General features: G+C 29.7%; 5 protein-coding genes and 1 long non-coding RNA gene across 6 annotated transcripts; 4 read left to right on the top strand and 2 right to left on the bottom strand.

Annotated features, from left to right (window-relative positions):
• The first annotated feature begins 36,452 nt into the window (after positions 1-36,452).
• Positions 36,453-38,396, top strand: LOC122271029 (uncharacterized). Its single transcript, XM_043050798.3, has one exon. It carries the CDS (start codon positions 36,453-36,455, stop codon positions 38,394-38,396), a length of 1,944 nt encoding a protein of 647 aa, XP_042906732.3.
• A 99-nt stretch (positions 38,397-38,495) lies between these two features.
• LOC147816677 (uncharacterized) lies at positions 38,496-39,869 on the top strand. The gene has a single exon (XM_087157181.1). The coding sequence runs from the start codon at positions 38,496-38,498 to the stop codon at positions 39,867-39,869; it is 1,374 nt and encodes a 457-aa protein (XP_087013307.1).
• Positions 39,870-56,603: 16,734 nt separating this feature from the next.
• On the bottom strand, positions 56,604-221,390 carry LOC107436603 (beta-alanine transporter). Its single transcript, XM_071179363.2, has 11 exons — positions 220,238-221,390; positions 98,305-98,408; positions 97,399-97,553; positions 94,771-94,939; positions 91,732-91,858; positions 90,242-90,372; positions 75,486-75,700; positions 74,212-74,390; positions 70,364-70,542; positions 69,247-69,309; positions 56,604-56,936 (listed from the first exon to the last, which is right to left on the bottom strand). The coding sequence occupies exons 1-11, from the start codon at positions 220,595-220,597 to the stop codon at positions 56,804-56,806; spliced, it is 1,815 nt and encodes a 604-aa protein (XP_071035464.2). The 5' UTR covers positions 220,598-221,390; the 3' UTR covers positions 56,604-56,803.
• A 14,212-nt stretch (positions 221,391-235,602) lies between these two features.
• On the top strand, positions 235,603-236,796 carry LOC147816676 (uncharacterized). Its single transcript, XM_087157177.1, has one exon. The coding sequence runs from the start codon at positions 235,603-235,605 to the stop codon at positions 236,794-236,796; it is 1,194 nt and encodes a 397-aa protein (XP_087013303.1).
• A 627-nt stretch (positions 236,797-237,423) lies between these two features.
• Positions 237,424-238,239, top strand: LOC147816675 (uncharacterized). The gene has a single exon (XM_087157174.1). It carries the CDS (start codon positions 237,424-237,426, stop codon positions 238,237-238,239), a length of 816 nt encoding a protein of 271 aa, XP_087013300.1.
• Positions 238,240-245,621: 7,382 nt separating this feature from the next.
• LOC147816674 (uncharacterized) lies at positions 245,622-253,241 on the bottom strand. Its single transcript, XR_015428715.1, has 2 exons — positions 249,608-253,241; positions 245,622-245,770 (listed from the first exon to the last, which is right to left on the bottom strand). It is a non-coding gene; the product is annotated as an uncharacterized LOC147816674 (long non-coding RNA).
• Between the last annotated feature and the right edge of the window lie 35,117 nt (positions 253,242-288,358).

The raw sequence follows: 288,358 nt of genomic DNA, 5'->3' as shown, positions 1-288,358 counted from the left end.
ATGCAACTTAAATTTTTAACATTTTTAAATATATATAAAGTATCATATAACTGTTTTCCTTGGTTGAAGTTTGGTTACTTCAAATACATAAAATTGATTTTTTGCTACCTTGAGTTAGGCAGTATTTTTCTCCCTAAATCTGTGCACAAGTTGTGCCAGGAACACAATAATAATTTTAATTCATACGCAGGTTATGATAAATTTTATATGATGCATATTATGTGAAATTTATGTTATATTTATATTTTATACATGATAAATATTTTATTTAATAAAATAAAATATTTTTTTAAACCTTAAATTAGGAAGGCTTTTGTTTCTTCAAATACAAGGTGTCCCGAAAGCGAATTGACAAAACATACCGTAGATTATAAACTAGGCGATTGCAAGTGGAATTGGTGATGGATTACGCGTAAATGTGGTGGAAGAACGAAATTACATAACAGTGAAATTCTATATTTTTTTCTCCTCCTCGACTAGCCATGATGAATAAAAATAATTCATTAATTCATTTTAGTAGAGAATTAAAAAGGAAAATAACATTTTTATTCTTAGGATCACGTTACAAATAAACTGTATTTATATTTTATTAAGCGCAATAATTTATATTTTATAAAACGATCTAGTTTTTTGATATAACAGATTTAATTTTTTTTTACAAGAATTGTGTTTGTGAAGAAATAAAAATAATTTATTATTGAACCAATCTCAAAAAATAACGTAACATTTTAATGCCATGTTTTATTGGAACGCTATTTTAAAGAATTAATTCTATTTAACTTTTATTGTAAGAAAACATAAGCTGTTTTAATTTAGTGATTTTTTCTGTTAAATCAATCTTGATAAAAGAATAATGTAAACTTTTTTATGAACATTTTTTTTAGAAATTAACAAAGACATATCATTTATTAGAAGAAAAAAAATTGGAGTATTCAAAAATGTTATCACGCTTTAAAGTAAAAATTTCTTGCAAATGAAAAAATCGATATTTTTAAAATTTTAAAGTAATCGGAAATTCGCAAGTGAAAAAAGAAATATGTGAAATAATTTCAAGAAGGGAAAAATGTACAAATGAAGGGATTTTTCTTCAATGACCTATATCGCGTTTGTTTTATTACTAGAAGCATTTATTGTAAAAAAATATTTATTAAATAACTTTTTTTCAATGGGATGAGATCTTAAACTTCGTGAAAAATTGACTCAATTCCTTAATATATATAAAAGTCCGTAAATATTTCATTTATTATGGAGGTCATAGATACATTGATACTCTTTCAGTATAAGAATAATAAATGCAATTAATAGAAAATGCACAATTTTAAAAATATATTTTATTTACATATATTGGGTGCAGGTTATTCTGCAACGATCATACGTAGCATAACGTAGCATGCGATTTATAGATTCCTACATACTGTTATATGAATTAGGTAATTAAAAACATAATTAAAAAAATAACAGAATTAAAAAATTACATAATTAAAAAAAAATTTCAACCTTTAATTGAAAACTTCCTGTTGTCAAATATTAATAATAATTATAATTTTTAACAACTTTTTTAAACAAAAATTTTTAATTCTCAAACTTAATACTATCCTTCATATGACAATATCCGAAAATTTGTAAAAGAAAAACTATATTTTAAAATTGAGCCATTGGCGACAAAAGAGGTCAGATGTATATACTGAGTTTAAATAAATTATATATTATAGAACTCACATTTAGGACTTAGATCAATTTATTATCAGTTCATAAGAGTGTTTTTATAGTGATTGTTTGATTTATAATTGCAAGTCCTGAGTGTTTAATGTTAAGTTATGTTTCTTTTTAAATAATTTTTGAACTATGCAAAGCAGGGCGACATTCATTTCAACTTAAAATGATAAAAACTTTAAATGAAATACTTTAAGAAAACTATCTTCTAAATAAGATTTAAATAAAAGGCAATCACTTCGCCTGAGTGATTTTGTAAAGAATTCTAAACTTTTTAATTTTACAAGTTAGGTGAAAAGTAAATATCTTACAATAGCTGTAGGGAATGAAGGAACTTCTAAATTAAATTAACATTAAAACATTGAGTGCAAAAAATTTTCAATTCACTTAAAAGTTCACTGGAAAGTTCCCAAGATATGGTGAAATGCGCAAAAAGTAAGGTTAACACTAAGGGGTCCTAACATTGCATTGCTTTCCTGACCAAACTATTGGGATAATATTTCCAGATTGCGGCAACCCCTATATACTGGGGATCAAAAATCCGAATAAGCAGGAAAAAAATTTCTCAGAGTAGGCTCGTTTTAGTGTCTGATTTCCGAACTTAAAATATATTGTCTGCTATAATTAAGCGGCATATTTGAATTCACCCTCTCGATCCATTAAGATTGAGTCCTAGAACGTAAACATCTGATCATTAGATCAAAAGTTAGTTTTAGATTTTTGTTTACTGCTCACCACTTACATGTACACTAAAACGTGATTTTTTTTTCTTTTGAAATTTCGATTTTAATGCCATTACTTCAATCTCCTTCGGTTTGTGCTTACTTTATAAATTTAATCTCAACTATATTTTTCTCTTCACTTTTAAACTGTAAAGACTTTTTCTCCATTTTTAAATTATAAAAAAAAAGTATTAATCTGATTGCGTAAACAGTTAATTCATTAAAATTGGTTATTCTCAATTAATTCCTTTCAATAGTCATTTATATTATTAATAATAATTATTTACACAAAATTATAATGAAGGAAAGTTTGATTAGAAATTTCAAAGTTTTTGCTGATATAATTAGGGAATTTATATCGACAAAATTCAAGTAATTTTTTTTTCCGGAGCAAAATGCATTTTTATTTAAAAGGGAACAATACTGACTTAATATTTATACGATAAAAGACTCTCTAATCGCTAACACCAATGACAGGAAAAATTTTCAATTTTTTTCTTTTCCACAAAAAGTTCAAAACTTAAATTGTTGTTCTTTCATTATAAAGCAATCGTATAATATTCTCGTATCATGTAAAACTTTATGACGAAGATACTTAATCTACCGTTTTCAGTTATAAAATGAAATAATTATTAAATTATACTTGCATTTTAAAATGTAATACTCAATTGTCCAATGAATTTTACGATTATTATTATAAAACTGCGTATAATGAACATTTTAATTAAAATAATTAGTACAAAATAGCTGCTGAAAATTCTCTTAAACATTTATAAATATTATACCTTTATAAATTTCAGCTTTTCGCATTATTGCTAAATAATCTCTACGTCGAAAAATATTTAAAGAATTTCATAATAACAGAAAATTAAATAAAATTTTAAAAAAATTGTAAATGGTTATCGAGCATAACCATTAAGTTTAATTAATGAATATAGAATTGGAAACTAAGTCTTTGCTAAACAATAAAAAAAAATTTTAATCTTTTAAATAAATAAACTTTATTATAATAATCATTTCATTATTAAGGTTTAAAGGTTATTGTGAAATTATTAATTCGAATCAGTGGATGAGTAGGAAAAGAATTTCACTATTCGAAATACATTTAATGAAAGTTATGAAACTATAGAATATGTAATAATGTATAATTTTTCTACCTTAGTTCCATTACGACCTTTTAAAAAACGCTAATAAACACAATTTAGTCAACAGATACAAACGATTATGTCGGCGCTATAACAAAAAAATACACTTTATATTTTATTTGATGCAGAAGAATCAAATGAAGACCCGCTTAATTGAAATGTCGCACCCATATCTAACTTGTTGAATGTTATGCGATACCGAAAACAAAACAAAATCATAAGCACACAGCTGCTTGGCGATTTGCGAGAACGCTCCTTTAACGCCAATAGAAATTTTCGCCAACCCTTTGCAATCTACGGTATGTTTTGTCAATTCGCGTCCCGAAAATGTCTCAAGAAGTAATTTTTATTTAAAAATGAGGTTTTATGTAATTAAAACTGTTTATTATATATTCAGTCACTGAGTGGTCAGTACATGTTTTTTTTTTTTAATAATCGCATACCAGGGGATAACAGAATAAGTTTTACTGCCTTATGAACACCTTTCTGTTGAAATTTTAAATGATTGTTTTGGATAAATAATCAGAGATTAGTTGATACGTCTCTCAGCTAAATTTGTCAAAGAATTCATGATCTTTGACTTGTTGGCATGGATTTAACACCCCAAGAAAAAGTAGAAAAATTCTAACTGAATTTAATCGCATAATCTGGAAAGATAGTCAATATTGATTACCATACCGGAAGGTTACATAATCAGAAAATGACAGAAATTTAATAATGAGAAACGCTTTTACATGTAGAAATTCATGTTTAATAATTTTCAACCATTAGCTGTCATTCTTTTTTTTTCTTGCGTTTTTTTCCTCTCTGTGTTTAATTTGTTACTTGCTTGTAACAATTTTTAAACTGTTTTATGTGTTTATAAATTGTTCATACATATACTCGCTAACTGTTTTAGACGTAATATTACGTTTTGGTTTAACCCTTCTAATTCCTCTTGTTTTTGAAGTTTAATTTTTTTTCTTACCATATGTCTGCATGCTAGCAAACAGAGACAGAAAAGTAAATAGTATTAAAAACAGGAAAGGAAAGAGAGGTTAATTATTGGCTATTTTATAATTTGTGGTATCGTTGGCAAAATAATGATAAAATACAAAATACTGATTAAATACAAAAGAATGATAAAATATAAAATTTTGATTAAATACAAAATAATGATAAAATATAAAATACTGATTAAATACAAAATAATGATAAAATACAAAATAATGATAAAATACAAAATAATGATAAAATACAAAATAATGATAAAATGATCAAAATAATGATAAAATGATCAAATTAATCATAAAATACAAAAGTTTTAATAATAAATTAGTAGTGGCTATTAAAAATAATTTTTCAAGTGGAGTTATCTTTGGATAAACGAAATTTATAATTGTGTTCAAAAAGTTTTCGATTCCCTCTACTATTTTCAGAAATAAGGCAAAATACTCAAAAAGTGAAACTAACATTGATTAACACAAACATTCGATCGCTATATTGACTATACTATTGGGATAGTATTTTACAGATTGCGGCTACCCCCATTTTCTCATAGCCAAAAATCCAAATCCGTGCAAAAAAAGATAAGTTTGTTCGGAGGATCAACTCATCATCATATTCATCAGGTTTCATTCCGCAACTTAATTAATACTAATTAATTAGCATAGTTGAGGTCTCCCTTTTGAACCAAAAAGATTTGCACTCAGTTTGCGAAGTTCTGTTTATCGGAATATTTGTTATTTATGGTGATACGTTTTTTTTCTTCTTTCATTTTGTGTCCAGTATATTGAAAACGTAAGTGAAATAAATTGAGACTATATTTCTTTTTGCATGCTGAGGAATTTCACTATTTATCCTGGAAGAAAAAAACATACAAATTATAATTTAAAAAAAAATTAAAAGATCTGCTATCGGAAATTTGATTTGAGATCAAAGAATCAAACCCTATAATTGAAAACCATAAAGTTCATAAATCTTCTAAGACTAAAAAAGAGTTAATGGAAATGTTATTATTATTTTTTAATTATGCAATATCTTGAAGTTAAATTAAAAAAAGCAAAAAGTGATTATTTGTAGATTATTTTAAGAGGAAAAAAGTTATCCGGAATGTAAAACATAACTTTTTGAATTAGTTATTCTAAAAATTTAAATATTTTATCTTCCAATTAGAAGTTCCCAAAAAGTACTTTTTGTTTTAATTTGTAATAAAAAGTATTAAAAGCCGAAAAAGAAAGATTTTTTTAATGAAAAATTTGCATAAACAAACTCAAACTCTCCACAATTTTTCTTGAAGAGGAAATTTTTAGAGAAAATGAAAAGCATTTTTACTTGTTTTTTTTACTCCTCGAAAAGAAGTCGAAATTCTGTTTATATTAATTAAAACGTAAAAGGGAAATCTTGGAGTTTTTTTTTTCGGGAACAAATTTTTAATTGGTTATTGTTACACTAACATTTTTAAAAAACCTTTATTTTAATGCCAAATTCTGTTAGTAATCTTTTATTTTAATCAAGATAATTATTTCTTCAATTGGTCGCTCATTACAAACCGCTCTTAAAAAATTTTGGGTTTTAATGATGAAAATGGTGCATATGTTACACTATAAGAGTATGTTACACTATTTTCGCCTAATACGATTAAACAACCACAATCGGTGGAATGGGATTTCGAATTCTAGCGTTGTTATCATAATATTTCTTCCATTCATTTAACACGCGAAGAGTTTGCACTGTTCTGTACTCCATATCCGATTTGTGGCATTTGACTTACAGAATATAAAGCTTTCATTCACACACAGAGGACACAGAGCTGCTTAACACAAAACATCCACTATTTTCCATCTCTCATGATAGATGGCGCCATTAGATAAACTAATTAAGTCAAATTAATTTTCAAGACGCAGCTTGAGCACACTGCGATGTTTATTATCTAACGAAAAGCTTAAAATTACTTAATGGCCAGTTAAAATTTATTTTTACTGTTTTGAAACCATGCTAGTTGTAAATAGTTACAAAACCGTAGGTTTTAGTGATCGTAATTTTTTAACCAGACTAGTTGTAAACGTTTTCAAAACAGTTAAGGTAAAAGATGTTCCTAAACGTAAACTTCATGGTTAATTTGCAGAAACTTGTGCCGGGTTTTTTTTTCCGAATAATTTTAAATTGAAAATTCTAACAGCGTTGTAGGAAGAAAAAAAAACGAAATTCGTTCTTAAGCGTGATTGCAAGCTTCAATAAGCATTCATAATTTCGCATTTTAACTACTATTTTCTCGTCTTTACAGCAGGGAATAGAAAAGATTTGAGTCAAAATTTTATTTTGAATTATTATTGCATTTTTCAGTTAAAGCCCATCCTTACAATATGTTTCAATAAATAATTCAATTGCACTAATCTGATTAAGAAGGAAATAGAAAATAGAGGGAACTAGTAATCAATTTACCATAGTGAATCGATTCAAAGTAAATTAATAAAATTTGAATGACTGGAGTAACTAATTTTTCAATAGGAGTAAATTAATTGTGTGAATAATACAATTATGTGAATTTATTAACTTGTGAATAGTTTTAAAGTTTGCAAATTTAACGCGAGTTTACAAATTACGTTATTCGTAAATCATATAAATGTATATAAATATATATATACATATCAATCACTATATTAATAACATATAAAAAAAACTTTGTTTATTACGCATAAATGTTAGTTACTGAACTATTTTTGTTAATTACTTGAAATAATAAAGTAATATTGTTTATAAAACCAGATCAACTATTTACGATTCTATTGATAAACCTGTATCGTATATGGCATTTACAGCTTTGGAATAATAACAACTTTGAAATAATGCTTTACAATCAGTGAGATAAAAAATGATATACAGCAAATCTTGTCTGTAAACTAGAAAAAAAAAATGTTTTCGATTAATATCCCGTGTTTGAAGTGCAAATGTGAAATCAGAGAAGTAGTATCTTTAAATTTATTATTATGAATTTATTTTCACTGCAATCCTTTGTGTTGCATTGCTGGGTAAATCCTTAGTCGAGTAAATCTTAAGCCGAATATTAGCCGAATAAATCTTAAGAAAAAATCATAAATAATTAGCAAAATGAAATAATTGAAGTTCCTCTCTTTAATGAAATATTTAATTTATTATTTGAATTTGCTATTCATTTAATGGAAGCTACGTGAAATATACATTTGAGATTACATGCTAATCTGTGAAATAAATAAATAAAAATTAATCTTAATTTTGCGAAAATTGTTTCAAATTCTCGAAACGTTACCTTTAGATATGCAAAATAAAACTTATTATAAAATGATCGCGTCCCACTACAACTTTTTTACATAAGTTCTTTTGTTGCGTGTGCTATTTTTACATGACGTTTTTCAAATTTAATACAATTCATAATATGACGTTTTTCAAATTTAATACAATTCATAATAAACTTGTTGGATATTTTTTATGGTTTTCTTAATTAGTTGTTAAATCTACATGCGTTGTAAGTTTGCGAAAAGGAGATTGAAGGTACAAATTTCATGTTGAAAAAATCTGAAACTTCGTTATGTGTGTCACCCTTTATAATTTTAGATATTTGAAACTTTAAGTATATCAATTTAATTTTGTGAAGTATAAATTAGAAAAATTAAGATAATTTTTTTTATGGTGAGATACAATATCTAAGGTGTGTTCTGTGATTTTTTAAAATGTTTTCTCACAGTTAAATCTTTTTAATTTGATGAAATTGATGCGTTAAGTGCGTTAACAGTACGTTACGGGGGTTACCCTTTGGTAATATTTCAACTGAAAAAACCTAAATACAGCATTAAATCATTTATTTATTCTAAATTAACAGGAAAAAAAATTACTCTAAGAAATGAGTTAGTTAATGGTTCGGGAAGAAAATTTTACCCATTTTTTTTCACTGTTTTTTTAGATTAAAAACTTAGTGATTTGTTCCACAATCATGTAATCTGATCTATCCTTCCAATGATTGTGCCGTTATGAAATCTCTTGCAACGCAGAACAGAAATTCCTTTGCTTACGCATTACGCTGCCACTGAAATACATGTGGGAAAACAGAGTTTTGTTACACGAAAGTTTGCTGCTAATAGTTCGGGAAAAAACCGTTTCTAACGCTCAGAGGGCATTAATTGACAAACATGCATAGATTTTAGGTATTGGATTACCGTTGTATCTTACCAATGATTGATCTTTTCAATTAATTCTTTTATTTCATTTTGGCTTAGGTGTAATAATGTTGTATTGGACATGAGTTGATTATGTAGTTTGCAAAGTCTTCAGAATTTTGTGTTATTAGATTGACGCTGAATTTTGCTTCACATTTAAGATTTTGTAGGGTTACCTATCCCGTTCACTCATTTATAATCGGCTGCCATTGAACGACTAGCTCGCTATTTTGTAGAGTTTTCCTCTTGGCTGTAGTTGGTCGCAATTATAATGCAAGCTTTAACTTCTTTTAAAAATTTGTTGCTGAAATCTTTAAAAAAAAAAGTCAGTAACGAAGTTTTTCCTTCTTTAAGAAAATTCCAGAGGAGAGTGGGTCGTTAAGGGCAGCTGGATTGGAAATTCGCATCCCGTTCATAACACCTTTGCCATGTGCTGTGGTAAAATATTCCCCAATGAATTTCATTTTATATTTGATTGACAACAGATGCAATAATTTAATCATATACCTATTTTTTTAAAAATTCTAAACTTAAATCATCACTATAGATGCTTTCTGTTAGTTCATTTTGAAAAGTAGAATCATTTTGAAAAAGGTTATCATACAGTCTTAAAATAAAAGTGTAGACACTATTTTCACCTTTGTCTTTTGCATTAGAGCATAATATATTTGAAGAATAGGTACTATTAAAGAAACTAGTGCTGTAGATAATTGAACAGAAGCCCGATACTATAATGCTGAATGAACTCTGTTCTGATATTCACAAAAATATGTCATTTCAAAATCAGCTTGAACTACCTAGTTATTACTAGTAGATATGTCTTTTATAACAGCATTAGCCACCTATTTACTTGTCTTTTATAACAGTATTAGCTAGCATAACAGCTTAGCTCTTTTTAACCTTATTTGTTTTCTGAAGTTAGCCAGATTATATTCTATAATAATTCTCCTACGCCAGGGGTGGCGAACCTTTATGCACCAACGTGCCATTTTTTCTATAAAAAAATTTAATGTTGTCATAGACGTGCCGACAAATAGTTTTGATTTCGTGATTATAGCGTAAGTAATAATACTAAATACTATCAACTCAAAAGTATTACAAAATAAAATACATTTTGCAGTGTCTCAGTTATACGCGTAATTCAACTTTAAGTAGCATCAATGTGACTTCTGTTGTTGCAGATTAGATGGCAAATAACTTATATTAGGGTTATAAGATGATAGTTTAAGCAGAACTGTTAATTAGTTTGCTAGTTATTTATTGCTAGCTTGTTTTTTATGGTTATTAATTGCTTTTTTGCCTTAATTGTTCAGTTTTTTGTGAATTTTAATTTAATTGTTATTATTCTTCATATCGGAACTTCGTGATCGGTAGCGTGCCCAAAATATCGTGACACGTGCCATAAATGGCACGCGTGCCATTGGTTCGCCATCCCTGTCCTACGCATTAGTCATCCTATTTTTTATTATGTGCGATTTGCATTTTTTTTCCATTGTTGCCAAACTAAAATAGTCTAGGCCGGGATAGCCTGGTCAGTGGGGTGCCGGGCCCATGTCCAAGAGTTCGTGGGTACGGTCCCTGCTGGTCGAAGACTCCCCGTGTAGTAAATGGTGACTGATGCACGTTAAATCTGTCGAGTCTCAAAGTCCTCCATGTTCCCATAACAAATCAATACCTCTGGGGGTACCGATACAGAAGTTTCCTTGTCTTCTGGATTGGTTCAAAATTACAAGGCTACGGCGTTGAACATTTGTAGTCGTAAACCCAAAAATTGGGTCGACTGTTCAACGGCGGTCATAAAATAAAATAAAAAAAAACTAAAATAGTAGATAGCTGGAAATCTGTAACAAACAATGAGCCGTTTGTGCCAAGATCACATACACCTTTCCAACAATTAAAACCTGTTTTTTTTAACCTGATTTACATAATTTTATCAACACAAAATTGATTTAGGCGTTTCAATAAAAGAATAAAAATTTCGTGATGTTTGCATTTGCATTGAGTATCCGATAATTCAAATGAGTATCCGTTAACATCTGTATACTCTTTGGTCGCAAAGTACAAGAATTTATTAACGGAAGTAAATGTTCAGGATATAACTAACAAAAAACAGCATAAGTTTCTCTTAGAAACGTTGTTAGAGAGTACTTACGTTTTTTGCCAACATTTTCCCATTAAACCAGACAAATATCTCATTTTTGAACTGAATCCAGGCATAGTGGAAACAACGTCCCTTCGGAAGTAAAAATCATTTATTTGTGATTAAAGTTTCTCTGAAATACTTGGTGAGGAATGTATTATATCATTCCCTTGTCTGTTTTGAAAGTTCAAGTCTAACTTGCTTTGCTAGCCCAGATACTACAGCGGGACTTTTGATTTTGAATTTACAGCAGGATTTTTGATTTGCGATCTGTTTTTTTTATTTTTTATAATGACTTAGGTTTTGAATAGGGTTTATTTTCTAGTGAATTAAAATTCAGCATGCTGTTATCATTATTCAACTTATGTTCCTCTTCTGTTCTTTCAGCTTTTTTCTTTCGTTTGCATTTACGCAACTATTCTGCTACTTTGGCCCTATACTGTTTCTTCTCAAAATTATTAATTTTCTTTCCGTAAAGATTCAGCCCTTTTATTTTCCTACATTTTAAATGCAGAAACAGATTCCTTTTTTTCTTTTCTCTCCGTCTTTTATATTCTGTCTGCTCCTGTTAATGGCACAGTTTTAGACTTATAATAGAATATTTTAGCAAATGCAGATGGAATATTGAACCTAAACATAAAGAGATAACGAAAGTTGGGAAATAAGCAATCAACTCTAAGAAGTTCCAAAATTATTGTCTGTTTTTTTTTTAATTTAATCCTATTATGCTGCTTTTTTTAAATAATGCTTATGCCAGCCTGACTTATTTATGAAACTAGCAGTCCTTTATTTCTGATTTTGCTGTTGAAGTCTGTCTGCTCGAAAATGTGAGAAGATTAATTTAAATTTTTCATTTGGAAAAAAAAATACCTACAAAATGTTCACGAAATAAATCTAACACTCGTAACAGTAACACACGAAATTTTTTGCCACTTGCGTTACATTGAATAATTATTTGCAATTTTAATTTAAGAACGTTTTTCGCTGAATATCTTGCCTTACTAATTTGAAAAAAAAATTTCTATCCTTCTAAAGTGTTTGCAAAAAAAAATTAAAAAATGTTACATATAAACTTTTGAATTGAAAAAAAATATTTATAAAATAAAGATATAAGGACAAAATAGTTATATACAATACTGAATACTATTTTATTGCTGTTAAATATTTTTAAAACTTCATGGAATTCAATGTACAGAACTAGTGTTAAAGTTGAGCGTGTTCCACCTTTTTTTAGAACTTGAAAATTTTTATAATTTCAAAAATGTAAATTTTCTAGATTTCAACATATTTTTATTTTGTAACTTTATGATAATTTTTAGTTTTAAATATTAAGTAATTCGGGACCACTTTTTTTAGAAAAGTGACAACGCAATTATTTTAAGCAAATCTAAAAATTTTAATTTTAATATATTACAGATCAGATCAATAACCAAAATAACATCGTCAGAAATTTGTAAGTTTAAACATATGATATACTTGTGATGTTGCGTGTTAATTATTGAAGATAAAGTCTAATTGATTTCCAATTAAAATTTCTTAATATGAATAGATTTTACTTTTTTTAAATTTTACAAAATATTTTTACTTATTAAAACGTTTCTCCTGTATTGGAAAAAACCCCAGAAATTTTACAACTTTCCATAAAATATTCTAGTCGGTAAAATTTTATCAAAAATATAATATCACAATCATTTAAAGCAAATGTAGAAATTTAAAGTTTAACAACATTACAGATATATAGTTAAAATTATATTCTTGACAAACCTATGAGTTTATAGTGTAAGATTTCAATTCCGTAAGATTATTAAACTCTCCATTTTAATAAACAGAAACAGAAATAATTTATAACAGTTAGCGCGCCTACCTTGGCGAGTGGTGGCCATTTTGGCGAGGAGATGTGGAGTTGGTTCGAAGAAGTTGAAATGAGAACACGGACTTCGAACGTTCTCTCGCTCGATATTTTTTTTATATATTATTTCATGTGTTGAATATGTATGTGTATTTGTTTGTGTTGTGGAAACGAAGAGTTTGAATAAATAATAGTTTCCAATCTGGGGCCCTATTACCAACTCATCGAAATTTATTCCGCTTGGAAACGATTTCGATTAGAAACTAGCTTTCATCGGATTGCCAATTTCGTAAAACCCACTTTGCCGTAATATGAGCATATCGGAATCCGGAATCGAAATCGCTATTCCACACGATTCCGGTGAAATTGAAATTTGTAGGCGGGGCTAACTTTGACCAATTAGAAAATTATTATAATTCTAATTTATTAATCTGGCAACGATATGTTTGTATTCTCTACTTCTATGCGAGTTAAAATCGCATTAAATTAGAACTGAAAGCTTTAAAATTCATACATTTTCAACAATTTTGTGTTCTAAAAGCCAAGTTTGTGTTTATTTGAAGTACAGAGAGTAGTGTAGAGTGAAATTACAACGTAGTATTTTCAAATGGCTTCAAGTACAAAAATTAATATTCGCCTGCAAACAATGATTGTGGAATACCTAGAAAACAATCCAGATTAAAATAAAGGAAGCTTTACCGGCATATCTGGCGTAATTACCACTATAAATATTAAATACCAAATCACTATTATACAAGACATGTTAATAGTGTTTCGATCACTCAGCAATAGTATGAAGGAAAACAGCGCCATTTTGCTCACTGAAATAAACAAACTCTTATCGGAATCTAGATTTCGCTTACTCTTAAACCTGCCGGAATGGGATTCGTAATAATTTCGCATCGGAATTTAGTTCCGAGCGGAATCAAGAGCTCGTAATACGACTTAACTGACATTCACGGATTTATGACGTCACGAGAGTTTCATTTCGATGGGAATCAGATTCCGTGAAGCTGGTAATAGGGCCCCTGGACTATTTATTTGTGCCATACATTACAATAGGTAAACGTATACATGTGATATACTCGTAATGTTACGTTTTAATTTTCGCGATGAAGTCGAGTTGATTTCAAAAGAAAAATTCTTCTTGTAAATCAAATCTACTGAATTATTATAAATTCGGGTAAAATATTTACATTTCTTAAAAAAAGTTTCATTTAAATGGGAAAAAGAAATTCCCTAAAAGAATCCTGTCACAACAATTTTATCTCAAAAGTGATATCAATATCATTTTAGGCGAAAATAAAAATTTCGGATGAAAAGACAATTTATAGATTTTTCTCTTTCGTTTCAATTTTTCTGAAAGATATTTTCCAACTCTTTTGCAAACATAAATAACTTTTAAATCAAGAAAGTGTGATACTTTATTCGGAAATGCAAAAATGGCACAAAAGTTAGTGATTTTGCGGCGCACAAACGGCGTTTTTATCAATGAGACGTGAGATAAAAGAGTCTCTCTATCGATTCTAGGAACAGAAAAATGACATCCCCATTTATGTAAGCAGGAAAAGTTTTACACGCACTACATTTGTCACGAATCAAATGACTTTTCACGCCAACAAGAAAGTGATTCGACGACAAGCCGTAAATCGGAATAAATGGAACAAAGAATCCGAGATCTGTAAGAGAAGTTCGAGTCGCTAAAGAACATTTCATCTGGAAATATCAAACCAATCGTTTACGACTCCATTTTTAACCACGCATTTGTTTCGCTCCATTATTGATTAAGATATATATATTGTAATGGCTGAAGTAGTGAGTAGTATTTTTTCGCCAGAAACAATTTTTAAATGAAAAAAAAAAAGGTTTTTACTGTAGTCTTGGAACTAGTTAGAGCTAATGTTGCACATAGTTCATTTTTCTATTGCGTTGTGTTCGCTGATTCGCTCCTAAGACCGTAGTCAGCATTCATATTTTATATAAATTCAATTAAGTACTTATTCCATCCGCCTAAAGGAAGTTTAATCTAAGGCAGTATCCTCATTTTTCTTTTCCTCAAATAAGGATTACTGACAAAGCAATAAATTTGCGACATAATCCCATTTATTATGTCCCACTGTTTTTAATACGAATTATGTCTAAAAGTCAGCCAGCTGTACAAATACGATACGTTTCAAGTATGCACTGTAGAAAAAATTGCTTTTCAGGAAAATTTATTTTAAATTTACATAGATTAATTTTGTTTGCGTAATTTAGAATAATTCATGTATTCCGTATTTTTAATATGTTTTTATAATCTCCTTTTTTGTTTGAGATAACAGAGGAAAAAAGCAAGTATTCGGAGAAAAGTAATATTTGTCGAAACCATGGTAATGGAGGGGTGAAAAGTGTGAAGAGTGGGAAAATCGTGAGAACTTCAGACGAATATGCTGTATACAAATAATATAATGCTTGAAACTTTCATCTTATTTTAATGGACTATATTGGTTTGATAGTTTTGAAACTAAGCTTATTCATATTTTAGAAGAACACTTGCTTTTGGATGAAAATTAATGAGAAGATTTTGAATTCAATATTTATCGTCATTACCATGTGATAAAAAACTATTAAATTTGTACAAAAATATTATACATTCTGATCTTTTTCAAACAAAGAAACCAAAGAAAAGGGATGTGGAAACTGATATCGAACTACTTAAATTTAATCTTATTTTATTTTAATTTTTTAGATTTTATGTTTCACATGTTACATTTCACAATTCGTTTTTCATACTTTTTTTTCAATTGTATATTTGCTGAAGTATGAAATAAATGGTTCGTTGTCTTAGTTCTAGCTTAAAATTAAGAAAAAAATCATTTTCTTTTTGCCACTGAATAATTAAAATAATTTAGTCAAAACTTACGCTAGTTAATTTTTTTAAGAACGAGATAAAATGAAAAAAAAATCATAGTATAATATTGGAATCGTATTATGATACATACTTGTTTCTTTCTACGCGATATGCACTCTCACTTTGCAAATTCTTTTTTTAGACGCTTTATTTTATTATTCTCTTATAACATCTATATTATATAAAACGCTAATACGTATATATCAATAAAACCGATGATATTTCTTTTTTCGCGTTGGCAACAGTTTTCATTTTTAATTGATAGGCTTCGGCGAGCAAGAGCACGTAGTGAGCATCATATGGCTAATCTATATTATATAAAACGCTAATACGATTTAATTGATAGGCTTGGGCGCGCAAGAGCACGTAGTGAGCATATTATATGTCTAATCGGGTGAATTCTCACCGAATTATCAAAAAAATTCTCACAAAATTATCTTCATCGAAGCCGATGCTTTACATCCGGCATTCAGTACTATTTCATATTGTTTTACAACACATGGTTTTAGCCCTCTGGTGGGAAAGACTTTAAAACAAAACTTACAAAAGCTACTTTTCTCAACAACTGAAATTTAGAATAGTGTGATTAAGAAAAATATGTGAACTGTTTGCAATTTCAAATTAATATTGAAATGCACAGGTTTAGAATTTTCTACAGTTAAAGTTTTCGGAACTTCAGTGTTCAAAAAAGTATACAAAAGCTAGACGTTAAGAACGTATCCAATGCGCGAGCAAAGCGAGCATTGGATTGCGAATCAATCCGAAACGAACTGCGAAAGCAGTTCCGGGGGTTGACGAGCAGGGGGCGAAGCCTCCTAGTTAGTTTTTATTTCTTATCATTAACACATTTAATTATCGTTCAGATTATTGTAATAATTTTTAAATGTTGCAAAATAGGATAATTATTATTTTTTTTTTTTTTGGATCATTGGTGTTACATTCAATTATGCTGTTTATTATCCAAAAAAGAGAAATTTTGAAGAATATTTGCTCTAGTGCTAGAACAAGTAATAAAAAAGGCGCTTTTTTCTTCTAAGAGGATCAAAAACAACGCAACACTTTTTGATCTTATGAAAACAGCGCTCTTCAGCGGTGATTAGTGTGACTACTAGTTTGGGCAATAAGTTTATCATTTTCTTTGATTATTTTTAATTAAAATTATCAAATTATTTTTAATCATTTTATTATGTGTATAGTTAAAAAAAATTTTAATGTTTTTTTATCTCTAAAAATATTTGAGTATTAATTAAGACGATATGCGTACATTTTTTCCTGTAATAGAAAATAAATTACTACTTTATTTAGATGATTGAACTTCTTTCTAATTTTCTGACTTTTTAACTTATTTCTATAATTAAAGTAATTCCTATTTATTTGCTTGCAAAGCGCAGTAATATTTTTGATGTTATCATGGAAAAGAAATCAAGAAAAATAAATAAATAATGGTATTACTCATCATCGCTATAACATCAATTAACCATTGCTATAATTTATAGTACCATTAACTAAATTAACAACCAAAATTATTAGCACTATCCACTAGATCAGTGTTCCCCAACCTTTCTATCACCGCGGACCTGTCAACGTTTGATAATTTTACCACGGCCCGCAGGGGGGGGGGCGTTTATTGTTTATATTTTAGATCATATTTAATTACATAGATTAATTTTAATATATAATATTTCAATTACATATATTAATATTGATTTACATCATATTAATTTTAATTTAATTGTATTTAAACATGTCTTCAAAACAAAATACAGTTACACCAAAAAATAAATATTAAGTGATTTAGCATTTTAACTTACTAGAACGTTAAATCAATGAGAATCCTAAGCTTGTTTCTTTGCAATGAGACAGTTCCATCTGGGTGTAATCGGAGACAATGATACAATACAAAAATTTATGTCACTACCTTCGGCGGTCCCTTTTTTTTAAAATAAATAAAATTTTAATGGAACACAGATATTTTTAATTTGGGGTATAAATTCAGTTTCAATGAAATGGGCGGCCCGGTACCCTTTGATCCACGGACCGGTACCGGTCCGCGGACCGGGGGTTGGGGAACACTGCACTAGATGACTCTACTGTTTTAATGGGGAAACAAATTCTAAATTTTCAACTATCAAATTTCAACCCCATAGTCTTATAATTTTAAACTTAACCCAGAAAACAAAGAACTCCTGGATCAAGCATTGGGTCAAACTAGCATTTGTGAAGTATTGATTTCATCGATTTTTTAATGTAACTAATCCGATATTTTACGTCAGCGCTGTGGTTGGTGTATGCCGAAAGCAGAATTCGTATCGACCAGCCCCCCCTGAGATTCGAACGTGGGATGCCCTGACCTACCACGGTTCTCTTTCTTTTATTAAGCGAAATTTATCATTTTTTAATTACTCTCTCGTAATATTTATTCCAAAAGAATTAACACATTTCAACCCACTATTAAGAAATTTATGCATTAAGATGCGTCCATTAGAAAAGATTTAATTCCAGAATAGCTTATCACATAATTTAATTAAATGCTAATTAGTTTGCTCAGACTTTAGTTAACCTGCTTGAGCACTAATTAATTTGGATGTGAAATACGCATTTTTTTTAATTTTATAAATATATAAAAAAAGTTCTAAATGTGACTAAAACTAATGGGATTCTTTATTAAATTGTAAACAGTTCACAGCATTTGTATCATTTTTTTCACCCAAAACTCGTTAATAAAATCCGAAAATCATTTTTATTCATAAATTACCATACTTTCCCAATCATTTCTCAGAAATACATTCATTTAAAAATGGTTTATTTCTTTTACTGCTTTTCTTTTCATCATTTGAAGAAAGTAATTAAGCTCTTTCGCGTCGACTGTTATCTCCATCGACATGCGCGCTTCATGTCTAATAAACCGATTTCAAGTTTAATGAAGAAAAGAGATGATTCGTCAATACGGTTCACGTGATAAATGAGAGCTTTTGGGAAAAAAGTAGAAATAAAAACTCTTTTCAAAAAAAATCTGGCGTAAGTCCAGAGACTGCGGGAATGGATATAGAGAGCAAGAAGCGAGTTATCGGGAATATCAGTCATCTTTTTAAGGTACTTATTGCTCGACGCATTTTATACCCTGACGCGATTTTGAATTTCTTGTCTCTTTTTGCCTTTTTACGTCTCTTCCTGTTCTTTAATGATTTTACTGTCCCTTTCTATATCGATCAATACAAAGTCACTTTGTATTTTAAAATGGTGGAGATATTTTCTTCGAACAGAAAGGAAACCTGATAGCTCGTGAAATGTGAATAGCTGTCTGAATCATTTTTGTATCGAATTTAAGCTAAAATGTTGAACATTATGTCTGGTATAAATATCAAGCTACGCATAGCATCTGTCTACTTTTCTTAGTTAAAAGAGTTTTGTTTAAGAGTTAGTTTGTGGCGTAACTACCACTTCGATTATAAAACATCAATTCACTAGTATATAAAAGATGCAAACTCGATTTAATCTTGAGGTACCTTTTGATGGATGAAGGTTGGACCTCTCCCCACATTGGTGACCTGCGAACGTGATGTGAACTCGCCTACCTTGAAAGTTAACTAAGTTCACATCGATGGGTGGAACACATCGAAAAAGTTGACTTGCTATTTGTGACTTCGCTTCGTCTTCCTCGCGCTGTTGCTTCTCAGTCTCATTTGCATATAACGGGATCCAGCACACAATCTATTGATTAAAGGAGAGACCACACACACATCCGTGAACTGAATACAGCTCTCACGACAAATACTCAAAACTCGGTGAACTTAATACAACTCTCCCGGTGTTTCGTAAATGAGGCAATAAGTAGTATTCGATCATCGAATTATATCCCTGATGAAATTCTGGAGGGGGAGTATTGTGCCGTAACTACCACTACGAAAATTAAACATGAATTCGCTAGCATATAAGACACGCAAACTCGATTCAATCTTGAGGTAGGTACCTTTTGATAGATGAAAGTTGTCATTGTCGATTACTACTTACAACAAGTTTCTTTGACATTCTAAGCGTTATTCATCGTTCAAGTATTCTATACGTTGCGCATAATTGTATGAAACAAGGATACCAACTGCACTGGATTTGACATTGTATTTTATAAACCGGCAGAGAACTACAAACTAAAGTGAGCGGATTTTTGGCTAATTTAGACAGATTTTAAAAGACTCAACAGGGCTTGGCTGCAATAAAGTGGCATGATCAGGGCCGGATTAACCTATAGGCACACTAGGCACGTGCCTAGGGCTACGAAATTCAGGGGCCTACGAAAAATTTGGGAGAAAAAAATTTGTTGACAAAAATAATTTAGCTTTAAAAACAACAAGTGTATTTTGCACAAAATTATGAAGATACAAATAAAAATATAATATTTTTCGGTAATAAATTATTTTGCATAATCTTTTGATCTAATATATTACTTTTTTGCGATTTTTGGATTCAACGAAATCTTGTATTATGCTGTCGAATTCCAAACTACGCAAAATGTCGTATTCAATAGACATAAGTGCGAGCGATGCCAAACGATCTTGATTCATTGTTGAACGCAAATAATTTTTTATCAATTTTAATCTGGAGAAAGATCTTTCTCCTTCTGCATTTGATCCAAGAATTGACAAATATATTCTTAATGCAATGTGAACGTTAGGAAAAGTATTCACAAGTTTATCTTTAATTTGAGCCTTCAACATTTCTTGTGCAGATTTATGTTCATACAAATTTGAAAATAGTAAAAATTCATCTACAAAGTTTTCCTCTAAATCGGATGAGTAAATTTTCACCAAATTTTGCGCTTCTAGTTTAATCTCAGATTCTGACAAATTTTTGTGAACAAGAAAACCGAAATTATCGTACAAATCACTGTAAGCTTTACGCCTTTTAGTCATTTCTGAAATTAATACATCTAAAATAGCGTAATACGTTCCTGACAAAACGTGACTAACATTTTATTAAAATAGTATTAAATCATTTTTTTTCTATTAGTAAACATTTAACCTACCTTGCAAATTTATTTCTAAATAATGTCAAAAGATTTACTTTGGCAATGTTAATTTCCTTCACTGAGTTATCATAGTAGTATCATGAAAACTATGAAGCTATTTGTAGTATAATTATTTCTTGTAATTAATCTTACTAACAATTTCACTGTTTTCTTTGCTGGTTTGTTGTTGTATTGTTGACGTGAAGTGTTTACCTTTACATAGTTATCGATCGAACTAATCATAATGGTACGTATTATCGATATCAACTGCAATATCGGCAGTATGTCGGTATTGCAGATAAAGTTCGGTAAACAAATTTGTAAATTAAAATCCATATTAATAAAAATGTAAAAAAAAAATATGCAGGAAAATTTTAGCATATATTTTGAAAAGAGGGGAGGAGTGGGGAAAGGAGGGAAGGGCCCCGAAAACTGCTGTGCCTAGGGCCTACGAAAGATATAATCCGGCTCTGGGCGTGATATATAAGCCTTTGAATTATTTAAAAGTAGTTGTGATGCCACAATTGGCATTACATATTTATTTCCTATCTTTTAAAATATCTTTCATTACTTAAGCTTAGTTTTATTAATAGAATTATATTTAAAATAAATCAAAGACTTAATCTTTTAAAACGAACATAAAATATTTTTTCTTCTTTTATAGATTAATGTAACGGATACTTTTTATTTCATTACTAGGCAGACTTATTAGTTCACTGTCGCGTCTAATCGAAAACAAAAATCTGTTTAGAACTTTTTATTCTAATTTCCAACTGCTAAATGTTTCAGTTGCATGGTTGTAATAATTCTCACAAATTTGTTGGCGACTCGTGATCGCCAAGGTATTCTTTTAAACCCAATATTGATATGCTGGTTGATTTTAAAATTTTTTTTAACTTTTTAAGTATCAGACCCTTTAGTGCAGGGATGGCGAACCAATGGCACGCGACACAATATTTTGGGCACTCCACCGATCACAATTGGGTATACTATAGCCTACGTCACAGGTTGTGTTATTCCTACTAAATTTAACCCATGAACGGCATTTTCTGCGAGCCTAACTTCAAGCCACAAATAAACAAATGAAGTGTTTGATCGTTTAAATAGCTGCTCGCCAGATTTTATTGCATTTTAAAGAAAAGTAATTGATATTCGATTTTTGATTAATAATTGATTTATGTGGATAGTGGCATTTATGTGGATAGTGGAATAGAATTTAGCATTGCGTCATGGTAAATGTTATTCCTACTAAGTGGAAGTAGTTGTGTTTTTTTATATTATACCCAATTGGGTATACTATAGCCTACGTCACAGGTTGTGTTATTCCTACAAAATTTAACCCATGAACGGCATTGTCTGTGAGCCTAACTTCAAGCCACAAATAAACAAACGAAGTGTTTGATCGTTTAAATAGCTGCTCGCCAGATTTTATTGCATTAAGAAAAGTAATTGATATTCGATTTTTGATTAATAATTGATTTATGTGGATAGTGGCATAGAATTTAGCATTGCGTCATAGTAAATGTTATTCCTACTCAGTGGAAGTAGTTGTGTTTTTTTTATATTATACCCAATTGTTGTTACACTTCGAAGCATCAATTAAATTAAAATTCACAAAAAATAAACAATATTAATAAAAAAATTAAAAATTAATGCTAAAAAAACAATTAATAACCATAAAAAACAAGCTAACAATAAATAACTAGCAAAAATAAAATAATAGTCCTGCTTAAACTAACATCTTACAACCTAATATAAGTTACTTGGAGGCTCCGCCCCCTGTTCGCTAACGCTCGCCAACCCCCGAGAATTGCTACGCAATCCTATGTGATTCACGCCGTGAACCATGGCTCGCTGCGCTCGCTCGGCAATGAACACAATGTTCTAGCACAAAGACATAGTATATTATCAAAGACATAGTATTTTATCATCAAAAACATAGTATTGTACTTATGTAGAGGAATTCTATCAATGTTCTTATTGGCTTTTAAAAAAGTATATTAGCTATTTAGATTGTACATGGTGAAAAAATCAATACATTAGCTAAATAAGAAACATATTAGTAAAATAAATTATCAAATATTGCAGTTGCCCACCTAAATTCAACTAAATGTGTATAATAAATTAGTTAATGCTAGAAATTCTGAAAGTTTTAGAATTTTTTTATTATTATTTTAAAATATAAACTTTAAACCCTAACTTTTCCTTGTGAGATAATAATCCTCAAAAAGTCTTTCATTTTCAAGAACACAAAAATTTGTTTTATCGCCTAATGAAATATTTTTTGGTGATCAGCATTATTGAAATCAATTTCTATATTAATTATCATTTGTGATAAAGTACATAACATTTTAGAACAGAATAAGGATGTTTTACATACAATAAATTAAAATGCATGGCTGTAAGCATTACCCGAGAAATACCACGTGGAGGTCGCCATGCTGAATTTCTAATCGGGGAGTTTTGATTTTGGCAGTTCCCCTTGCCTACTGCCAATCGAAGTTTCAATTAAATTTTTTCCAAAAAAACATTTTTTTCTGTAAAGCTCTAAGAAATTAACACTAAGCATTTAGAATTTCTTTGAAAACACAATTATAGATTTGGCATCTTGGAGCAATTACTGAAAGGCTGTCAAATGACTTAACTCCTGACAGGCCAACATAAAGTTGTCCATGACTAAAAACTTGTTTAGTCAATACTAAACTGATTTTCTCAAAAGTCTGACCTTGTGACTTATTTATAGCTATGGAGAAGGCCAGCGTAATTAATTCCTAATTGAGTTTAAATTAAATATTATCATGTTCTTAGGGCATGAATCTGAATTGAACAACCTGACAATGCTCACTCTGGTTATTGTTTCCGTTTTTAAAAGCGCTATATGTTGAGCCACCTCATGTGACATTTGCCATGTGACATTTTTAGCAACAATCATTGGTCGATTTTCTAACGTTGCCATTCGGGGAGTTGTAATGAGGCTTTTTTTTTGGTGCCGTGTAAGAGAAATATATATATAGATTTGTCATCTAATCTGCAACGACAGAAGTCACACTGATGTTACTTGAAAGTTGAATTACGCGTATAACTGAGATATTGCAAAAAAAAAAAAAATTTCCAATGTAAATAAAGAGTTTTGAGTTGATAGTATTTAGTATTATTATTTTCCCAATAATTATTTGACGGCACGTCTATGACCTCATTAAGCAATTTTTTAGAGAAAATGGCACGTTGGTGTATAAAGGTTCGCCACCTCTGCTTTAGTGGCTCTCTTGCATAAAAATCTGATTTTCATTGACAAAGCATGAGCTATATATGCATAATAGCTGAAAACGCGTATTTAAAAAAAAAGAGACATAGCTCAAAACGCTTATTTAAGAAAATGGACTCAACTCAAAATTCGTATTTATGAAAATGGGCTCAAAAGGTGTAATCACGAAAAAGGACATAGGTCAAAATACGTATTTAAGAATATAGACATAGCTCAAATTGCTTATTTTGAAAAAATCGAAATAGTTCAAAATGCTTTTTTAAGAAAATGGGCAAAGCTCAAAATGCGTATTTAAGAAAATAGAATTGGCTCAAAATGTGTATTTAAGAAAATGCATACAGCTAATGTGCATGTAATAAAATACAAACAACAAATGTGCATGTAAAAAAAAAACGGAATTTGCTTTTCTTTACAGTGCAACTTGACCTGGGTCCATTTTCTTAAATACGCATTTTGTGACATGTCCGTATTTCAGAACATACATTTTGGGCTATGCCCAGAATAAAAAATTCATGTACGGCTTCCTTTATCTATTTTTTTTCTTTTTTGCATGAAACCAAATACATACGGATCATTATCGCCTTTATTCATATCTTTGCACTCTGTTTTTTCCAGTATGAGCAAATACATAACTATGAAAGATGAATCTAAATTAAGAATATATTTCTACAAGTTCAAGGGAAAAACTCGATTGAGAATTGTGGGGGTAAAAAAAAAAAGTTTATCCGATATCGCTCTTCATTTAATACGGAGACGGATAAGAAGAAATAGTTTTTAAAAGTAGACTTTGAGAAATGAAGGGCTGATAAGACTGATAAGATGGAGTATCTCCGTGATGGCTGCATAGCCTCGGGCCCAGATTTTGGTGAGCGATGAGGGAATCGCAAACATGAAATAAAAATCAATTTTATTTTCTTGTCAGCAAATGATATGTAGTTTATTTGCTCAGGTGAATCTAAAGTTGTTAAAAATCATTGTTTTTAAATTATGTTCTATAATTAAATATAATAAAAATGTATTAATGATCTAATGCAATCATAAAAGTTTGGAAGTCTATTAGGCTATAAGTATTAGTCTATTTAGGCTACGAAGTATACTTAATAAATATATCAAAGTATTTTATAATAAGGTAACTGAAATGAAAATAAAACTGAAAACATAATAATTTTAAGTAATTTTTTATTAATTATGTAGTTATTAATGAAAATTTTAAGTAATCTCCTTTTTAATAATAATTTCTTGTAAATCAACACTTTTGAAGCCAGTTTCATTCGAAATTAAAATAATGTTGCTTTTATTTTTTTTATTTATATATTAAGCATGATTGTCTCGAATGTACTAGTAAAATTTGCCAGTACAAATTTTCAATATACTAAGGTGCTAAATAACATTTTCATAAAGGCAATGACGCGCCTTTGCTGTACCCTCTGCGCTTAGAGTTTCACCGCAGCACTAAAAGTGACATAAAACTTTAATTCCTTTAAAACTTGCTTATTTTACTTTTAAAAAAACTCTCATGTGTTCTCATGATAAATTGCAATCAATAACCATATTTACTAACATAGCAATAGAGCATAGCGAGTATTCATGCAAGCCGAGTTAGCTCGTTCATCGCGATGAAAGAGTTAAGGTTCTTTTTCGGTTTCTTTTCAAAGGTTCTTTTTAAATTTTTATTAATGGGTTATTTAGAACTCATACTAGGCGAAAGTTTCCTGAATTTTCTCTGCGATAGACCTAAAGAAAATGCTTATGAATGAACATCGTAGTATTTTTCCCCACAAATTCTTTCCAGAACAATTAAAAAATGTGACTTATTATTATATTGTCTTAGAAAACTGTTCATAAGATAAAATCAGGGGTCTGTTTAGAAGAAATTTGGGTCCGTTAACGGATCCTTCACAAAATATCTTCATAAAAACGGACCCTTCACAAAATATTTTAACTTAAAAACGGACCCTTCACAAAATGATTTTTCTTTTAATCGGATCCTTCACAAATTTGTTTATCTTCATTATTGTTTTGTTAATCGATTAAACCCTTCCCAGGACAGAAAACAAGAAAGATGGATGTAAACTAACTAAGTTCTGTCTTTGGCAGACGATTCTTCCATTATTCGTCCGAAATGAATATTCTGCGTTCAGCAGTATAGGCTAAATACCAAATATTTGTATGTAGCATTTCTAATTTAGAAGCAGCAATTTCTGTTTATTTGTGAAAATTTAATTTTTTTTAATTTTAATTTTACGGTGTCGAGCATAATCTTGTATCGATTTCAATTTAAAAACTCTTTGAAAAAGTTTTTTGCAATAACCGGACCCTATTAGCACAAATTCATAAAAGCGGACCCTGGTTGAAAGAATGTGAGTAATTTTTTCACAATTTCACGAAAACCGGACCTTTCACAAAATGTCTGACAGACCCCTGAAAATGTATGCTGCTCTATAACTTAAGTTGAAACTCTGCATGATATTAAAAAAAAAGGATTTTTAAGTGATAAAATGCACTCTATTACAACAAATAAGCCGAGATGGTCTAGTTGTTGAGGCACTGTGTTCTCATGATGAAGATCTGGGGTTCGGTCCCTGATGACGACTTCAAAAAAGCCAAATTTCAAAACGATGGGTTCCAGCTTGGTATGGGGGGTCAAGGCTTTACATGCGCAATGCTCTCCATATTGTCAAAATATCTTGTCCAAAACGGGCTATTTATTGAATGATTATCTTGTTTATTTTTCCTTTTAAAGGGTATAAATCTGGTTTCCTGTTTAGCAGAAAATAAAATGTCACTGACAATATGCTCTTACTCTTGATTATATGGTCATAAAATCTATGTTCTGTACAGTGGAAGAAAAATTAATCACCCTGACTAATTTTTTATTTAATAATCATATCTTCACGTACTAGGACTCAATCCTTATTGTTCGAATGTGTATGCCGATTAATTGGATCAGACGATATTTTGAAATAGAATTATCTACATTACAATTAAAAAAATTTTCGACATAAATTAATAAATAAATAATTATTAAACATTATGTTTTACATAGAATTATTTTTGGATAAATTAATCTTATACTTATATGCGAAAATATTTCAACCGCATAAACATTCTTAAGCTAAGGCAAAATACGCAAAAAGTAAAATTAACATTAAGGGAGGGATTCAAATTTTTGTCCGCTCTCCTGACAAAACTATTTCCAGGAATGCGATTACTTCATATGTAGAGCCTGGATTTTGATGACCTAAAAAGTCTCAACTAATGCCCTTAAAAAGGGCAAAAAATGCCCCTAAAAATCCAAAAATTGCGCAAAAAATGCCTTAAATAAAGTAAAAATATTGAATTAAAAAAATGTTTTGCTCTTTAAAATTATTATGAGTCATTTAAAAAATATAAAGCAATGCAATACTTGTTCTACGTTCATTAAAGTTTGAAAAATTTGTTTTATATCCTAAAATAACAAAAAAAGGAAAATATATTGACACCAAAATATTTTTATTTTGTATAGAAACTTTAATGGATATAACAACTTCCATCTCATAATATTACTAAATATCAGAATTACATTGGATTATTAAATGTTTTTTGATAATTTGAAATGTAAACGAGCGTCTCTTGTCTGAAAGTAAATTTTCATTCCTGCAGAAGCTTCTTTCAACGTCTACTGATGTTTTAAGTGCGTACTTGTAAAAGACGGTCTCACTTACTGACAATTTTTCGTCAATTTGAAAAGATGTTGCTTCACCTGTTAATATTCTATAGATTTTCTTCATTGTTTGGAAGCCAGTGTAATAAGGAAAATTGATGAAAAATAATAAAAATTGGAAAAAATTAACAAAAAACTTTAAAAAATACATTAAAATGCAAAATACGCCCCAAAATTTAAAGAAAAATGCCCATTAACTCTAAAAAATGCTCTAAAAGACAAAAAATGTCCAAAAATGCAAAAAAATGCAAATGTCATCAAAATCCGGGCCTTATTCATATGTCTTGAAGGTCAGAAATCTAAATCTGCTAAAAAAGGTAGCGTTTATTCAGAGGAAGTAACTTAATAAACTTAATTAACTTAACGTAACTTAATAAATAGTTACTAATTAATTACCATATTTGATGTGCCCCTAAGATTTTATTTAATTTTACATTTTATAACCGTCGTTGAACACCCGACCTAATTTTTAGGTTTACGACTACTAATGTCAAACTACGTAGCCTTGTAATTTTGAACCCAATCCAGGAGACAGGGTGCGTAGCGTTTGTAAAAAGTACTTAAAGGTGCTTTTTTGGGGATTTGTTTTTGAAAAGCTTTTAAAGGTGCTTTTTTCAGCTGGCGTTTTTAAAAAGTGCTTTTTTTCCGACTAATTATTTTTCTTCCCTTTAGTGATATCTGGTGGATCCCATACATTTCACGAAAAATGGGGAGTTTGACTTGCGCATGCGCGCACACTTGAAATCGAAACCCGAGTGCTCCAATTCGGATAGAGAATATTAGATCCTTATGAAATGCTTTTCTTTTTAATTTATTTTAATTTTATTCTTGTTTATTTTATTTTACTTCTAACACTTTTTTGACGTAGGGGGTAAGGGTACTTTTGTTCTGAGTTCAAGGTCAAGTTGAATTCACTCGGTGATGTGGGAAAGTACTGATTGTTTCGATTTACGCCCGTTTCTTTTTGGGGTTTTTTTAACGCTAAAACTGTTTATAAAAAGTTTTTGTTTTTCAATAATATTGATTGAATATTAATTTTTTGAGTGCTTGAAAATTTTTGTAAAGTGCTTGAAAAGTTTTTAAAAAGTGCTTATTTTTGATTCAAAGATTTGGCTACGCCCCCTGGGGAGACAAGGGAACTCTTGGATCGAGTATTGGGTGAAATTTGTTTTCGTGGGGGACTTTTTGATAGAACTAACCCGCATTTACGTTACATGGAGAAGAAAACCACGAGAACCTCTCATGGTGAGCATAACGGCAAGGGGTCTCTGACCCATGATCCACCTACCACAAGGATATTTCACGTCAGCACTATGGTCGGTGCGTGCCGGATGTGAAACTCGCAGCAACCAGCCATCGTTGGGATTCGAACTCGTTTCACCTCAATGGAAGGCGAACTCTCTATCCCCAGAGCCATCACAGCTCTCACCCTAAGGTTGACGAACCATCAAGATTGAGTCCTATTTCGGGAAGATTCGATTATTAGATCTAACGTTTTTCAGAGTGATTCGTATTTTCCCCCGCACTATTTAATTATGTTAAGAAACATTTAAGGTTATTTTCATTAAACTCTTATGAATTTATAATATACGTTTGCATTGTTTTGTTAAAGTTAGATATTATCGTTTCTGTAAACTCATGAATATTAAAGAAATGTTCTTTTTTAAGTGCTTTTTCGGAAGAAATTTGGAAGGAAAATCGTCACATCGATATCATTTTCTGACATAAAAGCTTCAACACGTTGTCTTACACTTTTCAAACCAAATTCTTTAATAATTTAAAAGCATTTTTTTTTCATTTTAGCTTTTATACTTTTTTCCTTTTTTAAAATTTTCTTCTTTTTTTTCTTTGGTTTTCAGAAATAGACAAATTTGACATTTAGTGCGTTTCTGAAATAAATTATTTATATTTGCGATATATTTTATGCTTGGAACGTGAAAAATCAATGGCATGTAATTCGCAAAAGGCAAACTTTTTTAGACAGGCATGTCGGCCAAGATTATAGTTTTAAACAAAATTTATTCTTTCTTCAAAATATCCATTTTTGCATCATAAAAACTAATAGTTGGAAGTTGAACCAAATTGATATTTTAGCAAAATATAAATAATTTTTTTTTGTTTGATTAGATTCATGAAACTGCATTCATTATTTAGAAAGAGGATATAAATTTGTGCTATTGTCATTTAATAGCAATCGAAATTTTTTATTTTTATGAAGTGTGTATCTTTCTGACAAACACTACTTGCTCATGGTTCTTAATATAGCAAGTGAAAAGTAAAGAAAATGGATATGAGTGAGAAGAGCCTTTACTTACAGTGTTCCATGTTGTATCATCACATGTGGTCCACATGCTGTACCAGCCGTAAGCAAAATGTTAATGAATCGGAGTATTATTGCGCATTACCGTGGAAAGATCTCAGATATGTAAATATAACAATATTTCATTTTGTGTATTATTTTTTAATTGACTTCATTCATGCTTGATAATGTTTGTAAGTAAAAAATCTATGAAAGTTAGAGATATGGAGATAAAAATATGACTTTAAAGTTTCAAAAACGTTTAAAGTATCACTCCAAAAGTTCTTAAAATAATTTGCTTGTAGAAAATTGTCTTGATCTAGAATTTGCTACTAGTTTTTCTAGGTATATGACGATGACTTAATGAGGATTTTAATGGGACAATTAAGTAATATTTGAATAAAATACTAAACATAAAAACTGCCAGTAAGTAATACCCAGTTTTTAGCAAAATTTTCATTTATTTATAGAATTTGAGAACTTTTTTTACTTTTCAGAGTGAGATTTTTGGGAAACATTTTTGTATTTAAAGTCATTTAGAAAATCTAAAAAAGTATTAATAAAAATTAAAATTTTTACATTAAGTTAAAACATAAATGCTGCTTCTACTAAGAAAATATTTTCTCAGCTGCTGTACAAAATAACACGAAACAAAAAGTTCTTTTAGTCTTCCATTACTTTTGTATTTAACATAGTTTCAAATATAACTGAAAATTAATAGAAATTACATATTAATATCTCTTAATATACTTGGTTTAATGCAATACTATTGTATTTGAAAATTAAGAAACAAATAAAGTTTAAGATCGAAACTCTTGTTTATTTCAAATGCATTATTTTTGATTTAAGGGCATTTTTTTGCGAATTTTAAGGGCAGTTTTAGCAACTTTTCGGACATAGAAATAATTAAATAAAACTTAAAGCATCCAGATTTAAATTTTGTTTAATACCGGTTGATTTAAATGAAGTAATTTAAATTTAAATTAAATTTGTAGTTGTTACGTTTGGCTGTATTTTAAAATATGTTATCGTTATCGTTAGTTTTCAATATTAGCCGTGTAAAATATTTAAAATTAAGTCTTATATTTTAATAGATTGAGTAGGTTAATGTACCTTAAATTAACATTTTCTATGAATTGAATACGTAATATTATTAGCTGTTGACTGTAACGAGCCCTCATCCCCCTCATACCAGAAAACTATCCCCAGATGGCGCCACTGGCGCAACAGAAGTAATAACTTTTTATTTCTCAAAAACAGTAGATGTAATGTAACTAGAGACGCGCCATGCAGCGCCAATACCTAACTCAATGTTTTCATCACTTTATAATCATCATTTACCATTTCATGTAAATTCATCTTCATCTATTTGTAATTAAAACCAATAAAGGTTTACGAATCATCAAATTGGCGGTCTAAAGGTAAGTGGAACATTTTCCACAATTCATATTGAAAACAGGAATTCATTTTAGATTGAACATTTTCTGGCGCCCGAACAGGGACCGCCATTAAGAGATTTCTTGTTTATTTTCGATTAGAAATTTAGTTTCATAGAATAGTGACTTTAAGTGTATAAATAGTTCGCTTATAAATTAAGATGGAGAAATCCAAACAAAAGCGTACAACGATAAGGTCATTAACAACTAAGTTATTAAGGGGGGTCAGGACCCTTTAACGCCTTAAACGATACAATGAAATACCATATTTTCGACACACTGTAACTATCTTTGAATTTATCCTAAAGCTATGAAATTTTTTTTATCATTTACTAGCACTATTATCAATATAATTAAATAGCTAAATTCAAAAAAAATCATTCATAAAAAAAATACAGACTTTTTTTAATATAGTGAAATTTTTTTATTTTCGAAAAAGTGAGTTTCATTGCGCGCAAAGCGTACGAGTCAAATATCATCAAAATAATGTCAAACTAATTTTAAATTAAAGTTATAATTACCCTAAACCTGTGTTACCTAATATTATTTTGATATACATATATTTTAATTTTCTAAAAATTAAAAAAGTTTAAGTTTTTCAAATTTCTATATTTTTGGCACATTACACAATTATTTAAAAAAATTTTAAGAGAGTAATGGTTTTTATAGTAGGTACCAGTTGTAGCAAACCATATCATAAAACTTTTCCTAAAGTTTTGTACAATTCTATCAATTAGTTCTTTGTACGCAGTGCGCACAAGTTCAACATATCACATTTTGAGAAAAATGACTTTAAAGTTAAAAATTTGTTTTTTTCGAATACCACTCAATATATTTTTCTAAAAATGCCTAAATAAATAAAATAAATCATTTTACAATACCTACATACAACTTAAACAGTAATACATTAACTAAATTTGACTTATAAACAAAATAAAGTAACATTTCACAACGACTTGTCACATAACGAGCATCGAGTCAAATAGTAATCAACTTTTCAAACATTAGAAATGATTGATACAAAAACCAAACCAACCTAAATGATAGATTTTTGAGATTTATAAAAATCTAAAACATGATGTTTTAAAATAAATTTTCAAAAGCAAACAAAAGATTTTCAAATTAGTAACTTTTAAAAAATTGTTTATAAAAATGACCACAAAGTTAAAATTTTGATTATTATAACAATATCCATTTTTATGTTTATCTAGAAATCCTAAGTAACCTCAAAGACATAGATATAAAGGAATAAATTTCTTACATTTTATTATTTTATAATAAAATCAATATAAAAAAAAACATTTAAAAATTAAAAGCCACCAGAAATATACATATCCCCCCCTTCACTTTTTTTCATTCTCTCATTTTCACAAATCTTTTTTTGTCGTTTCACTCTACGAGCTACAATAGACTGTTCACTAGCTCGCTTTTCAGCTTTTGTTACGCGGAGTTTATCTTGAGCATGAAAGTTTTGCTTTGCTTTTTTGTTGATTTGTAGCTCCAACAGTTTCATAATAGACATCAAAGACTTTTTTCCATCGTTAAAAACACAAACACCCATACATGCAGCTATTTCGGCAACATTTTTGCCAGCACTAGCAAATTTAGGGCAAAACTTCCATATGAGTGAGTTCAACGACTCATTTGGGTTTTGGGTCTTACCCCCCAAACATCTTTTCAAAAGAGACGGATGAGACAGATCCTTAAATATTGGCTTTATTGCCTCCATAACAACTTTAGCAACCAGCATTGGGTGCTTATACTCATGCACTTTGTTGTTATGCACAGCTTTATTATAGCTGCACCAACTATTTTCGCCTTTCGGACAAAACCAGTGCATCGGCTCTTTATCCGTGCTGCAAGTATGAGCCCATATGGCCCAAATCGCTGTTCGCATGTTGACTGAGTTATTGCTGTTTTGGCGAATTGCATTGCCATAATAACTTGTAATTCTATTTATTGTTACGTCTGTCAGTCTTCCCCGACCACCTATCGTCTTACCATCTGAAAGCCTTTTTTTGCCATATGAAGTTTTGAGTTTTCGCAAACGAGTGCCCATTCTCTTCTGTATGTGTCCCACACACTCCACTTTGGTTATCGAAACATCTTTTCCATATGGCTTTGCCTCACAAATAGCCTGGAAAGTTTTACAATCACCATCGCCAATGTATGTTTCATACTTGACGTCATATTTTTCTTCAGATCTTTGGAAGATCCTCTTCATGCCGTCAACCTCCATTTTTCCAGAAGAGCCGGCATGATTTTTCTGGCACACTGTTTTATGAGAAGATAGCCACTTATGATATCTCAAGCCAAACTTTGGACCCTTGTACGAAGCACAACCTTTGCAGAATGTCGACATTACTTCTATGTCAACAGCTTTTCCTGTCTCGCCGCCTACCAGGGTACATACGCCTATTAAAGACGTATGACCTCTGGTTTTCCAGGTGCCGTCTCCACTGACGGTTAGACTGTTTGGATTATCTGATAGACACTTTTCCTCGTTAACTGCCTGTTCCATGGATGACAAAGCAACTTCTTTTGATACTTCCAATATTTTAGAATTAATTTTATCATAAGATTTCTGAGTTATGGGCTTGGGCAAGCACATCACAGAACAAAATGTCTGCAGACTTGAAAGTCCACCACCAATGCACCGCATTGCAAAAACAGATCTTCTGTTTACTTCTGGAATGTTCTTATTCACTCCTATCAGTTTGCAGCTTTTAAAAACATCCCTTTTCTGACATGCTTGACATGTTATTTCAAAAGAAGACAACAATCCACACTGGGATTTCTCAGTCATTTTCAAGGAAGCATGACAAATTCCACAAGCAGCTACATTATTGAAAAAACTTATCAAGGAAGCAACATCAATAAGGCGATAACCATCAAAAGTCTCTTTAGTTTCAGTTTCGATATCCTTGAAACTGGAACATGACATCGAAAGCTTTTTCTTAGAAGCACTTTTAAAATCCTCTTTTTCAATAAAAACATTGCAACTGCCCACATTTACACTTTGCCGAAATTGATTTCCACGAAATCTTCTCTTTTTTGGTCTCTGACCAGATCTACGAGGATTATTCATGATTATTTATAATAAATAAATCAAACCGAAACTAGATTTTTGACTAAAATGAAAGCTAATAGACGAATGTACAAATATTAATCTAAGATTAAAAAACGCATGCAATTCGAATATAAACAAATAAAATCTGCAAAGGGTTGGAGCAGAGTTGAGTTGTAGACACTTTAAATCTCAGATTATTATTAGAAACTATAAGATAAGCCCGAAATGAAGCAATTCGCGACCACGCCCACTAAAGCAATTGTTGGTGAGTGACTTGTCTTCTAACCCTTATAACTTTTGAACCAATTGAAAGATTTCGAAATGTAAGATATGAAAATGCGCAGAATAATGCAAGGAATAAAAAAAAATGATTCTTGAAAAATCGATTTTTTGAGAGTTTTAAGGGTCCTGACCCCCCTTAACTAAAATCGAAAACATTTATCAAGACGATAAGGTTACAATAGATGAATTGGATGAGTTAATGTCTGAATTAATGTTAAAACAAGAACAATTGAAAGAAATTGATCTCGAAATTCAGCAGGGTATTACGGATGTAAATGAAATCGATACAGAAATTATAAAGTGTGATGAATATTTGACAAATATTGTACGAAGTAAAAGCAGATTAAAAAGAAAAATAGAAAAACTGTCGACTTCGGTAGTGTCACCTGAGTTAAATTCGAACATTTCCGAACCGAAGATAAACACCAATATAAGAATAAATGAAACTTCTTCTGTGAAACTGCCTCTTTTAACTATAGAGAAATTTTCTGGCGATCCTGCAGACTGGCAAAGATTTTACGATCAGTTCGAATCTGCCATAGATAAAAACACTGGTTTGTCGAATGTTGAAAAGTTTAATTACTTGAAAACATATTTAGTGGGATCGGCTTCAGATGCGATTAAAGGATTCAGTTTAACAAATAATAATTATGTATCAGCAATTGAAACATTAAAAGAACGCTTTGGCAAGAAAACGTTGATAATTAACTCTCATTTGAATAAATTGTTGAGTTTAACCCCAGTAGAAAAATCAACAGATATTTTTTCATTAAGAAAACTTTTTGATTCTTGTCAAACTGAAATAAGGAATTTAGAATCTTTGGGGATTAATCAGGAAAATTACGGAGCTTTACTCTGTCCTATACTTATTAAATTACTTCCCTCAGATATAGTGTTAGAAATAACCAAAAAATATAGCAATGATGATGAGTGGAAAGTGTCAGAGATCCTCGATATTTTAAAAACAGAAGTAATCAGCCGAGAAAAAGCCACGGCCTTGAGTTCGTCTATAACACGAGTTTCAGAATGTTTCCCCTTCCCCTCCTCAAAGCGTAGCAGTGGAGGCGAGAATTCGAATAAACAAAATAAGAATCGCATATCAACGGCGTCTGGTTTATTGAATGAATCGAGTAATAAGAAAAATAAATGTATTTCTTGCGGTTCCGATAGACATAATTTATGGGATTGTAATGAATTTAAAATGAAAGAAATGAATGAGAAAAGGGATATTTTAAAGAGAAGCGGTTGTTGCTTTATTTGTTTTCGCTTTGGCCATACGGCTAAAAAATGCAGGAGTTTTGTAAAATGCGATATTTGTTTTAGACGTCATTATACATTTATGTGTCCGGAAAAGAAAACAGATAGTAAAGTGGAAAGTACGGTTTTATCGAATGAAACTTGTAATCCGGAAGTATTAATGCAAACGTTAACAATTCGCTTAATAAACGGAAAAAAGGAAATAATTATACGCGGATTGATAGACACGGGGTCCCAAAAGTCGTATCTTTTGAAAGAAACAATAAATAAAATAGGTTACAAACCAATAGGGCAAGAAAACTTAAATCATAGTCTTTTCGGGGGATTACAAAGAACTAATCAGCATAATAAATACAGAATTTTTTTGAGTGATTTAAATCGGGATTATTTTTGTAACTTTGAAGTTTATGATCAGGAAAAAATTTGTACAGAAATTCCTAAAATAAGAGATGGCTCGTGGATAAAAGAAGCGAATAAGTTAGGAATTAAATTTTGCGATTATAGAAACATGGAAGGGTCGAATTCAGAAACTAAAGAAATTGATTTACTTATCGGAGCCGACGTTTGTGGTAAACTTTTCACAGGTATTATTAAATCGGTTTCAGAAAGTTTAGTTGCTTTCGAAACGCGATTAGGTTGGACACTTATGGGTAAAACTCGTGATCCCGAAAACAGTAATAGTACCAACACGGTTTTGTCCCTTCATGTGGCTCAGGCTAAAATTTCGGATCTCTGGAAACTAGATACGTTAGGAATATTAGACCCAGGTGAAAAAGAATCAAGAGAAGAAATTGCAAAAGCTACCGAAGACCATTTTAATCGCAACATTAAGGTACTTGAAGATGGGAGATATGAAGTGAGCCTTCCATGGATCTTAAATCACCCTACTTTGCCTAATTATAGAAGTGTTGCTGAAAGAAGATTGAAGAACTGCGTTGAGTCCTTAAAGAAATCAAAACTATTAGAAGATTATGAAGCGGTATTTAAAGAATGGTTACAAGAGGGAATTATCGAAGAGGTTGACCCAGACGATACTGCCATCAATGAACATTTTTTGCCCCACCGAGCAGTGATAAAAGAAAATTCTACTACCAAAATCAGACCCGTTTTTGATGGTTCGACCAAAATGAAAAATTTCCCCTCTATCAATAATTGTCTTGAAAAAGGACCTAATCTTGTGGAGCTCATTCCTTCAGTTATCAACAGATTTAGATTAAATAAGATTGGAGTCATTGCAGATATTCGAAAAGCTTTCTTACAGATCCAACTGAGTGAAGCTGATAGACCTTTCCTAAGATTTCTATGGTGTGAAAATGGAGACCTTTCGAAGATCAAAATTTACCAACATAGAAGAGTGGTGTTTGGCTTGACTTGCAGTCCATATTTATTAGGAGCCACTCTACGGTACCATTTGAAAAAAGCGCCAGAATCAATGCTGGATACTGCAGTTAAATTAGAAGAATCATTTTATGTAGATAATTGCTTAACCAGTGTTGAAGATAGAGAACATTTGCACAAATTTATGACTGAATCGCAGTATATATTGAAGAGAGCTCAATTCGATCTAAGAGGGTGGGAGCATAGTATCCTAAATTCACAAGAAGTAGCCATCCCTAAAGAAGAAAGAAAAGTACCAGTTTTGGGACTGATTTGGAAGTTAAGTACTGATTCATTGACTTTGGACTTAAAGGAAACATCGCAGGCCTCTGAGACTTTAACCAAAAGAAAAATTCTGTCTGAAGTTCACAAAGTATTCGACCCAATTGGTTACACGTGTCCAGTAACATTAAGACCGAAGATCATGCTTCAGGAGTGCTGGAAGCTAAAATGCACTTGGGATGCAGAATTACCATCTTCTATTAGAAAAACGTTTGAAAAATGGCAAAAACAACTAAGTCAATTGAAAGATATAACCATTCCGAGGTGTCTCTTGGACAAGCCTGAAGGTTCGAGAAATTTAAGTTTACATATTTTTTGTGATGCGAGCAAGGTAGCTTATGCTACATGCATATTCCTGAGAAGCCAAAACGAAGACTCGACATCATGTCAGCTCATTCAAGCTCGATCTCGAGTAGCTCCTCTAAAACCCGTCACAATACCCAGACTTGAACTTTTATCCTGTACAATTGGAGCTAGACTGGCACATGGAGTTAAATCAGACTTAAGACTTGAAAATATTCCAACATTTTTCTGGTCAGATTCAGTAAATGCCCTCTTTTGGATAAAAAGGAATGAAAATTGGGCCCCTTTTGTTTACAACAGAGTTCAAGAAATCAGATCTCTCAGTTTGCCAGAAGAATGGAATTATGTTCCCGGAACTCTTAATCCAGCTGATCTTCCCTCACGAGGATGTTCTGCAGAGCATCTTAAGCAATCTAAATGGTGGGAGGGCCCTATGTGGCTGAAAGATCCACCACAGCTCTGGCCAAAAGATATTATCGATCCAGATTAGGACATTATCAACGCTGAAAGAAGAAAAACGGTAGTGACTTCAACAAATTTATTCAAAGGACAAATTCCGTTATATGATACTTTAACATCATATCGAAAAATGATAAGAGTAACTGCTTGGATTTACAGATTTTATCGAAACATCAAGAGTGCTGCGGATGAACGAAACCTCGAAAAACAGCTGACTATTGAAGAAATGAAAGATGCTGAAATGGTTATTGTGAAGTACGTGCAGAACAGATGCCTAGCAGAAGAAACCAAGCCTTGCTATACTTCATTACAAACTATAACGGATGATGAAGGCCTTATACGAGTTAGAACAAGAATAGCCATGAGGAAGGATTTGAGAACATTTAAGTATCCTATTGTTCTGCCATCTGACCATAATGTCACTCACTGCCTTATACTTGATAAACACAAAGAACTAAATCATGCCGGAACTCAAATTGTAATGTCAGTTTTAAGAGAACAATATTGGATCCTCAGATGCAGAAAAACTGTTCAACGAGTGATTAAAAAATGTGTCATTTGCAAAAGGTTCAGCGCTCGTCCTACAGAAGTCCTAAGTGGTCCTCTACCTGAAGATCGTGTACGAGAAGCATTGATTTTCGAGGTCATCGGAGTGGATTTGTGCGGACCACTCTTTTTGAAGGATGGAAGCAAGAGTTGGATCGTGCTGTTCACCTGTGCTGTTTTCCGAGCCATTCATGTTGAATTAGTAACTTCACTTTCCACGGATAGCTTTCTGTTGGCATTTAGAAGGTTTATAGCACGACGAGGAAGACCCGCAACGGTTTTCTCTGACAACGGCACAAATCTGACTCGATCGGCTGCAGATCTGAAATCAGTAGACTTCGAAAAACTAAAAGAGTTTGCTACTTCGAGAAAGATTCACTGGAAGTTCAATCCTCCCTCTGCACCCTGGTGGGGTGGATTTTTTGAAAGAATGATTGGAATGCTGAAATCAATTTTACGAAGAGTCCTTGGAAGAGCAAACCTTCTCTATGAAGAGCTATACACAGTCATTTGTGATGTTGAAAGCATCATAAATTCCAGACCACTTACGTACATCTCAGAAGATCTAGAGGACCTGATACCATTAACACCTGCCATGTTTTTGCACGAACTTAAAGAATCTGGAGTACCAGATATTGATTTAATTGATGCCACCAGGATGAAAAAACGATTTGCCTATCGTCAAAAAATTCGAGAGGACTTAAGAAAACGTTTCCGAATTGAATACTTAGGACAACTTAAGGATTTTGCCCGTAAAAAGAAAGACTCTCAAGTTAAAGAAGGAGAAATCGTTCTCGTAGGAGACGATAACCACAAACGCATCAATTGGCTTTTGGGCAAAATAGAAGCTCTTTACCCCGGCAAAGATGGAAAAACAAGAGTGGTGCGCGTAAAAACTCGGCATGGATCATACTTACGACCATGTCGAAAACTTTATAGACTTGAATTGACTAATTGAGTTTCGTCATGACATTTGTCGTCCAAAACTCAAGGTGGGAGGATGTAACGAGCCCTCATCCCCCTCATACCAGAAAACTATCCCCAGATGGCGCCACTGGCGCAACAGAAGTAATAACTTTTTATTTCTCAAAAACAGTAGATGTAATGTAACTAGAGACGCGCCATGCAGCGCCAATACCTAACTCAATGTTTTCATCACTTTATAATCATCATTTACCATTTCATGTAAATTCATCTTCATCTATTTGTAATTAAAACCAATAAAGGTTTACGAATCATCAAATTGGCGGTCTAAAGGTAAGTGGAACATTTTCCACAATTCATATTGAAAACAGGAATTCATTTTAGATTGAACATTGACAATAACTTTAATAAGTCAGCGAATTTCTTGATTAAATATGCATTGTCCACATGAAAGAGAACACCTTAAAAAAACTTTGGCTAAACTGTTCCAGCAATATTTTCCAGATAGCAGCTATTCTGAATATTTTGATGTTTAAAAATATAAAAAAACGTATGTTTTCGGAGAAATGGCATTATTGCCTCTAATTTTTTAATTTAATCAATAGTTAGCCCTAATAAATTAGCATATTTGCGGTCAACCCTTTGAACCATTAATATTAATTTTGGTACCGATAATTAAAACAGAAGTTAATTTGAATAACATCATTTTTTTCACTGTGCCAAGAAAGCTTTGGCTTTCTCTTATTTAAGTTTTAAAATTTATAGTTTAACTCATTGTTGATGTTCATTTCTTTGAGCAATTCGATAACTTCATAATACGCACAATAGTGAAGATGTTTAATTATTTAAAAAATTTAAGAAATTTGATTAATGAAAAACAATTAATAAAAGACAGAAACTAGATAAATATGAGATTAATTTGTAATCATTTCATTTAACTTTGATTTTTTAAATTTTTTCAATAAGATGAAAAAATACATCTTAAACAATTTCTGATTTGTGACTTATTTTTTTATCATTACATTTTTATCATTTTCGCCAATAAAATATTATTACAAAAAATAATGATTGTTGCTAGATTATTTGTAAAACTGATAACTGATACCAGATAACTAATATAATTTTTGTTAGAATTTATGAGGCCTAACTTATTCATTTTCTTTTCATTGCGAAATACGTGATTTTTCTTTTCGATTTATATGCATGGTTATTTATATACTTTTGGCTATCGTAATCCGAAATAGCGAGGGATCAGATGTCGAAGAAGAATTTCAAAACACGCATATCTACTAAATTATTATTTTTATATGCATGGAATATTTTTATCCAACACTTGGCAAATTCTATGAGATAACATGTACATCCATCTTTTTTGTTAGAATAAAATTTAAACTTATATTTATCTGTTTTAGAGAAATAACGCACCAATAGAATCCAGATTAGCACCCTACTTGTTGTGATTATGCATTGTAAATAGAAGTGTAGATGTGGGATTTAGTATGTAATTTTTATTCTGTTTTCAAAATATTCAATTTGGAACGAAGTCGCGTTTTATTGTTTAACACTATAGCTGACTGATGGAGAGTATCTAATTTTTTAATTTCTATATTCGTAAGTGTGTTTTAACCCCCGTGGCAGAAACACGGCGACACAGCGACATTGTCGCAGAAAGCGACTGAGTTCTTGCAGAAAGATTTTTTTTATTTGGGAAATAAAAATTTTTGGTTTGCCACAAACAAAAGTTCTCAAAATAAATTCTGCAGAAACAGAAGCTGTTTTACCAACAAAAAAAATCATTTTCTTCAGAAACAAAAAAATTCTGCAGAAGCAATAATGGTTCTGCAAACTTTTTTTCTTACAGAATTGTTTTAAATATTTTTTTTTCTAGCGTACCGCGGAAGGAGAAAGCGCTCGCAATTCTCCGTTAATCTCCAACACAAACAGTTACTGGATAAAAAGGGGAGAATTTTTTTCCCCTTTATTAAGCTATTTTTGGAAATTTGCCAACTTCGGCCTCTATCGCTGGCGCAGTAATTTGCTTTGTGTTTGTTTATGAGAACAGAGCATTTTATACGCATGCAAAAAAAATCGCATCCAATGAATATGGCTCTAATACCGATGTTTCAGTAGACTATTTCGTTTCGAGATGTTGAATAGACTTGAGCATATTGAGTCGGAAACTGCTTCTGCATACTTCGTATGGAATCAGTGCTATATATTTACACAATACAGTGCGAAATCACAAGCGCTGTGTATTTTTTTCGTTCTGAACTTAATCTGATCACGGAAAAAGTTTTATTTACCTCCTTTTAAAAAAAAAAAAAAATCTTTCAATAAGTCAGTACAATATTAATCGAATCTAATTAATTAGGTAATATTAATTAGATGTAGAAAAAATTGAAACAAACATTGCTTTAATTTTTTTGCTTTTAGAATTCGGTTATAGTCAATACTATTTTATTATTTTGATTACTCAACTTCAATATTAATTTTTTCACCTGATTTGTTTCTGTACCTGATATAACTACTATAATGAAACATTAAATCATACTGTTTTAAACTGATACTTCAAATTCAGTTATCTTGTTTTATAAATTTAATCTTATTGTCCATTCTTAGCTATTTCTATAAGTTCTATCTTATTACAGGTTCTGGGTTATCTTTATTTATGCTCTAGTAAGCATTTTTGTCTGCAGATCTGTACATTTATAACTTTTCGTTATTATCGAAGATTATACAAATTTATACTTAAACAATTTAAACTTATTAAGAAATGTAAACTTATATTATGAAATTACAGTTTTATTCTATGCATGTAGACTTATTTTATAAACACGAATTTCATCTATTATTATAAATTCATTACACATACATTTATAACGATAAAAATATCTTGCAGAAAGATATTGGTTCTAATTAGGTTTGTCGCAGAAAGTCAGAAGAAATTCTGCCACAGGGGTTTTAACTAACATTTATTTTTCATGTTTGTAAATGTATGCAAAGAGAAACATTGTCCAAGCAATGTTTTGTGAAACATCCAGTGTCTAAATCAGGGGTTGCCAAACTTTTTTGATCATCGACCCCTACATAATTTTTCGAAATCTCCATCGACCCCCATAAAAGAAATTTTTTGTTAATTAAAATAAAACTCTATTAGATACTGTGTTTGTATATTTATTTTATGATTTTGAACATTTATTAAAGTAATAGTACATAGTGTAACAATAGTTTTATGAAAAATATATTAATGTTGAAATATAAGTACCTTAATATTTATGAAATAATAAGTAATTATAAGTAAGTAGAAATAATAAGTGAAGTAACTACGGATTTATTGCCTCTTAATCAATGACATGGGTGTGGCTGGTGATTTTTTTTTTGGAAGGTTCGTTATATTGGGTTCAAAATTAGTCAATTTTAATCTTAAACCCCCTCGAAACTTCACATTTAATTTATTTCTGTTCTTAGTTAAGATTGAATTTACGTGACTGAAACCGGCTTCAACCATATAGGAACTTGGAAATGCTATCATAAATGGCTGAGCATTATATTTATATTTGTCCAAAATTTGCTTATCGTTAAATTTTTAAAAAGCGTCTTTGCTTCAAATCCCCATAATAATTCAGCAAGCTCATCTTGCAGGTTGATGTCCACGTTTTCAATTTGAGCAGAAAATGACACAATAATCCATTCATGGATGTCAATGTTTTCCAAATCAACAAAATGCAGTTTAAAATCGTCGCTCAATTTTTGAAGATTACCTGCATATATTCCCAAGTCTTCTTCTTTTATTTCTAATTGTCACATATCTGAAAAATACTGATAATCCTTCAACCAATTGACCCTTCCGGTACGGATCGACCCCCTGGCTCAGATCGACCCCCGCTTATGTTAAATAGACCCCTGGGGGTCTATATAGATCACTTTGGTGACCTCTGGTCTAAATCAATAACGTGTCTCAGATATAAGTGTTTGTAAATACCATCCCAAATAAATAATTAAGAATAGTTTTCAAAAATGAAAATCAAATATACACTTTGGGCAAGAAAATTATTATATAAGCTAAGAAAAAGCAAAAGTGCTATACAAATCTGACTAGTATTCCCAATATTCAATTTCTGAACAGATATAGCGATCTACTGTAGAAAAAAAATATTCACACTAATCTCATTCCCTGGCATAAAAATATGACACACCCTCACCCAAATTACACTTTTTCTTCGGAAAATTAATACTCGAGATTTTTTAGTCTTGACGCGCTTTGTTGAATTATTATAATGATACCTGAATGCTCCCCCAGTCTTCTTTCTACGAAACTTAGAATCCCTTAGAACATCTTCGAAACTTCTTAGAACCTGGAACCTCTTAGAAACCTAGCTAATACAAGATAGACGCTTCAAGTTTTGTAGAAAATGTTAAACATCTATACACTCAATAATTAAAATTTAATTACTCTTAATTAGTAGTCCAGTTCATAGCAAAAAAATGTTTCGTCGGAAAAGTAATAACCAAGATATTCTTAGCAAAAAGCTTTTGTATGTTATTATAAATGACGCCAGAAAACTCGCCTGTAATCATCTGTACTATTCCCATTTTTTGAAAGAAATGGAATTGATAAGAGGGAGATAATTGGACTTCTTAGAGGCAAATGAGGCATTGTTTTTTATGCACGTTATCACTATAAATTGAAAGAAACTGATCGTAATACAATCGGACTAATAGTTAAGAAGCTATCAGCGTTTTATGCTCAATCAATGAAATTTTTCGAATCTGTTATTGCTATACAAACATCTGAAATATTGTTTCCTACGTATTGTATTTCATGCTAAACCAGGTGAGATTGTACCCAAATCAATAGAACAAATAGTACAAACGTAGCATGAGTTCTCATGAGTTAAATGTAAATATTTTGTAAAAAATTTTTTTTATCCACTGAATATTTAAAAGTGTATTTTCCAATGAAATTTTTCAAAATGAAATTGAATGATACAAAACAGCATTTGGTAAGATATGAAGTTAAAAACTACTAAGGGTGTTTGTATGCAAAATAATACACTTTTGTAATTGAGCCTATTTACGCATCTTGCACTAATTTTTCCGGAAAAACACAAATTTTGCTATATTTACTACTAGACTTAAACTGATATCTATTTCTCATCTTCAAAGGATTATAAAAACAACATTTTCCAATTTAATTTTTAAAAAAAAATTGAAATAAAACAATATTTTATCATTCACTAAATTTATAATGGCTGTATTTCAAATCAATACACTGAACTTTTTTTGATAGTTAATCTGTTTTAGCTCTAAGAACTGAAATAAAAAAATTTTTTAGATAGCATGTTTTTTTCTTTCATTAATAGTTTCGTTGTAGATTGTTCCAAGGCATGCCATTATTCTTTCTGATAAAATCATAAAACAATTTTAGTATCTTACATTTCTTGTAAAAAAGTTCTACGCTTCTATTTCAAAAGTACTTTTTTTTAAAAGTCGCTGCCAGATGTAAAAAAAATTCAGTTTCATATTTTTGTTTTTATTATTTCTGTGAAACAAAAGAAGTATTTATAGTTTTAGAATAGAATGGAACAAGTATAAAATGGAAGTCATTAATTATAACCATAGGAGGAAAACTGTCTTTCAACTGTTCGCTCATGGGCTGCAATAGTGGCACAACTCAAAAAACACGCGTTTTGGACTAAGAACAGGTGTAAATATGAAAATACACATTATTTTAAGCAGCAATATTCAACAACTCATAATTCAACTGAGAGGTAATCTTCGTTTAAGCAAACTAAAGCATTTCCTATTCATTTTCTTAGTAATGAAAACTTTCAACCCACTTATCCCAAAACATGATTTTTTGAGTTGTGCCGTTATTGCAGCACATGGCGATATGTAAACGCTGAAGCTCATAATTCTTTAATTTAAAGATTATCAAGCTATTCTAACGATGGACTTGGGTAATCTATAGAAGTATGGAATCAAGAATTTTCAGTAATTTTCCTAGGTAATAAAGGTTTCCATACATTCAATAGTTTGGTTTTTTTCATTGTAATAAATAATTTGTTGATTATTTGATTGCATTTTTTGACTTGATCCTTAACCCTTTGCAGAATTTTTATTAAACATATTTTTCATACTTATCATTTTAATAATTCATGGTTACGAAATTCAGCATGAAATATTTTTGAATATTTTTGCCTTTAAAGAAAAATATTTCAGAACACGACTCAATTTCAAATAATACGCTGTCAAATTTAAATTTATTTTCAGTTATTTTGATTTAAGAGATCGTTATTCATGAATGAATATTATTTTTAATTAACGAAATCAATTATTGAAAGATTCTGAAGTATGAATTAAAAAAAACTGAAATAACTTTTCTTGGATTTTATATATTGATAATCCAATAGATTTTATTGAGTATTTATTAGACTTTTTTATAATTAAAAATACCAAAATATATTTTCACTAGTTATTAGAGAGACAGAAAAAAATATATGTATGTAAAAGAGACACTAGTGTCTGATCTGGGTCAAATGGTTAAGATACTAAAAACAATATGAAGAATATTCTATTTTTTATTATGTTTCCTTTACAAAAGAAACGCTTCTTAGATTCGATTATTTTTCTTTCATACTTTTATAGAAAGAACAAATTTATTCAAAAATGAAAGTCTTTCTAGAAAGGTTTTTATAAATTATAAGTTAAAACAAATTTAATGCACTCTATCGCAAATATTGATCCCTACTTCGAAAAGTAGATTTAAATTAAAAATTTTTTTAAAAATTTGAATACCCAACATAGAATGGAAGCAATTATAAAACATACTTTATAGTTTAAATAATTTTCTTAAGTTTACAAAAAAAATTCTGTTGTAAACATATATAGAAATATGATTAACAAAGCGTATTTTATAAGGATTATGAATAATGTTTTTGTTCTTTAAGAAAACAACCTGAAATTCCAAAAAAAAAAAATTTTAATGCATTATAATTCTAATAAAATATTTTAATACATGGATTTATATCTTAAATTGTTTTAAATAAAATTATTCTAAGTTGAATTCGGTTTTTTCTGCTTTGCAATCAAATTTTATTAACATTTTGATATGTTTAATAAAATAAACGAACATGATTAGCAGTATTAAAACTTATAACTTATAAGGAATATTTTATATATTTTTAAAACACGATAATTGAAATGGAATAAATAAACATGCATATTTATTCATTCGTTTAAATATTTTTTATTTACAACCATTTTTTTTTCAAAATTTCATTTTTTAAAATATTTTATAAAAACAAAAGTTTTATTTTAAAAATGTTTGCGAAATCATTAATTGACATTAGCCCTAGTATTCAACATACCTTTATATACTATTAACACCTTCATGTATTAAATTTGAGAGCAGATATTGAAAATGAAATACATCAGAATAATAAGCGCGCGACCATTATTTGTCATTTTAGTTGAGCTTTAAGTAACTATACACTTCGTAGAAATGACTTACTTTCTAAAATTAATGATATAAGCAATCAAGTAAATGGATAACTTGAGAAGCAGGCTATTAAATTCTCCTTCTAAAAAGCATTGCCAGGTGTTGGAATTACGTAACTGAGATGCATATCTAGTCTAGTGAATGTGAACTTTATTATTTATTGCATAATTACTATGACTTTACTACCATTTTTCTGTTTTTTATACATAATTTAAACACAGCACCTACTGTGTAATGCTAAAGAGATTAGTTCGTTAGCTGATAAAAAAAAAGGGTCCTCGGTATTAAATTCTGGCAATGATAAAATGATTCTTAACTTATACTTAAATAAATAAGCAATGTTTCTTGTAAATATTTCCATTCTATATTTTAGCAAACTTTTTCTCCATTAAGCATTAACAAATATATAAAATTAAAACTAAACCGAAAAATTCGAGTTAAAGGAAAATAAAGCCTTTCAAAGGGAAACTCACACTTCCCCGAAAATATCCTTTACCTCCCAAATTAAATATCATGCATACGTTCATTACATTGCATATTTCTTAAAAGTTTTTGAGAAATATGCTTAAAAATTAAGAGTAAAAATCATTGAAGGAGGAATAAATGGAATGAGATTGAAACTCACTGTTTGCAGTGATCTGCATAGGAAGCTAGCTGATTTATTTCCTTCAAATCTCAGAATTATTTACTCTATCCGTTAACAGATGACTAACAAAAAAACAATATTTTATATTGTATTTATGAACATTGCAGCTGAAAAAATTACACGAATGTTTGTTGATTGTATTCTCAGACTGCAACATGTTTATGCTGCAAATGCTTGTCGTTTTGAAAAAAAGAATCGGTCAGCACCGCCACGTGTTAACGAATTTTGTAGCGATTCTTGTATCCTTTCGTTTTACATTAAATTTCTGCTAAATGTATCGACAAAACAGTACGATAAGATTTCGTCGAAACTATAAATAATATTATAAAAGGTTTTTTTTGTTGTTATATTTGTGTACTGAATAAAGAAGCAAAAATATAACATTTTATTGAATTTTTTAAAAGTAATTCAAAATTCATCCATAACCTAAATAAAATATTTATGGACTTGGTGGTAAAGAATAATTATGCATATTATTGGCAATTCTTTTTTTTTTTTCGTTTCTTTCCAATAATGTTTCCAACAGCATGAAAATTTTCTATCACTTTAACTATTGTTGAATGTGGTAAAGTGATTATTATTTTAATTAAAAATGCTTAATATTAATATAGATTCTAAAAAAATATTTTTCAAACATGAAAAAATATTTGTTTATCACGTATGCTAATGCAAACAGCTGGGATATTAATAACTCTGGTTAAAATTCAATTAATTTATTGCTATATATTTTAAATTCTGGCTTGCTATACATTAATTTTCGTAGATTAATATCCATTAAAAATGGATTTTTCACTGAAGTATATCTTTTACTTCGTTAAAAATGACGATGATGGGCTATTTCAGAGAATTATAAATTTATATTACTAATTAAAACTATTATTAATTCATTATAAATTTGTATACATTATTTGAAACAACTGCAGAACAGTAAAAGTAGATATAAATAAGTATTATCATTTACAAAAACCTTAATTATTAAAAAAAACATTATTATAATCAAAATGTAACTAATGATATATTAGTACTCATTAATTAAAAAAAGACATCTGAGATGCTCAATTTAGATATAAACTGACTTTAAAAATCTATTTTTATATTATCTTTAAATATTTGTAAAGAACAATTCATAGCTGATTTTAATTGTTGTTTTTAATTTAATTTGACATCATTGAATCTAATCCTGATTAATTTACGCACCATGAAGTTCATTATTTCCAGTTAAATAAGATGTGTGATGTTTCCTGATTACATCTTCATATCAATGAGTATAATTAATCGTAAAGTTAATCCTAATATGAGTCTAAGTAATCATGTCAGCTGACATTTCAAAGGAAGTTATCATTTCGATTAACTCTAGTGTAAGATTTGGGATTAATTTCATAGTAATTGACTTAATTAAAACTTGGATTACAATTGGGTTTATTTCAGTATAGCAATGCTGAACTATCTTATACAATGAAGATTAAATATTCATGTTGATTAAAAGATAACATCAATATAAATAAAATTATTTCTACGAAATGATTTAATTTATTTTTGTCAAGAGAAGAAATGCATGTTGATGTCGGAATTAATTTTATAACTTAAATGTTAGCTTATGTTCAGCTAATGTCACACATAGCGTTCCTCAACTGACGATTCCGTGTTAGAAGTTCAATATAAGTTCTTCATAAAGAACTAATAAATAGTTTCATAATCCAATTTTATTCTTCAATTTTAGATTTAAACATTTGTTTTCTGATCTGTTACATTAGTAAGGAAATTATTTGTTTTGTAGTAAAATATTTTTAATAAAATATTTCTTAATTGATCATTAAATTGAAGAATTGAAAGGCAATCATCCATAATCTGTATAAGTCTCTTTTCCCTACTGTATATATAATATATACTCTACAACATTTGAAGTTCTTGAAAAATATTTTTATAGTGGAAATGAACTAAAGTAGAAATATTTAAAACATAAACAATGTTCATAAAATTTTACGAAATTATTTATATATAGTGGTACTCAAAATTCGATACTGACTCAATGACCCAATAAGCGATCTACCTATGTAGTTATTTTTCGAATCAATAGGTGGTGCTAATATATACATCAGGAGCAGTAAAAAAATAAGTAAGTAAATGGAAAAGACTAGTGCTGGGAGCATTCGCTCTCACCCTTCAAAAATTATCAGCATAAGGTATACCATACAGTGGCACTTAAAAAAAATATCAGAGTAGGGTATGTCGGGAAAATGTATACTGTTTAGTGGTACTAAAAAATAACTAAACAACTCAACCATCAAAAAATAAATGTCTATTACACTGAAAAGTTTATAGCACTATTAAGATATAATTCGAACTCCATAAAATATTAATATATTACCTTTGCTACCACTAGAAAAAATAATTTCTAAAACTACGGAAATTTCGAAGTTATTGGAAAGTATGATGAGACGAAAGGGATAATTTTTCTGACCTGTAAAAGTTGACTGTTAACTAAAAATTGAGTCAAAACATAAAATCCTCAATTTTTTAACGTTAAAATAAACTATTTTGTTTGCTTTCTCGGATGCGGGAGAATTTCGTAGTCACACTGGAACTGCTGCATTTATGATGTTCGAGGCAAATCTTAACATTGAAAATCAAAAAGTTAACAGCAATTTTTTCGAAGATCTCTCAACGAGGATAGTAAAAAGGTCGCAACAAAGAGTTTTACACTTTTTCAAAGCTATAATATTCAACTATGTATACAATCTTTCCGGATAGGATATCTGGACCTTAGAACAATAACTATTAAACAAAAAGTTTTTGAACCTGGATAACGGCATTTGTTCCTCATCACCTCTTCATAGCACATGGAAATGCATTTTATCCGGGTTTGCTTCTCACAGCCACTATGGTTTTTCTTGTTCTGCTTTTCTTTTTTTCTCTCTCTCGGTTACTATGGTTTTTCTAGATTTGCTACTCACCTTTATTTTTTCACTTTTCTTTGGAAAACTTATGTTTTTTTTTAATTTATTTCAAATCACTTCCGTTTCTTCTCATTTGCATCTGGCATGTTTTGAAAATGGGTGCCTATTTTTGAATTGCATGAAACATGTTCACTGTTATTTGCTGTTTAAATAATAATAGAGTTTTTAATCGGCTAATATGCTTAACTTGACCTACGTATCACGAATAACTCTACCAAATACAAAGGAGTATGGAAATCTCATATTATTCCAAAAAATTGTTTTATTTTAAGTGACAATGACGTAGGCTACACAAAACAACCTTAAGAAGTTTTGACCATCACACGTTTATTATACTTTACAAGAGATTTCTCTATACTTGAGTATTAAGAGTATATGTCGATAGATGGTCATACGATATTGGTACATTTTCGTAAGAAATCAAACAACTTTATAATACCCGAGGCTGGAAAATCTGCTTATTTCTAAACTCCAAAATTATGGTTTGAAGCTTTTCCCCCTGGGTTTAATTTTTGAACACTTGGCGGTGAAGGTGTATGACATAGTCAGGGCCCATACGCGAAGAAAAATAAAAGGAACCCCAGTCTGGATGTCTTAAACACTGAGCAAAATGTTGATTTTGCTCAGTGATTAAAAAACAATACATTTTGGTTATAAAAAAACATTAAAATACAGAATAATTCTAAATTGTCGAATAATTTTACGAGTTCAAACATTGCAGCAAGGGTGTAACTTTTGAAAATTGGATTACAACCGTTTTCTACTTTCACAAAATTGCAACAAATTTTTTTATGAGCATTTTACGTTATATTTTCATAACAAAGAACAGTAATAAATAACTGTTACGAACTCATTAATTTCCATAATTTAGCTCACTCATTTTTTGCTAAACTGAGTTATTTCATATGAAGACAGGGTCCTCTAAGAACAGCGTTAATATTGTCTTATTCTTAGCAGTTTAAAAATCGTCAGTGCAAAATACACGTGCTCTAAAATCAGCAGAATTGTAAAGTATATTTGGAATAATCTAAACTTGTAAAGCACATTTGAAATAAATCTAAATTCGTAAAGGGCATATGAAAGCCAACAATTACACTTTTATGGGCCGTAAAATTTAGCTGTCATTTTTATACTAAGAAGATAATCTTTAATGGCAAATTGTTTGTAACGTAAAATAGACAAATTAAAAAATACTCAGCGCGATTTCAGTGTACAAATGCCTTTCTTAGCTTATCATGTATTATTACGCATGTTGTACAGTACAACATGTAACTTATAAATAACATTTTATTTAGTATACATTTTATCTAACCAAACTTTTAATTAGTGATTTTGATTTATAGATACGTATTTGAAGCTGATTTGCAATACTTTTAATTTTTTTTATTTCAATTGCGATTTTTACGAATATTCCCTATGCACTATCATTCCTTATATTAAATTATAAAAAAAAAAAACATTTTTTTTATGTGTATTAGAATTTTAAAACATGTTTTATTTCAACAAAGAAAGTAAGGACCTTGTTAATTTTATTTTTCTAGCTTTTATTTATTTTTATTAAATTAATTTTTTTTTAAATTTATTTTTTTATTAAATTTATTGTTTCTTCTTGTTTCCAATATCTTTTAAATCTTTACATTTTGAAGTTATTACATTTTTATTTTATTTTATTCGTTTACATTTCAGACTAAGGAATGGTATATTTGAATTGGAGAGCTGTCTAATATTTACTCGCGTTTTTTTTTCTCTACTTAAATTCAATCTTTTGTTATTTTTCCTTAAAAATAGTAAATTTAATATTTATCTTACCGTTGAATTTTTTTCCTTCGAAATAAAATAAATAAATCTCCTTTCATTTCATTACAAAGTAAAACTTATTCCTTATAACGTAAAATCTGTTTGTTCAATTTTCAGAAAAATGAGAGAGATATCATATTGCATTTTAAACATATGGTAGATTAATCTTTCATTGTAGATTAGTTTTTAAGACACGTTTTTTAAATTATATGACATTGCAGATATATTGTAAAAGTCATTTTAAATTTTCGAGATATTTTAATTTTAAACATTCTTTTCTTAATAGTTCTATTTAATAAATTATAAAAACATATTAATTTTAGTTTATTAAATGAATTTTAAAATAAAATTTATGATAGAAGTCAGAAGTGTTATAAAAAAATCAATTTTTTGTATAATATGGTCTAGTTCTTAAGACATATTGTTAAGTTATTGACTTTTTTTCAATATTATTTTTTTTTAAGTATTTTTTTATTATTTTCAATTTTATTACTAATAGTTTAATTTATATGTACATTTTGTGCTTTTGAAAAATATATCCATGTAAAATAAATAAATATTTGTATTTAAGGTTTTCATCTTTGTTGATAACAGCATGAAGATTTGCTTAACATCTACTATCAATATTGGTGATTGCATGTTAGTTATGTTTTCAAAAAGCAATATATTTAATAAAACATATTTAAAATTTACACAATTAATATTTTAACGGACATTCTTAGAGGAAAGTCAGATGCCTTTGCTCGCAAAATTTTCGCTATAAAAAGTCCTAATCAAAATTGCGCATTAACCGACGCTTCTGAAAAAAGGGGAAATCCATTATTAGAGTTTTCTTCAAAAATGAGGCGAACCAAATTGTTTAAACCGAATGGCACAAATCTCATGTACCGAATGACAATAATCATGTAGTACGGGTAATATAGTATTCTGCTAATGAGGCAGTAGTAAAAGAAGAGAAGATTGATAAAATTTGATTTCCGCTTAGTATGTTAGGCCATGGGTTAGCCTGCTCTGAGTTACAAATTACTTATCTGTATTGCTCAATTGATCCTAAAACTAATTATAGTTTTGCGAATGTAAATGTAATTAAAAGGTAAGAATTATTTTATGCATTTAACACTATGCATTAGCATGACATGACACTGTGTATGGCATTAACATGCGTGACACTGTGTATAGCATCAACATGACATGACACAGGGTATGGCATTAACATGTCATGACACTGTGGCATTAACATGTGTGACATTAACACGTGTTATACTGTATATGACATTAACATGACATGACACTGTACACAGAATCATCTGAAATAAGCGGCAGATACATAAACGGGACATATAGTATTTTAACTTTAGTGTGACTACTTATTAAAATATCTACCAACAAGGTTTTATTCTATAATGAAAGAAAAACAAAAAATATTAAAAAAAATATTTAATATAATGATTTTACGCTATTCATGCATTTATTTTCGAATATTATCGAAGAAATATTTTCAAATTAACTTTAGTTTCTAGATGTTTATTAATTTAATGATTTTTTTTCTTATTTCTGGTTTTGAACTTCATTATAATGAAGTAAATAAGAGATGATCAATTTATTATATTATGATGTACTGTCAGCTTTGGTAAATACGAAATATTGTCGCTTAAAAGAGACAGGGAGTTAATTAACAGAACTGTTTCTAGACTCGATGAATCTCTTCTGGAAATAAAGACGCATGAAATATTAAACTTTTTCATGTTTAAGTGAAATAATTAATTTCTAATACAAGTTTCGGTACCTTTAACATTTGAAATGTTAAGTTCACATAAAGAGATATGTTGACATATAATGACATTCTAATTATAAGTCTATCTAATAACATTTTCTTATTAAAAATTTACATGTTTAATTATTATTTCACGAACGTTTTGTTTGATGAGTTGTTGGCTGCATAACTTTTAATCTTACAACAATTTATTTAAAACAAAGTGATTAGTGGAGGGAATTTTATTTTCAACAATTTTTGGTAATGTGAGTAGATTATGAGCTGTGTGTTAAAATGTCAATGCCACAGAAAATACCTTGCAGTTCACTCAGTGTGAGAGGCATTATTCACTCCATCAACTTGAGTGACAAGTCGGCTATATGGCATAAAGTTTATCCTAGCTGTATAGAGAAAATTTTTTGAATCGAATGTGAATCGAAAGAAAAAAAAGAAGAGTTGACTGGTAGGGAATCGTAATTTAACAGTTTTTTTTCATAATATTTTTCACTTAATGTATTTTGGAAAAATCGCAATTATGTAAAATTTTTATCAAAATCGAAAATCAATTCTCGTTACCAGAATCTGACAATGATAAATATTGGATCTCAATGGTAGAAATTTTTACAAAATAAATTTCATGTGTATGAAATGTACCTGAATAGAGTGTTTTCAAATGAACACGTGAACTAGCTCTCACGAGAGTAAATTTCAAGCAGGAAAATTATAATTTTAATTAAATGGCTCAAGTAAATAAGAAAGAGATTGCGCACTTTCACTTAGCATCTCAAACGTTCACAATTTGAAGTTCGGTGCAACACAGTTGAAACAATCAAATCTTACACAGAACCAACGCATGTGGACAACGCATTTTCGCAAATGCAATATTTCGTTCACGCCAGATATGATATGATTCAGATTTGTTTTAAGACTGTAATGTGAATACAATTGTCATACAAATAATACTTGAGTCAAAAATTATTCCTTTTATATAATTAATAATTCATAATATTTTATTTTGTTAAAACTGATGGTTTTGATTTATTTTATTTTATAACTGTCGTTGATCAGCCGACCCAATTTTGGGTTTACGTTTACTAAGATTCAACTCCGTAGCTTTGTATTTTTGAACCTATTCAGAAAACAAGGAAACTCCTGGATCAATACCCCCAGAGGTAGGGTTTGTTATGGAGACATGGAGGACTTTGTGACTCGACAGATTTAACATGCATCAGTCACCATTTACTTACTGTCTGTCGCTTGTCTTCGACCCGTGGGGATCGAACCTACGACCTCTTGGACATGGGTTCAATGCCCTACCAATCAGGGTTTCCCGGCCAAAATTAAAGTGCTCCCCCTGGTGGGCTCGAACTGTATTTATTGATAGAAAAAGATTTAAAAATGAAAGAGGAATAGTTTCAGGTTGTATACAATATAATTTTTTATAAAAATTTACGAGCCTCTTATACAATGTTTTTATACGGCCTTAATCAATCATCTCTTCTATTTCTATCCAAAAACGAATTTTGGTTCCAAAATATTAAACATCTACTTCAGTGTTTCCCAAACTTATGACTTTTGTGTACCCTTTCTACATTTTTCGTAACGCTGTGTACCACTAAAAAAAATGAATGTATTTTTTTAAAATATGTTTCTTTTTCTTTTTTGGTACAAAGTTTTGTAGATAACAACCATATTCTATGTTAGGAATAAAAATTATATTTTATATAAATAATCAAAATAAGTAGAATTTATTACAAACCTTTACAATAAAAAAATTGCACAAAAGTTAAAAATCACAACTGGCTGTTGACACCACTAATTATTAACTGTCAACTCTGCAAGAAATAACTTATAGAAAAATACATAATCGTAAATTTTCATGGCTAAATTTGTTTTTAAATAAAAGTTTTTGACATTTTCGTTTGTTTCAAGTCGCATAAGAACGTGTACCCCCGCTAAACTGTTCCCGTACCCCTGGGAAACACTGATCTACTTAGACAAAAGGTAAACTCTAGATTTCTATAACAAATATGACTAGAAAATCTGAAATTTCAGCAGAAAAGTAATACGCTTAATAAAATGTTTAATAATAAATAAATAAATACAGCAACAAGTTCGAAATTCCCATTTATTTACAAAAGATATCGCTACAATCAGTAACAATACATATTCCTAATTTAAAAGGAGTCATCTATAACGTCATAAAAATTTTACAAATTTGAACTTTTGATGGATACCTGTGTTGAATATATTTTTCCTCTTTAGAAAATGCGTAATTAATTTATGAGCAAGAGGTTAAAAAAAACAAAAACAATTAGACAACAGTTATTTTAACAGTTTCAATAACAGGTCCTTGCTCTGTGGAACTTTCCGATTGAGGATCTGATTGATCCTGCTCACCTGATCCAGAGCTTGTACGGCGAAGACTGTCTTGACGTCGAAGCAAGCTGAAAACAATAAGAAGAAAAAAGTTCAAAAAGCGATAGATAGGTTTCAACTTGATTAATTGATTCTCTATCCATCAATTGAAGAATGTTTGCTAAATAGTGACTAGACTTCCCTTCACTTGATATATCGTATTGATGATATTGGTGAATAATCGATAAATTTATTGAAAATTAAGTAACTTCAGATACCTTGAAGTGGACATCAAAACTCGTAAAACGGACATTGACTTAGGCTTTAACTTTACTAGTACAGATTTTTTTCTTCAATTTCATGTCAGGGGTCTGTCCAGACATTTTGTGAAAGGCCCGGTTTTCGTGAAATTGTGAAAAAATTACTTACTTTCTTTCAACCAGTGTCCGCTCTTTTGAATTCGTGCAAATAGGGTCCGGTAATTGCAAAAAACTTTTTCAAGGAGTTTTTAAATTGAAAATCGACACAAAATTATGCTCGGCACTGTAAAATTTTAATTTAAAAAATTAAGTCTTCATTCTAAATTAGAGATGCAACATACAAATATTTGGTATTTAGCCTATACTGCTGAACGCAGAATATTCATTTCGTACGAATTAGAAGAAGCGTCTGTCGAAGACAAATCTTAATTCGTTTACATCCATCTTTCTTGTTTTCTGCCCTGGTTAGGGTTTATTCGATTAATAAAACAATAATGAAGATAAACAAATTTGTGAAGGGTCCGATTAAAAGAAAAATCATTTTGTGAAGGGTTCGTTTTTATGAAAAGATATTTTGTGAAGGGTCCGTTAACGGACCCAAATTTCTTCTAAACAGACCCCTGCATGTAAAGTAATAATACCTTGTGGACTTTTCCATAGAAACACAAAAATGCTTAAAGCATAAATCACACTTCAATGGCAAGATTCCGATTGCAAAATGAATTTTAAATTAAAAATTGGAAACGGAAGCAAAGAATTTACCAAGAAAATAAAATAAAAAACAGTATTTCAAGAAACTGCTAATCTAAACGTCTTTTCTTCTCAACTTTATTACTTCCCCGTGACTCTTCTTTAAGATTGCACGTTAGGTGATTAATTTGATTATAAAGACCAGCCAACTCGAACTATTTGATATTATGACATCACTATGACGTTTGATATCAAGACAACGAGGTATAGAAAAATATAGATCAGTATTTTTATTGGCACTGCATAAAACTCATATTTTTTATAACCGTCGTTGAACAGTCGACCTAAATTTGAGTTAACGGCTATCAATGTTCAACTCTGTAACCTTGCAATTTTTAACCCAATCCAGAGGATAAGGGAACTCCTGGATCAAATATCGGGGGAAATTTGTGAACTTAAAATGTTTTTTCATGGAACTAACGCATTTGCGTTACACGGAGAGGAAAACCTCCCACAGTAATCCTGAAGGCAAGGGTCAAAGATCCTACCTTATGATCCGCCAACCACTGAGGGTATTTTGCGTCAACACTGCGGTTAGTATGAGCCGGGGGCTGATTCGAGTCCGGGTCACCTCTTTGGGAGGCAAGTGCTCTATCTCCTGAGCCACCACGACTCTATATTAGTGAAAGTTATGTATCATTAAGAGTAATTTGATAAAATTACTATTTTTTAATAGAGTGATTCAGCACTTTGAGACAACATCCCGCACGTTAACATTGCGCTAGCTCAATTATTTCAAAACATTTGTATAGTGAACATCCGGCATAATATGTGTAACTCAAATCGAGCTAGTACCAAAACGCAGATTACGGTAATTTTTACTGAATATAGAAATCAACTTATTTTCTTTGTTTATACAGAACAAAGTAGATATCGTTGCGTGGAAGCTTAAAGAAGAAATTGGAAGAATCGGTACGAAATTGCTCTAATTGAAAAATGCTCTTTATAATATTTGAGTGCCCCATATTGATATTGCATCAATATTTTCATATCATAATTTTTGGTATTGCTTTCAAGCATTGTGTTATTTTACATAATATTTTATTAGATTTCTAATGTTTTAATGCAGCATTTGCAGTGACATGTATGATCATTTGAACTTATTGCGCTCAGTTGTTTAACGGATTTGCTCACTCCTATCAAAACATCTTAAAATAATACTATTATTTTAACTATTTCATCCATATATATATTGTTCTTACACGGCGACAAAAAAACGCCTCATTACAATTCTCCGAATGGCAACGCTAGAAAATCGACCAATGATTACAGCTAAAAATGTCACATGCCAAATCTAGCTGAGGTAGCTCAACATATAGCGCTTTTAAAAACGGAAACTGAAATAACAATTCAGCTGCGGCAATCTCATACTATTAAGCTAGGCAGAAGTGAGTAGTCTTTGTCGTTAGATCTCGATTTTAATATTTTGTCGAAAGCGCTTTTTTTCACGAATTTATACGAATTTATTTGACGATTACGAATTACGATTACGAACATATTACGAATTTATTTGACGATTTTTGATTTATATCTCGAATTTATTTGTTTTATTACTGTTATTAGTTATTCATTAAAAAATGATTCTCAGTCAATGAGTCTTTATTTGAGTTCAAATTTATTTTAATGACTTAGTATTTACTAAAAAGATATAACTTTTTTTAAAAACAAAAGTTGTTATATGGATTTGAATGATTGCTTTGAATTCTTAGAATTTTGTGCATTTGCAATGTACCTAAGTTAGCGAACGAAGCGAGCTTGGTTTGTGAAGCAAACCATACAAGATTGCGTAGCAATTTTCGGGGGTTGGCGAGCATTAGCGAGCAGGGGGTGCAGCTCACTAGTTTAAATAAATTCTTTAAATTATGTGAGAATAATTTGTGCTACTTTCAATATAACTAGTTGAAATTGCAACTTATTTAGCTGCAATAATTTTTAATGAAGTTTGAAACGGGTTATGGACAGTTACGGAACAATTCTAACAAATGCAGACCCAAAAGATGAAGAGTATGTTCAAAATGAAGATGACCGCAGAATTTTGGTTGCTACACTGAAAACATATGCGTCTTCGAAGTAGATCGAAAAGGAAAAAAAGTCTAGACTGGCACTCGAAGCTTTTAAAATGCATCTTATGGCCCTGGCATTGAGACATTGCAGTTAGTTGGAAAGTTTTATATATTTATAAGGTTTATTGTTCACAAAACTTTAAACGCAAATGTCTCGAATCAGAGTTTATCTGCTAGCTGTATCTGTTAACTAGTACAATTTGCAACAGATTTACTTCAAATTTTGACATAACGGTCACACTAAATAAAGTTTCCGTTGCAAGTAAGGATTATTCTATTGGATTGACTGGTTTTGAGTCATACTCTAAGATGTAACTTAATTTATTTATTTTTTTTGGATTTTCACTTCCATTTGTGAATTTTTGAATTTTAAAAACACTGTCATTTTCTGAAACAAAAAAAAGTTTTTTTTTTTTTTTTTTTTTTTTTCAAAAAAAAAAAAAAATTTATTACATGCAACGTCACACCGGACTCAAATTTGGATGATTTTTTTCTCAATTTATTTTCCTAATTATCTGTAACTTGATATACATACAAATTAAAGAACATATTGTATTAATTAATAGCTATTTTTTTAAAATACAGTCAAACCCCGCTATAGTGGACCTTCAAGGGACCGAAATTGCAGTTCGCTATAACCGGGAGTTCACTATATCCATACTGCGAACAATTTTAACTAATTTTTCCAAACTGATCCCTTTTATTACACGTTATTTAAATAAATGACCAACAAAAAAAAACAAAAATTATTAAAAAACAATATGTAGTAATAGAAAATGTATGAACTTTTATTTTTTATTACTCTTCGGCTTGCGTACAAAAAATTTAGGAATGGCCTTTATTTAAGGATGGGAAACAGAGATAGAAGAAGCAAACAAGAAAAAATTCTTATGGCTACATTCTACTCAATAAATGATTATAAAATCGGTATGTGTATTTTATGTTGAAATTTCAAAATTACCCAAAAAAAAATGAAGGAAAAAAATCAGTCGAAGACAGAAAAAAGCTTATAATATCCACTTTCCTCTCTACTTTTAATTCACTATATCCACAAAAAATAATATTATATGTGTATAGCTAGGCACGGGAGCGAACATTTCGTTCACTATATCCGAACATTTAGTTCATTATAAACCATATTCACTATAGCGGGGTTTGACTATATTTCTATTAGCATCATGGTGAAATGAAGATTAAAATGTGTACAGTATGATAAAAAAAACTATTAGGTTAAGTTAATCTCAATCATTGCAAAATTCGTTAAAAAATCACTATTTTTTTACAGGCATCTACTCTGTGTTGTTCTTCTTTAAAGCTACCTATAAAGTATACATAAAAATAAAAATTAGTTTATATTTTTCAGTTTTCTTCTAAATCTTTACGTAAACTTTGCCGTCAAAAGAACATAAAAGAAATGTTCTATTTTATCTAAAATAAAGACAAAGGTATTCTATTAAATTGCTTTCTCGAATCATAGAACTGAAAGGAAATTTAGAATTGAGAACAATAAAGAGAATTCTTCCGATTTCTTCTTTAAGCTCATAAACCATATTCACTTTGTTCTCTATTCTTTGCCGAGAGTGAAAAATCGGATCCTTGCTATATTCAGTCAAAATACTTATTTTTCCTCTCGATTTGGGTTACTCTAAATTGTTATTCTCTTGTTCGGAATAAAAGAATGAATACGTTGTCTCTTTTCTTTAATTTATTCGTTATATTTTTAATTCATTAATATTTACTTTTTTTATTTATTCTCAGATTAAAATTCATATCGAACAACCGTTATTAACGAAAATAATCAAATGAAAAGCTTGAATCTGAATAAGAACAAATAAGTGGAACAAATAAACGCATTTAATTTAATTTAACTTAGTATAAAAGCAATTCATTTCAAAATTAAGAGGGTAAAAAAACATTAAAAATTATCTCATTTAAAATATATATATATTATTTTTGTCTAAAATGTAAAGTGATTATTATCAAAAATTTATTATCTTGCGTGTATCGGTAATTTTGAATTGATTTCTACAAGCATTAGATTTTCTTAATGTAATATTTTTAAATTATACAAGTATTAAATCTTTACGTCTTAATTTCGCATTCAATTTATATCATATTTTAAGATATTGGTAAAGATTTATTTGATAAACTAATCATTACAGAAAAGTTTACTATTATTGCAAAGCAAAATTTTGCGAAACAATGACCGAAAGTGATTTGTTTTTTACTTTTTTTGAAACTAACGAATATAAATCTAAAAGTGATTCTTAGATTGATTTATATTCTTTCTGATAAAATTTGAAATTAAATTTGCCTTTAGAAAAAAATTTGATGATTTTCTGCTGATACTAGACACGCGATATTCTCTTATTATTACATAATGCTTTTATAAAATTTCGTTAAATTTACGAATGAAACTTTTTGTTACATATTTAATCATCAAGTCAAACAATTTATAAAATTTACTGAGAAATTTCATTTCAAAAAAATCTTCAAAATTATGAGGTTTCGTGTGCCTTCAAAACATTTAATTTAGTTTTGAAATTAGAAGCATGTGAGTCAGTATAAATTTAAAATACTTATTTCATTCAAAAATAGTAAAAATGTTCAAGTACTTTTTCTTTTTAAAAAAATAAAATTTTTGATATCAAATAATTTATTTTAATAATAAAATGTGCTTTTAATTTTTCACACATTTATTTTAGCAACTTATTGTTACTTTCAATATTTTGCTTTTTGGGCATAGATAACTGCTTTAAAATGATTGCTTGCCCTTATTTCTGAAAAATACTTAAATGTAGTCGATTTCTAGTTTTACTAGTTACATTTATGTCCACGCCATTTTTTTAAAATGTTTTTTGAAATAAACATAAAAGATTTTACAAAAAAAGAAGCATTTTATAGGAATTTAGAAACTATTGTTAATACAAAGCAAGTAGTCATTCCACTGTTAATAGATAACTAAGCATATTTTTTGTTTTGACAAATTTTCTTTTCTATCAAGTTTTTTTAAAAATTTAAATTCTGTACTGCTTTTCATTCTAGAAAATTAAAAAATGACGAAGAAAAACTATCCGTCTTGAACAATGACAATTACTCTTATCTGATTTTGTACCATGTGACTAATATATTTTGCATTCAAATATTTTAAAGTGATATCAAATTACAGGAGTTGGTGAATAATAAAATGTATTACCACAGATATTTAAAACTCAAGGAAGTCATTGAAGATCCTATTGATAACAATAATTTCTGGATCATTTACTAATTTTTTTGCCATTGTATATTCCTAACGTGCCTATAAAGTTTGATTAAAAGACCTTGAAATAAATTTTCAAAATTAATATTTTTTTTTTTTCAGTGGCAGGCACTGAATTTGAATCTTTGCCTATACTATGCCAGAATTGTTGCTCATTTCGCGTTACCCAGTGGGCACCTGTGAACCAAAGTCACGGAGGCGAGCAACATTGCCCACGCCACACTGCCACAAACCCGTTTATAGGGTGGGCCACATTCACACATCATACACACACACAACAGAGGACAGCACAAAGAGAGAGAAACATCCATGCCCAGAGCGGGATTCGAACCCGCAGCCTATGGCTTCGCAGTCAGGCACGCTAACCGCTCGGCCACCTGGCCGGCTCAAAATTAATATATTTAACATTCATTTATAAACTGGATTTCCATTCATTCTTTGCTGGACTTACAGTTAATGTTTTATCGGTTTAAGGCCTTTTTCGCTTGAAATATATCAACACTGATTCTCAACTGCTGACTTAGATTTTTGGGAATCATTTCTTGTTTTTAAAATTTGGTAAAATTTTGTTCATAACCTTTCCAGTATCCTAATATTTTTATATCTTTGGAAATCTATTTAACCGCCACATATGATTTTCGCAACACCTGACCTTCTCACCCAATTCATATCTGCTTCTCATCTCCCACCTTTTGTTTGATTATCTTGTCTCCTTATCTCCTATCTTTCCTTAGATTATATTGTCTTCCTTTTTTACCTCCCTCATGTCCTCTTTATCATTAATCAACCTTATTTTCCCCTTTGTTGTAACTTGTTTGTAATTCTCTTCTACACAGATGTGTTTCCCTTTTTCATTTTGTGTTTTGACATGGAAGGAAGGGTTTTTTTAATTGGAGAATTGAAATCTTATTATGTAGACTGATGAGGTATTTATTGTGCTCTTTTGGGCGCTCTATAACTTTATTCAAATTTAAAACTATTTCTGATTGGTTGCTTTTATAAAGAAATATTTGAGAACAGTTGTCGCATCAAAAATAATCCTGAAGAACATTTGGAGTTTTGGAAGAAAGAGAAAAAAATGACAAAACATATTTTGCTTTAGATTTCATAGAATTTTTTTTTCTTTTTCCTTCGACAATGCCTCTAGCTATTCTATCACCGTGACTTGTTTCTATTCTATCGTCTTAGTTTTATTCCCTATCAGTTATTAGTTTTGTAAAAAGAAAATATGTACTGCTTAAAACAGAGTATGCATTTTATTGAGATCTCCGAATTTTTATGTAGTTCTTTTTATTGAGAAAAAAAGAGGTAAATTTCAGTTTATTAAAGTTCTTGTCCCAAAACGAAGTAAAATGGTGACGATATAAAAATCGAAAGAAATTGTTTTTGAGGCACACATTGTAATGCAAACAATTGTTTTTTTTTATTAAATTGACGCACGAATACTGAAATAGGCTGTGTTTGTTATGTCTTTTACATCTTTAAAAGTCTGCAGGGCACTTTTCTCTATGATAAACATATTATTGAAGAAGTTATTTTAGTCATAACACTCATTACAATTTTAATAAAATGTACTTTTTTTTAAAATTTTATGCTGTAATAACTTTTGATTAGTGATTGAAATTCCATGTACTTAGATGTGATATGAATAATTCGAAAGGTTAACAATTTTTATTCTAGTATCTTAAAATTTTTAATTTCATGGTTATTATAACTGCACTTTCCATTACATTTAAGATTTTTTCTACTTTATCAACGAATTAATCAAATCAATTAATTATGAAAGAATCTATAAATAAAATAAAAGTACAAGCGGTGGATGTATAGATCTTTTTCATACATGCTGTTATAATTTCAAAGGAAATGGGTTAAATTGCTTGAAAATATTTTTTTGTTTCAATTTATGAATATGAAATTGAAGTCATTAGTTCTCAAATGAACATACTCTCAAATGTGTTACTTAGAATATATGTTTGGATGGATGTATTTCAGAAATAGGGAAGCCGTTAAAATTCTAACTATTTTTTGAAGTAAATAATTTGCTTGGAAAAAATGCATTTTTTAAAAATTGTAATTTTAGTATTTGTTTATGCAAATCCAAAGGTTCTTTTAGATATATATATATATCCAAATTCGCTGGTTAAATTGCAAGATGAAGACAAAGCAGTAAATATGCCTATGTAATTTTTAATTATTAAATATCTAAGTATTTACAACAAATAGTTTACATAATAGTAATTTACAATTTAAAATATAATAAACACGACTGGCTTTTAAAATATAATAAACACGACTATATAAGACACTCATTCTGCCTGCCTTGCTTTACGGAAACGAAACCTGGACTTTAAACCTTGACGTCCAACGCCCGATAGAAACGTTTGAAAGAAAGATACTTAGAACTATCTTTGGTGCCATACCAGAGGGGGGATGTTGGCGAACACGGTACAACTTTGAACTTTATGGGCTCTATAAACATCCTCAAATTATGCAGATAATCCGAAGCAACCGACTAAGATGGCTCGGCCATATCTGGAGAGGCTCTGAAGATAGCCCTGTAAAAATTGCCACCTTCAAGAACCCTCAGGGGTCCCGCTCTAGAGGTAGACCACCTACTCGGCTCAACGACACCGAAAACGACCTCAAAGTCCTAAAACTTAAGAACTGGAGGGGAGTTGCCATGGGCAGAGGGAGCTGGAGAAGGCGTGCTGTTGAGGCAGCCAAGGCCTGCAAAGGGCTGTTGCGCTCCTGAAGAAGAAGAAACACGACTGGCTAGCAGGAGAAACGAAGTTTAATAAACTAATTAAAGCGTTCGTCTGCAGAGGGCTCTATTGTAATAATCGATAGATCAAATTGAATTGCTAAGTAAGACCGAACAGTACATTAAGATTCCTCTTCAAATAAAAAATTTTAAAAAATAAATACTCTGCTTCCGTCTATGCTAAGTACGCAATTTCCTGCTTAGTATTTGACGAATTTAATTAAAAAAATTTCGTTTTGTTTTATTCATTGAAAGTTGAATAAAACATACAGAGAGAGCAATGGTAATTTTCAAAATTACTAACTCGATTAATAATTCTGATCTATTAATAAAAAATCTATTCATAATTCTCTAGTAATAGTTCTGTTCGAATAATTTTGAAAAACAGCTTAGAATTTACATTATTAAGACTTAACGATATTTAATCGTTAAGATTATTAAATAATAATAATAAATAAATAAAACGAATATAATTCCCTTAATAAAACGAATGTTGCTGAATAGAATGAAACAAAGATTTCAGAAGTTATAATAAGTATGATTAGTCTATGCATTGTGTTCCTATAAGAAGTATGGCAGAAATATTGCAGTGTTTGTACATTTATGTTTAAATATAATATAGTTGACAAAAATGAATTTATCGTAGATGAAACTGATAATTTTAACTCACCCTTTTAGAAGATTCTTTTTTGTAAAACAACAAAGGAAATTATACAAATGCTTGTAAAACTGATTATTTCTGTATGACTGATTATTCTATATGACGTAATCTAATTAGAAAGTCCAGCACTTAGCAAACTGCCTAAGTCGTTTGATAGACTTATTGCAGTGTATTTTACAAAGTGCCTGGTCTTTTTAATAAGCCTACGAATCTTAAAATTATTTTGATAAACTAGTAGTATTGAATTTTTTAGTATTCTCCAAATTATGCGATATTTGTTTTATTTTCCTTTATTAACTTATTTTGTTTAAAAGAAACTATATAGGACTTAGAATTACAATTTTTAAAAGCATTAATTTAATTATATATCTTATATATTATGTATAACATCTCTATTTTGATGTTCTCGAAGTTGCATCTTTCCATTCCTGCACGTCAGTTAGTTTTAATGTCAACGAGTCTTGTTTCATTCATAGGAATTCAGATTTACTTGTTAATAACATCTCCTTCTGACCTCATCTCCATTCCGCTAGGAAATGTATCCTTTCCTGAATTGCCTCTTTTGGCCACCGTCGCTCTTCAAATATATGAAATTTATTGTTCGCTTCACTGCCTCCTTTTAAAATGCAGCTCCATTTTAATAGCTTTGTTTATATTTTATAAATAATAATCCTAATAAGAAAACACACAGTATGGTTATTAAGCCTAATTAAGTTAGGGCAAAATATTATTTTTAAAAAAACATTATCACTATTGTACTCTTTAAAACATGTTTTAAATATTTTTATTTGACTTAATTAAAATAAAAATTAATTGCTTTATCAAATACATGCAGATTGTGTTACGAAAGTTTGTTAAGTGTTAGTTAATATTAAATAAATTATTTCTGTTTACTTAACTTCAAAAAATTTAATTTATAAATCATGTTTCATATTTTTGAATATCATCACATTTTCTAAAGAAATATCATTTTTATTTTAACAGTTTTCACTCTAATAGTTCAATAAATTGAACGTTTTATGTAAATTGAGATATAAACATGCAAAATATTTTGAAAAAAAAACTGAGAGATCTTAATTTGTTTACTTAACTCTCAAATAAAAAAAATTCATATTATAGAAAATATTCCAGAAAAATATTCTGTTTTTAATATCTTTTACACATATTGGTTCTTCGAATCAACAAAAAATATATGTTATTGATATTTTTACATTCTAAATGCGTTTGATATAGATGAAGTGGGGAAAATATTTTTCTCATCGTGACATGAGGTCCCACGTGAATTTACCACCAACTGAATTATAATATTGTCGTTTCCATTTTGAGAGAGAAAAAAAATATTTTCTGCATATCAAAAATCAACAGAAAGGATTGAACTGCCGATAAAAGTATGGTAAACTCTATTTCATAGTTTGTGACTTTATACAAGAAAGTATAAAATGATTTATATCATTATCTTTAAGATATGGGAAAGTTCTCCGAGTTTGACGGATTTTCAAATTCCCTTTTTTTCTCCTACGCAGCTCAGTGAATAAAATGAAATTTTTTTATAAATCATAGTTAATCTATTCATAGTCATAGTTAATCAATTTCATGAATCATATGGTAGTTAATCAATTTCATAAATCATAAATTAGTCTCTAATTTCGAAAATAAATATTAATTAATGAGAAATAAACTTGATTTTTGTGGGAAAATCAATTATTTTGCTAGTGTCTGATTTGGTGGGATGAAATTGGGTATATATTGAAATAATGAAAATAAATTTATTTTTGATACTGAAATATTTATCTATAGCATTAACTTATACTTACAATATTCCTGCTCTTACGGAGGTTTGAAAATTAAGGAAAATTATAGTAAGTTTGAATTTAATATTACTTAAACTTCAAATAAATTTATTTAGTATATCAGATTTAATATCGGAAATCACAAAAAATACTTAGATCATGCTTCTCTGAACTTTTCCGGGCCATTATTTACAGTTGAAATACTGTATCGAACTTTGATGAGATATTTAGTTACCTTAGTCTGTTAATTATAGTATTTTTTTACTACCTGGATATTTTCCGACTGACAAGACCTCAGATTTTTTCGGACAACGCCATATAACAGAAGAATAAAAAGATTTATCACATTTAAACATTATTCAAAACCTGTTTTAATAATTTTATATAATAGCTAAAAAATAAGTAATCAGATGTTGAATAAACCGTATGCGATATCTTTATTTCTTTGAAGCTACTTCCCATAATTCTTTCCCTACGAAGACTCCAGTGTCAATAGAAGGCCATAAAAAATATCTTTTTAAAAATAAGTGGTTTTCTATATTATTTTTTCTCTGAATTTATTGAGGGATATTTCTGTAACAGGTTTCTTTGAATCGAGCAACGAAGATTATTGATCAAGCACTCTCTGTGTAATTTTCTGTTATTCTGCTAATAGAGAGTTACAACTCTGTATTAAAAAAACTCTTTTTTATTCTGCTGTGTTGCAACATTAAACAGTTAGTATCAAATTTACAGAGAAAATATTGTTTCATTGCTCTACTATATGATTATATTGGTAAACTGGCAGAATTTTTTTTAATTTTATTTTTTAAAAATGTGCAGGAAATTTGTAAAAATATTGAATAAGAACGTTACCTTAGTATTGGAGATTGTGGCTGGGGACCTCTGTTTTTTAGGATTCCATTCTTTGCTTCTTGCCTATAAAACAGCAATAAGATCAAAAGAAATTTGTTTTTTATAACTCTATAAATCATATTTTCTTTGCTTAAATATTAATTTAGGACCTTTTAATTAAGGACACCTTTTTTTTAACTTCAAGTTTACTTTCTGAAGACTTAACTAAAATATAGAATTTTTTTATTGTGATGTAGTATATTAAAAGTCAGTTATTATAGTCAAATTTGTACCCCCCGTCGTAAGTCAATTAAAAAAAGACGGCATTTAGCTAACTGACATTTCAAATTGTTAGGCTTAATGAAACGAGCCTTGAAAGTGTATTCTGAAAGTACGTCAGCAGTTTGCAAGAAGCCGGATTTTCGAATTAGCCTGCAAAATATATATAGACTCACGAACTCAAGCAAACTATAAGAATAAAATAACAATCATTTTATCAGAAAAAAGATCTGATCAGAAGCCTTTCATCAGAAAAAATTTAAATTTTTACATTGTTAGTGTTCAATATTTTTTTTTTAGAAAAACCTTAAATGTACAAAAATTTAAAAATTCAAAAATAAGATTGATTTGATCAATTTAATTTTCAAAATGTTTCCAATGTTGTTTCTACAAAAAGAGGAAAAAAATATAAACCTTTCTAAGAAATCAAGACATTTTACATAGTCTTAAATTTTTTAACATAATGGCAAAAAACTCAAAACTAATTTCTTGTGATTTACTTATTTAATTTTTAAGATTTTATTCATTCTTTAATGAAAATATAAAAATGACTCAATGTGTGCAGTGCTTTTATGATAAAAAGTGGTAAGATGTACACATTATTTTAAATGACTTTTAATACTGTTTATTGCCACTTAAGCGTCTAAAAAATTGCATTGATAGGATTTAAGACAGAATCATATACATTAAAAACGTATTATTGTGTAATCGAACAGCTTGTTTCTCCAAAAAGAATTATTCATTGGATTACTAATTTCTATTTTTGTAAAGAAAAGTATACAATCGTAAAATTGTTAATTTGGCACAGAATTGTATCTAATTGGATGTTCACGATATAATAAATAAATACTAATGATACCTGGGAGGTCCCACACGCAAGCAATCACTCCACGTTCTATGTTTTCCAAACTCTTCTCCATCCTTCATTGTGTAAAGAGTTTTATGATGTATTGTTTCTGGAAGCAATAAGGCAACTAAAGCTCCAGCAATCTGAAGGGAGCCTAGAGTCAACAGTGGTATGCCCGGAGTTTTTCGACCCTGAAGTAAAATGAAATTGACTAATTTAAAGCTTAATCTAATTTTTTGGTACAAAAAGTATAATTCAACAAGTATAATTCAACAAGTATGATGCATACTTGGATTGAAGTTGTATTTAAGGCATTAATCTTAGTTTGATGTAATGTTTAAAACATCAACTTTGGTTCAATGAAGTGTTTAAGGTGTCAATATATATTTGGTTTGATGTAAAATTGACAGTATCAACCTTGAGCTGTTGTAGCGTTTACATTTGAACCGTGATTTAATATAAAGTTTACAGTATCAATATTTATTTGATACATAATTTAAAGTATCACCTCAGCTTGATGTGGTGTTTACAGTATCAATCTTGTTTAGTGTAAATGAGTTTAAAAGTATGGACCTTCAACTTTTTGTACTGGAAGACCTCATCACTGATACATCCCGGTCACATCAGGATAGTATACAACCAATCAGATACACCAGGGATGGCGAACCAATGGCACGCGTGCCATTTATGGCACGCCGCACAATATTTTGGGCACTCCACCGATCACAATTGTTGTTACACTATGAAGCATATGTAAAAATTAAATTCAAATTCACAAAAAATAAACAATTATTAATAAAAAAATTAAAAATTAATGCTAAAAAAACAATTAATAACCATAAAAAACAAGCTAAAAAACAAGAAATAACTAGCAAAACAAAAATTAGCAGTCCTGCTTAAACTAACATCTTACAACCTAAAATAAGTTATTTGTCATCAAATATGCAACAACAGAAGTTACACTGATGTTACTTGAAAGTTGAATTACGCGTATAACTGAGATATTGCAAAATGTATTTTTTTTTTTAAATGTAAATAAAGAGTTTTGGGTTGATAGTATTTAGTAATATTATTTTCCCAATAATCACGAAGTCAAAATTATTTGACGGCACGTCTATGACCTCATTAAGCAATTTTTTAGAGAAAATGGCACGTTGGTGTATAAAGGTTCGCCACCCCTGACATACACATTAGATAGCAAAGACAAAAACTCCATAATTTTGAGAAAGTCATCAGTTCTTTCTAATGTAGTTAATATAACTTTGTGATTGTTGAAATTTTATTAAAAATTTAAATGAAACTGGAGAAGGTTCAAATGATTTTACCCGTTTTTGTTAATGTTTGAAAAGGACTAAATGCAGTTACTTGAGGGGAGGGGAGGAGGGCATTTACGGCTCCAGACATCAAAGCAAAATGAACATCTGCTCGAGGAACAAATACGCTGAATCTTGAAATCGGAAACTAGATTACTATACTCTCGGCAAACCTAACTCTTTAGCAATGCACCGCTGATGTAGAATGTTTCACATTAATATCGTTTATAATCTTGTTAAAAGAAGAGACAACAAGCAAATACTGATTTTATCGGTAAGAATAGCAGTAATTATGAAGAATTTAATCAGAAGGAGCATAAGAATCATATAAATTCTTATTATGAGTAAATTTTGAAAATGCGCGCACTGGGGAAGAGAAAAAGAAAAATCAGCTTGTCTCGATGTGTATTAGTTTTGAACATTTTAGTCGTAACCCTTCAATTTTTCTGCTTCTTTTATTTGCGCAATCCATATATCTATTTTATATACAGTATTCTTTCAATATTTCAAAGTTGAAGGGACATTAAAAAAATTCGAGATAGCGAGTTTTCGAGATAACAAGTTCAGAACTAAATATGTTCTAAAAAGAAGAAAAATATATTCTAAGATAGTACTCTAAAAAGTAGAGTTATGAAACATAAAAATAATTAATTATAAATATGTATGTAATGATAGTTGACTACAAATCTAAATACAGTAATGATAATTTCATTTTTAAGATAAGTAAGATACAAATAATAATGCATTAAATAGAAAAGAATTGGTTTACAATAAACTTACATTTTGCATTTTTTTTTTAAATTCATTTCATATTTCGTAAATATTCGACATAACAAGATTTTAAGAAGAAACTCTTCGACATAGGAATTCAAATTAACTTTTTATGTGTCGAAGTTTGAGATAACGAGAGTATACTATACAGTAAAGATACAATGAAATCACTTATATATTTGAAAACTACGGATAATTTAATTTGATTAACAAAAATTTCCCTAGAAGTCCTGATAAATATATAAATGATTATTGATAGTTAATACATATTAGTAAGAGGATGTAAGAAATGTAATCATTTTTAAAAATTTCATCAAATGATCTTTTTTTTTATATCAAAATAAAGTTTGTTAGGATGGACGTCAAAATGTATGACTTGCACGTACCTGAAATGAATTTAGGGACCTTTATTCCAACAGCTAGTTTTTAAATGCTAATTTTAGCAAAAAAGAAAAAAAATATCATTAACCAAACATCACCACATTTTTTTTTTTATTATTCTGACTTCAATTAAATTCACGTGTACTTTTGCCGCCGATTCCTTTTATTTATTCAAGGATTTTTAATCACCTCGAACGAGCAAGTGCTTCCCAATTAGGAAAAATTATGGGAAGTTTAATTAATATTTTATCCCAAGAGCAATTCAATGAAGAAAATGATAAAAAAGAATTCTTTTTTTTTCACCTTGGCTTTTACACTTGTCCTTTAAAATAGGGAGTTAGAGCCATTTTCTATTTTAGGTATTTAGCTGAATTAATAAGAAAAAAAAATTACATTCAAGCAAAAAAAAAAAAAAGGATGGAATTAGTTTTTTTTTTCATGTAACTTCTTACCCTGGAGTTAAGTAATTTAAAAAAAAAAACTGCATTTATGCAAACATATTGAACTATTTCTTCTCTTCTTAGTGGAGCAATTAGTCCTAATATAAAAAAAGAGTACAAGTTTGAAAACTTTTTAAATTTGATTAATGAAATATTTGAATTATGTGATGTCAGAATTCAAGGATATTTTTTTTCCTCGCTTTAATCAAATTTTCTTTTTTGTTACAGAAATCGATATTGTTAACGTGCTAATTTAATTAAACATTTGCCTAAGTAAAAGCCAGAATATGTGTCATAAATATTAAACATTTTTTGTATTCTAATAATTTTTTAAAAAAATTTCTATATCTTTTACTAATTTAAATTTAAACTGATTTCAGTCATAACTTAAAATACAGCAATGCACTTGCAAGGATAAATATATTTTATTTTATAACCGTCGTTGAACAGCCGGCCTGATTTTGGGCTTAATAGGTAAAAGTAATTATCAATATTTTAAAATCTTGATACTTGTTGTGTTTACACTAAACTTTAGAATTAGTAACTCTTAATTTACCCATTCAATCACATATAAATTATAAAATAAAGTTAGCGCAGATTGAAATGGTTGTCAATATTTTAAAATCTTAACACTGGTTGTGTTTGATGTTGTTGTAGCTCATTTACGTCGCACTAGAGCCTGGTTGCAATAAACCATTGAAAGGGTAACTCTTTATTTACCCATTCTTTCACATAAAGTTAATGCAGATTAAAATGGTTGTCAATATTTTAAAATCTTGACACTGGTTGTGTTTACACTAAACCTTAGAATAAGTAACTCTTTATTTACCCATTCTTTCACATATAAAGTATAAGAAAATTTAGCGCAGCTAAAAATTATTTCTTTGGGATTCACTAAAGCCTATTTTAAATTTTGTGTGTCTCATAAGAGCAAGTAATTGATGGAAAAATTTACCTGATTAAAGAGAAATGGCAGGGCTATTGGCCCTATTAAGCCTATGACGTCGACCATACGCATTCCAACAGATCGGACAACGACTGGTAGCAGTTCTCCGGTCCACAACGGCAAAACAACTGAGGATGAAGATATGCTAAGTTTGGCCACCACAAACATTGTTAAGCGGGACGTAGTATCTAAATAAATAAAAAATATGTTGCTGATTAATTATCTATGTCTGTAAAGTTATAAACTCCACAAATTAATGCCGAAGCCCGATATAACGATTGCCGAGGATTACGGATATTAAAACGTGAGGTCGTTATAGTGTGAGTGTGGCTTAAAAATGCCGTAAATATTAACACGTAGCTAAAACAGACAGAAAAACTGGTCAAAACACAACTTTTTTTTTGTCTTTGTACTTTTTTTTTTTGTCTTTGTTAATATAGATGTCTAAAACTACCATCTAAAAGTATCTTTCAAAATATCTCTTTGAAAGGTGAAAAATGCAGTAAAAATAATATGATGGTTTGAGATTGTCATTTTCAATTAATTACAAAAAACGTCAAGATAAATAGCAAAGAACCAAAGTTTATTTTGAAGGTATAAAACGCACAAGAGACTGACATTTCACTAAAAGAGTCAATATAATTTTCAAAGAAGAAAAGTATGATAAATTTATTGAATCTTTTGAAAAAGAAGTGACACAGATTATAAATGGCTATAAATTATGACCACTTAGGATCAGAAATCAGGGGGTCATATTTCTATGAATTTAATTCCTGATGTTCATACTTATTGAGTGGTGCATCAAAGGAGAAATTGGCAAAAATAATTTCTTACAAACTTTATCTAAATCAGATTGTTAGATTTCAGTCAATATATTGGATTGAACATTTCAGTGCGGGCGCTTTAATGGTTATTAATTTTTTTTAACTTCCAATACCCTCCTGTGTTAAAATTTTGTCAATTCAGGTATTTTACATGGTAGATTTGTTGGCCACTCCTTCAGGGGCACCATATTAGGTGGGCCAACGTTGATCCCACAGTAGGGACATATAGAACAGAGAATTAAAGAACATCCATTCCTTGCCCGGGATTCGAACCCAGAACCTTTCCGATTCAAGGCCAGTTCCCTGATCCCTACACAGTATGATCGGCATGGGTAAGGACTATGGAAACATGCATCGGTAGCTGTAATGGGTGTCGTACTAAAGAGCACAGACTATACTTTGATACATCTAGCTTTCCTATTGAATATTATATTTAAAAATAAATTAATAAAACCTTACCTGTTTGTGTTGTGGCAATTGAGAGGGTGAGTGCTCCGCCGAGGGCAGAACTTAGACAGAAAGAGCACCGTCTGCCACAACGGCCGACAACACTCACAATAACGGCGGCTGCTGCTACTTCAGCTCCAGCGGACATGAAAAAATTCAGATATAGGTCACCTTCTAATTCGAGTGAGTATAACGTCAATCCTACACTAGCAGTGGTGGTAGTAAACCTAATGAGAAAACGATTCGAAAATACATTTTCAATTGTTGTAAACAGGTATTAATAAACTGTACGCCTACTGTGAGAAGGTCAAACCATAAATTATTTTTTTAAATTGCGAATTACACAGAAAAGTAGGCCTCGGTTTAAAAAAACCCTATTTATAGAATTTCGCGATTTAATGAATTTACGAAGGTAATGAGGTAGATTTATAGGAAACAATGACTAGCGTCTCTGACACAGAAGTCAATGATAATGAATCTCCAGTGAAAACTGTTACTTTTTACTGGTGCTTTGTATTGTTTGGAAACAGTGAAAACTTACCCAATGCAGCAAGATGTAAATGAAGGAGTGTTTTCTTCTCTTCATGACGTCAAAAAAAAACTTTTCATTGTAAGAAATCATGGAAGTAAGCAAATCTTATTCACGAAATGCTTTAAAATTTCAACTTAATCAGCGATTTATCATTCGTTGTTTTCTAAGTTCCGGAATAAAATGTGTAAGATTTCTATTTATTTTGTGTATTTGCTTATTAGAGATGTTCGAACATTTCATAAGGTTAGTTAATTATCACCGATTTAGCAAATAATATTTTCGGTATCCATGAATTCGTTAAATTGGGATCCAACTGTAATAGTAAGCGAAGAAAGAATTCTCGTCGATGACGAATCTTGAGCAGAATGGCATCCCGTAGGACAGGGATAGCGAACCAATGGCACGCGACACAATATTTTGGGCACTCCACCGATCACAATTGTTATTACACAAATGTTATTACGCTATGAAACAATTAAATTAAAATTCACAAAAAACAAACAAAATATTAAACAATTACTAATAAAGAAATTAAAAATTAATTCTAAAAAACAATTAATAACCGTAAAAAACAAGCTAACAATAAATAACTAGCAAAAAAAAATCAACAGTCCTGCTTAAACTAACATCTTAGAACCTAATATAAGTTATTGGTCATCTAATCTGCAACAACAAAAGTCACATTGATGTTACTTTAAGTTGAATTACTTGTATAATTGAGACATTGCAAAATGTATTTTTTTTCAATGTAAATAAAGAGTTTTGAGTTGATAGTATTTAGTATTATTTTCCCAATAATCACGAAGTCAAAATTATTTGACGACACGACTATGACCTCATTAAGCAATTTTTTAGAGAAGTATAAATGTTCAGCAATTAATAGCAATTTTTTAGAGAAGTATAATGCACGCTGGTGTATAAATGTTCGCCACCCCTGCCGTAGGAGGTATGAGCTCTCCAAAGTCTATCATCTCCCTAGGTTGAACGGTCAGCAATAGTTATTATTTCTAGATGAGAGACAGTCAAAATTACTCTCGTGAAAAAAAATTGCCTTATATTTCACTACTACTGAATTGCTTCGATTTTTTGCTTCTTTTAGTTGACGCGTATTATGATTTACTTAATTTTAATCTACTTTGATTTCTCTTTTTTTATAATGAAAGGAAATCATGAACAGGATTTTTTTACAAGAGTACTTAAGAGAGTAGACAGGTTTGAATAAGTAATCACGCAATCAAGATGCTATTGTCACAAAATCGCCAATGACGTGCTATAACACGTCGTTAAGTAATTATCAAAAAAATAAAAATATAAGTCCGAAGTTCGTATCACAGAATTAGGAAACAGACACTAAACGCCTCACAGTGAGTTTGCAGTTTGTTCGAGAGCATTTAATTCTGGACACACCTTTCAATTTTCCTAAAAGATGTATTTCGAGTTGTGCCCATTTTCCAAAAAACTTGTAAATAATTAAATACTACGTTCAGAATAAAAATTTGACGAGTTGATTGTTTTGGTTGTTTTAACACGAAGTTGTTTTTATTGTAAATATAATAAAAACACGAAGTTGTTTTTATTATATTTACAATACAATAATTACAAATTTGACCAAAACCGATGGTATACATATTGACTAATAGAAAATATGTTTGTTATACAGATTATGTATAACACCATATCGCGGCAATTTTAGCGCGCATACGTTTAGATATATCAGTTTTAGAGATAAAAAGAAAAGTTTTTGAAGTGTTCAAAAATTCTTTAAACCATAAGCAGTCTTTCATAAGAATCAACTTAGTGAATTTTTTAAGAACTGCATTGTTGTAGTAAATATAATGTTTTATTAATCAAGATTACATTTTCAGACTTTATTTTTCGTTATTATTATATAATATTATTTAAATATTTAATTCCACGGCAGTATCTTTATATTCCTATTTTAAAATAAATAAGTATTTGATTAGTATTAAATATATATCATTACTAAATAAATTATTAATTGTTAAATGAAACATATTTTTTTTTAAATTATATAATATTGGCAAATATTTGAGCATAATTAGAGATATAAGAATTATTAATAAATATGTAATAACAACTTCTACAAGAACTGCTGAAAGGTATAAAATTTTTAATTTAATACAAACAAGTAAGATAAATCATCATCCACAGATTCTTTCTCAATTTAATTTTTAAATCCATATTCTATGGATCGAAAGAATTATTTTCTAAAATAAATATTAAAACCATATGTAAGTTTGTTTACACTTCTGAGAGAGTAAACACAGAACTCTTAAATAAATACGAAAATGTATTTAAATTTAATAAATCACTTAATATTCATTTCCTTATCATTTAATAAATATTTCTCTAATACTATAGTGGCACCTAATATCATTACTTAATTAAAAATATATTTTTAGCGATCAATGCGTCCTCATAATTTGTGCAGATGCTAATGCAATGTTTCCTATTCAATGGTTAAGTGAAACTTAGAAGTCTGAATGCGGTTGACAGTTAAAATGGTTAATTTGCATAGTAAATCTTTAATTCTAACACCGTAATACAGGCGCTTTACTTACGCATTTGTTCGTGCGTTTTTGAAAACCAGTCAGTTTATTTGGGAATCATTAACAGAATATTGTTTGAGTAGTACTATAACTATTCAATAACTATATATATTTTTTACTTCCTTCAAGAATAAAATAGATAAAATTTGATTTTTATACGACTCACGAGTCATTGAAATAGTTCTTACCTTTTTATTTTTAATAGGAAGGGAGAGCATGCTGTATAAAAAAGAAAATTTTGTATCATATAGACTGATATTTTCGAATAAAATAGATAAAATTTTATTTTTATACGACTCACGAGTCATTGAAATAGTTCTTACCTTTTTATTTTTAATAGGAAGGGAGAGCATGCTGTATAAAAAAGAAAATTTTGTATCATATAGACTGATATTTTCGAATGAAATAGATAAAATTTGATTTTTATACGACTCACGAGTCATTGAAATAGTTCTTACCTTTTTATTTTTAATAGGAAGGGAGAGCATGCTGTATAAAAAAGAAAATTTTGTATCATATAGACCGATATTTTCGAATAAAATAGATAAAATTTGATTTTTATACGACTCACGAGTCATTGAAATAGTTCTTACCTTTTTATTTTTAATAGGAAGGGAGAGCACGCTGTATAAAAAAGAAAATTTTGTATCATATAGACCGATATTTTCGAATAAAATAGATAAAATTTGATTTTTATACGACTCACGAGTCATTGAAATAGTTCTTACCTTTTTATTTTTAATAGGAAGGGAGAGCATGCTGTATAAAAAAGAAAATTTTGTATCATATAGACTGATATTTTCGAATAAAATAGATAAAATTTGATTTTTATACGACTCACGAGTCATTGAAATAGTTCTTACCTTTTTATTTTTAATAGGAAGGGAGAGCATGCTGTATAAAAAAGAAAATTTTGTATCATATAGACTGATATTTTCGAATAAAATAGATAAAATTTGATTTTTATACGACTCACGAGTCATTGAAATAGTTCTTACCTTTTTATTTTTAATAGGAAGGGAGAGCATGCTGTATAAAAAAGAAAATTTTGTATCATATAGACTGATATTTTCGAATAAAATAGATAAAATTTTATTTTTATACGACTCACGAGTCATTGAAATAGTTCTTACCTTTTTATTTTTAATAGGAAGGGAGAGCATGCTGTATAAAAAAGAAAATTTTGTATCATATAGACTGATATTTTCGAATAAAATAGATAAAATTTTATTTTTATACGACTCACGAGTCATTGAAATAGTTCTTACCTTTTTATTTTTAATAGGAAGGGAGAGCATGCTGTATAAAAAAGAAAATTTTGTAACATATAGACCGATATTTTCGATTGTAATGAGTAAAAAACTCTAAGAAACTATTAACTATAGCAACTGGTGGTGGCATTAAGTCTAGGTAGTAAAAAGTAAGCTTTCACGATTTACTTTATGAGATTTACTGTAACTTTTAATGCGACTAACGTATCATTTATTTAATCTTTTTGGGCACATAAATATATATTTTTTTCAATTGTGTCAAGATTTTCAACAAATTTGGAATCGTAAAAAAAAAAATTATGAGGTGAACCGAGGTTCGAATCCCAGCGATGGTTGGTCAATATGAATCCGCATCCGGCTTGCACTGACCACAGTGCTGACGTGAAATATCCTCAGTGGCAGACGGATCATGGGTTAGAGCTGTATGCTGTATGGCTAACCGTGGGAGGTTCTCGTGGTCTTCCTCTCCATGTAACACAAATGCGAGTAAGTTCCACCAAAAAGTCCTCCGCGAAGGCAAATGTCTCCCAATACTTGATCTAGGAGTTCCCTTGTCTTCTTGAGTTCACACTTTCGAGGCGACGGAGTTGAACATTAGTAGTAAACCCAAAAATTGGGTCGTCTGTTCAACGACGGTATATTTTATAAAATATAAAATAAAAACACACACCATTACCTTCATCGTAATATTTGTCATTATATTTTTTCTTGAAGCTCCTATTTTTTTTTTTTTTTTTTTTTTTAATATGCTTTTAGTTGCGTCTAAATCGTGAAATAATAAACTGATTCAGCTTTTATCTATCCTATCTCCGTAAATGAATCATATAATCATGCTTCAATTCTTTAATTCATAAGGCACTAATAATGGTATTAGTCATTTGGCGATCTTAGTTAATATTCTAAACCTGCCAAATCTCTTTCTAACACCTCCAAATATTTGAAACATCACTTTGGAAACATTTGATCCATCGAACCGAGTGGAAATCTCACGCCAGCTTAATTTGGACTTTGTACTACAACCACTATGTAGAATCCTTTAAACGGGAGAGATCTCCTCATACACCCCACCCACACATACGATCTTTAGAACTAATTGGGAACGGCTGCATAGAGAGAGCATTAATGCTTAACTCTGCTCTTGTTAATTTCGAATTTCCTAATTTGAGAGGAAAGCCCACTGAATCTCATTATCGGTCGAAACTTTGCCGGAAACCTCAATATATACGAATTATTTCATAATGGAGAAATAATTCGAGAATATTTAGTCGAAGTCATGGTTTTAGTAGTAATCTGTCAGATTTTTGTTTTTAATATGTAAAATAGTTAATACAGATCGTCTGCTTTCAGATGCAACAATTAATAAGTTAGTATTTGTGTGGTGGTATAAGACAGATTGCAATTTATTATCGTACTGGTTTGATAATAAAGTATTCCGATAAATCTGAATAAAGCGAATTGTTTTAGAATTCGTTGGCAAGAAAATTATTGAAACGAAACCTTCATTTTGGGTTTTACGTAGTAATTAGAAAATATTTTGTTTAATTAAGTTTACTACATGCTTAATAATGCCATATAATCGAGATGTATTTATATATAAATAAATTAGTCTTTATTAGTTATAACATTGGAACAATACTTTTTTCAAATGCTTTCATTTTCGAAAAATAATTTTCGTTAATTTATTGTTATTCAATGATGTTTTATTATTTCCATGACTTTCCTCACAGTTTAAGTTTATTTATTGCTATATTCCTGTATCACGCAGGCAAGTTAAGGCAGGTGTCGATTTACATTCCTAGACTATAATTGTAGTTTGTTTGATTGTTATACTATTTCCTTATAGTTATTGTTTATTTAGCAATAGTTATGTAAGTTACAATAAGTCATATGACGTTCTATTATGTATTCTTAGATCATAATTCATGTTCTTACATTATTTTTCCTCACCATTAGTATTTCCTTATCATTAGACATAAAAAGTCAGGGCCCGCGTTAAGGATTTCAAATTATTAGCCAAATATCAAAAGTATTCGCCAATTTTTGAAAGATTTCGCCAAATGCAAATCTTAACAATTTTTTATGATTCACTTTTTTTTTCGAAGAAAAATATTTAACGGTATTTTTTTTTCAGGCTTATATTATTTGGACCGAATTCTAACTGGTTATGCGGCTCATCTATCGAAAATTATTGTAATCGAATTAAAAAATCTTGATTTAGTTGGAAAAATTCATTTTGACGTAATTTTGAGGATTGAGTAAAAAAAAAATTTTCTTTCCAGAGAAAAAAAAAATCATGTGCCGATAATCTCGCCAAAACACAATTTTATCGCATTTGACGAGGTGGCGATTGCTTAGGGCGGGCCCTGCAAGTTAAAACAATTCTTAAATGCATATAAATTCATAATGCATTAAATGCATTCCTAAATCACGATTAGAGTTTCTTTGATTGTTTCCGCATTATTTACTCACAGTTAGTGTTCATTTTTTACTAGGCATTCAGGTTAAATATTATTGTTTAATTGATAATGAAACATAAAAGGCTGGAAGAATTTCCAAAGAGAAACACTTGGCCCACAAAAGGGTTAAAGCGTTGACAAAATTAAATTGCTTAGTGCTAGTGAGTGGGAGGCATGTCTGGTGAATACGGAGGAAGATGAAAAAATGTAACTTCTAAAGTATCAATTATAGATGTATCGAAACCTAAAATATTGCCGTCTCCGTGTAATCGGGAGAAAATAGTTTTTTACTTTGCTGGCTCTGATCTAAAATTTATTTGTTACTGGGCCTGTTCCTGGTATCCGCAAAAATTTGGATTTATTACCCGAATGGTTCTGGGCATGCGGAAGAATGTTATAGCATTTATGCACAACAATATAAAAAATCGCATTATTTTCTATCGAACAAATATTTTACAAGATATATTTTTAAAAAAATACATTGTGCGCTTACAAAATTTTGTTAAAATAAACTTTAAAAAAAACAAACTATAAACAAAATTTAGATTGACTTTTTGGAAGTAGAATAATTAACTTCAGAATTCACTTTGAGGTGGAGTCATTTACTGATAGTTAAAGTTTCTTTTAAAGTAGGATATTGTTAATTATTTTAATACTAATTAAGATGATGCATTAAATTAAAAATATTTTAACCCTCAGGGATTAATTTTACACCATCTGATAACTATAAATGTAATTTTTTTAGGGAGATCTAGCTATCTCTTTAGCTTTTTAATACTCGGTAGCTTTTCAATGCTCAACAGGAGATTAATAAAACGGCTTCACTACCCTTTATTATAACGAAACAATTGCCGTATCCTAGTAATTCCAATCTCCGTTTCCTAATCCCCCCAAAATATATAGCAACTCTCTGATTTAAAGCAAGGAACAATTGAAAAAATTTCCTTTCATGAAGCACTGATGCGTTATTTGTGTATGCGGTACACGGAGAGAAACTTCAAAAACCTTCCATGGTTAACTCGACGATAAAAGAAATTTTACCAAAACATGTTGGAAATAGAGCTTATTGTAAACAAGCTTTTAAGTAGAAATGTAGTTAGAAGTTACGAAAAGCAAATTTCATCTATGCAAGCTTTTTTGTACAATAAATCAACTTATACTGAAAATGTAATAAAATGTTTTCAAGTTTTTTTATAGAGTTATATAAAAATAAAAAGTTTTTTTAAAAAAAAATAATGAAAAGTGACGTCAAGTATTAATTTATCAATTATTGTTAAAACAGTGATCTTGGTTTTTGCATTTGTTTTTATTTACTTGGAAATTAATCTTCAGTGATTTATAGTTTAGTAATAGCATTAGGAAAATTAATGTGTTATTCGTAGGAAAATATCCGTATCCTGATTACAACTGCTGCCTATTATACCTCCATAAATTGCTATGTCAACGAACCCAAACAACAAAAACATATAACTGCATTTGCTGAAAGCGAATTTAGTGTGAGAGTACTACACATCTATCACATTTTTTTACGATTATATTTAAATTTCATTTATTATGAATATATTGACTCAAAAAATTATCAATTCCTTATTTCTAATTTTGTATATATTTAACTATTATATCAATATATATACTTGATCCAGGAGTTTCTTTGTCTTCTGGATTTGGTTTAAAATGACAAGGCCACGGAATTAATCATTAGTAATCTTAAACCCCGAAAAATTGTTCAACGACGGTTATAAAATAAAATAATAAGATGTTAAAGTAAACAATAGTAGCTATAAATTTCATCTTTGAAGATTTAACGCTAGCTGAAATGTTTTGCGTCAATAGTTTGGTTGGTGAGAATCGGCAGTTAATATGATTAAATCGAACAACGTCGAGATTTAAATCCAAATAGCCTCTGTCGGAAGGAAGCACTCTATTACCTTATTGTCTACTCTGTATCTATTCCATATTAGCACATTACCTATCCTGTATTAGCTATTCAGAGCATGATTGAAAATAGTAGTAAAGGCTATCATGCTTACAATAATTTTCTAATTTTCTCACAAATCAATTTTTTATCTGGTTTGAAAAATTATTTTGAGAACCAAAGAAATGGAATTCACTGTAAAAGTAAAATTTGCATTGTTCATCACGATGATGCAGTCAATATCTGTGAACTGAGTACTCAAACACGCTTAATCATAATTAACAAAATTAAGATTAAAAGAAAAAAACTTATTTTCAAACCATAATTACTCTGTATATATTCGATTAACACAAGCCACGGATAAGTTAAACATTTTAGAAATACTATTTGCAAACAGGAACTACTAAGAAATAAAAATAGCAGTAAAAATTAATTTTGAATTGTTTCTAATGATGATGCCTTCAATATCTATGAACTCAATACGCAAACTATTCTAAGTCTTAACAAAAAAAGAAACAGCTTGTTTTTTTTTAATTACTCAACAAATTTTTGGTAAACATTTTTCATCAATTAAACATTCCAGCATTCACTCAATCTATTTGCAAATAGGAATGACAAATAAATAGAAATCACAGTAGAAGTTAAATTTGTATCGTTTATAAAGATGAGGCCTTCAATGTTTGTTAACTGAATACCCAATCACGTCTAATTATAATCAAAGAAAAAAAGATTTTTTAGAAAAAATATATACTTCTCAGCATATTTTCGGTAAACACAAATCACGTATCAGTTAAACACTTTAAGCAATTACCCAATCCATTTGCAAACAGTAATGAAAAAGAAACCTGGGTTAAACCAGCTTTATCTTCCAAAACATCAATAACGGAGTCCCATTAAAATACAATCTGCTTAAATGCGTACATGTATCCGTCTGCTTAAAAGGCACTTTATTTGCAATTAATGAGATATTGAAGAGATCCCTACTGTTTCTGCCATTCAAGTAGACGCGATACGATCAATGGAAATTAGGTTTTGGAATTCCGATAAGTGGTTCATTAGAAGATAAGTTCAGCAATGCTGCACCAGTCTGAAATCAATACGGTATTTTTTTTTTACACATATGTTTGTGAATACGCGAAATAGTTAGGTCTAGAAGATTATTGTAAAATAAGGTTTAAACATCTATTTTCATTACTTGCTAAAAAAATCTTGAGGATATTGATGACTGAAAAGTGCTTATAAATTAATCAATTTTTTTAATCAATTTTGGTGATTTAATTTTAAAAAAATAGGTGGCTTATTGAAATATATTAATTTTGTTGAGAAAGAAAACATTTTTTGAATTCAACTTTTTATTACTTACTTTACAACCTTATAGAGTCATTTCATTAAAAAAAAACTTTATTGGCTTTAAAGGTATGCAGATGGAAATAAAAGTTGATATGTTTCAAGCGATTAAAAATAGTCGCCCGTTTTCAAGACATATGAGAAGAAGCAAAATGATGTGAAGAAGCAAAAGTCATTTGAAGTTTAAAAGCGTTATGTCGCCCATAGAAATGGAAAATAAAGGTAAAGAACAAAACTAGAAAAACCGTCGTAGCTGTGAGTGAAAAAAAAACTAAGATGAAAAAACAGAACAAGAATAACCGCTGTTGTCGAGAAGGGCAAATTAGGGTAAAATACATTTTTATGCATGTGGTGACGAACTAATGCCGTTAACTTGGGAATTAGCATTTATGTGAATGAAGCAAGATTCAAGGGTATGAGAAGCTAATGTGACTGAGATTGAAATAATTATCCCATGGTAAAAAAATATACTTAAGCCCAAGATTCCAACGATATGCTGCAATCGAAGATTTATCGAATTCCTGATAACGGGTATCTATCGCGTTCCTTAAGGCTAGCTTTTAAATCAAGTCTGGTTTTCCCTAAAAAGTCAAGGTCGCAGAGTGTATGTGATAAATATTCCTGCGATTTTTTACACTGAGAGAATTTTTAAGAGACTCAAATTTAATTTTAACAGGCCTAAAATGTCTTTAAAATCAAAACGGGAAATGGTTTTAGCAATTTTATCGTAAATTGGAGGAAAAAAAGTGAAGTAACAAATTCATTGTCAGGGTTAGACGAAGAGGGGTGTTAGGGTCTAGTGAGTTTAGCAAGATCTGAAACAGCTATAGAATGGTTGAATCCACAGGTAAGCAGCAATCGAGCGAAGGAAGTTAAGTTCCGAGTTAAAAGAAGTAGAATCCGAGTAAAGGTTAAGTGAGCTGAAAACAAAAGTATCAAATGCAGAAATTCTAAGATAATTAGGGTGATTAGAATAAACATGAGGGGACAAAGAGATGGCAAAATGTTTACGATAAACGGAGGTGAAAAATGATCAGGGTATTTAGTTACAAGAACATCAAAAAAGGTAAAGTTAAAAATAATTTCTGCGTTCAAAGTAAATTGAATGTTGGGGGTCAGTCGAGTTGACAACAGAAAGTAACTCTTGAAAATGAGTATCACTGTCTATTAAGACAAACAAATCGTTGATCGAAACTAAACATACATTCATTCTTAAACACATAATTGGCTGTGTTTTCTTTTATTCAAAAACCATTTTTTTTTTTTTTAATTTTAGCTTACTCGTAGGAACTCATGATTCGTTGCCCATATGTTCCCCATGGCCACCAAAAAGTCCAGGAAGAATTTCGTTTCACATTTTAGATCTCGTGGTTTGATCGGAAACTAAACACATCGTTTGAAAATTCATCCGTTATTTTAAAACAAAACATTAAAAATGTTATAGCAATTTCAATCGATATAAATCTTTCAATTTACAAATTAGTTTTATACCGATAGACTTTACTTTAATGCCGAGATCCTGGAACTTTTATTCTAAAAGGTTTGCCTTTTCAACTAGCCATCGGATTATTTTCAAAAGGAAAAAAAGAATGATTGCAGTTGTTGAAATCTATAATTGGGATAAAGGTAATCATAAATGATGAACGATTTCCATAGATTTTCCTCCGGAGGAAGCATCTGTCAAAAGAACCTTTCTCGCCGTCTATAGAACAGAGCGATTTGAAAGATTTGACACAAATTGGAAAAGATGGCCCCCGATGAATTCAATGACTGAATGCCACTTACAAATCTTTCATGAGTTATGTGCGGAGTTAAAGACAAAGAGGTCACTATAATAAAATCGAATTTCATCCTTCGGTTGTGTTATCTGTCAGGAAATCATCCCTCCCTCATTAAACTTCCAACAAGGAATTCGAACTTAAGAACGGAACAAAATGGTATCTTTGTCATTAAACATTGCGAATCTTTGTCCTTCGAATATGAAAAGAAGAAAGCATTCAAAATTAAATTCTTTTTCCCCATTTGTTTCGGTGAGTTATGTAATGGGGGAAAATATGCTAATATGAAACGAAAATTCCATATTAAATGAGCATCATTATTTCGTTCCATCTCGAAAGAATTACCTGGTTCGAGAATTTGTACGGGGCTTATTGAGATCGGTGATGAATATAGAGTGCCGAATATCATTTGTAAAAAGGAATAAATGAACCGTGTCGTTAATAAGTGAAATTACTTAGAAGTACTGTTTGATAAAAAATTGTTCATGGAACTTCTATAATTAGTATGCTTTTATACTCATACATAGGGGAAATGATTTTCTTCGATAATACACGTTCAAGTACAGAGAATTCAATAGAAAATATGTATTATAACGTTAAGAAGTAAAAATAATTTAGTAGTAGTGTAGAAGTATATCTATTTAAAATAGCATATGATTTATTATGATAATTTGTAATTTGAAATTCAATCGAATTTTCTGAACAGCAATTGCTTTAACAAATATTTTTAATCAACTGAAAACATCTATGAAATTTTTTTTTCCTCTTTATTTTTTAAAATCGCGGAGGATTTGAAATATTATGCATGCTAAAATGAATGTAAGAATATTAATAATTGTAAGCATATTAATAAATGTTAGATTTGTTATTAACAACAACCTGTCTAAAAATGACAATAACAAAAATGTGCCACTTACAGACATTAAAAAAAGAATTTTTAAAAATGAAAAAAAAATTTTTTTTCATTATCCGACAGTATTAATATATAAATTATGATTTTCAAGTACTTATCTAAATGAGCTGATGTCATATTTAGTATGCAACAGTAATTATCAAAGGCAATTTCAAATTTTAGATGCAATTTTTAAGCTGAGTAATAATGAGGATTTTAACAAGGAAAAATTATAAAAGCCATATAATAGAAGTTTTTTTACGTTTTTTTTTGTTGTTGTTTTATGTATTTCTAAAGTGTAGTGCAATTTCTTAAAGCTAATGTAATTATAATTTTGTCATTTATTCCATACAAGTTATTAAGCATATTTTAAATCTTTAATGTCTTTTAAATGGGTAAATTATGTTATTATCTGTTCGAAATGAGCTATTAAGAATAGTTTAGGCATTGGCATCTTTCTGAACCTAATAAAATTTTAAACATTTAAATGTTTGTTTTTTAAAAGGATATAAAATATTGTATCGTAAAATTTCTAAAGCTTTTTTTCTGATTTTAAAATATTTAATTCAACTGTATTACTTTTTTAATTGTCCACTCACAGTTTCCAAGAAATTTAGAGAAGAAAATAGTTTACCCTGCATTAAATAAGAACAGGAATTGCATTTAGCTCAGTTTCGTTTCGACATCTAGGAAACATATTCGACTTACTTTCAATCATAACTCGTAGGTTCAAAACTCTTTCTGGCTACAAATTTATTTTACCTTTATTTCATAAGTCAGAATATTTCAAAACGTTACTGAGCTATATTTTTATTCTAAGAAAACTGCTATATCATACTCTATTCAAAATCCGTCGACTTTACTTTCTATGCAGAATAATTATATCCTGTAACGTGAATTATTACACATTCGTAAAATATATTGACTTAAAAACAAACTAATCGGAAACAGAAAAAAAAGTAACTAAAGATGCAGCAGAAAAGGAAAAGGTGATATAAGTAAAAAGCTTTTAAAAGATAAAATATCTGAACAGTGCGATTTGTGAAAACAAGACAGCAAAATGCGCCTTTTACTTCTGCGCTAACGAAATATTTTATTCTTTGCACCAGTTTTCCTTTTTTAAAAAAAAGAGTTAATTTAAAATTACCTTAGGGATAGAACTAAAAATCATATTCCATGGGCTGCAAAACAAACATCATTTTAAATTCAGAACTTAAAATAATTTGCCGGATGTTATTTAACTGTAAATGATGCATGTATTTTTTCTGCCTTTTGGTTTAACATTTTTGAATCATGCTGATATTCTTACGAAAAACTTAAGAAAAATGATGCATAAACAAACGCACACAAACATAAATAAATAAATAAAACTATAACAGCTAAAAGGTAAATTAAAATGCAATGTAATAACATTAGTTTGCCTGAACACTAAAATTGGTGGCAATTACTTTTTGCAGTGTGCAAGAGAAATGTTATAACCTCTCTGATAGTAGACCTTGCTTTTGAAATATCTATACTCAATTCAATTTAGAAAACTAGATCTTTAATTTTATGTAATTAATTTAATTTTTATGTTTTATTCTAGATATTTATATTTTGTATTAGTTTAGTGAAATTGATATATATGTTTGGTACATTGATTTGGTACATAGATTCGGTGAATTTAATATTAAACATAGATTTAACAGAGTTTAATAAATTTCTATTCGTTTTGATTTGAAGAAAGCTGAGTTGACGCATGCGTGTAAATGTGTGTGAGATTTTAAGGCATATATTCTATTCGTCAAAAATATATATTTTTGAATGTAATTTTAAGTAAGCTTAGAAGAAACACAGTGCAGGTCTAAATGAAAATACATATGCTAAGGATATCTTCTTTTCGCTTTTTACACAATTATAAATTTTTTTTTCAATTATAAAATAAATTAATTTATTTCAGTTAAATTATCATGCTTTCAAAAAGCATAAAACTAGCATTAGAAATAAAACTAAACTAGATTTCCTTACCATATAAAAATAATGGCAGTGGTTTTCTTGCTGGTGTTGGACCCACGAAACAAATCCCATATCGTGTATGGGACATGCCTCTTATTTTTTCGTCTTTCTTCCAACATAGACCTTTCTATCCTGAACCTTCTCTACAAGTATTAAAAAAAAGATATGGTTTATTTTGTAATAAATCGATGTTATTCAGAAAATTCTTTAAGTTTTTATTTTGAATAACTGTACGCAGATTGGTGAAAAGTATAAAGTGGTAGGTTACCACTAACGTGAATTAAGCGAAAAACAAATTTCTAATGGAGCCGTCTAATTATAAAGAAATTGACTAAATTAGTCAAAAAGAAGTCATTCCAATTTAATCTGAACATAAAGTCAACTAAAAAAAAAGACTTCACGCAAGTTATTGAATTTTTAAGTATTATACATATTTTGCCTATCCTTATAAGAAAATAATCAACGTTGTTTAACGTCTGAAACTTAAACTTGTTGGCTATCAACTTTTTTAAAAACAAAATCAAACTTTTTTTTTTGCTCTTATTACACTGTGAGTTATAAAGTTAAAAAATTAAAAATGATTCTTTGTATGAGAAAAGATTTTTTTACACATAACTCATATAAAAACTTATTTCAATAAATAAGTAATTTAAATAACTAAGAAATACTAAATCATATGTAAGTATTAATTGCTAGTTTATTTTTTCAAAAAAAACAAACGATAAACTTAAAGATAATGGTATTAATTACCCAACGTGTAGTTTAAAGAAGAGTTAAAGTATAGTTAAAATGTTCAATTATATAAGCATTTCATTTCTAATTTATAAGTAGGCAAAAAAATTTACATAATTTAAAGTCTTTTTGCATTTTATTTCGAAAAATGTAAAGGAAGTTAAAGTTTACTAGGTGGCAAGAAATAATTTGAACTATGTATAAAAACCAAATGGTTTTATAAGTCACCAAATTTATAATTTTTTATGTTATGCATTAATTCAAGCTTAAAAATCCCGGATATGCTTGCAAAAGCAAATCGAATTCATTTTTATGTGGAATGAAAGTTGAAAATGTGTTAACAATTGTGCTTCTTAAGCACATGGAACTAAAGGCACTAAAAACGGTGCAGACCACAATACTACAAGAATGGCCACCTTATTCACCACATTTTAATTCAATGAATTTTAAAAACAAAGATTTACGCCTATGTTCATTTGGGTTTTGACATAACAAATATACTTCTAGTTTAACAAAACGAGAAAAAATATCAGCATATGAGTTGTGGCCGATGGCAGAATTTTTTATTATACATTTGCAATTTTGGTACCAAAGACGGTAGCTGGTTATTTGTAATATGTATAAATAAGTTAAATGTTATGTTTTCATGATTATTTAAATATTTTAAGAAATATATTAATTGACATTGAAGTTGTTGAATAAATAGTTAGAATGATTGCTGTGTCTAAGTTATTCTTGTGAAAGTGTAATATTTAAAAATAGATAAATACCTTCATGTTGATGATGTATTCAGGAGTTAGCTCTCTCCCGTTCGCTTGTGCTATGACTTCAAATATCCTGCTGACTTCTTCATACCGGCCTCTTTCCTTCAACCAATCAGGTGACTCTGGAAATACCCTGACCAACTGCTGGATTATTGCACATGTTCAAAAAAACATATAAATAATAGCACAAGAACCATACGCAACGATTTCTAGGCGTTTTATTTACATTCCCACGGTGGAAGGAGACATACAAGTGCCAATTGGCAGCTAAATCGATTTATTCTAAACAGATTGCTTTTTAGGAGTATTGGGAATTATAAGTATAGTAGTACGCTTAGAACAGCATGGGTTATAATGTATAGTGATAAATTTATAAGTATAGGGGTAAAATAGCTTCAGAGTCCCAATACAGGTTTTTGGAGGTATAATTAATTTCAAAAATAAAGTGGAATCACTGGTTATATGAATAAAAGTAATAATTCCATAAAGTACTAATATAATATTTGTTTTTCTCTTAGTTTAAGTAAGTTCAGTTGTTAGTACATGCACATACCCTCCAACAACAATGTAATTTCCGTAGTTTCAGAAGCTATTTTTTCTAGTGGTAGAAAATGTAGTTCAGGAAGTTCATTAACATTTTAATACTTTGGCATTAAAAAATTATAACTCCACTTTATATAAATAATTCAGACTGATATATCGAATTGACAAATGTCTATGATACAACGTTTGATAACAGTTTTACAAAAATCTTAATTGTTTAAAAAATTTCAGCTTTAGTTCATTACAACTAGAAAAATATTTTGCGTAAACCTTAAAATGTTGGTGGGTAAGGCATATGGCAACTAAATAGTTCTGATCATTATTAGTAACATCTAATTGCTTATTAAACTAATATTCAGGCAATTTATAGTTTTATTTAATATCAGCGCTATATATTGAGCGCTATTCTATGCAGTACTTTAGTTATAGTACTTCTTACCTAAATCTAAATTGAAAGCATAACTTACATGCTTATTTTTGGATCATGAGGGTGTTCCATAAACACCACCCTTAAAAAGGATGAAAATATATATTTACATTAAAGGCTCAAAATTAGTATTTAAGCTTGGAAAAACTGAAATTTTACCGAAATATGTCGAATCGCTGTTGAAGAAAGCAATATTAAAAGAATCTAAAATCAGTTAGAATGACACATAAAACGAGGAGTTTCTAATAATCCCCTTCCAACTTTCCCCCCCGGCAATAAATAAGGCTTTGATTATTTAAGCCCTACCTACCTCAGAAATAATTCGCCAACTGTGTTAAGATTTTTCCTTGTTTATAGATTGTGTACTAATAGGACTCCTAAAATGTGTACTCATAAATTTGTATTCATTTTTGACAAGGGTTCTAAGAAACTCAAAAAATAAGAGTCACCATTACAGAGCCCAATGTATAGAACTATTTTGCAAACCATAATCCTAAACTATTTTTCATTTGAAATGATTTTTGCTTTGTTTTGCAAGAGTTATGGCAAAAACTTTTCCCAGCGTGATTATTTATCAGAAAACAATGTACTTAATAGAATTGCAAAATATACGATAATGTTATTTCGTAAACTTAAACTAAAAATTTCTTCAATCTCGAACAAATATATTATTACGCTTAATTATTCTAGTTTGGTCATGATACGAACGGTAACTGGTTATGATACAGTTTGGTTGCAAAATATAGTTAGCATTTCTGAGTAGACAAAATTATTTCCCTTTCTGAAACTGCTTGCCATATTTTCAACTATTAACAAAAAATCAATATTTTTCACCTGAATTATAAAAATCAAATAAGTTAAACTCTTTCACGTTTCAATTAATTCTTCATAAACACCTGCTCCTTTTAATTAAATTCAGAAAATTTGCACATGAATTAATTTCGTATTTTCAAAGAAATATTAAAATAAAATAGAAATTTTCGATGTATTTCCATGCAAAGTAACTTATTTAAAAATACTGAGTAACTTGACTTTTATAAATAAATTTAATATACCTTGCTATTCACCTTATTACTGTTTAAAACATATTTGGATAGGTTTAAATCTTTCTTTTTCCTGATAAATTCTAGTATTTACCTATCTAATAATTAAGAAATACACTTTAGTATTTTAAAAGATCTTATGCTTTAAATTTCTTTAAACAATATTAAAGCATATTATTTTAGAAAAAGAATTTAACAAATTAACTTGGTCAAATCATCAAGCTGTATATTATCATAAATCTTCTGCGATACCATCACAATACCCGCAGTTTTCAACCTTTTGACCTTTGACAAAATATCTAATATTACTTTTATGATTGTGCCTTGCACCTATAGCTTATTAACTGTAACCATTAGCCTTACCGAGCCAGTTGCCCGGATGGACGCACGCATTCCGTCATTGACTCTGTTAGAGAGAAGTGAGCAGTTTTTCTTTAAGATCTGATTTCCACCACCACATGTTCAGAAAGTAAATGTTATTTTTCTATATTTCAATTGTTCTTTTTAGCCTATCCTTGCATTTATGCTGTTTAGGTAATCCGAATAAAGTACATATAATTGGAAATAGTTATTTTTAACGACAGTGTGTAGAGAAGGAATCACGTGTCTCCTTCGAAACCCAAGATGATATTAATCTGAAGGCACTAGTGTTTCCTGATAAGATGATATTGTGAAGAAAGTTTTTCAATTAAACGATGGATCCAAAAAAATTTCCGCTGTTTTCTTAAATTTTCGAACATATGGAGGTCATAGAAGGCGTGGAAGAATTTTCTGCTGGACTCGCCACTTATCTTCAACTGTGTAGTCATTGCCCGGAAGCAGCCATACGTCACCATCCTACCGTTTATTTCTTCTTTCATTTTATTCATAACTTCGTGATGAGCTAGTTTTTTCTCAATGAACAAACTATATTTTTCTATAGGTTATTTTTTTGTTAAGTATCAAGTTTTTGATTGGCAGTAAACTTTATTGTTAAATACCTGAATTCGTTTTAAAAATTTAAATAAATCTTGTATTATGTAAAATACTTACCACCAGAACAAGAAAAATGCGACAAATGGCAGTGTCGTAACCAACGCAATGTGAGACCAATCTCTTACTAGAAAAGCTGCTACGGATAAAAATATAAGACCTGAACTTTGGGCGGAATGGCCAAGAATTGATACTTTATTTCTATGCTTCGGTCCTACAAGTTCTTGGGCTGAAAAAAAAATATTCGAAATTTTTAAAAAAAATATTGCGCAAAATTTTGAAAAGTAAAAATGCAGTATATTCGAATTCAAAATTTTGGAAAATTACAGCCAAAGAATAGCTAAAGTTAAACAATTCTTGCGGCAAACATATTTACATAGCATTACATTCCTCATTTCAGTTTGAAAATTTTCTGACAGATAGCACTGCAAGTCCCAACTACCAATGTAGTTTTAATGTATGCAAATTTCATTCTTCCGAGTATGACATGCGTTTGTAGCTGATGGTGGGCAATTCAAAAATATCAAAACTTGATTTTTATTAATCAAAAAGTATTCTGAACGTTTTTGGTGAGATTTGCAATTTATTTTGTCTTTTAAATGAACAGGTTAACTACTCGCAGCGCCATCTATCGAAAAAAACAACTGAAAACATTAACTTAGGATCAAAAAATACCCTGTGACATAAATTGGTTGACATATTTTTTTTCTTTTTTAGTCATTTTCTTATTATAAACTATTATAAACTTCCAATCTAATTTTGGACTCTATTCACAATCATGGCGTTATTTTTAAAATCCAGACACAATTTTTGAACAATAACATATTGAGATGAAGAGTAATATGGATGATTATGTTATGACGAATAATCCAGTTTTTACATGCATCTAATTTGTTTAAATATAAGTGTTGATGTGGCATAAATGCTTCTTTAATAGGCACTCGATGACGTAACAGTCTGGGGATTCATTATGAGGTCGCTCTTTTATTACGCGACACGATACCGACAAAACGGATCCGTTTATCGTCATGGTCTAGTAAAATACATTGCACAAGCATACGTGCTTTTCCACTCACCGATATGAAAGCATTTCTATCGGCTCCGACAAAGCGATAACGTTTATGGGAAATGACATATCATAAGAGCAAGCACGTATCCAATCAAATCGTGCCCATATTTTTTGTTCCTTTTACTTTTACTCTTTTGTCGTATATTTCAGTAAGAAATCAGGGCCAGTTAAAATTAACACGGATTTGTTCATTTCTTAAACTTATAATCACGCCTTTAAAAATAAATTATATAATATTAAACACAATATTATTTTATAGCACAATTTTACCCATCTTGGATTATAATAAGTTTTTGATAAGTCCGAATTTGTTGTAAAAACGCGTTGTTGCAAAAGATAAAACAGTATTTACATGTCTTTCCATCAATAAATTATGAAAGAGAGAATACCACGAGTGATACTTCTTTATTTACCATTTTAACAATTGTTCTTATTTTTTACGTTTAGATCAGGGATGGGCAAACTTTTTGGGTCGTGGGCCAAAAATCTAGAAAAAAAAGTTTGGTGGGCCGAGTAAAAACTTCTGAAATAAAATAAAGTCAATTCATCATTGAGTGCACGTCACTCTACATCAACTTTGCGTTTTTTAGTTGCCATTTTGGGATAAAAAATTTTTACAAATAACTCAAAAAGGCAGTAGCCATTTTATACATTTAATAATTTCACCATTATTTACAATGACATTGTATGTGTGCAACTTTTCCATACGCAGTAAATTATGTTAGAACTCGAGCCGGCAGAAAAATCCGTTCGTTGGAACTTAAAACGCGTAGTCAGCCTCATGTGAAGTACAATTCACCTATATTAGATTCCATATGTCTGCTCCTCGAGAAAGGCAAATACTAGTTGGAGCTAATCTACAGCTATTCTATAAAGAACTTTTGCTGTCAACATTTTACCAGTTAAAGCTGTTTGTGCTAACTATTTTAATTAGTTTATGTTTTGTAGAACAAAAATAGAGAAGGTGAGAAGGTCATCAGTACTTTGTTAAAAAAGAAATCAACAAAAATAGTTTTAAACAAAGTAGATATATTCGCCACTGATCGGCTAGTTAAAATTCTGTCCGCGGGCCGGATAAAATCTTCCGACGGGCCACAGTTAGCCCGCGGGCCGTAGTTTCCCCATCCCTGGTTTAGATGGTACTACTATCGTAATTTGTGTTTTTGTTCCGTTTTTCTCGGCTCAAGCAAACGATATCGAACAAATGAAGACTTCCTCCCTAGAACGACATAATCGGCGTCTTGTCGTATGATGAAAAAAGTGCTCCCAGTGTTAATCCAAACTAAATTAAACACACTACCACAATTTATATCAAAGAGAATCCCAATTTTCAACCCAATCCAAAAGACAAGGGAACTCCTGTATCAAGTATAGGGAGAAATTTGCCTTCGTGGAGAACTCCTTGATGGAACTAACCAGCATTTGCGTTGCATGGACAAGAAGGCCACGAAAAACTCCCGCTGTTTGCCTGACGCAAGGGGACTCTAACCCATGATCTAACCCATCATTGAGGATATGCATCAGCACTGTGGTGTGTGCAAGCCGGATGCGAAATTTGCTTCGACCAGCCGTTACTGGAATTCGAACCCGGTTCACCTCATTCAAAAGGTTATACTTACCCAAAGCAAAAGGGGATGAGATGACGGCAGAGGACGAGATGCCAACAAAGAATCGAAGTACAGTAAAATATGCAAAATCGGGAGAGATGGCAGTGACGATACCAAAAAGGCACTGGATGGCCAGGAACAAGAAAAAACTCACTCTCTTTCCATACCTATGAGACATAAAATCTCCACTAAAGCTTAGTCAACATTTTATAACATTTTTGTTCAAAAAATAGGAAAATTAATACAAAAAAGTAGTACTAGATATATAGCGTACTAGATGTATTATGAATTGCTATAATTATTGAAAAGTTAAAAATTTTCTTATGAAAATTTTCTGCTCAAAAAATAAATAATGAGCACTTCTTATTGTAACAAGAGAGATGTTTCACACAAAAATCCAACGTTGACATACATTCTGAATAATTAACAAAGAAAAAGCAACAATATTAACAACAATAATTTTGTACATTATTTTTCAAAATAAATTAGTCTGTCGTTTTATTTAGTTAAATACAAAAAAATAAACAAAAATATAACTTTACGTATGTAGTAAACTATAATAGAATAAATCTAATTTACATTTTGATAAAAAAATGTGTAGTTTATCTGTGGCAAGAAATTGAAATTTTATAATATTATACAAAATATCGTTACAATGTTTAACAGATAGGTACAAATCATTAATTAAAATGTAACTTGACATAGATTAATGAATAATAAAGAAGCCGCATGCAGTGGGATCATACAGTTTTTTGCGAATTTCTTTACTTTAAGAACTTTTCTGTTTTAATAACAATAGCATTTGTAAGAATTTTTACAATACAGTGTAACGATACAATACATCTGAATTACATTATTTAAAATAAATATTTATAATTAAACAAAATGAAATCTATGAAAAATAATGAATTTCCTTACCTGTTCATTACTAAAATATACAACCATTGACCTATAAATGCTCCAACGAAGAAAATACTTAACGCTAAGGAAGGTAGCCATGCCAAATCACAGACAAGATGCCACTATAAACAAAAAAAAGAAACTTTTTAGTACCAAATTCAGTATTTTATTTTCATGCAACGCAAGAAAAAAAAACACTTTGAATTAAACTAAACATTCTATATCTTTTAATTTTTCTATAATTGGACTAAGTGAAAGGGATTAACTTTACTTGCCTAACTAGTGTAAGTCTATTTGGAACAGATTTAGAATTCGGGAATGTTAAAAGGGTATCTTGGGATGTTCATCCACTTTTAGATGCACCTGGATAATTTTTTAAAAAAATTTTCCGCTCATGCGCTGTTAAAAGCAACTACTTCAATTATTCTTATCCGGAGCAGTTTTTATTATTATTTTTTTAATTTTAAAGCAATAATTTCGTTATCAGTTTAAAATTGATTCAAACGCTTTGTTTATTTTTTTTTTAAATATTTAAGCTATAGCAAAAGTGGCACTAGACCTAGTATATATTTCGGACATTTACCAAAGGTCTAGTCATACTAGGTCTGGTTAAGTGCCATTGCCCGGTATATCCTACACTGATGTTTTGTTTAAGGTCAAGGGCCACTGCCAGGCATACCCTACACTGATGTGTTTTTTTAATCAAGTGCCTCTGCCCGGTATACATTTGCCCGGTATACCCTAGACTGATGTTTTTTTAAGGTCAAGTGCCATTGCCCGGTATATATTTGCCCGATACTCCAAACACTGATGTTTGTTCTAATCTATCGTCAGTAATTATTAAAGTATCGAATAAATGTAATTATATCCAGGAATAAATTAATATCAAATCGGATGTATTAAATATTTCGGACATTCACCAAAGCGACTAATTTAATTGTCAACATTCACCGGTGAAAGTCAACAACCACCGATTTCGGTCATTTACAGTAGCATGCACATCATTTACATAATAACCTCATCAGGACGATTATTTCATACTTTGCCTAAATAGCATCCGGCATTTCAAAAAATGAAAATAAACTGCTGTTTGTAGAAAATGCAACACCATTAAAGAATCATCAGAATCAAATGAAATTTAATGCAGAAACGACTTGTACTGATACAAATAAATGATGAAATTTTCAAAACAAAAGAAACAAATTAAGCGTCCGAAATCAGTATTTGGTGCAGCCACCACGCGCTGCAATAAGTGCTGCTATACGACGTGGCATGGAGTCAAACAGATGTTGAATATCTGCTTGAGGAAGAGAATTCCATATCGCTTGTATGCGCAACCAAAGTTCGTCTTTGGAAACTGCAGGACGCGGATCACGAGTGAGACGCCGACCAACCATATCCCACACGTGCTCAATAGGCGACATATCCGGCGAATAAGCAGGCCAAGGAAGAAGTTGCATGCGTTGTGCTGAACAGAAGTCTCTAACAGTCCGCGCAACATGTGGGCGTGCATTATCCTGCTGAAAGATAGCTCCAGGGATGCCTTGAAGGAAAGGAACGACTTCGGGCTGTAGCACTTCACGGACGTATCTGTTGCTATTGAGATTACCCTCAATTCGTATCAAATTGGATCGTCCATGATACGAAATCGCACCCCAGACCATAACTCCGGGTGTTCGACCACTATGTCGTTCAATAATACACTCAGGAAGGCAGCGTTGACCGGCATAACGTCTAACACGAACACGGCCATCATGGGTCCACAAATTGAAGCGTGATTCATCTGAAAAGACAACTTGGTGCCAATCAGCTCGCCAGTCTCTGTGCTCAAGAGCCCACTGCCGACGCAGCCGTCGATGATCCGCCGTGAGGGGAATCCTGTATAATGGCACCCTTGCACGCAATCCACGGCGCAGCAGACGACGACGAATTGACGAAGCCGACAATTGTACACCTGTAGCAGTAGACCAATGTGCTGCCAGCTGCCTGGAGGAAGCTGTGCGATCATTCACCGCCATGCGGAGCAGGTGTCGATCATCGCGCTCTGACGTCACCTTCTGTCGTCCAGTGCCTGTTTTTCGAGTTGTTCGGTGCTCGTCGGTCCACTGCTTCCAAACTCGCATCACTGTGGAACTGTTCCGCTGCATACGAGCTGCTATTGCGCGATAGGAAAATCCTCCTTCTCGAAGGCCGATTATCCTCCCTCGTTCAAACTCCGTAAGTTGCTTGAATTTCTTATTCTTCCGTCGTGGAGGCATACTCAGGTCTCACTAAACGTTTGCCACTAACAAATAATCATAGACTATTTTCAACGTCCCGCTACAGCACTTTATTTATACGCTTTCAGCATCAATTCAGAGGGCGCTGCGCGCGCCACGCACGCGCGATGGCTCTGAAACTTTATTAATTTGCATAATATCCTATAATTGACATTTGCTGCGAATTTCATTTGATTCTGATGATTCCTTCATGGTGTTGCATTTTCTACAAACAGCAGTTTTATTGGTTTTGTTGGCGATGATCTCGTAAGGCGATAAAGATTCACGCATAGTACAGGTAAGGAAGATATTAACCTCGAAGGAAAAGTGGATGAATACCCCTAGGAATGGAGTGAGTTGATTCTGCGGAAAATTACTGCTTCACATGAATAATGGAAACTTATAAAAATACTCATACATAATAAATTTCCCAAAATTTGTACATTAAATAGAATAACTCATAGGTCCTAAGTTAATTAAAAATTATGTCCATACACATAATTTTGCATTGCAAAACACACGTTTTAAAAGTGACGTTATTTTTCAACAATCCGTTCTTTTTTACGCCTTTTACAATGAAACCTCTACTTACCTTTAGGGTCTTATCTTAGGGTAGTTACTTAAAATACTTAACTTAAATTAACGTTCAATAGCCTGAGCCTCATCAAATAGCCTATTTTATTTCGGGATGTTTGCAATGAGCACAAATAACTGAAGACTTACTACTATGAGCGTAGTAAACTAAATACATAAATTAATTTCCTTAAATTTGTTCATCATTAAGTCAACTTTTTCATCGAAAAGTTTTCAACTTTTACTATTCACAGTGACGCGATAGTATTTAACATGAGCCACATTGCAGTATTTTATTTTCAATTATTTACGAAGCATTAATAATAATTTCTATAATTCTCTATTGAAAGAGTGAGCTTCGGCTTTTTCGCAAGACAAAAAATCTATATTTAGATATACTGTTAGAGAAATGACAAACCAAATTTTACTTGAATGTACAGATTTCATTTTATTTATTTGTTGTTTCGCACTTTTAATCATATATACAATTTAACCCGACTGTAAATGATCTATTGCTATTCGTAAAGACTTGATAGACGTCAAACTAACAACAGAATTATTTTATTATTCTAGTATACATTATGCATATAGACTACAAAAGTATAAAATTGACTAACATTTCGCAGTTTTTTTAAACTTATACCCTTTTTAAAGTCAAACAGTTGATGTGAAAGGCAGCAAATCATTGTTTACACGCCTGACTTCTAAATTAGAATTGTTACTCCAATTTATGTTAACTTAATAAGTTATATTAATTAAATTAAGGCATTGGAAACAGCTTACTTGCACTATTTATCAAGGTTCTTAATTTGAACTCGAAATAGACACGAGCTCAAATAGAACAAACGTGCAGAGCATTAAATCCTTTCTTTTTGACTTTTCTGATTAAAACAGATTTCAGCGTAAGACTTCGTATTCTTTTATCTTTCATATGTTTAAGCAAAACTTCGATACTTTTTATAAGTTTTATGCAAATGTAATACACACGCGACAAATAATTCCCGTTTTATCGAGCATCTTAAGCCTCCTTGTAAGAAGAGCCATATGAAATGTTAACAGCATCAAATAAATAACTCGACAAGCTACCCCCCCCCCTATTGTATGCCTAACCAATCTCTCTGTAGCTTATTCTTTGGCGAAGAAAATTTATCATGAAAAGAGCAACTGTTTTTGGCACTTTGGCGTTAAGAAGAGAATTCAACAGCCTATTTAAAAGTATTATGAGCTTAAGTTAGATCGGAAAATTCTTTCCTCCTTGGAGACACAATATTTGGCAACAAGAACAGATGAGGGGAAGGACTTAGTTACTGTAGAATAAATTTAAATGAAATAACAGAGTTTAGGGTTTTGCTTTCAAAATAATATTGTTCATTTATGTAATTGAGTATTTTTTTAAACTTTCTTGTTCACTTTATTTCGTAAAAATAGTTTTAACTTCTGGTGTGCATTAACAAATCTTCTTAAAATAATATTTAGAAAAATCTCTTACTGTATTGTAGTTGAATGGCTGCAACGTGTTAAAAATCGAAATAATAAGTGAATACTTACCTACCAATTTATTCCGATTTATCGGAGCAATTTATTTGAATATTTAAAGTGGTAGTACATTTTATGATTTAACAATATATTATTAATTTAATAATTGACATTTAGAATCGATTTAACAGTTTAAATCAATGAATTTAATTAAAACAGTATACTATCGATATCTCGAACACCTTATTATGCCAAAAAGATATTTTTCCTCTTGGCATTATATGTTATGTCAAATTTTTTTCGAAATAAAAAATCTATTTTTTCGGAAAAATCACAATATAAGTTTATTGTAAACCAATTATCTTATTTTTAATGCATAATTATTTTTGTGTTGTATTTAGACTCATAGTCAACTATGCTCACACATTTAATTGTAGTTATTCTTATGTTTTATGACTCTACTTTTTAGAGTAATATTTTAGAATTTCTTTTTCCACTTTTAAGAAAATATTTAGTTCTGAACTTGTTATCTCGAAAACTTGCTATCTCGAAAATCTTATAGCGTCCCTTCAATTTAGAGATATCGAGAGTATACCGTAGATTAAAATCACTACTTCACACTATTTAAATGTATCTATGAAACCTTTTACTTTGCAGAAAAGTTTCGAAAGTACGGGGAAAATTAGAAGAAAAAATTTAAGCTTAACTCAAATTTTTATTTAGCTACATCTTTAAATATTCTGGGAAGTTAGAATTTCCAGGCGCGTGCAGTTAAGAGAATTTTCAAACATTCCGATTAATGAAACATAATTATATGGCTATTAAATTATATCGAGATAACAGAGATTGGTTTAAACAACATCATCAAGAGTTTAAATAAACAGATTGTAATTTAAAAATTTCCAAAAGTAAATATATAGATTGCTTTAAACATTTAGATACGTGAAATGCTATTAAACCATGCTGAGATGACATGGGTTGATTTAAATAAAATTTTCAAAAATTTAAATCAATCGTTATTTAAAAATAAATTAAAGCATGGACAGGGATAGATCAAAACAAGAAGTAGCGTAAATAAAGTAGTGAAATGGACATTACTAAAGCTTTGCGCTCCCTAAACAAGAACCTTTCTCTGTGTCTGAACACGAAATGACATAAAAAAAGGTAAGCACGTGCAAAGTGGTTTAACCAATCAGGATGACTGAACAAGATAATAAAAAGAAGGGTGATAAGAAGCAGGTGTGAGGTGATTTGGAGATATACAAACATTGAGAGGGGATAAGATATTAAAAACATCAGGAACTAAATTATTAAAATTTTAAAATATAGTAAGTGATACCCAAAAATCAAGCTCGGTAGATAAAGAAGAGATGTTGAATGATTTTAGCAGAATCACTCAAACCTGTGATTAAAATTCCAAAGATATAAGGCGATAGAGGATTGTTGGTATCTTGATTTTTGGCGTATCCTTCATGCAGGGGGCATTTAGTTTGTTCATTATGTAACTGACAGAGCCGTGAAGGCTCAGGGGCGAGGGCGTACCTCTTCCAATGAGGTGAACCGGGTTCATATCTTAGATATGAATTCCGCATCCAGCTCGCACAGTGCTGACGTAAAATATACTCAGTGATAGATTCATGGATTAGAGTACCGTTGCTCCAGGCTAACCGTCGGAGGTTTTCGTGGTTTTCCTGTCCTTGTAACGCAAATGCGGGTTAGCTCCATTAGAAAGTCCTCCACGTAGGCAAATTTCTCCCTATACGTGATCCAAAAGCTACCTTGCCTTCTTAATTGGGTTCAAAATTACAAGGAAGTTGAACATTGGTAGCCATAAACTCAGAATTAAGTCAACTCCGGTTATGAAATAAAATATATAATAGACCACACTGACAAAATATTTGATAAATACTCTAGTTACTGATATCAGCGATAGGGTTTCAACGGTTGATGAAATTTAGATTGTTTAATGGGGAAGAGAAAAGGACTTCAAACTCAAAGTTTGTCAAAATCCTATCAATTTGAGGGGGCATTTTTGAATTTCAGGAAAACAATCAAATTGCTGAAGTTCGAATTAAGAGGCTTTTTTTGGGTTGCGTGATATTTTTTTTTTTTTTATAAATGTAATGAATAATATTAGAAGAGAATTCATGGTCAAGAACGATGACATTAAGGTCTGTGAGCTCTTCTTTTAGAAGAAGATAAGAAGTTAACTGTTAGAACAAATTTTAGAAATATGGTTAACAAGTATTCACACGGCAGTTACGCTTTGGTTAGGGGGAGGAATTGCTTTTAACATTCAGATTAGTAAAAGAGTTTTAAATTATTATTATATCACGCTGAAATTTCATGGGCTCATTTAAACAGCATCTCCTAGAGTTAAGAAAGTTTTTAATTTACAAACAGTATTAAATAACTTTTAACCCGCACTAGGTTGACATGGGTTGCTTTAAGCAATATCTTCAAGAGTTTAAATAGTTTAATTTTAAAAACATCTTTATACAATTATAAATTCAGAATAAAGTAGACTTTCTCTTAAATTCCACTGTAGATATCTTTTAATTTTCATTTTGTTATCTAGGCAATGTTAATTAATAATTTATATAATTTAATTTATATACAAAACTTCTAGGACAGTCATGTATATATATATATATATATATATTATATATATTATGATAATTTCTTAAGCTCATTAAGGAACGCTAAGATTGTGGTTAGTCTATCGTAAATCATTATATACACAAAAATAAAGCTTCCTTAAAATTTTCGCGATCTATCTAATCCAATATTTAATATCTTATTATAAATATCTTATTTATTTATGCATTCATTTTCTTGTGTGATATTTTCCAAATAAAGACAATACTTACACACCTAATTAACGAACTATTATGAATTTATTTGTTAAAAATTAATACAGCTACATTTTCTTCTTTAATCATTTATTGCTTTGCGAATGAACATAGAATAAAACTTAAAATATTAATTCATTTTTTATTTTGCAATGAATAGTTTCATTTGTATGAGTATATTTTTTCGTTTTCTTCAAACAAAACAGAATGTAATGTAATTTAACAAGGTCTTTGAACACTTTCCAAAATTCGTATGTCTTGCAAAAAGAAATTTAATCTTATTTTTGTTGTTTTTTATTTAGATTAATGATGGAGCTGAAAAGAATCATATGCACTGCTTGGCAAAATAAAAACTACGCACTTTAATAACAAAAGCATTTCGGTAGGAACATGGAGTGCTCAAGCAGGATTAATAAAGTTAACTTTTGGTCGAAAAAAAGTATTCCAAAAACAAATTTCAATAGTTGTTACATAGTTTCAGACAAAAACCATCATCTATTGAGAATGCATTTCTTATTGCAATAATTAATTTTAAAATCGATCAAAAGGATCTAGAAATGAATAGATATTCAACTAAAAGGGATTTGATAAAGCTTTATTTTTCAGGTAAAAATATTTTCAAGTGTAATAATCATACATAATACTGTACCGTAAATTAATTGATATATATATATATATATATATATATATATATATATATATATATATATATATATATATATATATATATATATATATATATATATATATATATATATATATATGTAATACAAAAATTAAATGCTTTTGTATTAATAAAAGAATTAAAACTCTTTCGTTTTCATAAAATGTCTTTGTTAAAGAATAAGCGTAGAGAGATTCTATTTTGGGAATTCAAGGCTGAAAACATACCATTGAAATATAAATAGATTTATATTTCAAGGGAAGAGTTATTTTTAGAATCGTTCCCTCGTTCACTTCCATATAAGGAAGCAGAAATGATTTTCCTTAATGCGTAAGGTTACAAGGAATGTACGACAGTGTGCCTTTTTACCTCCAATCTGTGTTGGTATAAAACGTAAGAACGCATAGTTTTGCGTGTCCTTTTCATCATGATTTGATCCTGATAAGCTGTTCAGGAATTGTCAGAAGTCTTGTCCATTCCCCTCCCATAGGGAGTGTGGACGTGAACTGTTAGCAATACCAGCTTACATTTAAATAAACCTGTTTAGAACGTATGATGGCTTAAGACTGCAATTATTTCAAGCTAAATACAACACTGATAACAGGGTTGGAGCCCTGTTATTACATATATATATAATAACAGGGCTACATCCCTGTTATGATTGTTGTATTCAGCTTTAAGTAGTCATAAGCCATATTACGTTATAAAAAGGTTTATTTAAAGGTGAGCTGGTGGTTATAACAGTTCACATCCCCACTCCACAAGGGAGAGGGTGTGGACAAATTCCGAATGGTTCCGGCAGATGTTTATTGGAACACGTTATTCAGCAAGAGACATGCGAAAACCATCGGTCTCGCATTAAATGTTTACAGATTTTGATGTAAACAGGTTCCAGTCGTACATACCTTTGTAACTTTACGCATTATGGAAAATCATTTCATGCTTCCTAATATGGAAGTGAAAGAGGGACAAGATTCTAAAAATAAATTCTTCTTTGAAATGTAAATCTAATTATGATTCAATGGTATGTTTTCAACCTTGAAGTCTCAAAATAAAATTTCTACACCTATTCTTTACCAAAGATATTTTATGAAAACGAAAGAGGTTTAATGGTTTTATTAATACAAAAGTATTTATAATTTTTGTATTACATGTATATACTAGGGGGTTAAGCCCCCTGTTCGCTGCCGCTCACCAACCCCGATGATTGTCTTTTCTTGGCAGAAAGTTTTTGGAAGTCAGTTTTTCTACTAAAGTTAAAATTATTCACTTAACATATATGTACTAAAAGGAATTCTGTTTGCTTATGCTTGTGCCTCTACTTCTCACGTCCAAATAGTATTGTTATAAGTATAATATAATAATAATAATAATAATAGTCCAAATAGTACAAAAATCTAAATGTTTAGTATTATAAACACTTAGATCTCTTTGTGAATAGAAGTGAGTTTTCGAAGTAATCGTTTTTTAAAAGAACATTTATGTTCTTATAACATAATATTGTTCTAATAAATTTGATTAGTTGACAACCATAATTTAATATTTTCGCTAATAATAACAGTCATGGAAAATGACTTTAAATTAGGGATACAAAAATATTTAAAGGAAAACAAAACCTTTACGACTTTTGACTTCATACTGATAATAAGTACATAAACAATCTTATAGAATTTTCATTTAAATATTTAAGAACAATTGTATCAAATGATAACATATAAAGCTTGCTATCAAAACTGTTTTATTATAAAATACAATATAATGAGAAAAACAAAGCAAATAAATTAAGTCGAATCAGTTTAAAAATTTTATTCAAGACTTTTCGGTTTCTGCTGAACGTTGTCTTAGAGCTCATATTAATTACGATTAAACTTTCTTTAACTACCCAACTTACTTGTCAATTTCAATTAACTAACAATTTCCTCTTTACATAACAGATGATGTCGTCACAATTTGATAAGAAAGAGGAAAGAAATAAAAATCTTTACGAACGACGGGACTCGATTGATTTAAAATCTTAAATAAACTTCAACTTTTCCGAATTATTCACGACGATAACCACTTGTTATTGAGCGTTAACTTTAAACCTTGTGTGATATTCAAACTACGTTTAGCAAATTTTCTTCAGCGAAGAGCATAGATTTTACTGCCTCTTTCCATTAGAGACGCTGACAAAAGCGGAAATATTTGTCGAGTTTAGTGTTGTGAGATAAAACATTTAACGTTCTCGAAATTCGGAAGAATCGAACCGAAAACCAATATCGAGATAGTACGACAACATTAATTTTTCTCTATTGCGAAAAATAAAATAAAAGAATATTATAATCCAAACGAAGGATGTTATGCTTTGTTTTTTTTTTCTTCCTTTGTTCTAAAAGACATTTTTAAATGACTACGATGGACTCTTTTTTTTTCCAGAAATTTTTTAGATAACGCATTTATTCTCAAAAAACTTTTAGTTTAAAAGATTTTACAGATTTTTTTTTTATTTTTAAGACTACCTTATTGTTTGCTCAAATATCGATGAAGGTAAGGTTTTTCTTTGACGATAACTCTTTTTATGTATCTTGATCGAAAAAATCTAAGTCAAAAAAACAAAATCAAATTTAAGAAATTTTTTCAGTACTAAACACTCCTTTCCCTAACCCAGAGACTGCTTTCAATGTAAATTTATTTCTTATTGTAAGTCAGATGTTTCATTAAAAAATATTTTTTATTCCATTTTCGCTTTGACGTTACACATCTTTTTATTCATTTTATTTTATTTTATAATCGGATATGAACCGTCGACCAGTATCTCGGTTTATGACTAACAAAGCTCAACTCCGTAGCCTTGTAACTTTGAACCCAACCCAGAAAATATAGGAACCCCTTTATGAAGCCTTAGGATAAATACGCCTTTACGAAGATTAGGTGAATGGAGACTTTTAATGGAACTCACCTCTTATATTTTGAATTTTCAGATTATGCTTGGAAAACAGTTTTTGACAAAGAAGCGTACTCACATATAAGGAGCAATTTGTAAGTGAATTTAACAGATCTTGTAAGCAATATTTTTTTTCATTTTTATCTTTTATGCAATTTTTAATCCAACTGTAAAGACGATAAGTATTAGCGTCGTTTGACTTTTGGTAAATTAAGCAGCATCTGCAAGGAAAGGTAAACGATTTCCCACCTTTTCCCTTTTGCAACGAAGTTTTTAAATTTCGCATTAACTATCACTGAAAAGAATTTTTTTATCAGCAGTATGGTTTTATTTAACCAATGGAAGCACTAATTTTTGTTAGTGCTACCATTGATTCTAAAAGTGCATATTTGTACTTGAATGCAACTTTTTACGAGTTGTCGTCGACGTCCATTAAGGCAGAAGGAATGCGATTGTTCTTGATTTCCAGTGGCGCCATCTATGGACAAGAATTCGACTTCTGACACACCCTTCATACACCCATTCATTCACAGGTCGTATTTTTGATCTGAACCAGAGAACAATCAATCTCATATTTAGTATAACTTGTTATGGGGGCATAGAGTAGTTTGTGACCCAACAGATTTAACAAGCATCTGTCACCATTTACAACACGGGGGTCTTCGGCTGGCTGGATTCAATCTCAATCTTTCAGCAGAGTGAGTCTAGTGACCTGCCATCCAGGCTACCTCAGCCACAACTTTTTAGTCTGGCATATAAATTGCCTAATCCCGTTTACTTTTCTTTACTTGCTTTTCTTAAATCATACATATTTTTTGCTAACAACCAGCTTATATTTGTAACTCTTTAAACGTATTTGTGTCAATTGTCTTATGATTTATGACGGAAAGTAATAAATTTGATTATTGAAAAATGATGATTTTTTGCTACCATTGTGATTACAAAAACTGATTTGGAAGTGTCTATGTATCGTCTTTGCTTTATTTTAAGGAATATAATTATTTTAAAAAATGTTTATCACTCATTTCATAGCTGAGCATAGATGCATTGTAACTAGCTTATGGGAGAAAAATAAACGTTTTTGCAATGATATAACATTTTTGACTTTTAAGAATCTCGAAGGCAGTGTTTCGATAGAAGTTGCTGAGAGTAGATTTTTTGCGATTATAGAACTAAGAAAAAAATCCTTATTATACTCTTGAAATCTCTTTAGTTGTGCCTTTCATAGAGATTTTTAGCGAGGCATGTCAAACCCCATTATATTTAAAATGTTAGCTCCATATCTGTTTAAAAAAAAAACATCTGTAAATAAAGAAATAATAAATAAAGAAAAGATAATAATCCAAAAGAATAAATTTGCTTGACCTCGAATTGTTTCCTATCTTTCAATCTCCCCTATAAATTTAAAAACAAATCTTGATATCTATGAAATATAATTCTATCAAATCCTAAAATTCATTAACTTTTTAACAGAATAAGATGAAACTTACAAAAACACTTATTTATAAAATCTGAAGTTGATAAAAATGCAATCGTTTTCACATATAATAATGCATTTTTTTGTCACTTTTATAAAACAAATTTTTATCAAAATTATTTATGTTTTGAACATTAACATTATAATATATTTCATTTAAAAGAAATTCTAAAATTCTTTGAAAAAAAATTGTGTCTTATTACTCTCACTTCAAACAAGAGCACAAAAGAAATGGTATTTCTTTTTCTGTGACAAACAACAACAAAATGAAGGGAAAAAGTAATGTAGAAATGTAGATTGTTCAGAGACGTCGAAATTTCATTGTTTCTCCGAATTCCATGTTTTGTATAAGGAAAAAGACATCTCATTTTGGGGAATGCATGTTATTTGTGTTGAAAGAAACGACGCCTGTAACACTATTCAATTTTTATTTTTCTACGTCAAAAAACACAATTCACCCCAATGGAACTTTTTCAAAAAAAATTTAAGTCTTTGTTTTATTTCTTTAAAATGTTATATTTTACCACGTTCAAAGATTTCGAGATAGAAGTAAGGATTTTCCATGACTTATTTTTTTTCACTTTATTGTGTAGTATTTGTCAAAATAAGAAATACATAAATATGCATATTATTTTAAAGTTGTCCTTTGCGATTCGTTTTGATACTTTGTAACATGCAACGATTCAACCTTCCCTTTATTGTTACTTAATGAATATAAACTTGCATTTTCTTACTTCGAAATTTAGTTTAAAAACTGGATATTAATGCATTAAATTAAAATATTCAATAGCTCTGAATCAATAATAATTGTTAGGATTTTCCATATAAAAAGAAGTTGAGGAGTGTTTTTTTATATAAAATGACTTATAGAATGAAATGAACTTTGACAAAAACAATAAAAACTTGTTTTAGAGAAGTGGTTGGGACGCTCTCATGAATCTAATCTCAAAGTGATATAGTCTATAGATGTCAGTGAATATAGCTTACAAAAATGAAAGTAGTCTTATATTCTGTTGCAAGTTAGGAAACAACCATTATTCCTGTAGAAAAAACCTGTTTGCACATAAGTGCACGCCAAATGGGTGACATGCTCTCATTGCGAAAGTATATCAACATCGCCAACTCTAATTTAAAGAAATGATGAAAGAATATTTAATATTATTTCTTGCAGGCGATTTTCTTCTACAGCGAAACAAAAGTAAAAATTCTTTATCTCGCACTTGATTTGTTAATGGCATGTTACCATAAGGCGGCGCCATTTTTAGTGGTCCAATCAAATCCAACGTTTTTGCAACGTCATATAGTTATTTCTTTTTCCAAGAACGAATGTTTTTCTTATTTATCGAAATATGTTCTCAGTCTAAGAATCCAGTAAAACTAAGAAACTATAACCTTTTTTTAAATAATTCTATGATATATATATCATAAAAAATGGTATGAATTAAATTTCTGTCTGATGTGTTTAACTTTTAAAAGCTTTTAAATTGTTTTGAAGGCATATTTGTGTAATTTGATAACGAAATAAAAAGGAACTGTATCTCTGGTTCAAAACTAAAACGACGCTTCTGCACTGACTTCTCATTCAAATAACATGAGAAGAGAGTGCAGAAATGTCATTTTAGTTTTGAACCAGCGATATATGCTGTAGAGGGCGATTACTTAAATCATATACCGAAATGGTCTTATATTAAATTGCAACGTAGTATAGTTTCTTTAATAATTCAAGACTGTTACGGAATCGGGAAAAAACTGAAAAGCCTTGTAGAATCTATGCCAAGACAAGACAAATCGAAATAAAGGCAATTTAAATATAAAAAAAACCAAAATATATAAGGATTTCAAAAGTAAGAAAAATACTATTTTTCCAAAATAAGTGTTTAATTCAATTGATACGCTTACTACTCTATAATATCTTAAATAAAATTGAGCTCCTATAAAAAGTATTTCTCAAGTATTTTTTTAAAAAAAATATTTCTACTAGAGTGTAATTGTACTGTTACACTGTAATTTTACTGCTTAGTAGCTTAAACAAATTGGGGGGAAAATTTAAAAAAAATGATTTTTCATGTAAATAAAAAATACTTCATTAAACTCAAACTAGTATTCATTTGAGAGGAAAAAACGCGATGTAAGTGATATGTATATAAATCGTCACGTGTTATGTTATGTTAATCGTAACATCATACAAATATTTAAACCAGAATAGTTTGAAGTCACTTAAAGATATTTCATAGAATTAAATTCTTTCCACGGTTTTGGAATTTAGGAATTCCAGCTATGAAGAAAAGAACTTTGGAACGAAACGCTAAATCAGCACAATTCAAAAAGAAACATCATTCAATTCCTGGCACGCCACAGCAGAAGAAAGAAACGTTACACGAAACTTAGGAAAGAATTCCGACTGAAAGAATGCTGTAACTTAAAAGTTTTACTTTTTAAAAATGAATAGAGAAATGTCTATAAGGACAATTAACGCAAAAGAATTCAGCTAAATTTATATAATGAAATAATATTTTTTGGAGTAAAAAGTATTTATTTGCAAAAAGGAATGAGTTGAATGTTTCAATTTGCGTGAAGTTTCTGTTAAATTAACATCAAACTGGCTACACAACACAAACAATCGTAAAAGCGAAAATTTTGTAACTATTATTCCATTTTCGTAAGTTCAAGAACATTTCTCACTTACTTTCTAAAATGTTAAAATATCCGTTTACAAATATGGCCGACGGTGAACTATCTAGCTAATCTAATATCTAACAATTCAAGTCTAGCTCAAAAAAATAATATTTAACGAATGGCTTTTGCAGCAGCGGCTTTAACGTCTTTTCAATATAGAGAGAGATATGTTTTTAAATAAATTTTATTTCGGTGTTCTGGCGTATTTCAATCTGGAACAATCCTTCAACCAACCTAATATTTTAATCCAGAAAATATCATTTTAAAAATAAATACTTTCCTGTTACTAGAATGGTATAATTTACCAGAGACATTTCCACGCACAAAAAATACGAAAATTCCATATCTTTGGAGTACTTTTGTAATATTTTTTTTGTTCCTTTTTTCATTTCTAGGTAATTTATTGTGACGGCCCCTCCTCAAAAGCATCTTGCTGTGAGTAATAACAACCATATATTTCTTGACTGCTTTTGTTGTTATAAGCTTCGCGGAATGTTCAACCTTTCCGATTACAACCTGATAGTTTTTTTTTTGTTTCTTTCTTTTTATAAGAAGAAATTTACGACGATTGTTTTCTACCGGGGATTGGGAAACTTTCTGAACTAAAGTTGGCTTTTGTTTTAAATCTCTCTAAGGAATGATTTTACAGATAAATCATTTGTTTTGAAATACATACGTAGCAAACCTTTAAAATTTTACAGTTTTCTTTAAAGAGAAAAAAAAACAGAACTTCTTCAGAAGAAATGCGAAATGAAGCCCCCTTTGTGAATCTATGATTTTCAGGTGCTTTTGGTGCAGTTTTCAGAAAATAATGAATTGCGTCTGCTCGTGTATTAAATAGTTGCTCTATAAACTAAATACTTAAAGGCACAGATATTATAGGTGATAAAATAGACATTTGTAAGCTATTCAATTTCGAAGGTTATTGTTTATTCGTATCTCCACCCGCCCTATTCAAGGGCACACGAGAGTAGAACATACATTCTACATACAAAACATACATTAAACATACATAAAACACAAATAATTACATCAGCAAGAAGTATAAATGGCTTACAAAATATGAAGTACAATGAAAATTTGGAAGAAAAAAAACAAATGAGAAGTTTACACAATAATAGAGCATTAGGTATTGGAGGAACAATGCGTTGAGAATATCAAAGATTGTATAAGACAATGGCATAAGAAATCAATTCAGTGATCAATGTTGAAAAATTTTGAAACATACCTAAAATGTGAAGAAGAAAAATAATAAGTTTTTCAGAGGTCTGAAAAGACGAGAAAAAGTTTTCAAAAGTCGAATCTTTGGGAAATTTCAAAAATCTGAATAGTCAAGGAATAAAATTTTTAATTCTGAAAAGGCAAATTTTAGGCTCAATTGTATTTGGAATGTGATTTGAGATTAGATAGGGCTTGCAAGTAAGTAACTAGGACACGATACTGAAGAAAATTACGAAGGTTATATCACAACAATATTTTTTTTTTCTCCGAGCTCAGAATAAAGTAATTTATATTTGTGGTGAAAAGCGTTTATACAGTTGCAAGTTTTGATAACTATAAAAGTAACTGTGGGTAGCAAATTTTAAAATTTAAGCCAAAGCATCTTTCACGTAGATAGATTTTGTTTGTTATGATTTTCATTCGCCTGAATATGAATGCTTAGTTATAAGAAGAACATATGAAACAATCAAGCACAAAAAAACTGAAATAATTGATTTACTTATAATAGAGATGAATGTCCCTATAGTTAAGTTATATTATCTTTATGAAGTTCAAAAATTTTACTGGTTATTATATAAGTGGACAGTGTTTTGCTATAATTGGGCAAATGTAATAGTTCAAACAAGCTGTTTTCCTTGTTTAAAAAATGTAAGAATTTTTCACTATGGTTCACATTAATCTTGACCTTTTACGTACAACTAATTGCAACAAGTAGACCATAAACATGGCCCGACTTAGCCTAATTCGGGCCCGGGGCGAAAACTTCGTTATTGCACCCCCACCCCCCGCTTCACTATTTCAGTAATGAAGAACTGAACTTTACGGAGGTATTTAAATTTTTCACCTCATTATATGACAAGAAAATTGACTAGAACCTAAAATAGCTATAAATGTCCCCCTCCCTCCAATGGTCAGACGAAATATCGCTCTGTCCATTTTATTGATTTTCTGACTTTCCTAAGTACATCATGCCGAATGCAATTTTCTGATTGTTAACTTTATCATATAGCTGCTAAAAATTCATATCCTTGCTGATATTTGGGAGAAATTCAGCTAAATTTTCGCAATTACGATGGCTCAATCAAGCCAATCAGAAGCCTGTATTTTTGTAAACATATCACATTTCGCGATATGTAGTAAAAAGGCTTTTAATTGGCCAAATTTGTCCATCGTAATTGCTATAATTTAGCTGAATTCGCACTAAAAATCCATATATTACGAAATATAGATTTTTTGTGTTCATGCGATAGATTAATAAGTAAGCTAACATAAAACTGACGGATTTTACACTGTACTGATATTTTGTTTAAAAAAAAGTTCATTAAAGAAGCAAACCTTAAATAAACATTCTATTCGATTTGGGGGGCCACTCTGATGTTGGGGCCTGGGGCAACTGCCCCATATACCCTGCCTTAGTCAGGCTCTGATCATAAAGGACACATTACGCACCATAACATAACAAAGGGTTTATGGAAATGATTTTATGAAGAATTTGCATAGCAAAACCGCATTAAACGAAAAAAAAATAGAACAAAAAAAGTAACGAATCATGTAATATAGAGATAACACTTTATAGCAATATTCTTAATATTGATGATAAATTGCTTTTTCCTAGAATCCGAAATATTACCATAGCCTAATTTATTTACGTCTAAAACTGTACTTTGAAAAAAGGTAAGTTAGTAGAAAAATATTTTTGTAATTAATAAATTTTTTTTCGAATAATTAATACCGAGACACACTATACTTAGTGTATTTCTCTTTTGCGAAACAATATCTTGCTGAATTTGTAGTTTTAACCTATTATAAAAAGTTGCTATTCTTGAACAATTTTTTCTGCCATTTAACTAAATGTGTTTTCCATTAATAATTTGATATATAATGCTTTTTGATGAAAAATTAAAACGAAGAACTTGGTTATGTACATTAAGCCTTAAAAATTTAAATTCTATTTTTGCATTTTCTAATTATAATATTCTAATTATAATAAAAATTAGCTATATAATTTTGTATTTTCGTTAGTACGAAATGTTAGTGGCAAGTCTCGTAGTTTGAATCTCGTTTAAATAAATGGCATTTTCGAACGAATATTTTTTAAAAATATTTTGTCAGTTCACTAAAAAGTTTTTTGATTGTGTCAATTATTTCAAACAAAATATGTTTTTTTCTATAGGTTTTAAAAAAATTCTAGAAACATGCATTTTTTAAAATAAAAATTTGTTTAATATTTACTTTTTAAACTATTTGCGTCTTTATAAATAATAATAATATTTCAATTAAATATAATTAACTATAATAATTTCGATAAAACGAAATAGTACTCTTATGTAAACCTTTTAGTTTTACCTCATTTAAATAATTGCAAATATTTTCCTAGAATAGTTTTAAATACGCTTTTAAATATAAATATATTTAGCTTTTTCTAGCAGTTTCTGCAAAGAATTCGGTAAAAAAATAGCTTTTAAATGATACCTCAATTTTTTTTAAAAACTATATTGATGTATTTTCTAATTATAATAATCCATTTATAATAGAATAAAATATATAAATTAATAATTACTTTAGAAAGAAACTTTAATTAGTTGTAAGCAAAGTACTTTTAACCTCATTTGAAAAATATTGCCATTGTTTGCACAAAATTGAATTAAACATTATGTTATCTAATTAAAAATATTTTTCAGCATCAATTAATTATTTCAAGTACAATACATACATAATTAGACAAGCAGACAAATGTAATTCCATAGAATATGAATTTTTTTGAAAAGTTATTTGTATGTTTTCCACTTATAATTGAACATTAATAATTACTTATGAAATTTTCTTGGCCTAATGTCTAAATTAAGCTTAATATTGTATGAAATATTAAAGTAAATTCATATGTGTCCATCAACGTAGGAGTTGCCTTGAGGGTGTCCAACTGAAACAACTTTTCCATTATTCATGACTTAACTGATCAGAAAGCTTTTCAAAATTTAATGAATTCTTCACTAAAATTCATTTTGATGGAGTATAGGAACATGTCAGTCCTGATTTACTCTAATTCATCTGTTTTGGAAAGGATAAAAGTGATCGGAAAAGGGCTGTTAAATTTACGCAAAGTAATCCATTTACATCTGAATGGAACATAATAATTTTCGGATATAAAATTTAATTAGTTGGAAGTAGAGGTATATTAAATATTCCCTTAAGCGCATTAACTACTTTCTGAGGTAAACACGTGTGTGCACTAGAATAACGAATAAATAATTTCAATTCAGCTTGTTAATTAATATTTGTTTTTGCTTGTTACACCTTGTTTTCTCAAATTTGTTCTCGTTATATAAGTTAATGAATAATAATGGAAAAATCTATGACAAAGTCTTTGAAAAATGTAAAATCGAACCATTTATGATAATTAAAAACGGCACCATATACAATATGTAAAGAAGTGAAAGTTATTAAATTATTTATTTATATGTTTATTATAATGTTTACAATAAATGTTTATTTTGTTTTGAATAAAATAAGTATGTAATTATAAAATGCTTATTGAGAGATTGTTTTAGTGCAGTGTATATTAATTTAGGAAAGTTAGCAGTGTTTCCAGTATTTTAGCAGTATTTTTTCTGAGCAATGGAGTACGTGATTAATTTAACAATAAAATTTGATCAATCAAAATTACAAACAAATTTAATTATTCACACTCCAATTGCTTCTAACTGGAATGTTTCAAATTAAATAAATTTTAAGTCGTGGTGGCTCGGGGGATAGAGCGCTCGCCTTAAAACGGGTTTAAATACCAGCGATGGCTAGTTGATACGAATTCCGCACCTGACTCACTACTGTGCTCACATAAAATATCCTCGGTGTTAAAGGGATAACGGGTTAGAGTCCTCTTGCTATAAAGCTAAACGTGGAAGGTTTTCGTGGTTTTCCCCACCGTGTAACTCAAATACGGGTAAATTCCATCAGAATTGATTGAATGTAGGGTTTAGTGGCGCAAGGTCCAGATGAGTACATGCTGCGCCAAACAATACGGTAGAAATTCCATCAGAAAGTCCTCCACAAAGGCAAATTTCTCCCAAAACTTGATCCAGAAGTTCCCTTGTATTCTAGATTGGGTTCAAAATTACAAGACTACACAGTTGAACATTCGTAGTCATAAGCCCAAAATTGGGTCGCCTGTTCAACGACGGTTGTAAAATTAAAAAAATATATATAATTATGTATTAAAAAAATAAATATATGTATACAAATAATATATATTATATGTATGTATGAAAAAGATAATAATTTGCATGCAGGAGAGGAAGAAAACCAAATGTTAACATCCGACTCGTTGAGAACAATAATAGTTATTTATAATTCCACAAAGCATTTAAGTATAAGAAAATCTTTGTTTTTTTTAAGTATTCTCAAAACTATTTTGTAACAATGGAACTTTGAAACAGTCATTTATTAGTGTATAACAAAAAAGAAAATTTTTCCATTACGTACTGGATATTAAAAAAAAATGGCTATTAGACTTTATGAAAGACTATATTGGATATCCCATCTGTTGCAGTGTCATTATTAAGAATTCGGGATCGATTTCTATCAACGGGAAGAGCGAGTCTTTTATGAAAGAAGGTTTTATTGCTTCTGCGGTTGCCATTGGGCATACATATCCACAAAATTAACATTATTGATTATGCTTTCAAATCATTAAAGACTTACGACGCGGACTGAATTATAATTTGTATGAGCATTAGACTGTTAAAAACCGTTTAATCTATTGAGATTCAGAAATTTTCAAAAAAAAAAGACTGAAAACATGTTAAAAATCGATAAGATTTATCAAATACTTCATAACTCTTACTTTATGTAAAGATGATAATTAACCTTTTTTTACGTAGTAAGTTGCGATTCTCTTATCTTTGGTACTTTAAAACACTTATTATACCCCTGATGTCTTTTTTTTTAATATTTCCTAACCGTCGTTAAACAGCGGACCCAATTTTGGGTTTATGACTACTAATGTTTAACTCCGTAGGCTTGTAATTTCGAACCAATCCAGAAGACACGAAACTCTTAGATCACTATCCCCAAAGGTATGATTTGTTATGGGAACATTGAGGACTTTGTGACTCGAAAGATTTAACGTGCACCAGTCACCATTTACTACACTGGGAGCCTTCGGTCGGCGGGGATCGAACCCACGACCTCTTGGTCGTGGGCCCAATGCCCCACCAACCAGGCTATCTAAGCCCTTCTGTTGTGTATTGCCTAGTTCAATTCAACGCGAGTACAACACAAATGATGGTAAAAAATAGATATGCCTTATAGTCACGAAACTCAAGTATACATATTTTTGTGTTGTGCTGTTATTTGTTGGTATTTATTCCCGTTATTCTGCTTTATTCCTACTTGAAATAAATATAACCTATCTTCAGTCGGATGCTGTTAGGATGTTTAAGTATTTTCGCGTTTTTTTTTTTTAAGAATTTATGACAATTAAAAAATGGGGGTGTTAAATTAAATTTTTAAAAAAACCCTATGAGAGGATTTAAAGTTAGAAACTTGCTACATATTAAAACGTAGAACGTATGAATGAAAAAAAAAACACTTTCAATCTCTAATCAAGCATTACATCTGTCGATAAGATGTAAATTAACCTGCAAGGTTTAAGGGATGTTCTATAATATTCGAATACATAAATTTGAAATATTTTTAACACTTAGATGTTAAAAAAAATTTTTAAAAATAAAACCTTACGAGAAGATTGAAAGTTAGAATATTGCTACATATTAAAAGGTAGAACATAAGAACGAAGAAAAAATAAGCTTTCAATCTCTGATCAAGCATTACCGCTGTCGATAAGAGGAAAAGATGTAAATTAACCTGCAAGGTTTATAAGATGTTCCATGATATTCGTATACATCTATTTTAAGTATTTTTAACACTAGGGTGCTAATTTTTTTAAAAATAAAATCCTGAGAGGGTCGGATGTCAGAAAATTGCTACACATTAAAGCGTAGGACGTATGAACGAAGAAAAAAACGCTTTGAATTTCTGATCAAGCATTACCGCTGTCGATAAGAGGAAAAGATGTAAATTAACCTGCAAGGTTTATAAGATGTTCCATGATATTCGTATACATCTATTTTAAGTATTTTTAACACTAGGGTGCTAATTTTTTTAAAAATAAAATCCTGAGAGGGTCGGATGTCAGAAAATTGCTACACATTAAAGCGTAGGACGTATGAACGAAGAAAAAAACGCTTTGAATTTCTGATCAAGCATTACCGCTGTCGATAAGAGGAAAAGATGTAAATTAACCTGCAAGGTTTATAAGATGTTCCATGATATTCGTATACATCTATTTTAAGTATTTTTAACACTAGGGTGCTAATTTTTTTAAAAATAAAATCCTGAGAGGGTCGGATGTCAGAAAATTGCTACACATTAAAGCGTAGGACGTATGAACGAAGAAAAAAACGCTTTGAATTTCTGATCAAGCATTACCGCTGTCGATAAGAGGAAAAGATGTAAATTAACCTGCAAGGTTTATAAGATGTTCCATGATATTCGTATACATCTATTTTAAGTATTTTTAACACTAGGGTGCTAATTTTTTTAAAAATAAAATCCTGAGAGGGTCGGATGTCAGAAAATTGCTACACATTAAAGCGTAGGACGTATGAACGAAGAAAAAAACGCTTTGAATTTCTGATCAAGCATTACCGCTGTCGATAAGAGGAAAAGATGTAAATTAACCTGCAAGGTTTATAAGATGTTCCATGATATTCGTATACATCTATTTTAAGTATTTTTAACACTAGGGTGCTAATTTTTTTAAAAATAAAATCCTGAGAGGGTCGGATGTCAGAAAATTGCTACACATTAAAGCGTAGGACGTATGAACGAAGAAAAAAACGCTTTGAATTTCTGATCAAGCATTACCGCTGTCGATAAGAGGAAAAGATGTAAATTAACCTGCAAGGTTTATAAGATGTTCCATGATATTCGTATACATCTATTTTAAGTATTTTTAACACTAGGGTGCTAATTTTTTTAAAAATAAAATCCTGAGAGGGTCGGATGTCAGAAAATTGCTACACATTAAAGCGTAGGACGTATGAACGAAGAAAAAAACGCTTTGAATTTCTGATCAAGCATTACCGCTGTCGATAAGAGGAAAAGATGTAAATTAACCTGCAAGGTTTATAAGATGTTCCATGATATTCGTATACATCTATTTTAAGTATTTTTAACACTAGGGTGCTAATTTTTTTAAAAATAAAATCCTGAGAGGGTCGGATGTCAGAAAATTGCTACACATTAAAGCGTAGGACGTATGAACGAAGAAAAAAACGCTTTGAATTTCTGATCAAGCATTACCGCTGTCGATAAGAGGAAAAGATGTAAATTAACCTGCAAGGTTTATAAGATGTTCCATGATATTCGTATACATATATTTTAAGTATTTTTAACACTAGGGTGCTAATTTTTTTAAAAATAAAATCCTGAGAGGGTCGGATGTCAGAAAATTGCTACACATTAAAGCGTAGGACGTATGAACGAAGAAAAAAACGCTTTGAATTTCTGATCAAGCATTACCGCTGTCGATAAGAGGAAAAGATGTAAATTAACCTGCAAGGTTAATAAGATGTTCCATAATATTCGTATACATATATTTTAACTATTTTTAACATTTGGGTGTTAATTTTATTTAAAAATAAAATTCTGAGAGGGTCGGATGTCAGAAAATTGCTACACATTAAAGCGTAGGACGTATGAACGAAGAAAAAAACGCTTTGAATTTCTGATCAAGCATTACCGCTGTCGATAAGAGGAAAAGATGTAAATTAACCTGCAAGGTTAATAGGATGTTCCATGATATTCGTATACATGTATTTTAAGTATTTTTAACCCTTGGGTGTTAAAGATTTTTTTTAAATAAAACCTTATGAGAAGATTTAAAGTTAGAAACTTGCTATTAATTTTTTATTAAGAAGTAGAACGTAAGAACGAAAGCTTTCAATTTCTAATCAAGCATTACCGTGTCGATATGAGGAAAAGATGTAAATTAACCTGCAAGGTTTATATGATGTTGCATAATATTCGTTTATATTTAAGTTTTTTTAAAACTTTGGTACTGAAATAAATTTTTTTAAAGATAACATCCTGAGAGAGTCGAACGTTTGAAAATTACTAGTCAGCAGAGGTGATTGTGCTCCGGAAATAATACGGATTTCCGGATTTTTCTCTAGCTGCGCTCCGGAAGTTTCCGGAAATCTTAGGTCCAGAAGTTTTAAGAGATCATCGATCACATTTATGTATAAAAATTTTTGAATATTTTATTTAAAAATATTAGAACTAGACCATGGCACAGAATAGATCAAGATGGCAAAAACTTATAGGCTGTAGTGCCCAAGATGAAGAATTAGAATTTATACTTGGCATCTTTCATTTGTAAATATTTTTTCTGGTAGAATAATAAATGTGATGAGAGATAAAAATAAACTTATACATAATCATTCATTTAAATTATGCTGTATATAATTTATTTTGAATTAAATGTTTTGAAAATATCAATGATTTAAATTTATAAAGACATAAGACCTCTTTAATAATTTTACTCAAGAAATTTCCCGGATTTTTGAGTTGGACTCACAATCACCTCTGTAAGTCATAAAAACGCAGAGAGTAAAAACGAAAAAAAAAAAAAATCATTTTCTATCTCTGACTAATCATTACCGTGGTAGATTAAAGCAAAAAGACAGGAATTAACCTGCATGGTTTATCGTAACCATTAATTTTGTTTTCCATTAAGTATTCTGTTTAGTAGTAATCATTCATTTTTATAAGAATTCTACGAAATACGTAGGGTGCTATTTACGGAAAACTCTACATCTAGCATGTTATGAAATCGTTAAATGTAATTAATAAAACTAACGAAAGAAGATGAACCAGAATATTTTACAATCTGATAAATATGTATGCCTTTTTGAAGTTCCCCCGAAACAAGAAAGTAAATCACAGTTCGGAATAGTATATTATCTTATTATTCGCTTCCATTAAATAGGCGTCCTGAATCGCGATTTAATATCCTAGTAAAAGATCTAAAGGCATCAATCGCTAGCTACAGAATTTGTAGACAGGAAGTCATTTAAGTAACACCTAAAAGAGAAGGGGGATTCAGAAATTAGAGCACGAGACGGCAGCCCTTGTCACGTGATACGGAGAGAACAATGCTTAACGAATCAATAAGAGCAGATGATGAATTTCGGAAGACAAAAGCCACGCCCCCTCAACCCTTCTGTCCTATCTGTAAAGGAGAAAAGTGCTGCTGTTGGGGAAACGAGGCGTTAAGTGCAACCGAGCACTATTCCGGTTTCAAGAGAGAAATTGTCGCGCCAGATCCGAGAAAAGTCCACTTTTTTCCTGGTTTTGAATCCCCTGAGAAAATGCAATTACAGCAGAAGATCGATTTTAAAGCGCAACGTGTTGAATGGTAGGCAAGGAATTAAAGTGTTGTAGCTTCGTCGTTAAAATTCTTAATTGCTCGAGGATGTCGTAAGCACAGTTAAGTGCCTGAAAAATCTGTTCGCGGGAATTTAATTAGGAAACGAACTCTTATAATTGACTGAATTGTGTATAGTGTTTCTTTGTGAATTTATATATGTCATTAAATGCATTGAGCTTTTCGAATTTTGACGCATAATGAAGCACAATAAAATTATATTCTTCGTCTTTTATCTTAGAAATAAATGTATTCTTTCAAAGTACAGTGAATTCGCGATAACTCCAATCTGATAGGACTGACGAAAAACTTCGACATATCGGAAGTTCGACTTACAGATAGTTTCGGTTTTGGGCTTTCAAAATATTGTCGGATTATTTAATTAATGCTTATTAATTACAAATCCTCTAAATACTTACAATATTTAAGATCATTTTTCTGAAAAGCCATTTACGATAAGACTGTTTGAAGCACTTTATGATACCCTGGTCCATTGGCTGCAATTTTGCTGTTGTGTTTGAGGGAGAAACTGCAAGTTTACTGCTTTCAAATTAGGTAGATCGCTATGGGCTGTGCATTTATCCATAAAGAGTATCACTTTTCTTCTTTTTTTTTTTGCGAAGAATTTCCGATCCAATTTTCTTACATAGTCTTCGAATAAAACTAATGTCATCCAAAACTTTTTGTTAGACTTGTAATCCAAAGGATACATTTTTACATTCTTGAAACATCGGGGATTTCGGTATTTTCCGATAACAAGTATGGGTAATTTCTCTGTCCCAGACGCATTTCTTTCAACTAGGACAGTCAAACGTTCCTTGCTCATTTTACCCCCTGAGCAGTTTTCATCCTTAAACATCATAGTCTTATTTGGAAGACATTTAAAAAATAAACCCATTTCATGAATATTGAAAACATCATTTTCACTGTATCCTTGAAGTAAATTTGGTAACGTTTCATTTAACCACTGTTCACATACTTCAAGAGGGACAGCTTTAGCTTCTCCATGAAGAGTGCGAAAGACATTGTGTGTGTGTTGCAAAGGAAGGGGCAAGATATCAGCTCCTAGGTTTTTTTTTTCTTGCTTTAAAAGATCCAGAAAAATCGAGTTAAAGGGAGTAAAATTCGAGTAATCGAGAATAATTAACATGAAATTGAAGATAAAAGGGTCGGGACCTCATAAAAAAAATCGAGTTATCGTACTTCGAGTTATAGCGAATTGACTGTATTATGATATCTTGGAATAAAACTTAGCAAAATAGGGATGCATCATGTATCAACTATAGTAATAATACTAAAAAAAGAAGTTTTGTGTCAGTGCGGCTTTTGGTAACTTTTAAACGGCTTTTGGCTTTTCAAAGTATTATAATATCTTGGAATAAAACCTAGCAAAATGGTGATGCATCATGTATCAACTATAGTAATAATACTAAAAAAAGAAGTTTTGTGTCAGTGCGGCTTTTGGTAACTTTTAAACGGCTTTTGGCTTTTCAAAGTATTATAATATCTTGGAATAAAACCTAGCAAAATGGTGATGCATCATGTATCAACTATAGTAATAATACTAAAAAAAAAATTAATGCAATTCGGCTTTTGGTAACTTTTAAACAAGAAAAAAGCTATTTTCCGATAATCCAGATAAATTTATTGAACTTGAAGTAAATTTAGAACCTTATGGAAATGTTTCAGACATAAGACTTGGAAAAAATCAGATAAATTCAGGATGTCGGATCTCGCTTGAATCCGCAACTCATTCTCGTATCTTCTACATATAATTCGACACACTTCTTCGATCTGCTATTTTTCCTTTCCTGCTATAGCTAACAGATGGTATTGTCCACTCCTTACATTAATTTTAGTTACAGACAAAGAAATCTTCCAAATTCCTTATAATCTCACTGGTTCAACATATCACACTAACCATGAAAAACGTTGTGTTTTTATTTCTTTTTTTTTTCTTCCTGTTTTCCTGATTAATTTTTTTTCTTTTGAACATGAACGTTTTCCGGTATTAATCCTCATCCGGTCCTAATCGTAAACACACGGCTTATGGCATTTATCTTTTTTCCGTTTCAATTCCTTTAAAAAAAACGAAAAACACAGTTGAACTGTTTAGTATTAACAAATGCTTTAAGAAATAAGAAATCAAAAAATTGTATTATGAGTTTAAGTCTTACAGACTCAAGGAGAATGCAAATCGAACACTTCGCAAATGGAATATGCCTCGCAAGATTACACGATTTCTGCACTCTCCCCACACTTTTTACAAACACATACTGCTGCATAACGGTCCGAATCAAACAAAAACTGACTAAAAATATAAGCGTTTTAATAAACTGCACATTATTTAATTCTTAGTGTTTTGGCGGGTCACTATTAATAAAAATAAAGTCCGAAAATTAAAATTAATTTTACATTTCATAACTGTTGCTGAACGGCCAACCCAATTTTTGGGTTTAACCTCTTAACAATCTGTTAATTTTCAAGAAAACGGTCATAAAAGTGCCTATTTTTATTTACTTTTGTATTTGTATTACGTATTTGATTAGTGCTGCAACCAGTTTAAAATAAACTAACTATCTACAATTACCTTAAAAATATCCTGGTACTGCCATCAGGTGTGTAAAATGACAAATAAAATGTTTTCCGGGCAAAAGAAATGAATTAGTTTTATTCTTATTGGCGCATTACTACTGAACATTCCTGCCCGTCAATATCACGGGAGCGAGAAATAGCAGGCGAAATCTCACCCCGTCATTTTCACGGGAGCGAGAAAGAAGGGGTTAAGACTAGTTATGTTCAACTACGTATTCTTGAATTTTGAACCCAATTCAGAAGACAAGGGAACTCCTGGGTGAATTATTGGCAGAAATTCGTGCCAGTGGAGGACTGTTTGATGGAACTAACTCGTATTTGCGTAACGTGGAAAGGAATATCACGAGAACCTCCCACGGTTAGCCTGATGGCAAGGAGACTTTAACCCATTATCCGTCTACCACCGAGGATATTTCACATCAGCACTGTGTTCAGTGCAAGCGGGATTCGGAAACCGGACCACCTCGTTGGAGGCGAGAGCTCTAACCCCTAAAGCACAGCTGTTCGGTCTATTACATATTGGACAAACTAAACGCACCCTTAAACTAAGACTTAGAGAGCATGAAGGATATGCCAAAAATTTAGATGACAAGGATTTTCACCTTAAGTCTTTGAAATTTTGGTCACAGGTTTGAGTGATTCTACTAAAATCAATCCCATGAGCCATCGCTGCTCCGTTAAAATTCATTGTGGTTAATCTAATATATTGGTGGAAGCATATTATGTTGTCGGTATCTTTCAAAGAGCCGAGGGGGGGGGGTCAGGGAATAGAACGTTCGCCTTACAATGAGTTGAACCTACCACCAATACGTTCTATGGAAGTGTACCTTCCAATCAGCGTGGGAGGTTTTCGTAGTTTTCCTCTCCATGTAACGCAAATGCGGGTTAGTTTCATCAAAAAGTCATCCATGAAGGCAAAATTCACCCAATACTTGATCCAGGAATTCCCTTGTCTTCTGGATTGGGCTCAAAATTAAAAGGCTGCGGAGTTGAGCAATAGTAGTCGTAAATCCAAAAGTTGGTCGGCAATTCTACGACGGTTATAAAATAAAATAGGATAACTTTCAAACTATTATCATAAAATGTTGATTAATGAGTATCCATTTATCTTCGAGATTCATGATTGCTAAAAATTTAAACGTGGATTTAAGAGTTTTTACTGTTATTGAAAATTAATTTATTGTTGAAATAAATTTGAAATTAAGTTTAAGAGGTGAAAACAAATAAATTTGAAAATGAAGTATAATTTTATCGAAAATGGATAAAATACTGTATATATTTCAAAAATTCGTGTTTGAAATTAAAAATTTACTTATTATGTATACTATATGCTAAACAATAAAGCTTCATTAATGTTACTTGTAAAAAAAACTCAGAATAGTTTTAAAAAGTTATTTAGTTTTCTTCATTTTTCTTTCTTGTAGATAGCATAAATAATTTTGAATATTTCAGTTTTTGTTACTTTTAACTCTTAAATCACTTAAATAATGCTTTTCTGAAACCGATTTTTATCACAATAAAATTTTTACTACACATATTTTAAACCAGAATCAAAGTCTATTATTTAGATTGCCTTATGATAACAGGTAACAAACTTTTAAATTTTTCTAACTGGAATAACATTTCAAATAATACAAATTAATTGAAACATTCGATGGTCATTAAAAGTACATTGTTCTTTTACTAAACTATCGAAGGCTCCTCACTAAAAAAAAAACTCAAGAATTTTTTTCAAAATTTCGTTGCAAATTCTTGGTTAGTTCCGTCAAAAAGTCCTTCTCGAAGGTAAATTTCTCCCAATACTTGATCCATCTTATCTTCTGAACTGGGACGAACCTTAATACGGAGTTAAAGATAAGTAATCGTAAACCCAAAAAATTGGGTCGGCTGTTCAACGACGGTATTAAAATAATTCTAATTAAAGTCCCTATTTTCTACTAAGTATAAGGCATAGGATTTATTTACCTCTTGTAAAAAAATCACAGTTGAAAATGAAAGCTATGATTTAGCTATAATCAGGCCTTCAAGGATAGCCTGAAGGAGCAACAGAATCATTAAATATCTATATATATATATATTTCTCTTACACGGCGACAAAAAAACCTCATTATAACTCCCCGAATGGCAACGCTAGAAAATCGACTGATTGCCGCTAAAAATTTCACATGCCAAATCTAGCTGAGGTGGCTCAACATATAGCGCTTTTAAAAACGGAAACTGAACTAACTTTCTCATCAAATGTGATTTCTTCCAAAATTCACCCTATCAGCTGCGGCAATCTCATGCTATTATGCAAGGCAGAAGTGAGTAGTCTTTGTCGATAGATCTCTATTTTAGTATTTTATCGAAAGCGCTTTTTTTCACGAATTTATAAATTATGAATTTATTTGACGATTTTTGATTTATATCACGAATTTATTGGTTTTATTATTGTTATTAGTTATTCATTGAAAAATGAGTCTCAGTCGTGCTGTTACGCTTTAAGATTTTATACTATAGCACATTTCTAATAGGTTTAACGAATTACATGTCATTTATTTGAATTCAAATTTATTTTAATGACTTAGTATTTACTAAAAAGATGTAATTTTTTTTTAAAAGAAAGTTTATTATATGGATACTGACTATATGGCTCAAAAAATGGACGGTTTCCGAAATTTGAAAAATATGGTCCCTATAATTTGGTTAGGAGATCAGTCGGAAATTTGGATCCTTTTACTTTTTGCGTATTTCAGCCTATATCGAGAACTTTTTAAGCCAGTCGAAGAATTTTTCAGATGGAATTATAAAATTCTTTCATAAATGACAATTTCATGTAAAAAATAATTTTTTATAATTATTTATTTTCATATATTTTTTTTATAAAATGATAGTAGAACAAAAATTCTGAATTGTTTGAACTGTAATTGTTGTTCGGTAAGTAAAAGTTTGTCGTACTTGGATTGTAACTGTTAAATTTGAATTGAAAGTATGCAGATTTTTACATCTTTTTAAAGAAAGTAATTTTTTTTATTTATTGCAAAGTAGAAAATTTGTGCGAAATTAGTTGAATAGTTCCTGAGAAATTGATCTGTTCAACTCTCTTTTTTTCCCTTGATAGTATGAGAAAGATAAGTTAGAAGTAGATAAGTAGATGAGAAAGATAAGTTAGAAGTAATATCTAAATGAATGGGTGAAAAAGTAATTAACGGATTTCAGACATGCTATAAGAAATACTCCAAAACATATTAATTTAAATTAAACCACGCAGTAATGACTTTAAACGCATTAATTAAACTCCAAACGAGCGAATAATTGCAAATTATTTATAGAAAATCCGTAACAATATAGATTGACTTTGGAAATGATACATTTTATTTATTGGCGGGGGTTTTTGTGCTCAATTCGTTTGTTTGTTTTCAATGAGCCTTAAATACTATTTAAAATTCCTGAATGCGAAAAGACATCAAGATTTGTTAGTGTAGCTAACCAAGACAACTCAGATCGGTATGTATAATTTTTTTTCTAAATAAATGCCAAATCCCTAAATAATTACAAAAAACTTTTTTTTTTTCAATTGAAATCAAAAATAAAAATAAAACATTCCAATTTATCGGCTGATACTTTTTCAATGATATTGCATTTCAATCCTTCTGCATAATCGGAGGAGATCCGGTATATTTTCTTTTCATTAGGTTTAAAATAAAAAAAGAAACTTTTCTTTATGTAGGTTCTTTTCCAATACCCATCAAATGATCGATAAAGAGTCTCTGTGATACACTATTTTGTTGAAAGACATCCATTTCAAGAAATTAAGTTTTTAGCGATCGCAATAGATGAGAATTGGATATCGCATCCACTAGATTGTAACAGCTTATGAAAATTGGAAAGGGAAAAGAAATTGTTCATAATAATCATTGCATAATAAAAAGCATGTTTTATTAATAATAGAACTATCTTTGAAAGGAAGATCATTCTTTTTTCGAACTAAAATTTCTTATTCTTGCGTTCATTTTTTTAATCTTGCAATGATGTAATATTTTTCAGTTTTATTATTTATGAAAAAAATAGTAATTTTACAAATCCATTATAAAGCAGCAAATCTCAAGTGAGCTTTTAATTCTGAACACAACTTAAAATGCGTGTTTAAAAAAAAATTGGACACGCACTCAAAATGTGTGTTTAGTAAAATGGACGTACTTGTTTACAAAAAGGGTGATAGCATTCGATCGCAAGTGAGCTTTTTATTCTGAACACAATTCAAATTAAAAATGCGTGTTAACAAAAATTAAACACAATTCAAAATGTTTAATAAGATGTTCACCGCTCAAAATGCGTGTTTAATTAAAATGGACACGAAATCAAAATGCGTGCTGATTAAAATGAACGTACTTGTTTACAAAAAAGGTGATCTTTAAGAGTAGAAGTTTTAAAAAATACTCTATACTACAACATTTGATTTCACATGGTTGTCATAAATTTTATAAATATATTAAACTTATTTTGCACGAGTCTCGATTTTTAAAAATCTATTTATCGTTTAGAGTTCTGAACACGGACAGATTTCTGAAAAGCTACATCCTATATATTTACCAGTCTTATCCGGGAGTTTGTCCCGTTAAGGTTATGCTTAGTGTCAAAAAAATTAAGCATGAAAATGCGTATTTTTTTGCTGTCTTCAGAATAAAACTCTAACCGATGAGATTTAAGCAGCTGTAAATTCGGTGGTATTCATATGTAACAGCAGTTTCCAAGTTAAGTCTGTCAGTAATATAGTGTAGTAACCGACTTTTTCATTCAATTTTGGAGCTTCTTTACATGACCCTCTATTTAAGTTAGAAACAGGGACCATACTCCAAATTAAAGAAGATTTTTAAGCTCCACGAGTCATGTAACTACTTTTAGTTAATAGAAAACATAGCTTCAATTTGAATTTAGAAAATATAGCTTATTATCTATTTAATATAGAAAATATAGCTCAAGCACTTAAAAAAATGCATTTCAAGTCTAGCAATACGTCACGTTACGCAAATTTGTCACAAATAAAACAAATATTCAATTAAAATTGTCAAGCACATTAAAGGAAATAAATAAATCACATATGAAAATAATAAAGCATAGAAATATTTTAAATCTCATATTAGTATTTACAATAGGCTAGCTTCATGTTAAAGACTGTACAATAAGATCCTCGTTCAATTAAAATTTAAAATGCGTACATTAACAACATACTCAGTTCTGCCAAGCCCTTTAAATTGCTTAATTCTAGATTTTAATGGAAGGTTAGATAAAACATGGTACTATGTCATTACGTTTTCATGAAGTGTGAAATTGTCTTAGAATAAAATAAATGTGTTACTTACTCAAATAAGAATTTTAATTTTGATGCGATCGTTATTTTTATCCGTTCGAAAACTGTCCCAGAATTAATTCGTTTCGACAGTTTAAATCCCTATATAATTTACGTGCCAAGTAATGAATTCAAATTATTTCCAAGACGTTGGAATTGTTTATTCTGTTGAAATAATTATGCTGCAAACGACTGTATTGTATTTGTTGCTTCCAATAAATTGCTTTACAGTATTTAAACACAAATGCGAAAGTTCACTACGTTTATTGTTTTAATTGTAATATTTCACAGAAACAGTGGATTATAAATTTTGCTGAATAGTATTAATTTACTTAAATTTTTCTCAAATAATTTTCCGAATTTCTGAAGAGTAAGATAAATTAATTCTACGTTTATATTGAAACATTTCAATTTAAATGGTTTGAACTATGCATAACAAACAATTCACGAAGAAAGCTTTTCCCTATTCATATTAAAATCTTTCAATCTGATTGATATGTAATATAATTTATAACTAGTACATCCTGCAAAAAGTTTTTTAATACTACATTTATTATGATAGTTATATTGATCTAAATATTTTAAGATACATAATAATTAATATCAGTTAAAAAAATTCTACTTTTAATTCTACATTTATATTAAGATATATTTTGATCTGAATGTTTTGAAATATGATTAAAATTGTGCAGCATGAAAGTTATTTTAATTTTACATTTATATTCAGATAGTTCGGTTCGAATCTTTTGAAATATAATAATTTCAACCAAAATGTTTAGTTGTATATTCAATTATTTTGATCTGAATATTTTGATATACTATTAACATTATGTCGTCCAAAAAGTTATTGAATTCTACAGTTATATTGAGATATGGTACGCATTTTTTTTTGAAATATAATTAAAATTGTTTAGCATGAAAATTATTTTAATACTATATTTATAGTGAGATAGTCGATCGGAAAGTTTTAAAATATAATAATATGAACTGAAAAAGCTTAATTTTTTATTGAGTTATTTCGATCTGATATTAACGAATTTAACGAAGATAAACAAAGATATTTAACGAAAATAGTTATAGACACCCGATATTGACAATCAGCAAAGCAGTGAGTTTTATTTCTAAATGGAAAAGATGCGCCTTTTTGCTACGAAGATAACCGGTAGTAGGAAATGGATGAAGAATTGCTGTAGTGCTACAGTTCAAAGAATCAGAAACAGTTTACTTGCGTTTTTCACACAGTGAGTCGCGGAAAGAAAGATGTAAATCCTCGCGGAGAAGGACCATTAAACAATGCCAATCTTCATCCATCAAAAGATACCTCAAGATTGAATCAAGTTGGCATGTCTTATATGCCAGGAAATTCATGTTTAATTTTCGTAGTGGTAGTTACGCCACAATACTCCCCCAAGAGAATTTTATCAGGGATAGAATTTGATGAACGGATATCACTAGTTGCTGTATTTGTGAAAGACCGTGAGAGCTAGATTAAGGTCACCGGTTTTTGAGCTTTAGCCATGAGAGCTGTATTAAGTTCATGGTTGTGTATGTGGTCACTCCTGTGTTGCTATTAACAGTCGAGTGCGTGCAGGATCACGTTGTGTATAAATGAGACTGAGAAGCAACAGCGCGGAGAGGACAATGACGCAGTCACAAATGGCATACCAACTGCTCAATGCGGACCATTTATCGAAGTTGGCGTGATCATATCACGTGCGCAGGTCATCAATGTGAGAAAAGACCTTTAGACAATGCCAACCTTCATCCCTCAAAAGGTAGCTCAAGATTCAATCAAGTTAGCATGTCTTATATACTAGTGAATTGATGTTTAATTTTCGTAGTGGTAGTTGCGCCACATCCTCTCATAAAATTAGTTGCGAGTTTATATCGGGACCTCTGGACAAATGCAACAAAGAGTTTGCAACAAAGGTTGTGATAGACAACCGATATGAACGGTTAACATAGCAGTGCGTTTTGTTTCTCAGCTGAAATTATCATTCATGACCAAAACGTCGAGTTGTGTTTTATAAAGTGGTCGATACATTACCATTGAAGTAGAATTACCAGAGTGAAAAGTGAAATTAGATATTCCGCAAATGATCTAGGTGATGTGCAAATTAACTAGGATGATCGGTTAAAGTGCAGAGTTCCGAAAATTGGATATTTTCTCTACATAATCTTCACATTACCTGTAGATAAGCAGTTCATTATCTACTACGCATTCGTTTAAGAAAATAATAAGATCTTTGCTGAATCAGTATCACTGTGTCTGTAAGCCTTAATAAACACAATATTTCTTATTTTCCGATATTTAAATAATCAGAAAATTATAATCAAACAGTCAGCAAATTAGTTTGTAGAATCATGCATCACTCAAATAACTAAGATACGAAAAATTGAATGATTAAAATACACTCACGTCCATTAATTAAGAGTAGTTAAGAACCACTTGGAAATTTAACTCTAAAATAAAAATTTCACCTGTAAAGTTATCACATACATCTTCAAGAATAATATGCAAATTACAGGAAGCCACCAGATGACACTGGTATTATGCCACAATGACGAGAGTTCAAGAGAGGGATATATGAGGAATGATAGCTAAGAAGTAAAATCGTCTACCAGAGTTCTGCAAGCCGTTTAGTGCCATAACTGAAGAGTTATGACACATAGGGCATATATGGAGGATTTTTTACGTGGTGGAATTATCGGCTGCCTGAAATGTGGGAGTGCTCAGATGGAACTTGGAATTGACCAAAGAGTTATATCAAAGATTTGGCAACAATTCCAAGATTGTGAAAATATTAGTAAACGTTACAGTACTGATCTTTGTAGATTTACAACGCCAAATGAATATTAATATTTAGCAGTAACTTCCAAAAGGAGCAGACGGAACACGAGTGTATTACTGTAATTAAATGAGAATAGAATAATATTATTATTAAGAGGAAGTAGAGAAACAAGCTTGTAATCTTTAATTATACGAAAAGAATTAATGTGGCTTTACTTAGGTAAAATTTGGAAAACACTTCACCCAGCATTTTAATCGAGCAAACTAATTACACTGCTGATTAGCAAGTTAATGTGCACCAGTGGCGTACGCAGAATTTTTTCAAGGGGGTGTTCATAATTTTCTGAAACTACTAAAAGAAATTCGAGTCTGTAATAAAGCACTATTATTTCCCTAATTTAGACAGCTAGACAATTTTGACTTTTTATTTAGACAACATTGTTTAGTTAAATTTTGATTTGGTTTTTTTAAGTTTAAGAACATAATGTAACATCTTCTAAAAAAAGTACAAGTCATATGGGTGGGAAGTAACACTTTGAGGGCCACTTTCACATTCATCAGATTTTGTTTAGAAACGTTTTTTTCAACGGAAGTATCACATTTCTGTACAACAGAAAAACTTATATTGATACTAGATGCTGCCACCTCACTAATTTCTGGTCGCGGTTTTTTCGCAAAATAATTAAAAATTGTGAAATTCTTGCGTTTTGACACATCCTAAAGATCCAAGAACAGCATATATATATATATATATATATATATATATATATATATATATATATATATATATATATATATATATATATATATATATATATATATATATATATATACATACCCTCCAACTGCTACGGAATTTCCGTAGTTTCAGAAATCTTCTTTTCAGACGGTAGCAAAATTAATGTCTTAATATTTAAAAAAAATTAATTTTATCGTAACTTGTCCACTATTACTTATAAAAGTGCATGCCATATGGCTAGATTCTTAAGTTCTGATAAAAGTTTTATGAGAAATCCATTTGCTTTAAAAATTTCTACTTTGGTTCGCTACCACTAGAAAGAATTATTTTCAAAATCCTCATAAGTTGGAGGGTATGTATATATATATATATATATATATATATTGGTACAGAAATATCCGCTATGCTACAATCTCAAAGTTTCGAGCTGGAATGAATAACTTCAACGAGCACAGTATCTCCAACGGTATTGTTACTGATTTCTTCACTAGTCGAAATAGTGGCGACGACGGGTTCGGCGATTGTTGTAGTTTTAGTTAATTTACGTCGCACTAGAGCTGCACGATGGGCTATTGGCGACGGTCTGGGAAACACCCCTGAGGATGATCCGAAGACATGCCATCACAATTTTGATCCTCTGCAGAGGGGATGGCACCCCCGCTTCATTAGCCCGACGACCTGCACGCGAAATCGAGCACTTTACGGTAGAACAGTTTAACGAGGACCAATACCGCACACCCTCGGTCCCTACGCAGGCTGATCCAAGTGGTCACTCACCCGCGCACTGACCGTAGCCAGTGATGCTTGACTTCGGTGATCTGCTGGGAACCGTGTCTTAACGATCGGACGGTTACTGCGGTAACCGTGCGGTAACGGTTACTGCGGATCGGTAGTTCGGATCCACTGCGGGACGGTTCGGCGATTGAATGAACATTTTGTTGAGATAAATCAAAACAGATTTAGCGGCAATCTCCGAAAGACAAGCGCCAGAGATAAATCTTAGTCTGACTAACTAACTCCACTGTACTCCGTTCTCTCTTTTATATAATTTTTCACCGCATCTCCAAAATTCTCGAATTGTCTCAAAGACGACAGAACGTCTAGGATTCCAGAATCATCGCGTAAAGACCTCGCGAATGACAGGCAGTCTCGAAAACTATACTGGTAGGTCAGAAAGGAACCAGTCCGTAACAGTATCACGTGAATTTGGTTTCAAAAGTACAACCCTATTATAGTTAATGTTTTTTCAGTATTCTGAGAAATACCGTGAGAAAAAAAAAGTAGGCATAAGGCAGATAAAAATATATGGTCTTCAAAAATAATAGCTCGCATAATTTCTACTAAAAATTTTATTTTTGCCATTTTGTCTGAGCTCAAGGGGGGTGTTTAAACCCCTAAACCCCTCCCTTGCGTACGCCACTGATGTGCACATTAACGACTTTCGAGCCTTTGCGATAAAAGATGCAAATCCTTTTTTTAAAATTTTGCATCATAAAATCTTTGTTAAATATCTTTTCAGTTCGAAAAATGTAACTTTAACGTACAAATCTGTAACTCTGATACATTATGAACAATCAAAGCTCTGTATATAAGTATTGAATATAAATGCTTCCGATCTTTTTTGAATCTTATGTTATATATGTTATTGTTGTCTGAAATAGACTGAAATCTGGAGAATTTCTACTTTCACCGGTATTGTGAACAATTGCATAATCTCTTTGGTGAATATCCGAAATATTAGCCTGTTTTGACATATAATTGTTTGAGATTTTAATACTTATTCAATACTTCAATTGTAATAATTTAATTCGATTAGGATAGAATAGGAAAAATATCAATAATTGGGTAGTTAAAAAAAACTTCAGTGTAGAGAAAATTGAGAAAGTGCGTTCTACCATGCAATACAACGTAAGCAAGAAAATATTACATTTTTTGTAATAATAGCATAATTAATAATTATAACAATAAAATAATAATAATGCAAATAATTAACGTTAGCAATAAATATTCTAAATTGAGATTTACATATGTATATGAAAGTTTCGTAAGATATATTTTAAAACAAAATAAAAAAAAGTAGTTTGAAGGAGTGTAAGCGGCAAAATTAAATCCAAACCTATTGAATAATATATACATTTTGTTTTATAATTTTTTGAAATTCATTTTAACATTCTTACCATTCGCAATAAAAAAAAATAGTTGTTAGCCCACTTTTCTGAAAATCTATCGTGTAACACTTAATTTGGTTTTTCATTTGCATGGCAATATGCTATCAATTTTAAGCATTAGGGTAAATAATGCCAGTTATTATTCCAACACCTCCCCAATATCCCCAACACTGATGAGTTTCCTAATCTACCCTCATGGGATATTAAAATATCGAATAAATGATTAGATATTGATGAATGAATCAATATCATATCAGATCTAGCATATATTTTAGATATTTATGGAAGCTACTGTGGGATTGTTGATATTCACCAGGGAAAGTCGACAATCATCGTTATCGGTCGATCACAGTAACATATATACCGATAAAACTAAAATTAAAAAAAAGAAATCATCGTACTTAGCAATTATGTCATTCATATTTATAAGCTCACATAAACTTGCATTAGCTGAGGAATAATAACAAAAAAAAAACCCGTCAAACCACAAAAACTGTTCAAAACAGTTCTTTCACAACATTCGCATCATGAATCCCACTTTTCTAATATTCTTTTCAGTTTGTAAAAAATAAAAAATAAAAAGGTATTATTCATCGAATCCGTATATCTCAATCTTTTTTTTCTACCCCTCATCTATTTCCTCTTCTCTCAGAAAGAAGGGGAAGAAAGTTTGAAAGAAAGTTGAAGACAGTGATATATTCTTCTCCCTGCAACCGTGGGGATCTCCACGGAAATGTATAATGTAGAGCTTTCCTTGGCCACGAAACTTGTCCAAGATCTTAACGATCGGAAAAACTCCCCGCTTAAAGCTCGCATGGTAGCAATTTCAGATGGATTGCAATATTCGATCTCATTGATGCTCATTCTTTTTTCGAACCTCTACCGACAGAAGGATGGCATGAGTCCTCGTACAGTTTGAGGAAGAGGCGGGATTAGATTGAATCTTTCTCCTGGGAATGTTTTTATCCACCACCATTTCCTAATCTCGTATGCAATGATCTAAGTATGCAGCTTGTAGATTGAGAAATGGAAAATGCATTTTGAAAATAGAGAATAAGTTATTTTGTCTATGTTAAGTTTGCACCTTATGTCTGGCGAGCAAAATTTTCTTTTGGGTTTACAGGTATTAAAATATGCTCTATCAAAATATCTGCACTATAGTATAGCCGAATATATCTATAAATAAATATTCATAATTTTCCTTTATTTAAGAAAAATTTAAATATTAATTTTTGAAATTTTGTATTTACTTTAAAACAAATTTTAATTATAAAGCTTTACGAAATTGATTTTAGCTATTTTAGTAAATATAGAGTGTTACATAAAGACGGCTAAGCCCTTAATATATATTGTAAGAATCTTTATCAAATATAAAACACCAAAACATATACAGAGTTGGGAATAGCAAATTAATATCTCAGGGAAGAGTTTTCACAAAAGCAATATAGAAATGTAGGGATAGTACAGGAAAGAGGATGCAATAAATACCATAACAAGACAGGTTAAATCGGAAAAGAAAGCGAAGTAGAACGGCGATTATAAAAAAAAACACCCTCAAGTTTCAACTCTCGGTATTTCTACTGTACTCAGAGTTTGATAGTGCTTTTTCAGCTTAAGTACTACTTTGCAACTTCCAATGTGTTTACTTTTTTATTTCCAGTTTTGACAAGGACATTAAAAATAAATATTAAGGGATGTGTTTACAGAACACTCTGTATATTGCAATTAATACAAAAAATTATTTTGAGTAAGTATTTCGCGTATTCAAATTATACGAGCATTTACGATTTTTTTGACCCTTCTAGAAAATTTAGTTTAATTTTGAACTATAATATCTATAATTCGAACCTTAATAATGTTCAAATTTGCTGCACGATTAATAGTTGCCAAATTGAACCTTGTCCTCGCTTAATTTGAACCAGTGTATCACGTAATAAAGTTTAATAAATATGCCAATGCTGTTTAAATTGGCACCGTATTAAGGTTTCAGTAAACTTAAACAATCGAAAGATTTAACAAAGCATTATTATCACACTAACGATAACGTTAATTCTGTTCGAGGTCTGCAGCACAGGCGCAAAAAATTCCTCATAGATCATAGTGTGTCTAAATGTTATGAAATGAGGTTAGAGTTACTGTTAGCGCAACACCAACGTTATGCAAAATCTTTCTGATATATTAATTTTACTCGTTCAAAAAATTCTAGCAATGTTTAGATAAATACAGTTTTTGTGATCCCATTGTATTCTAGATACTACACCTTATGAGCCCTTATTTACTCGAGTATAACATAGGCGTTTTGTTTGGGAGTTTTATTTTTCACCTAGAGTACGAATCGACATTGAATTAGGCGCAGCAAAGCTGCTTCCACTTCAATTACCGATATACAAGACAGTTCAATGAAAATTATTTTAATCTCATAAGGATTATATATTAGCCAAAAGGAAAAATAATTAAGAACGTATTAACAATAAAATTCAATAAACGTTTATCTTACGTTTTTGTTCGCCAATCACTAAAAAACTACGCGCGATACAACAAATCTCCAATTTTCTTTAGATAATAATTTACGAGACAACAAAAGAGTTTCATTTTACTAAAGATTACACTGTTTACGAACGAAAATTATGCTATTCGGAATACTTATTTCAAAATATGTTTTGATTAAGCGAACGTTTTATAAAAAAAAAAAATATGATCGCTATCATTGTTTACAAAGTCTACAGAGTTTCAGATATTTGCTCACATTATTCTTTATTAACATTGTTGCACAATCAAACAACACTGTGCTTTCATTCGCATACTTTAATAGAATGATTTCACAAGCTGATAAAAACATTTTTGATGCACTCTTAATTAAATTTTTGCTGTACATGAAGCACTAAAACAATTAAAATATAAATAAATATAGTAATATAATATCAACAAGATGTAATTTAATTTCTATAGTTTTTAATTTTTTACAAATTGAAAAGACAAACTGCTTTATAATACATACGACGAGTCGGAGATATTTCTTGTGCGCGAAATTTCTCAAACAATCTATTTTTGTTTTATCTTTTATGTTATAATAAAATTAATCGGATGTTTTAGTTCTGATTTTATATATATTTTGCTGTTCGGATGTATTGTTGGGTCATTGTGTTTGCATTATGATTATGTTTATTATGTTCATATTCTTCTCATTAAATTTAATTTGTACTTTTTTCTAACCATAACTGTTTACAAAATCATATAAGCAGAAATCTAGATTTTGAATCTGCTCTACGAAGGAGTGTTTGTGTGACATAAGATATAGAACTTGAACGGAGACTGTTGCTTTATGCCATAATCACTGGATGAATTTCATATTTTTGTTCTTGAAATATTAGTTATATTTTACGTTGCACAGCAATAACTGCGATTTTAAGTTATCTTGAACAATTCAAAGTACAGAATGAACGATGCAATTGGTTGTATTGTTTTCTATTATTTAACTATATATTGTATATAACAAGGAAACAAGCTTGTGAAAAAAAAGTATTTCTAAGTTGAGATTCTATTTCTGTGACATTTGTATGGTTGCCTTCGTGGAGCAAACTTGCTTTTTCTCTACGAAAGTGTAGAAATTGTAAAAAAAGGATCTAGTTTTGCTCATGAAACGGTTTAAAGGTCTTCGGTTAAACGGTAAAAAATAAAATTTTTGTTTAAACGGTTATTCGGTTTAAACGGTTATTCGATTTAATCGCTTTAAACGGTTTTTCGCTTACTTATGCTTCTGCTTAAGCAAGTTTCTAATTACGAGAGATTGCAAAAGTTGAAATTAAAAGGGCTCGGACATTGAGGAACTAGACACCTCTTGGAAATGATATACGTTAAAATGAATTTTAGATTAACTGATAACCTATATCGGTTATACTTGCAACATGTGACTGAGATGTATACCGGACTAATAAACTTTAGCAGTTGAAATAACAAAATATAACAGAGACCAGTTACAAACAAATTCTAATGTCATTCGTTATATTAGAAAATTTTTTTAAGATAAATATAGTCATCGTAGTAACTGTTGCTACAGTAACCTGACAGTTATTGTTCTCTCCAGAAAAATAAATGATTAAAACTTCATAAGAAATCGAAATCTTCAGTACTTCTCAACTCTTTAGAAAAAATTCCTTTACTTTATACACGGGTGGATAATAAAATGGCAATTTTTCCCCGTGGCGATTTTTTTTTAAAACTCGGCAAGCAAGTTCTCAAAATCTCGCGAAATTAGGTTTCAGGAAGATATTTCTTGGAGGTTATTTTGAACGTCAAATCACACAACGATCACACCAGCAAAATTCTTAAACCTGATTGGTTATTTTATATGCATACCTTCGCGAAAGTTGGATTTCGTTGGAAAAGAGGAGAAAGGGTTTATTGAAGTTATATTTCTTATGCGACTTCCAACAAGGTTACGTTAAACGCTTAACGCCACATTTTTATTGGCCGGGAAATCACGTGGTAGGATCCAGTTTTCCCTCATTCATTTCCATATTGTTTTGGTTCTCACTAGCATAAAAGTCATAAAAGTATTGTTTTTCTATAAATATTTCTTTAGTTTGATTTAATACACATATATATAATAGGATAATATTTTTTATTTTCAAATTTAGTGGATAACAATTGTAAAAAATGAGTGAAAAACAATCCCCCGGACAATGCTACGGATTTAAGGTTATCTCAAGGTACGTCTCTTGTGAATATCAATTGATTGTTTCTCTTCTGAAATTACATTTTGACGCATTCGCATACATTATTAATAAAAATACATTTTCCAGGGCCAGACGATGAGGCAACCACAAGCACTGGCTCAAGAGGGAAAAATGCACAATATTACCGTTATTAGAGAGCACGGAAGCGAGCGGAGCAGGAAAAAGAGTCGTTGAATAGAACTAATGATCCTTCTACGACTGCTGATTCTTCTACAAATAACGTCGCAGGTTACGAAGTTTAACTTCTTCCGCGCTGAGGGACTCTACGCACTATTTTTTTTAAAAACATCTATGCTTCTGATTTCTTACTGTTAAAATCATCGTTATTATTTTTTTTACCGTTTTTTCTTTTATTAATGGTAAGTTATTTTTTATTCTATTAAAAAATATTTTAATAAATTTGTAATAATTTAAATTTGTAATTGTTTTTTTTTCAATAATCAAAACGCAACGTTGATCCCAGGAATAACCGCCAACTTGGCGTGGTCTCAACAATTCGCCAAGAGGTGGGCTATTCAAGGATTTTACCTTAAACACTGCATAAACTGTGATGTGAAACCTATCTGAATTCGGTATTGAAAAATTCTAAAAATTGAGCGTAATTTAAAAGTAAAACAGAATCGAGTGTTGATAGGCACTTTAGCCATGATTTTTGTTGTTTGGATGCACGAATATTTTTCACTGAGTATCGATTCACATTTTTTTTTTCATTTTAATTAGCAATCATACTTTAAAAATTTCTTACGAAATAACCATTTTATAAAGTTATAGATTATATCTATTTAATATTTTTTGCTATTTTCTAAAAAAAAAAGAATACTAATACTGTGCTCATTCCAAAAATTATTAATTATATTACCAGTTTTGAAAGTATTATCGCAAAAGTCATTCATTTCTTTTACTTCTCTTAATATATTTTTCAAATATATTAAATAATTTTTATTTCTATAGAAATCCGAGAACTAATATACGTTCTCAGCAAAACACTTATTTTCGTCGTATTGTTTTGAACATAAATATTAGGCTCACAAAGATTAATTAAGTCTTGCATTAAGTGGCGTTAGAATCAGGAGAAAATGCAGTTATGCTTATTTCCTCTTTTAGATGCGAATTTTTAATATCTAAAGAAACGCCGTGTCTTATCATTTTTAGGAAGCACTTCAGTAATTCATGACAAACTTTTAATTTTTGAACTGAGGAGCATATAAGATTAAAATCAGTAAAATCTTTACGATAAGAGCTGTTGTAAAATAAGGAATCAGGTTATGGGTCTTATAAATTGGAATAAACAATAAAATAAGTCAGAGGCTTATAAGAAAAGAAAAATATTTCTGATGAAGATAATAAAATCATTTTATTAGAAATAAAAATAGATCAGAAGAAAATGTTATTGTCAATATATTTTAACAATATTTGCTTTCGTAATATTTTATTTAAAATTTACATAACGTGAAATTCGTTTGCCGAATTTTATTATGAAAGTTTATCATGAATTTATTCGAAAATGCATTACATAAGCGGAAAAAGTCCAATTGAATGTAAAGTTTCATTTGTTTATTTATTTCTGTGTTTTGATGTTTCATCAAATTGTATTATTAAAATCCTCAGTCAAATCGATTTACCTTTGCCAATATTTTAAAATTCATTCAAGCACTCTAATGACTGGGACTTATACCATCTTGGATATAATGGACTTTCAAAAATAGCTGCTGATATTCTAAAAACAAATTGCATATTGCCTCAATTTGAACTTCATATAAATTTAAATCATATTTGAAAATGACTGAATGACTTCTTTTTAAAATTTTCATATTAATAAAATATAAATTAAAGAACTTTATTTATCAGATGTTTGCTGTTGTTGTTCCTAATGCCATTTGAAAATACCATGTCCAAGTATATGACTTCAGCCACACATACGTTACTACCCGTTTATAGGGCGAACCCATTCATACAGCTATTCTGTCATCCACAGATCGTAATTTTGACCTGATGCAGAGAACGATCAATTTCCAATCCAGTGCCCACAAATGCATGATTTGTTATGAGAACGTGGAGGACGTTGTGATCCGCCAAATTTAATGTGCACCACTAAACATTTACTACACGAGAACTCTTCGGTTGGCAGGAGATCGATCGCCCTATCAACCAGTCTATCCCGGCCTTAATGATGCACATGTTTAAAATACAAAAATGAGTGTCAAATAAATTCAATTTTTTAACAAGAGCCGCGATGGCTCAGGAGATAGAGCGTTTGCCTTCCAATGAACCGGATTCAATCCCGGCGATGGCTGGTTCGTATCCGGCTTGCACCGACCACAGTGCTGACGTAAAATATCCTCAGTGGTAGACGGATCATGGGTTAGAATCCCTTGGCCGTTAGGTTAACCAAGGGAGGTTCTCGTGGTCTAACTCTCCATGTAACGCAAATGCGGATTAATTCCATAAAAAGTCCTCCACGAAGGCAAATTTCTCCCAATACTTTATCTAGGAGCTCCCTTGTCTTCTGGATTGGGTTCAAAATTACAAGGCTGCGGAATTGAATATTAGTAGTCGTAAACCCAAAAATTGGGTCGGCTGTTCAACGACGGTTATAAAATAAAATAAAATTTTTTAACAAAGTAATCGAACTTTAATTAATGAACAAAACAGACTGTCTGATATTTTTAAATAGCTGTTATGTTTAAATCTTAAATCTGATATTTTTAAATATCAGATTTTCAAGTATCTATCCTAGTTATTGCTTTGTAAATGAGCTTTGTATCAATAAAAATAAACACACTTTTTAACGAAACAAAGATTTATAACCTTTGGAATGTGAAAAAAAATTATTCAGAGATTGCAGCAATTTTGTTTTATAATTAAATTAATCTCAAATATGGAACCAGTGTGTAAAGTAGCCATTGAGAACTAAACATGTTATAATTAAATATTTTACCAAAAATATCTCAGATTATTATTTAACTAGTAAACACAATTATTAATAAACAAAACTTTATTAAAAGTGCAAAAATTTAGTTCGTATTCCGAAAATATTTATGAAAATTATAATAAGTTTTGCAAGATAAAACTTTTCTGATGTAAAAGTTAAGATAATTATAAAAATATTTATCATATAATTAGAACTTGTTTTCCAGTGGTGCTATCTATTGCCAAGAATTCGACTTCTGCCACACCCATGCGTCACGCCCGTTTATAGGGTGGACCCATTCATGCATCCACTCATTCATTCATCCACAGATCATAATTTTGACCTGAATCAGAGAACGATCAATCTCCAATTCAGTACCCCCATAGGTATTGATTTGTTATGGGAATACGAAGGACTTTGCGACTCGTTCACCATTTTACTACACGGGGAGTCTTCGGCAGGCGGGGTTCGAACACTCGGACATGGGCTAAGCGCCCTACCGACCAGGCTATCCTGGCCCTTAATAAATCATTAGTATTATAAAATTATAAATATAAAATGCGAAATTATTCATATTTTACTATAAATATTAAAATTAAAAAAAATCAAGATATACAATGTGTAAAAAAATAAATAAATAAATAAACGTAACCCTCAGAATAATCTTTAATCTAATGATAGGATTTTTACGTACTAAAACTAGATCTTATAGGTTCTGGGATGACCTCAAATATGCTAATTAATGAGTGTAAATGATATTTTATGTTACAAAATCAGACCCAAAATCGCAATTGCTTTGAATAAAATATACCAATTTTTCTACAAACTTGGATTTATGAATCCCAAAATATAGGGGGTAGTCGCAATCAGGGAAATTTACAGTGCTCTGGTATGTCCCTATTGTTTTGTCGGAAAGTGGTTCAAAGTCTGGACACTGATATCAGGAACTATTTGACTAATTTCATTCAAACTTTAAAATTTTGCCTTTTAAAATTGCATTCTTTGAAATGACCTAAAATTTTGCATAACTTACAATTAAAAATTTTCGACTATTATTAAATAAAATAAGAAGAAATAATAATGAAAAAATATTTTTTGCATGGAATTATATTATAAATTAATTTTATAGTAGTTGTATGTAAACATTTCTCGATTCGCTTAAGATATGGCAAAATATGCAAAATGTAAAATTAACAATACAATGTAAAAAAAAAAAAAAAAAACTTTCGTGCACTTTAACATCAAAACTGTTGGTAACTACTTTACCCCGAAGTGGTGTTCTGTTACATCAAAACCCAAAGATAGTTCCTGTTGCTGGAAAACACCTAGAATGTTCTTTTACACTACTTTTTGTAAAGTAGTGTAAAAGGCCACCATGTTTATTATTTAACACTAAAATTTATAATTACAATAAGATGTGATATATATAATGAGTAAAGTTATTTTTGAGGGTCATTATTAAGTAAGAATAAGTAAGTTAGGTAACATACATACGCTAATTCATAAAATAAAATGGCATTGTAAAATCAATATTTCACGTAACAGAGAGCAATATGCGAATTCGAACTAGGCTTAACAGAGAAGGAGCGGATAAAAATTACATACTATGAAATTATTTAATGCAGTTTACAGAGACTTAAAAACTAAACTATAAATATCTTTAATACACAACTAAAAACAAACATACATATTTTAATCGGATAACCTTATTTTCTGCGGATAAAAAGCAACATTCAAGACAGCCGCCAACTCGTCACCGATAGTAAGCAATTACAGACGAAATCAAAACACGTCAACATAGCAGTTTTCGGAAGCGAAAATATTTAACGTATGGTGTAATGGCAGATGATCTTGGTGTAAACTTCCTTGCATTTTTGGTGTTTGGATTTTTCATATACCCTTGAAATTGCATAAAGGCTCAACTCGGTATTAACTTATGGTATTAACTAATAGCAGATGATCTTGGTGTAAACTTCCTTGCATTTTTGGTGTTTGGATTTTTCATATACCCTTGAAATTGCATAAAGGCTCAACTCGGTATTAACTTATGGTATTAACTAATGGCAGATGATCTTGGTGTAAACTTCCTTGCATTTTTGGTGTTTGGATTTTTCATATACCCTTGAAATTGCATAAAGGCTCAACTCGGTAGTAACTTATGGTATTAACTAATGGCAGATGATCTTGGTGTAAACTTCCTTGCATTTTTGGTGTTTGGATTTTTCATGTACCCTTGAAATTGCATAAAGGCTCAACTCGGTATTAACTTATGGTATTAACTAATGGCAGATGATCTTGGTGTAAACTTCCTTGCAGTTTTGGTGTTTGGATTTTTCATATACCCTTGAAATTGCATAAAGGCTCAACTCGGTATTAACTTTAAAAGAAAAAAAAATTCTTCACACAACTTTTAGGATTGTCCAACATCGAATTCGGAGAGATATCACGCTACAGTTACAGTTTAATATGTCCAAAATGTGGACCGCTCTCTAGATTAAACTATTGAGACCAAGACCATAATTCCCATATTGAGACTGCTCTCTATAGTTTGAGGGTCAAAAGTCCTGACATATTTTAGAGAAAGTAAGTTTTTTAAATGTTTCTCCAACTTGAAATATCGAGTGTACTATTTATCAAGCATATTTAAGCTCTCCTCCCGAAACATTAAGATACGGCTCCAGTACGCATAAATCCGATTATTAGATCAAAAAATATTCAGGATTACTTTATTTGTTTCCACACGACAATAGTAAGAAACGTTTATTTACAAAAAAAAAACATCTTTCAAAAATTTGTAAATTCCCTCTAATCTTTTTCAATAAAAAAAAAACTTAAATTAAATATAATTTTTCGGGTATTTCTAAGCATAAAAATTTATTAGATATTAAAAATCTACTAACATTTTAATCAAAAGGAATTAACTAAAAAGTGCCGAATATTTGAAGAAAAAATATTTTAAAATGCTTTTGAGAAAGATGATGTTTTAAAAAATATCCTATTCACGCCTTGTAAAGAAAAAAAAAATCATTATCCAAAGATTAGTTTAACCTTTGCTTCCACGCTTTTTTTACATTCAGTTTAACCGGTTTAAATTAATCTGTCTAATTTTTTATAAGGCTAGCAATTTTCTTCTCACATCCTAGATAAGGGATAGAAAAAGAGTTGAATTTAATTCATGGCTTTAATTTGATGAGGAAATAACTCACGTAAAAAAAGAGTTAAACTATGCGTTGAAATATCTTCATATAATAAAGGATTGAAAATCGGGTCGACTAAAAATTATGACAATTATCAGCTTAAAATAGTTGATAATTGTCATAATTTTCAATAAGTCATTTCAAATAAGTCATTTATTATTCTTCATTATCTGAAATATTTCTTATTTAAATGTAAATCTGTGATTGATTTTTTTTATCTTAATGGGAAAATTTATAGATAATGTGATTACATATACATCAATACATACTGTTAGGTTATATGGGGGGGGGGGAAATATTAAATTGAAAATAATGTTAATAGATAATGACACTCACTATTATTTAGCTTAATGCAATATTTATTAAATATTCCATCAATAACAATAGAATTTATTAATTGAGTGAATCTTTACAGAATTTATTCTTTCTTCATTAAATGAATTTTTGAAAAGATTATTTCAAAAAAAAGGAAAAATGATATTATTTCTTTATTTAATTATTCTGCTTTAAAAAAAGTTTTCCTTAAGAGTAAAAGTTTTTATCAGAAGTGATGCATTTTCACCAAATCACTTTTTAGTTTAAAATGTGTTTTGAAAAAAAAAAAAGAAATGAAAAACACTATGTTCGTTTCTTACTTTGAATTTTTTTTAAAAATAATTTACAATTAAAATAAAACTGTAAGAAATCTAACCTAACGATTACACTCTGTAATCTAACTAATTTTTGATATCCAAAGAAATCACAGTTCTAGGGTTAATTGAATTTAAAAAATTAAGTGATATTTTTTTATTCCTAAAATTCATTTTATCGACACTTCAAAAATTATTGCAGGAAAAACTAAGTCAACAGCTTTATATTAGGTGTGCTTTAATCGATTTTTGGGAAGAAATTTAAAATTTTTGCAAGTTATTAAAAAAATAATAAAAGAATAAATAAAAGAAAATAGCTTACCTATTCGATTGAAATTTTCCGATTTATTAAAAAAAACTAATAACAGAATTGCAATCAGAAGTGCTGAATGAGCAACTTTTATTTTTCGAACTTTACTCAAATTTTGTTCTAAAATACCAATTTGTTTGAAAGTTATAGCAAATTTGTGATTTTTTTCTAGTTTTTCTTGCTTTAAATATTGACTGTTAGCGCTATCTTTATTTTATAATCTCGTGTTCGATTAGATGTCAATCAAAAGTAACAACAAAAAAAATGAGGGAACGAAAGAGAGAGATTTCATGTAACCGCTTATGAATCTCAACATTTATACTGTAATGTGATTATTCAACTGTAAGATTATTTGATGCATAGTTGCCACCATATCAGGTTTTAGAGTAAACTAAAACTTTCTACAATGTATGCAGTCACATATTTTATTTACTCTTTCACTGTTAAAGTTTTATTCATACCTTTATTGAATTAATTTTTCTGTTTACTGACAACATCTATTTTCTTGTGCATATTGACCAATTTATGGCTTATATCATGGAAGTATTTTTTTTAAAAAAAATTGCAATTTTAGTAATATATCTTCACTAATTTTGACAATCATTTGAAATTTTGTTAACTTAAATTGTACAGTTCTTGTTAATTTAAATTAATAATTTTAAATATTTCAGTTAATAATGGAATTTTGTGCTTAAGAATGTATTTAGTTTTCCTTAACACCAAAAATAGGGACAGCTACTGTTTCTAAATGCTTACAGAAATTTTTAACGATAAAAAATTAATCAAAATCACCCTTTCATTGAACTATCATAAGTATTGTTTGTCAACAATCTATATATATATTTCTCTTACACGGCGAAGAAAAAAGCCTCATTGCAACTCCCCGAATGGCAACGCTAGAAAATCGACCAATGATTGCCGCTAAAAATGTCACATGCCAAATCTAGCTGAGGTGGCTCAACATATAGCGCTTTTAAAAACGGAAACTGAAATAACCAGAGAGCATCAGCTGCGGCAATCTCATACTATTAAACTAGGCAGAAGTGGATAGTCTTTGTCGATAGATCTCTATTTTAGTATTTTGTCGAAAGCGCTTTTTTTTCACGAATTTATATATTACGAATTTATTTGACGATTTTTGATTTACATCACGATTTTTTTTTTCATTATTGTTATTAGTTATTCATTGAAAAATGAGTCTCAGACGTGCTGTTACGCTTTAAGATTTTATACTATAGCACATTTCTAATAGGTTTAACGAATTACATGTCATTTATTTGAATTCAAATTTATTTTAATGACTTAGTATTTACTAAAAAGATGTTGTTTTTCTTTTAAAAAAATGTTGTTATATGGATTTGAATTATTGTTTTGAATTCTTAGAATTTTGTGCATTTGCAATGTACCTAAGTTAGTAGCGAGCGAAGCAAGATTGGTTTGCGAAGCAAACCATATAAGATTGCGTAGCAATTTTCGGGGGTTGGCGAGCGGTAGCGAGCAGGGGGCGCAGCCCACTAGTTAAAACTATTTCTGATTTTTTCTTCCTATTGAGTCTTACAGTGTAAATTCTTTGGGTTAATTTTTTTAACGTACAAATGATCTAGCTAATCGTGTATTTCTTTACGGTCAACTTGTTAACTAATTTTCTGTAATAAAGTTGCCGTAATTATATATTTAGAAATCAAAATCTTTTATGTTCTCGCGAAAATATTTAAGAAAAAAAAATATTGAATGAGATTCAATTATGATGGTTGACAAGCGGAGTGAGAAGGAGACAACCCCCACCCCCCCAGTTCCTTAAAAACTCGTAGAAAACCCCAATATTTGTAAACCAGACCATTTTCTAACTACTTAATTGATTAATAAGTTTAGACAGCCATACAAAATGCCACAGTTAATTTTGTCCGTAAAAGGCAAGTACGAGGAACAAAAATCTCCCAGGATTGTCCAAAACATTCCTATTTTCAGCAATTACTGGTAGACATTGAGTCCGGATTCAGCCGTGAGTGGGTAATCATTGGACGGGCTCTAAAGTTAATAAGAAAATAGGTCTCTTCGTCCCCAAATTACTTTCCCTCAGAAAGTGAGGTCCAAGAGACCTCCGTATAAAACTGTTCGATTCTTCCATCTATTGCCTTCATGAAAGAGGCTGACTAGAAACTGGGAAATCGAAATAGATTTGCAGCCCACTCCTCTATCTTCTAAGTGGGTGGAATACGGCAGATACTGGTGTGAAACAAATCAGGACTCGAGAAATTTTTAATTTAAGAACAGTAGAGGGAGTTACATAATACATGGGGAAACTTTAGAATTATGTAAACGGCGTAAATAATTATCATTATAATTTGTTAGTTTTTTACTCTTCTATACTAGCACTGCTTAATATTTCTTTGAGTAAGTTGATATTTATGATTCATTGCTTTTAAATCACTTTGCTATTGATCTTGATATTTGTCGCTCAGTAGTTTAAGATTTGGAATTTTACGCTTCTTTGTTTTTAAATATTGCTGTTATAGATCTGGTTGGTTATTCTCTAAAGCGTAAATTTCGGAATTTTAAGCTTTTAGAATTTGTGTTTCGAACTTTTTGCAGGTGACCCAACTCTTTTTCTCACTAAAAGTAAATGCTTCCCACTTTATGTTACTTTTTTCATTTAAAAAAATCATTTTGCAATTGTTACAGCTTTTTTTTCATTAAGGAATTTTATACTTGGAGGTAATTAGCTTTTTATTTCTTTAAAAATAATGTAATAGTTCCGGTTGATTTTTACTCTCAAATGTCTTTGAAATTTTATGCTTTTTTTCCTTTTGAATGAATTATTTTGTGAAACATATAGTTATCATTTCTCTTGGAAGGTTAGGTTAATGTTTGAAATGCTGTAATTATTAACGAATTTCTGATTAATTTTAATGAATTTCTGAAGTCTGAATAACTTGTTTAAAAAATTAACATTGGGATTCTTCGTCTTTTTGTTTTTGTAGATAAAATTCTTTTTGTAAATAATTTAACTTCGTTTTTTAGAATTGCAACTATTATAATTCATTTAAGATTTACTAATTTTAACTTTTATTTAATACATTTAGTTGATTAATTCCTGAAAAATGATAAGTGCTGAGTTTTAAGGATTTAAAATGTTTGATAATCACTTATATATTGTTATCATTTATTAAAATTGTAGAGTATAGACTTTGTTACGTGTTGATGTTAATCTTTGTAAATTTAATAAATTTAGATACAATGGATAACAAACCCTTTATTTCGTTGCATTATTTCATTGCTATATCTTCCTTTATTCATTTTTCAGATTTTCAGAAATAAAAAAGGAAAGTCACCGTTTTATCATTTTATTTGTTTTCTCTCATGTATCATGTTTGTTAAACTTCTTTTTCGAAGAATCATTATTTTCCGTAAATTATTCCCATTTCGCTCTGTGGATTACTTTTAGCACCATACGATGAACTCACTAGGTTATATTCAAACGATTGACTATGTTACGGCATTAAATTTATTAATATATTTCTTATTCGAAATGTAATAATCTATTCAATATATGAATATATTTAATGTACTACTAAATGTATACATTTTCCTCTTGCGCCTTAACTCTTTTTGTCAGAATTTTAAAATACACATTAAACACTATTACGTTTTGATTCTTCAAATTATAAAACAGGTTTTTTTTTTAAATTTTGCAATAGCACCCTTATTTTAACAATATCTTGCCTTTGAAATTATAATCTGTATTTCTAGGAAAAGAAGTAATGTCTAATGCTTGTTTAATAGATAATTTTATAGAAAGTAGTAGATAATAGCTTTTAACAAAACTCTATGCATTTTTATTTATTTATTTTTTTAATTATTGAATTTCAATCTTTTTCTTCATGCTCGGTAAAACAAATATGGGATATTCAGAATTACAAAAAAAAATATTAGGATAATTCATTGGTATTTGTTATAGATTTAAAGACCTAAACTTTCATTAAATTATCATTGTAAAAACAAAACTCGACACATTTCAATTTCAAACTATAATTTTATTTTCTGACATTTCATTTCAAAACTAAAACGTAGTTACTCCAAGCTGTAGAATTTAGGTTAAATATGAAATGATAGTTTTGAAAAAGAACAGAAGGCTTGATTGTTTTATAATAGCTCTTGTCGTCAAACATTTTAGTCTAACTGGTTTCGTAAAGTTATATTCTGTTTAAATTTTTGAATATTCGAAACATTTATGTCAACTAAACACTCAAAGATCTGTTGACGTATTGTAGGAAAAAACATTTTGTATGGGTTTAAAATAATGGCTTAATTTATATAAAATTATGTAAAAGGTAAAATTGGGGAGCATTGAAAAACGTGTAGTACATTAGTTTTGAAGCAAATAATGTTATTAAAAACTAGTGGGCTGCGCCCCCTGCTCGCTAACGCTCGCCAACCCCCGAAAATTGCTACGCATTCTTATATGGTTTGCTTCGCTAACCAAGCTCGCTTCGCTCGCTACTAACTTAAGTTCATTGCAAATGCACAAAATTTTAAGAATTCAAGACAATCATTCAAATCCATATAAAAATTTTTTTTTTAAAAAAATTACATCTTTTTAATAAATACTAAGTCATTAAAATAAATTTGAATTCAAATAAATGACATGTAATTCTTTAAACCTATTAGAAATGTGCTATAGTATGAAATCTTAAGATAGAATTTCTAAGACTGATATCTCTTTAAAAAGGTTAAAATTTTGGCTATAATTAAGTATATTAAAAAATTGAAATAAGTGAATTGCAATGGAAAAATCTGCATAAACAAAACATTGAATTTCGGAAGAAATCTCATTTGGTTAGAATGCTCTCTCTTGTCAGAAAATACAAAATAAACTGACCTCAAATAAAACTCAAAGGACTTCGAATCAAATAATTAAGGAAACTACTATCACGTTCAATATAAAAGGAAGATTTATTAACTAAACAATAAAATTACAACATCGCAGTTCCAAAAAACAAATCTCACACTCACTCAAAAAAACAATTTATATTCTAATTAATCACCATAGCAACCACAAAACTCTTCTCGTTACCATCTATAAATAGATATATAATAAATAAATTATTTAACAAAAAATACGATGCACGTAAGCACATAATATTTTACACTCTGGTTATTTCAGTTTCCGTTTTTGAAAACGCTATATGTTGAGCCTCCTCAACTAGATTTGGCATGTGACATTTTTAGCGGCAATCACTGGTCGAATTTCTAGCGTTGCCATTCGGGGATTTGTAATGAGGCTTTTTTTTGTCGCCGTGTAAGAGAAATATATATATAGATGTAAATAATTTAAAAGGTATAGAAGAAATTTCTCTAACGAAATATTTGATTTTTTAAAAAAAAATAATGTTATGATCTGTTTTATTTTGAGAAATTTGACACCAAATATAAGATAATGCTCAAAATACTTACTATGTTGCTGAAAAAATACTGAAACATACTCACTAAAAACAGAAAAAACTTTCTATACTAAAATTATTTGCAGACTCAAGTATTTAATTTAAAGTTATTTCTTACTATATATAAGAATCTAATAATGGTGTCACTGTTTTCCATTGTTGTGAACACATTTTTATTGACTGGAAAATCACATGGTGGGATCCAGTTTTCCCACATTAATTATCACATTGGCTTAATTGTCGTTAGCATAAAATTGATACAGGTCATAAAATTATTGTTTTCCTATAAATATTTTTGTTTCCCTAATTTAAAGATTAAAATTACCTGTACTGTTATTATTGCTCTTTTGATTTTATTTGATTTCTAAATTAAAAGTTAAGGAGAATTGTTTCTTTTTTCAGTATTATTAGTAGAATAGTGTAATTCTACGTTACTTTTTAAGATAAAGTTATTTAAATCAGTGTCTGATCTCATTAATCGTTTTATAATTATTGCGTTTTTCGCAAATTATATTAATATACTATTATGAATGACGGTTACAGAAACTCGTTAAATGATATCGAACTTAATTTTCAGCTTTAATGCACATGCAAGTGATGAATGCGAAAATTGTATTTAAAATAAATCCGTCCGTTAGGTAAGCTAAAATATTAAATGACAGTTGTGAACTCAAAAAATTTGTTGTAACAATATACTTTTAATTTTAAATGTTATTTCAAAAAGAGATTACTTATGAAAATGATTTATGTATGAAAATGATTATGAAATGATTACTTATAGATCTCTATAGTATCATAAGGGAAATATTTGGACGAGAGAAGTGGAGGCATAAATGTTCTTTTTAGTGCATATGTCACGGCGAAAGATCGAAATCGGTGGTCGTTGACTTTCATCGGTGAATGTCGACAAACACCAAATACGTCGGTGAAAGATCGAATATTTCATTACATTCTTGTACATTCGGACCCTCACCGGTGTATGTCGACAATCACAGATATGCTTTGGTAAATGTCCGAAATATTTATTACATTCGATTTGATATGAATTTATTCGTGGATATAATTACATTTATTCGATATTTTAACCCTATAGTACGGCTTTCAGGAGAACAGCTCCAGACACCTGTCTCTCGTATTGGCGGGAACTATAGTTACGAGGGTCGGTCACTTCTAACAGGGGTGTGGAGTGAAAGTAACAAGTTATGTAATGATCTTGGCTTTGGCACAAGTTGGAGAATCTTTGCTCCCCTTCCCTAGTATTAGTGGCAGCCCTAGAAAAATCGTCTTTCTTTCTTAGTTTTTCAAAGATTTTTTTTTTCGTGATTATTTTAATCGTTAATTATTTAATCGTTGTTAGTTTTACGCTTGTTTAGAGTTTTTTTTTTCTTTTAATAGTTGTTAATTTTATCTTGTTTGCTTTAATTTTTGTTTCATTAATTTTTTTTTAAAAATCTTTAACTCTTTTTTTAACTTCACAAAATTCTTAGTTTTTTTAACAAAATTAAATATTTTTTAAAAAGACTAAAACATTATAACTAGGAAGTTTATTTTTTATTTACTTATTTATTTATTTATTTTAAATCTACGATATTACAAAAGTTAAAGTAAGAATCACTAAGTATTATAAAATTTAAAATAAGAACAAAATATTTGAAGCAAAAAGTTGCTTTTCGAGTCGCATAAGACATTATTCTTGTAAATATGTTTTGAACGAGTTTTTAACTTTTAAATTTATTAATTTAATTAATTTTTAAATTTTGATATCTTTTTCTTAGTTAGATATTTTTTAAAGCTTTATAGTCCTTAAAATTTCATAGATAAAAAAAATGTCAGAAATAATGTTAATGAATTTTCTATATGAAGTGTAAATGCTTTATCCGATCATCTATATATATATTTCTCTTACACGGCACCCAAAAAAAGCCTCATTAAAACTCCCCGAATGGCAACGTTAGAAAATCGGCCAATGATTGCAGCTAAAAATGTCACATGGCAAATGTCACATGAGGTGGCTCAACATATAGCGCTTTTAAAAACGGAAACAATAACCAGAGTGAGCATTATCAGGTTGTTCAAATCAGATTCATGCCCTAAAAACATGATAATATTTAATTTAAACTCAATTAGGAATTAATTAGGCTGGCCTTCTCCATGACTATAAATAAGTCACAAGGTCAGACTTTTGAGAAAATCAGTTTAGTATTTCTCGGGTAATGCTAACAGCCATGCATTTTAATTTATTGTATGTAAAACATCCTTATTTTGTTCTAAAATGTTAAGTACTTTATCACAAATGTTAATTAATATAGAAATTGATTTCAATAATGCTGATCACCAAAAATATTTCCTTTGGCTATAAAACAAATTTTTGTGTTCTTGAAAATGAAAGACTTTTTGAGGGTTATTATCTCACCAGGAAAAGTTAGGGTTTAAAGTTTATATTTTTAAATAATAATATTTTTTTTTTAAAACTTTTAGAATTTCTAGCATTAACTAATATATTATACACATTTAGTTGAATTTAGGTGAGTAACTACAATATTTGATAATTTATTTTGCTAATATGTTTCTCATTTAGCTAATGTTTCGATTTTTTCACCATGCACAATCTAAATAGCTAATATTCTTTTTTAAAAGCCAATAAGAACATTGATAGAATTCTTCTACATAAGTACAATACTATGTCTTTGATGATAAAATAATATGTCTTTGATGATAATATACTATGTCTTTGTGCTAGAACATTGTGTCCATTGGCGAGCGAGCGCAGCGAGCCATGGTTCACGGCTTGAACCACATAGGATTGCGTAGCAATTCTCGGGGGTTGATGAGCGTTAGCGAGCAGGGGGCAGAGCCTCCTAGTTTAATAAATTGTATTAAGAAGCTGCATGAAAATAAGATTCTTTTTTATACAAACAAAAATTATAATGCAAAAAAATTAAATACAAATTTGAAATTACTTTTTGTTAAAACAAACGGCAAACTAATAATTATATAATAATGTTAATTTAATAATAAGTTTTGATATCAAAATCATACATAAAATTTTAGTTCTTTATTTATCTTTGGAATAGAATAAAATTTAAATCAAAAGAGGTTGATTACAAAAATGTTTTAACCACCATTAAAAAAAAATATTTCCAATAAATAAATAACAGGTGAATTCCAAATAAATTAACGCATATCCAGTAAAAGTATAAATGACAATACGGTTTCGTTTAAAGCCTATATTATTTTTTCTGCCTGAGAGAAAGCAAAAGATTGTTGAAATATTAATTTGAAGAGGTCTCTTGGAGGCGGATAAAGCAGCCAATCTGGTAGACCTACCGACTCCTTCATTTCTCCATTACACCCCCATTAGAAATGTTACCTCTTTCGTTACCATAGCAGCAGACAGCCCCAGACTTTTTGTCGGGAGCTGTTCTCCTCAAAGCCGCACTATACACTGATGTTTTTTTTAGGGTTAAGTGCCACTGCCCGATATACCCTACACTGATGTTTTTTTAAAGACAAGTTCCATTTCCCGGTATATATTTGCTCGATGCTCCAAACACTGATGTTTCTTCTAATCTATCGTCAGTAAGTATTAAAATATAGAATAATTATAAATACATCAAATAAATATAATAATATTAACGAATAAATAAATTTAAAATTGGATATAACAAATATTTCGGTCTTTCACCAAAGCGACTATGTGATTGTTGACATTTACTGGTGGAGTCAGAAGTAAGGGTTTTTAGCAAATATTTCGGACATACACCAAGCGACTACGTGAATGTTGACATTCACCGGTGTCGACATTCGCCAGATTTCGGTGTTTCACCGTAACACATATATTTTTAGTTGAATAATATCAACTGTTTTCAGCCATGAAAAAGAAATTATTTCGAAGCAAACATCGAGGTTGGTGAGCTTCAGCTGAAAGAGGAGTTAACTCTCTAGTATATAAAATTTTGTATTTAAATCAGTTTTACTGAATTAAAATTTTTCCACATGTAACTTAAGAAAATTTCACTTCTCATAAAGCTTAAAACAATGGAAATTGGTTTGGATATAGCATGTTGCTTAAATTCACACTAGTAATAAAACATTGGAAAATATTTTAAGTATGTTTCTAATTTCGATCAAAATAATTTTTTAACATACGAAAAAGTTTAAAGTCATTACCATATTTTTTATCATGCGAACCAGACCCCATAGTATTTTCTAATTCAAATTTCAGCTCTTACTTAAAAAAAAGTTTGAGCTTATGTTAAACTTCTGTAAAAAATTTGGAATAATAAGGTAAAATTTAGATAAGTTATGGAAAATCGAAAAAAAGTTGTACTTTGATGATTTCTCCATGAATTAAGAAAAAAATTACTTACGTCCCTTTAAAGTTTTGAGCTTTCCTTAACAATTTAATGTTTAATGTTTTTAAAAGTTTCAATTTCTTAATTTCCTGTTTCATTACATTTTACATATCAGTAAGTTAAAATAAAAGAAAATATAATTAAATACATTAAAATTGGATTTCAAAAGGTATTGGATATCTATCTCAATAAAATCACTTAACATTTCCTTGTTAAAAAGAAAATAAGATCGAAAATTTATGGAGTGAAGGAATTTTAAGAACTGTGAATTATGCTTAGACTCCAAAATTTTAGGATTAGTATTAATTTTTACATATTAAAAAAACATAAAATGAAGGGATGCAACTCTACTATTGTAATGCATATAAGTCTTAAAATAATATGTTGAACTCTATATAAAACTTTGTAAATCCACAAAGACGTATATAATAAAGAAAAACAAAATCCCTTTGTGATTTTTTCATAACCGCCTTAAGACACGCGAGAGCGCATTTATCTCCCTTTGGTAAAAAAGGGAGGAAAAGCCAAGTTTAGAAAAAAAGCGCTAAAGTTCAAAGAATTTCATACATTATTTAAGAAAGTACGAAAGACTCTAAAGCTAGATTTATTGAAAATACAAAATATCGCAAGGTGCTTTATAAAACAGCAATGTAAACTGATAAATGTAACAAAATATAAATTCTATTTTCAGAAAACGAATACAGTTCGAATCTGAAATTTGAATACTTACTTTTTTCGGATACACATGTCTTATTAAAATTTCAAATATTGAAAAATGCAGATATTGCAGGTTAAGGGATTACTAATATAGTTCATAAACAGCTCATTTTGCATAATTTAAATAGAAAAATAAATATATTATCTTAACCAAATCGTGTCAATTTCAACAACCAATCAAATAATTTCGTTTGAAAAATGAACAGATTTTTTTGGGGTACTATAAGCAAGTATCATTTTATTTTATAATCATCGTTGAAGTGCCGACCCAATTTTTGAGTTTACGACTCCCAATGTTCGACTCCACAGTCGTTTATTTTTGAACTCAATCCAGAAGACAAGGGAACTCCTGGATCAAGTATCAGGAGAAATTTGCTTTCGTGGAGGACTTTTTCATAAAACTAACCTCATGTTCATTGCATGGAGGGGAAAACCACGAAAACCTCCTACGGTTAGCCTGGCGGTAAGGGGACTCTAACTTATGATCCGTATACTACTGAAGATAGTTTTATGTCAGTACTGTGGTCGTTGCGAGCCGAGTGTGGAGTTCTTATTGACCAGTCATCGCTGGAATTCGAACCCATGTCACCTCATTGGGGAGACAAGTGCTCTACCCCTTGAGCCATTATGACTTAAGTACCATCATTTGTGGTGAGCGGGAAACGTCACGAACTATTGCACTCGACTCTCATAAAGACAATGGTTGGGCGATTTGTGTACTGCATCTGGTCCGCACCGCCCATAATACTGACGAGTACAATACTAAACAATCATGGGTTACAGATAATAAATTGGTTACAATCATGGGTTACAATATTCATGGGTTGGAGTCCTTGAATTGTTAGGCTTGGGAAATGTTCCATGTTTTCTTCTCCATGTAACATAAATTTGAGTTATTTAACTTAAAAACTTCAACCACAGAAGAGAATTGTTTCCTATGATTCATAATTCCCCTTGTCTTCTGGGTTAGACATGTAAAAACAAGGTTTGTTAAATGAGCATATGTATAGATGAAACTTTATATAGGTACTTAAATGGTTATGTTACCAAATTGCTATTTAAGGAGGATTTTAATGCTTTCTCCTTTTTAAATATCAAAATTTTCTATGTACGGAATAGCGTATAACTATATTACCAACAACTACACGTTATCAAAATTGTAAATTTACTTTCAGTATTATCATTAATTTCTTGATAACCAGTATTTTTAAAAAGTTTTAAGAGAATGTTACGCTCTTTTTAATTCAATATATGTATATAATATATTTTAATTTCTCCTGCAGCATTCAGTTTTAACCATACTCCTATACATACATTCTGATATCATACTCTATTCTTCCGTAATTCTAGGAGCGAACATCAGTTCTATTCTTCATGCAACTCAAAATAATTGTCAGTGTTCACACTACATTAAAGCTGTAGATTAAATCTGCCAAAGCAATGACCGTGACAGCAGAAATTATCTCCGGATACGAACTCACAAAATTCCAATATCTATAGCTTCAGCTTGATCGCTTCTCCCATAGATCTTAATAGACCTAAATTACCATAATCGTAAACAATGGAACAGCGTTATTCCCTGTAAGGAATTTCGAATAAACCCTACATACTTGCGCATAATTAATAATTCTGCAGCGAAATTCCCTATTATTTTGAAGTAGATTGTAAAATAGCGAGGCTCCAGAAATTTCTGGAGGAAATCTCTTGAAGATTCTAAAAGATAATCACAAAAGCGGGCTCAATTGCCAAACAAATTTTCCCTTCGATATTTAATTGGCGAGGCACAGTTCGAACATCCAAATAAATCTGGCGGAATATCGTTCGAAAAGAAAGTTGGGGGACTCCATTTGCGGGCCAGTGGATAAACACAATCTAGAACGTGGAATGTTGGTTTACACATGACGAATTAAATCGCTTGGTGGAAGAAGTGAATTCACTTTTAGCTTTGATAAACTCTCCGAGTTCTTTTCGAATTTTGAGAAGTCTGCCATTGACATTTCATTTACCATGGAAAAGGCAATTTTACGATGTTTGGAATCTGGTTTTTACGTCCCAGAAATAACTTTTTTTTTTCATATGTAGATGGAAATTTAACAAACTCAGATTTCGTCCTAGTGATACAAAAATATGCGAGTAGAAAACATTCAATTTTGTCAGTTTCTATATAATCTATAAGAAACGTGAAAGATACTTTTTTAAACCTATTAAAAATACTGAAGTATTCAAAAATGGAGTAAAAAATAAATATTTTATATACGTTGTATTGAATAATAAATTATTACGTTGGATTAAATGCGCGGTTTATTGGCGGATATGGTTGCCATACTAAGGCCTATTCATGGACCATTATACTAAGGCCTATTTATGGATATGGTTCTTTTTAAATTAAAAATAGGGTATTTACAATAATACGAATTTAATGCAATTAAGAGACCAAATTCTTCCTTAATACATCAATTTATCCACCTTAAATATATCTTGAATCCAAAGTTTTTAAATATTATGGACGTAATTAAGAGAATATATTATTCGCTCGAAAAGTCTTTCTGATTGCGTGACATTTTTATGACAATGTGTCATTTTAATTGCGTGACATTTTTATGACAATGTGTCATTTTAATAATGTCAAGTTAACTTGTCATTTATTAAAGGCTGTAAAAGTGCCTTCCATTTTGCTTCCGTATTCTTAAAAGAGCCTTAGCTTTTATGAAAATCGCAAGATTGCATAAAATATATTAGTATATTATTGCAGTACATTGCTGTAGAAATTTAAATCATAACATTTTAAAGTTCCGCACAAAAATTCAAAACATAAAACGGAAATTATAAAAAATGCCGAAGTTTTCAGAATAATAATGATAATAAAAAATACACTGAAATGTTTTTTGTGAAGCTTTGTTTTATAAATATTACAAAGAGTACAAAGACAAAAGAATTTCCAAAAAGTGTAAATTTATTTTTTGGGAAAAAATATATATTTAACAAATTAATGCATATACATTAAAATAGACACTAAGTGCTCTATCTTTAATTTTATACGTTTTGAAATGATCTGATATAATATATTTATAATTAATGAAGCAATACGATATTTTTAAATGGCTGTTACTATTTTGAAAATTTACTTAACTAATAATTTTACTGCTCACTAACTCAGGAAGATATATGACAGCAATTGTTTTAAAAACGTAATTATTTTTAGGCGTATAAAAATTAACGTTTCTAAGGAGCCATTTCTAAATGGTGTCACTTTTGTTTACAATATTCTTGACTTCTCTACACCCCTCTGTCACAAAGTGTCACACTTCACCATAACTTCTAACTATGTAAAAAAGAACTGTGATATATTTATTGATTGGGCTCTGAATATATGTATTTGATTTTCATTAAAACTAATCTATTGATACTGAGAATACAGGAAGTACCTCTTTCATCCACCGCGATTCCATAATTAAGTAAAATAATCCTAATATCGTATTAGATATAACAACTTTTTTCACACTACTCATATTTTTATAAGTTACTAATGCTGGATAAGATGGAGATTTTGGTTTATGATGTTGACTGCTATAGAAATATGCTGCTAAAATAACGATAACCAGCGTAAATAATTCATACCATCATTTTCACTTACAATATTTATCATGTTCTTATGAGAGTTCAATGGAAAACATGTGCTTATCTTGGCATTAACTTGGCTTTATTATTAATTATTTGTAATAATTTTGGCACAAATAACATGTTTGGGTGTTAGAAAAATAACTTATGTTAAACGTAACTTCTAGCTGCAGTGCTTGCACTTAATTTTGAATGAACAACATAAAAGTATATACCAGAGTTAAAGAAAATTGATTTTTTTTAATTTAAAAAATTATTATGGAAATTTTGAAAATGATGCACTGAATTTTCTCTTTAATAAACTAAAAGTATATTCCATGGTTATTGAAAATTAATTTTTTTTAATTTCGAAACAAATACTTGACATTTTTCACAATTTTAGGAGCTTATTACTCGTTATTTTGAATAACAAATTTTTTACGAGAATTTTTTTTAAAAAAGTTGAATTGTAATATTTGTTTTCAGTTGCACACGTCCTTTTTTTGTTAAAGAGACCTTATTATGCGAAATTTTTAGGTCATGTGATTTTTTCTACTATCCAGATCTAAACTGTTTTTATATTTTTTTTTCGTTGCTTGGTTACGTTAATATATTTTAAGAAGCAGTTAAAAGTGAAAATTAAAACGTTCTGTGATATTGAAAAAATATGCCAGTATATTTATTTACTAATTCCTTTTCACTTGAAAGATATTCAATTTTTATTCAATCAGTGATGATGAATGGCTCCTTTATCATGATTCAGCTGCTAGACTTAGTCTATGAGCCCAAAAAGATATTCAAAAAGTCATAAACGAGAAGAGGTCTGAAATTGAATTGTTGATTTATATCATTCCTCTCGAGACCTACACGTGACCTACGAAACCTTAGTGGTCGTGGCTTTCACAGACTTACAATTACTGAACATTGAAAACTCTTCTGCCTCTTAAAAAAAGGAAAGGCACTTAAGGGAGAATAAAAACTTTTCAAAATATGAAGAAAAAAAATATTACATTTTTCGATAGTTTATACTTTTTAAGATTTTTGGACCAAAGTATTGAATTGATTTTCGTAAAAATATAAAATAAAAATATAGCAGATGTCGAAAGCGACGCTGACACGTATGATGATCAAGTTAAATTGGGCACTCAGTTGCTTTTTAGATTTGCTCACTACGATGAAAACCTTTTACCAAATACTATCACTTAAACTTTAGCATTGAAATAATATGTTTGAATTGCGTAAAATACGGTACTTTCAATATAAATAGTTGAAATTGTAACTTATTAAGCAGCAATATTTTTAATAAAAGTTGTAAAGGATTATTGACAGTTATGGAACAATTTAAAGTAAATGTAGGACCAGCAGCCAAAGAATATGGTTAAAATGAGGATGAAAACAGAATTTCGGCTACCATACTCTAAAAACGTATTGCGGCGTTACGTGAGATTTGATCGAAAAGAAAAATTGCTAGACTGGCACACGGGACTGCTGAAAGTGATTAAGAAAAAGCATCCTATGGCACTGGTATAGATGCATTATAGTTAGTTGCAAAATTTTATATGGGTTATTCATTAAAAAACTTTAAACGCAATTTTCTCGAAACTAGGTTTTTCTCACTAGCTGTATCTCTTAACTGAAACAATTTTCAAGCAATTTATTTCAAATTGTGACACAATAAATATAGTTTCCGCTGTGCGTAAAGAAATTTCTAATTGGGTTGACGGGTCAGCTAAAACTTTGGGTGGACTGAAAGCCGAATACTGGTGAACTGAACTACTCTATCAGTCTTAACAGTAAGTCTGGTCAGTAAGGACAGTCCCTCGAGTTAGCCTGTTGTACCAAGGAGTTTTCCATAACTCTCGGCTTAACAGCTCTGGGGAAAATCTCAGACCGACTATTAAGCGAAACAATTTGAGAAGGTTAAAGTATTTGATGATGGAGAAACGCAAGTGGTAACTTCATTGGGCATGCGATCGGTAATTTCGTTACCAAAGTGTCCAATAGGAGACGGTGTTTTCCGGATATAGATTTTGACCAAACTTGGTTCAGTTGCTGAAACATTGGATAGACTTACTTATGTCAAATAAGATACAGATATCTACAAATATTTCACTTTCACTGGCCATGGCATCTACAATTTCGTTACTATAGTGTCCAATATATGAGACGGGGCTCACTGTATAAAGATTTTGAGGTGTTATTAAATCTGATTAAGAGTGTTGAGAATTAGAACAGCTGTTTCTTCTCCAAAATTGGTGCAGTTGCTAAAACATTGAATCGAATAGTTTACGTTTAATAAGATACAGATATCTATGGATGAGGTTACAAATTTAAAAGAGTTGTTTTTTTAATCGAACTATTGACAATAATTTTTTTTTATGCAAATAACCTAATTTAATGAATTATCAGTAGCATATTATTGAGTTAGTCATCTTTTAGTCCAACTGTTTGAAAGCATTTTCTATAAAATAAAAACATAAGCTATTTTTTTTTGTAGATTTCAGACTAAACAAAACTGTTGTTTACTGACGAAACTTTAATCTTACTTCATTAATTTTAAATTAACTCCAGCCTACACTCCATTCAATGGGAGTTCTTTAAATTATATTTTTTATACAAAAAATATAATAAAATATAGAAACATTTGGAACAGAAAAAATTTGAACTAGTTTGTTTTAATACTTAAGGAATTTTCTTTCAATGCCAATTTAGTAGGTAATGAAGGGATCTGGGGATTTGTAGATGCTTCAGGATTTAAAATGATTTTCAAAACATACTTTAATTACGTTTGCATAAATTTACATATGAAATCTTTAGTATTGGTAATTTTTTTAGTCATATTCTATTCGCACTTAGTATTCAAAATGGAGTCTCAAGTGGCATTTGGTTCAATGGTTGTGAATTCTTAGTCAAATTTTAATATTACAAACAAGGAAAGCACTTAGTGGTGTTTCTTGTGGATAAAAAAATAGTTTTTATTTTGCTTGAAATTTATTTAAATAAAGGAATCCACATTTTCCCCATGGATATTAGATAAATTTTTCTCTGTTTTAAAATTTTAAGTGTAAGCATGTGCAATTGTGCAAGTAAAAGGAAAATAATTCTTTGAAAAAGTATAGTTACATCAATCTTGTAAAGAATTTTTTTTATCGGCACTATATTAAATTTGTAGATTGCCATCCGATTTGCCTTTAAAATTAAAAAAAAAAAACTGAAAACAAACTGAAACGAATGGAGCACTTTAAATTAAAAGTAATTAAAGAGCGGTGTTTTGCTTAATATGTTCATAAATAAACAATACTGTTTTGTATTAAAATTGGTATATAAGGTATCGCATATCTGCATAATTGGTATACACAAATTAGTTTTCTAGTTAGGAAAAAAAGAGAGGCATCTTTGAAGATAACTCACTTCTTATGTTGTAGATTCTTAAAAAAATGCAGATATTGCAATCTCGATTTGTAAACTGCTTTAGATTTTTTTTGAAGAAAATTATTATTTTAATTGTAGTCTGTTGAAGCTTTAATCAATAAATTTATAAACCATACTATAGTTTAATCGTGGCGTGCTAAAATACTAATAAATAAAATTATTCACCGTACTCTAATTTAATGCTTGCTACAGTGGCGCCAAAAATAACCTTACACATCATTGCATTCTTGTCTGAAACTTTCACTCATTTAGTTTCTATCATACTAAAATTCAATAAAATATGTTTGACTAAAAATGAAATAAGTTTCGAAAGATTTCTGTTTGAACATTATGAGGGATTATTTTATAAAATGCAAATTATTATTTTATCAGTTTATTATAACTATTATCGTTACAATTAAACTTAAGTGACATAGCAACATAATATTTAACTTTAAAATTTCACATCAAAATGTTCTACGTTACTTAAACTTTGTATTTTATAAAGAAATTTAATAAAACTGTAAACATAATAACGCTAAAGTTGAATATAAACGACAAAAGGAAGAAATATTCAAAAAATGCAGCAAAATTAAGTTTCTGAGAATTAAAAAAAATGGTTTGTGTTGAATAGGTAATTTTCTATTTACAACATCTCATATATAAACCTAATACCACTGTGCAATAATAGAAATTTCAAAGAGGCAAATTTTTATTCATAAAAACAAAGAAAACGAATTTTATCTTAATTTAATTTTCGTTGGTGAGCTTTTATTAGATAGGTTAAAAACGGGGATAAGAAAATAGATACAGCTCAAAATGATCAGTTCTAGTTCAGTTGCTTAAACTTGGGTTTAACGCTGAAAAAGAACAGTTTGAGCACAATCATTTTTTAAACCGAGTTATGTCCTTTTTCTTAAACAAACATTTCGAGTTATGTGCATTTCATTAAATACGACTTATAAGCTCACTACGTACGAAATATAAAGCTCACTGACGAACTGAAAATAATTATGTACTAAAAAAAGGAGATCAATGCATAAAAGAATAAAAGTAAGAATTTAAAAAAATGCAACATTATAAAAAAAATGAACTAAAATTATTGGCTGCAGCATTAAATCATAATCACTAAGAGAGCAACAACCTGCCACATAAAAAAAATGTAAAACACAAGTAAACGAATTTTACAGATTGTTCATTTATGAAAAATCTCATTTTTTTCATCATTGTATAAAAATAATCATCGATCAAGTGAATTATAATTACATTAAAGTGTTTTCAGGTCATTAAATGCTTTTGGAACAATGAAAGGAAAATAATGATTACAAGATTTATTTAAATGAGCACTTAATTAGAATTGATGCTGGTATTAAATCAGCGAGGCACAAAAGGAAAAAGAAAATATTCATTAATTGTAATTGTCTTTTTCCACTTCAATGTATTTTTGACTCCACTTAATGATGGTTTTACAATATTGAATTTTTGAAGCAATTATTTATTCCGTGCAAGAAAAAGGGGAACGAATATTGGAGTAAAAATAATGCGTTTAATTTAGTCGAAGGATTGCAGGTTTTATTGTTTCTTCTCCTTCGTAAGTAAATGAGGGTAAAGCTAAAAATTAAAATATTTGCTTATGGTAATGGCTAAAGTGTATATCTAGGAAATTAAAAATGTAAAGAATGCAATTACAAACGGTAAATGGATGTAAATATACATGTAAAAAGCATTGAGATTAGGGGAAAAAAAGAGAAGGTATAATATATATATATATATATATATATATATATATATATATATATATATATATATATATATATATATATATATATATATATATATATATATATATATATATATATATATATTCATTCCCCAACCTGAAAATTGGTGCTTTTCTAGGTTTTTCATGCCCACACACTTTCCGACAAATTCAACTTTATGAACTTGATCAACTTCAATAATAAAAATCACCAATAAAATGTTGTCAGAGTCTTATAAAAAATCAGGCTAACGTAAATATTAATAAAAGGACTAAAATATATATATATATATATATATATATATATATATATATATATATATATATATATATATATATATTTTGAAAGTTGATTGTTTTTCAGACAGATTTTTTGTTTTCACTAACTTGCGTTTTTATATATAACACTGAGATATATTAGATGTAATATTGAAATATAAGTCTGTAGTTAATTCTGAAAGTTATAATTATATCTATTAATATTTAATGTCTACTTATTCGGTTTCATTTATTCGATTAACAAATAAATTTTGCTCCAAGAAACACTAAAAAATGCATTTTCTAAACTGACAATAGCTAAACAATTTGGATGGATAGTTTCAAGACATCAATTTAAGAAAAAAGAAAAAAATATGATTCAGCAATTAAAATGAGTAATTTTGAATACTAAATTCATGTGTGTTATGTAAATAACTTTTACATCAAAAATAACTCAATTATACGATTTCTAGAATTTAAATTCTCATGATTGTAAGAATATTTTTAATCTCTGATTTTATATTCTCATGATTGTAAGATTGTATTTGATTTGTTAATTTTCCAATTAACAAATCAAAATAATAAAAGGTGTTCAAATTAAAAAAAAGTAACTTCAGAAATGCAACTTAAATTTGCTGAGCATTAAAAAAAGGTTTACGTTACCTCTCATTTTTATATTTCATTAAATTAGCTAGTTTTTAGAGATTTATTTCTTAATTGAGAAAAATTTTAAAATGTATACACCACAGAAATGCATAGACAATATGTAAAAGTAATTATTTTTTTAATGCCTTATTTATTTGATAAGTTAAGATTAACAAAATGTAAGATTTTTACCACCCATTGAAAGCTTCAAGGCATTAAATTAAAAAAAAATTACTTTTTACAATTCTTTCGTTCATAACTTTTTTTTTGCTTTTCGCGCAAAAGAAATATCTTCAGAATTTTAATACTTTATTTGAAATACGAAACAAATGAACACTTCAATGATTAAACTGAATTACAAGGGTTTATTTTTAGATAAAATAATAGATAAATTCAATATAAATTTAGATACATTCAATCGAAAGCTTTGTTAAAAGTATAAATTTATATATTTTTTTATTATTTATTAAATATTTGAGTTTGAAAAAAAATTGGACTATTTTTTATTTTATTTAAATATAATACAGAATTATTATCGCATTTAAAACTCATGCAATCAGTAAGCAAACATTTGTTCTTTTATTTTATTTGTTTAACTAGCTATTAAAGTTTTTTGCTACTTTAATACACTCTTTTTTCTTTTTCTATTTGCTTAGAAAATATCAGTAACTCAATTTTAAAAGAAAAAAGAAACTTGCAGCAATTATTTTATGAACAATAACTTGGTATCCATGTGTATAATCATTATTTCTTCACAAAAATTAAAACTAAGGAAGAAAATAAAATTAAAAAAAAGATTTGATATTTTTGATGGAAATTTAGTTTTTATCGATCTGTTTAACAATTTGTTCAACAGCAACAGTTAGAAAAATAATTTAAAATACATGTTATCTTTCTACTCATTTCTTTCAGTTTTCAACAGAGACAATAAGTGACAATCAAAAGTTATAAAATTTCACGAAGAAAAACTTTAAAATTGGATGTGAGCTATAAGTTAATTTATAATCATTACACATCTTTTTAAATTTGAAAAAACCGAAAGTTTAGATTATAACTACTTAAAGAAAGAATATGTTTTGCGAAACATAAACATATTATTGATTCTGACATACATTTGTTTTAATCTGTTAAAAAAAAAAATTCTGTTGCGATGCTGAAATTATACGAATCAATAGCCATTTAAAACTGATTTTGTGAGCTATTTCACTTAAAAAATACATGCTTTTGTAATTACATTTATATTTTAAAATTCAAATTATAATTTATCAAAATTACATACTTTGGACGTAATATGAAGCTATAAGTAAAAAGAAAGAATTTATTATTCTTTTAACATTTCACAATTATATGAGATTTTTAGTCTAAAATAACCTTTAAACATTTGATTTTTAAAACTTGATAACTGATTAAATTTGTTCGTTTCTTATAATCGAAATTAAGCGAAAAGATTTGTTCAAAATTTGTAAAATACAATCTTAAATCACATGCTTTAAAATAATATAAAAATTTGTAAGTCAGACAATTCAAAAGTTTTGTTTTTCGAATGTTATTGAATAAAATAATAAAAAATAAAAAAAAACTTTCAGGTAGAAAAAAATATAAGGGAAAATAAATTTCATTTCTGTGTGCATAATGCTTCTGATTCTTTTCTTCGTTTTATTTTATTTTATAACCGTCGTTGAAGAGCCGACCCACTTTTATGGGTTTACGACTACTAATGTTCAACTCCGTAGCCTTATAATTTTGAACCCAATCCAGAAGACAAGGGAACTCCTAGATCGATTATTGGGAGAAATTTGCCTTCGTGGAGGACTTTTTGATGGAGCTAACCCTCATATGCGTTACATGGAGAGGACGACCACGAGAACCTCGCACGGTTAGCCTGACGGCAAGGGGACTCTAACCCATGATCCGTTTACTAATGAGGATATTTCACGTCATCAGGTCGGTACAAAACGAATGCGGAATTCATATTCATCGCGGAATTCATATGCGGCGCTCTAACCCCTGAACCATCGCAGCTATTCTGATTCTTTTAAAAAGTTCTCAAAGCACAGCGAAGTAAGCAAAAATAACTAAATAAATAAATTAACATTATTATTTCAGAAAAAAAATTTTGTTTCACTAATCCACGCTGCTATATATTTTGAGGGTCAGAACTCTAAATATATTTAAAAAAAATATGTTTATTAATGTTTGCTTTGTAAATTTTGTAACTTTAATTATCGTCTTAGCAAATTAATGGGCTTATTTAAGTCTAGGTTTTCAAACCATTAAATCTGAAAACGTGTGATTCTAATCATTAGAACAAATGCTATTCAGGGCTTACATATTTCATTAAGGTTCTTTCATCTTACTTCTCTTTTCATCGTTTATCCATCTTTTAGGTAAAAAAATGAGGCATTTTTTTATAATCGATGTAGGTTTATACAATTCATTACGGTTATAAATACAGTTTTTTTTTCTAGCCAGTCACAGTGTTTTTGAAAATGACTTGTCATCCAATTTTTTAAGGAAATGAAAATGATTTATTATTGTTTGTGTTCATAAAAATATTCAAAAAATTGGGAATTCATTAGTTGGGGCGATTTTCATTTTCATGGATAATCTTTATAAATCGGATATTTTTTCAACATATAATGTTGACGATTTTTTTAAAATTTTAATATGTTAGTTTAAAAATGTTTAAATGTTGAATTTTTTTTTTTTTAACAAAATAATCTGCAGTGCTCCAAAAAAAATGGATCACTCCGAATAATTTTTGATCTAATGATTGGAACTTCTCGTTCTAGGGTTCAATCTTAACAGCTCGAGGGAATGACCTCAAATATTTCAATTAATAAGTGCAGGCGTACTTTCTCTGAATAAACATACCTTATTTTCAACGGATTTGGATTTTAGGCCCCCAAAATATAGGGGGTAAACGTAATATGGGAAATATGGTCCCCATAACTGAAATTGTGGCTTTTTTATTTAATTATTTTTTCGCAAAAGAGCTTCAAAAGTTAGTTTTTAATTCTGTGTCTAAGATGAATCATGAATGAAAATGCAGAACGACAAGTTTTATATTTCTTATAAAAATTCTGTCTTCTCTGACTAAAAAATATGTATTAAAATTTTTTAAGAGATGTGAAGCGTAAAGTTTAATTTTTGTCTTGAAAAGAATTATTTATAATCTAATTTAGCACATGCATATATTTGCGCGAAAATTATTAAAATTTATGTTTTTTTTATTTCACAATTGTTAAATTTATTTCTTAATTAATCACCTCTTTTGAAATACCCATTAACTTATTCTATATCATAATGCGAAATCCCTTTATGTAAAATAAAATCTTTAGATTAACAGAACAAAAACTTGGAAGCCAATTATAGGATTGTTTTCAAAGTCTATACACGTAACGGATCTAATAAGAGATCCAAAATTCTGTTCAAAAAAATGTAAATATAATTATTTCTTTATAATTCCAGCAAACGGATAAGCAGAAACAAAAGATCCCATTGCTTAAATTACAAATTAATAAAACCTTATAATTTATTCAAAGCATTGTAATTGATATTTAAATTGGGATTGATTAAAAAGTACGAATTTTTTTAGCTAATTAGTTTTAAATAGCTTTTTAAATAAGGTTTAATGTATGATTCGAATTTTCAGTCTATGATATAGCAAATTAATTTTGTGAAGATAGGATTTTGTTCTAACGACTTTTAATTTTATTTATGAAAGTTTAATGGATACTTACAAACTACAGATTTTGGAATTAGCCTTAAGTATCATAAAAAAGTATAAATAAATATCGCATAGCTACAGAAAAATGTCTATTGAATAGTTTGCAGTATGCAACTGATTTTAATTGTTTCACAAAGCAAAGTAACCAGTTAAAATCAATAGTTAAAGAATGATAACGAAATTTTTAAAAAAAAACTTAAGTACCTATTAAAATACTTTATTTAAATGTTTTCCCATTGCATCAGAATTTGAAGGAATAATTACATTTTATTTATAGAGAAAAAAGTTTATAAATAACGTTCAGTGCAAAAAATATAAAAATAATCAATAAGTTCATGATCTTTATAGTACGGATTTTGCATTTCTCTTTTTTTTTCATTTACTTCTAAATTCCGGTTGCTTGAAATTATGCAATATTTATTGTTTTAATATTTTTGTGCGTCAATGTGCAATGCACTTAGCATAAACTAGGAAATGGTTTACAGACATCGGTCAGTTGATCGTATTTTAACGCATTAGAGTACAAATTCATTATTTTGAGGGTTAAAATTTTAGTACACTAATTTCTAAGAGATGACGATAATTTAAGTTACGGATTCAAAAGAAAATAATATGTTATTTTCTTCGACAGACTCGGAATCTTTATTTAAATTATTTATTTTTTAATTTTTAAGTATTCAATTCAATTTTGTAAACTTCAAATGCGATGCTAAAATCTAATCGAAATTGGTAAAATATCTCTCGAGGAATAAAAACATAAATTTCAATTTTTCATTTTATTATTAAGAAATAACTTTTTAATTTGTTGTTAAATTTTTCGATTAAAAAATTGCAAAATTTTACCTGAGGAAAATAAATGACTCTACTTTAAATCTTGGAATTATTCTATTATTATTAAAATAAACCTTCGAAATGGGGTCTTTGATCAAACATAGAATAACAGCTTTTAAGTAAAAAAGTATTCTAAGCCCCCAAAAAATATTTTCTCCATTTTAAAATATTAAAAACAGGGCGTAAAGCCCTCTTGACTTTTCACACTGGAATAAATTAAAACATAATCACCAAAAAGTAGTAAGTGTGAGAAAAAAAAGGGGGAAAGCAAAATCATGGTAACATTTTGGAGACAGTTAAGTTTGTTAACACGAGAGACAGATGCTGATGTATTTTTTTTTTCATTACAGTTTAATCCTTTTCAGTATGGAAAAATAAAAAAAGGCCACTAATGAATGATACAAAAGTTTAATGAGTGTTTAATGACTGTAAAGCTTTTTACTTTAAGATAGTTACTTTATTGTGTAAGAGGCCACCCGAAGATTGCTATTAAGAAGATGGTGGTTCAAAATATGCGGAAAAAACAATTAATATTAATGACTTTAAGAAAATATTTAACTTGTTGGGGTATAATTTGTGTAATTTAATGGCGTTAACAATGTTTTTGATTAATGCTAAGAGCTTTCCTTTATCATTAATTCCCCTTAGTGATTTTATTTGTTTTTGTACAAAATACTTAGTGTTTTACGGTAGATATGATTAGCAGTTTTTTATTTTTACATTTCTCTGAAAAATTGTTATTAAGTATATGGATAGAAAATAAAACTAGTCATTAAAACAGACCTGATTTACGTAAGTAATGTATGTAGGATGTAAATAAAATACTGCAATACTAAATTGTTCAATTTTCTTTAAAAAAAAAATAATGCATCCTTCCATAATAACTATTACTATCAAACTTTTTTTTTTAAATAAAAAAAAACTTTTATTATATTGTTTTACTATATCCTCTTGCACTTGTCTTATTTATACTAGAGTCTTTTATTAGATTATTTTTCTCCATCCTCTCTTTTAACAAAGTACGTAAGCACCTCATATACAGGACGAAAAAATATCTGGTAAAATTACTGTACCTGCATGGCTATAGCATTTCTGATTAAAAAAACAAAAGTCGAAAAAATAAAGCCAAAATTATCAATAAATAATCACTTAATCATTTGTCTGCTCATAAGATAGTGCTTCACCGGAACTTCGTGCTTTTAAAATTATGGTTCTTATATATGGTACGTATTTAGTAAAAAATACAAAACTGAAAAATATATTAAACAGAATAAATGATTTAATACCATTGTTTTAAGTTATCTTGATAAAATTACCTCATTTTAACAAACTTTATCCCAAATTATAAAACCCTATTCTATTGCTAATTTAGTACAACTTAAAATAAGATTATTCTAAAAAAACAGCATACTATCCCTTAATATTGATTGTTGGTCTGGGGAACCACTGTTTTATAGTAGTCCGTGTTAAATCTTAGTGGTCTCGGACAAAAGGACAACTACTAATTCTGAGCCCGATGTTCACTTTCTGGTTCGTTTTGAATCCCTTAAATGCAATGGTGGAATTATGTTAACTTTTTAAATCTAGTGCTGTATATAAGCAAAAGAACATTGTTAAATTAATCTGATTTTATGTTTTGAACTAAATGATTTTTAGTACTTAACCAATAAGGTTATGCTTCATTTCTATTGATTATAATTTTTAAATTAGTTTCTGTACTTATTTTCTGCTAAAAATGTTCTTTTTTCTATACATTATCGTGAAGTAGTCTGCCCGTAAAATACATGCATTAGGTAAGCATTTTTTTTTTAAATTTTGATTTTGTGAATTGATGTTTATATTTGATTCTTAACTTGAAACATACCTTAACATAAGAAGAAATAATTAAAAAAAAATTAATTATGAAAAAATTAAATGGAAGAGATTAAAAAATCTAATGCAAAAGCAGGATAAAGAAAATTATAATAATCTGTTCATAAATCAAACAGAAAGCAGCAAAACAACGTGCTTAATTTTTCTTAAAATATTCAAGCATGAGAATGGCCTGGAACTTTGTGCAGGTTTTGATAACAATAATTATTAATTATTATAAATAATAATAATTAATAATAAAAATAATAATTTTTTTTAAATTATTATTTTCAATATTTTTTGGTGTATTTTCAAATCCACATAATTTTATTTGTTGTTTAAGTGGCATGAATTCTGATATATACTGGGAAATTAATTAATTCTTGGAGTAACCTGCCTTTGAGAAACGCTTTTTGTTAAAAACTAAAGTGCAATGATTTTGAAAGTATATTTTCATTAAATTAAGTATTTCCATATATTTATTAAAATTTAACCACTTTTCACAGCACATATGTATTTAAACTCTTTCAACATTAAAAAGAAATGAAATATGTTTTTTTTAATTAAAAATTTACAATGCTATTTTATAAATTTGAATGAACAAGATTAGATTAATCTTCATTGAAATTTTTATATAAGAACTGAGAACTAGTGAATTATTTATCAATGCATATCTTTTTTCATAATTACCTAAAGCATTCAGCCAATGTATGTAAAGAAGTGTTTTTCTCAATATTCCTTTTAAAACATTGAGTTGCTTCTATTTTAAAAGCCCAAGGATACAACGATGTTCTTATTCAGCCACAATAACCGTACCTAAGCCTAAGGACAGGAGGAATAACTTCAATTTGCATCTATCACAGTTTTTTCCGTTTTTCTAATGCACACATATCGATAAAAAGATTTAGATTTTACGAACGAGTTTCAACATTCATCAGCATCGAGGAGAACTATATCCTTAGGATATTTTGATGCATCGACTGCAAAAAGGAAAATAAAGTAGATTTCCATGTATTCATCAGTTTTCTTTAACATGATTCTCGCTTTTATGTTCTACATGTTTGAAAATAAGACGTTTAAATTGGGAGTAGAACCTTTGAAGAAAATTAATATCCCATTTTTTTATCGGATTATATTCAACTGTTATTTAATTTTTCCGATATTTAAACTCAAAAAATTCAATTTCATTTGTCGTTTTAAAAATAATTTTTTTATTTCTTTACGCATAAAATATTAATTTTCCTCTGGGTATGAGATGAAATAAAGTACTTATAAATTAAAGAAGAGATATAATATATTTGCGCATAACATTTAAATGGTCTTTGAAGCGAATATTTAAATTCCTCTAGAACTGAAGAAACTGTTTAAACCAAGGAAAAACGAATATATTTTATTAGACAAGAAATAATTTAAAACACATCTTTGTGGAAAATTTAAGTGACTTTTTTTTTTGCTTCAAAGGGAGATGAATAAAATAAAATATCTTTGAATTAACCGATCTTGAAGACACGGAAATATTCCATTACTATTAAGTTTGAATTATTAATTTTTATTTATTATCATTTAAGGTTTAGATAAGAGATTTGTTTTTTTAGGCTGGTTAATAATGACTCTATTTCCATATTTTCTGTAGTTGCATAGTTTTACATAAGTATTTATAGCCTTCTGGTGCTTAAAATCAATAAAAGTAGCATTACTGTCGAGTTTTAAAGGATTATACGAGGAAATATACGAGTTTTAAAGGATTGTTATTAGCATTATTTTTGCCTAAAAAATTATATCGTTCATATTTTGTCTGTTTATAAGACTTTGCTTTGTTTCATAATGTAAGTATATTATCTCAACTGACCTGGTCTATAATTGGGAAAAAATATGAAGTCGTACGTCCCAGTCGTCAAAATCACGCTACGTTTTTAAGGAAAAAAAGTTTAGTTCAGTATAGAGACTAAATCAGATACACAGGCGAAAAATAATGTTGCTTTTTAGATCAACATTTCAACAATTAAAAATGGCAAATTCAAGTTGTATCTAAAACTTTGCACATTAGAATAAGTCACTTTCTTTGCAGTATACTGACGATTTGTTGTGAAACTCGGTTATTAGGTTGTAATATTTTCACTGTAATAAGCTTAGTGCAGTATATTAAAACAATGCCACCAATAATTCTTAGATGTGCAACAAATGCGGATAACTTATGCTTATACATCATACTTCACGCATTCATTCCCTTTCAATAATACAAAATTTTCAGTTATACGCATAATTTATAATTATCTGCTTAATTTTCGAGTATCTACAAAATGTTCATTTTTTAGCAAAATGGCACTTGACAGAAAAAAAAATTAGCTTTTAGATTTTTTCTTGCTCATCTTTGTCAGCTAAAACGGCTCCCATATTCTAGCCAATTTTTTCACAACCAGCGTGAACCTCGTGATAGCTGCTAGAGCGTTTGATTGAGAACAATTGACGAAATTACTTAATGGCGACAACTGTGCGTTCAAAAATATCCTAGGAATGGCGAAATAAAACTCGAAAAGGCTGCATACATAGAATATGTTAAAAAATATGTCTAAACTTGAAGAAAGAGCCGCGATGGCTCAGGGGATAGAGCGTTCGTCTTTCAATGAGGTGAACCGGGTTCGATCCCGGCTATGGCTGGTCGATACGACTTTCGCACCCGGCTTGCAAAGACCACAGTGCTGACGTGAAATATCCTTAGTGGTAGACGGATCATGGGTTAGAGTCCCCTTGCCGTCAGGCTAACGGTGGGAGGTTCCTCTCCATGTAACTCAAATGCGGGTTTGTTCCATCAGAAAGTCCTCCACGAAGACAAATTTTTCCCAATGCTTGGTCCAGAAGCTCCCTTGTCTTCTGGACTGGGTTCAAGATTACAAGGAAGCGGAGTTAAACAATGGTAGTTGTAAACCCAAAAATTAGGTCGGCTGTTCAACGACGGTTATAAAATAAAAATAATAAAAACTTGACGAAAGACTTATTGTGAATTCCAGATTTCACAAGAAAAACATGGCAAGTACTTTCTTAGCCAAAAAACTGTGAAAGAGCTGTACCTTATTATGACAGAAAGTTTTAAGAAACAAAGTCAAAATTTTAAAATATGCTAAGCTTCTGGACTAACTTTGAACTTCAAAAAACGCTGTTATGTTGAATTTAGGCAATTGTATAACTTAGTTAAGTCTGTAATGCTATAACTGAAACATTGTAATTTCAACAAAGAAAAAATAAAAATAATTCTTTAGTATTCTTATAAAATGTTTTTTTTCTCTTTTAGCTAGATTTTAAAACAAATCTACATCCTGCAACTCATCAATGGTTGCCCATGCTTCGTGGAAATATTCGAACTTTAAACTGAATATGAACCACCGACTTATGGACACAATATTTTAAAATTGAACCCTCGAGTTTCGCCAACGAAAGAGAGAAAAGCGGCACTCCTTTGCCAGATTTTTAAATAAATCTACAATTTTCAACTTTTTAAAGGTTGCCCGAGCCCAAATGAAATATTCGTAGGACTCCCTTTTTAATAATTGTTTAGTGATAAAATGTTCAACGCGAGCATTATTATAACAATTCCTTGTGATCAATTTCTGGTCTTCCCATTAAATACAAATTGAACTAACATGACTATTCATTTTTGATCATTAAAAACTGTCCCATCATGTCGGATTTTAATTTAGTAAGAATTGGTTAATAATTTAGTTTTTGGTGTGTCAATCTTTGATACGAAAATTCTTCTCCCAATAATTTTCACGGTGGAATAGATTGTCAGAGGTAGAAGCTGACCTTCCAATGGGATTGTTCCATTATAACTTGAAAACTTAATTTGGAATGATAATTTCAAATTTATTTATTATATTTTATTTAGAGTAATTAGTGATAAATGCAAGTCATGGCTTTAATATAAAATGTAAGATAATGTAAGTTACACTGTATATTAATTTAATTTTTTTCGTAAGATTCTCATAGTTCATATTTCGTGGTACATTAACAGAATTAAAATTAATCAACGAAGGGGAAGCAAGAAAATAAAGGTAGTGCTCTGGCGCTTATTGGGTTTCCATATAATTGTGAACCGATTTATTAAAAAAATAATACTAATATAACATCATTTACAAACTAATTTTAGAATAAAAAAGAAATCAAACTATATTCAAATATCTAAATCATTTAATTCAAACAGATTTCAAAATAACAATAAATTTCAAAACATTTCTCTTAAATTAAATTATTCTGCATAGCTATTCCATGCTTCAGTTATTTGCTCAATATTTGATCTGCAAATCCCTGTCAACGGTGCAGACTTTATTTCAATGCAAATCAACTGTACTGATACAGATCATTTACATTGAGTGCAATCTCCTGGAAGGAGCTCAAACTCACATGTTATTATTAGCTGACAAAAGGGCAGCCACTGCAAGAGAGAAAACTGACTGAGAAACATAGTAAATAGCGACCTCTCCTTATCAGTTACTAAAATTGCGACTGTTCACAATATTGTAATTAGGAGCCAAAGCCTAATTAGTAAAGACAACGCTTGTTTCCACCGAGATAGGATTCTTCTTTTGATGGGCTTCACACTTTGAAAGTTTCATTAAAATATGTATTTTCTCTAACAAACAGAGGGGGATGTTACTTTTAAATGCTTCCATGTTTTTAAAGCTGCGAGGAAAATTATATTTAATGTTGGATATTGCTGATGTGGCATTATGCATGCGTTAAAGGCTATTGTTCTGCGCTATGCAAATTAGGACATTTAAGTTTATGAAAAGATTTCTGTCACTTACTACAGAAATAGATTTTAATCTTATTGTTTCGTATTTTTAAGACAGAAGCATGTGTGATATTTAAATATTTTATTTAGTTTAAGTACTTTTATGATTTTAATTACTTTCTCACTTTAATTATTCTTTTAAAATGGATAATGCTTAATTTTAATCAGCCTGTGTCTTCCCTGACGTATTTATGATTTTATAAAACAAGATCTTTTAAGTCTGGCGTTAACCCCTGTAATCTGAGATTTGAGGAAAAATTTAATTTCAAATTTAAAAATAAAATCGTCTGGATACGTCACTCCACAAATATTACACTGAAAAACATACCACCGTTTAGTACTTTTTTCCCGGATTTTTATGGCTGAAAGAACTTTTGCTGAAGAATTTTTTTTTTTACATTTCATAAGATGATAAGCTGCTTGAAACGCGTATTTTATCCTAAGTTTATTATAATTCAATACCTGTTTTGACCACGTATACTATTAGTTGAATTAAAGTACCTTTTCATACATGTGCTTCTATATTTTATCAACTACGATTGACTATATTTCATCAACTTTCTCTAATCAATGACTTGGAAATTTGTAATTCTTGTCATCGTAAAAGTGAAATAAAAATGATCAAATCTGTTTCATAAAATCAAAAGATTGTTTTAGATATTAAATACAACAAATAACGCAATGACTTAAATGTTAAATACAACAAATTTATACATGTTTTATATTTTGCCAAAATTTTGAGATTCAGTAAATTTGTGGGGAATGGACCATTAGACAATGCCAACCTTCATCTTTCAAAAAGTATCCAAGATTGAATCAAGTTAGCATGTCTTATATATTAGTGAATTGATGTTTAATAATTGTGGTGGTAGTTACGCCACAATACTACACCACCAGAATTTTATCAGGGGTGGAATTCGTTGAACGAATACCACTAGTTGCTGTGTTTGTGAAAGACCGGGAGAGAAGGATTAAGATCACCGGGTCTTGATCTTTAGCCATGAGAGCTGTAAAAGTTCACGGCTGCGTGTGTGGTTACTCCTGCGTTGCTATTAAACAGTCGAGTGTGTGGTTGTGTATAAATTAGACTGAGAAGCAACAGAGTGGGGAGGACGATGGCGCAGTCACAAGTAGCAAGTCAACTATTCAATGAGGATCATAGTAGTCGTGTTCATATCACGTCCAGGTCACCAATGTGGGGAATAGACCATTAGACAATGCCAACCTTCATCTATCAAAAGATACCTCAAGATTGAATCAAGTTGGTATGTCTTACATACTAGTGAATTGATGTTTAATAATCGTAGTATTAGTTACTCCACAAATTTTAATGTAAAGAATTTTATTTTAATTATGTGACACTAATATACTTTGCATTATTTATGAAGCGTAAAAATTGTAAGATTTAGAAATCTTACGATAATGTGTAGTACTATTGACGACGATAATGTAGTTCAAATAATTTTGACATATTCTGTAAAAACAAATAATAAATACTCCCTTCTAGTTTAAACAACAAGAATTCAATCTGTCTAAAAAATGTTATTTTTTTATTAAAAGAAGATACATTTTGAGTCTTATGAATAAGCTTTAAAAATGCTTAATTACTACGAAGTTATTTGACGTAATTTTTTTTTAAAACTTTGCTTATTAAACAAATACAAATAAAATAATTTTTGTTCATGTTCATTCATTCAAAAACATTTATACAAAAAGGACTGTATTTCTTTCCCCTTTACGACAATTCAAATTTTGCCACAAATTTGTTCCATGCCCTTTTTTTAAAAAAAAAAATTGATAAAATAAAACAAAAATGAAATTGAAGAAACACTAATCGTTGGAGAAAAAAATATTAACTTTTCCAATATTTATTTATTTCAGCAAAAAAAAAAAAATCAGATATTTAATTTAGAAATTTTTCTTTTGCTCATAAGCAATGAAATTATTTTATAAATTGTGCTAATTTATGCAATACATAAAACAAATATGCATTAAATTAACACTGAACAACAGCAATCATCATAAGATTTTACTGATTTTCATGCTTTTATTCCTATACGAAGATGTCTCCAAATTCTAAAGTGCTTATTAAAATCGATAAGGCACGTTGTTTCTTTAGATATCAACTTTTCGAATGAATCTGAGAGAGGAAACAAGCATAATTAAGTTGCAGAAGTTGCACTTTCATAAAATTCTAGCATCATTTATCTAACACTAAATTAATCTTCGTGAACGCGATAGTATTCAAAACACAACGACGGAAATAAGTCTTTTGCTGACAAGATTCAGAGACATCTATAGAATTAGAAATAACTTCCTGTACTTTGAAAATATGTTACGCCTAGAGAATTCCCAACCTTTACATTTTACATCACACAATACAATGCATACAGCTTCACGGAAGTTGCTCAATACAATAAACCTCTGATTACAAAACCTCTGAGCCGCGATTTCTCAGGGGATAGAGCGTTCGCCTTCCAATGAGGTGACCCAGGTTCGAATCCTAGTCGATACGAATTCCGCACCCGGCTTGCACCGACCACAGAGCTAACGTGAAATATCCTCAGTGGTAGACGGATCAAGGGTTAGAGTCCCCTAGCCGTCAGGCTAACCGTGGGAGATTCTCGTGGTAGTCGTGAACTCAAAATTGGCTCGGCTGTTGAACGACAGTAGTAAAATGCAGTGTGTTTACAGACGCGGTGACTCAGGGGTTAGAACACTTACTTCCCAATGAGGTAACCCAGGTCCGAATCTCAGCGATGACTGGTTAATACGAATTCCTCATCCGGTTCGCATCGACATCAATGCTGACTTAAAATATCGTCACTGGTAGACGGATCATGGGTTGGAGACCCTTTTACGTCAGACTAACCACGGAAGGTTTTCGCAGAATTCCTCTGTATGTAAAGCAAATCCGGGTTAGTTCCATCAGAAAGTCCTCTACGACTCCTTGGCGACTTTTTGAAATCTCGCCAAGTTGGCGATTACTACTTGGATCAACGTTGTTGTTTTATAATTGAAAAACAATTTAAATTATTACAAATTTATTAAAATAATTTTAATCAAATAAAAAATAAATCAGATCAGACGCTGTGTAAGGATGCAACATATCTCTCTCTGAAATATCTTCCAGAAACCTAGTTTGGCGAGATTTCAAAAAATCGCCTCCGGGGGAGGGGGGCTATTCCAGGACCCTCCCACTCCATATTTTATTTATTGTAAATTGCTGGACTTACTGGTGACATTCAAACTTTATGACATTTATGAAATTTTCTCAGGTCCATTTTGGGAAACAATAAATGCTTATTAAAACAGTACCGAAATTACAACATTTGGTCCGATTAAAACAGCAAAAAATATCATAAAACCAGTAGTACCTATTGTGAAAATTAAAACAGAATCATCAGCGTCAATAATAATTTGGCCATTATTTCTTTGTTCCTCTAAATTAATAATTACCTTTTCTCTATTAAGTTTCTTTATTAAAGCATAATTTATATATTTTTTTTAAATTCCCATTACCGTATATATATATATATTACATTTGATTCCTTATTCTTAATTTGTTTTAGCATGAAAACAACAAAAAGTTAGTTTTCACATCGAGATGATGTCCCCTCCATTAATGCACGATATTCCGAGTCCATTCTACCCCACTTAATCTAATCCTCTTTATCATAAAGTTTCTTAAATCATCTGAAGATACGAATCTGATGATCTATCTTAACATAATTTTACAGTCAACCTAAACAACATTTCAACAGGGTTGACTTGGCGACAAGCACGTATCCTTATTTAGATAAAGTTAACCAAGAAGTGTCAATTCATGCCGATCTACCTACCACAATTTTGCAGTAAACCGAAAACTTTATAGAACAATTTCAGTCTTGCTGACAAGCAGGTATTTCATTTATAGTAAGTGTAAGTGGGGAACCTGTTCGAATCCATTAATGCCAACAGGTCCAATCCTCATCATCACAATCATTCTGTAAGCAGCAGATGACGCACATCTGTTGATGTACCTACCACAATATTTTTCCCATTGGCAAAATGGGTCCTGGTTTGGATTTGATGGCGTCCACGCACTTTTTAACTGTGTTCAAGAGTAACAATAAACAGTGCGCATGCGTCGTCATTGCATTAGTTGCTATGGCGACCGTTGCTGTTTTTCTAGTTATTTTCACTATCAGTCATTTTTAATGTATTTACATAATAATAATTTAAAGTATTTTTATATTCTTTTTATTATTAAAGTATAATTACTGGCTTGAAGGTGATTTCAATATAAATGAATGAAGAATGCTGAAGAAGGAAAAGTATTTTGTGCCGTCTTGAAACGCTTACATAAGGCAGGCTTACATAAGGCTTTGAAAACCAATCCGACGACAAACATCAATTGAGACAGTTTTTACAAACCATGATTTGAAATGTTGTGACGTTTAACGGAGTCAAACCAGAAAGAAAATGCACTTGATCAATGGGTAACCAGTAATCGTAGCAAAGCTATCACAACTTTTTATTGTATATTTTTTGCGTTTTCTTTCAAAAAGTATATTACTTTTTGAAATTTTTTTTTTACATTTTAATTAACCTAAAATCTATTTGAACAGTGTTGACTTGGTAACAAGCACAGGTTTCTCATTTACAGAAAGTGTTTCACTAAGAAGCATCAGATTTATGGATGCCCGTGAGTCCATATGTCAAAATCCAAATCCATTGATGCCCACTTGATCCAGTTTTCATCATCATAATTATGCTTAAAGTAACAGCATAAAGAAATAAGAAACCACCGAAGACGTTCAAAGCCTTTTTATGAAGAGAAAAAATTCATTTTTTTAAATTCAAACTTACTCAACGAAGAAAACCTTGCAAATGACATGAAAACAGAATCTGTTTTGAGAAATATCGTTCCAAATAATACTGAAATAATGTTTTGTTATCAGCAATAGTTGCGCATTGTTATATTTTCTAAATAGCGTTAAATAACACAAAATATAACAATGCTCATACTGTACACCAATTGAACCTTAAAACAACGATTGTTGTTTTACATTTAAAAACTTGAAGGAGTTTTATTCACAAAAAACTATTTAATATAAGATCGAAATTACTAATCATTCGGTGGCAATGGTTATGAGATAAAGCAAGATACCTTTTCAAAGGCTAATGCATGTATTAACCACTCTCATGCAAACAAATTTAGAAAGTTCAAAAGCTAGTTTTCTCTAGTAGTTTTTTCAAGAATATAAGTGATTTTAGTATGCATTTTAAAGCATTTATTATTTGCAGGAAAGTGTAAATTAAACGTAGTAAGAAAACTACAAAACTACTTGTTTTACATTTAAAAAACTTGAAGGAGTTTTATTCACTAAAACTATTTAATATGAGACCGAAATTACTAATCATTCGGTGGCAATGGTTATGATAAAAAGCAAGATACCTTTTCAACGGCTAATACATGCATGTATTAATCACTCTCATGCAAACAAATTTAGAAAGTTCAAAAGCTAGTTTTCTCTAGTAGTTTTTTCAAGAATATAAGTGATTTTAGTATGCATTTTAAAGCATTTATTATTTGCAAGAAAGTGTAAATTAAACGTAGTAAGAAAACTACTTGTTTTACATTTAAAAAACTTGAAGGAGTTTTATTCACAAAAACTATTTAATATGAGACCGAAATTATTAATCATTCGGTGGCAGTGGTTATGATAAAAAGCAAGATACCTTTTCAACGGCTAATACATGCATGTATTAATCACTCTCATGCAAACAAATTTAGAAAGTTCAAAAGCTAGTTTTCTCTAGTAGTTTTTTCAAGAATATAAGTGATTTTAGTATCCATTTTAAAGCATTTATTATTTGCAAGAAAGTGTAAATTAAACGTAGTAAGAAAACTACAAACCTACTTGTTTTACATTTAAAAAACTTGAAGTAATTTTATTCACAAAAACTATTTAATATGAGACCGAAATTATTAATCATTCGGTGGCAGTGGTTATGATAAAAAGCAAGATACCTTTTCAACGGCTAATACATGCATGTATTAATCACTCTCATGCAAACAAATTTAGAAAGTTCAAAAGCTACTTTTCTCTAGCAGTTTTTTCAAGAATATAAGTGATTTTAGTATGCATTTTAAAGCATTTATTATTTGCAGGAAAGTGTAAATTAAACGTAGTAAGAAAACTACAAAACTACTTGTTTTACATTTAAAAAACTTGAAGGAGTTTTATTCACTAAAACTATTTAATATGAGACCGAAATTACTAATCATTCAGTGGCAATGGTTATGAGATAAAGCAAGATACCTTTTCAAAGGCTAATGCATGTATTAACCACTCTCATGCAAACAAATTTAGAAAGTTCAAAAGCTAGTTTTCTCTAGTAGTTTTTTCAAGAATATAAGTGATTTTAGTATGGATTTTAAAGCATTTATTATTTGCAGGAAAGTGTAAATTAAATGTAGTAAGGAAACTACAAAAGTAATACGCAACACACATAGGATATTATATTGAAATTGCAAACGTATTTAAAAATACATATCATATCCGAAACATTTCAACATAAAATATTAATTTTCTTATAAAATATGAAATTGAATAAAAATATATTAATAGGAAAAAAATAACGCATAATAACTGCATGTGGTTCTTGTCCAGTACTATAAATTAAGTTTTATAGGTTGTATAGCATAACAAAAGCATTAAAATATGAAAAAAAATATCTTTAATTGACACGAAAGTATACTTTTAAAATTATTTATAAACTGAATTAACTTCAATGTATTATGTTTCGCAAAAAAATTATAAGCACTGATATTATTAATCAACGATATAACATGAAATGAGGAGATTTGTTTGAATACTAAACATTTTTAAACAAACATCTCAAAACATTTACTGAAAATCTAATGTAGATTTTGTAAGCAAAGATAGTCATCATGCATAAGTCTTAATTACTAAATAACGAAAGAAAATATTTACTTAGCTTTATTTATTACCTTTTGATAAAAGTGCTCTGAAAAGCAACAATTCCATTCATTGTTTTTATAAAACGTCATTATTTAGATACCTCGTGAAATAAATATGTGTTTAAAGTGTTAAGATACATTACTTAGTTTATTGTGTTTTATTATTCCGAGAAAAAAAAAGTTTAGAATACGCATTTATTCGAAATTCTTTTGCTACATGTTTAATTATTATTATATTCTTGATTGTATTGTATCGAATTTTTATGCTAATGTTTCTTAGTTGTGTCAAGTCAATGAAGAAATTAAGGTTAAAACGTAATCAAAAGGAAGACAAATCAAATTTAATTTTCGAAAATTGTCATCAATGTTTACTGAATTAATACGAATAATAATTGAAAAACTTTTTCATTAAAATGAGGGACTTGAATTTACTGTGCTTTTTTTTAACTGTTTAGCTTCTTAAAAAATTGATTTGTTTTTCATTATATCCTTAAAAGTTTCTCATAATTTGAACACATCTTGAACCTCAAGAAACGATTACACACACCTGAACATACCCCAAAAAATCAACTTATATTTAACGAAAATTTTTCACGTTCAATAGTTTTTTTTTAAAAAAAAAGGTCAAACTCCCAATTTATCGATATTAACTTTCAGACTCATGGTGTATGTGTATATGTCACGGCGAAGGACCGAAATCGGTGGTTGTTGACTTTCACCGGTGAATGTCGACAAACACCAAATACGTCGGTGAAAGATCGAATATTTCATTACATTCTTGTACATTCGGACCCTCACCGGTGTATGTCGACAATCACAGATATGCTTTGGTGAATGTCAAAATATTTATTACATTCGGTTTTATATGAATTTATTCGTGGATATAATTACATTTATTCGATGTTTTACCCCACACTGATGTTTTTTTTAAGGTTAAGTGCCATTGCCCGGTATATATTTGCCCGATACTCCAAACAGTGATGTTTCTTCTAATCTATCGTCAGTAAGTATTAAAATATAGAATAAATATAAATATATCAAATAAATATAATAATATTAACGAATAAATTAATATAAAATTGGATATAACAAATATTTTGGACATTCACCAAAGCGACTATGTGATTGTTGACATTCACCGGTGAGAGTCAGAAATAAGGGTATTTAGCAAATATTTTGGTCATACACCAAGCGACTACGTGAATGTTGACATTCACTGGTGAATGTCGACATTCTCCAGATTTCGGTGTTTCACCGTAACATATATATAGATACAGGCGATAGATTATTGACATTGGGTAAAACAAAAGGTTTTACTTATATAAATATAAGTCTTGTGTAAGTTATAACTTGTCTAAACAAAGAACTCTACCCGCCTCAAAGTGTGAGACCATCTGGTGCTATGGAAACAAGAAGGACGCATTTTAGGGAGGGTAGCTTCACTCTAGGACTAACACAATAGACCGAAGAAGGAGATTCCCTTTCTCTCGCCGACCCCGCACCCCTACTTGAAATAGTCATACCTCGTTACCATAGTCACCGCCACAGGTCCAGACGAATGTCTCTGGGAGTTCTTATTTTAGACAAACTATATATGTAGGTAATATGCGGAGTTGCAAAGGTCGTCCATGATTCCGTGAAAATGCAGCACCTCTAAGCGCGTTCTGGTAATGCGGTGCGTAGAAAGAGTTAAAATCATTTGACCATCATACTTTCATAATTTTTCCCCCAATTTCATAAAATTTCAACTCTCATTTTTCGGAGCCAATATTAAAGAAAAAAAATTACTCCAAAGTTACAAAATAACTCACATGCCTATGATTGAGTTTAATAAAAAATTTCTCCACAACTATAGCTGAGTTCTCCATTTCATAAGATCCTAAAAAAGGATCGATGTGTTTACTCTATTGGGAATTTTGCAGAATATTGCTATGGTTGCGTGTCACATCATATTCATTGGTCACACGCGTAACAAACATGGCATGAACTTGATTCTAAGATCTGTTACTTTTAAAATTTGAGTTACTGATACATCTGCCTAAATATTTTCTATTCAATAGTTTTTAAAAACTTTATTTTTTATTCTATATAACTCAGTAGTCCCTTTAAATGAAACGACGGTATAAAAAAAAGAATTTTAACTATTGGAACAAATTTACCTTTTATGCGCTGTGGCTTTTAACGATTTCTCCACTCTCCACATCAGCTCCTCTTCATTACCATGGTTTTGGCAAATCTTGTTTTTCCTCACTCCAGCGTAATTTAATTACAGTCTGATATGGATTGACGTGGCGAAAAAAATAAAGGTTTTCCGAAACCATGGTAATGGAGAGTGGAGAAGTGTGGAGTGATGGAGAAGTGTGGAGCGCTGTATGATTCGTGTGGTAATTAAAAAACTGGCTGTCGAAATAGGTTTACGTATATAGCGTAAAATAATTTCTCTGCATATTTAAAATATCTTTGCTTTCATTTTTAGTTAGGGAAAAAATATTAGTTAATTTATTACTCTTTATACGTTTAAAAAATTAAAGAGATACATCTTTCGAATGGAGAATTTTCATATTCAAAATTTATAAATTTTTTGTCTGTTTTTTCAGTAAATTATTAAAACAAGTCAATCTTTTGTGGATGAAAGATTTATTTTAATGATTTCAGGCAGATGTTTTCATTGTTAGCGCACCTTGTCAGCTGAGACCTCATCAAGGCCTCGTTATATTTTCTCCTTTCAGCAAAATTCAATTACTTTTATAATTGAAAATCAATTTCTAATAAGAAACTGGCATTGAATAAAAGACTACGAAAAACTCCTGCTTTCACTTATTCCGAAATCTTTTTTTTTTCCGAATTAAATATAGATGAAAGGGCAAAATTTCGAGAAAGAAGAGTTTGAAGTTTTCATTCTCTAAATCTTCTGAATTATTCATGCTTTATGTTGTTTTCCTTCTGCAGATCATTCTAGCTTGATGGGCAATAAGACGAAGGTTAACAATAGGTAATAAAAGCAAACTACTCTTCAAGAAAAAGTACTTTCTAAAAGGAAGAAAGAGAATAACTTGATAAATAATGCATGCCTGAACTTTTTAGCATGCACGTTTTGAATTTCGCATTGTATTATGACAAAAAAAAATGTAATAATTATCTTGAAAGAATTTTAATTACGCTCTTTTCATACTTATTGCATTAAAGGTAGCGGAAAAAATTGTTTTTAACTTTTTTAATAAGTAATGATTTTCAAACGCAATATGAAAAAGAATTTTGAGGAATAAAGCTTTTGTAATATTTATCGCAATTTTGCACAGGTTATGTTACGCATACAATATTCTAAAGAAACTTCTTTATGCTACAAAAGAATATAGGGAGTACTTTTATTTATATATTCGATGTTTTTTGTAAAATATTTTTTGATTCAATTCAGATTTTTAAGTGAACTTCACTTTCAATAAGTATTTGAAATCTTAATTATTTTTCTTTGCGTTTCAATAGTTTCATTTGTAATAAAATTGTTAACACCTTAATGGCCAGGAAAAATATCGTAATATAGGATTAAATATCGATATTTTTTGACAGTAAATACATCGCGATATTAAAATTCGTACCTATTGGCTATAGGATAAACGCTAATGTTAGCGTTGGCGAAAATTTCCCTTGTCAACACGCGATCCCTTTAACTGATAATCGTTCATTCGTTTTACTCAGTTGGCTTGACCTTCGATACATCGACAACAGTGGATTTCTTACTGTACTGGTTAGCTATTATCATCACTCTGTTACTTTTGACTTAGCTTCGTTGGCGGGATTTTCTCCTTTTTGATTTCTCAATTCAAACAAAACAAAATTTTAAAGTTTGAGAAACATGTATACAAGGCCCGACTTAGCCTAGTTGGGGCCGGGGCAAAAACTTATTTGGGGGCACCCTCTGCTTCCCTACATCAGTAATGAAGAACTGAACTTTATGAAGGTATTTAAAATTTTCGCCTCATTATACATAAGTAACAAGAAAATTGACTAGAACCTAATATAGCTATAAAGTCAGACGAAATAACGTTCTGTCCATTTTATTGTTTTTCTGACAATTCTATGTCCATCATGACGAATGCAGTTTTCTGATTGTTAACTTCGTCATCTAACTGTGAAAAATTAATATCCTTGCTGACTATAAGGCAGAATTCAAGTAAATTTTCGTAATTACGATGTTTCACTTAAGCCAATCAGAAGCCTGTATTTTTGTGTAAACACATCGCATTTTGCGATGTGTAAAAATGCAGGCTTTTGATTGACCAAATTTGTCCATCGAAATTGAGAAAAGTTAGCTGAATTCCGCACTAGAGAGCCATGGATTTACGAATTATAGATTTTTTGTATTCATACGATAGATTAATGAAGAAGCTAACATAAAAGTGGCGGATTTTGCACTGCACTGATATTTTATTTAAAAAAAAGTTCATTAAAGAAGGAAACCTAAAATAAACTTTCTAATCGATTTGGGGGGCCCCTATGATGTGGGACCCGGGACAACTGTCCCGTATGTCCCTTGGTTAGGCTCTGCATGTGTATTTTAATATGCTGATTTGTTATATTACAGAGTGAGTTAGATGTTCTGAAAAAGTTCTTAGTTAATTTTACGTTAAATAGCATTCTAATTTATCGATCATATGGCGCTGAGGTCATAGATCACGTGTCTGTTTATTAGTGATCGTCTTCTTCTCGAGTTTAAAGTACTCAATTCAGTAGAGGTTATGTCATATTTAAGAAATAAATATACAGTTAAACCTAATTATATAAAATTAGCTAAGTTTGAAAAAAAAGACAAATGTATAGATATTATATAATCTATATGTTAAAAATATGGGAATATTGCAAGATTAGTAACATAATTTTGGTTTTTGATGATGAAACTCTCCCAGCAACCCGACCTTTCTTGAAAGTTTCTGGCAACAGTTTTCATGTATCCTCCGCAAAAAAAAAAAAAAAAAAAAAAAATTGTGCTATTAAAAATAATATCAAAGACAAAAATATTTTCAAGCAATTTTTGATTAAAGGGAAAAAAATTGAAAACCCTAAAGTTTTATGTCAATTCTCAAAGAATAATCTTCTACTTAATACAAAAAAATAATTTCAGATATTAAGACTTTTTCCCAATGGATTTACAGCGAACAATATATTTCAAAGTTGTTAGAATTATGGAAAAAGAAATCTCTATTGACTTTTAAAAAAATTTGAAACATTGAAAAACTTTTTTTCCTAAATATATGCTGTTCATAAGTACATTAAGTAAAATAAAATCTCAAAGGTAACTCCAGAAATAAATTTCCAGTAAGTCACATACAATATTTTTTTCTACTTTAAAAAAAAAAGAAGATTAAATAACGCGAAAAATTCACTAGATTCTTTGAAAGAATATAATAAAGACCTATTTCTTCTATTCTATCGTTTTCCTTGGCGACTCGTCCCTTCCAATCAATCAAAATGTCACCTCTTTAACGTCGCCAACAAGAACTTTAGGGTCGTGTTGAAACGACTAAATTGAATTGCAAGAAATTTTCTGCAATATAAGCAATCGATGTCGCATAAAAAAGAAGTAAAAAAGGAATCTTGAAAAACAGGAGCACTTAGATTTAATCACAAACTGAACAACTTTCAGTTTCTTTAATGTATTCCCTTTATGTAGTTGAAAAAGTTTCCGTCTTTAAAGTAAGTAGAGAACGCAAATGTCTCTGTCAGATGTTTTTTTTCTTCCCCCAGCTGAATACGTTTTATTCTATACTGTTTGGAGCAATATTAAATTTCAATTTGTTTTGTATTTTATATTAAGAAAACATTTTAATCGTAAACAAAATTAATACACGTGAGCTTAAGAAATGCAATCGTCATCAATAATGAATTAAATTACGATAAATGCTACGAACAAGCCCAATACAAGGTTAAATTGATTAAAATAAGTCTTGCATTTTCAATAATTTTTTACATTTCAATGGATCGTTGAATATATTGACTTTTCCTTTTTCTTCTTCGTCTTTTCCTATTTGCTGTCTTCTATTTTTATGAAAAAAGTTGTATATTTTTTGTATTTATCAGTTATAGGGTACATGAAGCTTAGTTCGCCGATACATAAAAACAACGCTAAATTTTGGTTTACAAAGATACCGATAATACTCCTAGGAGTGTAAAATATAATAATATTGATATCATTATTGATATCGATAATTATTACATGCGATAACATCGTGATCATAATAAATAACAAATATCAAGCAATCGCTCAAATCAAAATATCGCAATGCAATATAGCGAAAATTATGTATATTGGTAATTATTTAATACGGTATTGTTATGAATGTTGATAAATTGTATTTGGACAACAAGTAGAAAAACAGTGAAATTAATTAATAGAACACCGCGATATAATGTAAAATATCGGTATCTTTGACAATACATCGCAATATTAAAATCTGTACTTATTGCTTACAGGGACCAAAGTTTGTAATGGCTACAACATGGAAAACAAGTCGCCAACTCATGGTTAATATAACCGATAATTACCACGTTTTTTCCTTATTTTTTGATTTTAAGTAGGCAACTTCTGAATCTCCCACCATTTAATTAAATCATCTATTTTAATGATGCCGAATGAATAATACGTTGAACAAACGACCTAATTTTTTACGATAGATAAAGTTTTTTTTTATTATTTAAATGGCTGTATTCTGTTAATATTATTCAATGAAAAAGTATTGTTAAACAGGAAATTTTAACAACAATTGTGTTCAAAGTCTGTCTGAAAGGTTCACTCAAACAATTCAATTAGCAAATGTTTCATCTATTTTTCACTTTCCAAGGAGTGTCACTCATTTACTTGGCGTGTCAGTCTCAATATAAGTGTAATTTATGCACAGAAATTTCGCTATTTCCACATAATTAAAAAATAAAGTACTAATTTCGATATAAATCTTTAATCTTCGCTCAAGTTCTCTACAATAATGTATTTCCTTTGGTGGCTTGCACTATTCAACCATTATTACAAGCATGTTCATTTTTTTACTCTAAAAGAAGAGCTTAATCTGTTTTATTTATAATAAAAAAATAATTTTCTATGCTTAAACCTGATTTTTGTATCTTCCACCACGTTTTGTGTGGTTAAATTTGGAACAAGATTAAAAGCCCAACTTGCCTACCTTTTTTGTTTTCATTACAATTTCTAAATTATCATTATTGCAAGTCCTGTAAGATTTAGATCTAAAAAATCATTAAAAAATCTCGTTAAATAATAATTTTTTCAAAAACTATAAAATTTGGAAGCGCAATACATATTGCGAAGCGATTAAAGGCTAAAATAGGAATTATTCTTAAAAAGCAGAGATTTGTTTAAGGTATCCATATTAGATGAGAAACTACATTTCGTGAGATGTAAATTACATTTTCTCTGTCATGTCTGGCGAAATTTTTATTCTTCAAAATTAATATATTTTGTTACCTTTACATTTAAAATAATTTGATACTTAAAATCAATTTATGGAAAGTTTGTATCGAAAAAATAAATTATCTTATGTGTTTTTTTAAAAAAAAATTGTTTTTTGAATTTGTCCAAAACTTAATTATTTGTTCAAACAACAACTCTAGGATTTTATTTATGACTCCATACTTTTTTTAGAAATATTTTTTTTAAGTATACATGTGCTAAATGTACTAAGTTGCTACACTTAGCATACTTATACTAAATATACTTTTGATATATTTAGCATACATATGCTTTAGTATACATATGTATACTTTTTATATACCTCTTTTCGTTACATCTTTATGCAACAGAAAATTTTTAATGTTTCGCAAAAACATCTTAAAATGCATACTAAACATCAGAAAAAAATAAGAGAAAGTAGACTGCAAATTTGAAATTCTATTACCATACTTATCTTTATCTTAAAGCACTGTATATCAAGATATATTGGATTAAATATTTCCTCATCTGATCTAACTTTATCTCAAGGCATTTTCAGTATTTATATTCAAATGAAATTTTTTCGAGAAAAAACAACATTCTTTAAATTGACTAGCTCTTAAGACAATGTATATCAAATTATATTGAATTAAATATTTCATCAGGTCTAACCTCATCTCTCAAAGAACTTTCAAAAATTATATTCAAATGAAATTTTTCTGAGAAACAACTGCAGTATTTTAATACACTGATTTCCTTTAATATCATAAAAAAAAATTTTTTAAATATATATTGAAAAATATATATCATAATGATTGAAAATATCTATATATTTGTCATAAAATATGTAATACGTATTTTCATATTTCTCTCTATCCAAAAACAATGCGTATCAAAACATATTGTATTAAACATTTCATCCCTTCTAGCTTTAAATCTCGAAGCACTTTTCAGTATTTGTATTTAAATGAAATTTTTCCGAGAAGCAACTACAGCATTTTATTAAACTGATTTGCTTTAATATCACTAAGCATTTTGTTGGAAGATTTTAATAAACCTGGAAGTAATAAAATACTCTCTGGAATGCAAGTCTTCTTGAATATTTGGATATCTTCTAAGAAATTCCTTTCATCTGCAAAAGAACTCTCATATTTAATTAAATACGATGTTTATCTAGTATCTTGTAACTTCCTCAAGAACCGTATCTTTATTCAGAGGATCCAAACACAGTTTATTTTGCTGTTAGAATTCCACTTACATATTTTTTTTTCGTTTTGTTTTCAGAATCTGGCAAAACTTAAAAGCTGAATTAAATTTATAAGGTTTTATTCGTGAAAAATGATGCGTAAGAATTAGATAAAGTAATTAAAAAGAACGTTCTCTGATGTTCGCTAATTAGCCATTTTTTTTGTCAATTTAAGGAGTGTTTCTGTCTTTAAATGTTGTCAGATGTATCTGAGTTTTTATTTAATTTCGATTAGACTGTTCAATTTGATTGTTACTTGTTCTTGATATTATTTCAGTGGGATTCATTAAATCATTAATATTACATTTTTATTTGGTATTCGAAATTTCTTTACTTTCGTTTTGAAATAATTGCTAATAAATTAGGCTTGAAACAGGAGCATCTGTCTGAACGGAAAAAATTAGGTATTTTATTTTTAATAAATATACATATTTTAATAAATATATATATTCATTCCACGCGTTATTATAAGGATATGCAATGATACAGAATACTATAATATTACAATGCTTTTGAGAATAGATAGTTAAGCATTTTTGAAAGATCAAATTTTTGGAAAAACTATTTTACAAATATGACTTCTTAAAATTAAATAATTTAGCTACTATTCCGTTGATTTTATCTAAACTTAGCATTTTGCCCTTTAAAATCATAAATATTAAAATATATAAAAGTTTGTTTACCTTAACAATTCATATTTTTTCGAAAACTATTAAAAAAAACTTAGGAGCTGAGCCTCCAGTTTCGTTGCAGCTCACCAACCAAATAAATGCTTATCAATAATTGTTGTTTCTTAGCATAGAGCAGTTTTTTTTCTTACGAGAGTCGTAATTATTCGCTTAAAATCTATATTCTACAAAGAATTTTGTTTGCTCGTACCCCTACTTCACACGTTCAACAACCGTAATTGAATATTTTCGTTTACCAAACCCGGTGATATAGTAAATACAACTTGCTTATAGGCATCACATTGCACAAGAAAATGATCGTTTAGCTCTAAATCATTTAACGAATCTTTTTAATGGTAATTTATAATAGTAAAGCAACTCTTTCAGTTTTAAATTCTTAATTTAGAAAACAATTAAGAATCGAAGGACAAATAATAGGAGACTGAAGTAAGAACAATAAATGTTACAGATTACCACTTAAAATTTAGAATACAAAAATATTTTACAGGTAAACAATACCTTTATTAATTTTATGCAGATGAAAATCAGACAAGTAAGGAAATTAATATGAAAAAACTGTCAGACCATTATTAGATTTTTATGCATAGTTAGTAAAATGCATGATATGATTATGAAAGATATGATTAGTACATGATTACTAAAATTTATTATTTTCGTGGAATTATCTTTTAATAAATGAATTTAATAATAATGCGCAAAATCTTTTTTTTTTTTTTGATTCAGGTAAAAATTTTTTGAGATATAGTGAAATACGAAGAAAAGGGAAATTTAAGAGGGCATATTTAAGGAGCCAAAAATTTTGGTCACTCCTCGACAAAACTATGAGAGCATATTTCTTAAATTGCGCCTCGGGCCGTGAGTCCAAAAAAACTCTGTGAGTACAAGAGTCAAAATTCGTTGAAAAAAATACATGTTTATTTAGTTATATTTTTTTTGTGTCTGATTTCGCAACTTAAAATATCGTCTGTTTTAATCTATTAACTCGTTTTAAGTTAACCTTTCAAACTATTGAGTTTTACTTCTGGAAAATCCGATCATTTTGGATCAAAATTTATTCCAGATGTGTTTTCTTTTTTTTTTTAATATTTTGCATCGTGTACAGCATACCGAAGGTAAATATAGAGAGATGATTCAAAAATAATCATAATTAACGTAAAAATCAAAGAAAAATAGACTGAAATAGGCTGTTTTATACGTACATCTACGTTTTATACGTACATACAGAAAAAGACTGAAAATAGGCTGTTTTATACGATTATCTGAGAAAACCAAATAATATAGTCTAAAAAAATAAGTGCAAAGTTCATAAATTGATGGCATTGCGTACTAAAAAGCTGAATGTTGAACCAAAAGTATGTGCATGACAGTTTTTTAATCTTGTCCTCAGAATATACAATACTGTGGAGCCAAATGAGGGTTTATTTCAATACGAAATCGTTCAGTTTTATTACTATTTAAATCCAATCACCAATATATCAAAATCCCACGTATTTACACTTTTTCTTTAATTGTTTTCTCATCCTCGAAAATGCCAATTTTGATTAATGACGCCAATGATGACAACGATAAATTGTTCAGTATCGAGCACGGAATGTTTCAAGTTTTCTCTCATCTCGCTGGCAGCTAGACATTCATTAAAAACGGAAATACTAAGTTATAAAATGCACGCATGTTATTAGCATGTTAATATTAATGTATTTTTAAATCAAAAATGGCGTCAATTACTTTACAACAAAAGAGATATAATCTAATATTTGTGGTATTTTCTACACTAGGAACTATCCTTGGTGTTTCATAATATTTTTTGGCGTAAAATAGTTACCACCCTTTTTGGCCATCGTCCTTCCTTTATTAGTTCATTGTAAAATACATAACTATTCTAAATAACATTTTTTTAACAATAAACTAATAAGAAAAGTTTCTAGACAGAGAAACATAACTTCTAAACATAAAACATAACAACATATCAAGAAATATAACATCTTTTATTTATTATATTTTTAATTTAACTAACTTTTTTTTCTCCATAAGATATTAAAAACAAACTTTTTCGATTCTGAAGCTTGTTAATTTCATACATTTAATACTTAAATAGTAGTTTCTTCAAGCATTTTTTCCTTTCAGTCCGTTGTACTTCTACATATATGCGCTATTTCTTTTAGCGCCACCAAGGTTTAAGACTCTTTAGTAAAAATGAATTTGCCTTAAGTTTTCTTGTTACTATGTTAATCAAATACGATACAGAAGTCCCGCCGTGAAGTGATCGTAAATACACGCTTCCCAGTGGAACACCAAAGTAAAGCATCACTGGCTGCGGTCAGTGAGCGGGTGGGTGACCACTTTGATCAGTATGCGTTTTTATCGCGGCTACAGGTTGGTTGGTACAGGTCAACGGGCTGCGAAAGTAGGATAGCCATCCCTTCTGCAGAGGATCGAAATTGCAATGACACATTTTCGGATCATTCTCTGGGATGTTTTCCAGACCGTCACCAATAGCTCATTGTGCAGTTCTGGTGCGACTTACTATTCTGGTGCGAATAAAGTACCTACCATAACGACGCATAATTGAAATTCAAACTGCAAAGCCTTTTTCTCTCTCAATTATAGTAGAAGACACTATTAGTGGTGTATACTCTTTAACAGTTGCTTTTAAACAAAAACGAGCTTTGTCGAGAATTTATAGTATGATCTTCAATAATTAATATTTTTATCTTTTTTGTATAATAAAAGCAAAAGTGAGACATCTTGGGCGGCAAAGCCAAATTTTATAAATGAATATTATTTCCAACTATTATGGAATGTCTGTAGTTTTAAAAATATTTGTTCCTAGTGTTAGCAAAGGTTACGTAATAATATTTTAATAAATTGGAATAAAAAAATATTTGCAACCACCCGCTACTTTCAAATTATTTAAACAAATTTATAAATGATCAGAGCGACAGATTATTATGCTTTTAAAAATTCTATTGGTTTTAAAATGTTTGGCTTTAGTTCACTATCAATAAAAAAAATCTTTCACGAAACTCTCAAACAATGGAAAGTATGCAAGAATGAAGGATAGAATTTATTTGTTTTAAGTTCCAAATATATTAAAAATACTAAAGAATACGAATACTAATTCGACTTCGAGTGCAGGTGGTCGGGCTACCAAAGCAGGGGAGTCATCCCCTCTTCAGAGGATCAAAATTGTGATTACCTGTCTTCGGATCCTCCTCAGGGATGTTTTCATGACCTTCACCAATAGCCCATTGTGCAGCTAGTGAGAAGTAAATGAAAAAGGTACAGAAAAAAATTTTACAGTTAACTCTTAAATAGAAATTTTCCGAATTTAAAACAAAAACCTGCACTTAAAAAATTTTCAAATTAAGTATACCCTGTGACAAAACAGTAAATTTCTTTAATAGTAACTCTCATTCGAACAAAAATATACAATCCTTCTTTTTTGACTCCATCCAAGGATCTGGATGTTTAAAGGGAGGGCGAGTTAGCATTCATTTATCTCTCCTTGACGTTCTCCTTAATGCTATGCTAATCAGGAGAACGGACGGAGGAAAATCAGAACTTTCCTCTGACGCTTAAGAAATACTTGAAGACGAATGACTGAGTTGAAGTTCTGAACTAAGAGAATTTGAATTGAAACTCCCTCCTTTGCATCCTAACTTAAGTGGCAAATCTGAGCTGAAGGCGTATGGTTTGTAAAGTTGCATATTTGATTCACTTCTAAAAGCTTCTATTGAAGTTACATTGAGAATTGAATACTTTCCATTAAGCGCGTAAGCGATGGCAACATTCCAACAAGTATTTGGGGTTTTTCATATATTTTCAGAGAGGTATAGTCATTAGAGATTCATCCATGGCAAATGTTTAAATTCGGTTTTCCTTTTAAAGTATGCGTTTACTTGCATTTGAAATAGATTCTATCTTTCTTTTATTAAAAGTCACTATTAATTTTGGAGCATTTCAGTAAATCAGATATTTAAATACAGCAGCATCTGGAAATATATTCAACAATAAAGGCATAGGGGCACCGTTAATGAATAAAACTTGAAAAGCACGTAGGTTGTTAATTTTCTTTCACTTTTTTTTTTGCTCGTGCCTATAACGGACTACAACTTTTTAGTAAAGCAGTAAAAATATTTAGCATGTCTCAAATCCGTTAAAGGGGGCAGCTACTTAACACTAAAGGGTACACCCCTGTGGTGTTTAGTAGATAAGCATCTTCTGTAGTGAAACACCTTACATGACTCTAGGGCTTAGGTGTTTCATGCATCAAGGGCCAAATATAGTTTTTGGTGCAGTGAGACAGCAAAAATGATCTTTTACACTACTACATGTAAAATAGATGCCGTCGTTTCGTATATCCAGTAAAGCTAACATTTACAATCACAGTAAGATCACATAAGAGACAGTAGAATTTAAGTTTTTTTTATGATTCCCCAGAATTCCAAATGACGACTACCTCCTATAGTTAGGAGTCGGGAATTATCCGTGGAAAAAATTAGGATTGTTCAAAGAATGTACGTTTTTGTGTCCAATATCTTAACTTTAGCTATCATCTGCATTAATTAATTAGCATATTTGAGTTTACCCCCTTGAACCATTAAAATTGAGTCTTTGTACGTGAAAATCCATTCTAATGTTATTCAAAGTGTTTCGTTTTTTTGTTTTTTTTTTCACTCACTGTTCATTAAATTAATTATTTTGATTTTATATTTATTTATTCAGTAAATGGTTCATTAAAGGTTGAATCAATATTTTGAAAATAAAATAGGACTTACAAATAATTATTACAGCACTTGGCAACAAAGTATTTTTTTTAAAAACTAACTATTGGAGCAGTAATAATTTATTAATAAAAATATATCATAATAATATCATAATAATATATCATTATATATATCATAATAATTTATTTAAAAAAAATTAAAGTTTTTTCTTATTTAAACTCATTCGTATGATATAAAACTTTTATTAAAATTTATTATTAACACATTTTTTTGTAAACACATATTAAAATTTAATATAAAATTTATTTATATACCAATTGTTTGACTTAAAATAAACTTTATTGAAAAGTTAAATTGAGAGTCATGATTAGTCTTCTCACAATTTACAATGAAATTAATGAATAACTTATAATTTATTATAGAAAAATTATTAAACTTCATTATTTATTTAAATTGAACGCTTTAAAACGTTGTGTGGAACTCCAGTGAGTTATATTGTGTGCTTAACGTTAGAAAAATGCGTTTTTTTCTTACTTTGTTCAGAATAGGACAATATACATCGATGTATTATAAAATATTCATGCTATATCAATATCGCAAAAAAACGGTATTAAAATCTATTATTTTGTTCACCCGTAATACTACGATTTACGATATACATGATTTACGATATGCATGATTTACGATATGCTATGATATCCCTAGTATTATGATAACGGAATTAGTGTGATAATTACCACCATCAATAAATTACTAAAACAATATATTTAGTATTGTCAATATAAAAAATTTGTATTAACTATAGTTATTTAACTCCATATTTTAGAGGGTTTTGGTTAATTCTCTATGGGTAACGAAAATAATGACTAATATGAAGAAAACAATTTCGAAACATTATCAAATATCGATATACGATCACAATCTCGCATGACTATTTATTCTAAAACATCAAAAAGTGTTTATTTGTAATATGTGAATATTTTAAAATTAATTTGTTTACTTTTATTTCCATTATCACATTTAAGAAAAAAAAGATTAATAAAAAATGATATTTTTTTTCAATTTTAAAACAAAGTATTTACTTTTAAGAAGAATTCAAAGAATTTGAGCAGAAAAATAAAAGTATCCTTAGGTGAAATATTTGTGATAAAAATGAGATCTATAAAAATAATATCGAAAGATATTAAAGTTTTCTGTCGAAAAATATGAACTGTCACTTTCTTGGGAAAATATCAAACACGAATTTAAAATCAAATTCAAGGTACGAGCAATTGAATCAATAACTGTATCTTTCAAACATAAGAATTTATCTAGATTATTGACACTTTCTCTCGTTTTTTACTTTAGATATGTTATTAATATTATGGAACATGTATTTCCCGATATACTATAAACCATTTCTATATTTTTACGTTACTCAATATATTCCATTTAAATTCCATGTGTCATCCAACGTAAAACTCTAAAAATAGTTAACTGTATCGGAAGAGTCGTAACTGAATTGTAAAGAGTTTTGCAATGATCACACCATATACATCAATTTAGAATCCTTGTCAAAAACACTAAAAGTGTATGTATAATTGTCTTCAAATTGATTTTCAAGCAAGGAAAAAGATTTTTTAATGCTTTTTATCAATCAAATCAATGCTAAAGAAGACGGGCTGAAAACTTCAAAGCCAGTTCGACAGGAATAGAGTTAAGTTGAAAGATTAGGCAATTAAATTGGTTGAGATGTATTTTATCCCTACTTTCGTATTAATGATTTGACATATTTGGTTAGCTTTTTCGTTTTTTTTCTAAATAAAATATGAAATTGAGATCTGTAATCCGCATACTTTTATCTTATTTTTTGCACAAATTCTAAAATCACATATTAAGAGAAGTGGACCGCAGTGTTAATTATAGTTATGAACAAAGTAATCCAAATATAAGTGATAGGTTTGTTCCAAACATATTTTTGGCAAGGATTCTAAAAGAGCATATTAAGATGAGTGGACCACCATGTGTAATATCGTTCTAAGCAAAGTAATCCAAATATAAGTGCATAAGATGCATGTCACAAACACTAAACTAGATAAGAATACGATTAAACTAGATAAGAAGATAAAAATCTTTGACTTAGCTCACTATTTAAAGCCACAAACCCAACCATTAAGGAATCTCCATTATTTACAAGGAATTGGAGGACAAATTTTTAATAACCCAGTTAGTCCATATCGTTTTCCTCCAAACCCATATGACCCAAAGACATGATTTTCATCATCGTATTACGAGTATTCTATCATTTTCAAGTCAGCATAGGAGTCAAGTTGAGTTGTTTTGCTAACTGTAGAATACTCTAAATCCAAAACTCTAATCATATATTTCCGCTGCATGTACGAATTCCGAGAATTTCTGAGAAATTTCCTCAGCAAACGAGACATTACAGATTCAGCAATACTTTTACAAACAATTGATCAACAATAATGAATACAAAAACGCTCAAAGAGCAATTCTAAAACTCGTCTCAAGTTTAAAAATCATACAACTTATTTGTTTTTCTTAAATAATTGACGTTTTAAATTATAGAAAATGTGGTACTTATTTAAGTCCTGCGTTTTTAAATTGATTTCCTGTTTTGATCCAATTAAAAAAACATTTCTCAACAACAAAATTAAACTAATGTTTAACAAATGCTTGCAATACCTGAAATCGTCACTAACACGGCAGATTGTTACCAATAACTGCATAAATCTAAAATTCCTCCTCTAGGTGGCGTTAATGTTTACATTGGGCCGAGAAACATGCGGATCAAGGTTTACATATTACAAAATGTGATTACGGAACATTCTTTTTAATATTATTTCAAAAGAAAGAGCAACATATTCAGATTAAAAATTGGAACATATAAAACGGTGTTTATTGAACAAACAATAAATTCCATATATAGAAAACTCTAACCATATATTACAAGGAATTAAAGGACAAATTGGTAACACAGCAGATTTTTACCAAAACTACATAAATCTAAAATTCCTCCGCTAGGTGGCGTTAATGTTTACATTGGGCCGAGAAACATACTGATCAAGGTTTACATATTACAAAATGTGATGACAGAACATTCTCTTTAATATTATTTCAAAAGAAAGAGCAAAAGTATTGAAATTAAAAATTGGAAATTTTAAAATGGTATTTATTGTACAAACAATAAATTCGATAAGATTATAATCGAAAATAAAAAGTTTCGGCTTTTTTTTCGATATTGGTTGTAAGTCAGTTACTAACCATTAGGGCTTTTCCATTATTTACTTCGAATTTTAAGACAAAATTTAATCCCCGGTAAGTCCATTACGCTCGCCGAAAGACCATTAAGCCCAGCAACATGATTTTCATCATCGAATTGCTAGCTTTATTATTTTCAGGTTGGCTTCAGGAGTTGAGTTGAGTTGTTTTATTCCAAAATGTAGAATGCAATTAGAAAACTCTAACCAGATATTTCTGGTGTTTCAGCAAACATACGGAATTGAAGAGTTTATTATAAGTAAGTTTTAGAGTTCCGCAAATCCAAACTATTTTCTCAAAGGGACTATAATTGGATGCCGCTTTATGAAAATTTAAAACCCAGCACAAAATGCTGAAAAATATTAAATCTAGACAATTTAAAGAAACTGTTTTTTCGTCTTTAGGATTTATTTTACTGTATAGATACTTCACAAGCAAAGCAGTTAGTTTAGTTAAATTTAAAATTTACATTTATGCAAAATTTATAACGGAATGATTAAGATTTGTTTTGCTTTTAAAACATTTCAAAAGTGAGAGAACATTAAGTATTACTTAATAATAACTTATTAAACACAAATAGAGTATAGTTTGAGGGGTAACCTCGAATATTATTTAATTGTTTCCAGACGATATTTAATTTACGAAATCAGACACAAAAACGTACTTTTTCTGAATAAACTTAAATTTTTTTTTTCTCCAACGGATTCGGGTTTCTGACACCCAAAATGTAGAGAGTAGCCGTAATCTGGGAAATATGTTCCCCATAGTTCGGTCAGGAGAGTGGTCTTAAGTTTGGACCCCATAATGATAATTTTATTTGTTGCATATTTCGTCGTATCACGAGAACTTTTTAAGCAAATTAAAAAAATTTGCACACAATTATAAAATTTGTTTTTGCAATGATGATTCCATGCAGAAAACAAATTTTAGTAAATATCATATTTTAATTATTTTATTGATTAATGGTCAAAAACAATTTTGAATCGTAAGGCATGCAATTTTGCACATCATTTTAAAATTAGTAATTTTACGCTGTTAAATGCAAAATTTGAGCGATATCGATGGAATAGATCGGGAGAAATTGAATTTTAAGAAAGCTGTATATTTAATAAAATTTGTACAAATTTTGTATTTTGCCATGTAAAATTACATAGTTTAAATTGACTTAAAAATTTACATACCCTACAAGTGAAATTTTATTCGACTATTATTAAATAAAATAGTAAATACAATAAATATTTATTGATATTTATTTTTCGCGTGGAATTATCTTTAGATAAACAATTCAATTTGCTTAAAAAGCTCTCGAGATATGGCGAAATATTCAACAAATAAAGTTAACATTATGTGGTGTAAACTTTGGATCACTCTGTTGACCAAATTATGGGGACCATAATTCCCAGAGTATGGCTACCCCTTTTTTGGGAGGATCAGAAACCCGAATCCGTTAAAAAAGGTATGTTTATTCAGAGAAAATATGTTTTTGTATCTGATTTCGTAATTTAAATTATCGTCTGCACTTATTAATTAGCATATTTGAGGTCACGCCCTCCAATTATTAAGAGTGATTCCTAGACAGTAAAGATCTTATCTTTCGATTAAAAGTTATTCAAAGTGGTCCGTTTTTTTGGCGCATTGTATAGTCTACAGCAGGGGTTCCCCAACCATTTCGTACCTAAGAGCAAATACCAGAATATCGGTCGAATGGCGGGCACCATTTATTCGACACAAAATTACTTTATTTTATATGCTGTTCTTTTTAAGAGTGGAAAGTTATTTCTGTGAACTATATTCCATAATTTCACATCTGCTATAATAGTTTTGAAGATTATGTTTTCCTGAAGGTCCAAAATTTCTATGTTCACTTCTTCTCGCCTAACTTGAAGACATTCTGAAATGTATGTTGCTATCTCGGTTACGTTTATTTGATAGTGAAAGGATTTACAAAAAAAGTGACCATAGGCTCGATGATATTAAATTGTTGAAAGCGCTTTTCAAATTGATCTTGAAGCAATTGGAAGTTGATGACAAATGTTAATAAGACAATTTCACTGTCCCCTATCATTTTTTCATGTTTGGAAAATGCACAAGAGACTTCATTTTCAAATGTGATATCCACAAAACTAACTTAGTTCTGAGCCAGTTTATAGCCCTTATCATTCTTGCTATAAGTTTGTCTTTTCCCTGCAGCTCCAAGTTTAAATTATTTAGTTTTTCAATTATGTCTGTTACGAAAGATAAATCTCCTAGCCAAAGAGGATCTCTTTATTCTAAAAATATTTGATTTTTGGCTACAGGATAATTTTTTATTTCTTCAATTAAATGTATAAATATGTCAAATACTTTGCCTTTACTGAACCAGCGTACTTCAGTGTGTAAAATGAGGTCAGCATCATCAGGATATTGTAACAGGGCCTTGAAAAGTCGAAGTTGCAAAGGAGTTGCTAGAATTAAGTTTCAGTTATAATTTTCATTACGTCGTAGCAGCGGGCTCACCTAGACCGATCGACGGGCGCCATGGTGCCCGCGGGCATAGGGTTGGGGATCCTTGGACTCTACAGTGAAAAGAATGCATTTTTAAATTTGCCAGTTACCGTTGCTTATACAGTTAGCGATGCTTTATTTTTTTATTTGCTCTTCATAAGATTTATGAAGCATTTCAAATGCAAATGGTGCACTAGGAAATCTGTTTAAAGTTAAGTACTAAGAATTTTAACTTTTTTTAGAAACAATTAACACTCCCAGAGGATCTTCAAATATTTTAATATTTCTTGTTAGTTATCTTTTGAAATAATTAACAATTTTGGAAGATCTTAAAATATTTTCATGAAGTTCTTAACATAAATCAGTTATTTTGTGTCGATCCGAAAAAAACTATTAAGAGGCGGAAAATCCCAAGATTTTCAAATATTTATTTATTTTTATCATAGAGGGCTATTATGCGCAAATAATCTAAAAACTTCAGGAATAGTATTAACTCGGATTGTAGAAAAAAATGCTGCTAAATACAAGTTTTGAACAAGAACAAAAAAAAATAAGCTGAACGTTGTATGAAATGAAGTATAAATCTTTATCTTTATGTATAGCGCAACTGAAAAAATACATATTTCTTACAGCTTTATGCTTCAATTATTTTTTTCTTTTTACGTCATCCCCAAGAAGTTTTTACGCAGAAGAATATTTAGCTATAGATCTAAACTTATGAATAAATAATAAAAGAATTAATGTTCATTACTAGTTTTGAGCAATCACGCTTAATATAAAGACGAACACTTTATAAATTGTAGTTGAAACTAAGTTTATTGAAGTGAATAAAAACATTTTGTTTCATAGTTTAAGTCAGATTTTTTACAAATAATTTTTAAATATTTACTGCCAACAAAATCACTTGTATAAGTTTCATACCCAAGGACACAAAAGAAGATGTGAAAATAAAAAAGAAAACTTTTTTTATTCATACAAGCATGTATAGAGATATAGAGAGTAAAAATACAAATGATATGCCGTAAAGAATTATTAAACTTTTCATAGATAATATTATAGATTTAAAAAAAATTTTATGAATGATAAAATCAATTAACATTGAAATGAAAACCTGTTTATGATTAAAATATTGCTCTAGGCATTGTCACCGTTATATTTAACGCGATTAAAAAAAATACATATTTCTTATAGTTTTATGCTTCAATTATTTCATCTTTTTATGATAACCCCAAAAAAATCCATAGAAAAAATGTTTAGTGTTACCAAAAAACATTAAATAAGATTACTTTTTTTTGGTAAACGAATTTTTTTTTCAAGATATCATTAACTTCCTTCTTCTGATAATCACAGTAAGTAAAGATCATTACAACATCAAACAACAGGATTTAAGTTGAAAATTTAGCTCTAGGCTCGCAATAAAAGACCTAGTTATTCTGTTTCTATTCATCAATAAAGACAATTGAGGAAGAATTTATCGTCATCAACGCAGTCTGTTTTCGATGAAATTGACTTTTCCAGTTTCCAATATAGCTTCAAATGAAGGATAAATTGTTCGACAAAAAAATCCTTTTAAAAAATCTTTTTTTTTTTTTTACACCTTTATTGAAAGTTTAAAGATAAAACAAGATCTTTTAGTGAAGATTGTATACTTAAAATGATCTTCTTATAGCAATTAATTTTCTCTAAACGTAACAAAATTTTAAATAATTGCGTTTGTGTTCTCTACAAGTAGTTTCTTTGAAGTATTTAACTATTTCAGTTTCTAATGATGCAAATTTCAGACAATTTTTAATAACGAAGTTGGACATATCACATGGCACATTGAATTGTTTTAGTTAATCGTAGAAAATTAGCCTTCGAATGAAAGTCCTAGTTTTAAGTTACAGGGTTTATCCTTAAAATCAGATCACGTAATAATAAAACCTCAACTCCAGACAAAACGTTCTACCAGAAAATTAAATTCTTAACCAACTTCTGGTTATGGGTTATATGGGTTCTGGTTATGGGTTAACTGGTTATGGGTAATATAAGTTTCAATATAACTCATAACTGCATTGACTTTATAGCTAATTTCAAAATCATTTGCAAAGTTTGTCAATAGAATATACTGAATTTACTAAAAAATTTTAAACACGGTTTTTGCGACATGTCAAGCTTTTCAATATGAAAAAGGCAATGTTTTTCTTCAGGCAGTCACTGCAATTTTGCTTCAAATGATAGTTATTTTGAAAACTTAGCTTGATAGGGTTTTTTTTTTAACCTAACAACTCTTACGATGAGGAACTTTTCCGAAACTTTTTGTGGATAAATTAACAATTTACCTAAACAGAACTGGGTTCGAACCCCGCCGGCCGAAATAGTAAATGGTAAAATGGTGACTGATGCTCGTTAACTCTGTATAGTCACAAAGTCTTCTATGTCCCCATAACAAATCGATCGTTCTCGGATTCAGGTTAAAATTACGATCTGTGGATGGATGTATGAATGGGTCCGCTCTATAAACGGGTGTGACGTATGCCTGTGGCAGAAGTCGCATTCTTGGCTATAGATGGCGCCACTAGAAAATAAGAAAAATCGCACCCTTCAACCTTAACAGGCATACGTCAACAACCTAAGAAGAAAGCAGCCAACTCTATATTTCTATATACAAAAGTAACTGTAAAAATTGTAATAAGTAACTGTATTGATTTAGATAGAATGTAACAAATGAATGAAAAAGGGAAAAACCCTTTTTAAAATTACAGGTTTTATCCTAAAAGTTCGACTTTGTATTATACTAATTTCCCATGTCTAAAGAACACGTTTTGCTGGAAATAAAAAAAAAATTTTTTTTTGCTGCAACAAATAATTGTTGTGGCTCATGTAAATTTCAGCTTATTAAATCACAAGATAATTTTGAGATAAGTTAGAACGTTTGTCAATAGATGGTGCTGCGTTGACTTTCAAACAAGATATTTATCTACATAAGACAAGTCTATGCGAAAAGTGTAATCTTACTTTAGAGATTGGGCTAAAACGGATAGTTATTTTATTAACATTGATAATATAGTTTCAATTAGCAACGTCATGAGTTGATTAACTGTTTTGAAATTTGTTGGAAAATAAATTCACTAGTTACTGAAACATAATGAAGACGAATATACATTTCTATAGCCCAACCATTTTTCAAATTTATAGCAAACTATTTTTCGAATTGCTGCTTATTTAAGATATACCCGGTGTCCTGCTTGTAATACCCTTCTTTAAACCATACATAGACAAAAACTCATGGATGTAAAGGAATTCTGCAATTGTTTAATCATCCATTAGAAAAGAATTCTTATTCACACAAAACATAGTGTATTAAAAATAATAAAAAATAAATCAAATATTTGGAAGAAATAAAAGATTATTTGTAAAAGAAATATTTTGTCTGGTAAAATAAATGTCCTCTTAAATATATACTAAATCCTCTTAATCCATTATCCTCGTAAATATATGCTAAACTTAAATTATAACCATTATTGAAAGCCATTTAAGGCATTTGATTTCAAGAAAAAAATATTTATTTTATTCCTTATGTTTCAACTGCATTTATTTTCTTTTTAAAATTCAGTAAGATGACTTTAAAAAGAATTCAGTAACAAAATTTCTAAGTAGTTTTGTTCCATTTAGGGGAAAGCAATATTATATTCTTTTCAAATTTAAATTTAAAAACATCATGCCCATATAGATTAAAAATTATTTAAATTCCTCCGTATTAAGCATATTTTATTAATAATTTAAGCACCATTTCCTGTACTTAAAGTACATTAGAATAAAACATATTTTATATTTCTTTAAGATATAAATTTAGTGAGCTTAAAAAACTTATGGAAACTTGATATTTGAAAAGTATAATGTTTATTTAATTGTTTTTATCCATAATAATTGAAAAATATTTTAAATTTACTTCCGAAACGATCCAAGCGATTTTTCATTTAAAAAAGAAGGCTTATTATTTTCCTTTCTCAGAAACTTTATTTATTGTTAATTATTAATAATAATACATAATAAAATAAATTTATTTAATGCATAATTAACTTAATGAAAAAATATGTCGACAATGGAGGTGGTAAAATTAATACACAGCTGGACAATTGCTAAGGACTTGCCATAAATGTATGCATAGAGCTTAAAAAAATTAAGCGATGTTAAATACCAATTGAAATAAAAGAAAGCCAAAATGTTAGGACATTTAAAAAAAAGATGTGATGAAAGTTTCCAGACTTTGGGACATGCTTTGCACAACAATATTCAGCAGCTGTTGGGGGTAATTTGTCTCATTCCTCTATCAGTTCACGTATGAGTGTGTCCTTGTTTATTGCAGAGCATTATCGACCAGCAACACTCCTCTCAAAGCATCGAACATATTTTTAATGGGATTCAGATCTTGAGAACGTGCTGGTCATATGAGGCACTGAATGTCCTTGCTCTGTACATACTCCTCGAAACTGACTGTTCGATGACATACTGCGTTGTCGTCCACAGAACAAGTAAACATGAGGCAGCAGAATATTATCAATGTAGCGTTGGTCAGACATAGTCCCAGGTGGAAACACATGGAGTAGAGCCCCTGAATTAGACAGGCCGATTTATCATCTATTTTTGGAGCAAAGAGCTAACATAAGCACAATACTAACATAACTTGCGAACTTGTTTGTTCAAATTTTGCTTGATAGGTCAGCTCTGATAGTGTAGGAGCCTTAACATAGAGGGTCATACGGTCATTAATCATAATGCCAGCACATACCATGGCACTTCATGTAGGATATTAGTCCTTTTCCTGTGTGCTTGCTCGACAATACACGGTACCAATCTCACGTCAGATCATTTGGAGTCGACAGCAAGACGGAGAGACTGAATCTGCTCTCATCTGAGAATAGCACGCAAGGCCAGTGGCTCTTCCCTCCAACTGCGATGCTGAAGACACCATTGCCAACGGGCGTTACGGTGATGGCTGGACAATGGTCTGCGCAGAACAGGTCAGTGGGCAAATAGTCCTCCTGCTTGCAAGCGTCTGGCGCAATTTTTGGAAGATTCACTTGCCATTAGTAGTATGAAACTGATTTGCTACCTGAGTCACTGTACTGAGCCAGTTCCTTTTTGTCGATAGGTCTTAAGTACTGGTCTTCTGCAGGCGTCGTATGCGGAGCACGACTTCCCCAGACTGCTACACAGCAATGCGACTGTCGTCAAACTCTTTGGCTACATCTGCTATTTTTTGACTTTCTTCAATCTTACCGGTAATACGAAAACGCGTATAAGAATCTAAATGACGTAGAGAAGACATTTTGAAAATTGCAAGTTTGTCAATGGATTTATAACCGTTGAAATTTAATTTTAAGCAACAACGCTTAGTGCACGCCAAATCCTTTATATCATTTATCTGCACCGTCATTTGATAAAACAGCTCGACAACCCAAAATTTGCATACGCAAAACAAGTCTTACTGTATCTCGCACTAATGGTAATTTTTATATCTTCTAACCTTCAATTTTGTGGTGGCTATTATCATCAACAATTGTCCAGCTCTGTTAGACGACTTTTGTCGCCAATTGCGTGACATATTGGACTCAGAAGGGAATTTCTTTCTTCTAATATAGCGGCTTTTAACCCTTAAGTGTTAAAACATAACACTGTTAATAGTTTTTGCAAAGCTGATATCATAACTTAATGTATTTTTATAAGAGCCTGATTAAAAAATTGGTTACGTCTATTGTTTTTTCCTCAAAATTAGCAAAACATATGGCAGATAACACATTTAATGAGTTTGAAAAAAATTGCATAAAAACAAAAATATACTATTTACTCTGTTATAATTATCAACGCAATAAATTTTCAAAATTATTTCCTAAATAAAATAACGAAATAAAAAATTGTAGGTGTTATTTTTAATGTTCATTTTTAATGTAGTGGGTGGATATTTTATGCTTAATTGCGCAAGACATCGATGCAATATCTTTAAATTAAGTTATGAAAAACAGCATTAGCTAAGTTACTTAAATAGAATGCTGAATTTTAAAATTTAAGTTTCTTTGCTAAAATATGAAATATGTATTTTTAAATGGATTGCAGTGTAAAATATAGTTACCTTTAATTTTGATAAAATCCCCAGACCCTTAAAACAAAGCTATTTAACACAAAATACAGATGTAAGAAAATAAAACTTCATAAAACTAGTACAGGGAATTTACTGTTACAAATATTTTAAATGATTTGTTTCAGTTTTGTTAAATTTACATATAAATACATAGAATGACATATAAAACTAACAAACTAAAATCAAAAGAAGAGCTTCGATTTTCCGAAATAAATTCCCTTTATGAATATTTAAAACTTAATCTTAAAATTCTACATTTTTCGAAGGAGTTATATTTGAAAACATGTATATTTGCTGTAAAAATCGCTAGCAAATTTTTAAATAAAACATTCATCTTTAACTTAATGCATTTGAAACAAATTTAAACAGTCTTACAATGATAATTTACAGAAAATATATTATAAATTTATTAATTCCCGTTAAAAATAACTTTAACGAATATTATTTAAATTTGCTGTAACTCTGATAAAATCAATTTATAGTTATTTAATCATTATAATTCGTTTTTGTAAATTATTAAAAAACAAATTAAACAAGAATATATAAGTGGGTAGGAGCAAAATGCTGACGAGCAGCACTTTTGCTGCTAAAGGATGTCATTTTTACCTAAAACCAGTCTTTAGTGTTATTTCTACTTAGGTACTTTACATTTTTCCTGAATTTCCATTAGATATAACAATTGGAAGAAAGATTTTATTGCATGTATGACAATTGTGGTGTTTTTCGCTAAAAATTCTGTTTTCACCATTATGTTGTTACGAACCATTCATGTAAATTTTATGTTCTTCCACGTAATTTTATTTATGCTAAATAGTAGCTTAGAATATATCTAGAATACAATAATAGGTTCTGGTTATTAATTAATTCAGTTCATTAGAAGAGTGATCTAACTAAACTCAGTAGCGCGACAGCCCATAGAGGGCCAAGGCCAACTATGCCCATCTCAGTTTTCTTGACCTTGGGCTCTGGGGTGCAGGAGCAGATGTTCCGGTCAAGTGGTCAGCCGAACGCGGAGCATGCTTGGTACTCATTTATCGACCCACTGAAGGGATAAAAGGCTGAGTCAACCTTGCCCCGCCCGAGGATCGAACCAGGGACCTGTGGCAATCGGGCGTCAAAAGAGTGATCACCAGGTATATTATTCGTCTGGTATAAATTAATAAACTTTTACAAAATTTTACATTTCTCAAAACAATCTAGAAAATTAGGTGTTAACTAGAAAAAAATTGAAGATGCCTGTTATCTTTTTTTATGATTTAGAAAAAGTTATAAAATACTTTGTACTATAAAAGCATTTAGAAACGTAATATAGATATCATATTACTGAATAAAGTTTTAATTATTTATTCACGTCTTAAAAACTATAACAATTTATAGCATTTTTGCAGTTAATGAAGTGAGAAAAGAAAATTCTTTATTGAGTTGTTATTTGTTAAACGAATTTATACAGTCCGTTTCATGTTATATGATGAGTCTAACAAGTTTGCTTACTAGAGGGACAAACTCAAAACTAAGTAAACTGAAAATGCGTTCATATATGCGTTCGAAGAGTGTACAAGACATTGATTTCAATGAACACACGTAGTTTATTCTGTAGAGGGAATTGAGAGAAATAATATGAGCCAAAACTCACGTTTTGGGCGTTTTTTTTCGTATAAAATTTTCAATTTTTTGAAGAAAAAAATGAGGGAATTTTAAAGAAAAATGAATGAAAATGAAACTGTTTTACTCTAAGAAATTTGATAACAAAAGTGTTTGAAAACCACTCACCGAAAGCAAAAAGTAACGCCCCATTTTCTGAACAACAATCGTCTGCAGACTCAAGTGTTCTTTTTTTTTTAAATTTATTTATAAATAATTTTCTTTTAAATCCATTTTTTTAAAACTAATATATTTAACCTGGCCCGCAAGATTACTCGACTTCTAATAAGCCTATGAATTTAAAACTTAGCTATTTTTTAGAGCATAGAATGCTACTTAAATTTACTATAATTGGTAAATGTTTTTTTTTTTTTTTTTTTTTGAAAGGAAGTGGTTAACATAATTTTTGTAAGATTCCAAAACAATAAATTAATTTTAAAAAATTGATTAAAAGTGTTAAAATGATTTTTATGACTTCCATCACGTTCTACACTGTTCATGATTAGAACAGAAACTAAACTCCTGTAAAAACTCCACAAAAACTTCCGTAAAAAGTTCAAAATCCTTAATAAAACTAACATTTTTTTAGAAAAATTTTCAAAAAAGAATAAAATTATAAAAAAATATTGTACATTGATGTTTTATTGACTAAATCAGAACCATGTAGACAAATTAAATTGAAATGTGGCAACGAATAAACATGAAGTATTGTTACAAATTGGGAAAACCTTCTCAGAAAAACGCGAGTGATAAATAACAAAATTCACACATACTAGAAACTAATCACGATGGTTTAAAGGATTGACTTGAACTATGCGTATAATTTAAAGTAAGTATAAATAAGCTAGGAATAAAAACACAAAAACTTGTCTTATCTAAATTTACTATTGCGTCATAATAAATAGCTTCATAATGAGTTAGAATTTTACTACCTTTAGGTGGAAACTCTTCTGAACTCTTTGAAAAAAAAGAACTCATTCAAAAATTATTGGAATATAGTACTTGCGTTCCGTCTTAATTCCAGTCTTATATTAGAGTTTAACCTTGATATATGCAATATTTTCAATGGATCTGAATTTCTGATTGCGATAATGTTAGGAGTAGTAGGCAACGTCTAAAATATAGTTCTAGCAGTTTAGTCAGAAAGAATGTGGTAGTAAGATTGAACCCATTAATATTAATTTCACCTTTTGTGCGTTTTACCATATCTGGAGAAACATTTTAGCAAATAAAAAAAATTGCTCGCTATTAAAATGTAATGAATATTTACTACTTTATTATTGGTATTTTGAATAAAAGTTGACAAATTCTGAATTTTAAAAGTACAAAACTTTTTTACATTAATATATTATAGAACCATGTACTTTTAAATGCAAATATAAAAATGAGGCAAAATTGGTCAAATAGTTCTGAATTTATATTTTTGTTTTTAAATAATTATATTTCTTAGAACTTTTTACAAATTTATAATTTAAAAGTTAAAAATTACATTTTTTTAAAATAAACATTAATCGTGATTGGAATTGCATTGATAATTTTTATTAGCAATTTAACTCTATTCAGCGTTACTTTCTTTTTTCTTATATAAAAGTTAATTACATAGACAATTGTATTAATAAGCAAGAATTGTTAGTAAACCATTTAAATCTGTAATTAATTATGTTCAGTTGAGTATATTGCAACGCACTTTCATGCTTTAATCAGAAGTATATTTTGGAACGATTTACAGAACTATTTTGAAGCTCGACAAGCTTGAATATAACTGATTGCATTTCAAATGTGCAATTTATATAAACGTAGTGACATAGTACGTCTCGATTTCGTCTAGCTTTAATTATGAAATAATTATGTCTCAAAAACATGTTTAACTCGGGGAAATATTCTACTTGTTTTTTAATTTATTGTAAAACTACTGTTAAAACAATTAAATTATTTAAACTGTTTAATTTTATATATGATAATTATGTTAAAAATTTAGATACCATATAGGTGATAAAATTTCAAATTATGGAATTTGTTTAAGCAAAGAGAACGTCTTCTTTAATAACTCAACATAAAATTCCTTAAAAAAATAACTGAAACCTAGGAATCAGGAATCTAATGCTAAGTAACTTTTTAAAAATATTCAGTTTAAATCCCTTAATTAAGCACTCGTTGTTTCCTTCATTTTAATTCAAGACAGTAAAATAGTTACCATTTATTATAATTTCAGAAATAATTAGAAATATCATAACTGCAGAAAATATGTACCTTATTTAAGGCTCAATTATACTTTGATAGTAATTATTAATTCATTCGATTATAAAGATTTGAAATGTGTAAAATAGGATGAAAAAATGACCAATAATTACAATAAAGCCTCAGAGTGCGTAGCCAGATTTTTCAACAAAAAATACACACTTTCTAAGTACTTTTTAAGCACTCAAAAATAGGTTTAATCATTTTCTAAAGAAATCATAATTAGGATCTGGGCAGTAATAAAAAGTATTTTTTTCTATCGCTTAAAGTTCTTAATTTATAAACTTAATATCAATACAATTCGAAATATTTTGAAAAACTTTACATAATCATGATTAAATAACTAGTTTCTGCTAAATGTTGCAGAGAAAAATCATGCATTTTTTGTAATTTCGAACGACAATCGACACGGCAAAGAAAAAAATACCTTTTTAAAAGACAGAATATTAAGCACTTTTTACAAACCCCGAATATAAAAAGCAACTTTAAGAACTTTTAAAAAACGTAAATCAAAAATAAGCACCTTTAAGCATTTTTTAAAAACGATACACACCCTGAGTCTTAGTACAACAAAATCAACTTTCAACTTATTTCTCCGTATAATATTAGTTACTTATTAAAACGGTTTTTTTTTCACATTGAAATATCCTCGATTATAGCCAATAGATTTTTCTCATATAACTATCTTTTTAGACACTTATCTTTTCTTTTTATGGCATTTTTGAAGAAAAAAGTAAGAATAGTAGCTCGATCAATTCACTCTCACGTGCACTTTTTTATCTTCTATTTTGAAACAATTTTTTGTTTTGCATTATTTCATTTTTAACTACATTACTTCATTCAGATTTCAACTTTAAGTTTTCAAAAGTAAAATAAGCTTCAAAGTCAACGGTTTGTGTTACTACGTTTAAAATGCTTACTTAACAAAAATAATTAAAATTAATCATTTTAATTGATTTATAATTATCTAAGTTTATTAATAAAATAATACATTTTAAATGGGAGAAAAATTAAAGTGTACTGTAGTAATCCTAGGTCAAACTTCTTCTGGTCTAAATCATGGCTACTTAATTTTAAGCATTGAATAATGTTATATAATAAAATGAGAGCAAATAAAGCTAAAATACTCAATTTTATTATGTGGGTTTCAACACATCAGTACATTATCAGTAATAATTAAAGAAATAATTCTTACTTTCTTCTCAAACTATTTTTATGAAATTAAAAAATGGAAGTAATTGATTCTTTCTTTCTCTCATTTTTTTGGCACGTTGTAAGCAGATATTACTATTGTAATTTTTTTTTTGCATTACGATCGTATAAATGTTGTACCACACCTTCAGTTAATCTAAGCCATCTATAAATTTCTGAAGTTCTCATCTTTTACTATAGTTGTTTAAAGTTACCAATATTTACTCCATTCCGCTCAAGTAATTATTGTTCATAATTTTTTCAGTCTAAACTAGTTAATACCCTGTGATTCTTAAAGAACTTATATTTAATGATACTAGTTAAGCTTACGATACAACTTCATCGCATTCAGTAAAACTTGCTTCTTTCGAAGCATTTCATGTGGTGTAAAATTCTAATTTCATATCTATTGTAAAATTAACTAATATGAAATAATCTAAATACATATTGTATTCTAACTTTAAAGATAAGTATTTATTTCATGTTTTACATCCATGCATTTATTTTTATTAAAAAAAACCTCCTTTATACAACTATTTATTTAAAATATGAATCTTTTAGCTCGAGAATAATAATTAATAGAAGGTCATTTTAGCTCCTTTGTACAACTATTTATTTAAAATATGAATCTTTTAGATCGAGAATAATAATTAATAGAAGGTCATTTTAAAATATTTTTAAAAAATATATTAAATCTTCAAACAAAATTGACCTATTTAAATTTCCACCATTACATAAGAAGCCCTTACTGTTTAATGATATTCACGAGCCTGCTTGCTGAAAAATGCTCACTGAGGAAGAAATTAACTACCAGTAATCAAAAGTATAATATAAGAGAAATATTTTAAAAAAAATTAGTGATTACAAAATTCAAAACAGTGCAATTTTCCTATTTAATTCTATATAAATATATATTATTAAAAAAATCATGAATTTACTATTAAATAAAAAGGTAGCTCTAAAAGATAGTACTAAGTTAACAATTATATGATATTGGAATCAAAATTGTTGTTTTGGGTCAAAGTAAAACTGGCATTTTCATCATTTTTTGCTCTCAGTACTTCAGCTTTGAGTCTATCTTTTTATTTTCAATAAGAAGAGAACTTCAGAAAAGTTTGTTCGAATGACAAAAAATAGAAGATTTTTAATTCTTAAATCAATTAAATTGTTTTGTTTTTTATTTATTGTATTTTGACTTGCTTAAGGAGTTCAAAAAAATTCGTAAAATTTCGTTACTTGTAAATAACAGTAGGTCATAATTCTTAGTGGTTAAGGAAAAAAGAAATTTACTTTCAGACAAATTATTACGAAAGATCTCAAAAACTATAATTTTTATTACTCAATCGTAACTTTGAGTGTGAAAATTAAATTATAATTTTTTGCACCTCTGTCTTTAAAAATATCTGAAACATAGATGATAAATTGTCAGAAATAATAAATTCTTAAATTCCTGATTATAATAAAGATATTACAATTGAATTTGCATTCACATGGGGAAAAAATATCAAAATATATACTCTATTTTAAAAATACTAATGCATTAAAAACATACCGTTGTAACTATTGACTCTTCCTCATTGAGTATACTCCGGTCATATTCAAGCATGTTTGGACACGTCAAAGATTCGTTAAGCATCAAATCTATTGTTTTGTTTTTTAATAAAGTACATTCCGATATTGTTGGATTCAGGTTATTTTCTTCTCCTCTTGACCACATTGTTAAAGGTCTGTAAGTTCGATTTAAATCGGCCATAATATCTTGACACCAATGATTAGGTGTTAAGGACATAAAAATTTGACTGTAATAATGAGTTTTGAACGGCAGGTGAGATGGTAAAAGCACAAACCACAGCATTAGCTTTTGGTATTTTCCATAGTCTCCAACATCGTTCAGAATTTCATCCAAGTCCATGTTATCAGAACGTTTTGGATAAATTTTAAAAAAAAAATTCTTTCCAATTTATTTGGATACTGTTGCTTTAAATCATATCAATGCAATAGTTTAAAAGTTCTCTTACATTAAAAAATTTAGTTAAAAAACAGATACAAGCTTATGTGGTTTTCCTATAAACATTTTTGATCAGATATATGTTTTTCAAATTTTAAATTTGTTTCTTATTGTAAAATAATCGTTAATGTATTATAAGAGAAAAGTTTCAATTAGGTTTTACTTTTCTTACTTTAATATATAGTTTTTTGTCTATTTTTTCCCTAAATTAATATTAAATAGTAAAATGCATAAAATTAATCTAGTATTCTCTTAAGCAAAAACAAATAAAAATCATATTATAAATTACTGTTCCCTTACAGCATGTTAATGGTTAAAACCATTAAGACCAATAGCTATGTAATATACCACTATGATTACTTAAATTTAAATAAAAATAAAATATAAATTTCTAAACTGTCCAATCACAATTTTTTTGTGTTATGTTTAAAGCGTATTTTAGGCTATTCATTGATTATGCTACTCACAATAATAAAACCACTAAATATTTCTTAATATGTTCTTTTTTTAATAAATTAAATTACTATTTAGGAAATATTTTAATACTTCGGTTTAAATGAATTTCAATTATGATTTGAAATTAAAATAATTCGCAACATACAGATAGTAAAATTGCCGTTGTTAGATCCAATAATGTAAAGCAACTGGTAAACTTGGCCGAACAAATCAGAAACTTTTCGACCACGCGAAAGAGTGGAAAATACGAGAGACTGATTCTCCGTTTTATACTAAAAGAGTGGATGGGGCTAGGCGGGGTGAATATAGCGCATGCTCTTGAGTATCCTCATCTCCACGCCGTCATCATCTTCACTTGACTTGTAATGCACACCAACAGTTAACGCTTGTCATCTCGACGGGGGACTTAATGATATTTTTTTTTCCTTTTATTGTTGTGTACAGAGAAAGAAATTTATCATTTTATAAAATGCAGCGATTAAAAATATAATGAAAATGCATTCTCTATATACTGTCCCAAGTTGGTATATTGTAATAAAATAACTAAAATACGGTTATTATACTATGTTTGTTTTTCTTTTTACTATTTTAGACGAAAAGAAGGAAAGGAAGATTTTTAATAGTTTTTTTTTAATGTTTCAAATGAAAATGAACTATGTTTTCCATATACTGTTTCTAGTTAGTATATCGCTAATAGAATAACTAAAATATGCATATTATAATACTGCGGTCATTTTTTCTTTTATTATTTTAAAAGAAAAGAAGAAAGGAAGATTTTTTATCATTTTATTGAATAGTTCAAATAATAATATAATGTGTCTTCTATCTACTGTATCTAATTAATATTCCTCTAATAAATTGACTAAATTATGCATATTATACTACGATCATTTTTTTAATTCTTTTTTATTTAATAAAAAAAGGAAGATTTTTGATCATTTTATTGAATGGTTCAAATAAAAATATGTCTTCTATTTACTGTTCCCAGTGAGTATATCCCTAAACTGACTACTGAAATGAGCATATTAAAATTAGACATATAATGCTAATAGTTATTTCAATTGTTTACTGTTTCATTAACAAAAAAATTTGATCATTTCATTAATTGGTTCTAATAAAATATTATATAATGCGTTTACCATATGATGTTTCTAGTTAGTATATCTATAACTATGACAACTAAAATATGCATAATAAAGTTTCACATACGTTACTGATTACTTTTTCATTTCAAAATTTAGTACAGAGAAAAAAGTAGACTTATTTCATATTTTCATTTATAGGCATATTTTTTTAAAATAATGCTAATAAAAGTCTAACACAAATGTGTTCACTGTATACTGTTCATGAATTTGTAAATAATAGATATAATTAATAAAATGTGTAATGTAAAATTATGAATATTGTACTTATTATTTTTATTGCAATTCACTGAGAAAAAAGTACAGTTTTATCTTAGTATGCTGTTACTGTTCTTAGTTACTATATTGGGACTACTAAAACAAGCATAGTAAAAATACTCATATTTTACGTATGATTCCTTTTTCTTTGTATAAACTTGCACAGGGAAAGAAGTAGACCTTCAAATAAAAAGATAAATAAAAAGCAAATAAAAAGATAAAAAAAAGATACTGTAATTGTGTCCACTGACCTTGTCTACTATAGATATTGAGATATGCACTATAAAATAATTAAAATTTGCGAAATAAAATTACTTAATATACATAAAATCCAATTGATCTTTATTCGAAACATCAAAAACATTCTACGCGCAGCTATTTGAACTTTAAATACTTAAACAAATACTTAAATACGAGAAAAAAGTAATATTAAAATCATGAAAGCGTTATTTGTGAGATCATGATTTTTTAGTCTTCTGGTGATAAATATGCAAAGAAATAATTATGCTTGACCATTATTACAGTAATACCTATTTATTCGAGGTAATTAGTACGCTAATAATTATACGTTTTGTCCATTAATCTGTTAATAAGTTAATAATTTTTTGCTATTAGCACTCAATCTTTAATGCGCAAGCCAAGCGTTAATTATATTGAAAATTATTAATGCTTGGCTTTATAATTAATATTTATCTTTGACAAGTATAATAATAATAAATAATGATTTCGTATAAATATACTGATAATTGAAAACGTATTAAATAACTTATGGGAAAGAAAACATAAAATTACTATTGAAGAAAAATCAACAAAAATTTATTTATTAAACACTTTACTCTAAACGCCTGAAATGAATTATAAAAGTGGAATGAAAATTTGTTAATTTTCATCAAAATCTTGAAAATTAAAAAAAAAATCTTAAATATTTAAAAATAAAGATTTAATTGCGCATGAACTGTTTCATAAGAATTCAGTATGCCCGTATGAATATTAAGTAAAGTTAGGTAAGTGATACTTCTTCCAAGAAAACTTGGTAGGTTTTCAAATTTACTCAACTCACATTTTTTTGCAGTGAAATATGTTAGGATAAAAATTAAAATATAAAGGCAAATAATTCTTCCACTAGTGTTATTTTTTTAGAGAAAAATTAGCCAAACTTTATCATGTAATTATTGATAAAAAAAATCTCTAGTACCTCAAAGTTCTTTAGAAATATAAAAATATTTTTATAGAATTATTTTTTTTTCTTTATTCTAGTTTAATCACTAATGCGTGAAAGCATGCTTCACTTGCTCTCAAATGCACTCAATCTTTAATGCGTTTTAACTAAAATAATCTTTAAGAAGATTATTAAAACTTTATAATTGATGACAGTTAAAAAAAACCTAATAAAATGAGATAGGCAAGCAATTTTTAAGGGAAGTTATAAAACATGTAAAATAGACTTTAATATATAAATTAAAATGCAATTATTTTAAATTAATCTAAATTGTTAATTACTCCAAATAAACATTAGGGATGTTTGAAGTGATTAAATATCAAAAATTTATGTCGATAAAATTTTATATTTCGTTACTCCATTCATTAAAAAAAAGAAATTATATATTTTTTCTTTAATTAAATGTCATATAAACATCATTTAGACAGTATTCATAAATATTAATTTCCGTTATTTCTCAAGAGATCATTTTTTAATTAAATCCCCATGTTTTAATATTACATTAAAAGGCATTAATATATCTTATTTTTTATTGGAAAAATAAAACATGTTTTTTTCTCTCCGTTTAGAATAATCTCCTAATGAATATTTTTTCTAGAACATTTTATTATTTTTCCTCGAAATAAATTTGTTAAAATATGCATTGAGTTCACTTGATTAATTTTGTTAAAACAATTTTTTATAAATTAAATTATTGCTGCCATGAAAATATTGGAAATTATGAAAAACACAAATGTTATAATTAACAGTAAATAAGCAGTTTATTTACTGCATAAACAAAATAATACTAATTAGTTTTTAAAAAAAAGTTGCTATCATTATTTACTTAGTAAATAGGTATTTTGTACTTCATATTACCTACCTTAAAGTAAATAATTTAATGTTTTGATTTCCTATAAAAAAGTAATGCATTCCGTTTGTAAAAACCTTTCCTATAAGAAAAAATGGAATATCTAAGAATTTTTAAAAGCAAAATTCATAACTAAAATAATTGATTAAAATATGTAAGGTAAGAACTCATTTCTGATTATAATTGATTAAGAAAAATTACAATAAAATTTTTTATAATAATTTTTACAATGCAATTAAATAAAATTTTTGCTAATTGTAATTGACCTTTAGATCTTAAAATTAACCAATGAAACATGTTTTCTAAATGAAAACAGATATTACAACTAGCCTTTATATTGAAAGAAAATTAAAATTAAATCTAATTTTTGCTAATTATAATAAAATTTTTGCTAATTATAATCGAACTTCAGACCTTAAATCTACTAAGACATATTTTTATAGAAAGCTACAATTTTTATTGATTATAATTGACCTTTAGGCCGTACAATTACTTATTGAAACATATTTTTTAAATGAAAACAGATATTGCAATCAGCCTTACTTAACTTTCTTCTGAAAGAAAATGAGGATTAAATCTCTATGAACTTTTAAAAATAGAACTCATTACTCAAAGAATCACGATTAAAGTAGAAGCGCCAACTTCACCGTAATTGCATCTTTCGTCAGTAAAATCTTCTCATTTTCTCGGACCTTCTTTGAAATGCTTAATGGCACACAATTCTTTTGTACCGAATGTATTGAATTCATACAAAACTCAGGAAAAATGCATTTCTTTTGCATCCATAATAATTATATTTTCGACTGTTTACTATTGGACTCGTAAAAGAAATGGAAACATTTCGTCTACGCTTTATTAAGTTCTTTTACAGTTCAAAAACATGAAAAATTTGTTACGACAATTTAGTTTTCTATTCATAGTAATTATTTCCTGAAAAAGGAAAAAAAAACAATAAAAGATTGAGCAAATGAAGAATTTTGAAAGACGTTTCGTTAAAAATAGAAAGCATTGATTTCTATACATGTATTTATATCATGGTATTTAACTACATTGTAAAAATATAAGATTTTGCAAATAATTGTTGAGAAAAATACATTTTAACAATTCTTTTCATCCCATTCAAGTATATTTGAATAAAAGAAGTCTTGAACAAAACAAAGGTTTTAAGGTTATTACAATAAAAATTTCATTGCAGAATTTTTTTATCTGCATCATACACTCCTTGCAAAAATGTTTTATATGGTTCAAATAAATTTTCAATTGATCTAATCATTACTCCCCGTAACATAATAAAATAAATAGAATGCACTCTGAAAAATTACTTAGAACTGGCTACTTTTAAAGTAACAAAATTGGACACGCTACATTGAATACGCCTTCCCATTTTTAACGAAGTTTTGATTTTCATTTTTAGATTCTGTAGCTCGAATTTTGATGACCTAAATAGTCCCTAAAATTGCCCTTAAAAACAATTCATTTTAATTTAACATTAAAGAATTTTAATCCAAAACATAATTTTTTTTCTCCTAAATTTGTATAGTATTACGCATGTAATTGTATTAATACATATATTTTACGAGAAACTGAGATGTAATTTTAATTTAAATGAGTTTGGAAAACTTATGATGAATGCAAAAGTATCAAAAGGTTTAAGGATAAAGGAAAAACTGTTTTGATACACGTACACTTAGTGTGTAAAGAAGTTTAGGAATAGTCAAATCTTACTATTCACCATCTATCCTAAAAAAACAAACAAACGCTACCGGAAGTCTTGAGGTCCTCCTCTGACGTCATAGCATTAAAGAGACTATTTCTTTTTTTGACGCTCCGGCTTTGTTTGTATACACTCGGAATACTTAGTTATTCTTAATTTAATTTTTATGCTGCGTTTTTTGTGAAAAAATGTGCTCCTCATATTTTAAAATATCATATAAAGATATAAAAAGAAGTACTTTGGGAAATTATCCTAAATTGATATGCAATTTCATGATCGTTAAGATGCATATTTACACAATTTGGTTTACATCAGCAGAAATTCTTCTATCTGAATCTTATACCGGAAGTTGAAACAACCTCTACAAATACTACCTCCTACCGTGGAGAACATGAAACGTGGTCGAGAATAAGGTGAATATATAAAAATCTAATGATAGTGTCGCAGTTTTTCACTTTTTTATTGGCTGGAAAATCACGTGGTAGGATCCAGTTTTCCCACATTCATTTTCATATTGGTTCGGTTGTCATCAGCATAGAATTGATATCAGTCATGAAGTTATTGCTTTCCTATCAATATTTTGATTTCCCTAATTTAAAGAGTTAAAATTGCCTGTACTGTTATTACGTTTTTGATTTTGTTTTGTTTCTAAAATAAAACTTTAGGAGGATTGTTTTTTCAAAATTATTTTTATTAGAATAATGTAATTCTACATTTACATTTTAAGATAAAGTTCTTTTAATCAGCGTCTGATCTTATTAACAGTTTTACGGTTATTATTTTTTGTTGCTAATGACATTAGTATCTATATTACACTGGTTATCATAAATTAAGGAAAAATCACAAAAATAGCGATAACTCTTTCAAAAGTAAGCCAAACCGTGCAAAATTTGCATATGTTGTCCACTAAGAGTAGCTGAGTAAAATTGCAATATGCAAATTAGTGGCGCTGCACTCGGCTTACGTCATCTGCCTGGAGCATAAAAGTCCAAGTTTGAGAGAAAGCACACAAATTTTACTGTGATTGCGACATTGAAAATCTGAGATAGCCAATTCGTAATAATGACCTCTAGGCATCATTTGCCTGAAGAACTACGATGGAGAGCCATCGGGAGACTTGTAGGAACATCATATGTCACATGACTATTCATATTACTTTTATGAGAGTTGCGAATGGCAACAGATCAAAAAATAATAATAAAAAAAAATGAGTGTTCTAAAAAATGTCTGCTGATCATTTTTATCCTGTAACTCTGTTGCGTACAGACTAGAGGCAGGGCAGAGTCAATCAGAAGTGGCCAGATGGCTAAATGTGAGTCCATCTGTGGTTCATAGACTTTGGAGGCAATTTCAAACCACAGATTCGGCATCTAGGAGGTTCAGTCAAAGACGGCTAACTGTTACGACCAGTGCCGATGACCGATATTTGACATTAAGTGCACGCAGGAATAGAACCGCTACTCCGACACATCTTAGATCCTCTCTTGCTGCAGCCACCGGAAGGTTGGTGTCAACGTCAACTGTGCGCAGAAGGCTCCACGAAGGTGGTCTGTATGCGAGACGACCAGCCATTTGCGTGCCGCTCACATCACGCCATAGGAGAGACCGTTTGCAGTGGGCCCGACAACATGTCCACTGGACGTCAGATCAATGGAGGCCTGTTCTCTTTACGGATGAGTCCAGGTTTAGTCTAGAAAGTGACAGTAGACGTTATTTGATATGGAGAGAACCTGGGACCCGTTATCATCCATCAAACATCCGTGAAAGAGATGCATACGGAAGAGGCAGTGTCTGTGTTTGGGGAGGCATATCCTTAGGAGGGCGCACATACCTCCATGTCTTTCCAAGGGGAACCGTGAATGCTCAGGTTTATCGAGACAACATCCTTGATGCTTATGTGCGCCCATATGCCGGGGCAATTGGTGATTGCTTCCTGTTACAGGACGATAATGCAAGACCACACAGAGCTCGCATTGTTGATGATTATCTTCAACAGGAAACAATTACTCGCATGGAGTGGCCAGCTCGATCCCCGGACTTGAATCCTATCGAGCACGTTTGGGATGCTCTAGGGAGGCGTGTATCTGCCATCAATCCGCCCCCTCAGACCCTTGCCACGCTTGCAACTGCTTTACAAGAGCAATGGCTCTCACTTCCTATTGAACTGATAGACCGCATAATTGAAAGCATCACACATCGCTGTTTGTGCTGTATTGCTTCTAGAGGCAATCATATTCCATATTAAAGGTACTTTTTCTATTGCAAACCGATACTTCCAATTTGTTTATTTTATACATGTGCTAATTTCTATACTACTATTAATGTCTGATAATTTCTTTTTATGTTGTTTAATACCTTACTATGTGTTGTATATTGTGGGTAAGTTTCATAAAATTCCATGTGTAATTTCTTGAGTTATCGCGATTTTTGTGAATTTTCCTTAATTTATGATAACCAGTGTATATAAAACGCTAATACGTACGTATGTATGTATCAATAAAACCGATGATATTTCTTTTCTCGCGATGGCAACAGTTTTCATTTTTAATTGATTGGATTCGGCGCGCAAGAGCACGTAGTGAGCAACCAGATAACAATAACCAGAGTGAGCATTATCAGGTTGTTCAATTCAGATTCATGCACTAAAAACATGACAATATTTAATTTAAACTCAATTAGGAATTAATTAATTAATTGAAGTGAGAATGCTTTAAAAGGCCGCTGTTGAATTGATATTTTTCTACGGGGAGCTACCTAAACGTCTAAAAAACGTTTAAGTGTTTGTATTGAATGCATTGATTTTTTTTATATTTCGCGTTTATTTATGCATTGAATTTTCACGCTTTAAAATGCAGAATATTAGTGAAACAATATTTGATCATTTATTTTGCTAATATGTTTCTTATTTAGCTAATGTTTTGATTTTTTCACCATGTACAATCTAAATAGCTAATATACTTTTTTAAAAGCCAATAACAACATTGGTAGAATTCTTCTACATAAGTACAATACGATGTCTTTGATGATAAAATACTATGTCTTTGATGATAATATATTATGTCTTTGTGCTAGAACATTGTGCTAGAACATTGTGTTCATTGGCGAGTGAGCGCAACGAGCCATGGTTCACGGCGTGATCCACATAGGATTGCGTAGCAATTCTCGGGGGTTGGCGTGCGTTAGCGAGCAGGGGGCGGAGCCTCCTAGTATATTGATAAATATACATTAGACCAACTCTTTTAGCGTCCATTCTTCTGACGGGTATTTATAAAAGTTGGTAAAGATACCCTAAAATCTTGAAGAACTCCAAATAAATGGTAAAAACTAATCCCTAAGAATGGCAACAAAAAATTCAAATGAAACTGAAATTCGGGGCTCATTGCATGCGCAGCTCTATCTAGCATCTATTCACTTACAATCATTCAAAATCAGTTTGTGTTTCAGCATATTAAATTCCCTATGAGAAAATTCCCTATTCCCCTTATCATTTTTTTCATAATTAATACAAAAAATTCATTTTTCATCGGGAAACTTCCCTTTTTAAATAAGTATATTTTTCTTTTTATTCGGAAAATTTATTTTGCTTGATGAAATTTCCTTGAAAGTCAGGGTGAGTAGCCAAGTCTTTCAACAAAAAATAAGCACCTTTAAATACTTTTTAAGTGCTAAAATATAATTTTAAGCTTTCTATACATTAACATAAGGCAAAATACTTTTCAAAGACTTTACATGATCATGATAAAATAACTAGTTTCTGACACAGAACTCTTTCTTTTATTGTATTAACCATCATAAAAAGATCGAGATTTTTCGGTTTGATTTCAGAGGATGGAAAATGAAACCTGAAATGGAGAATATCTTGGAAAATGCAGCAGAGTTGCACATGGAAGTGCAAGAATCCTTCTCACTGAATCCAGTTCAATATATGCACATGCGGGCCAGCAAGTATTTCATCAAATATGTAAAATGATTGGCGCTTTTATAAGCTATACGGACCGATGGTACGCTGAATTTTAATATAGTTTGAAGGAATGAATGGATTGTGTTTGAATGAATTGCGAAAGCGTTGAATAGAACAATGTGAAAACTACGCTTTTTACTTAATACGCGGAGAAAATCTCATTTTCGGAAAAGGAAAATTAAGCACTTTCTAAAAACGCCCAATAAAAAATCGCCTTTAAGGGCTTTTAAAAAACACTACACACCATGAGAGGGAATGCTCCTTGGATTTCCCTTCTCTATGAATTTGAGAGTGTTTTATGGCTCCACAGAAACATTCTAGCATTTTATTATTCCTTGCAAAATTAATTTTGTGTGTGCCTAGTAAGCGATTAAATAGCTAATTAATAAATTTCTAAAGTTGACGTCACATTTTCCAAAAGGATTTTTTCACTGTTGCCATGATGTTAAAGTGGTTAAATTTTCTAAAAGGAATTGTGTATTAAGATTCTATAACCAGTGGTGGCTTGTTGATAAACAGCCATCCTGGGATAGATTGGTTCCAACTTGCCTGGAAAGTGAAAACTAATGGAGCACAATGTTAGTCATATTCCCGTTTGTCTTAAAATTGTTGTGTTTTTACTTCCCTAGCCAACTAAGCATACAGCTAGCTGTAATTTGATTATATTATCTATAGTTTATTTTAAAAGAGCAACTTTATCTCTATAGTACTAAAATTTAATAGTTGATAAAAAAAATGAAAAAAAATCAAATTACCCAAATTAAAAAATACTATAAATAAAAAACCAAACCAAATTAACTTAATTTACTTTGACAGTGGTGAGATAAACTTAATTTCAATATGATCTTATCAGAACAAATGTTCTTTTCCGAATTCAGTTTCAAATTTCAAATAATAAACACGCTCTATATATTAAATTATTAAACCAAAGTGAAGCAAAAACATATAATACTCGAAAGCTGCATTAACTTTTAGATTATGAGTTTGAAAATCAAAACCATATAATAGAGTATTTATGTATGAATTATTCGTTTATTTAAAAAAATTTATCTCAAACGTAAACTGAGGCTAGTAAAAGAAAGTTCTCGCTTTTTATTGTTTGTTTAATTTGGTAAGTACGGTAGGTAGGTACTTCATTTACGTCACACTAGAGCTGCACATTTGGCGATTAACAACTGTCTGGGAAGCATCCCTAAGGATGATCCGAAGACATGCCATCGCAATTTTAATCCTCTGCAGAGGGGATGGCTCCCCTGCTTTCGTATCCCAATGACCTGCTTTCGAAGTCAAGCATTTTACGGTAGAACAGTTTAACGAGTATCGATACCACGCACTCTCGTTCGTTACGCAGGTTGATCAAAAATTTCACCCACCCGCTTACTGACTGCCAGCAGCCAATGATGTTTGACTTCCGTGTGCAGCTGGGACCGTTTTTTTCCAATCAATGTTTAATTTAAATGAGTCAATAAAACAAAAAAAAGACAAATGAGTGGGCATCAATTTTTGTTCACATTTTTCATTAGTTCAAAAAAATTATTTTTAATCAGAAAAATTTTTTTTAAAGAAAATGTCTCGTGCTAGAATAGTATATTGTTTCATTGTAGCCTTATACTCTTTATCATTTAAAGTTAATATCCATTCGGACAGAAATGCTTACACTACTTTGACAAAAGCAGATCCTTTCATAACTTTAAATATTAGAACTTTATTGAGAAATATATTTAAACCGAAGCACTTACTAAATTTCCATCTAGAAATTTTTGCTTTCGATAAATAACTCAAAGCAACCATAAGCATACTTAGAACAATCGTTTTCTAATTTATTTTAAATTATCTATTCAACAAATTTCATATTGCGTTGAAGGAATTCTGGGTAACAAATATTGTTTGTAATATTTAACCATTATTTACTCATTGTCTAGGTTTCATTTACATTGTTCGATGCAGAGCCTTTTAGTCTAAAATACAAGCATTAGTTAGTCCTCTTGAATATACCCACATGTGGCTTTATTATTAAACCAAACCATGCTATGATGTTAATTAGCATATGTAAAGATGGAAGCAACTACTATCCCGATGCAAACTATTTAACCAAACATCAAACTTGTTTAAAGTGCTGTTAGAGGGTTTTTAATGCCATATGAATTTTAGATTGGAAAGTAATACATTAAATACAAAAAATTAAACGTTGCTTTTCAAATTCGGATCTCAATTAAAAGTTTGGAAACTATTATATCTTGCATGTTTATGATATATGAACTAATGCTTACTTCAAAAATTCGTTAGTGATTCTTTTCATACATTTATAGCTCATAATCGCCAAAAATAGTGTGCTTTATTCTTTACGTACAATCCACAAATCTTGATTGCTACCAAATACCACTTGAACAAATGTATTGTGAAAACATGATAGTTCAATTGTTTATATTTTATGATAAATTATAATTTATAAATTTAAAAAAAATAATCACATCTACTAATTGACATCTCAAGGTGCGTTCTGGTCTTCCCTATGAACTTTTTTCATCTAAATGAAAGTTGCACTCCTTTTGAAAGCTTCAAAAAATTTAGATTTCTCCACAAGTGTTTCTTAAAACCTTTCTTTAAAACAGTTCTAAAAGGAATTCTTGTGCTTTTGGTCATGCTCTAGAATTGAGAAACATAGGTTAAAATCAAGAGAATAACTGCTTTAGAGAATAGTTTAATGCAGACTTGTTTTGTTGACGTTTGCCTGTTAAGGTAGAGGGATGCCATCTATGAAAAATTAAGAGTTAAGAATTAGACTTCTGCCCCACCCGTTTATAAGGCGAACCCATTAATGCATCCATTCATTCATCCGCAGATCGTAATTTTGGCCTGAATCAGAGAACGACCAATCTCCAATTCAGTACCCCCAGAGGTATTGATTCGTTATGGGAACATGGAGGACTTTGCGACTTGACAGATTTAACGTGCACCTTTTACTACACGGTGAGTCTTCGACCGGCGGGGTTCGAACTCTCGGACATGGGCCCAGCGCCCTATTAGCTAGCCATTTCAGGATCTAATTGAATGCAGGTTTCGACATTAATCATTAAAAGACGTTAAATTCACACTTAAAAAAGTCATTTATACTGTTCACGCTTTGCCTTGCTACTTTATAGATGGCGCTATTAATATACATATACATTTTTCTTCTCTTCTTTTTAATAAATACAGTCCATGTCGTTGTGAAGTGTGGTGCTTTTGTTTCTTGTGTAGAGCTTTCTTGTGGGTGTATAAAACATTTTTGGTCCGACATGAGCTCGGAGGTGTTAGTCAGTGACTAGGGAATGTATTTTGTGAGTTTAAAATTGTGATAGAGGTCAGTGAAGTGTCTTTTTAAAAGTAAAATAAAAATCGTGATTTCACATGTGTTGCGTAGGGAGTTATAAATTATGGCTTATTAATTAGATTCTGAAAAGGTAGTGGTGTTAGTTTGTTGTGATTTTCAGGGTAAGTGGAATTTCGATTAGTTGTAATTTGAGAATTGTGTTGCTTGTTTTATTGAATTGAATTGGCTTAGCTTTCGTTTCTGCCTAGTTTGGTTTATATGTTTTTTTATTTTATTCGATTGTGTTTTTTGTTTCTTTTCGGTCTGTGGTGAGTGTTTTTGATATGTATTAATACTGCCTAGTAGTATGTTTAATATTGCCTAGTAGAGTTGCTTTCGTTTTGTGTTTTGTTTACATTGTTAAGTAATTTCGTTTAGTAATTGCTTTCGATTTGGGTGTGAGTTTAATTGATAGCATTTCTAATTTGAAAGTTTTGTTTTAGTAGTAGCTGATATTAATATGGCACTTAAATTGAATTTTAAAAAATATGAGTTGATTATGATTGCTCAGGAATTAGGTTTAATAATTCCAGATAATCCTAAAATAGTAGATTTAAAGCTCTTAATTGAAAATAGTGATATAGTTAAAACTGATATTGAGTTTGTGCGTGATCTAATTAGGCATGTTTTAGAGGAAAAAAAGGACTGGTTAGAAAAAGCTAAACGAGAATCGGAACAGGAAATAGAGTTAGAAAGATTAAAGTTAGCTCAATTAGAAAAACAGTTAGAGTTGGCAAAAATTAGTGGTAACCTAGTTAATGCATCTCAGACAGCAGTGAATGGAGAAACAGATTCTGATAGTTTGGAAAGTTTAATCAAAAGTGTTAAAGTTTTAACAATTTCAGCGCCGGCTAAGTCAGAATCGTTTAATTTATTTTTCAATTCGTTAGAAAAAGCATTCGAAAATAAATCAGTGCCTAATAAATTTAAAGCCGAGATTCTGTTAAATCTTTTAGGAGATAGAGTTAATAATTTATTAGTGTATGTTAGTCAGGGAGATTTGTGTGATTACGAAAAGTTAAAAAATTTGGTTTTAAAAGAATTTGAACCTACTCCCCAAGAATGCCTGAATAATTTTAAAAGGGCTAGAAAATTACCGTCAGAGAGTTATGTTTAGTTTGCTTCTAGACTATGTGCATCCTTTGACTATTACTGCCAAATACGTAAAGTTACAGATTTTAAATCTTTATGCGATCTTATTGTTTCTGATAAAATTTTCGAAACCCTTGATCGGGAATTAATGACTCACATTGGGATTAAGCAAGGTGAAACCTTTTTCTTACCTCACCAACTTGGACGTGAATGTGATATTTACTTATCATCGAGAGGTAAAGGTACAAATGAGTTAATCAATCGGAATAGTGCTGGTGAAATAAAACGCGTGGGAGGAAATAAATTTCAGAAGTATTCCCCTTTGCGTGCTGACAAAAATATATCTAAAGTGTTTGTTGCGGAGACTAATAATTCGAAGTGTGTTCTGTGCAGAAATATACATCCCCTCGCTACCTGCCCCCAATTTAAGACTATGTCAGTATATGAGAGAATTGAGGTATTGAAAGGGAATAATCTTTGTTTTCGTTGTTTCGCACCCCACAGGTTAAGTGAATGCCCTTCAAAGAAAAACTGTTTCTGCTCTAAGCCTCATCATACGATGATTCATTTCCCGCGTGAATATTTTAATCATCCCACTTCTCAATTCAAATTAGATGCCCCAGCTTTCGTTCCAAGGAAGAAAGAGGAAACTTCGGAAGTGACATCGCAACCGCAAATTGTAGCGACTAGCCTTGAGAAAAACAAACCTATAAACGTACTTCTGAATACAGTTCGCGCACATGTTAAAAATAAATTTTCTGAATGGATTTAAGTTAGATGTTTGCTGGATGCTGGGTCTCAATCATGTTTGTGTACTAAGGCGTGCGCGGAGAGGTTGCAATTAAGATTGGAGAAAATAAATACAATGGTTTCGTGTGTTAATGATGCAACTATGGTAGTAAACAAATGTGTTAGAACTTTAGTGGCAAATAAGGATAAGAATTTTGTTAGAGAATTATCGATGCTAGTGGTTGACAAAATTACTGATCTCATTCCAAATAGAATAATTGATGTGGATGTTAATGTTTCAGAGTTCGTGTCATTAGCTGATAATAATTTCAACAAACCTGAGAAAATTGATATGTTATTAGGTGCGGAGGTGTTTTACGAATTGTTGAGGCCGGAACGATTTTATGCTCAAAATTCCAAATTGTTGTTGCAAAATACTGTGTTTGGTTTTGTCGTGAGTGGCAGCGTTGATCAGGTAGAAGATGTTGGTCATGTTCATTGTGGGTTGATTCTTGACGATGACTTGAATAAAACTTTAAAACGATTTTGGGAAATTGAAAATGTCGAAGTAGAAATTGCAAAGGATACAGAGGCGTCTTTTTGTGAGGATCATTTTGTAAGCACCCATAGAAGAAATGCCGATGGTAGATATGTAGTTGCAATGCCCTTGAGTAAGGATCCGTCGTGTCTTGGACAGTCTAAGAACATAGCTTTAAGGCAACTTAATTGTTTGTGGAAGCGTTTGTCTAGGGACTCAGAGTATTTGTCGTTATATACGGATTTCTTGCGTGAGTATGAGGAACTGGGCCATTTGGAAAAGGTGATTGAAGAAAGTGAGCCGTCCACACATTACTACATACCACACCATGTAATATTACTCCCTGATAAATTGACTACTAAGATGAGAGTCGTCTTCAATGCTTCATCTCCTACTACAACAGGCCTAAGTTTGAATGACATTTTAATGAAGGGTGAAGTAAAGGAAGATGTGTTTGAAACAATTTCTCGTTTTAGAAGGCAGAAATATGCCTTTACTACGGACATAAAAAAGATGTATAGACAAATCTTGATAGATCCATATCAAAGAGACCTTCAGAGAATAGTGTGGATGCCTGTACTCGATGCTGAAGTTTCAGTTTACAGATTGAAAACAGTTACTTACGGAATGTCCACTGCCCCCTTCCTTGCAATAAGAACTCTGCAACAACTGGCCGAAGATGAAAAATATAGATATCCTTTGGCTTCTGAAGCTCTTCTGCATGACACCTACATAGATGATGTTGTAAGCGGAGCCCAGAATCTAGAAACTGCCCGTCATTTACAACTCTAATTGCGAGATTCTCTGCAGTCATGCGGAATGAAACTTCACAAGTGGTCTTCGAATTCTAATCAGTTGTGGAATAGTTCATCTTCATCTAATGTCGAGCACTCATTTTCTATCGATAATGACTTATCAGTTAAAGCGCTGGGCATCAGCTAGAAGCCATTCGAAGATAAGTTTGTTTATAAGGTCTCAACAGCAGTAAAATCATCGTACACTAAGCGTGAAGTTCTCAGCGTGATAGCTAAATTATACGACCCTCTTGGTTTTTTAGCACCAGTCTTGACAAGAGCTAAAAATCCTATTACAGCGATTGTGGCAACAAAAACTAGATTGGGATGAAGTTCTGCCAAATCCAATCAGCGATGATTGGAATGACTTTGTGACAACTTTAAAGTGCATCGAGGATGTGAAAATTTATAGATTCATTCTATCGGACAAATTTCAACGAATTGTCCTTCAGGGATTTGCAGATGCATCTGAAGCAGCCTATGGAGCTGTAATCTGTCTTCAATGTTTCACTTCAACGCATAGTGCTAAAGTGACTATTCTCGCAAGCAAATCACGTGTATCACCAATTCGAGTGATTTCGATTCCCCGTCTTGAACTGTGTGCCTGTGTTCTTTAGCCCAGCTTATGCAAAAATTACGTGCATCTTTACGATTAGAAATTAGTGAAACGGTACTTCATACTGATTCTACGATTGCATTAGCGTGGTTGAATACACGTGCGAACCACCTGAAGACATTTATCGCCAATCGTGTTTCCAAGGTTCAAACCTTGACAGAAAACTGTCACTGGGTTCACGTGCCGTCATCTCTTAATTCTGCCGACCTTGTTTCCCGTGGGTTAAGCCCTCGTGATATTCACTATCAGAAAATTTGGTGGAATGGCCCACCATTTCTGGAAGAAAGTGAGTTATTCAATGAGGAAACAAGCTCACCAATGACGAACGAATATGACTACTCCTGTGAACTAAAGACAGGTGTTGATTCTGATACTCCAGTTTTTAATGTTTGTATTTCAACTAACTATAAGTTATCTCTTTTATATGATTTATTAAGTGTAAGTAATAACTATGTGAAAATTCTTCGTATATTTAGTTATGTGTTAAGATTTGTAAGTAATGTTAAGCAATCTAATTTAGAGGAATCTGGACCTCTTAGTGTTTCAGAGTTAGACCAAGCTGAAAAGAGACTGGTCAGAATGGTCCAAGAAGAGGTGTTTTTAAATGATATTCAAGGTTTAAAACTACAGAAGGTTGTTCCCCCTAAGAGCAAATTAAAAAATCTAAATCCCTTCCTTGATAGTGATAGAATATTGAGAGTAGATGGACGACTGTGTAATTCAGATTTACCTTATGATGCTAAATATCCTGCAATTTTACCCCATAAACATAAATTTGTCACATTAAAAATCTTCATACTGGGGCTTCTTCCCTTCTGCACTTAGTTAGAGAAAGGTTTTGGCCTTTGGGTGGTCGCTCTCTGTGCAGAAAATTAGTGCGCGAGTGTATTGTTTGCTTTAAAGCAAAACCAATTGCGATGACTCAACTAATGGGTAGTCTTCCCAGAGACAGAGTAGTTCCAAATTTTCCCTTTAATTTCTCTGGAGTTGATTTCTGTGGTCCTTTTATGATCAAATATCGAAATCAGAGAAAAGGTGTGCTCCACAAAATGTATTTATGTATATTTGTATGTTTTGTAACAAAGGCTCTTCATATAGAGATGGTATCGGATCTAACTTCGGAGGCTTTTATTGCCACTCTTAAAAGGTTTTTTGCTCGCCGTGGTAAGAGTTCTAAATTGTATTCCGATAACGGCAAAAATTTTGTTGGCGCAAAAAATTTTGTTGGCGCGTGAAGTGTGGTGCTTTTGTTTCTTGTGTAGAGCTTTCTTGTGTGTGTATAAAACATATACCAATGGGCACCAATGTTTGTAGTAGTGCACACTAAAGCCAGTTCATATTAGAGTGACGTCCCCCACCGAATTACGTGGGCATTTTCGATCATTGTTTGTTGTTCAATTCTCAATCCGTAGCCCGACCTTTACCTTGCAGGTTCATAGCTTGATGTTAAATGAATGCATTACTGCTACCATTGTAGAAAATATAATTAGAAGTAATCGAAGATTTACGATACGCGTGACGAGTAAAAGGATGGTGCGATCACGTTCTGCCACTGAAAATTATCGCATATTGTTCTTGACATCCAACTTAGTACTTACTTTAAATTCTCTCATGCGAAATGATAAGCCATTTATATGCAATCTTTTTAAATGTAGTGATGATCACAAATGTATTAAAATATCAACACTTCTCTTTTGAAAAGCAGTGAAGAAACCCATGAGAATCTTGTATAAACCATATCCAACAAACTAACAAATTGTATGCAATGACGTGCTGGTGCTAAGTGTCGTTCATTCAACGATTAATGACTGTTTTGAAATATATTTTCTGGCAATATGTCGCTTACTCTACAAAAATGCTAAATGCATAAAAATCTCAACTTTCAACTTTTTATCGCTAACGTTGATTTTTCAATCGCTCCGCAGTATTCATCTAAAATCCTATATCTTTGGAAATATCCAAATAAGCAATTATATTTGCAGAAAGATAATGAAATATTCAATTGTATTTGCGTTATAATTTAGCACAAATTGAATATAAATCTTTATATCAATCTTTAACACTGTTTTTTCCTATAGCTAACAAGGTTGGCAAGTTTCTGCCGGGGTGGTTAAAACCACTGGTAGAAACCGGTTAAAACTGGCATGGCAGAAATCCATTTCTGCCACATTTGTGGCAGAAATTCAGAAAATGACATAAAAGTAAGTACTGAGATTGACATACAATTCGTAATTCATAGAAAAAACAATTAAATGTTAAACAAAGTACAATTTATTTATGAAATTATCATCATTCAAAATCAAATATTACATTGTTTGCACTCTGCAGTAATCTATAACAAAAGCCAAGTTTTGATGCAGTTTCTAAACCTAAACAATTTCTCAATTTGCTATGCACAAACGAGAAATTTGAGAAGATTCTCGCAAGTCCAGCAAACTAGCAGGCATTGTCATCAAGGAACAAGCAAGATTTCTGAAACTTTCATCGATTGCATATTTTTCAAAACTGGACCACCATGTAGCAGTCTAACCAATTATATTGCCTCTTACATACTGCAAAGACTAAAACTGTAACTGTTATAATAATTGGATTGTTATCATGCAAATTATGACTTGAAAAGAAAACAACTATTTGAAAATAGTTCTGTTTAGGAATGTTAAGAGTTAAATGAGAATAATTACTGAATTTCAGAGATTATTGTAATGAACTAAAATTTATTATTACATTACTTTATTCTTCATTTCATATAAATATTTGAAATACTGCACTCTTTAAATTTAATATAAACAAAATAATATGTAGTTACAGGGAGTTACATTTTTCAGTTTACTTAAACAAAATGTCATTAAGCAATTACTAGAACTAGTATAAACGTTTTTTCAGTTTCTGCCAGTTTTTGCCGGTTTTTACCGGTTATAACCAGTTTCTGCCACTGGCATGGCAAAAACCAGTTTCTGCCGGCAAAAAGCCAACCCTGATAGCTAAGTACCTATTTTATTTGATTGTGGGTGAACGAATTTAGCATATAGTATACGCATAGTAGAACAAATATAGAGCAAAATTATTTATATCGATGATATTACAAGTACATACATAACAATTTTGAACAACATTCTTAGTCGAGTAAATAGATACATAATCTATCTTGTCTCTTACCAGATTTAAATCTCAAAAAGTTATTAAATAATTCTGATATCTTTCCTAACGGTTTTTGAAGGTACATAAATAAAGGATACTAATTTAATCTTTACAAACGAAAGATTCCGTAAAACTCGGGAATGTATTTAAATAATTTATAAAGCATAATCAGTTCTTTGAATTTAAATTTGCTTTGAAAACATTTTAGAACGAGTTTCTTAAATATGTTGCATTCGAGGAAATAAGAATTAATTTTTGATTTGAACCAGCAAGTAGTATCTAATATTTAAGATAAATCTAATTTGAGTAAAATCACCCAAGCGGAATATATAAACTAATTTAGCTTTAAAACATGCAGAATTATATTAATTAATGCTTCAAATTAAGATATTTGAAATAAATACTATATTGCAAACCTTTTTTTTTTACACATTTAGTTACGTTTTTATGTGTTGCAAATTTCAATCTATTGCGAATTTCAATATATTTTGATTTTTTATAGATAAACAATTTTCGTAAGAAGTAAATGAATAGAGCCAGCAGTTTTTACTGAATTTTCATGGTTCGACCTCGGTCGCTCAGTTTCTGTGGTTAAAAACATGCATGGTTTGATGTAGGAAAAGTGCAGCTTTCCAAAATCTATATTTTATTATTTTATTACCGTCGTTGAACAGCCGACTCAGTTTTTGGATTTACGACTACTAATGTTCTACTCCGTAGAATTGTAATTTTGAACCTAATCCAGAAGACAAAGGAACTCCTTCATGGAAGACTTTTTGATGGAACTAACCAGTATTTGCGTTACATGGAGAGGGAAACCATGAAAACCTCCCACGGTTAGTCCGATGACTAAGAGATTCTAATCCATGGCCGTCTAACACTGAGGATATTTTACGTCAGCACTGTGGTCGGTGCGAGCCGGGTGCGGAATTCGTATCGCCAGTCATTGTCGGGACTCGAATCTGGCTCACCTCATTGGAAAGCAAATACTCTATCTCCTTAGCCACCACGGCCATTCCTAAATCTAGAGCAATATTTCGGAAAAGGCTAATTTCTATTCCAGCAGGATAACTGTTACATTCCTGCATCAAGATTTGTTATATTACTGTATATGACATATTGTTATCCAGGGTGTCTCACTTATATATGTCAGAACTTTTAAGAGCGACAGAATCAACCAGGGATTCGAAATCTTACAACAATACAGGGTTGGAAATGATTTTCTGAAGCGGTGCACAGTGCATAGAATGTACGCAAAAACGTAAAATTTTGAGTTGTCAGGATACACCTTACTCCTCTTAAAAGTTCTAAAACACTTCCACACTGAGTAACCCTGAATATGTTTCAGGACTCTCTGAGTTCATACCATTGGGAGTTCAGATACTTTTTAGCTACAGAGTTAAGATGTGTGTGTGTGTTTTTTCTCTTATTTTAAATGATTGATTGATTCTGGAATATTGGGAAGTATTGAAACAGTACTGTTTTAATAGTTAGTGAAAAATTCCATTTTTATAGTTTGTGGGTATTTTACCTTTAAAAAAAACATCGACTTCTCTGTAAAATTCTACCTTCAGGTAAATTTTTAGTGGTTTGCTATGGTAGTGTATAGCGATGAGTTTACTGTGGCAACCTCTATTGAATGTGTCTACTTTAACTAAAGAAATTAGATAGATTTACATTTTTTATTGTAAACTCTCTGTATGCCAAATATACATTCCCTTTCATATAGAAGTAATTTTAGAGTACTTTTTCTATATGAGGTTTTAGGAAGGTAAAAGAAACATACTAATTTTAATATTGGTTTCAAAATCTAATCACTTTTTCTTTTAAAAAAAAATAACAAATTACAAAACTTTATGGAAAAAAATAGAATGTTAAGTAGAAAAATGGTTCTCAAAATGGATATCAGGCAAAGACCTCTCACTTCTTCCAAAAAATGTTTTGATGAGCTTGTTTGCTCACATATCCTAGTCCAATAAATTGCTTTAATAACAGCATCGACTTACCACTTGAGCTACTTCCGTCAGCTTTTACTTCTCTCATGTTTTATTTATAACATGCTGTCAAAAAAGCTCTAGGAAATTAGATTCATACTCTTCTCAGCTATTTCTGTCAGCTCTTACTTTTGACCTTTTCTCCGCCATTGACCTTTATTAGCTATACGATAGAAATTGAATATTTTGACACTTAGAAGCTTCAGAAACATTCTAAAAATTATACACCTGTTATACAAGTTGTACCATAAATGTTGCAGCAAATTTCTAAGGGATGTAATGCTCACCATAAACATTACGTATGGCACAGCATCCCGTGGCCGGAAATGTCCCCGCACGCCGCTAGGGGAACAGCCCCTATTACAAACTCTTTCTACTAGAGCACAGTTAACAAGAATTTTCTTAAAAATAAAAATAAAAGCAAGTACATTTATGTATGTTCAGTATTATATTTTTTAATCGTAATTTAATGATTTGGCGATTAATTAGACAAGCTCGCCATATCATTAAATTAACAACAACTATACAAAAAACATACTATTAACAAGAAAATAAGTTGTGTTTGAATAAATAAAAGTACCAGTTCGAAGATACACATAGAAACAGTAAATAATAGAGATGCGTCCTTAGCGACAATCGATAACCTTTCCAATCATGGGTCCCTATGTAATTCTGAATCCTTGTGATAAGTCCTACTTTTCCTAGAACTTATCCGCAACATTTATGAGACACACTGCGCACCGCATTTAAATGGTTTGGTCCAAATGAAGTTTGTTACTCATTGTTGATTATCCATTTTCCATTCCATTGTTAAAATTTTATAGTCAGAACAGATTTTACCTCATTCTATGTTACAAAAATTGTTCTTATGTTGTAGCATCAGCAGAAATTCAACGTTCTAATAGAACGTGGAACATGTTTGTTGAACTAATATATACTATTGTAGTTAAAAATGCAATAATTTCTTTTTAATTTCATATTTTATGCTACAGTCAGAATATTCTCACTCAGTTTCAGAGACCATTTTTAGATTCATATGAATTCATAGAAGATTATTTTAAACATGATTCATACAAATAATGTTTTTAAATAAATTTCAAAACTTAAAACACTAGAATATTTTTAGAAAGAAAGAATGAAAGTATAAGACACGCGGTCAAATATAAAGTTACAATCCATTACCTATGGTTGAGGGCAGTATTTTAAGACCATCAAATGTTTTATTTTACAACCGTCGTGGAACAGCCCACCCAATTTTATGGGTTTACGACTACTAATGTTCAACTCCGTAGCCTTGTAATTTTGAACCCAATCCAGAAGACAAGGGAACTCCTAGATCGATTATTGGGAGAAATTTGCCTTCGTGGAGGACTTTTTGATGGAGCTAACCCTCATATGCGTTACATGGAGAGGAAGACCACGAGAACCTCCCACGGTTAGCCTGACGACAAGGTGACTCAAACCGATTATCCGTCTACCACTGAGGATATTTCACGTCAGCAGTGTGGTCGGTGCAAGCCGGATACGAACCAGCCGGATGTGGAATTCGTATCGACTGGGATTCGAACCCGGTTCGCCTCATTGGAAGGCGAACGCTCTGTCCCCTGAGCCATCACGTCTCACCATCAAATGTTATAACATTTACATTTTTTCACAGAAACTTAATCCTCGCAATGCTTATACCCACTTTGCCGCAATTGCTCAGGGGATAAACAGCTCGCCTTCCAATGAGGTGAACCGGCCCATGCAGCAGAGATAAGTATTAATTACGTGAAAATAACGTTAAAATGCCACAAGGTTTAGAGCAAAAAAACGTTTATTTAAAACGTTTTATTTCCGTTTCGAGTGGTAGTCTCGAATTAGGTAAAAAAGCGTTTATATTTGGGCTGTTTTTAACGTAAAAATGACGGATTTTTGCCGTTATTTTGACTAAGGTGAATTTCGTAACCAATTTTTAACGTAATTTTTACGTTTTTTTCACCAAACTATTTACGTATATTTTTGGTTCTATAAATTCGTTATTTTCACCAAGAATATTTACGTGTTTTTAACGCTTATTTTAATTAAAATAACGTACATTTTACGTTATTTTAACCAAAATACAAACGTATTTTATCCATACTATTTACGTATTATTAACGCTTATTTTGAGCTTTATTTACGCATTATTAACGCTTATATATCAATATTTTTAACGCTTATTTTGAGCTAGGTGAATTGATAAATTTTTCGCGAAAATTTAACTAAATTAATTTCAATTTATCGTAATTTTAACCGAATTGTTAACAATAGCATATTTTAAGTTTTTTTTTTAACTAAGAAGGAAAGAAACCATTCCGTATTTTAATGTTTACGCTGCACTAATTACACTAAAAAATATAGCATTTACTTTTTATTTAAAAAAAAACTTTTAATTCTTTTCGAACTAAAACTAAAATAACGGAAAATAGCCGATATTCATGTTTTTTTTTTAGAATCCTAGAAAAAGCTTTTGTTTTTAATCTCACACTTTCTGTAAATTTTTACAATTCAAATTATAACTCAACGAATATGGAATGCAAATCTTTCTACCTCTTCACAGCAGCATACTAGTTTATTTATGAAGTTTCATGTCCCTCAGGAATTTTTTACATTTTTCATTCCTAAAAGTTTGTAATATAAAGAATTGGTAGAAGAAAAAATTACTCAATACTTACATGATTTTCCAAACCCATATGGAAAAAAAATATTTTTTTTTTAGTTTAAATTAATAATTAAGAAATCTACTGCTGTCCTGAAGTCCATGTTTCCAAATTGCTTGCTGGAAATTATCTACTCTTCTAGAATGCTTTTGGGTTCATTATTTTTTTTTTTAAATGCATATATTTTAATTTTTAGCTTGAAAAATTTGACTAAAATTTACTTTAACACACACACGAAGTAAAAAAAAAAAATATTAACCAAATTTACCATTTGATTTGTTTACTTACTAAAATTACAATTTTTCTAAACCTTATGTTCGTAAAACTAAAATTTTTAATCCAGAAGAGCAGTTAACTAAATAATTTTAAATACAGAAAAAAACATTAAATCAAATAAGATTTATTAAGTTTTATTTATTTTACAACTATCATACAATATATTTACAATATATAGATTTACAATTATAACACATCGCCACAGATCTGAAACATTCATAACTTCTTCCATCCCGCTGTTACTATCACCTCTTCACTGCAATGTTCCTGGAAAACAAATAAATATTTTAGCATATGAAAAAAAAATATACCGGACAATAATATTAAATTGTTACAACCAACAGTCGATTTCTAAAACGAAGCAATACTGACTAGATAAAATACAGTTAAATAAAAATTTTTAAAAAAATATTAAAACTGTTTATTATTTTCATGGAATTTCTACTAAGTATATATCGATTGAGTACATCCAAATACTTAGATATAAGAAAATCTATTTTACAAATTTTAGTCACATATTACACAACAAAATTACATACATATACAGCACAAATCTGAATTAGAATATTTCATAATTTTTTTTTATCCTAACTAAATCTTACATTGAAGCCAGCAGTAAGTTATAAACAAAACATAAAATTATTTTTCGTGTTGCTTTGAGGAGAACTCCTCCAGAGTTTTAGTCTGGTGCTGTTGGCTGCTTTGGTAACAAGTAAGAGCACATTTCTAATAGGGGAACAATGAAGGAATAAAGTGTCAATTGGTTTACCCACGCTGACCTAAAATCAAGACAAAACTATTCACAAAACACTCCTATTTGAAATTACTTTTTCTCATAACCGCAGTACTTGCCACGACATGTGCCCATTGTCAGGTAAAGTACTCCTAAAAGCTGCCCTATACTTTCTGTTTATTTACTTATCATCAGAATTTTATTTTCCTCTCTCATTCTTTTCATTTTTTTATTGCTCCTTGGCTGCAATTTTCATTCCTCTTCAGAATATTTTGCAAGAACTTTGTAGTTCAGAAACACAATTCGATTAGTTTCAGTTACGTAATTTTTAATTTCTCATTTATTAAAACAGTAAAAATACTATGCCTTTTAACACTAACAGTATCTTTAATATACAAAAGGAGTAATTTTAACAAATTCAGTAATTTGTTAAACTATATATTATTTAGTTCAAGTGAAGAATTACATTTTACAATTGCCTCTGTTAAAGCTTTTTTAAACAAAAAATGGTTATTTTGAAAATTCTTTAATTTCTGTAAAATCGCTGCTAAAACGTTACACTTTACTCCAAAATACATTAGAAAGCTGTTTGGTGATATAGAAATTCATTTCCACAACGGAATTCTTAGTAATGGTGGGGAAAATAGGAAGGGTGGGAAAAATAGGTTCTGTGTTCCTTGACCCTAGTGTGTTACAATCAGGTTGCTTGGGGGCAGTAAAAACTTTATTTGTTTAAACCACTTAAAAAGGACTGGATAAAAAAATTTCAAAAAAAAAAAAACTTCACACACAAAACACAGTTTTTGGAGAAATATTTTAATAAATATTTCTTCGAAAAATGTGATTAAATGAAAGGAACACAATGGTGTTAGTTAATTGTAGCAACATGACAGAATGTTTGGAGCAATGCAGTATAGCAATTTTGGACTATAAAAACAATTCGGAGGAACAGCCTTAAACTTAAAATTGTTTCAAAAAATAATAATTTTATGCTTGGAACTAATTAGAAATTATCTTTTTTAATGCTGCATATATATATATATGAGCAAAACAAAATTACCAACTTTCCACACCCATGCAAAAAAATAAAATAAAAATTTTTTTGAACAAGTATAGAGCAGATATATCAAAATTTTTTTTAACTTATTTAAAGATGTGAAAACAAATATATATTTTTTTGTCAAACTGTAATTCATATAGTTTGTAGTAGTGATAATTTCCATTGCATGAACTACTTAACTTACAAGTTTTCTGCAATATTAGACATTTAACGTAAATTTTACTTAATAGTTTTTGTTAAAATAAAAAGTTGGAACATAAGTATGCTAAATGTATACAGTAAAATGCAAGAAAATATAATAAATTAATGAAAACTAGTCAGTCTAACTCTTTTAGAGAAAAGTAAGCATTTTTTGCAACCTTGATATACACAATGAATCGTGTTTCAAAGCATTTTAATCATTAATACTTCAACACCAAATAATAGACACAAAAACATTCACTTGGAAAAATAAGATATTTAAATAAAAGATGTTTTCAAACAGTATGAAATCAAAAATTTTTCATTTAATGTAAGCATAATAATATAGTGCAGAAGTTATTGAAAAAAAAAAAAACTTTATAAAAATAAAGTGATAATATCATAGACAGATATATCATATAAATAGAAAATATCATATGTATAGTCATAGATATAAAATCATTGATTAAAGTTAACAATATTGAAAGTTCAATTTCTAATATGCGGAATTGTAGAAAACTGCAGATGTACACAAAAAAAAAATATATATATATATAAACATATATACAATTGGCTTATTTTAATTAAAACAAGGATAATTTGAAATCTTGTGGCAGAATGTTTTTGAGCTATCTGCGACTAAACTCTCCAGCACTAAGATCTAATTGCAAAATACTTTTAATACAAACAAACATATATGTTGCTAATTTAAAATGGCAAATATGCTGTGTTAACAAAAAATAATAATAATGATTTTCTTAATTTAACACGAAATAATTTTTTTTTAATATTATGGGTGATATTCTCACATTTTGTTGGTGGGAAGACACACACTTTATTAGCTTCTTCGCATTTTGTAAATAATCATCACAATAAAAAAATATTAAATATCATGAAATCTGTAGTAGCAATTGCCCCCCGCCCCCCCAAAAAAATATATGATGTAATTACGTAAATTGGACTCCTCAAAAGCGTGTTACACTTTGAAATTAGGTTGTAATAAATAATATCGTATAAAAAATATCTGATTTAAAATTTAAGGAGAAATCAACATCTATAACTTCTAAAAATTCAATAGAATTTAAAAAAAAAAAAAAAATAGATAGCCTTAAAAAATAGATACTCAAATGCACGATTCGAGTTTTCCATATTGTTTAAATATATCAAGATGGTTAAGAACCAAATGAAAATCAATATCAATAACTGCCGAAAATACTATCAAAACATTACGTCGATTTATGATACTATCGGTGAAAATTGAGCGCGTCAAAAACTGATTATCTAAATGCATGATTCAAATATTGCATGTTCAAATATTTCTGTAAAAAAGAAAAGTAATATTTTCATCTTTTCAAGAGAAAAATCTTTCTGCAATGGATCTGTAAAATTTTGCAACAATGTCGCCGTTTCGCTGCGATTCTGCCACGGAGATTTGAAATACTGAGCAATATGCATAAATCTTAATTCCCCGAGAATTTCTAATTGATGTTGTTTATTCATTTTATAATTCATTTTAATGTTTGCCAAATGTTTGGTTTGAGTAGCCTTAGCCTTTGAGGGATTCATCAATCTGCATAATCGCTGAAGAATTCTCAAAAGCAAAATAGAAGTTTCAGAATTTGTTTGAACTTATGGAGGACTATGAATAAAAAGACTAATTTAATGCAGATAAAACACATTTTTTTTTAAGTGTCAGTGAAATAAAACATTGGAACAGCAAAAATAGTGGTGGTAAAAACAGTAACAGTTTACCATTCTACTTGATACTAACGATGAAACTTACACCAGAAACTTCTATTATAAATTAGTTGAATAGTGCAAAGGCTGATGATTGTGCATGAAATAATTAGGATTCTACAGTACATGGAAAATATATTTACAATATATGATAATTCATTTTAAGAGACAAATTTTTGAGTACTTTTATTTGTTGTTATTGAAGCATGGGCAGCCTATGTAAACAATGTTTAATTACTTTTTTTAAAATCAGCAAAAGTAATCTGAAATAATTTTTAACAATTGATTTGATCATGTTTATAATTTCACGAATTTTTTTACCCATTTTTAAGCACAAGAAAAAAGGAAACAATTCAAATACAGTTATTTCTTTAGACATACTTAATTCAGGTACCTTTAAATGAGACTTGATGGAGGTTCATTCTCAAAGCTAGATCCTTTTCAAAGATCTTCCTCAGAAGTACATCAATAGATTATGAAAAAGAAAATTCATTCAGTTAATACGTTTAAAAACATAGAAATAATTCAAACATATTTTGTTTTGTTTATACGGGCACATTTATTATTCAGAACTAGAGAAGTAAGGAGTAATGGTTTGGCAGAATGTTAGCTAAAAAAAATGGTGAAATGCAGAATATATTTTTATAGTAATATTTTTAAAAAAAAAAAATTCATTAATAAATATTTTTTACGAATAAATAAGTTTATTTATTATTGGAAATTACTCCATGCTTATCTATGTTAGTGGAATGGGCTAAAGGGAAAACAAAAAACTAAACCAGAAATACTTAATAAAGTTATGAAGTAAAATAGAAAGAGAAAAAAAAATTATCATAATTGTTACAACAAAACTTCCATGCTAAGAATAATATTTTTTGTAAAGCAGTATCCATAAAGCAACATTAACTAAAATATAATCTATTAGAAATATGTTATTAAAATGCTGTGTTATCTTAAAAATGCTAAAAAAAACAAAAGATTATATACAAATGTAAAACAGAAAAATCTATTTTAATTCTCAAAATGAAATTTTAAAGCTTTACATCTCAGTCTTTCCAATTATCATATTTTCCAGATAAGAATAAAGACAATAGAAACATTCTTAATTACTGTGTCATACAGTTAATAAAAACAAAGTTTTTTAGAAATGTAAAAAGCTGGGTAAAAAACCAAGACAAAAATTGTTTAAAAGAAAAATTTAGCAATAAAAATTTCAATTGAACTTTTTCACCTAGCAAGGGTCTGTCTAGGTTTTTCTGATAGGTACCTATTTTATGAAAATTTAGACATAATTTGTGAAAAATTAAAAACTACATTAAAAAATCAACACAAAAATATGGATTTATCGTTTCTTAAGGAATACAAAAATAAAATTATAAGAAAAAGTATTTTGTGAAACTAATGTTTTTTCTAAAGTTGAATTTGTGAAGGTACTGCTAAACGGTAGTAAATTTGGCCTTGACAGACCTCTGCCTAGGCATATTTTTAGAATACAGTGACTATAAAAGAATTAAAAAAGTTTTAAACAGCAATGTAAATTTAAATAAAAGCTTGAATAAGAATAATTCTAAAGATAATTTAATATTGAAAATTACTGCAATTATTTTCCATATCGTTTTAGTTGATAAATTTCAAAAACTGTTTCAAAAATAAGAAGAAAAATTTCCAGTAAATGTTCAACTGGGTGTTTTTTTTTTCTTTTTAAAGATATCATGTTGCAAAATAAATAGTCAAAAAACTATTTTGTCCATGTGAGATTTTCTCTTGCAATAGCTTGTTAAGATGATACTTCCACGACATTTTGGTTGAAGAACCATCTGCTATAGACTCTTGTAAAATTTACACCAATCAAGCGTGTTTAACCCTTGGTTCTTTAAAAAGGTAAAGTTAAAAGAAAATGCCACTACTCAACTTTTTTAAAAATGCAACAACTAATAGTTTTTATACTTTATAAGACAATAGTAGGTAAGTAGATAAGACAGCTCAAATTAATAACAATATGATAGGACTGTTTCACACATAACACTTGTCTCGTCTCATTTGCTAATAAAAATGCCATCTCGTACTGAGTAGGCAAAACAGTAAGAAAAATGCCCGTATCATGATCTGCCCGTGAATAATCACTATATCTTCTAAGCAACTTCCACGCAGCAACCAGGAGGAACTAAAAAAAATTAACGAACGGAGATCAACTTGAAGAGTATAACTCGTAGCTACCTTTCGCACACCTTTACATATTCTTTTAAAAAGTTAGCAGTTAGAAATCTATTTAGTGCCTGGACGATAGCAGTTGGCATAACTGCTCACAATACAGAAGTAACCCTAATAGGGAATTAAAAGTTTAATGAGTATTTCTATGTTGTTACCTATGGATAAATATTTATAAACTTCCAGCGGTCCACGAAAAATTAAGAAAATATCTCAGAATGGGAGTAACTCAGAGAATATAAGTTGAAGCAACCCTCAGGAAAACTTCTACATACTTCTTTTTAAATTTTTGCAAAGTACAAAATATATATATTTTTTTTGTTTCAACATTTTTAGTTGGCACAATCTAGTTCAAATAGGGAAACATCCCCTTTTATTTGATTCATAAAATCAGGGGAGATCTCTATAAAAGGAACAATGGCAGAATAATCAACACGTCTTGGCAACTTCTGGTATCGGAGAAACTGAAAGAAAGTTAAAAAATCACAGAAAGGGACCAACTCGAAAGATATAACTCGTAACCAATTGGCAAACATTCATGTTAATCTCAAAAAAAATTTCAAGTTTATATCTATTTGGTAGCTTGGCTATTGTAGTTAGTGTAACAGGTTAATATATGGAAATATCCCCTAAAATTAGTGAAACAGAAAAATTTACATTATAAATCTAGCTAAAATTCTTTTCCACTCCAGAAAATTAGTTTATCATCACCTGTGGCAGAATAATCAACAGGTCTTGGTAACTTCCAGTGGCTATCATCACACTGAAAACAAAACATGGGAAGAAACTCAACAGGGTATATCTTGTAGCCACTACCCCCTGGCAAACCTCTACAAGTTTTCTTTTATAAATGTATGCAAGTTTGAAATCCACAATAGTAGGCGCAGCAAATCACAGAAGGAAAATATCCCCTCTACTCATATTTTGGTGTGTAAAGTCAACCATGATTAATGACATTTAAGTATTATCTTCAGAATAATGCTTATAATTGTTACTTTTTGTTAATTGTTATTTATTATAGCAACAAAATTTGTCAGGTGAATAAAATAATGCAGCATTAATTTAATAATTTTGATAATTAAAGCTTTAAAATAGAATTTTTTTTTTACATAAGATCGCAACTAGTTTAACTCAGTATTTCAGATTAATATTCCTTGATTAAGCTTAGGTACCATCAGAAAACTTTCCAAAAATTCATGATTTTATTAAAAATATCTTAACTGCATAACAATCGTATATAACGGGTCTGTATTTCGTCTCTTTACATTAAGCACAGTAAATGAGATTCAACAAATTCTCTTGCTTTTTTCCAAAATCGTTACGTTTTGTCATAGTTTGTTAAACTTCGCAAATGATAGGCTTAGAATATTTGTGTTTATTTCAAGCAGAATTAACTACAATTATTATTTACTTTTTTTGACAGTGAAGCATTATAATGAATTAACATTCTAAAATAGTAATAATTAAAGTAAGGAATAAAAGAACTTACCATTGAATCCGGCGTATGTAAACACACGCGTGCAACAATGTAAATAAATGTAGGGGTAGCTAGTGTAGGGGTAGCAATCCTTGTGTAGAACTTGCTCCCACGGAAAAGGAGTGAAAAGTTGAAACTTAGTATCGTTTAATCCACTTGTAAAACAAAAACTCAAATAACTGAAAGCAATGTGGAGAGTACTTTTGAATCTATATTGTTAATCAATTTTTTCTCTATTTTTGATTTTTCTTCTTATTTTTCTTATTATTATTCTAATTAAACCTGGAATAAAATGCTACATTGTAGAATAACTTTCATATATAAATAACTTTCATATATTTCATTTTTAAAAAAGTTAAATAAAACTGTCAAGCTTTTTTTTAAAAAAATATTACTATTTTACCTGATGACTTAAAGAAAAATGGAATTATATTGTTATGTAATGTTATTTTCATTACAGAGATATAATAGTATTTTATTTTTACTAGTATAATATTATTTGAATAGCTTGTACATAAAAAAACTCGATTTTAATGCTTTTTATAATTTTCATGAATTCATAAAAATTGCTGTTTTATGCTCTGGAAATGTAAAATTATTATAACAATAATTTATTATTAAAAGATAAACATGAATAAATATTATAAATTAAGATCACTGATTCGTAAGACATACAAGATTATTTAAAATACGTGATTATTTATTTTAAAACTTTACACTTTTTTGCTTCCTCTAACCAGGAACTTCATATCCAATCGTTAGGAATTAGAGGATCGTACTATAGTAATTTAACTAAATGAGACATTAATTATGTTATATTTTAAAACTGTAAAACTAACAATATACATTGATTTTTTTGTGCATCATATAGGCTGATCAATGAACCATAAATTGTAGGATTTCCATTTAATCCGAAATGAGAGTAAGAAAGATATTGTAGAATACATTCTACGTTAGGTCTTCCATCAAATCAAAAAGATTTAATCTAACTACATCCACCAATGTAAAAGTTTTATCGATTAACATAATATGGGATCAACATGTGCATTTATTTATCTCTGGTTAATTTTAATTATTATATCATGATTACATGTTATTTCTCAAATTTCGTGCTTATTTTTTGTTTTTCTCGTCTGCGTAGGTGAAGATTTTGGCATGCATAAAGGCATGGTCTCACGATTTAGGTATCATTTTTAGTTGTTGGTGATGACCGTGTTAAAAATAATAGTTTGAAAAAATTCATAAAATATTTATTACATAAAAAAATACACATTTAAATAAAAAGCACCTTTTAAATCCCGATTTCGTTTGGAGAAAAGAAAAAAAAAAGAGGTAATATCATGCATTTGAAAACTTGATTATAACAATAAGGGTAAAAAAGGGTGTCAAGTTGTTAACATTTCTAGTGGATCAAGTTATTTTCATATAATATATTAAAAATTTTATATTTAATTTCAGCTGGAAGGATCCATTTTCGTTAAACGTTCCGTTTCCCTCTTCAGTGCTTTAGATAAAAAAAAAAAGTAAATTCTTATGAATCTGTTTTTTCGCTTGCTGATATTTGTCTTCATTTTAAAAGCAATGTATGTATACATTAAAAAGATTTTGTTGAAATTTTATTCCCAGATAACACAGTGTAAACAGATAATGTGTCAACGAATTAATGAAGGTAGGAGTTTTAGTTACGTCGCACTAGAGCTGTACATTAGGCTTATCACCCATTTAGACTTAAATCTGAAGGGGTAGGAAATTTTCTCCAGATCCCTGTACATTTGGCACAGTAATGCGATCGACCACAGGCCTCTCGATTCCACAGATTTTAATAGCACATATATCGCATGTACTCGGTGGTGTCGAGGATCGAGCACCGCCCCCGTCAAGGACTAGAATGGCCCTTAAAACTCCTATTAACCGGGAACTAAGCCTAAATGAAAAAATCTTGGTCAAAAAACAAAGAAAAAAATTTGTCGCACTGATGTCAAAATATGAAAAAAAAACAAATATTTAATTTCTCTCTTCTTTTTTTTCTTGCTGTTGTTGTTAATTTACGTCGCACTAGAGCTGCACAATGGGCTATTGGCGACGGTCTGGGAAACATCCCGGAGGATGATCCGAAGACATGCCATCACAATTTTGATCCTCTGCGGAGGGGATGGCACCCCCGCTTCGGTAGCCCGACGACGTGCGCGCGAAGTCGAGCACTTTACGGTAGCACAGTTTAACGAGGACCAATACCGCACACCCTCGGTCCCTACGCAGACTGATCCAAGTGGCACCCGCACACTGACCGCAGCCAGTGATGTTTGACTTCGGTGATCTGTTGGGAACCGTGTCTTAACGATCAGTCCACTGCGGGACCTTTTTTTTTCTTCTTAAAGGTGGTTTTTTTTTTTTTTTTTTTTTTTAGGATCTATGTATTAGCATTGCAAAATTTAGGTCTTAACTTCAATTTTTGAGGAACTTTCTCTTTTCCTTACTTAATTCCTTTTCTTTTTTATTTATATGATCTAAATAATTAAAAACAATTTATTTAACTTCATTAACTATTTAAAACCTTCCAAGCATTGTGTCCCTAGGTAAATTTTACTAAAATTCCCTGTTATGTAACATTATTGCCCGATATGATAAAAAAAAAAACAAAAAAAAAAAGAAAAAAAAAAAAAAAAATAGACTATTCAATGCAAGAAAGCCTAAAACTGACAGCTCGGAAAAATAAACCGAACTAATGCTCTAACTATTTTTAAAAGTACTTCAATTTCACATACACAAAAACTCACTCATAAATAATATTTTGCAAAGAAATAAAGAATTATCATTACTTGCTCTTATAAAAAAAATTATTTTTCTGACATTACAACAAAACTTACAATTATTATTTATATTTTATGCTATTTTATATTATTTTTTATATTTTATAAATTTATATTATTTTTTACTATATATGATTTTCATAAATAATTTACTTATTACAATTAAGATTTTATAATTAAGCAATTTCCAGATTATAAAATTCAAGATTCAAAGCAAAATTTAATAAATTTGTAAAAACGTTGTTGTGTGTAAAAACGTCTTTTAATAACAACCAATATTTTAAAACTTCCCACACTAAATTTTATTACGAAAACTAATTATGAGAATTATCTTTTTACCTGTTATTTGATATGTATTTTTTTTTTCATTAATAAATATTATATACATTAAAGAATCAAGATTGATAAATTTTTCAAAATACTTTAATTCTATTTTTACAATTTATGAAGTTTTTGGAAGGAAAAAAAAAATTAAATCAGTATTTTAAAATAAAGTAAATGTCTCTTTCACGCAGTAAGAACATGGAATTTAAAAGTAGACACATTTCTTAGCAATTATTTTGAAAAAACTTATATACGGTAAGCGATTATTGCAAAGTAAGAAATTAATAAATAAATGTTAACAAAATTAACCAAAAATAATCGTTTCTATTTCATGTTGATTGAAGTAGAAAATAATAATTAGAATATTGTATATTATAAATTATTTTTTATAAACTCGTATGGCGAGCGATAATTGCAATATAAAAAAATAGTGAATCAATTTTTACATAATAACAAAAAATAAATTTTTTAAATTAAGATCTTTGAATAATAATTTATTAGTATTCGCATATTAACATCCCACTCTAGAGTAGGCTCGAACCTAGGACGCCGTACCCTTGAGGCGAACGCTGTAACCACTACACCACGACTCTTGTTCTGGACAGAGATAATTTAAATTTAAGTATAATGTGTTTTTACGTTATGTTCGTTGCATGTCAAGTAGTGGAAAATTTTTACTTTATTCAGTATTTTGGAAAATTTCTTAATTTTCATCATAGTTTAGTTATATAAGAATTAAAACTCATAGTTCCCTTGTCAGTTACTGATAATGAGCCGACTCAATATTATCAACAAGCAAATATTTATAACCAGTTTAATAAAACAAAAATAATTATAAGTATTAAAAATTAAATATGAATTGTAATGAAAATCTGCAATGTTCAGTTTATTCGAATTCAAGTGAGACGTAAAAGATTATCTTTCTTGTGCTCTCACAGGTTCATCCTTTTTGCTTGAAACATTTTTACCACTAAATTTACGTTTATAATCCCAAACAATTTACGTAAATATAACTATGCAACAAAACGTCAATTTTTCGTTAATAACACGTTTTTAAAAAACGGTCAAAAAATGGATAAAATGTACACGTTAAAATAACGTATTTTAAGTACGTATTTTTAACGAATTATTTAAAGGGAAAATTGATAACGTTAAATTGACGTAATTTTAACGTATACGTTTTAACGAATGAAGAAATGGTGAAAATCATTACGTGAAATTAACGTAATTTTAACGTATGCGTTTTAACGAATGAAGAAATGGTGAAAATCATCACGTGAAATTAACGTAATTTTATCGTATACGTTTTAACGAATGAAGAAATGGTGAAAATCATCACGTGAAATTAACGTAATTTTAACGTAAGCCCAAAACCTTATAACGGACGAACGGATTTTTAACGTTTATTTGCCCTTTCATGCTGCATGGGGGGTTCGAATTCCAGCGATGGCTGGTCTAAGCGAATTCCACATACGGCTTTCCCTGACCAGATTGCTAATGTTAATTATCCTCAGTGGTAGATGGATCATGGGTTAGTGTCCACTCGCCGTCAGGCTAACCGTGGGAGATTCTCGTGATCTTCCTCTCCATGTAAAGCAAATCCAGGCGAAGGCAAATTTCTCCTAAAACTTGATCCATGAGTTCCCTTGTCTTCTGGATTGGGTTCAAAATTACAACGCTACGGAGGGGTGCATGAGTAGCCGTAAACATAAAAATTAGGTTGGCAGTTCAAAGATGGCTTTAAAAACCTTCTAAAAGATCAAAATCCAATTTTGTAAGGCTCGCTGGAATACGGTAAAGCAAAGTAAACAAATGCATTCTCAAGAATTTTTGAAACGTTTAGTTACAATAGTGCACAGATTTAACTTGTTTCTCTCAATGTTAAAAAAAATCAATAGGACCACCGTCACTTTTTTGGATGCTCAACCTAATGTTATATTGTATCTGGATGTGCAAAACCTAGAACATTTAGAAGCTCAATCTTAGTAACTGTCAAACTAAATTGAATTTGTAACTACTAACTTAAATTGAAATTAGTAACCGTTGTTCAGGATTTAGTAATTGTTAACCTTGTAGTACAAAACACCATGCGGGCCGCTTTGAAGTCCCCAGAGATGCAATTAGAGAATTGTGACTTGACGAACTGAAAAGGCCATTTGCCTGTAATAAAACGAGTTTTTTTTTCTTCCAAAATTTCAATTTATTTGAAATGTTATAGGAAGTGTAAATGTTTTTTTGTTATTTTTTTTTTATTTTTTTATTTTTATACTAACTATTTATACATTCTAGTATAAAAATAAATGTCCCTCACGATCTTCACTTTATGAACTCACGCTTGACTTTATTTACAAGGAATTAACAAGTGCAAATGAGAGATAAGATGTTACCTCATATAAATCTTAACATTTTTATCAAAATTATTTAAAAATTCAAAATAAAAAGTAATATTTTTAAAAACCACGTTTTAGTAGTGGAGAATAATAATTAAGAAAACAATTGAAAAACGAAAAACGTGGGGCGCATGAAATACATAACAGTAATGTTATATTAATGTGTGCATGTGTGCTCTTGAGAATACGTGTACGTATATCAGTAATTGTATCTGAATGTGGATGTGGAATATGCTTTTGTATATGCATATGTATGTGGATGTATATGTGGCTGTGCATGTGTATGAGTAAGAAAATGTGTATATGTATGTGTATATGTACTGTTATGTATTTCATGCACCCCACGTTTTTCGTTTTTCAATTTTTTTCTTAATTATTATTCTCCACTACTAAAACGTGGTTTTTAAAAATATTACTTTTTATTTTGAATTTTTTTATTTTGAATTTTTTTATTTTAAACTATGATTTTTTTAATTTTTAATTTTTATTTTACATTTTTAAAATTTTTTTATTTTTTAATTATTATTCTTCACTACAAAAAACGTGGTTTTTAAAAATATATATTTTTATTTAGATTATTTTTCTTAGTCAAGAGTAGTCAGGATTACTACAAGACCACTACTAAAGTAATATAACTTTTATTTTAAATTAGGGATAAAAAAATCTTTATAGAAAAACAATACCTTTACGACTTTCAATAGTTTTATGCTGATGACAACCAAAACAATCTGGAAATTAATGAGGAAAAACTGGATCCTACCACGTGATTTTTCAGCCAATAAAAATACTCCGACAACAAAAATCTTTTCACCTGACACGTAATAATTTGAAATAATGGAATCGACAACAAAATACAATCTCGAAAATAATTTTTTTTTTAAATTTTAATTTTATTTTACTTTGTATGTCTTTTTTCTCTTCATTTTCATGCATTGTCATCCAATTCTGAACTGTGCACCAAATTTGAAGTTTGTAGCTAGTCGGGAAGTTAGCTTAAAATCGATTACAAAATTCCACCCGGACAGACATACACGAAGGCAAGTTTATATAAACGTGGTAAAATAGTAAAAGTTGAAGTAAGGAAAAAACTGTTTTCAATTATGTTTGTTTTAATATTATATTTTATTTCATTTTATATCCGTCGTTAAACAGCTGACCCAGTTTTTGTGTTTACGACTACTAATGTTCAACTTCATAACCTTATAATTTTGAACCAATCCAGAAGACAAGGAAACTCCTGGATCCCTGGATCAAGTATTCTGAGAAATTTGCCTTCGTGGAGGATTTTTTAATGGAACTAACCCGCATTTGCGTCACATGGAGAGGAAAACCACGAAATTCTCTCACGGTTAGCCTGACGGCAAAGGGATTCTAACCCATGATCCGTCTACCACTCAGGTTAGTTTACGTCAGCACTGTGGTCGGTGAAATCCAGATGCGGAATTCGTATCGACCAGTCATCGCGAGGGTTCGAACCCAGTTCACCTCATTGGAAGACGAACGCTCTATCCCCTGAGCCATCACGGCTCTTTTAATGTGATATGAATGTTTTCAGTGTTATTGTTAATAAGTAAACTTTCGTTTCATTTTTTACGTGCCGCCCATTCCATGTTCCTAAGTTTAAATATATTGTTTAAGTAAATATGATTATTTTTCAAATTTAGGTATCCCTTCAATTCACGCTATGTGCTTACACATAGTTATAACAGTTATATATTTTATAAACCAAATGGAACGATGTGACGGGAGTAAATGAGAGGAGTTGTTTAATTGATACATACATTATTTTAGTTAAATTAATGATACATTTTTTATTTCATTTCGAGGAGATTGACTTTCGCAATTTAACTCATCTTAATAACGCGATAAGATAAATATGGAGCAAAGAGTTAGATGTATACTTAGCAATTTTAATTCCATTTTTTCCTTGTTGGGAAATATTTTGTCCCTTTGCCCATTCAGAATAAAATAATCCGAAAGTAAACAAATCGGCAAAATATCCAGATAAGTAAAGTGTTTGGCAAATGTTCGATATTCCATTTTATTTAAATATGTGTTTCTCATCTGTCAATTAACTTATTTTAAAGAGTTTTTTTTCCACGTTACTCATTGTGACAGTGCAATCTAATAAACAAAGAACTAATAGTTTGACAACCAACTGTGGAACTTTTTAAATAACGTATTTTTAATTTATGGCATAACAAACATTAAAAAAATAATTACTTATTTCGTTCTAATAATTGTTTATTACATTATTTCACAACCCTTAAATTGTAAAATTATTGTTAGAAAGACTATAAAAAATACGATAAAACATTTTAAAGTTTAAACCTTAAATACATTTATAAATATATAAAAAAATACGGCAGTATTTTTCAAGTCTTAAAGATTAAAGAAGGAAAAAATTGTACTTCGTGCTTATTTTAATTATGCTCATTGTTTGAAGCAAAAAATAAAATACTTCAAATTAGATTTATTAAAATTCTTTTTAAATGCATTTCTTGTTTTTTTAAGGAAACGTTAAGTATGTTAATGACTCTCAGAAGATATTACATTTTAATTAAATGTATTCTAATATTCATAGAAACATAAAAATAAACGCTTTATTTTAGTAACTTCTAAAATTTTAAGGACGTGTATTCTTTTTATTACTTACAATATTCATTTAAACATATTTTTGTTACTTTTCTTAGAAGAAACACTTTTTTTAAAATTAATTTTTCTGCTTTGGAAGTTAAGTATTTTTTCATAACATTATAAGTGAGATTTTTTAGTACTTTTTTTTAAATTAATCAAATTGTTCTTTATATTTTTAATTTAAATTCTGGGAACTACAAACATTCTACTATTTTTAGAAAGAAAAATATAAATATGTTTCTCAAAGAGTTTTCCTAAGCTTAAAAGTTCATTAGATAAAAAAGTTACTTATTTTTAAATATACTAAAATGTTAATGACCAGCGTGTTTTATTTTCGTCTCAAATATTCAACGAATATTCACTCAATAAGAAAAAAGAAAGTAACAGAAAACAAAGTCTGTTAATTTTTTTCTGCGAAAAAGGTGCTTTTCAGTCTTTTGGGGATAGTTGGATTGGTTACACATATTAGTGTGCTTATATACTACGATTGACCAGTAGGAAATTTTTTTTAAAAAAACAAACAAATAACGATAAATAGAATGAAATATAAATAAACCTTTTTGCTGCAATCTGTAGGGTAGAGAAATTCCGGTAAAATTACCGAACTGTATGGTAATGATTGATTTGATGAGGATTGAAGTACTTATCGTTATCATATCTGAAAAAAAAACCATTCTGGTTTATAAACATATGGTGTTTAAACCATTTATTTCGTAATTTTCCCGCTCATATGCTAACGGTTTAACGAAAATTCTGGTTCTTACTACCACATACTCAAAATTATAGTTTTTAATAACACCCATTTAGTAAAAAATACAAAGTAAATTTAACTAAATAAATAGTTTGTATGTTGTGCTCTAAGTTATTCTGATAAATATTATCACATATTATAAAACATAATTTGTTGTTAATTTTACCAAAATTATTACCAATGCGCTATGGTAAAAGTTAGAGCTTTATTGTGTTCCAATAGAGCTGGAAAAATGGTTAATTTTCTGGTAGTTTCAACCATACTTTTTTCTCAGTGTCTTTAAAAAAATTAATCACTTCATTACGAAATTAGTAATGAACAACAAGAATGAACTTAAATCAGTGAAATACTAGAAAACATTGTTTTCTGCTTCATTTTAGACCATCCCAAGGGATTTAATTTAAAAGTGAGTTTTGTATTCAAACTGCAGCTGTTGTAAGTAATTATGATATATATAAAAAAAACTTTTAATTTGCTTCTGTTAATTTTTTAACAGTTTTAGCAACTCATTCTGTTGACAACCGTTGTAGCTAGTTTTAAAGTACCTCAATGTTTTTTTTCTAAGTAAAACTTCGCCAACCACAGATTTTTATCTTCTTCCCTTTTTCTTTAGTTTTCAGCAGGGTTGGCAAGTTTTTGACACATGACTGTTTTTACCAGTTTTTACCATGGTTTTTACCGTCATGTCAAAAACCCCTATGTCAAAAACCCATAATTTTGGTAAAATAATTTATAAGTATTTGGTAAAATAATTTTGAATTTTCTTGAATTTTGGACTCATCCATACTAAACTTAGAAATCGACTGGGCAATGAAAAATGCGCAAAATTAGTCACTTGCTATCGTATGCTTCGGCACAGTGACCCCAACTACTGAACATGTAATTTTGTTTGTAATTAAGCTTTGCTTAATGTGCTTTTTCAACTGAATAAAAGTATTTAACTTGACAAAATAGCAGTAATTCTTGACTTAGAGTTTGTTAGTAGTTACAAGTTTTGAAAGTTTTGTTTAGCTTATTTCTAATATTTAAGAAATGCCAAATTTTAAATTCTTCTTAGTTCTTGAATTTATTAATAGTTCCAAGCTTTTTTGTTTGTTTACTTATTTCTAACAATTAAGAAGTGCAAAATTTTGAATCATTTGCAAATCAAGCTATTATGATAAAAGTAAGTATCACTATTTTCAATAAGTATATTACAATATTTCTGTATGAATGTATATCCTTCTATAAGAATACGTGTATATAGTTGGAAAATCAATAGCAATCATTTACAACATTCATTTATAAAGGCAATTATGTGAAAATAATATATTATCCGCTATATGCCATAAATTAAAGAAAACAGTAGATTTTTGACAGTTTTTACCGGTAAAAACACGGTTTTTACCACTGTCATGTCAAAAACCAGTTTTTGACGGCAAAAACTCAACCCTGGTTTTCAGTAAACCTTATTTTTTAAGTTTATATTTGAAGACATTGTAATTGGTATAAACTATTTAGTCAAAATTACATTAACTGAAAAATTAAATTTACATCGTTTTAAAAAAAAATTTGTAACAGTGCAATGCATTTTCAAAATTCATATTACGCTTATAAAAATGAAAAAAAAGATAAATAAAAAAAGCAATATTTTTATTTGAGTTTGAAACATGAAAACATAAATCAATAAAAATCCAATTTTGAAAAACGAAGAGGAACATCAAATTTAAGAAAGCATAAAATTCTTACAAATATAAAATATTGAATTCTTCGAAATATAAAACCAAGTGTCTAAAATAAAGACATCGTTAAAACTTGAGAGATGTTTTTAGAAAATATAAGTTAAACGATAAGAAAATAAAACTATAAATTCATTTCATTTGTCTACCTCAAAAGTTTTTATTCAATAACAATACAACGAACTTTTATTACGGTATCTTCTGAAGAGCAATATGCCTCAAATGTTCCAAAGAAACAGGAAAATAAGACATAAAGAAGTTTTTTTGACAAAACTACTTGTGAAAAAAATTTCAAATATGCTCTTGTAAAAGAAAAAAAAGGGAACTTGAAAGTGTGAAAAAATGAATTTGACGCAGAGAAAGGATAATTTTTTATGACTTTGTAGGGGAAATGATTTTTTGCCAGGAAACTCAGTTAGATGCATCTAATCTGTTCAGAATTTTCGTTCCATGTGGTATAAATTGCTGACATCTTCTTTTTCGGATTTGATTATTGTTAGTGTTCCACTTGGATCAATGCCAAAACATTACTTTTAAAGTTGAAATAAAGATTAGGTAGTACATTTTATTTTTTTAAGTATTTGCAAGTAAAAATGTTTAACCTAAAAAATTCGTTTCTTTTACGCTGGTTACTTTCATGTGAAATAAATTTAAACTTGGGGCAAAATAAATATAATTTGACTAGGGTGCTCAGCCAAATCTTACAACAAAAAATAAGTATCTTTTAAATACTTTTTAAGAACTCAAAAATATTTTTTACCATTATATACATTAGCAAAATGCAAAATAATTTTCAAAGGCTTTACATGATCATGATAAAATAACTAGTTTCTGACAAAGAACTCTTTCCTTGATTATATTAGCCATTATAAAATGATCAAGAAATTTTTCATTTCGATATTAGAGGGTGGAAAATTAAGCAAGAAATTGAGAATATCTTTCAAAATGCATCAGAGTTGCACATACGAGTGCAATAACCTCACCCTACCCAGCTCTGTAGGCCCACATGCGGACTCGCAAGTATTTCATCAAACATGTAAAATGATTGGAGCTTCCATGCGCTATGGACCGACAGTACACCGAAATAGATTGTGGTTGAATAAAATTGTGAAAACGTTGAATAGAACAATGAGAAAAACACGCTTTTGCATAATATGTGGCGAAATTCAACATGGTAAAGAATAAAATCTCATTTTCGAAAATGGAAAATTAAGCACTTTTTTAAAAACACCCAATGAAAAAAGCACCCTTTGGGCTTTTAAAAAACGAAAATCGAAAATAACCACCTTTACGCAAAAAGTTTTTTTAAAAACGATTTGCACCATGTTTGACTTTAAAAATAATTTAATATATGCGTAAACAGTAAAATTAATAAATTCAAAATTAAAATTAATCAACATAAATCATGAAAATAACATCATACACACTTTTTTTAATTAAAGAGGATTATTAAGATCATAAAAGGATGTGAAAATAGTACGTAATAGTCGAAAATTTTATTATTATTTTATTGTTATTATTATTTGGGGCATGAACTATAATACTCTGATTTTCGATCCAGTCTGACATCATCATGGCTCGTTTTTTGAAGTTACTCAACTGCCTTCGGCCCCATCTAGTTACACTTAACGGAAACCTATTATTGAATCAGTAGATGTGAATAGTTCACACTTTACAGTCTATTATTAGTATCTGTCATATATTTATTCATTCTATACGATTATATTTGTAGAATGAATTGTTAATAATTCTTTGAGATTTATAGTTTTGAGTTCTTATGCTTCACTGCAATAAAAATTGTGGAATTAAGATTGGATTGTGTGAACTCATATTACGAATGAGTTCACACAAGTGAGTTAAACGAGATTCAAGTGAGTTCACACAAGTAAAATTCGTGTTACGAATTTTTTTCCTTCCATACTGTGCATTTATGTAGAAACATAAAATTTTGTAATACACTCCAAATCTTTTATTTCACATTTTCGTTCTATATGTAATAAGTAAAAAATATTTCTGTCTTATCTCTCATTTAATAAATTCTATTATAAACAGGAAAAAATAAAGAAATCTACATTAATAACATTTTTGACAATTTATTTTTTAGTTTAAAACGAGTAATGATACATGTGATTGAAATAAATTTAAGAATAGGGTAAAACGATGAGAAATTAAAATATTTAAAATAAATCGCTACTTACTTTTCAAAATGAATTTCTGTCTTCATTATAAACGACACCTTTAATGAATTAACATCTGGCAATTTCAAGCAACTATAATGAAACAAACGAACAAACGATTAAAAAGAACTCAATAAGTTAAATTATAAAAAATAAAAATAAATAAAAAGCTCCTTTTCAATTAAGTTTAACAGATAGTGAAGCTTTTTTTTTCTCTTAGCGTAGTGTTAAAACTGTTGCAATTTTGGTGCGCATCAATAGAAAGAAAGAAAAAAAAACGCGTCGTCTTTTTATGTGCTTAATGATTAGAGTAGAAATTCCTTATATATTTCGCTTTAATATTTGGTAAACAATGCGATGCGGTACAACTGCTATCTTTTATTTCTGATATAAATTATCACGTTTAATTGTCAATTAAAATTTTGCATTTGATAGCAATTTACCTCTTTTTAGCCCTGTTAATCCACATGAATAATTCCTATTTTTAATTCTTGCAACCTCGCATTCATCGATCTTTGTAAAAACTTATTTTAAACTGGCAAAGGATATTTTATTTCATTTTTTAGACTTGCTTAAAATTACAAGAGTGAATTCCGCAACTTCTATTATCTGTTTCCCTTCCAGGATAATTTTTTAAATTTTTGTGGTCTTATAAATTTTATAACAGTTGTCAAAGATGACATTTTTGTTTCAACTTTAATTTGCTTAATACTTTACAGTATTTTTTTCTTTCATTGAAAAGCTATGCATCCCTTCCGTTTAAAGAACTCAGAATACGTCTTAAAAAATAGTAAACAAGTTTATTTTAAAAAAATAAGTTAATTGTAAAGGAAACTGTTTTGAAGTATGTGTTCTTACGAGGAACTAGAGCAAAGCAGACCCCAAGAAACACTTGATAAAGCGTATTTGGCTCTGGCGTTAGTTTTCTTCACACAATGTAGATAGAGCAAGAATGAATAACCAAAACACACTTAAAAATGTAATATTCACAAAAAAGCTGACGGTGAGTATTTGGTACTCCAGAGTGAGCGTGTTCCGTTGTGATTTTATAAAACCTAGTTCATACAGGGTTGTCACAGGCGAGTAAAATGCAACTATTTGCAACTTTTTTTGCCTGAAAAGGCTAAAAAAGCAACTATTTTCAGGAAAAGGAGACTATTGGGAGACTTTTCTGTCCTCTAGCAATGTTTTTTTAATTTTTTTTTTATTTATTTTTTTTTATTTTTTTTTTTTAAAGCATAAATTGGATGGAAAATCTTCACCCCTCAAGATAGTTTCTGAACAAACTGAACTTTTTTTTTCTTAAAAAGTAAAAAATGTAGCAAATTTGAGTCTTCAATTTTTAAATCGTTCAATTTGCACAGACTCCATTGTAAGTCCATTTCATTTCTCGATCGCCTTTTTAATGATTATTTCTATTAAATTCCGCATGATTTAAAAAAAAAAATTATACTATATTACGATGCGTGAATTTCGAATTCGAGTAATCACTTTTCATATATATATATGTGTGTAAAACATTTACGTTTATAAAAAAATGATCATATTTGCCACCAACTTGACTGAATGGATCATGGTATAACAAAATTTTAGTCATATTTTTGTTCTTATTTAGGCAACTATTTTCCTAGTTTTTGCCTACTATTTTCACGTTTTAGGCTACTAAAAGCAACTATTTTGTTCATTTTTTTTTCTGTGGCAAGCCTGTTCATATAACACAGTATAAATATGCCGCGATTAACGTAACTAAATTATATAAAATTCAAAAAAGAGTCGGGGTGGCTCAGGGGATAGAGAATTCGCCCTCTAATGAGGTGAACCGGGTTCGAATCATAGCGATGACTGGTCGATACGAATTCAGCATACGGCTTGTACTGACCACAATAATGACGTAAAATATCCTCAATGGTAGACGGATCATGGGTTAGAGTCCCCTTGCCGTGGAGTTAACCTTGGGAGAATTTCGTGGTTTTCCCCTCCATGTAACGCAAATTCGAGTTAGTTCCATCATAAAGTTCTTCACGAAGGCTCTCAATACTTGATCCTTGTGCCGAAATTGCAAAACTATGGAGTTGAACATTAGTAGCCGTAAATAAAAAAATTATGTCGGCTGTTCAACGACGGTTATAAAATAAAATAATTCAAACGAAAAACAGCCTAGATTAGTCAACATGACATTGCAAAACCACACACTGAGCAAATGAGTATGGCAGAAGTACAGGAATGTGAACTTTTTCATAATACCCCATTGTCACTGGATCTGTCTCTCACTGACCAACACTTGTCCATGAATTCGGACAACTCTTTAGAAAAACTATTTTAAAATGCTAAAATGCTGTAAAACTGGCCTTTCTGGAACTCACGTCCCAGTTTCCCGAACAATATGGCAATAAAGTAGAGAAAATAAACTTTGATGAATGAAATTCAGAAAAAAAACTTTATTGCTCTTAAAAGCAATTTAATAAACGTTATTATAATTTTTATGCCTATCTAAACCTGTCGACTTAGGCAAACAGTATTGTTCAATAATGATCTGTGTGGTTCTCTGATGTTTTAGCTGAGAGCAGACATACGAGTGGAACGGTAAAAGAAAAAAAAGAAGAAGAAAAAACGGTGATAGACAGTAAAAACTCGAAAGCAACGGTTAGAATTTATTATTATTAAACAACTCTCATAAGTCCTGCTTCAAATTACCAACACACAAAGAGAAGAAAAAAACAGTGATTTTAATAAATATAAATTGAAAAAATTGTTTTGCTCAAAAAATACGTATTTTTAAAAAAAAGAAAACCTTACAATTCAAACTTCTTTAAGCATTTACATTGTAATATTTTACTAAAGTCATTATAATTATTATAAGTTCTCTTCGTTTGTAATATTTTTTGGCGTAGAAATTCCATCATTAATACAGACAAATGAAATGCTTAATAATTGACAGTTCACCAAAAGTCATTTCCCAAAAGAAATTTCTTTAATATCAGGGAGATTATAGAATAGCAGAAATTTATCCAAGCAAATGAAAAACACCAAGAGAAAGTGATTGTTTCTTTCCTCCGCTTCGTATTAAAGGAAAGTATGATTTAGGAAAGTTTTGCTCTCAAATCTGTTTCTTTAACAACCTAATTTATTATCCAAAAGACAATTTCTATTATGAGTAGAAATAAAAAAAAATGCTGTTTAGTTATTGTTTTTACTGTTGCTAAAAATATATTGCAATCATAAAAAAAAGGAAGAAAACTTCGTATTGAATAATAAATTTTTCATTCAGTAATAGATAAGAATTACAGAAAGATTAAGATTCATTACTTATCTCATAAATCATAAAACTTGTGGGCAAAAAGATAGCTCAAAATTAAAAAAAAATCCCCATTTTCACTTTAAATTTAATTTCGAAGTTAAATTTAATTTCGAAGTCAGTCTAGTGCTTGCATTTTAGTTTTATAATCAGACAGAATAAAGTTTTGAATATTTTTAATTCCTTTTTCTTTTGGGATAGAACTCGATAACGTTTCATCATTTTCCCCCACTTCCATGATCAGCAAAATGTAGCATGTATGTATTTTATTTTTGAAATAATTTTTAAATTTAAGCAATCGTATTTAAGACAATCTTTGTTAAAATAATAATCTATTTTTATTACAACTAAGTAAAGATAAATGTGTGTTTCATTAAAAAAATTTCTCTATTTTTTTTGCATTTTTCTTTGATCATTTACGTAGTAACATTTCTTTAAAGAAAGAATGCTCTGTTGTATGCAGATTATGGTGATTTCAAGAGCCACCGCCTAAAACGATACAAATCAGAAAACCTCACCACCTGAATTAGAACAATTTCAATTCTATCTACAAATGAAAACGCCTGAAACGATAATAAAACTGCAATTTCAAGATGGCAGTTAAAGCTATCACGTGAAGGGGGTTAAACTTCAAATACCTATTTTCATCCTAAACGACAACTTTTAAACAGTTTAAAGCTTTGCTTCATTTATTTTCTTATTCGATAATTTAGGATCTAGCCCATGGATATTTTCTTATGTACGTGCCTTTTGGCGATAATATAAAGTCCAACCATTATTTTATAATATTCAAACAGAAATTCCACTTAATATAAATAGTTGATATTTAACATAAAAACACGCTTTTTGTAAAAAGTAACTCAGAAAGACTCATCAACCAAAATATATTTTTGAAAAAAAAAAAAAATACTAATATTTAAAACTATTGTGCAATAAAGTGTGTCTTTTTTCAGTGAAAAATAAATCTGGTATTTTTTTACCCTAAACAAAAGTCAACATGAAGGGGAAAAAAGTTATGATATCCAAGATTACGAGCCTCGGATTTAAATTTCAGGGCAACAAATCTCTCAAATGATTAATTTTGCTAATCAACTTCTTGAAAATCTATGCCATCTTATATCGGTATTCCTTGACATCATGTTGACTTTTGTCATCTTTATGTTGAAATTTTTTTTTGTTCATTATAAAAGAAATGTACCATTTTTTTCATTATAAAGTAACTTGTATTTCTTTTTCACATAATAATCTTAGAGGTAAGGGGTTTTTTCTATTTTTCAAAAGTTTTTTTTCTTCCTTTGGTTATAAGTTTTTGATAAATTATAATAATATATTAGATAGCGTATTAAATAAATATATATATACAGTTAATAATCTGACACCCAAAACAAAAGTAACGATTCTAAAATTAAATGCAATTTGGATCAAAGTTTTTACATGCTTTTTACGAATAGCTTTAACAGATTTAATAAGTTTATCCGCAGAGAAAGTGTGTATTTTTGAACTTAACCTTATCCATCGGTTTTGTGGATAAGGGGGCCTTAAACATTTCATTTACAACAACGTATAAAAAGCTTTTTTATTTGAATTTTGAGTAAAATCTTGAATAAAGAATTTCTGTGGGAGTACAAACGAAATAAGAAATTAATATACAATTGCCTGTTTATTGCTTATTTCGGATAATTTTAAAATCCGAATTAACAGAATTCTATGTAGACCTTAAAAAGATCCAATCTAATTAATGTTATTTTTCATTCTAATATTTTCCGTTTGTCTTCCTCTTAATAATGGAAAGACATATTTCTTTGAAAAATAAAATTGACCATACATTTATTTTTTTCAATTGTATAAATTTTTTTTATTCTAAAAGTTTTTTTTATTTGAATTTTGAGTAAAATCCTGAATAAAGAATTTCTGTGGGAGTAAAAATGTAATAAAAAATAAATATACAAATGCCTGTTATTTCTTATTTCGGATTATTTTAAAATCCAAATTAATAGAATTCTATGTATGCCTTAAAAAAATCTAATATAATTAATGTTATTTTCCATTCTAATAATTTCCGTCTATCTTCCTCTTAACGAAGGAGAGACATAATTTTGTGGAAAATAAAAATGACCATGCATTTATTTTTTTTCTACTGCAATGAACATGAAACTGTGTGTAAACTCTAAAATGCCATAATAAATAGGCATCATTTATTCAATTACAAAGACTAAAAGAAAATGTTAATGATAATGATTCTTTCGTTGATTCTGAATTAATAATAGCTTCATTTAAAATGGCTTCAACTTGCTATTTTTATTGAACTTAAGAGAGTTACGCATAAAGTTATTTAATATTTCTTAAGCATTATTAATTGCAAATGCTTATTTTACACACGAAATGTAATGTAGTAGAATTTTTACAAATTTATTTAAGTAAAACAAATGCAGAGCATAATATCTCCTACATATTCATATTTCCTAAAATATTCATTTTCTTTAATTTGATTATCTGCGAGTAATTATACCAATTTCCTTATTTAGGGATAGTAAACTTTTAAAACTTGTTCAACGTAGTTAGCATATGAATTCATTTATTTACATTTGATTTATGTCTTTAAATTTCTAATTTTAGAAAAGAGAAAAAGTAATACAAAAATATTTTATATCACTGAACAGAAGTAAAACTTTATGCTTAAGTTTTTCTTTTGCTTTTTTCCTAAAAATAATGATTTATAGGACATGTTTTGGAAATAATAAGTTATTTTAACGCTCAATAAGATTTTTTTAAGAACAAATTGACAAATTCATGAAAATATAACGATGTACCCTCGCTGTTTATTTAAACAGTAAAATTATGAGTTGTTTAAATTCACTATTCAATAAAATATACTCAACAATGCTGAAATTTTATTATGAAGAAAGTGAATAAACTTTATTATGAGAACTTTTAACACTGTTCTTGTAACAATTCCGAAACCTTTTTGTAAATACTCCACTTTAGGTTTACTGACTCTTACGCAATAACTTAAATTCGGTTTCCTGGTGATTTTGTAATATTTGATTTTAGATTTTTGCACTATCTTGCCTGATCCTAGAATAGCCCACCCCGTGGCTACTTTTTGAAATCTCGCCAAAGTAGGTTACTGAAAGATATTTCGTTGAGATATATTGCAACCTTACATAGCATCTAATTTGATTATTTTTTATTTTATTTCATTAAAAATATTTTAATTAATTTATAATAATTTGAATGTTTTTTATATAATAAAACAACAACGTTGATCCTAGTAATAATAGCCAACTTGCCGAGATTTCAAAAAGTCACCAAGGGGGTGGGCTATTCTGGGATTTAAACGCCTGATTCCTTCATCACAGTCCTTTTCTCATTTTTAGGATATTTTTATGTCCTTTTTAATTTTATTATCTACTATGGTTTCTCTAAAAAATTAAAATTTTTGAGTTTAAAAAAATGTGGCTTCAATTATTATTGCATCTGTCGTAGCAGTCTGAGGGTCTTTATGATCCATAATTCGGAAAACTTGATGATTCTGTACAGTTTACAGAAAACTAGAGGTCTGCGCCCCCTGCTCGCTAACGCTCGCCAACCCCCGAAAATTGCTACGCAATCTTATATGGTTTGCTTCGCAAACAAAGCTCGCTTCGTTCGATACTAACTTAGGTACATTGCAAATGCATAAAATTCTAAGAATTCAAAACAATCATTCAAATCCATATAAAAACTTTTTTTTTAAAAAAATTACATCTTTTTAGTAAATACTAAGTCATTAAAATAAATTTGAATTCAAATAAATGACGTTTGAATTCAAATAAATGACATAACAGCACGACTGAGACTCATTTTTCAATGAATTACTAATAACAATAGTGAAACAAATAAATTCGTGATATAAATCAAAAATCGTCAAATAAATTAGTAATATATAAATTCGTGAAAAAAGCGCTTTCGACAAAATACTAAAATAGAGATCTATCGACAAAGACTACTCACTTCTGTCTAGCTCATGCTCTCTCTGGTTATTTCAGTTTCCGTTTTCAAAGGCGCTATATGTTGAGCTATCTCAGCTAGATTTGGCATGTGACATTTTTAGCGGCAATCATTGGTCGATTTTCTAGCGTTGCCTTTCGGGAAGTTGTAATGAGGCTTTTTTTGTCGCCGTGTAAGAGAAATATATATATAGATAATTGGCGACTTACGTTTTTCCGAATTACTGATGGACAACATGAAAATGTAACAATGTTAAGTCGTTCAATATCTGCCTCCGATTCTTGTTGAACTTCCTGTGATATTTGCACTCTCAACTTCAGCTGAATTTTACGCAACTCTTGTAGATGATCATTATTAAATCAAAGTTCTAATACCGAATGCAACAATGTTAAGTTATTCAATATCTGCCTCCGATTCTTGGAGAACTTCATATGATATTTGCACTCTTAACTATAGCTGTCGTCAATTACGTAACTCTTGTCGTCAATCAGATCAAAGTTTTAATAACGTAAGGTAAGTAAATTATTTGCGACTTCACCTTCCAATGATGCCGTCAAATTACAGGTTTTCAAAATAATTACCCAGTTGTTTACTTAGGAGAGAAAAATTAATTTTGTTATATATTTACTTCTCATATTATCTGCATTGTCTTACAGCTCAAGATTTAAGGTCTGAATCACAGATAGCAGAAACATTTACTTCCATAAACTTCTTTCTGTGGAACTATTTTTTTTCAATTTCGGAAATATCGCCGCATGTATATTTTATTTTATTGAATTTTGAAAAGAAGTGTTTGAAAATTATGAAAAATTTTTTGAAGTTCATAAAATAAAAGAGATAATATATAAATAAGTCACAAATATATAACACAAAAATCTAAAGAAAAAATGAAGTTTAAGGTGTATCCTATAGTGAAAAATTATGCGTTTTCTCATATATCATATCATGTAAATGCAGTTTCGGTTTTTATCCATAATGAGCAGAAAGGGATGATGTTTTGGGGCTAAGAAATAATTTGCAAAAGGGTTTAGTTAAAAGTTATTAAAAACTACAAATTTTTATCAAGTTCTTTTCGTTCTACAGACGGAAATGTTTAAAAAGCTAAAATATTTAATAACAAAAAATCTTTTGTTTTTTTTTAGCTTTGAGTAAGTTTTTAAGCTTCGAGGTATAACTCACACATATACTTCAAAACCTTTTACTATTAAAGTATTTTAAAATTTTTTTAATCAAGATAATTAAGACTCTCGCTAAAAGTCATTTCTTATTTAATATTTTACTTTACCAAAAATTCTCTCCTTAACGTAACTTAACAACAATTTTCTTTTAAACGTGCCCTAACAATAATTCTCTCAACTGTATTTGTTATGGTAAATTTGGCAAAATTTCTGTTGTTGAAGCTTATTTACATTTTTTTCGCCGTAACTTCATTTTCAATAATTTATACATCAGCAACCATAATGATAATGAGCATTTTTTTATTATTTATGTTATTAACAAAACATATACCGGTATTAAAAATCGAGTTGCCAGTTATTTTCTTTATTAAATGTAATGCGACCAAGTTATTGACAAAAAAATAGTCTTGTAAGCATTCGCCGTAGACTACATGTCCGACAATCAATCTCTTTCCTTGCCATATAATCTCGCGAAAAGCCATCTTTTTTTTAGGTCAAACCAAATAAGAAGGTTTTACCCATTCTGACAGTTAAACATTGACATATACTACCCTGCCATCACTTGGGTAAATACAAATCTCTCTGAATTAAGTAATAGTGGTATCTCCTATTTAAACAGGTAATAACTTCTCTGTGTCATTCTCTGATGCAGGCTTTTCAAAAAGTTATTAATCACATATTACATTGTGAGCAGAACAATAGTTAAACAACAGTAATACATGCACCATTTTAACTAAATACATTAATTATTATTTACTTTCTAAAATTTAACAATCCAATTAATTGATACAGTTCGTTATGCATTATTAACTCTAAATACACGACAAATACAAAATTAAGTAATTGTAATATATTTTATTATAACAGTTGATAAATTCTTGTACCTCCAATAAAGGCTTTCAAAAAATTACCAATAACATACCTACTCGTTTATGAGAAGAACAATAATTTATTTTTATTTAGCAGAAAATAAATCGCGTGACATTTTAAATACGATTCATTTTTAAATCTAAAGAATCATAAATATAATTTATTTTTAAATAATTATTATTTTTTTTTATTCTTAATAATTTTTAATTTGTACGCCAGCGATATTGCTTTTTTTTTCTTTTGTGACACACTGCCTGTAAATATTAATTGGTTGGTCCAGAAAGTTCATGCCGTACCTGTCCTTATGCCAACTAGCGAAAATTGGCATAACTTATCCGTTCAACTCTAATACTATTTTATCAGTTTCTCTAGATTATCTATTACTTTACTTTTTATGTTTGGCGCAGTTTAGCTAGTACCAGCTATTATTACATTAAACTCTATATCAAACCTAATAGTTAAATTTTACGCTAAGCCACTTATTGGACTCTTATTATTTCCATGATCTTGATTTAATTTTTGTCACATTGGAGAATGCGTTATTAAAAAGGAATAATTCAAATAGAAAAATGGGGATATGATGAACATCAATGTATTTTTTTAGGTTTAACCGTTTGACCTAAAATCTGAATAACCTAAAATCTGAATAAACAAAAAAAAAGGTTTTTGATGAGAAAATTAGGGAGCAAAATGCGTATAGAAACTGCTATAAAAAGAATTAATTGTAATGGAATAAAATAGTAGATGTAAACTACATACAGAATTAAAAGAATTTGACCTTTAAGATTTTGGGGCATATTAAAATATTTTTTCCGAACTACGGTGAATCAGCTGATATAAATGAGTAAAATTGTGACATCGAAATTTATAGTATCTATAATCACATATCTTAAGTTTTTTTGATTTTTCTGTGGCATGAATGGCCGATTTCCATAGTTCTTATAAAATAGTTCGCCGCTGTAGTTAATTACATAAATAGTTCATCAAATTATTAATTTTTTTTTTGCTAAAATTAATTTACTCTTGAAACCATTTTAAAATATGTTGCTGGATATGTATAAACGGTTCTGCAAACTAATTAATGATTATAATATGCCGCTAAAAGAGCCTTTAAAGAACAAATGTACAATTTTATGCCTTTAAAGTGTTACAATAACACATGCAAGCCACATTAACCAGAACGTGATTTTGACGAGCACGAATTCATGATCCTTGACTAATTTAACATAGAATTCGGTAATCTATATTAACAGACATTATATTCAATATAATTCACGAACAAACTAACTATCAATGCCATTTTGAAATCTTCACGCTTATCTTTGTTAACGAAGGCAAGATAACATTATTGTACTATATAACATTATAGTTATTGCCTTAATCTGAGGCGTAACTACCACTACGATTATTAAATGACCACTACCCTAAGATTTAGTTTATAAGACATGCTAACTCGATTCAATCTCGGGGTACCTTACGATATATGAAGGTTGGCATGGTCGAAATATCATTTCCCCACATTGGTGATCTTCGGACATGATATGATCACGCCTACTTCGATGTACAGTCCACATTGACGAATTGACTTGCTACATTGTCCTCTTCACGCTGTTGCTCCTCAGTCTCAATTGCACACAACGGGATCCTGCAAGCACTCGAATGCTAATAGCAACACCAGAGCAACCACGTACACAATTGTGAATTTAATACAGCTGTCAAGACAGATGCTCAAAACTCGGTGAACTTAATACAGCTCTCACAACAAGCTGTCAAAATCCAGTGAACTTAATACAGATCTCCCGGTCTTTCGCAAGTACGACAACTAGTTATATCCTTTCATTGAATTATATCCCTGATGAATTGAATTGAATTGAATGTAAGATTTAATGTATATCCCTGATGAAATTCTGGTGGGGTAGTATTGTGGCGTAACTATTACTACGATTATTAAACGTCAATTCATTAGTATATAAAGCATGCTAACTCGACCTTTTGATAGATAAAGGTTGACGTAGTCGAAAAATCCTTTCCCGACAAATCAATCTAAGCAAAAATAATTGGAAATTTTGAGCATATCTGAAAATAATCATTTAGGAAAGTATATTTACAACTGTCTTCTGTATATAATTAATTTTATTTTTATCTACTAATGTGCTTTCAATTTGTTCTGTGATGCAAAACGTTAAATTTGTTCTTAGTAATTAAAATTTTAATTATTGCTAAGTAAATATTTATTCATTAAACAAGTAATTCAGTCTAAATGTTAAACGCTGTATACTACCCATTATTAGCCTTTCAATGTGAGTTATGTTTTTTGCATAAATTGTTGATAAATTTGGAATGAAATTATAAATAAAAACTATGCTTAAATTATTTTAAAAAAGGGAAAAATAATTTAAACTTTTACTAAATTTAATTAGTTTATATCTTTAGCATTCTTTAAAGCATGCTATTATCAAAAATAACATGGAGCAATAGCATGAAGCTTAAAAATATTAAATATTTTACTCGAATCAAAAATTCATTAGAGATGCAAGTCATCTGAATCATATGATTTCAGAATGGTTATTTGAAAACTAATTAGTTTTTCGTAGGGAAACTTTTTTTAAATAGTTTTTCAATTTCGAAAGAGAAGCATAAGTGATATAAATTTTCAGCATTTAAATTAGATTAATGCAACATATTTATTTGGAAATATAATTAGCTTTTTGAAATGAGAATTCCAAAATATTGAAAAGGAAACATAAGTGTTACAAAATACAAGCAAGATGTTCGTCGTCTTTCAAAATTCACAAAATTTTGTAACAATGATTATATAGCTTTTTAATATTTTTTGACATCCATATATATGTATATATATATAATATATATGTACAGTCCTCAAAAAAAAAAACGAATCACCCTGAATAACTTTTGTTCTAATGGTCGGATTTTCACGAACTAAGTGTCAATTTAATGGTTCCTGGGGGTGACTTCAAATATGCTAAGGATTTAGTGCTAACTATTAATTAAATTATGAAATCAGACACAAAAACGTACTTTTTCTTAATAAACATCCATTTTTTTTTTTTGCATATGTTGATTCTTAACCTTCAAAATGTAGGGGGTAGCCGCAATCTGAGAAACATGGTCCTCATAGTTTGGTCAGGAGAGCGATCCAAAGGTCGGACCCCTTAATGCTAATTTCACTTTTTGCGTTTTTAGTCATATTTTTAAAACTAATAAAGCAATTCGAAGAAAATTGCACTCACTTATAAAACTCATTTACCCAAAGATAATTTCATGCAAAAACTAATTTTTAATAGTTATTTATTATTTTTAATTATTTAATTTCATTGTGGATGAAAAAAAATTTTGAATTATGAGGTAAAAAGTTTTTGTATCGTATTAATTAATCTACGTATTTTTCTATGTCAAAATCTAAAGTTTCAACAATTTTTATATGGAAACCGAGAAAAATTAGAATTAATAATTTTTGAAAAAATTATTTGGCGATAATGAAGAAATATTTAAATGCGGTGATTAATCTTTAAATGTGGTTAACTTACGAGGACTTGATTTACGCGAGCGTAGAGTAAAATTTCATTCATATATTTTAGATGATAACCGATTGCTAATCCTTTTTTTAAATTATAAAATACGATGTTTTTTTTTAGTTTTCTTAAAATTTATTCTTAACTTAAAAAAGAGATTTGAATAAAACATTTTATTGAATAGAAAATTTCATTAACGAATGTTGAGTTTAATACCAGCATGTTTCTGATAGAATGTAATTATACATCAACTTTTTTTATTTAATTGTTAGTTTGCACTTTTAATAATTGATAGAATTTCAATAATATACCAAAGTATGCATAGATTTGCAATAATATGTTCATCAATTTTTTCAATATCTATTTTATAATTATTAATACGAATGCGTAGTCAACATTTTTAAGCATCTTAAAACTTCTTTACATCTTACATATCGCCTTAATCTTAAAATAAATTTGTAAATTACCTGTCTGCTCGTATTTCGCAGAAATATTTTTCTAACTTTTTAATTAAAATTTAACATTTATCAAAATCTTCATTTTTAGGCTACTATGAACGCCGAAAAATACATCGAAGCTGTCCTGAAACCAAAATTGATACCTTCCATCAGGGATCTCTTCCCCAACAACGCACCATTTATTTTTCAGCAGGATTCAGCTCCATGCCACACAGCAAAAGTATGCAAAGCATGGTTGCAAAATAAAGGCATAGATATATTACCATGGCCAGGAAACAGCCCTGTTCTCAATCCAATTGAAAATTTGTGGCGACGTTTGAAAATTCTTGTACGGAAAAAACGTCCATCCAATAAAAGACAACTTATTGAAGCTATAATTGATTCTTGGCACCATGTGATTACGAAAGATGAACTCCAAACACTCGTTCACTCGATAAAAAGACGCTGTGAAGCTGTCTTAAAAATTAAGGGTTATCCTACTAAGTATTGATTGTGTAAGTATCACTTTAAAAAAATGCAAATCTAAGATAGATCTTACTATTAGTTGCATAAATTTTTATTTATGTACAGATATTTTAATACTGTATTTATTATTAAATTCTGCATTAAATTACCTTCAATTTGATATATAAACGTTTGCATTTAAGTGAAAATTAATATATTATACAATCACACAAAGTTAAAAAAACATGAAACTTTCACAAACTGTCCACACTTTTGGCTACCACTGTATATATGTGTTACAGTGAAACACCGAAATCTGAAGAATGTCGACATTCACCGGTGAATTACAACATTCACGTAGTCGCTTGGTGTATGTCCGAAATATTTGCTAAATACCCTTATTTCTGACTCTCACTGGTGAATGTCAACAATCACATAGTCGCTTTGGTGTATGTCCAAAATATTTGTTATATCCAATTTTATATTAATTTATTCGTTAATATTATTATATTTATTTGATATATTTATATTTATTCTATATTTTAATACTTACTGACGATAGATTGCAAGAAACATCAGTGTTTGGAGTAACGGGCAAATATATACCGGGCAAAGGCGCTTGACCTTAAGAAAACATCAGTGTAGGGTATACCGGGCAAATGTATACCGGGCAGTGGCACTTAACCTTAAAAAAAAACATCAGTGTAGGGTTAAAATATCGAATAAATGTAATTATATCCACGAATAAATTCATATCAAATCGGATGTAATAAATATTTCGGACATTCACCAAAGCATATAAGTGATTGTCGACATACACCGGTGAGTGTCCGAATGTACAAGAATGTAATGAAATATTCGATCTTTCACCGACGTATTTGGTGTTTGCCGACATTCACCGGTAAAAGTCAACAACCACCTATTTCGGTCTTTCGCCGTGACATATATATTCAGTGAGAAAATTTATTTTATCAATTGCATTAACAAACAATCTACATAAAATTTACGACTATGCCAACATGCAACTCAGTGATATTATAATTTTAAACACTGCAGGAAGAAGGGCAGATCATGGTCTTTTGGGTTTTTTGTGGAGGAATTTTCGAAGAAAACTGACCTGTATCTGTGTTTTAAGGAAAAGAACTTCTCACAGACAGCCCGATGACAGGTCCGTACTTTAAGGACAGAATATATCATAATATAATTAGAAATAGTAAGTACTCATTTGTTTAAAATATATACCATTCTGTAATATAATGTATTTTATGTCCAAAGTTGTATGCCTCATGTAAATATTTCACTTTGTAGGAATCGTGGTTTGCAACGTTGCAAGAGAATGGAGGAATGGTATATTCACATGCTAATATAATATATTCATTGAACTAAAGTATTCATGATAATGTGGTCAATATAAAGCACCACTGTCCGAAATGAGATTTAACTTTGACACTCAGCATCGCATTAAGCTCAAGGTTAATTTTAATTGTACTGACTATTTCCCAGCAATGCGAATCAAAATATTTACGTTATAGTTATAATCAAATGAAATGTTTGCATACTATCAAAATGGGAACTCCTACGAAATAATTTACAAAATGCGACATAAGGGTCTAATATACGAAACGTTACATAATTTCAAGCTCATGATTGCTTCCTGTATTTAATAAATGCACAACTTGTCGCAATTTAATACAAATGCAACTTTTCGCAAAATTAAAACATGCAAATAACAGTTAAATTTTTTTGTTATCGTTATCTTGATCACAATTATGGTATAATTAGGCATGGAATCTACATAAATGTTTGAATAAGGTAATATTTTTTTTCAGTTAAGAAAATTTACGAGGAAAGTTTTAAAATATATATAATTTTGTTAATGTTTTTAGAACTGTTTTCAAGCTGTTAGCAAAAAAATATTTTACGCCTAATGTAATTTTTAATAAAATGGATTTTATATCAAGCTAATTAATAGTACTTATTTACCAAATTAGTCTGTATTTAATGTTGTTGTGATTGTTCTGTGTGACTGGACAATTTTTTCAATGAAACTGGCGTATTAAAAATAGTCAAAACCAAGAGCAAAGAACCAAGTTTTTCAAGTATGCAATCAGGTATGAAGGACAAGCCTTCAATGTTCTTCGATTGTAGAAGTAAACATTATTCAAGCAGCTATAAATAGTCTTTGGTAAGTAGACTATTTTATTTACGTAGTACTAGGTCTACACAATTAGCAATTGTCGACGGTCTGTTAAACATACCCGAGGATGATCCGAAAACATGGCATCACAATCTTGATTCTCTACAGAGTGGATGGCTACTCTCCACTTTGGTAGTCCTACGACCTGCACGCAAAATCGAGCATTTTGCAGTAGAACAGTTTCACGAGGACCGATACCACGAGCCCTCAGTCCCTACGCAGGCAGATCAAAGTAGCCATCCACCAGCTTGCTGACCACAGCCAGTGATGTTTGACTTTGGTGTTCTAGTGGGAAATGTATCTTTACGATCAGTTCACTGCTGTACAAATAGTCTTTAGGAATGAAACGATTATCTACAAATGTTATATCAAGTCTGAATATTTATATCCGGGCCAAATTGTAACAGAACAACCTACAACTTGTACGATCGAGAATGTATATGAAGATCCAGTCAGTTATATTACCAGTCATCTAGATCAACCAGGTAGAATTTTTTTTCATCATTGACCATTTCATCACCGTTTTTCCAATTAATATGTTTAAAATGTTTTTCAAAAAATCCCGATCACTTTTACTGTATATTGCATGCATATAAAGCCACTATTTTGTAAACACAAATTAATTAGTATAGTAAGGGCTAGACCCCGAATGATTAAGATAGACTTCAGTAAACAAAAACAAGTCCCGCACTGGAGCATTGGTAGTTAGTTATACGGAAATGAACATTTTGGTAGTCGTAAACTCAAAAAAATCGGGTCGAGTACCCAGCAGATCACCGAAGTCGAGCATCACTGGCTGCGGTCAGTGTGCGGGTGGGTGACCACTTGGATTAGTCTGCGTAGGGACCGAGGGTGTGCGGTATTGGTCCTCGTCAAACTGTTCTACCGTAAAGTGCTAGACTTCGCGTGCAGGTCGTCGGGCTACCGAAGCGGGGGAGGCCATCCCCTCTGGAAAGGATCAAAATCTTGCTGGCATGTCTTCGGATCATCCTCAGGGATGTTTCCCAGGCCGTCGCCAATAGCCCATTATGCAGCTCTAGTGCGACGTAAATGAACTACAACAACAAAAAAATCCAATCATCAGATTAAACATTTAGTGTTCTATATATCTTTTTGTTTGTCTAACTTACCTATAAAGCTAATGTGATTTAACCACGCTTTAAATTATATTTAATATTCTATTGCTATATTTCATATTTATTTATAAAATTCAAATCTCATACACACTTCTTAGATTTTTGCAAAGATTTTAGACACAGGACAAACAGAAGTGCATTTCGTATATTCTTTGAATTTTATAGCGAAATCTGGAAGGAAAAAAAAAGGAAACTGTCCGTGAAGTAAGGGATCAAATGAAACGCATCGTCACTTCCTAAACCAATAGGGAGTGAATCCTTTTCCCAAATTCTTAGATTATCCGGTTTCAGGTATCTCGGAAACTCTCCTTAAGAGCCTGATCCTATTTCAGTGAAGTCGACTGAGAAGCCCATTTGGATTTAGGACTATTCTTTTGGTCTGAAAGGAATGTTTCCAATTCTTATCTAAAATATAAGCTCCCTGTTATTTACGCTTCAATGCATGGAATCCCTGTTAGAATGCATTGAAGAATCAGAAGGTGAAAAGTTTAAATTCGAAGTTTAATGTGCTTCTAAAATATTATTTAAATGAAAAGTGTAAGCTTCCTGCAATGTTAACTCATCGTATATTGCGTTAAAGAATTATAAATCCTTATGGTATAAAATTTTAATGTGCAATTAACGCAAATCAAAAATAGAAATTTCTTGTTATTTACAATTCAATCATTACAGTACGGAATTTTCCTAGTATTTTCATTGTGCAATACAAGAAATATGTTAAAAAAATAAAACACTTTCATTTTTATAACATAAATAATTATCAGATTTTCACGTCATGGCAAGCAATCCTAATGGATTTGGAATCTGACTTTAATTATACTTATTAATTTGTGCATACTATATTTTTATAGATAATAAGAAAGTGGTAAGTATCCTTGCTGGTGGGGATAGCCAGGTTGGCATGGCGCTGGACTCTCGTTCGGGAAAACGGGAGTTCGAATCAAGCCGACCGAAGGCTTCGCGTCTAATAAATGGTGACAGGTGCATGTTAAATCTGTCTCACGCCTGTCTGTTCCCATAACAAATTATACCTCCGGGAGAACTTAATGGGATATTTGGTTCAGGTCACAATTACGATCTGTGGATGAATGAATGGGTCCGCCCTATGGTGTGACGTATGGGTGTAGAAGTCGAATTCTTGACTATAAATGGCACCACTAGAAAACAAGAACACTTTCACCCCTTGCCTGAATGGTTTACAACAACAATAAGTATACTTGTCATCCTTCATCAGTTTTATATGTCGGTAGAAAGCTATTTTCCCATCTTTGATTGATACAGTCATCTGCTGATAACTTTTAGAAATACAAAAAACTTACCAATTAAGGATTTTATTTACATAAATGTGAATATGATAGCATGGGACCAACATAAAGGAACTATTTATTATTTGCGTTGTGCGTTCGTTCATTTAATCATTTATCATGGTGTTTATTTGTAGTTATAGACGCAGAAGTTTTAAGTTCGGTTATTTACAAGCACAGAAGTTTACGTTTTAGGCCAATCCTTTACAGTAGAATTCGTATAATTCCCATCCCCTTCCCACCAAACAATTGGCCTATTGGTAGTTCTGGATAGTTCCCATTGAAATTGAGTTCCCATTGAAAAAATTGCGCAGTTCCTATTGCACAGTCCTGGTGGCGTTTATCAGATGAACTCACTTCACTGTCCTCCAACCCATATGTTTCCTAGTTCATCTTAACATAGAACACGTTCATACTCATCTGCAGTTCCTTACACACCAGATCCTAATGGTTCGATGGGTTATGGTAGTTCCCATTGAAATTGAGTTCCCATTGAAAAAATTGCGCAGTTCCTATTGCACAGTCCTGGTGGCGTTTATCAGATGAACTCACTTCACTGTCCTCCAACCCATATGTTTCCTAGTTCATCTTAACATAGAACACGTTCATACTCATCTGCAGTTCCTTACACACCAGATCCTAATGGTTCGATGGGTTATGGTAGTTCCCATTGAAATTGAGTTCCCATTGAAAAAATTGCGCAGTTCCTATTGCACAGTCCTGGTGGCGTTTATCAGATGAACTCACTTCACTGTCCTCCAACCCATATGTTTCCTAGTTCATCTTAACATAGAACACGTTCATACTCATCTGCAGTTCCTTACACACCAGATCCTAATGGTTCGATGGGTTATGGTAGTTCCCATTGAAATTGAGTTCCCATTGAAAAAATTGCGCAGTTCCTATTGCACAGTCCTGGTGGCGTTTATCAGATGAACTCACTTCACTGTCCTCCAACCCATATGTTTCCTAGTTCATCTTAACATAGAACACGTTCATACTCATCTGCAGTTCCTTACACACCAGATCCTAATGGTTCGATGGGTTATGGTAGTTCCCATTGAAATTGAGTTCCCATTGAAAAAATTGCGCAGTTCCTATTGCACAGTCCTGGTGGCGTTTATCAGATGAACTCACTTCACTGTCCTCCAACCCATATGTTTCCTAGTTCATCTTAACATAGAACACGTTCATACTCATCTGCAGTTCCTTACACACCAGATCCTAATGGTTCGATGGGTTATGGTAGTTCCCATTGAAATTGAGTTCCCATTGAAAAAATTGCGCAGTTCCTATTGCACAGTCCTGGTGGCGTTTATCATATGAACTCACTTCACTGTCCTCCAACCCATATGTTTCCTAGTTCATCTTAACATAGAACACGTTCATACTCATCTTCAGTTCTTTACACAACAGATCCTAATGGTTTGATGGGTTATAGCCAAACAAACCACAGAGGGATGTCACCAAATGTGAGTCAAGGGTGGATATAAATCACAGAGGAATGTCACCAAATGTGAGTCAAGGTGGATATTGTTACCGCACACCTCCGTCTGCACCAAATCAGCAACAATCTTTTCGTCATCCTTCTCCTCAAAGCATGGATATAGACTGAATATAGCAACAAAACCCATATGGAAACCAAGTGCAATCAGCAATGTATTACACAAGTGGGCGGTCATGTTAATCTCACCATGGATCAATGCCTCACAATTCAGGGATCACAAATGAGAAGTAATGTACCTCTAGGTTCTCATTCTGTTGCACCTCAACGAGCTACTTCGCATATATCACCCGTCTCCAAATCACCTTATCCATACTCAGTGGATTCTTTACCTCCACTAGATACAACTCTTCAACCTCATTCTCACGCTGCTTGCATGCATGACTACAGAAATGAAATGAACTCCAGTTATATCATTAAATTACAACAATCTTCATACTAACAATGGTTATGAGTCAAGTGTTAGTTCTACTGGTGAACAATAATTTAAACAATGCAGTTTTTAATACAAATGAAATCCGAAATATTGGTTAAATAGTTGAATCAGGAAATTCCAAAAACAAACATTTTTAAATTTTAGTTTTTTTTCTTTCTTTTTAATGTAGCTTTCCTTGGTAAAAACAATTTTAATGAATGTTTTTAGAAGTAAAAATCATCTTAATAACGACGTTGATGCTAACATGTAGATGTATACACCTTGTCAATATTTTTTTTTACTTGGCTTAAGAATATTTTAAAATACAGTACGTTTCTTAAGAATAGTTCCCCTGTCAATTTTGTCAACTCTATGAAATAAGTATAAATAAAAATATGAATAAATAATTTTCAAAATATGTATTATTTATGAAAAAAAATCTAGTTATTTAATTGTGACAGAATTATTGATTATTTGAGAAATTCGTCTCTAAATTACAAAGTTAGGATTCAATTAAGTGCTTTGACATAAATTAAAATGTTTAAAAATTCTGTCAAAAAAAGAAGAGAGCATTTAAAAATATGATTGAATATTCATTAAAAATGTACTGTAGGCTAAAAATAAATTCGATGTAATAGAGAACAACCAATGTATCTGGTTATATGGACCAAAGAAAATGTGCCATATTCATAAAATAAAGTGTTTTATCATTCAGTTAACAATTGATATTTCTAAATGGATTTTCACAGCTTTTTAATATAAATTAAATCACTAGATTGATTAAAAATATGCATTTAGATTAAACAATCATGTTTATTATTTCGTCTTTAAGCTTTTTTCAAAAACAAACCTAGTTATTTGAAAAATAATTATTGAATCAAAGTAGAAAAAAAAAGCAATTTAACCTAAATCTTAAGAACTCTATACCGATAGTAATCTCTTAAAAGAAAACCCATTAAATTTCTTCCACATCTAAAGGCTTAATTTTTGAGACATTTTTTTTTAAAACAAGGATTAAAAATGATAAAGATATCAATTCAAATTGGATTCTTTCTTCGAATGCTTTAGATTATATCAAAAGGTTAGTTTTAAAATTAAAATGAAAGAAACGAAACAGTTCCTTTAGAAAATCGGAAACATATATTTCTTTTAATTTATTTTATTAAATTTCCTACTATTGACATTAATAATAAAATTTCCCCTTTTCTGCAACAATTGAAAGAAAGCGAAAATTATTGTTATTTGTGTAAATGAATTGTTATTTAATCTAGATTAATGTTCTACATTATATATTTTTTTTTAAATTATAGAATTTATCATGGGTTTTACTTTTCTGCAGCAGTTGAAAGAAAACGAAAATTTTCTTTATTAGTGTAAGTAAATCAAATATTTAATGTAGATGGTAAAAAATTGTCGTACAATAATAAATTTAGTCAATTGAATTCATAATGGTGTTTCTGCAACAATTGATAGAAAGTGAAAATTACCTTCATTTCTCGCATTACATATCAACGAATCTAATATTTAATTTAGATAAAAATTTTCAACAATAATAAAGATTATGTAAGAATAGAGAAAACTTATTAAAATTTATAGTATTTTTAATGGATGGAGAAAAGATGCACTCGAATTATAAAATACATAGTTTTAAGGAGGAAATTTGAAAATTTAGCTGACTCAGAGTAGTTCTTCAGCGATGTATATTTTTACCACAGTAATTAACAACCTATCAAAAGCACGCAAAAACAAATTATTTATTAATTCCTTAAAACCGATTTTCAAATTGGTTTGATTCATTAAACAAAAACAATTCGACGATACTACCAATTTATTTTTAAATATAGGAAATTTATACTGCTTTCGATAAACTAAAAAAAAAAGAAAAAGAAAACAATGGACCAAGTATGCCTTCTTCGCAGAAATTTGCATACTTTATGGAAAACATGGATCTGGTTAACACTAGAAAGACTGAAACTTAGTATATACGTTTATTGCCCAAAAGCACTCAAGACGACAGAATTGTGAAAGAATAACTAATGTCTAAAGAAATTTGTTTAAAATCAATTTTTAATATTTTTTTATATTATTTACAGTTATATAACAAGTTATTAGTAAAATATTAGCAATAAAAAATTATGTGTTGTACAAAAAATCACAAAATTCTAAGAAATTGAGTCATTATATACATCATTGTTTTTCGAATTGAAATTAAAAACCAGTCAAAATGACTTCCTTGGACAATCTCGTGTCAATCAACGTTATTATTTCTTTAAAAAAACTTTTTTGGGGACTTTCAATAAACATCGACGGTTTCTTTTACTCTCAACGA

This window comes from Parasteatoda tepidariorum, chromosome 1 (genome assembly GCF_982258835.1).
Source record: "Parasteatoda tepidariorum strain Cologne lab strain chromosome 1, Ptep-v5.0, whole genome shotgun sequence".
In the NCBI taxonomy this organism is placed as follows: Eukaryota; Metazoa; Arthropoda; class Arachnida; order Araneae; family Theridiidae; genus Parasteatoda; species Parasteatoda tepidariorum.
The sequence above is the reverse complement of the archived record's forward strand: the minus strand, read 5'-3'. Positions and strand labels throughout refer to the sequence as shown.

What these genes read in the sequence shown, in the direction of transcription:
- LOC147816677 (XM_087157181.1), top strand. Translation starts at nt 38,496, where the DNA reads ATGATAAGAGTAACTGCTTGGATTTACAGATTTTATCGAAACATCAAG.
- LOC147816676 (XM_087157177.1), top strand. Translation starts at nt 235,603, where the DNA reads ATGGTTTCGTGTGTTAATGATGCAACTATGGTAGTAAACAAATGTGTT.
- LOC107436603 (XM_071179363.2), bottom strand. Translation starts at nt 220,597, where the DNA reads ATGGACTTGGATGAAATTCTGAACGATGTTGGAGACTATGGAAAATAC. An exon ending in TTGCGTGTGGGACCTCCCAG is followed by an intron (nt 69,310 to 70,363) that starts GTATCATTAGTA and finishes GCTGTTTTATAG; the next exon opens with GCAAGAAGCAAAGAATGGAA. An exon ending in CCACAATCTCCAATACTAAG is followed by an intron (nt 56,937 to 69,246) that starts GTAACGTTCTTA and finishes TATTGTTTTCAG; the next exon opens with CTTGCTTCGACGTCAAGACA.
- LOC147816675 (XM_087157174.1), top strand. Translation starts at nt 237,424, where the DNA reads ATGCAAAAATTACGTGCATCTTTACGATTAGAAATTAGTGAAACGGTA.
- LOC122271029 (XM_043050798.3), top strand. Translation starts at nt 36,453, where the DNA reads ATGGAAGGGTCGAATTCAGAAACTAAAGAAATTGATTTACTTATCGGA.